The 288,358-nt window shown below is 45.5% G+C and overlaps 2 protein-coding genes across 2 annotated transcripts; one reads left to right on the top strand and one right to left on the bottom strand.

The window, feature by feature from the left end:
- Positions 1-46,356: 46,356 nt before the first annotated feature.
- Positions 46,357-211,710, top strand: SHFL (shiftless antiviral inhibitor of ribosomal frameshifting). The gene is made up of 9 exons (XM_086959005.1): positions 46,357-46,515; positions 81,525-81,666; positions 146,499-146,548; positions 162,215-162,256; positions 163,976-164,011; positions 164,515-164,670; positions 165,943-166,046; positions 180,933-181,081; positions 209,298-211,710. Exons 1-9 carry the CDS (start codon positions 46,486-46,488, stop codon positions 209,534-209,536), a joined length of 948 nt encoding a protein of 315 aa, XP_086815131.1. The 5' UTR covers positions 46,357-46,485; the 3' UTR covers positions 209,537-211,710.
- Positions 211,711-239,817: 28,107 nt separating this feature from the next.
- Positions 239,818-287,508, bottom strand: LOC147748143 (uncharacterized). Its single transcript, XM_086927300.1, has 3 exons — positions 287,378-287,508; positions 241,284-241,677; positions 239,818-241,240 (listed from the first exon to the last, which is right to left on the bottom strand). The coding sequence occupies exons 1-3, from the start codon at positions 287,506-287,508 to the stop codon at positions 240,689-240,691; spliced, it is 1,077 nt and encodes a 358-aa protein (XP_086783426.1). The 3' UTR covers positions 239,818-240,688.
- Between the last annotated feature and the right edge of the window lie 850 nt (positions 287,509-288,358).

Here is a 288,358-nt window from a genome sequence, read left to right as displayed (position 1 = left end):
CGGCGCTCTGACGTCATTTACATAGCGTCTGGGAATCGCGTGTAAATCAACTAGACCGTATCTTTCCCGTAAGCGTCCTCCATGTTAGGGTGTCACTGTTGGAAAACCCTAGACGCTATCCATCTCGTATGGATATTACTAAATAAAAAATGTTCGGATATTGATGAGTGATTAATGCCACGATATTAGCGGCACTAACATCAGGTTAACATCAGGTTAAAAGTAGGGGGGCGCGGGGGGGGTTTTGAGGAAGGGGGGGCTATGGTGATTATTAAGTGAATAATGTGGGCGGTCCAGCGAGAAGTACAGAGTGATATGGGTGATAGTCTGCAGCACATCCAACCGGTCACTTGCTGTGAAAGTTAAAAGTCAAAATAAATCTTATCAAGCAAATGCTGAATTCTGGTGAACATGGGATGTGACCACCGTGCTGGGGATCTGTAAACTAATGGTGCTCATTTCATTCACACGTGGGTATATACAACTACATATACAACGCGCAAAGGCCGAAATTCGGCGAATTTCGGCCTTTGCGAATCAAAAAAGGCTTGATACATATGGCCGTAAGAGACAAGTCATGGGCCATGTGGGCTGGATTCTTATTACTCAATACAGAACACCCTGGGTCTTCTACAGAAGAGTGAGAGAGGAGTGAGTCAACCAAATGAAGCAACCACTAGGGTACCAGTCTTCCGAGTGGGAGCGAAACGTCCTTCTACCAAGACCCATCAATCACCCAATGTGATGTCTCATCATCTGGGTTTAGGTATCATCCCATCAAGGAAAACCGATCTAGGGATTGATCGGAAAAAACCTTGACTAAGAGGAAGACTATGGGTTAGCTGGTCACCCTACATAGTACTTACTCACATCCAGAGACTCACTTAGAAAGTGAGAGGATCAAAGAGGTATAGGTAAAGGATGTGAAATGTGCAGCGCAAAATAAAGTGAGAAAGTGGTGTTCTAAAAATGACTTAGGAGTGCTTATAACAATTTTATTCCGCAAGCCCCCTTGCCATTACTAAAAAGCAGAGTGCTGACGCTTGTTATTTACAAGACGTCAAGCAGTGTGAAAGGTCCTATTCAAGTCGCTAGACCTGCAGGTCTGAATTTTTTTTAATGATTTTTCTATGCCTGCTGAGCATTGATATCTCAGACCTCTCAAAGTGTGGTTGAAGCAGTAGACATGCAGCGCCCTTAATATGTTCCTGTGTGTCTGGAGGGGATGTACGTTGTTGCAACGCATGCTTTTACCACGCATGCTGTTACAACGCAAGTTTTACAACGCAAGCCATTACAACACATTGCTTTGGGGGGTGCTGGATAGTGAATAGTTTAATTTACTATTCCAACTCCAGTCCCCGTGGATAGTAGGGAAGGTGTTGGATAGTAAATTAAACTATTACTTATCCTAGAGCGCCCCCAGTGCAATGCGTTGTAATGGTTTTCGTTGTAAAACCTGCGTTGTAAAAGCACTGCGTGGTAAAAGTTGTGTGGTAAAGGATGTTTCCCGTCTGGAGGGCCACTATGTATGTGGTCTTACTATTCTTCATCTCCTTAATCTCACGGGGATCTGTGCACCAGTCCTGAAGAGCTCTGGGCTCTATTGCCCACACTTTGTGGCCAGGTTTGTACTAATCAGAGTGGTCTTCTAGTCATACCACGGCTTCATCTGTTCTTGTCTGGCCTCCAGATTTTTAATACCCTCTTTCATGAATCGCCTTCTCTGGGCCCTAAGAGCAAACATGTAGCTTAGAACATCTTCTTGATGTTTCTTGGGAGCTTTCTCCCACCCCTCCTTCACAAGACTGAGAAGTCATCTAACAGGGTGAACAAATAGCAGCTTAAAGGAGCTAAGGCCCACACTCTTCTGTGGCACTTCCCTGTAGGGAAAGAGAATGCATGGCATTAGGACATCCCACTTACTTCTCAGGGGTTTGGATAGGCCCATTATCATGCCCTTCAGGATCTTGATGAATCTGGCAATAAGCCCAACACAACCTCCTTGGAGAAATCCACTCCTGAAAAGATCTCCATTAGTGTTCACCCTGGGTGCAGCCACAGACCTCAGATGTATGGCCTTAGAGTGCCAGGATGCCCGAGGGTAGCCATGCGCTCTATAAATGCTTAATAATAATAGAGCATCTTGTGGCATGGTCACCAAGTCCAGGATGACCCTGTTGCAAATCAAATTCAAAAGCTTTATTCGACAGCATGTCATAAAAGCATTAACACCCTATCTTTACATCAATAAATACTAAGCTTAAAATTCATTCAATTATTAAAACTCACATTAAACTAGTTGTGCTGTCACTTCATAATTAAGAATAAAAACATTAATACTAAAAAGAAAGACTTTACATCCATTGATCATAATTAATTAATATGGGGCACAAAAAAAAATCACATCTCATTGTCTACATCTCTGCCAACTAAAGAGCGAGTGCGTATGATCCAGGCCCACCCTAAGAATTTTGCTACTGCAATCGCTAAATGAGGAGTACAGTCTGTTTCCAATATTCTAAGCGCCTCAAGGCACCTGCGTGTCCCTAAATTCTGACATGCTGGTTTTAACCACCTTTTTCTTGGGCGGACATAGAGAGGGCAAACAAACAAAAAGTGTGCAACATCCTCAACTGTGTCTTTGCAATGGTTGCATTTATTATCCTTGTTCGGCAACCACTTTTGTGAAAAAGCATTAAGGGGCAGAGTTCCAATTCTAAGTTGGAAATACAGTTTTCTGTCCATGGGTCTTGTAATGAGGTCCCAGAATGTTTCGCATGATGGAGCAGATTTAATCTCCAAAAAACGGCAGGTTAACTTAGTAGTTGGTTTGGAACAAGAGACAGAATGCCAAATCATGTCCCATACAGTTTTTTTAAAGACTCCTTAGTTGGAAAAACAGTTGTGTCAGTGTTGGCCCAAAGGTGATCAAGATGGAGTTTTGCCAACATGCTCCGAATTTCTTTGATAGAATATACTAAAAGAAGGAATTGTATTTATTTCATCAAAACATATTCAATAGATCAGAAATTTTCACTTCACTTTTTTATAATGAAATCATCATTTACATCATCACTTTAGCATAAATGCAAACAGAACTCATCATCTTGTCAAACAAAACAACATAATTAGTCAACACCCAATGCATTTCGGGGCTGAAGCCCCTTCGTCAGGGGTCTGTGAAACAAAGAAAGGAAAAGAGAAGAAAAAGGAAAGAAGAAATCTTGTTACTCATGATGCTAAATTCTAACCATTAATGCAAAGTATCTGTGAATAAACTGGTTCTTACCAAAGAGATGAAAGAGTTAAAGATTCTTAATTAGAGTCATCGTGCTCATTTTTAAATTTTCTGAAAAAGGGATAACAATTGCAACATTTTAATATACGCAATCACTTGTGGCTAGAAAAAACACTATACATATACACCCTCCTACTAACTTATACCTGAGTTTTGTTGCATGAATGACCTGAAATGAGGAAAAAGGGGAAAGCATGTGTAACTCAATTCTCAGAAAAAAACGACATTCAAACACTCCACTAATGCTCACACCAAGAGCTCACCTTTACAGCGTACCGATGCCTTGAGAGCCTGAATAGAACAAGAGCCATAATCAGTATACTCCATTGAGTCATGTCTAAAGAACCAGCTAAGTGAATTCACGAACGAAGCTTTACCTGCGAGCCTTTGCTTTTGGTTTCCGGTCTCGCCAGGATCTCAACTCGGGTATCCTGCCAATGCAAAATAACCTCTATTTAATATTCGAAAAACAACCAGTCGGGGGGCGTTTAAAACGACCATATTCTATTAATCCACTTTCTAATCTTACCGAGATGTTAACGATCAGCGTCGCGTAGTGGTGTCCTACTCGGCTTTCACAAACCGGGACTAGTCCCTTCTCTAAATATCAATCCCTTTAGCCGCGAGTGAACAGCGGCGAAGGACTACGGCCCGATCTACCCTGTATTGTTAGATAGCGGTATCCTGAGTAAACTATTTTGTTGCAATCGCCTACGGAATAAAGATTTACCTTGACTGAGTAGATAAAAATATTAAATTCGAGTAATGCTTGCTATTCAAAACTACCCTGCATGATTACATAGTCTGGTGAATATGCCGCCATTTCTGAACGGTAAAATACTTGTGCTAATGCAATGTTCAACGCTGTATATGAGATAGACAGACCGAGTCAGAGAATATGCCGCCATTTCCAAATGGTGAAATTCATGTGCCAGTATAAGAGTGTGTGTTGCACATAAAGTCAGAAAATAGAAAAGAAAATTAACCAGTACTGGAAGACAAACAAGTTGAATAGAAAAATAACAAGAGTAATTAAAACCCACGCAACAAATTGTGATCATTACAGCATCAGGTCAAAGTCCTGCCTATTTACATTCTGAATGGGTATATAAGAAGTATTAATCAAAACCAGCTAATTGTCTGTTTATGCAACCTGCCTCACCCCTTGAATGCGTGTGTGGTCTCATTATGAAATAAATAGAATATACTAAAAGAAGGAATTGTATCATAGTAGTGCGTACTGGAGACCTGGTGATTCACAACACCGGGCCATATTCATTTGTTAAACACAGTTTGCAGGCACTAGTCCAGTACTGCACACATACCGGAGGAAGTTTGTTGAATAGCATGCATTGAGTGCAGCACCCTTCCGCATTCATTTTGTAATTCACACTGCAACCCTAGGGCGCTAGCACCACATTGAAAATGTCGTTCGATTCAATCGCAGCGATTACTGACAATAGAGCCAACACAAAGGTTTATACAGCCGAAGAAGCAAGCCAAATTTATAAACTCATCAAGGAATCTAAAACTTTTGATGCGCAAGGAGGATCTGTGACTCAGCAACTAAAACAACTAGAGTATCTTACCAGACGAGAACTAAACCAGCGGTTACACGCTACAACGCTTATTCAGTATCATCGTGTGAGACGAATTCCCAGAGGCCTCAGATTAGCTATAAGACCGATGCTATATAGGTTAAACAACAATCCTAAATTCATGGAGAAATGGTTCGAAATTTTGAATAAATGTTCCCTGTATCTGATCCTATTACTAGTGGAGGAACTTGCCAAAACCATACATGATCTGGAGGAAGAAATCTTCAATGTAAAACGAGAACTATCAGAGAGAATGGAGGAAGATGCATGGGCCAGGACCCTAGAGGATATTAACACGAGATTGGATAAATATGGCAAGGAGTTGGAAGAGAAAAAATTACGCAAATTCAAACGCGATACTATTGATTATAAGTTAAATGAAGCGTATACTTGGGCGGAAGTCTATGCTAAAAGAAGATTCAATAGTAAAAAACAACAACCGGCCTCTTCAGACGAAAGTGTAGTCTCCGACAGTGACTTAAGTACTGCTAGGCAGCCCTTAACCGCTCACCAATCTCGGAAACTAGGTTCACTACCCGCAGATCAGGTGGATTTAACATCTGGACCATCATCAAGTGCTTTTTTAAAGAAGGACATACCGCCGAGCAAACCACCGGAAGCTTCGGCAAGTCTGACTGGAGACAGAAGACGAGAAGAGGACAAAGAAAAGGAAAAGGAGAAGGACAAAGAACAATCGAAGAAGACGGGGCTGCGAAGTCAGACCAAAGTCTCATAATTAACATTTCCAGTTATTCACTATCAAGCTTTGAGGAGAAGTTATTGAACAAAGGCACATCCTTCGTGAGCACATATCATACCAACACATTGGAGATTGAGGTGGCCTTTTTCAAATTCAAGAGAATATTGAGGCTTAAGCATTTCTTCACGATACTAAATCCCATGGACAACATCGAGGAGACAGACAGACAATTCAAACCAAAAAGTACGTTTATGGCACCAGTATCCCATAAAACTTTGGATACATTCGAGACCCTAGTAAAAGCAGATATGAGTAGAATTCAGTTCAAAAGGAAATTAAAAAATTTAACACGAGCAGAATACAGTGCTCTTCAAAGGTTGGCAAAGAACAATGACTTGATGTTCCAGAAAGCGATAAGGGTGGAGGATTGGTCCTCATGGACTTTGTTCTATATAAGCAAAAAGGTGACGAACATGTACAGAACACAGAAACATACGCTAAACTTGAGAATGACCCAACAACAAGTATTTCCCAAGTTTTGGACAGCATCCTGTATAAAGCAGAGGATTTGAATTGGATTGACAATACCACTAAACGCTACTTGAGACAGATATACCCCAGAAGACCGAAAATTTACTTTTTACCGAAAGTACATAAAAATTTGAAGGACCCTCCTTTCAGGCCTATTGTGTCGGGGTGTTCCTCGATTTCTGAGAATCTTGGCATTTTCATTGATGCACACATGCAATCTTTCATCAAAAATTGGCCAACGTACTTGGAGGATACATCAGATTTTTTAAGAAGCCTCGCAACTATAACAGTAGATGAAAAAACTGATTGGACACTGTGTACCATCGATGTCGTTTTCCTATACACATCAATTCCTCACAAGCAAGGCCTAGAAGCTATGGAATGGGCCTTGTTAAGATCAGACAAACCAGATGAGCTCAAATATTTGATACTGCAACTTTTGGAGTTCTGTCTTGAAAACAGTTATTTCCTTTGGCTAGGAGAGTTCTATACTTAACTCACAGGCACAGCTATGGGATTCCCGGGGGCTTGTATTTATGCCAACATTTTCATGGCAAAATTTTAGTTGGATTATATAATGGAGGATTCCACTTAGCAGCAAGGAATAGTTTATTACAAACGCTATGACATATTCATCATATGGAAACGTTCCACTGCAGAACTTCTCAGAAACATCAGCAGTTTAAATTTGGCTAATTCCAGGATACAGTTCACGTACAATGTAAACATGAATTCAATATCATTCTTGGATGTCCTAGTTGAACTAAAAGATAGATCCATTCAAACCAAATTGTTCAAGAAAGAGACTGATAAAAACACAGCACTCCTATTTGGAAGCTTCCATCCAGCAAACCTCATTAATAATCTTCCAGCTTCACAGTTTATGAGGATCAAGAGAATTTCTTCAAATGAGGAAGAATGTGAGAAAAGTCTGAATCTACAAAAACAAAGATATCTGGACAGGGGCTACCCTAACAAGCTGCTGGAGGTACATTTGGATAAAATAAAAGCAATTCCAAGGACAGATCTTCTGCTAAAGAAACCCAAGACAACTAGCAAAAGGATGGTCTTCGTTTCGAAATACTCATCCTCATCAAGGGATATCCAGAAAATAATTCTTAAAAGATGGGAGATTGTTTCAGCAGAGAAGGATTTCGGTACACTATTTTCTGAGAGTCCTTTATTCGCCTATAAGAGATCACAGAACTTAAAGGAATTACTCAATAAACCAGTGAAAGATACTATGGACCAAAGAGCAGATCATAAAGGTACTATGCGGTGCCATAATTGCAAGAATTGCAACAATGCAATATTAGGTAACACCTTACTACACCCACGAACTGGAGAGAAAATACCGCTTAGACATACAACCAGTTGCAATTCTGAACACGTGGTATATTCTATCAAGTGCCCATGCGGACTACTATATGTAGGCAAAACAGACAGAAAACTAAAATTAAGACTTTCTGAACATAAAAGTCACATCCGCACCAAAAATCACACTTCTCCCTAGGCGAAACATTGGACTGAAGCAGGACATTCTATTGCCCAACTACGGTTTCAAGTAATTGAATTAGTGCCACAGAGATTAGGTGTAGACAAAGCAAAATTACTACTCCAGAGGGAGACATTTTGGATTCGCAGACTGCAAACCCTTGTTCCACATGGATTGAATGATAAGGTAGAGATGATTTGTTTTCTGTGAGCTAAGCATATCTGAATCCTCAGGATATCTGACACATAATGATACGAATACATGAGACCACACACGCATTCAAGGGGTGAGGCAGGTTGCATACAACAGACAATTAGCTGGTTTTGATTAATACTTCTTATATACCCATTCAGAATGTAAATAGGCAGGACTTTGACCTGATGCTGTAATGATCACTTGAAAAATTTGTTGCGTGGGTTTTAATTACTCTTGTTATTTTTCTATTCAACTTGTTTGTCTTCCAGTACTGGTTAATTTTCTTTTCTATTTTCTGACTTTATGTGCAACACACACTCTTATACTGGCACATGAATTTCACCATTTGGAAATGGCGGCATATTCTCTGACTCGGTCTGTCTATCTCATATACAGCGTTGAACATTGCATTAGCACAAGTATTTTATCGTTCAGAAATGGCGGCATATTCACCAGACTATGTAATCATGCAGGGTAGTTTTGAATAGCAAGCATTACTCGAATTTAATATTTTTATCTACTCAGTCAAGGTAAATCTTTATTCCGTAGGCGATTGCAACAAAATAGTTTACTCAGGAAACCGCTATCTAACAATACAGGGTAGATCGGGCCGTAGTCCTTCGCCGCTGTTCACTCGCGGCTAAAGGGATTGATATTTAGAGAAGGGACTAGTCCCGGTTTGTGAAAGCCGAGTAGGACGCCACTACGCGACGCTGATCGTTAACATCTCGGTAAGATTAGAAAGTGGATTAATAGAATATGGTCATTTTAAACGGCCCCCGACTGGTTGTTTTTCGAATATTAAATAGAGGTTATTTTGCATTGGCAGGATACCCGTGTTGAGATCCTGGCGAGACCGGAAACCAAAAGCAAAGGCTCGCAGGTAAAGCTTCGTTCGTGAATTCACTTAGCTGGTTCTTTAGACATGACTCAATGGAGTATATTGATTATGGCTCTTGTTCTATTCAGGCTCTCAAGGCATTGGTACGCTGTAAAGGTGAGCTCTTGGTGTGAGCATTAGTGGAGTGTTTGAATGTCGGTTTTTTCTGAGAATTGACTTACACATGCTTTCCCCTTTTTCCTCATTTCAGGTCATTCATGCAACAAAACTCAGGTATAAGTTAGTAGGAGGGTGTATATGTATAGTGTTTTTTCTAGCCACAAGTGATTGCGTATATTAAAATGTTGCAATCGTTTTCCCTTTTTCAGAAAATTTAAAAATGAGCACGATGACTCTAATTAAGAATCTTTAACTCTTTCATCTCTTTGGTAAGAACCAGTTTATTCACAGATACTTTGCATTAATGGTTAGAATTTAGCATCATGAGTAACAAGATTTCTTCTTTCCTTTTTCTTCTCTTTTCCTTTCTTTGTTTCACAGACCCCTGACGAAGGGGCTTCAGCCCCGAAATGCATTGGGTGTTGACTAATTATGTTGTTTTGTTTGACAAGATGATGAGTTCTGTTTGCATTTATGCTAAAGTGATGATGTAAATGATGATTTCATTATAAAAAAGTGAAGTGAAAATTTCTGATCTATTGAATATGTTTTGATGAAATAAATAGAATATACTAAAAGAAGGAATTGTATCATAGTAGTGCGTACTGGAGACCTAGTGATTCACAACACCGGGCCATATTCATTTGTTAAACACAGTTTGCAGGCACTAGTCCAGTACTGCACACATACCGGAGGAAGTTTGTTGAATAGCATGCATTGAGTGCAGCACCCTTCCGCATTCATTTCTGAATTTCTTTGAGCCATACAATTGTATGAAATCGGTCCGACTTGATGATATCTGTTGTATCTTAGCAATGTATCTTAGCAATGATGTCACTGTCTCATGGTCACTGTGCTCACTGGATTCCAGAGTGTGGAATCCAGGGAGCAGATCAGAGATGCACAGTTACTGAGGAAGTTGGTCCTTGAATCCTCCTGGGGTTGTTGACTGAATAAACTACTTTTCTACTTTCAACTACTGTACTCCAAGTCATTTCAGTGGCCACGAGGATGGGATACATTTGAAGAAACATTGAAGAAAATTTGATTTGGATTGAAGATTTTTCTACAAACTGAAGATTTCTTCACACAACCCCAGGAAGGCTGAACATTTTATGAAAGTTTCAAGGTACCTTTGTTATTCTTTATTCTCTTTAAACGAATAGACTCTTATTTTTCACTTAAATTGGATTTTTTTTATGGAAATCATTTAAATCCAATTTTTAAACTATTTTTGGCATATTGATATAGCGCGCAAACTTGTAATTAATGCCAATTTAATTTCGAAGGATCGTTTTCCCCTTGTCACCTTGAGGATTACAACAATTTTTCTGCATTATTATTTTGAAAGATGCCACCACGTTAATGAACTTCATTTAACTTACTTCGTTTCCTCATTTAAAAAATGCCGCCGTGTTGATTGTTGCCTTCGCGTGCACATCGCGTTCCTACATCAGCGCGTCTAACGATCTGACATCACCTTCTGGTTACATGTCATCGCCTTGCTGCATCAGCGCGTCTACGTTCTACATCATCACGTTTGACGCTACGTTAAGCGGCCATCTTGCTATAACCATAGCAACCGATGCTATTTCCTTCGTGGGCAATACAGACGTCGGATGTAAACAAACAACGTTATTTCTCTCATCGGATGCAATTTTCCTTCGGCAAGTTACAACCTATTATTTCTGAAATCATTATTTGACATAACTTAACGCCCTTCTGTAAACAAGTGTCTATAAGATGAACTTTGACCATGAGATGAGCTTTAAACAACGAGTGTATATCTAATAAAATAAACACCTGACAACAATTCTTCAAGCAAACACCAGCTATTGACAACGGTGACTACATTAATTGTTTTAGTTTATTATTTTACTGCATTATAGTGTTATTCTAATATTTGTAATTCTATTTAGTCATTATGGATGTTTCATCTGCTGTAGTTGCTCCTCCCAAGTTCTTGCAGTCTCCTGGTCCGCCTTCTATGAATTGGGAAGATTGGTCAGAATCTTTTGAAACCTATTTAGAGGCAATAGGTGGTGATGTATTTTTACCTTCTAGGAAATTAGCATTACTTAAACACAATTTAGGTGTTGAAGGCAGAAAAGTTTTAAAAACTTTACCTGTGACAAATCGTGTTGTTTCAACGGTTATTGACAATGATGAAACAAGTGAAACTAGTGAAACCAGTTCTAATGACACTGCTATTGATGTATATTCTGATGCTTTAAAAGCATTAGAAGAAAATTATGGGAAGAAAACAAGCATTGTTGTCGAAAGACACACATTTTTCTCTAGAGCACAACATACTGGTGAAAATGTGCAACAATATGTGGCATGTTTAAGAACCTTGGCCATTACGTGTAAGTTCAAAGATCTACACGAAGAAATAATAAGAGATCATTTTATAAATAGAATTAAAAACATCAAAATTCAAGAGCGTTTACTTGAGCTAAAAAATCCATCTCTACAAAAAACTCTTGACACTGCTAGGAAAATGGAGAATACGTCCCATTATGTCAAAGAGTTAGGTTCTAAAGATGAATCTAGTAATGTTAATGCTGTATCTACAGGTTATAGAAAATCTGATTATAAAAGCGATAACAAGGAAGTTAAACCTAGTTTTTCTAAAAATAAATCTAGTTTTTCCAAAAGAGTTTGTTACAGATGTGGTAGTCAGAAACACACTGCTGATTTCAATAAATGTCCTGCTAGTAAGGTTACATGCATTAAATGCAAAAAAATTGGTCATTTTGCCAAATGGTGTAGAACTGGTGATTACAGTAATTGGAAGCGTTCTGTAAATCTTGTAGAATCTCACCTTGACAGTGATGAGGAAGTGTTTGATGGCAATGAGAATGATATTGAAGTGATGATGCTGCAGGATGACTTTGTTAATGATATCTCTGAAGACTATTGTCCGCCTAAATGTGAAGTACTAATAAATGATGTCTACATGATGCACTGGGCGGATTCATGTTCGCCGTACACCATCATTGATAAAAACATGTGGGAAAATGGAAACAAGTACACTTTAATAACATCTGATGCACGACCTAAAGGTTATTGTGGTGTTAGATTACCTGTTTTGGGCTATTTTAATGCCAAAGTAACCTTCAAAGGCAGATCATGTTCAACTAAAGTTTATGTTGTCGAACAGGGACGTGCTTTATTAAGTTGGAAAGATCTTAAAAAAATGGGTTAGTATTAAATCCTAATCATCCTGACCAAGTAGTCTTAGCTAATGACTATCTCGAACATGTATTAGTAACTAATGAAGATTCATCTTCTAAATGGGAATCTGTTTTTCCCAAATTATTTAGCAAGGAGCTAGGATGTTTAATCAAATTTGAACACAAGATCATTTTAAAAGCAGACAATTCTCCATCTGTTCATAAAGTAAGAAATGTACCATTTGCCCTACGGAATCCTTTGAGGGAAGAATTAAATAGATTGTGTGATGCTAAGGTAATAGAACCTATTGAAGCTTCAAATTGGCTTAGTCCCATCGTTTTGGCTCGCAAACCCAATGGAAAAATTAGGATGTGTGTGGACCTGAGGGATTTGAATAAAAATATTTGGGTTGATAGATATCCGCTGCCACACATCAATGAAATGATTTCGAGCATTAAAGATGCCATGTATTTCTCGTCGATTGATTTGTCAAATGCATACCACCAAATCAAATTACATTCTGACTCTAGGCATTTAACATCTTTCATTACACCTGAGGGTGCCTTCCAATATCTCAGAATGCCATTCGGATTGGCATCTGCATCCTCAGTTTTTCAGAGAGTCATGTGCAGTATTCTAAAGGATGAATTGAATGTGAGGATTTTTCAAGACGATGTTCTTATTTGGGGGAAAGATATACTTTCTCACGACCAAGCAGTACACGGTGTACTGCAGAAATTACAAGATGCTGGTCTAACTGTATGTGGTGAAAAGTGCAAGTTTGGAGTGAAAGAAATTGATTATCTTGGTCATACCATTTCCAACGAAGGGGTTAAACCTAAAATGAAACTATTAGAAGCCATTGAAAAAGCACCCCACCCCATTAATAAAGATCAGTTACGATCATTTTTGGGACTTGCGGAATACTACTCTAAATTTGTCCCAAACTTTGCTGACAAAGTGTATAATTTAAGATTGTTAATGAAAAAAGGCGCTTCTTTTGCATGGTCAACCTTGTGTCAACAGGCTTTTGAGAACATCAAAAAAGACATCACAAAAGCTGTAGCTCTTAAACCTTATGATCCTGATCCTGTCTCTATAATTGTTGTGGACTCAAGTGCTTATGGTTTAGGTGCTGTCCTTATGCAAAAGCACAATGGGGCTGAACGAATTATAGCGTTTGCGTCTCGCACGCTTAAGGGTGCTGAACCTTCATACTCCGTAATTGAAAAGGAGGCTTTAGCATGTTGGTGGGGTGTAGACCATTTTAAAACTTTTATTTGGGGCACTTGTTTTGAATTAAGAACAGATCACCGACCTCTTATTGACATCTTCACAACAAAAGGTGCTTCAAGAGCCACTCCCAGAATAGCGAAATGGTTATATAGATTACAGGGGTATAATTTTCAAATAAATTATGTTCCCGGTCATAAAAACATTAATGCAGACTGTTTATCACGTCTTCCCTTGCCATGTGACAAAGATGATACATCTGAGGATAAAGATGAATGGTTAGTTGCCAGCATCGAAAAATCTTGTAATAATGCAATCAGTGAACAAGAATGGGTTCAAGCTGTGACTGATGACACTTTACTACAACAAATCATTAATAACTTACATGTTGGTGTAGATCTGTCATCCCTGGATAAGTCCATTTTGGCCGATTTTAAGATGGTTTGGCCAGAATTATCTTTTTATGATGGCATTCTTAGGAGGGGCGACAGATTAGTTGTACCTGCACTTCTGCGTGACAAACTATTGAGTTTATTACATGAAGGACACAGTGGAATGACTAGCATAAAGAAGAGAGCAAGGAATGATTTTTGGTGGGCTGGAATGGACAAGGACATAGACAGGTGCGTTAGGAATTGCCTAGCATGTATGTCTAGTGACAAATCTCACAAATCACAAGAAACCACTATTTCGGCAACTCCATTTCCTGAAAAACCTTGGGATAAAGTTGCTATTGATATTTGTGGTCCATTTCATGTCAAAGGTATCGAAAATAAGTTTGCAATTGTCTTGATGGATTTTCACTCTAAATGGCCTGAAGTGGCTTTTGTAAGGAATATCAAAGCTTCCAATATTGTGGAGTTTTGTGATGGTATTTTCCGAAGAGAAGGGTATCCAAGCACTATCTTATCAGATAATGGCCCGCAATTTATAGCCGAGGAATTTTCCGCTTATCTTAATAAAGTTGGAGTAAAACACTTTACCACTTCTGTATATAATCCAAGAGAAAATGGTTTAATAGAAAGATTCAACCGAGTGTTAAAGGAATGCATCCAACTTGCTAGCAACAATAATGATGACTGTAAGGATGCTGTCAAGGAGATGTTATGGTGTTACAGAAATACTCCCCACACAGCTACGGGAATTTCTCCGTTTTCTTTATTAAAAGGGCGTGAGGCTGGGTCTAAGGTCAAACCCGCATGGATGTCTAGAAATAGTTGGTAAGGATCTTGCATTTAAGGTTCAACAATATCAAGATAAATATGTTCAAAATCACAATTCTAAGATCAAGTGCAATGCTAATGCATTTATGGTTGGTGATTGGGTACGCTCACAATTAATGGGTAATCGGAAACCTGGTTCCTCTAAATGGTCTAAACCAAAACAAATTATTCATGTAACTGGTAATATAGTGAAATTAGATGATGGTAAACAATGGAATGTGAGAAGCATTACAAGATGTAATGATCTAGAGGGCAAACAAATGAATGGTCTGGTAGACAATTCTCCTAAAACATCTGTTGAGAAAAGAGATGATGTACCCATTTCTATGTCCCTATCTACTAGGCCTAAGTGTAAACCAGTTTGGATGAAGGATTACATCTGTCCTTGATTGGGTACATCTTATGTGTATCATTAAGAAATGTGTTCTTTGTTTTTGTTGTTGTTTTGTTATTTTACAGAAAGGGAGATGTGATGTATCTTAGCAATGTATCTTAGCAATGATGTCACTGTCTCATGGTCACTGTGCTCACTGGATTCCAGAGTGTGGAATCCAGGGAGCAGATCAGAGATGCACAGTTACTGAGGAAGTTGGTCCTTGAATCCTCCTGGGGTTGTTGACTGAATAAACTACTTTTCTACTTTCAACTACTGTACTCCAAGTCATTTCAATATCCACAAGTGCAGCAGCATAGTGGCCTAGCTCAGGTGTTGACATAATCCGTCTCCAAAATAGTAGTGGGCGCAACCGAGCCAGGTCCTCAATCTTTTTCCTTCCCAGATAGTACAATAGGGGAACAATTGGAGTACTCTGCGGGGCACCTACCAGGCGCCGTAGAAACTTGTTCTCAGCTAAAGTCAGTTCCCTTAAGTTTGCAAACCCCCACAATTCTGAGCCATATAGACAAGCACTCAACACCTTCATGCTATAAATCTCTAAAACTGGAAATACAGGTTTAGTTAGTGAGTTTTATGTTTAAGTGCTACAACACCCGCTAGTTGATGAAACTTTAAAACTGCAGTGTCTATATGGGTCTTCCATTTCATATTGCCCTGCAGGGAAATGCCTAGGTATGTGAAAGCATCGACCTGTTCTAGAGCAGTCCCATTATAGGTGATTTTGCCCTTAAAAGCTTTAGCTGAGTTCATGCACATAAACTTAGTCTTGGGAGTGTTTAACTCTAAGCCCCGAATCTGGCAGAAATCCCCAAATACATTGTTCGCCTTCTGGAGGCCACTAGGGGTTCGCGAAACCAACAGCGTATCGTCAGCAAACATAAGTACTGGCACACGAACCCCGTCTAATATTGGAGCATCAGTAGGGATTTCCTTAGGTAGTCCACTCTGCCATTAATTTATATTGAAAACAAGGTGGGGGCCAGGACGCATCCCTGTCTAACCCCACGCTCTACGGGGAATGGGTCAGTTACTTCGCCCCGGGCCCCCCATCTGATCCTGGCATAGTTATTTTCATGCATACGAACTAACAATGTCAGTAATTCGGGCCTAATACCAGCTTCTGTAAGTACACTCCATAATTTTTGCCGTGGAACTAAGTCAAATGCTGACTTCAGGTCAACAAATACAGCGTACAACGGACCATCACTCAAGGTCACGTTTTTCCAGTATAAAGCCAGAAAATAAAAGACCTGATCGATGGAGCTTGTTAGTGGGCGGAAACCAGCCTGAAAAGGGGACAAAATATCCTTCTCGGTAATCCATACTTGTAGTTTGTTTTGCACTAAACGACCCATCAGCTTCTGAGCAGAATCAATAAGACTGATGGGTCTGTAATTGCTGGGTAGTGCCTTATCACCTTTTTTAAAAACTGGGATAATTTCCGCTCCCTTCCAAGAATTTGGTATTGGAGCACCCTGGGCAAGCGAATTGGCTAACCAGGCAAAGTATTGGCACCATGTATCCCGGTCGCTTAGAAATACATCGCCCGGAATTCCGTCCATACCTGGCGCTCTCCCCCTGGTCACCCCATCTAATGCTATGTTCACATCACCTATGGAAAACAATTCCCCTTTTGAGAAGACCATAGGGGGTGGTGCATGATGGCAAGGATCTAATTTACATGCATACTGCTGCTTAAAAAAGTCTACCCATAAATTCTTTGCGACAATATTTTGGGGGCGCTCTGCTATCCCCCTCTGTCCCATTTAACAATTGCCCAAAATTCTTTTTGGTTCTTGGCAGCACATGCAAGTTTTAGGTCAAGCCAATGATTTGCGTCCCATTCCCTTTTCGCTTTGATTTGGGCCTTTCTATATGCATCCCTTGCCTTCCTTACCCCTTCAACGTTTCTATTCCTGAGTTCACAAGTAAGTTTCAGTCGTGCACTTCTGCAAGATTGGTCATACCACCCCTGGGAGGTGATTTTAGCGCCTTCCTTTGGGCTGCTGGTTTTAAAATGAACCCTTGGAGTTTGGCAAAGAACTCAGCATGAGCTTCTTCCATGAATTTAATGAAATTAGGTTTGGAACAATGTTGTTTAATCGTGGCTACCTCAGCGACTACTACTTTCTTTAGGTCCTCTAATATCTCTGGCCTTTCGACCAATCTGCCCCACCTTACGTGTCGCTGGTCATTAGTAGAAACTATATCCAGGGTCACTGCGCCCCTCCCCAGACTTGGAGCTCGCGGTCCTTTATTAAGTAGTAAATCCATACATAGTGGATTATGGTCACTTTCTAATCTAGGTTTAATGCTCATGTCTAGGAGCCTATGCCAATCCCTCACGTCCACCAAAATATAATCTATGCGGCTCTTAGCCCTTCCATTATCAAATGTACAGCACCCCTCTCGGTCCGACGGGGTACGCCCATTTGCTGCTCTAAGTCCCCTTGCCAAGCACATGCTCTTAACTTGGATTGCTACATCCGTCCATCTCCTAACCAACAGTAATTCCAGTTGTGGGACTCCCCACTTACTGTCCTCTTCTGAGGACAACGCGCAATCCTCCTGTCCCAGAGGTTCGAAGGTAGTATTCATGTCACCTCCCACCATAATGGATAGATGCGGTGGGAGGTGCTCAAGGTCATTATCAAGTAATGTTATTACTTCAGAGGCGTTCCCCCCTGCAACTCCCCTGGCATATATATTATAAAGGGCAGTCACTTGGCCATTTGCCCAGGTGATCGTAATTGACAATATATCACTGGATTTTAGAGATCTTTCCTGAATTTTGCAATGCAGTGATTGTCGTACCCAGATTATCAATCCTCCAGATGGCCGCCCTTTGGGGTTCTTTTTTGCCGGGACATAAAAGTTTAGGAATCCAAGCCGCTGAACTGGGTTCAATGCCCAAGATTCCTGGAACAAAATTGTATTGTAGGGTTCGATAAACTCACACCACTCTGGGGAGGCCTGTTTATTTGCTATTCCAGCAAGGTTCCATGAAAGGAGGGTTAAACTTCCATTATCTAAGTCTGGATTAGCTAGATCCTGGATTGACATTAAATCACAGCTAGAGGGCTCCAACCCTGTATTTAATGATAAACTATATGACCTACTGCCACTAGATTTGCTAGGGTAGGACTTGGACATCCCGCCGGGATCCCCAGGCACTATGTTCACAATCCTCTTTGCCAAGGCATCCTGTTCAATCCCTCGCTCATTTACATTGTGTTCTACCCTGCTACCGGACAAGGCTACATTATCTGACCTTCTCTCGTCACTACTTGAACTTTTACTATCATTAGTTATTTTTGGGAAGGCGATAACTTCAACCCCATGAAGTCAGTTGCATTCGTTTAGATTTGATAGCGCCGAGAACCTATTTTCAAGAGTTACGCCCCAGGTACTATTCGAACAACTCCTATTCCCCTTGTTAGACACAGTATTCCATTTAGTTCTTAGTATGGTTGGATTCAAGATGTTACCTCGTCTAGTGTAGAAGAAATCCAGGGTCAATGGAATAATCTCAGCTGTTCTACGTTGGGGGGGGGGGGGTATATGTTAGCCAAGATGTTCGGGAGAACGTCCGGGCCTGAAAGGTGCAACACCACACAATCTCCCCTAAATTTTTTGTGGCTGCTCCCTATCGATTCTACTCTCCTTGCTTTAACTATTTCATCTGCCAACTGTTGCATGCCCCCCGGTGAAAATGCCATATTTTGAGTCAGCCAATGCAATGCCTTACTCATCAGGGAAGGTGTGGTTTCTATTTGCCCCGGCTTCAAATGAGGAACGTTAGCCAAAACAAAGACCAGGGGGGAGGCCTCAATAATAAGCTCTACAGGGCCTTTCTCTGGGCAAGATGCAATATACTTATCCCTTGATCTCAAGGAATCTTCTTCAGCTAAGTTTTGTTCCCCTTCCCCCTGGTGATTTATCGTAGTTGGGAGGGAAGTTACATTCTCACTGCCCCCTTTTAAGTGAACAGTTGGGGCCATTTTAGGCTCTACTCTGGATATTACTTGGTTTGGAATGTCCCCCACCTCTTCTAGAGTCTTCTTTAATAGCCCCCCCAATCTATGCACCTCCTCTGTTAATTGCTCAATTTTCGCCAGCAATGGTTTTGTGATGACCTTTATCTTGATATCCAACATGTTTGCTATTCTCTTCAGATAGCCTTCGTCCAAAAGTGATTTTCCCTCGTTTGTCCCCCGCCCATCTACTATATCACTCTTGGTCGGTGGGCTGTTTTTTTTTTTTTTACTTGAGCGCAGCCCACCACGCTTGGGTTGACCCTTATCCCCCTTGTCCCCCCCTCTGGATGTTCTTGGTGCAGGTACAGGTACCGGGGGCTCATCCTCTATTACTACTAGCTCTTCTTCGGGTATGATCTCCGTGTCAGACTCAGCTATTGCTACTAACAGTTGTGTTAGTGTGTTGTTATCTGGCTGGTCCTGTAACGGAGGATCATTACTGACATCTGGCTCAAATGTATTCACAGGCATGTCTTGGATGGTAGGGGTGGGGGATAAACTCAGGCCCAAAGAGGACCTTCTGTCATTATTAATTTTAGCAACCACCTGGACCAGATAGTTGTCCATGGTATTAGATACTACGGGGGTCTTTGTCTTTGACATATTGCCTAAACACAGAGAATAACCCTCACCCTGATGTTCACAATAGGAGGCTAGAAAAATAGAGGCTTATGTCAAAAATAGAATGTTACTATTTTAACTCCCACACACTACTTTAAATTCGGCAACAAAATATTTAACAAAGGTGACTCACAATGATATTTCAAGCAGAGTAACAGGACAGTCCAGTCTCTGCCAGTCTCGGACTGTCTCAGACTGTCCGCCCTTTGTCCGGGCTTCGTCTGGGCGTCCCGCGCGCATCCCGCGACGCGGGGAGTGATGTGCTGCTTTAAGCGCCTCCTGGCGCGCTGTTAACTATGCGACTTCCGGTTGCGGGAGTGTAGGCAGCTGGGATATGGAGTTTTCCCTCCCCCGCTCGGCGGCAGCAAGATGATCGTTCGCTGCGGCGGGGAGAGAAAAGGGTGCTGAGTTGGCCAAGCAAATCCTTTGGCGATATCAGGTAGGCTCTGAAAAATGTCCGATAGGCTCCGTGTTCCACGCTAGATTTTTTAAAGGCTCCCTGTTGCCTAAGGCTGCCTCGGGGTTCTGATGCCCAGCAATATTAAAACCCATCCTGTCAAAAAAAATTCCCACCATAGAAAAACTGCAGGGAAGTCTTACACTTTACCCCTGACTTATCACTGCCTGACAGGTAAACAGATCTACAAAACCCATCTGATATAGTCCTCATCTGGGGCCAGGCGGTCAACATTTTTGGCCTGCCCCAGATGCCCTGCCGGGGGAATGTCATGAGCCAACTACAGTAGGAAGGCCCTACAGCAATGTGGAGCACGAACACTCTGGTTGACCCAGGCTCAGGGACCTTGGGCTCACTATACAGAAGAACATTCTACTAATAAACGTGGTGATCACCAGTAATGTTGCCATCGGCCTGGGCCTGCCATCAGAGGCCCTCAAGAGTAAGGCACTCTCTCTGCACTTTGCAGAACTCTGCCTGTGATGGTCCTCCTGCAGCTTGCCACACAGCTATCTCAGGCTGGCCTGCCAGCCTTGTAGCCTCTCCCTCAGAATAAGCCTCTTCCCAGAAGTTGGAAACTTCCACTGTGGTTTCCCATGCCCACTACATCACCTCTTTCTAGCAGACACCTGGGCCACTTTTTCAGGCTCCAGCTCCTTCTGACTTCCTTGACAGGCTAACATTGATTGTGTGGTCATCCTCACCCACTAAGACAATCCCAACATCTCCAGATGGGAATTGAGCTCCACTTCTTTTACAGACAGTGTGCTCTATGTCACTCCCCAGCAGACAATCTACTGGTATGGCTAGACTCATAGCTACAGTCAGAGTACCCGAGACCCCACCCCACTTTAGGGGAACCAAAGCCACAGAGTAGTGGCTTACCTGGTTGTAAACTGTCAAAACCTGGTGGGCTACATTAGGGATGACCTGCCGTGAAGGACTAGGTGTGGCAGGGTATACTCAGACATGAGTCCCTTTCTCACTGCACCATCAGGATTCAAGCAAGCCGGGCCGAAGAAGGCTGAAATGCCAGAAACCGGTCCCTGGTAGCTTGTCTCCTTTCTGGTGAAGAATTGGCTTGGTAGTTTAGTCTGCCCTGTTCCCATGATGCACTGGGCCAGGGACAGACTGATTTGCATATAGCCAGGTTCTGAGCTGGGATGGTGCAGTGAGATAAATAACGGTGATGGATCAAGCCCTGATCTTTGGACTGGGTAAGAGTGGTCTGCTTAATTCAGACACTCTGTTCATCACCACCCCCCCCCCCACTTCACAGGAGTCATGCTGGCTCCTATGTCTCTCAGCGCTTCCAACATCTGCCCATTTAAAATTAGCCACTGTCTGTACTTTTTGATGTTCTAAAGCACGTAAGCTGTGACACCACTTTTCTATAACCCAGGGACAGAAGGGGAACCTTTACAATAACAGTTGAAGTAACTGGGCCAATGTCCCCAGCACCACACTGGCAATAACTGGGGTTGGCACTAGTGGGGGTTGCTTCTTTTTAGTGGAGTTGAGATTACATTACCCTGAATGAAAATAATCAAAGCACCTGGGCTGATTAGGGCTTTGGGGCACTTAAACCCTCCTTCTTATGGTCAGAATATGATTGGGACTTTTTTCCAGGCAATGTTGCTCAGGGGTCAGACCAAACTTAGTGATAAGGGTTTTCTTCATGGTGGCATATATCATCTGGTCATCAACCTCTAGGGCCAATGGGGTATCCATCTAAGCAATTCGCATACATTTCTACAGACTAGACCCCAAGTCCTTCTCTGGGTCTCTATGCATATGCAGGGCCACCTCATAAGCGGCAAACCAGTTAAAAAGGTTTATACCAGTTACAAAGGCATCCCCCACCAACAACTAGGCACCGGGTCTTTGGGGATGTGGACTCTTTATCTCTCCTAAGCACTTCACTGTTGATGCCACCATCACTGCAAAAAGAACAATTGATGGGCAGAATGCAGAAGAATGTTATACATTCACCCCAGTACAGAGATCTGGGCCTACGTCCATAGTTTTTTTGCTCCCCATGCCATTACAGATTGAACCCAGCCATATGCAAATCAGTTCGAACCCTGTGCCCAATAGGAACAGTGCAGCCCGAACTGCCAGGGCAGGTCCTCCCTGGAATGGAAACAAGCATCCTAGGACCGGTTTCGGGGTTTCACTCCTCATCAGCCAGGATAGCTTACCACAAGTGGCATGTAGAGCACTGGACCCGCGTCTGGGCATACCCGTCCCACTCGGGGTGATAAATGCAAAAAGAACAATTGATAGACAGAATGCAGAACAATGTCATACATTCACCCCAGTACAGACATCTGGACCTAAATCCATCGTTTTTTTTGCTCCCATGCCATTCCAGTTTGAACCCAGCCATATGCAAATCAGTCTTGACCCTGTGCCTAATGGGAGCAGAACAGCCCGAACTGCCAGGCCAAGTCCTCCCTGGACTGAAAGCAAGCATCCTAGGACCCGTTTCGTGGTTCACCCCTCATCAGCCAGGATAGGTTACCTCAAGTGGCATGGAGAGCACAGGACCCACATCTGGGCATACCCGTCCCACTCTGGGAGACAAATGCAAAAAGAACAATTGATGGACAGAATGCAGAACAATGCCATACATGGCATGGTGAGCAAAATAAGGAAGGATTTAACCCAGATCTCTTGACTGGGGGGTGAATGTATGATTTATTCAGCACTCCGTCCATCATTTGTTTGCGTAGCACTTTTCACCCTGAGTGGGATGGGTATGCCCAGACATGGGTCCCTTGCTCACTGTGCCACTGGATTCAAGCTAGCCTGGCTGATGAAGGGTAATAGCCAGAAACTGGTCTCGGGATGCTTTTTTCCGGTCCAGGGAGGACCTGGCTTGGCAGTTCAGTCTGGACTGTCCCATGAGGCACGGGGTCAAGACTTATTTGCATATAGCTGGGTCTAAACTGGGGTGGCATGGTGATCAAAAAAACGATGGATTTAACCCAGATCTCTTGACTGGGGTGAATGTATGATTTATTCAGCATTCTGTTCATAGCACTTTTCACACTAAGTGGGATGGGTAACATGTGAAGGAAATTGTGTTTCATCGACCCAGGAGTAAATCTGCACAGGGCATGTGCAATAGTCTATGCGATCCCTATGTGCATCTAAAATAGCAAGTAGTTACCCAAGGTCACATGCATGAAGTGCTACAATTAGCAATCAGTCAATGGTAAGAGTGAATGTCGTTTCTGCCAAGGAGGGGGATACTTCCATGTATACTAACCAGCAATCAACAGAATCAACAAAATGGTGCTAGGGAGAGTGTGTAAGTGGCTGCCATCAGAGTGGCACCAAAGACATCCTAGAGTAGTCATAATGGTTTGACGTATTCATCCATACAAAACATGCAGCATCACGTACACACACAGTGCACCTGTAAGTTAATGGCTGTTTTGGGCTGTGTGTCCATTCAAAAGAGTGCCACTTACAGTGCACAATCAAGAACCCTTAAGTGACTCCATTGCAAACTTGACATGATCTACTCCTGAGGTGCTCCACCTACTAACATGTATACAAAGACTGGAAGGAAACCCTGTGCTTAACCCACCCTAAGCAGATGTGACAACTGCCACACAGTTAATAAGTAAGCAGTGTGAAAGTGCAAAAGATGATTTATTTAACACACCATTAAAATCTTAAAATTTACAAATCTATGACCTACACTAACTATTCCCATCTAAACTATGCCTAACTAACCTACCTAACTTACCTACACTATCCTAAAGTAAAACTAACCTTACCTACCTAACCTTAACTTATCATACTCTAAATATATACCACTACAGGTCAAACAACCCTCTCACCCACCTTAAATAGATTGCGCACATACATAAACATAAACTACACCTATACACAAACTAACTAAATATTAAACCTAAACAAATATATATTTTTGGAATTATTAGATTTTTTTCTTTTTATAACTCATACTAAACATTAACCCCTCCACTCAACAACCTACCCACCCATATCCACACCTAAAAACTAATACTTATTAAAACCTATAACACACTAAAAATTAACCTATCACTATGCTAAAACCTATGCTAACCTATGCTAAAAGTCTAAACAATACCAACCAATATTTTATGTGGAGGGCCAAAACGTTTGAGGAGGAACCTAAATATGTTGGCAATACGGTCCATAGTCTGTTGGAAGCTGCACTCCATTTGCATTAGGGTTGCCACTTGCAGATAAAGTCCTGCCAGCTTCAAATGTGTCTCTTGCTGTGCCTTCAGCAACTGCCTCTCAAACTCTGTTGGTTGATGAGAGATTATGACAACTGCCTGTGGTGGCACTGCTGTGGAGGAACCCGGAACTGACCCTGCCCCTTCATGACCAACAGTCCTGAGAAGCAGGTACTTTCCCAAAAAGTACAATGCTAAATTACTCAGATCATGGCCTTGTAGTTACAGGAAATGGTAATGTCTGGTCCCATAAACATGTACCAATCTGCATATGAAGACAGATTCTTAAAAATGATGTGCACACATGGAATGATACATGATGCAAGAGGGTAAAATCTAAGGCCAATCTATCAATCTTTTTCTTTATTTCAATTCTAAGAATCATAAAAGATCATGGGGCAGATGTATCATCAGTTTATTGTTCCGCAAACGCTGCGAATCACAATAAAACAGCGTTTGCGGCAAAAAAATCTGCAAATGCGATGTATCAAAAAATCGCACAGCAAAATTAAGGAATCGCAAAATTTGCAATTCCTTAATTTTGTGCAAGCATTTAAGGAATCGCAAATTGCGATTCCTTAAATGCTATGTATGTAGCATTTAAGCTTTGCGAATTTAGGCTAAGAAATCGCAAATTACCACCAACTTGTAGTTGGTGGGAATTAGCAAATTCTTTTAAAAATGCACTTTTTGAAGTTTCTAAAGGTGCCATGTGACGCTCATACATGCCCTTAAGACACCCTTGCACCCTTGAAATTATTCTCAATTTGCAATTCGCAAATTGCGAATCGCAAATTGAGAATAACTTTCCATTAATTCCTATGGGCCTCCTGGCCCATAGAAATGAATGGGAAATTATTCCTTAATTGCGATTAGCAATTTGCTAATCGCAATTAAGGAATTTTTAGAAATCGCAATAAAATAGCGAATTTCTAGATACATACCATTTAGCAATTCTCAAATAGCGATTCACAAAAAATCGCTATTTGAGAATCGCTAAAGGGTATCTTGATACATCTGGCCCCATGTTACTAAATATTTCAATCAAGCATAAACATTATAAATAAACTTTCGCTGAAAACTGAGGCACACAAAAAGAAAAGATACATAGATCAAAATTTCACATTTGTCAAGGGGCTGTAGCGCATTAATCATCTTCATTTGATATAAATATAAAGTGCATGTGCGTACTCAATTGGCACACACCAACAAGACATTTAGTTAAAATTGCGCTAAGAAATAGATAAAACAATCACTATATACAAATAAAATTAATTCTAGGTAAAGTAACTTAGTTTACAGTTACTAAGCAGAAGAATCAAATGTTATTTATGTTAAGACATGATGTCTAGTAAGAACCAAATGCTCAAACCTAATTATGATATAGTTACATTAAAATGTTAACCCCCTCTTTTTCCTTATGTAACTAGAAGCCAGTTGGAATCTGCTAACACCAAATACAATGGGTTGAGAGTTATTTGATTGTAATATTCTCAACACCTCTAGATATTTCCTAGTATTCAAGTGCAGTCACAGCGGCTTGATCCATTTTCTTCTGGGAGTTACGTATGCTGGGCAGAAAAATAAAATATGTGCAATGTTTTCATTTGAGCCCGGTAAGCATAGGGTGCACTTGCGGTCCCCTCCCATACTCTGCAACATGACCCACTTAGCTGTAAATGAGTTTATCAGGAGTGTCTCATATCTAAATTTCAAATAAAGTGACTTTGCTACTTGTGGTTCGATCTCATCCAAAAATTGCCCAAAACTCAGGGTCATTTTCATGGACAAGAATTTTGTAGTAAGTCTCCTGATGTGCATCTTAAAGTGACTCTGTGCAAGGTAAAATGTTCTTTTTCTAACATGGGCAAACCAGAGGAAAGTAAAGTGAACATCAAGGTCCAATAATTCACAAAATGTCTCCCTGTATATTTTTAGTTCCTTAGTAGTCCAGATTCTAACCCAGTAAGATAAAGACCTCCATATAGTTAAGTGTTCTAGTCTTTTAATCCCAATATTGGATGTTAATGGGATCACAGGGGTGTTTTGGGGAGTAACGTAATCAATCTCATGATTTTATTTTCTCCAACTATTAATTGCTAAAGGATTTTGCTACCCCATAGCTCTGATCCATAGAGGGTAGCAGTTTGAGCCCTGAATTTATAGACCTTCAATGCTGGGGTGACAGCCTTTGACAGAGTAGATTGTTGCTTCTTTACTGTAGGGATGGAATTTTGTAATAAAAGTGTCCTGGCCTTATTTATTTGTGGTTTCCATGACAGTTTTGAATCAAGTGTAAGCCCCAAATATGTGAAGTTGGAAACACATTCCAGAGGCACTCGACTCAAACATATTTGACCTTTGAAGCTCTTGTATGTTCTAATAGCTATATATTTAGTCTTGGTTGGGTTTATCTCAAGGCCCTTTAGTTTGTAATATTGACTGAGACTGTCAAGTAAGTTTTGTAGCCCCCTAGGAGTCTGAGACAGTGAAACTGTGTCGTCAGCAAATGTTAGGGCGCAGATATGGATCTTTCCAAGCTTTGGTGAGTCATGGGAGGATTTTAGTAAATGTTGGACCAGGTCATTCATGTATAGTAAGAACAGAGTTGGTGCCAGGGCAAAGCCCTGGTGCAGGCCCCTCTCAACAGGGATTTCGTCTCTAAGCTCTCTCCCTATGCCCCAGCCTACCTTGGCAACATTACCTTCATGTAGCCTTACAATCTGTTTTAAAATCTCCTCTGGCACTCCCTGTTGGTGTAAAGTTCCCCATAAAAGATCTCTTGGGATTGAATAGAATGCTGCTTTCATATAAATGTCAAAGTTTTAGCTTTGTATACTTCCAGGCTAGGCTTAATAGTCTGAAAACTTGGTCAATTGTACTTGTTTTCAGCCTTAAGCCAGCCTGGCAGGGTGAGAGTATATCATTCTCCAATATCCAATCATTTAACTTACCCAAGATTTGCTTTGTGTAAACTTTACTCTTTGGAGGGTATCAATCTGGCTTATGGGCCTATAATTCGCAGGATCGTCACTTGTGCCCTTTTTATAGATGGGAACTATCTCTGCCCCCTTCCAAGATTCTGGGATGGACTCCTCTCTAACTACTGTGTTACTTAAAAGGTTCACATATGGCACGCACAATTCTGGGGCATGTTTCAGGAGGTTCCCTGGAATCTTATCTGGACTGGGACCCGGGCTGACTTAATAGCAACTATTGCTAATGCAGTTTCTTCTATGCTAAACTGTAGTGGTGCGTTTTAATAGAGGCTTCTTAGTAAAGCCAGAAGGGTCTAAACCAGACTCACTGTATGTAGCATATAGATGAAAGAAGTGTCTATGCTAAGTACAGGGGTCCAAGAAATGATCTATAATAGTTTTGCACAATTTGCTGCCATGAGCTATTATTCTCCAGAACATGGGCTGGTCCTTATGTTTGGCGGCAGTCATAAGGTTGTCCCGATTTGCTCTTTCCCAGTTCCTTAGTGCTACTTTCTGCGCTTTTTTATATTCTGCTCTTCCATATCTAATCTGGGTTACATTTTTGGTCTTAAGGCTCAATAAGAGTCGACGTTTGGCTGAGGAGCATTCTTTATCAAACCAAGGGTTGGAAGATTGGGTCTTAGGCCTTATTCTACAGTCTCCTGTCTGTGGTTCAGTCAAGAAAACTTTTATGTTCTCTGCCATGTGGTGATGGATTTGTATAATAGATATGGACTCTGGTCCTAAATCAACATAGGGGGTTAGGGCTTCACAAAAGGCATTGTAGATATTTGTAAGCGGCTCAACTTGGTCCATTATGGCAGACCATTTGACTGATATCCGGTTATTGCTTACTGACAATTTTGGGTACTTATTTCCCGAATCAATTGAATGAATTATATGGGTGGTGATCAACCTCCCGGAGAAGGATAAACATAATGGATGGTGATCACTCTCTCCTCTGTTATCTATCTTAACGTCCTGTATAGGAGCCCAATGTGCGATAGTTACCCTCACAGTCTATTCTTGATTTGGATTTTCCCCTAACAAAAGTATTAGAGCATTCAATATCTGAGGGGATTAGGCCATTACATGCCCTTAGGTCTCTTTCTATGGTAAGATGTACTAATTGCATTGCTGAAACGGAGCTTGACACCCTGTTGTTTGTGGGCCGGAGGGGAATCCCCCTGGCCAATTCTTCCTCCTCAAAGATAGATTCTATTCCAACCAATGGTTCGTAGCCACAATTAAAGTCGCCCCCCATGAGAACAGCTCGATTAGGACCAATTGTTTCAAGAGCTTCTTCTGAATGATGGATGACCTGTGACTCTTTTGAGCGCTGCCTCGGTCTATTATATATGTTAATAAGGTATATGTGTCATGTTTGGAGGTTTCAGTTTTAATCCTAAAAATATCTGGAGAGGCAGTATTCAAGACTTCTATAGTGAGATTTAGATTGATTTTTATCCATATTGTCATCCCACCCGATGGTCTCCCTCTTTTTAAGGATATAGCCTCTATACTAAACGTCCTGTAACCTAATTGATGTGGTGGCTCTCTAAGCCAGGCTTCCTAGAAAAGACAAAGGTCGAAGTTACCAATGTATTCCTGCCAGTCTGGCGCTATATGTTTTTGATTGAGCCCAGCTATGTTCCAGAATATTATCTTCAGATTTTCTGGAAATAAATCGACAATTGGGTTCAAGTCAGATTTTGGTGCTGTCCCACAGTCAGTCCTGTCGGTCAAATGGGTGTTGAGTACCTGAACGTCAGATGAATGTGTATCATCTGAGTAAGTATCATCTGTATCCGGATAGCCGGATATTGGTGGGGGGGCGCAGTATCTGCATCAGTAAAGGTGTTATTAGCAATTACATTTGTTTTGCCCTGCTCGGTCAGTCAATCTACTGCGTCTAGATTGTTGGTACCGTCTGGGATGTGCGATATATCAATCCCCTTGTCTGCATTGATTTCATGCTGTCTAAGACTAATTCTGGATTCAAAAAGGGAATGAGATCACAAATGTAAAAGTATCAAATTATCAGCAATACATTTTGAATGAAAAGTTAATTTTATGCCATTCAAGCTCCTCGTTTCTAGATGGAAGCGCTTGACTTTTATTATGTCGGATCTTATAATGGAGAGACATTTGCGCCTGTTTCTGATCCAGTGAATCACATTGGGCTAGATGTAGGTCGGTTACATTGAAATTCGTAAAATATCTGCTTTACCGACTGGCATTTACCCATGTGCAATGTAGGTATTACCGAACGCCATCGCAAATAAGGAATCAGTAAAAATAAGGGAAACCAGCTACTGATTCCTCATTTAGCGATTGGCAGACACCGAAACACTAAAATACCAAATCGGTAAATAATCGCAAATGCGATGTACCAAAAATGAGTAATACCGAATTTCCCAAAAATCGGTATTTAAGAATCTGTAATTACCACTGACTCCAAGCAGGTGGTAATCAGGTGCACTGCATATAAACAGCTCCAAAATACAACCGTGTGAACACAATGGCGACCCTCTAAGTTATAGCAAGGCAGCTACGTTTGCGAGCAGCAGGACTGAGGGTCTGGAGACGGGAGGAGCGTGTGTACAGACTGCATGTCACACTGTTCCAAATGATTGGGGCAGAAATACAGGAGAGGTACAGGCTACACCCACAAACCATCCTAGACCTGATACGGGACCTGCACCCATTCCTGGAGTATCAGACACCAAGGGTGCACGCCATACCAACACATGTGCAGGTGCTCTGCAGCCTGCACCTACTTGCATCAGGAAGTTACCAGGATGTGATAGCTGTGGCAGATGGTGTGTCACAGAGTTGCCTGTCCCTTTTCTTCAACTCCTTCTTGGATGCCATGATGCAGAGAATGCATCACTACATACGCTTCCCCAGCACACAGGCGGAACTGCAGAAGACAAAGCTGGAGTTCTACCAAAAGGTACAGTTCCCACATGTAATAGGGTGCATTGATGGGACTCACATACCAATCTGCCCACCTGCAGCTACAGAATACATATACCGCAACCGCAAATCAACGCATTCCAACAACGTACAGGTGATATGTGATGCAGAGAACATCATCACTGACATCGTGGCCATATTTCCAGGGAGTACCCATGACTCCTACATATTCAGGAACAGTGGGATCTACACACGTCTGGCTGATGGGGAATTTGGAGAAGGATACCTGCTAGGTAAATCAATGTGACACACCCTGATGTATACCTTGGATGAATGTATTGGTGACTCCAAATAATTGCACTTCCTTTCACTTTTAGGTGACAGCGCATATGCTGTGCGGTCATTTATCCTAACTCCATACCTCAACCCTTCCACCCCAAGTGAGAGAAGATACAATGTGGCACATAAAAGCACGCGCAACGTTGTCGAGCAGGTTCCGTTGCCTCCACAAAAGTGAAGGTGCACGTCAGTACCGCCCCATCATCTGCTGCAAAATAATAGCAACATGTGAAATGCTGCATAACCTTGCCACAAAGAAAGGAACAGCAGTGGAACTAACTGACTCTGAGGACGAGGGTGAGGACTCCGGCAGAACACAGAGCGTCCGCCTCCCACCCTTCCGCTCCAAGACCACCGAGATCATCTGCGGTGTACCGCAAGGATCCTCTCTCAGCCCTACACTGTTCAATATCTACATGGCTCCACTCCCCCACGTCGCCCACCAGCACAGCCTCAACATCATCTCCTACGCCAACGACACACAACTGATCATCTCCCTCACCAAAGACCCTCTCACCGCCAAAGTCGTTGCCGAATGGATGAAGGACAGCAGGCTGAAGCTGAATTCTGACAAGACTGAGATCCTCATCCTCGGATCCACCCCCTCAGCCTGGGACGACTCCTGGTGGCCCACCTCGCTGGGAACACCCCCTGCACCCACCAACCACACACGCAACCTGGGGGTCATCCTCGACTCCACCCTCTCCATGACCAAGCAGGTCAACACTGTTTCCGCATCCTGCTTCAACACCCTCCGAATGCTCCGCAGGATCTTCAAGTGGATCCCCTCCGAAACGAGAAAAACCGCCAACCAGGCCCTCGTCACCAGCAGGCTGGACTACAGAAACGCCCTCTACGCAGGAACAACAACCAAGCTCCTGAGACGGCTGCAACGCATCCAGAACGCCTCGGCACGACTGGTCCTCGACATCCCCCGACACAGCCACATCACTCTCCACCTGAGAGACCTACACTGGCTCCCCATCAACAAGAGGATAACCTTCAAACTCCTCATCCACGCACACAAAGCCCTACACAACGCCGGGCCAGCATACCTCAACAAACAACTCAGCTTCTACACCCCCACCCGCAGCCTCTGTTTAGCCAGCCACGCCCTCGCCACGGCCCCACGCATCTGGAAAACGACCGCCGGCTGCAGATCCTTCTCCCACCTCGCGGCCAAGACCTGGAACACCCTCCCCACTAACCTTCGACAAACCCAAGACCTGATGACCTAGCGGCGTCCCCCCTCACCCCTCCCCCAGCGCCTTGAGACCCTCGCGGGTATGTAGTGCGCTTTACAAATTCCTTGATTGATTGATTGAGTGACTGTCCACAGCCAGAGCACATCGCAGGGGTGTGGCAGCAGCACCGAATGGGAGACACAGACGGGCTGAGATAACACGCAACTATTTCTGAGTAAGTAAGGAGACATAGCCAGTTACTGTATGTGAGTGATGGTGTTTAATGATCATAGCACACCACAACATGAAGTGCGTCACATGTCAGGCCTAAATCAAATGCAGTGTCCATACAAAAAATGGGTTACATCACCCCTTTGAGGAAAACCATGTTATGGCTGGCTTTACTTCCTGCGCCCACGCGCTGCACTGCTGCGTTCCTTGGCCCCACTGTCCTCTCTGCCAGTCTGTCCTGTGGCAGTGCTGTGCCTTTTGCTGCGCCTCCTGGACTCTATGATAGGAGGCATGAGGCTACTGTTGCTAGTAGCCTCTTCACTTTCCTCCACATCACCTGTAGGGGCTACTTGGTTGGTCTGGAGCACTTCTAGTGTACTGGTGACTGTGACCAGCCCCCTTGCCACATCACAGCTGCAGTGGGCCATCTCCTCATGCATGGCCACCGAGCACCTGCAGAGCAGAGAGGTGGCAGTGGAGAGGCGGTTCACCGTCTTGGTGCAATTGTCAAGTTTCTGCCTCTCCCTATGCCTTAACAAGCGGTCCTCATCTAATTTGCTGCACAGCAGCCTCACTGCCTCGGACACGTCCTTCATGCCCTCAGCCACAGTAGTGTTCATGGAACAGATGCCCTTCTCAATACGCTACATGTGTCGCTTCATCTGTGCCATCTGCTGCTGCACTGACCTAATGGCTTTTCCTTGCAGGCGCTGGACCTTCAACATGTTCCCCTCAAGGCCAGCGAACACACTCTCATCTTCACCCTGAGTAGGAGGACTGGCTACCCTAGCCCTGCGGCGTCTGGAACGTGTGTGGGCGCGCTCTGTGGAGTACTGTGAGTCTGCACCGTTGGCATCCTCAGCCACTGTGGACTGTTGTCCTCCTATGCTGTCCTCCTCGGACACCTCCATCTGCTATAGGCTGGCCTCCTGCCTCTCGGTGCTGGTGGCGTTGATGGTGGCGGTGGTGATGGTGGTGGCAGTGGTGGTGGTGGGGTGGTGTGTCCTGCAGGCGACAGGACCTCCTCCTCTTGTGTCCTCTTTGTTCTGGGTGCCTTTCCTTTGCTCCCCTCTGCTGCCCTGCGAGATGGCTCGCCTGTGAAGACAGAATGTACATTTACTCCCTTATCTGGCAGCATTTGCATAGTAATAAATGGCATGCCTGCCAATCACACTGACTGTCCTCTGCTTGCTAATTGCTAATTGGTGTCACATGCCTTTGGGGTCAGTGGACTGACTGTTCTGACATGTATTACTTCTGACTACATCTCCCATAATGCATTATAGGTTTTAAGTAAAACATGTACTGGAGTGGGAGTCACTATGCCTCATTGGGGATTGGGGGTAGGGAGTGGGGGCTAAGCATGCTGTGAATGCATCTTACCTTGTTTGTTGGCAGCACTGGCTGAGCTGTCTGCATCCCCAATCCCACTCACACTCTCCAGCGGGAGGGTGGACTCGACCAGGAGATCCAGGGAAGTTGATGCAGGTGCTGTTTTCCTCCCTCCACCTGAACGGTTGGCTTTCTTTTGCCTCTCTACCAGCCTCTCCTTAGCACGCTTGCTCAGATCATACCAGCGTTTTTTTAGTTCCTCAATGGAGCGCTGGGTGACTCCAATGGCATTTATTTTTTCTAGAATTACAAGCCAAATCTGCCTTTTATGTGATCCAGGCATGTGCAGGGACTGTTTGCCACATAATTTGTCGTGGTCCTTGGTCACATCCTCAATAAGGACCTCCAGCTCCCTCTCACTGGCCACTTCCTGGTTGGGAGGTAATGAGGATGCACAGTATTGGCTCATTCGACAACTAACGATTTTTTAAATTACCAAATCGCTAATTACCAAATCGGTATTAAAGATTCGGTGATAACGATTCGGTAATGGGAAATCGGTATTTATTTTTACTGATTCATTCCGAATCGCTATTTTTTTTGCGATTATTAGCAAATCTGTAATTTCTACTGATTTATTACGTACATCTGAAATACAGAGTTCTTAATAACGAATCAGTAAAATTCGCTATTAAGGACTCTGTATTTCAGGATTACCTACATCTGGCCCTTTGTTTTTTAAAGTGTCCTCATCCTCTCTAGTACCCTGCTTTTAATCTGGGGACATTCGTCTTAAAAACATTATAGGTAGGGGCGTGGCCAAGATGGCGGCTTAGCAAGACGTGTTCTCCGGAGGCTCCCCGTCCCCGTTCCCCAAACCGGGTCTAAAAGCAGACCGTTTCATCTTCTAGCACCGGAGCCAACACCTGTAGGCGCAAGGGACTCCCCAGCAGTGGTTGAGAACTCAGGCGGACCTTGGGGACGGAGCAGTGACCGACAGGGCGAAGCCGCCGGCGGAGACCGACGGAGAAGCCGCAAGCGGTGATCTCCCACCTTGGCGAGGGAAGCAAGCGCACCTCCCGCCTCAAGCTACCGGTCTGTGGGGCTGCTCCGAGAGCCTCCCTGGCTGGTGCAGAGATTCGAAGGAAGCGGTCACTGGGACGCAGCAGCGGAACTTGAGGGGACGACCCGAGAGGGGCGGCGCCCACGAGGCCGGCTTTGGAAGGCAATCGAGGCCCGTCTTGGGCCTACCCGGCAGTGACGGTGCTTCCGAAGGTGAGCGAGGCGGCGCGACGCGGCCAGGGAGTGCACCACTGGGGACTACTACCGAGAACTTTGGCGCCTGACAGCCCTGTCGGGTGTAGCAGAAACCCTGGGCTGCACGACCAAGCGAAGCGGACGACGCCATACGGCCCACTGCAGCTGGCCGCAGGCCGAAGCACGGGCGCCACAGCTGTGGAGGTCCGAGAGCGGCGGCGCGGGGCGTTGGTCGGACCCCGAGGAGGACGCATAGCCACCGGCGAATGTGAGGACTGTCGTGCTGGGGAGTGAATTAAGGGGGAACCTGCCGAATCCCTGCGGGGACGCACGCCAAGACCGGGCTCCCTGGCTGGGAACGATCCATCACGAGGCGCCACGATCCAGTGTGGCCCAAGCCCCGGACCCAGGAGGAGCACAATCCCCCCTCTGGCTCTCCCACCGCACCTCGGCAGGGTTCCGTTTAGGAGGACAGCAAGCGGCCTCGCCCTGAGGAGAGAGGATGACTTCTTCCAATCGCAAAGGCAATCGCACCATAACCGAACTGCTGGGCAAGGGCCCCTCAAAGACAGACAAAAGCCCTGACAAACCTGCTCAGGCTCCCCCATCTAAAGGGAAAGATCACGGTGAGGGGGAGGCCCCTGCGACCAAAGCATTCATGGAGACTCTCTTCGCCTCTCTTAAGGAGGACTTCCACTCCCTCCGACAAGAAATGGTGGGGGAATTTAAGGAGCTGCGCCGGGACATCGATGACTTGGGGGAAAGGGTGGCCGCCACTGAACTCGCGGGACAAGCAAGGAGCGAGGAAGTGGAATTTTTGAGACAAGAAATTATCAGGCTCAACGACCAAACAGACTGATCTCCAATCGCACACGGAGGACATGGAAAACCGCTCAAGGCGCAATAATATCGGGGTCCGAAATGTGCCGTCCAAGGCAGAGGGGGACGACATGACAGAATACTTGCAGGCCCTGTTCCGAACGGTGATGGACGAGAGCGAGGACTTCGAAATCCGCATCGATAGAGCCCACCGGGTGGGTCCAGCCCGCCGAGCTCAGGGTCCTCCACCGGACATTCTGGCTTTCCTGCCAGAATACCCCCTCAAGGAACGGATTCTGAAAGCGGCGCGGCCCAAACAACCTCTTCGCTTCCAGGGCCACGAGGTGGAACTTTTTCAGGATCTTTCAGCAATCACCCTGCAAAAGCGGCGATCGTTCAAGATGGCCACCACTTTCCTCCGCAAAGAGGGGGTACCGTACTCATGGGGGCACCCCTTTAGACAGATCTTTAAATGGAACGGGGTGCGCCATCAACTGCGCTCCCTGAAGGACACCTGTAGCCTACTGGGCTTACCGCAAGAGGAGGCCCGACCAGATGAAGAGGAGGGGGGACATTCATCCGGGGCCCCGTCCGCTTCTCTCCGGACACATGGTGATGGCTGGCAAAAGGGGAGAACAGGACGTCCCTCCAGGAAACACCTCAAGCCAAACCTGGAAACGATGGAGCAAGAAAAAGCAGCAGCAATCCAAGAAGTATCCAGAGACACTGGCGCCAGCTCATGAGACTTTGAAGCTACGGTCCTGATTAGCTAAGTATGGCAGCTCGTTTTGGGGTCGAGCGGGGGGTCTCGAGCCGTCGAGCTGCCATTGCCACATAACCCATTCTTGTCATAATGTACTGCAGGCCCGGACAGACTTTGGTTAGGCCTGGAATAATGTACTATAGTTGTTGTTCTTTGTTTGGGACTACGAACATTTTGTTTTTGGGGGGGTTTGCAGGGGGGAGGGGAGGGGTGGAGTGGAAACGACACTGGATTTCACCATCGACTTCTGGGGGACACGATGTGGATTGATTTGGTACGACATCAGAGGGGGGGAGGGGTTGCGGAGAAGGGTGTGGGAGGCCTTAATGCTTCCGCTGAAGATCAGGGGGGGCAACCACAAGTTGAAATGGGAAGGTATGGCTCACTACGAGGGGGAACGGGACCGGGAGCAGCTCTCACTGAAGTAAACCCCATTTCGCTCAACTCAGCCCTAAATAAGCGCCGGGCGAAAGAAAGGGAGGGCTTGGAGGAGGAACTGGAGAAGGCTGAGCAAGCTCACAAACTCAAACCCACTAGGCAGACACTGCGCACCCTCACGGCACTCAAGGGTAAGTTACGTGCCCTATACAACAACAGGGCAGAATTCACCCTCCTTAAACTACGCAATCTATCCTACACTCAGGGCAACAAGATAGGGAAACACCTTGCTAGACAATTGAAGGACAAGCGGGAAAGGGAATACAAAGGGGGACTTCAAGATGAGGCAGGGAACATACTACATAGAGACGAGGATAAGGCAGGACTCTTTGAGTCTTTTTACGGTTCGCTGTACTCAGCTGACATTCCCAACATGGTCCACCAGCAGGCCTTTCTCAAGGATCTCCCTATCCTGCAAGTCTCCCCAGAATGGAATGAGACCCTCACAGCGCCCATTACCCCGGAGGAAGTACAAACAGCTATCAAAGCACTGAAACCCCATAAGGCATCCGGTACGGACGGGTACACAGCAGTCTTTTATAAGACCTTTGCGGGGGACATTAGTCGTCACCTGGTCCGGCTTTTCAATCAGATGGCCCTAGAAGGCGACACCCCTGCCTCCATGGCGGAGGCGGTGATCGCTGTAATCCCCAAACCTGGAAAGGATGTCACTTGCTGCTCTTCCTACCGCCCCATTGCCCTTTTGAACATCGACGCAAAATTGTACTCCTCTATCCTGGCCAGGCGGCTGACGGACCTAATGCCGCTCATCATCCATCCCGACCAGTCGGGTTTTATAAAAGGGCGTCAAACACATGACAACACCTGCTGTATCGTCCATTTAATCGAAAAAGCCAACAAATTTAAAATTCCTGCAGTATTCGTCGGTCTGGATGCTGAAAAAGCATTTGATCGAGTCGATTGGCAGTTTTTATGGGCCACATTGGCAAGATTTGGCTTCTCCTCCACATTCATAACGATGCTCCAGGCCAATTATAGACGTCCTACTTCCAAAGTCTCTGTCAACGGAATGCAATCCTCCCCCTTCGGCTACTCCAGGGGGACCAGACAGGGTTGCCCCCTGTACCCCATGTTATTCGCCCTTAGCATAGAACCCTTAGCTATGGCAGTAAGGGAGCACCAGGGAATCGAGGGTCTCCCCTTTACTGGGGAGTCCCATAAAATTAACCTCTTCGCGGACGTCGTCCTCCTCTCCTTGTCAAATCCGATTAGTTCACTCCCACACCTGCAGGAAGTTCTCAGTTCCTTTGAGTTGGCGGCAGGCTTTCAGGTAAATCTGGGTAAATCCCATATACTCAACCTTACTCTCTCCCATACGGAGTCTCTGCTTCTCCAGTCTCTAACGCCATTGGCGTGGGCGCCCTCCTCCATACAATACCTAGGGGTGCAACTCACGCCCACACTGGAGAAATTGTATTCTGACAACTTTCCCCCTGTCCTCGCCCGCATCCAAACGGAACTGACACGATGGAAGCCGCTCTTTCTCTCCTCGCTGGGGACGTGTACACGCTATAAAAATGACACTCCTCCCCAAATTACTATACTTTAGGCGCATGAAAACAATGATCCTGCGCTTTATTTGGCAGGGAGGACGGGCCCGTCTCGCCTTCTCCATACTTTGACGGCCGCAAAGGGAGGGAGGAGCAGGGCTCCCTGACCTCAAACTTTATTATAAAGCAGCCCAATTGCGCATCTTAGTTGAATGGACGCAGATGGAGTCGGAAAAGCATTGGCTCCACATGGACCGCAGTGTAGCAGGCAGGACGATATAGGACTTGATTTGGCGCACGAAGAAAGATAGGCCCCCAAACGCATACCTCAGCACCCCGACATGCACCACTCTCAAGGTGTGGGACACTGTAGCTACAAGGGAGGGTCGGACAACTTTCCCCTCACCACTGACACCTCTTCATTTCTCCTCCCCTTCCCCCCTGCACTGGTGGAGGGACCGTTTGATGCCTGGAGAGAGGGAGGTTGCCTCGCACTGACACACTTATTCCACAACTATGACCCACTTACCTTTGAGAACTGCACAAGAGAATATGAGGTGGGGGATCGTGAACGGTACCATCATGCACAACTGTTACATTGGGCCCTAGACCCCCGGATCAGGGAGGGAGCCACTAGACCTCTCACTAAACTTGAATTACTTCTCCTTAAAACTAAATCCATGAAGGGGGCTATTTCGGCGCTATACAAGCTCCTACTCTCTACGGAAACTAGCCCCCGCCCGAGATATCAGCCCTGGTGGGAGGGGATGGCCCAGTGCGACATTTCGGAGGACGACTGGAGCCACCTATGGTCAGATGTCCTTAAGTTTAACCAATCCACAGCCCTAAGAGAAGCCCACCTGAAAGTAATGATGGACTGGTATTTATACCCGTCCAAACTAGCTAAAATATTTCCCGGCAGATCGGATCGCTGCTGGAGGGGATGTGGCCTCTTGGGGGATTTCCAACACATCTGGTGGGACTGCCCCTCCATTCGACCATTCTGGGAGGAGATCCTGGCGCAGATAAAATCCATCCTGGGGTATCCCGTCCCGACCTCCATGACCGAAGCTCTACTGGGCATTAGAGACCCTACACTAGAACATCAAACCAGGGCCGATAAAAGGATCATGTGGCTATGTAGGGGGGTTGCTAAACTGGCTGTAGCGGCAGCGTGGAAGAAGGAGGCACCTGCGATGTCCCTGTGGCACTCCCGCCTGTGGCAATTACTTAGCTTAGAGCGTATGTCCGACATAGCCCGCGAAGATTTTAAGAACTTTGAATTCCGTTGAGGTCCCTTGGTCTCCTTTCTATCGAAGGGTCTGCCATCGGCGGTATGCCCTTCCACGATCAGGGCCCTTCACCTATTTCAAGTCTAAGATCCACTCTACGATGAGACACACTTTAGTGCTGCTTCACTACCATTCGGGAGGGGGGGGGGGGGTTTGGGGGAGGGGGGGATGAGTTGGGGTTCTTTTTCCTTTGTTTTGGCGCTTTTCTATTATTTGACTCGATATGCACTACCCACTGATGATCTTCTTCGAGCTCCTAGGGGGTCTTGGCGTGCCAGTGGCACAAGCTGGCTTCTTGGCAGTGACGGGGGCATTGACGGAAGAAGGAGCGTAGGGACACCTAGAGACTTGAAAGCATTCTTCGTGATGGTTCCCTGTATGCGACTTGTCAATCGCTCCCCATTTGCCCCGCCACCAAAGCCTACCCATGTGCCATGGCTTAAGAAAGGGTACACGGTAGCTAAGGGGCACTCAGATTTACCGTATGCCAGTGATGTAACTGTTGTAATTTGCATTTTGGAGAGCCCCTGCGTGGGCATGTGGGCGGATTGTGCCTTGAGTCGTGTTTTGAAAACCACAATAAAAACTACTTTGACAAAAACATTATAGGTGTTAATCTTGCCCTGATTTGAATATTGGGGCACAGGGTAGGATTTTGAAGACTGTGGATAACATGTGCCCCTTCTGTCTTATTTGATCCTGACTTGCAGAATCAGGTCTATTTGCGGTATAAATATCTGGGAGCATTGCATAAAATCCCTCGAGTCTGGTGGAAGTGGGCATTATGGGACTTGGGTCTATGTAGTGAGGAACATTGCCATATCCTAGCGTATTTACTTATTTTATGAGTTGCATATAGCGCTGACTAGACCCGGAGGTATCAGAGCGCTTTACAAGAGTATCTACAGAGGTACAATAAATTACACAAAGTTACACATTAAAACAAGTGTTAAGGACATGAGAATACTTGAGGATGGCAAACGAAGACGCTAGGTGAGGCAACGAAAAGCAGTGGGTAGGTAGACGATGTCTTGTATTGGCCAAATAGTCGTTGTTGCTTCCACATGCCATTGGAAAGAGAGGGAGAGGTGGGCTAGGCAAGCGTCTGCCCCGTGGGCTGTCACTCTGGCAGCGAATTACTTTTCCGATAGGACGCATGTTGTTGCTTTGTACAGTACCAGCATCACTCACAGGGATGTTAATTTGAAGTGCTGAATCCCCAATTATCTTTTTCAAGGCCAAGGTCATCTTGCAATGAGTTTAATTTTTGGCACAGTTTTGCCATATGTTCAGTAATATTTATACTGTCAGTCTGGACCCCTATATCCCTACTACTGTTTGGCAACCAGTTGTTACTTTGAGCCGATTTCATTGGACATGACTGGTCTTGCTCTTGCAGCATTGCTAGTGGTGTAAATCTATTAGACCAGTCTACTGCTATCAGCTCATTATTATTGTGCCTAACTTGATTAAGTGATGATGTATCCGGTGTAGGGAGTTAATCTGAGGAGGCTCACTCGTCTTATGAATTATTGGCGAGGTTATATTTTGTGAGGCAGCATCACCATGATTATGATGCACAATAATGTTAGGAACAGGGGATTTTACATGATTTGACTTGTCCTGTTTGCTATAGTATGAGTCAATCTTTTTTGTGCCTTTGTTTGTTTGCTCCTTCCCATTGGCTAGCTTTATTTCTACCTCCTCGATCAGGTCATCAATTGCAGGTAAAGTGCAATTGTCTGCTGCTGATTTGGCTGGTTTGTTGGTCTTTGGAAATTTGTTCCTTCCTTTAACAGTCTCTACGTCCTTCCTCTTTCCCATTTTTTGGGTATAATACAATAGTATTAGTAGGGGAATCATGTCTAGGAATTTAGTTGTAATGTATATACATTATGCATTTGTGATTGTGATACATTGTAAACTGTGTTTTTATTGTAAATAGTTTTGTATAATATATGTATTTTTTATACTCATTTTTGTGGCCCTGAAGAAGTCCTCTGGACGAAACGCGTTGGCTACGCTCTGTATGAAGATTATGAATAAAAGAAAATTTTAAGCCCTACTGAACGGATTCCTTAAATCATTGTTTTGATTATCACTGTAATTGTTTATTGTGGGGAGTGCTGAACCATTGTGTTTTGTTGCAAAGTTTTTGGGCGTTGCCCTTGGGAGTCTAGAGGTATGTGACTTCAGGTTCTTGGCACCCTAAACTCTCTATAATAAGTAGACCATAAAACGGATAAAGTGCAGTCATTTTTTGCCCCACACCCCTGTTGCTCTAGTGTTATTAGACAGAAGCAGGACAAGAAGGGTCAGTTTAGGCAGTCCTTTCGGGGGGGCCGTGGCTGGGGACAGACCCTTTAATGGGACGTGCAGGCTCTATAATGGGGGGACATGCTCCTGGGGGAAGGCTTGTAGATTCTCTCACACCTGCAGCAAGTGTGGTGGTACCCATCCCGCCACCGCGTGTGACAAGCGGGAGTCCTCATCGGGCCCGCTAGACAGGATAAGTAAGTTCTCTGACCGGCAGACTGCAGAATGTTCTATCCCACCCCCCCATCCCTCCACCTTGGCTCCCCTTCATGTCCCCCACTGCTGCTAGTGTAACAGTTGCAATTCCTCTTCCTGGTGCGCTTCCCGGACCTCGCCTGGCCAAAGGCCGGTCACCTATTGACATTCTGAACTTGCTACCTCTGCTACGAGAGTACCCCAATGCCAAAGACAGGACTGTGTTAGCGGAAGGATTTTTGGAAGTATTAAAAATTCCTTATCAGGGGCCAATGGTTAGCAGGGACTCTGAGAACCTCAGGTCAACCAAGGACCACCCCGAAGTGGTGGGAGCAAAGGTTAGGAAGGAAGTGGCCCTGGGAGGGTGACGGGCCCCTTCCAGCAATCCGCTCTCCTGAACTTTGTGGTCTCTCCCTTGGGTGTGGTCCCTAAGAAGGACCCAGGGGCTTTCAGGTTGATCCAGCATCTGTCCTACCCGGAGGGTAACTCAGTGAACTTCTGGCTGGAGGAGGGCTCATGCTCAGTCTCGTACTGTTCCCTTGACATGGCCGTCGACATGCAGGGAAGGGAGCATGGTTGGCTAAAGCCGATATTGAGTCAGCATTCCGACTTCTGCCTGTCCAACTGGAGAGCCATCAGCTTCTGTGTTTCAAGTGGCAAGGGGAATTCTTTTTCGACAGATGCATGCCCATGGGCTGTGCGGTGTCTTGTGTCTTCTTGGAAGCCTTCAGTTCATTTCTGCAGTGGGCACTCTCGCGGAAATATAACGTTGAGAGGGTGACCCACTACCTGGACGACTTCCTGTACATCGGAGGAGTTGGCACGTAGGAATGCAGCAGGGGACTACAATGCTTTCAGGATTTGGCCCAACACCTGGGGTTGCCATTAGCACCTGGCAAGACGGAAGGCCCTGCGCAGGTTCTCACTTTTCTGGGCATTGAGTTGGACACGGTCATTGGTGTGTCGAGACTCGCTGCCGAGAAGGTGCAGGCGCTGCAGCAGGACATCCGGTCACTGCTGGGGAAAGACAAGGCGCCGCTAGGTGTCATCCAGAGCCTCTTGGGCAAACTTAACTTTGCAGCCAGAGTTATTCCGGTGGGGAGGGTGTTTGCCAGGAGATTGGCCAGAGCCACTGCTAAGGTTGTCAAGAAGCACCACTTTGTTAAGCTGCCTCTAGGTCTGAAGAAGGACTTGGCCATGTGGGATGAGTTCCTGTCTAGGTTCAATGGTACGGTTATCTGGAGGGCTCCATGGGTTGACAGTCCTGAGCTTAGCATGTTCACAGATGCTTCAGGGAGGGAGGGCTTTGGGGAAATCCTGGGCGAGCGATGGTGTGCACAGAAGTGGCCCAACGACTGACGCAAGCGTGGCATAATGTCCAAGACCACAGTCCTAGAGCTCTTCCCCATAGTCATCGCACTACACCTTTGGCCATAGATCCTGGCAGACAGAAAGGTCCTTTTCTGGTCTGACAATATGGCGGTGGTACAGGCAATCAATGGGCAGACAGCCAAGTGTCCGTTAGTGCTGTGCTTGCTGAGGGAGCTAGCCAGAGGGAGCCTGCGCTGCAACATCGAGTGTAGGGCCAGACATATTGAGGGGGTCAAGAATGTGGCTGCTGACGCTCTCTCTCGTTTCCAGTGGCACCCTTTGCGGGAGGCTTGGCCGCAGGCGAGAGCAGAGATGACCCCCTTTCCGTCAACCCTCTGGCGAATCTTGGAGTGGAGCAGGAGTTGAGAGCCCTGGGGGAGGGGTCCTTGGCCCCAGTTACCAGGAAACGTTATTGGAGCCAGCTGACTTTGTTCAACAAAACAGTGGACCCCTATCTGAGATACCATTGGAGGGCAGAGTACAGGCTTTTGTGGTGTGGGCGAGAAACAGGGTAAAACCCACTCCTGGGCTTGTGGACATCTGGCGGCAGTCAGCCATGATGCTAAGTTGAAAGGGGGGCAAGACCCAGCTAAGTCCTTTGTTATCAGGGTGGCATTGAAGGGTTGGGACAGCGAGGAGCCTAGGGTTCCAAACAGCAGGTCCCCCATTGACTTTCCTATATTACAGGCCATGCTGGATGTACTAGGAGTGGTCACCCACTCGCACTTTGAGGCTTCCCTATTTGCGGCTGCATTTTGCTTGGCCTTTTTTGGAGCCTTCCGCATTAGTGAGATAGTGGCGCGCTCGAAAACTGACAGTTCAGGGGACGCCTAGGGTATAGCAGATATCAGCCTGGATTACAGGTTGACTGTCCACCTCAGGAAATCTAAAACAGATCAGGCAAGCAAGGGCGTAGAGACTGTGTTAAGTCCGTTGGGTGACCCCAAATACTGCCCGGTCATCAGGGTCAGGAAGTACATAGCGCTGCGCCCAGTGGCACCCGGCTATTTATTGATCCACGCTGACGGGGGCCCTTAACTAAGTATCAGATGGAGCGCATAATGGGGGGCGTGCTTGTCCAGGGCTGGCCTCCTTCGCTCGGGTAAAAAATATTCCAGCCATTCATTCAGGATTGGTGCCGCTACCTCAGCATTCAAATCAGGCATAGAACCGGCCGGTGTGAAGAAAGTGGGACGTTGGGAGTCCCAATGTTACAAACGTTATATCCGCCCTTGAAGGCGTCAAGATTGTTGAAGTAGCTTGCAGTGTTGTGTGATAATACGGTTTGCAGTGTTTTGCAGTGTTTGTACAAAAGCATAATAGAGGGATTAATAAAAACACTGAGTTTAAACGTGTCTTTTGTTTTATCAGGGTCCAGAGTGTGGGTCATTGGGCACTCGGCCATCTCCAGGTTAGCCCGTTGGGCATTGATCAGGAACTGGATGCATGGATTCTCACAGAGAGAGTTTGAGTGGTTGGGTCACCCAGGAATGATGCGTTGGAACAGCCTCATGAACAGACTTGAGCACTCGCTAGCTAAGCTGGGAGCCCCCCCAATTGTTCGATGATACACCTGGGGGGCAATGACCTCACTACCTCTGGAAGGACTTTATTGCTGCACATGATGAAATCTGATTTGGGGGAGGTCAGCAAGCGCATGGGGCAGTGTGAGGTCTGGTGGTCAGAGATCGTGCCGTGTAGGGTGTGGCACTGGGCGAAATCCTGCGAGGCGGTGGAGCGATCCAGGAGACGCGTCAACAACTCCATGCGCAAATTCACGGAGCAGAGTGGCCTGGGTTTCATTAGATACGAAATGATCCAAGAAAGGGTCAAAGGATATTATGAAGCTGATGGGGTCCACCTATCGCCAGTAGGGATGGACTTATTCCGGTTAGACTTGCAGGAAGCTTTACAGCTAAAGGGTTGCAGGTAAGAGACAAAAGAACGGGGTAGTAGGGGGCCCGGGCAGCGACGGTGGCCGCCGCCAGGGCTGTGGCAGAGTTACAGGGCGATCTGGAAGCAGATGGGTACAGAAGGGTACCTCAGCGTGGCACATAGGGGTGCCAGAGCCTAACACCAGGGGCCTCATGGGAGGTTCCTGGAACCTGTGTCGGCGCCCCAGTAGTCCTTAGGGCGGTTGTGGGCCTGAGCAACCGGGGGCTTGCCTAGCTACGCTCCACCCTCAAAGGGGCGTGAGTACAAAGGGACCTATGGTCAGGTGATCCTGGAAGGGATTACCAGAAGGGGCAGCACATAGGTGGTTCGCCACGGTGCTGCTTGGCTCATCAGGCGGGCCGGTGGCGAGAATGCTGCCTGCCCTTGGATCGCCCGTAAGCTAACCCACAATGATTACATAACGTTGTATGTAATAAACCTGCAGCAGCTTTTCCCAAGTTAACACTGGTGTGGAGTGTTTTATTTGCGGGATGCATGCTATGAGGGGTGGGGGCCGGGTGCCATGATGTTACTATGACTCTACATTACCCTCAGCCCTACCAAGGACGCCTCACCCCTAAAAAGCAGCGTTCATTCCATCTAGTTATCCTGCGACTCACAAAGACTACTACTGCCAAAAGTATCTTCCCTGTATCCCGTCTTTTAGGATTCACTTACATACCGCTAGAGCTATTTGTGAAATCTACTGTATTGGCTTAAAGTAAACAAATAAAAAACGCTAGGAGGTAGTCAATGCTGCCTGCGCCATAGAGCTTTTTTTTACGTTGAGCCATGTTGCACAGAAGCTCAATGCCAATGGATGTGCAACATGTAAACAAAAACCTGACAAATCAAATAGGTTTTGCAAAGGCGAAACCTATTGACTTTGCCAATGCTTGTTGAACGTGGAACGAAAACTGTAAATACAAAAAATCACATTAGCATTGTTAAAACTATCCCTAAAGGATTATTGAAGCAAAAGAAACTGAATTACTAGATTTAAAAAGAATACAGAGGTTCCCGACAAATTATAATCCAGATGCCATACCTTTCATGGATCTTTTGAACATGAAGAAATGTATTTTTCATCAAAGAAACGACGTATGGACATAACAGGCGCAGAGCACCACACAGCTTGGCACTGTTATCCCCCACACAAAGAAATATTTTTCCCTACCGATCCTCGCCACGGACCCAGAGAAACGAAACTGAAAGCCAAGGGCCGGTAGCGGTGGGAGGAGCCGGGGAGGGGCGACAGCCAGATTGGGTTTTGGACTTTGCTTTCCTCCGCCTTCCTACCAGGAAACTCGGTCCGTGGCCTAACGTGCGCCTCGCATCCCCGTACTCCAGTGACCACCGCGGCCGGGCCATTCAGCGCCAGGGCGTCCAGTGTCCGGCAATGCACCGAGGCGCGGAGAATGAGTTGCAGGTATGGAGGCTGTAAAGTCGTGTAGTAAGGATTTGCGGCGTTGTCACTAGGCAGCCGTCATATCGCGATCGAAACAGCAAGTGGGCGACAGCTGCCGGAAATATCTGGCAAGTGTTACGTACTTTGATCCTGGGGTTTGGGGTTCCTGTGGCCAGAGGGAGCAAATGGGTAGGGTAAAGTAGACCTTGGTTAACAAAAAACATATTTTGGAGAGAGCGTTTAGAGTAAAATAATGTTCATTTTGAGTCGTGAAATTAAAAAAAAAGCGTTTTTATATGAGGGCACTTCTTGTATTTCTTTCACTGCTATTAGAAAAAAAGTAAAAGCTACACCGATTAAGCTTCTCTTTAAATATTAGCTTATAAACAGCCAATACGAAAGAAATAGTTAACACAATTTTTTTGCGAAGCTGCGTCATCTATTCTTAAATGGTAGTTAAACCAAACAAATAATGAATTCCCATTTCAAAATCAGAGCCAGCATTTTACTCCAAAATGTAATTTAGCTTTCGGCCGTCTTTAATGATCTTAGTTACACAACCAGAGTGTCGATATTTTTCTCGGAGCAGGGCTGCCACCGTATTGTTTAATACAAAAAAGTGTTTATAGTCCCATTGTGAACTTCAAGCGCGTTCCTAAAAGGGAAGCAAAATACAATAATGAAAAACAGTGGGTCAAGAGGGGGGTTTGCAGTACGAGGAAGCAATCCTTGTCCCTTAGGTGGAATAGGAGTTTCGCCCATTTCTGCATAGCAGTGAAAGAAAGAACAAATACAATGATAATACCTGGGGTTATTAACATTGTATTTGTGCCTTCTGCTTACCTTTGCGGGGCGGGCGGGGCTGCTCTGCTGTCAAGGCGGGGAGGAGTGGTTTGCCCGCTCCAAGTGCGCAGTGAGTCTTTGGCCAGCCCTCTGGGGCCATCCAAAACAGTCATGCACACTTAGCATGTTCTCCATGCAGGCTGTATTAAAGCCTGTGTGGAGAACATGCCCAAGCCCTTGTTTGTGTTATGGACAGGGGGTCCCGGACTAAAAGGAACAAATTATCATCAGTGGCGAATATTAAAACATTGAATCAAAAAGGAGGAGAAAATAAATTCGGAGTACCGTGTTTTTATTCACAAAGTACTTCCAGAAAACCTGATTAATAGGTTAAGATATGTATCAACAGTGATATTTTGCACTTTTTAGATTGCTTATGCCCACATATAATGCAAAGGTGAAGGGGGGGGGGGGAAGTGCAGTAAGGTGTTTCAGTGACAAGAGTGAACAGTAACACAGTTCTCATTTATCAAGTAGAAAAAAATCATTAATCATTCCTTCTCTATACAATCATGAAACATGGTCCCCTGGAATTAGGGCCACATGAGAAAATAGCACAAGTCATTGCAAAGCATTTTTAACCAAACAACCCATATAGCTGTACAATTCTTGCTGGCGCTGGGAGTTGGCGAATGTGGAGGAAAAAGGTCTACGTTTCGACCCAGTAACATGTAGGGAAGCTTGCCCTTACTGTGGAACAGGAGCCCATATTACCATCGATGCCCAGGCTGCTGGCGCAAGACGCCTCTTAGTTCCCATTCTGAATAGTTACCAAATAAAGAGACGGGCGCTGGTAGCAGGAATCAAGAACAGAGTTTAATTCTCATGAGGAGAGCCTGTCATTTCAGACACGAAACAAGGTGCCATCGGGAGGTGCTCTAACAAGTGAGCTGAGACTCAGTCTTTTATACTTTACAAAACACTTGGTATTACAATCATGATATTGTGGAACAAGGAAAAGACATCCCCATAATCCTCGTGTCAATCCTACCCCACATGTGTTCACAATAGGGACCCTTGACCTGCTGATAAGAGGGGAGGCAATGACGCAGCTGAATGTTCCGCTGATTATTAGGATGTATGCGCCTGATCGTAGCCCAGGGGGTGGGGAGGCCAGGATCAATAGTGGGTCCTTTGAAGAGGAGTGACTCCATACGATAAAGGGCAGTAAACGGTGTCTCCCGGCTTAGGCGATGGCCTCGGACATGTGTGGACAGTCCATCGCGGAGGGAGGGTTTGCTAACAGAGGGGTTATTCATGAAAGGAAAGGAGGTGTTGGTCAGGCGCGGCCGTGACTCCCAAGGACAGGGTCTTGCAGAGGAGGAAGGTTTATGACCTGTCCATGTGAGGGAGAAGGAGGGGGTCAGGGTGCGCGCAGGGTCAGAGTCGCACAGAGAGAGAGAGGTCTTATGACCCGTACATGAGAGAACAGGGGCAGTCAGATACAGCTGGGGGGGCTATGTCAGCTGAGGCGAAGGATGCTTCTTCAAGAGGGAAATGGGGGGGGGGGGGGTGCCTGGGTCAAGCAGGAGGGTTGCCTTTCATAGCAGGGTCGCGCAGAGTGCTGGGTTTCATGGTCTATGCATGTGAGAGTGGGAGGGGGGTGCTCAAATGCGCGCAGGAGGGAAGCCAGTGATTCTAATGAGTGGGCAAGAGGCCAAGGTGCCTAAAATGGCTGTCATGTACATATGGGCACGGGCTTTTACTGGCGGAGTGATACGGTCAATATTTCAGGGTATACGTGGTGCCTACAGGGAGGGGGACGGGAGAGGGCAAATGAACGCTGCTTATGTACATCAATTTTTCTATTTTCCACATTACAGCGCGGGTCTTCTTCAGGACAATCTATCCATAACTGGGCAGGGTCGCAAAAATGGATTACAGAAGAGGCTCAGTGTACCGTAGGCACAATAACGTCCTCCAGGACTTGTAGAATCAGTCAATATCGATTTGCTGGATATGGTGAGACGGAGAAAATCATGTGATTTTGCGACCCTGCCCAGTTATGGATAGATAAGGATTCCCTTTTTTCTGGAACAGTTGATGCACGACTGATAAGAATATCACGAGGCTCATTGATTTAGAGCGCGCAGTTCCCGACGCGCCCGCCACTCCTTCTCCTCAAGGGGTCTGCCCACCTTCCCCCATTGTCCTGAAGAAGACCTGCGTTGTAAGGGCGAGCTTCCCTACATGTTACTGGGTCGAAACGTAGACCTTTTTCCTCCACATTCGCCAACTCCAAGCGCCAGCGAAGAATTGTATAGCTATATGGGTTGTTTGGTTAAAAATTCTTTGCAATGAATTGTGCTATTTTCTCATGTGGCCCTAATTCCAGGGGACCACGTTTCATGATTGTATAGAGAAGGAATGATTAATGAATTTTTTCTACTTGATAAATGAGAACTGTGTTACTGTTCACTCTTGTCACTGAATCCCCTCACGGCACTCCCCCCCCCCCCCCCCCCCCCCCCTTCACCTTTGCATTATATGTGGGCATAAGCAATCTAAAAAGTGCAAAATATCACTGTTGATACAGAAAACCTGATTAATAGGTGAAGATATGTAAGTACTTTGTGAATAAAAACACGGTACTTCGAATTTATTTTCTCCTCCTTTTTGATTCAATGTTTTAATATTCGCCACTGATGATAATTTGTTCCTTTTAGTTCGGGATCCCTGTCCAGAACACTAACTACCCAGGTCCCTGTGACGTCTTTTGGGTCAACCCTGTTTACTCTAACAAGCCCTTGTTTGACCGCTGATCCATGACGCTCAGACCAATCACAATGCTGCGTCGCAGCGTTGTGATTGGCTTGGGGGAGGGAGCCTGGCTACTTCCTGTTCAGGTCTCGGAGAGGAGACACTGAGAAGATGTGCAGGAGAGCGGAAAGAAGGTAAGGTCCGGCCGCCACTGCATTGCCCCTTCATTTGAGTTTGTCAGCTTTATGCTTGTGGAATTTCTTACCACTGTCTTGAGAGTTATCACTTTATGGTACTCACAATTTTGCATGTTTAAATAATTAGCCACTATTTTCCAAGCTGTGTTTACACTAGCCATAAATGAGAAAAAAACACACTTGTCCTGCTAGAATTAGCCATTTTTCAGATTTTGTTTTTGTTGAAGGATATGTGAGGCAAAAATGTGGATTTTGTCTTTTTTGTTTTTGAAAAGGCAGCTGTGCATCCTTAGTCCAGTATTAATCATACATAAATATTAAGACAAGACAATTTATTGTAGGAAAACATAGGTTTCAAAAGTCTTTTGTGTACACAAAGTATGTTAAGAACCAGTGCAAATCAGGTGATATAGAGATTGAGCTTTCTCACCACACAGCCTACAACAAATGTGAACAAGCATTGGCAAAGCCAATAGGTCTCGCATATGCAAGAGGTGTTGGCTTTACCAATGTGTTTAGCCATGTTGCACACCAGCATGGCGTTTTTTCAGCATGGCTAAAAGTTAAAGGAGGAGGGGGTGTGGAGTGTCGTAGAGTGGAACAGAGGAGAGTTAAGTATTGCAGAGTGAAGTGTCAACTCAACTCAGTCATTTATTCGATCTTACTCATAAGATCAATAAAGTGTTTACAGTCACAGTTTATAAAGGACATAGTAAAAATTATCATACCCAGGTATAAAAATAATGCAAACATTCATTCTATCATAAAATCTAATTAATCAATATGAATATAATAAAAACATGATAAGCCATCCTGCTATATCTTAAGGGCCCAGCTGCTTTCTCTTTTTCAGACATGCCCAAAGAATCGAAGCTAGAGAAAAACAGACATAAGAGTTCTGCAAGGATTTGAGGAAGAACAGAGCTACACGGCAAAATTTAAAATTATGACTCTTACAAATCGGTACAATAAATTTGTGTCGTTCTTGACAATAAAAACCACAAAAAAACAAAACGTGGAGATCATTTTGTGGGGACTTGTTGTCACAAGGACATACTGAGTGATCGGAATGTTTATATTGCGTCCCTTGAAATCCTATCATCAACGGGATCATATTTAAGCAAAATATCAGTAAAATTTAATTGTGGTGTGAGTGTGACATCCGCCAGATACAGAAAACTTCCCTCCATCAACAACTGGTGTTATACAGACGAGTCGCCTGGATGTGGGAGTTTTTTTTCCCTCAGATATTGTGGCCTCAAAACGAATATCTCAACCAGTTTTTGCTTAGACATGGACTTAAAAGTAGAGGGATCTTTAAAAAAGCGGCTTAAACCAATGGCAGATCATTCCGACTCCACATACTGTAGCCACTTAACCCTACTGTGTAATTATCTGACTTTAGAATAAGTGTTATCAAGTTTTGCGTGAGAGGAACTGTCACCCTGCGCCAGATAGAGTGCCTCAGTAGGAGTGGTGGCATTTTAATTGTGTCAATGATGTATGGTAAAGCCAATTCGATATGTAAAACATAGTTTGAGTATGACTGTGGAACAGAAGTAAAAGACTTAAAAAAATTGATTGTTCTCTATGGACTGCGAAGTATCACAGGGAGCCGTTCCCCATATCGCTGCACCATATACTGCTGCTGCCTTAGTTTTAGCATGGTAAATGTTTTTCATTGGGATCAGAGTTTTGGCTCCCAGCCTCTTAGAGAATGTTTTCAGTGCCATAAGGTTTCTCTGCATGCCCAATGCTCTTCTCTCTAGTAATTTAGACCTTGATTGGTTTCTATCAAAAAGGACTTCTAAATAGGGGAACAAGTCAACTACCTCAATCTTACCGGAGTCAATATAAAAAGGCGGTCTGTCATGTCACCCTGCCCCCCCCCCCCTGCAATCACAATAAAAGATTTGGCCTGGTTGACCTTTAAATCTAATGATTCCATGAAAGTTGCATAAGTAGATATAAGATACTGGAGCCCCCTCCCAGTTCTCGCCCTCAATACGGCGTTGTCCGCAAATGCTAGCTTTGGTAACCGCTGATGGTTAGCAAGCACGGAGACGTCCAAGCCTTGTCTTACCCCTCTCAAGATCTAAAATGAGCGGATACACTCCCCGTTCCTTCCATATCGGACTGAGGAGGAGGCGTCCGAGTATAACTGCCTGATGAAGTCCACCAATGCCTGATCTATTCCCATCTCCTCCATTATCTGCCAGAGTTTAGGGTGGGACACACAGTCGAAAGCTGCGGATAAGTCCATGAAGGGACGATAGATCTTCCCACCCTTGGCTCTGACATATCTATCCATGATCAATGACAGATTCAGGCTTTGGTCCATTGTTCCTTTTCCCTCTTGGAATCCATATTGGGACTCCATTAAGATGTTTTTACTCCTCGCCCATGCCTCTAGTCTTGTTAATAGTAGGCAGCCCACAAGTTTGGCTGTTGTATCGATCAGCAAGATCGGTCGATAATTTTTTGGGATTATTTTTGTCTTCCTTTTTGGGTCGAGCCTGGGAACACGCATCCGAAGGATGCGGTCCAGGTGGAGAACTATAGCTAGCTGACACGGGGGAATGACGGACAAGAAACTGCCACGCGCTTCTCCCCGGCTGGATTCAGCTGCGTGCACGCGCACCCACATTCACGCATGCGCACAGCCACACGCATGCACAGCCACACGCATACACAGGCACACGCATTCACAGGCACACACACACCCCCCTCCTCGCCGCCGCACCTACACACACACACACCCTCCCCCCCCACAGTCACACACACACACACACGCATACACACAGACTCCAAGACACATACACACACGCACGCTCACACACAGCCCCGCCCTCCCGCCCTCGCAGCTCAGCAACAAGGCGAAGCCCCACTCACCGGCTTCCTTGGTGCGGCGGCTGGGCCCGGCAGCAGGACTCTTCCTCCCTCCTTCGGCACCGGGGCGCAGGGTAGGCTCCTGCCTGCTCCGGTGCTCCAAACAGCTGCGGCTCTTCCGTGGGAGGCGGGGTAGGCTCCCGCCCTCCTACTTCCTGTTTCCGGTTGTCCCGCCCGGCCTGCCTGACTTCCTGGTCGCAGGCCGGCGGCGATGTTCCGTGGGAAAGGATAGATAAAACTGAATACAAAAAGAAAGCTTTCCATTGCCTAAACATGGTAAAAAGTATATAATTTTAAAATAATAGTAAGGAATACATCCTGGTAGGCAGATGTAATTAGAATGGTTCCGGAAATAATGTTTAGCTTTAAGGCACATCACTGGGAAATGTTTTATTTTTGCTGCAGAGAAACGGTACTGTTGCGTTTAATTACTGCATCCTGAAGACTTGGTTTACTGAATTTCAGTCTGTTGTTGTCATATCTCGGGCACCGCAGAATGTAAGTCGCAGAGGACTGTATACAAAGATCCCCTCGTCCTCAACCTTTCAGTTCTTGGCCTCGTCCCATCATCGCCTCTGGTTTCTTTGGCAGCCCCTTGTTAATTTTAAGCGCCGCCTCTAAATAAAAGCTGTCTCAAAACATATTACACGGGGAAAGCTGCTCGCTCCTCGTTGTCGGCCGGGGAAGTGAGTGTTTCCTCCAGGTTGTGGGCACACGTTTCACCGGCTGGGACAGTGGACACAGGCTCCGGGTGCTGCACGGAAGAAGGTGCTCACCGGCTGGGACAGTGGACACAGGCTCCGGGTGCTGCACGGAAGAAGGTGCTCAGCCCACGTCTTTCACACTCACTCCCGCACCGACACCTGTTCCGTCTTCCTCCCCTGCAGCGAGCGCTGTGTGTGTCTTCGACCCGCTGGTCTGGGGCTGCAGTTTTCAGGTGTCCCCAGGGGAACCCCCCCAAAATCCCGACATCCTAATCAGTCACTGGGTTGGTTCGGAGATCTGGCTTATTTTGAACCCCCACCCAACATACTTGGTTTTGGTGCCTTCCCATAAATTCTCCATATGTGAGTGACACTGCATGTGACGTTGTCGACTGTGTCATTATCAGTTCCTCCCTATGACTGCATGTGACGCTTTGCTCCTTTCATGTTCATGCCTTATTGGACTTCACCAACTATCTATGAGCGTTTAATTTCTCTGCAGGTCAGTTTGTACTGCTCCTCGTGAAACCTCAAATAAAGTTGTTTATAAATCTGAGCTTCTAAGGTGTCTTCAGTATAAGTACCCCCTCTTTCTTATGGCCTCTCACATTTCTGTTCTTGGCCATTCACTGGTCCCTCTGCAGTTCAGTGACAGCAGGCCTGAACCCATCACCCGCAGAACCTCAGGCTTCGAAACATACCCCATCTTTTCTGCCCCTCACATATACACCTATCCTAGTCCCTCTCAGCTGACCTCGCTGTGTGTCAACGCTTCTTCTTCCTTCTTTGTGCTTAGTCTCCATCGATCCCCTCAGTATGCGCAGGACATCTTTGGCTAAATGTCTCAACCACCAATTTGTTAATTTAATTTGAGATCGCAGTACACTTTACAGTTTTTAACCTTGTGACGGTGGTTATACAGTCTCTAAAGTTATTATGAACCATCCTATGAAGATGATCCATAGTCCAAAAAAGACATTATATATGTTATGCATATTTTACTTTGTCCGATATATACATGATAACATCCATAGATGGTCCTGGTGGCTAAGGAGAGAAACCCTAGTATTTGGGAATGTGGACACGAGAGTGGCACGAGCGCAGATTTGACCCTCTCGTGCCTCATATTCCCGTGCGCACACAGCCAGCCTCCACACCCCTGCACACAGACCACACAGGCACACGTACACACGCTGCCGCCCCACCACACACACACACATACAGACAAGCACGCATACACACGCCGACGCCCCCTACCCCCCCCTGCACGCACACACAGACACACCCCCTGCCCCATGCATCGGGAGATCTGCCATACCCCAGAATCTCGGTACTTACTAGTTAGGCGCCGGAGCGGTCAGCGGAATCGCCACCTCTTCCTCCTCGTACTCCGGCCCGTCTAAAGTCAGGCTCCTCTGCAGCTCCGGAGGCTCCGGTTGGTGGAGGCAGTGGTGGGAAGGCGTGCCCGGCTTCAGGGGAAGGACCGAGAGTGGCTGCAAAACCGGCAGCTTCCCCCAGACCGGGGGCGCATCCCCGCCAGCCTCCGCCAACATCGCAGGGAGCGGCGGTTGCAGGCCCCCAGCGTAGTTAACAGGCCCCTGCGGTGCGCACACTGGGAAGAGCAAAAGGGGACGAGATCCACAGCGCGCGACACGGCACAGGGAGGCGGTGCGCGCCACGCCTCCGTCGCTGCCTGGAACGTGTGCGCGTGCTCCCCAGCCTGTTGCGAGCACGCCTCCTTCTGGCTACTAGCGTGTCCCAGCCACAGCGGTCACAGAGCAAAAGTGGTGGCAGCATCTTTTCAGAAGTGAGTACTAGGCACACACATACTCTCGCGCTTTAGCTCACGAGTGTGTAAAAGGACATCTTGAGGCAGAATCTACCGAGCATATGTTTATACTTAACACTCAAACGCAAATACATTGTGACTGGCATGGAATTCTGAAGTTTTATTTGACATACCTGGGGACCAGGCTGCAGTATTACGGCACTAGGCAACAACTCCAGCGGCGGCCACCCACGAGTCTTCCGGGGGTTGGTAGCTTTGTAGTAAGTGTTCATTACCACGCTGGGAGCCCCGGCAGCAGCGCAGCACAACACAGTGGCAGCTGCAGCAGAGTCAGGCTCCCGGCTGCGTGCTCTGGCTTCAAAAGTTTAAACTATGCCTGCCCTAGCTCTCCCACAGCCTATATGTGCACGGGATTCACAGACAACGTGTGTCTTGCCAGGATCACTCGACAGTATTGATTTGGGAATAACTTACTCAACTCACGAAGGCTTCCTGAGCGAAAATGCTGCAGCTCCGGGATCACGCGACGTAGGAATGTTTTTACAGTGGCCGCAATGACTCGTCCATCGGCGGCAAACCGCGCCACCCGAGCATGATTCTTCAGGGCCTCAGTCCAGTCCTCGTGGCATCATGATGTTGATTAATTTTAAATTTGACCCGTGACTCCAGTCGAGGCCCCGGCCCCGCTCAGCTTCTGACCGACCTTGCCTGTTCCAGGTCTCGTGAGGTCACATCCGATCACCTGCCCCCCACGCGGGGCCACAGCCTGTAATGCAAAAACTGCTAAGGTCAGGCCCCGCCCGGGTCTCCGTAATTGGGCAGTCAAGAGGCAGTGACTCACTGTACTACCGGCCGCCGGCGGGAATGTTAATGCTAACTTTTATTTTACTATTAATTATTGTTAAAAATAAAAGCCATTGTTCTTTGTAATATCAATACATCCAAGTCATGTAAATACAACACATATTGCATTACAAATGCTAAAGATGTCACATTTGCAAAAGTTAAAACTATTGGCATTATAAATGACAAAGCTATTCATTTCGCTATTTTCAGAACCAACACATAAATAAAAAAATTGTCATTTACAATACTAATAGCTCAAACTTTCCTAATGCGAGACCTATTGCATTGCAAATGCTTGTTATGAATGGATACGATAATACTTCTTTTCCAGGACATAGGGGGGCCCACTGTGGCGATTTTATTAAAAACATTAGTTAAAAAGGGAACCCATATATCCATGTTCTCAAAGAAGAAATCCATTGGGACACCATTGGGCCCCAGGGCTTTCCCAATGCTGCATGCCTCAATCCCGTTCCTGACTTCATTATAATTGAATGAGAGATAAATCTCAGGGGTAAAGGTTAGTGAGGGTGATGCGTAATCAGTTGGGGAAAAAATGCCTTCGAAATGAGCCACCCAATCCTCCTCCCCCACATTAACATCAAAGACTGGGCCATTTGGAGGTTTAAAATGCGGGACATTTATTATTCCCCAGAACTCCTTTGAGTTTCCTGTGGCTGAGGCCTTCTCTAAATTTGCCCAGATTTCTATTTTTAGTTCCTTTTCCCTGTTTTTCCTCACCGCTTTATATTCCCTTCCAAGTATCCAAATTTCGGACGTATTTCTAGGCTTTACGCCTAAAGCTTTAACCCCTTCCATGCTCATGACGGAACGGTTCCGTCATGAGCATCGGTTGGCCTGTGCTCATGACGGAACCGTTCCGTCATGGTTCCATAGGTTCTTTAGAACCTTCAGCACCGCAGCGGAATTCGCGCAGCGCTGAAGGGGTTAATAAGCACTTTTTTTTCTGGGAACAAATAGAGTCAAACCAGCCCTTTCCCCTTTTCAGCTTGTTAGTGCTGTTCTTGACAAGTGATGTCCTAGTACATTCTAAAAAGTCAACAAAGGAAGGTACCACAGACTGGGGCTCGTTGTCAGGATCTAAACAAATACTAATGATGGGAAGGGTATTCCTGATAATTTATGACCTTCTTCTTTTTATCAATTTTTTTGGCCACTTCAGTTGGTATTCATTTCGCCTTGCTAATATTGGCTGACCAATTATTTGAGGGTTTGTCATACATTAAAATCGCGTGATCACTAAAAATATTGAATTCAGTAGTTACTTTACTACATCTGATATTTAAAGGATTTGAAACCAGTACAAAGTCATTAGTCGATTCCTGGTGAACCCTACGAAACGTTGGCAATAGGGAATCATTACTAGAGGCTAAGTTGTTGTCCATAACCATATTTCTTATTGACATTAAGGAATTGAGAGAGTTTCGATAAGTATTATGCGAAAAGTGATGGACCGGATTGCCCCTCATATCCCCCAAACCCTCTCTAAATTGTGTTTGCACGGATGTAGATTAAAGTCTCCCAACCATAGAATATTAAGGGCCGCCTTTTTTTTAAAATATAAATAGTTGCCTTGTCAATAGCACAATTCACTTCATCCAAGATTTTAGAGCTATTTATGGCAAAACTATTATTATAAAAAGTTATGAAAAGCCATTGATCTCGGTTCGTAAACTCTAAAATCATAGATGAAAATTTGGGGAAGTTCCATCCATCATCTTTACTTTTACTGATAGTGTATTTGGAATTAAGGTGATTACTCCCCCCTTTGCTCTTCCCGATGGTGAAGGAGTACCTCTTGTCTGAAAAGAGCGGTAAACATGTACAAAGATATCTTCTATGGCCCAGGTCTTTTGAATGCAGGTGATGTCATGGTCCTGCCTCAGACTGAACCATTGGGCATCCCCAAGTTTGTTTACAAGACCTGCGACATTCCAGGATGCTATTCTTATTACCTCTGACAGTTGCCTTCTAGTGTTACTGGGGGTTATAGCCACTTTCTATTAATTTCATTTGTGAGACTTGTTATGGGCAGTACCGCCTGCCCCATCTCTCTGCTCTCGGGAAGTCAATCGCACTGATCTAACCCTGAGAGGGGGCAAATCTATTCTCCAGCGGGATTCCCTGGTTGTTCATCTCATTCAAATTTCCTAGGTTTTTCCTAATATGAAGTGACGGTCCCAACACAGGAAGTGAAAATGGCCGATAAAAGTAACCTAGCGATACTGCGATAATCTGCGTCCCAACCGGAGGAAATCTGGACAAATGATCCAAAAGAAGTTTTACAACATAGGAATTATTAAAATTAATCGCAATGCAATCGCCAAAAGACGTTTTCTGGGATGCGCACACCCACCTGCCCTTCTGGCCATAATGATTTGATTCGCTAGGTATGGGACCCCACTACTAAGGCCCGCTCCATTACAATTCAGCCAATGAAGTGACTTGTCTATCTGCTGCAAAGTAGTTTCCACTTGACCCTCCCACAGAGGTGGGACATTTTTCAGTACTATTACTAATGGCATTGCTGCCGGGGGTGTTGGATAGGGTGGTTCTCACTATTCATATACTGTCTTTGATTGACAGGTTTATCGCCACCCTCCCTTTGATCCAGATAGGGTTTAGTAAAAGGAATAGGTCTAGTGGAAGCTACAGCCAAGGTTAAATTTTGCTGATCCCTTCTGGTTCCTAGAGTTTCACCTTGTGTATTATTAATATTATTAGTAGTCAATGCAGTTCCCTTTGTTGTATGTAGAGCTGACCCCACTGTAGAAGCCATGGGCCCAGAAGAGTGGTGAGAGACATGGCTGTCTGTCTCTAGGCTAGAGAATGTAACTATGCCTGGAATAGCCTGTATTTGTTGCATTGGCCTGGGATCTAGAATCGCAAGTGCTGTATAATCTGGAGCCAACCTTCAGTAATGACAACCTTTTTTAGGTCTCCGGCGTCGCGCGGTCTCGCCAGAGACCTATTGTGAGCGACTGTGCTTCCCAGGAGAGGGGACAGGAGATGGCCACGCGCAGGGAATTGAGCGGGCCACGCGCACGCGAACACGCTCGCTGTGGCCAGCTCCTGTCTCCTCTCCTGGAAAGCTCCAAGACCCACGCATGCGCACAGACAGAGACACACACACGAGCGCCCATGCACGCACGCACATACATACAGAGACACCCCACCCCCACGCATACACACACGCGGCGCACTCAAGTGCACCGAGCCCCCCCCCCCCTGCCGTCGCACACATACATACACACACGAGCGCACACACACACGAGTGCACCTAGCCCCCCCCCCCCTCCCAGGCTTTTTCAACTTACCGGCCGAATCTCGGGGGACTATGCTCTCCGCAGGCGGCAGGCACCGGGCATGTGCAACACTTGCGCAACCTCCTTCTGGCGGCCCCTGGGCTCTCCACCTCTCACAGGAGCCCCGGGCCGCGAGACGCTTTCACTCCGCCTGCCTCCTCTTCCGGTCCGGACGCGGCCCCGCCCCCGTCACAGGCGACCTTGCCTGACTTCCGGTGAGGCTGCGCATCGTTCGCGGCGCTTCAACGCTCCTTCCCCTCCACCCCCCCCCCCTCCCTCCTCCACCACCACAGAGCGTGTCTCCTTCTCGTCGCTTTAGCGGACGCGCAGCCAATGCTTGTTACTCTCTTTTGTAGGACTGGACCTATCCAATGAGAAGAGAAATGCAGGTGCGCTTCATTTTAACATTGTATTGAAGTTGAAACTTACAGTACATCTGCCCAATGTTCACTATAGTGTGTTAGTGGTTCCAACTCCTCACTCCATTACTAGACTTCAAATTAAACAAGTGGTGTGTAGCAGTAATGTACATAGGTGAGGACACCAGCCCTTCTGTCCCACACTTGCAAGTGTGGCTGTCTTCCAGGGCAAACAGTAGACAACCATATCCGACAGATACTAGAACGAAAAAAGTGAGGAGGAAGAGAGAGTCCACAAACATATATATTCTAAAACTTGATTAAAATACAACACGTGTGGCACATGCGAGCAGCTGTGCTTTCAGAAACGTTTTATCAGTCAGTGGAAAAAAAGAAGACAGGACAAAATGCAACCGAGAAAGAAGCGAGGCAAAATGTGGCATACTGATTACATTTAGTCTTCCCCAAAAATGGTTGGAGTGGCATGGTAGCAGATTTAAAAGTGGAATTAATGCCTGCAAAGAAGGGATGGTGTGCTGTTCACTGCAGAACAAATCTACACGTTGAGACATCGTCACATTTTGACATGTTCTACTTCAATTTGGAAAAGACGTGCATTGTCACAAAATGTGTCCGTTGTACCATCATCTTTCTCTTCTCTAACTCTGCCCAATGTACACAGGGCTTTCATTTCTTGGGTAAGAGCCACTAGACAATACGAGCTGAAGAGTGGGCAGGAGATTGGCTCTGCTTGCAGCAGGGAGAGCATTTGGAATCATTGCGCTTTATATTCCAAACCTTTTTGATATCCTGTAGTCATCATGTACTTGGGGAAGAAGGCAGGACGCTTACTAGGAGAAGAAAGTATTCTACATCTATTTTGGGATTACAGACAACCTAAAAAAGTGATCATAAATCACTCTCCAGATTAAAATAAATAAATACAAATATCTAAGTGCTTGTGGGCGCCCCATCTCTCCACAGTTAATTTACTCCCTTATCTCCGATCCTTAGTTTATTTTCTCATTGAACCTACTTGGATTTCTTTTACTCCCCAGGATATATAAATCTTAATCTGGGACCTGTAAATTTGCTTTGAGATAGCTGCAGAAACTTGGCATCAATGGCATTAGGATAAAAAGGACAAATATTTTTTCCTCATGTTTTTTTGTTGCTTTAATCAAGGCATACGTGTGTGGTGAATAGTGGCATGGATTATCTGACTGCTTCCTGGAACAATAGTTTAATGTTAATGTTATGAGCACTCAGCTCACAATTGATTGGGTAGCCTTAATTCTATTTGTAATTGATACTCTGTTTATTTTGTGGGTTGACATGCATCTGCAGTTAGTATATTTCCACGTTTATTTAACTGATGACTGTCACTGCATCCTTGGATGCCTGCGAGGTTTAGCATTGCATTGCAAACATAAACACTTCTATAGCAATATGAGCCTCGTTCAGAAATCTCGTCTGTTTCTTTTATCTCCTCCAGCTCATTCTGCACAGCTCTTCACACAGCAATAAATATTTACAGTATTGAGAGTCATCAAAAGACTTAATGTCAGCTTTTTCCTCAAAATGTTGTGTGCTTGTATTTAGGCATAACAATCAGTAAAACTGAAAACTGTGAGCCACCGCTGTAAATTGCATAGCGGTCCAACGCCAACATGTAGCATTTATATTTGCTTATTGTTGGTTGTTTACTACCAGGTAGATTGCTAGCCAGAAGCTGAAATAAGACTCCTAACAGTCACAACCCATCTATCACCATGCCCTGTTTCCATAACAACTGCCTGTAAAACTCAGATGTCTAATGAAGATCACGAGTGCGAACCTACCTCATAGTTAATGCCAGCACTGGAAGACATGCTGCTGGGGATAACACCTGTAGAATATTTCACTTTCCTGGGCGGCAGGCTGAGTATGTAGACATATTGATTCTTGTCTACGATGCTGCAAGTTCTGGATCTAAATGAGGCGCAGCAGGCTTCATTCATGTCGGGTGCATTTTATAGATCCCTCTTTGGGAAGAGGTCCATGTCTGACATGAGACACACACACACACACACAAACACACTACACGCACAACACACAACCCCACGCACAACCACACACACACAACCACACAACAACAAACACAACCACACACACAACCATACATACAACCACAGACACACAACCACAGACACACAACCACAGACACACAACCACAGAAACACAACCACACACACAACCACTACACAACAACTACACAACAAGCTAGAAAAAGAAGTATTAGTCTGTAAACGTCACAAATCCCAGATAAACTCGCAAATGTAAAATAAATTCTACTGCTTGTTAGGATTTGACTAACACTGGCACAGCGAGTCCTCTGTTTTAAAGTAGTCAGGGGGTGTTTTTTGAAACTTTGAAAGAACAATTTTGAACATAGAAATCCTATTTTTGTGATAATGTTTGTGACTTCAAAAAGCATTTTCCACTGGAATTCAGAGGAGAGCATATTCTATTAGAACACAGAATGGATGGGCAAGACCAGAGGAAAGGGACAGAACAAAGAGGTGTGAAGGGACGGGCAGGACACGAGGAAACGAAGAACAAGCTCTTGGCAGAAATGCATGAGGCAAAGCGGCCGGGAAAGGATCCCTTTGATGTGGCCGTGAAAGAAATTAGGGGGAGGAGAATTGAGGCCAGCGCGCACTGCGCACGCTGGGGAAGCGATGTGGCAAATGCTGCTGGCAGGGGGAAGCCTGTGGGGAAATCCAACCTCGTGCACGAGGCGTGCACTTCCCAAAATCCTCTGGGGAGAGCCCTTGGCCTTAAGAAGTGGGTTGACTGCATTAGGGCTCGTTTCCTATTCCTACGGAATAGGAAAGGACGAGCCCTAACAATGTGAGACAATGCACAAAGTGTGAGAGTAGGGTGAACTCGGGTGTTGTAATATGCTGTGAAATGAGCATCGTACAGAAGCCTGAAGGGTCCTTATTGTCTGCGAATGTCTTTGAATCTGTAGTTAATTGAGATATTCCTGGTCACCTGCTAACGATTCAAGTGGTTGTCTCTCACAGTGTGCTTGACAAGTCTTTTTGTTTTGCATTCATCTCTGTGTAACATGCTAGTTACAGGTTCTCATCCAGGAAGAGCACACACAGCCTTTCAGCTGCTTGATGCTGATAAAGTGGGTGGTTATACATGGGTATTTATAGCACCTTTTATTTAGAACTTTAAGGTAGTGTGAGTGAAGCTATATGTACAGTTTTGTGACATTTATGTCTGTTTAATCAACATTTTGGTTCCGTGCTTCATTTTTTTAGAATTATAATTTCAGAAACGTTTTTATTAGTTTTTTTTAATATATATATATTTCTTTATTGCGGTTTTTAAGGTTCACTTCACATGTTGATACAGCAATAAGTTTACAGACAGCTCTGAACAGTCAGCCTTACAATCCCTGTACAACAGCAGTTAGCCCAATTCGGGTTGTCTGTGAAGCGTATACCGAACCAGCAATTATTGGAAACATTATCAGTAGCAATTGTATGAACTCTTAACTGAACACCCCGCACCTCCCAATTCCACCCCCCCTTACCGGGCCCCCCATCCCGAGGTCACTCTAATCACATCTCAATTAGGGGTACTCTCCTGTCCCTTCCCCTGTCTGGTGGATGCCGTCCCCACTTGACTAACACCAGGCCACACCGTCTGCGTGGAACTCTGGGAGCTTCCCCCTATCTCCTGGACCATTAGCCCCCATGCCTGCAATACTTACGGGAGTTTAGCGTCCCTCCTAGTACTGCGTATGTGCCCCTCCTCTGCTAGCGCCCATTCCTTCAGGTCCGTTTTCCAGTTCGCTACCAGCGGCCCACTCTGTGTCAACCAGTGAATTGCTATTGGTCTCCTAGCTGTTACAAGTCCCAAGATCATGAATTTCCTACTGGTTTGACCTTTAGGGTCCCGGGGGATCAGCCCAAGGAGACACGTACGTATCTCCAGGGCAACCCTCCACCCCGTTATTCTGTGTAAGTCCTCTAGGATAACTGTCCAATACCTCTGAATCATGGGATATGGCCAAACCATATGTGGAAAATCTGCCTGTATATAGTGGCATCTGGTGCACCTTGGGTCTCTTGAGCCATCGATGGCGGTAAGGCGTTTAGGTGAGAGGTATGTCATGTGGACCATGTTGTATTGTATCTGCTTAAATCTATTGGAGACCGCCACCTCACGGACGCCCTCATGAATTTTTACCTACTCTCGCTGTGTGATCTCCTGAGGGCTCACTTCCTGCCATCTACCTTCTATTTTGAGAGGTGCACATTTTCTATCGTCCCGTAACGCCCTGTACAGGTGAGTGACATGTTTTCACCCTCCCGCCATGGCTATCATCGTGACCAGAGTATGTGTGTGTACCGGGGCATCTGGGAACGTAGGCCATAGATGTCATGCTGTTGCCTCTATTTTGGCGTATTGTAAAAATTACCCCGTCCCAGGTCAAAAGAGTCTACTGCGTCTTGGTATGTTATGAACCGTTGGTCAGGATAAAGGTCCACCAACATGAGACAGCCTCCCGCCTTCCATTTATCGACCGACATGACCCGGTCAATGAGCGCAAATGGTGGCATCAGCCAAAAGTTTGCCTCCGGGGCGAAGGGTCGTGTCTTTATAAGCCCCCTAACCACCCTATCCCAGATAGCAGCCAGCAGTAGGACCAGTGGAGGACATTGGTCCTGACGTCCTTTTGTATACCACAGAAGCGCACCCAGTTGGCCAGGCCACCTCGTGCTGTAATTGGGACGCAAAATAATCAAGCTCAAGGTCAGGGATTTCTAAACCGCCTCTACCCCAAATACCCTTCATGACTTCTAGGCTCACCCGATTTCATGACTTCTAGGCTCACCCGACAACGTTTCCCATTCCACAGTTGTAAAAGCATAGCATCAAGGTCACGGAAGACCTGGTGTGCATTGTGAAGAGACAGTGAGGCCATTTTAATCAGGGCGATCTTCCCCATCAACGAGAGACTGCGTGTGTTCCAAAAGTCAATACTACCCCGGAGACCCCTAATTATCCTCCCCATATTGTGTTAATAAAACACTTCTCTGTCCCTACTGACCAGATCCCGAGGTACCGCAACGTATCGAACACCCATGGAAGCCCCCTCTCTGGGAGTGGAACCCCGCCCCTCTCAGCCTCTGATCCAATCGGATGCAGTTGTGATTTGGTGTTCTTTAAAATGGAGTCCCGAGGCCTCTGCAAACTGACCTAAAGCCGTCATCAATATTAGAAGCGAGTGGGCTGGCTCCCGCAGATACACCAAAGCATCATCTGCATACAGTGATACTATGTGTTCCAGGGTCCCAATCTGGATACCCCGCCCCTGAAGGACCCTACGAAGGTGGCATGTTAATGACTCCATCGCCAAGGCGAACAGCAAGGGGGAGAGTGGACATCCCTGTCATGTCCCCCTGGCTATTGATATTGCATCTGTGACATATCGTCCCGTGCGGACCCTCGCCACCGGCTGGGTGTAGAGAAGCCTCACCCAATTTACAAACCCCTCACCGATCCCCATTTTTAGGAGCACCCGCCATAGATATTCCCGCCTGGGCGAATCGAACGCCTGTTCGATATCGAGGAAAACCAGAGTATTCTGTTCTGCCCTGCCCTCTTCCTGGAATGAAACCAGACTGGTCATCATGCACCAGCCGCCTGAGATATGGAAGTAGTCTGTTGTCCAGGACTTGACTAATATTCTTAAGGTCGACATTCAGCATTGAAATCGGCCTATAAGAGGCGGGTATTAGGGGGTCCTTCCCCGGCTTGGGGATCATCACAATCAGTGCCTCACGCATGGAGGCAGGCAATAGGCCTGTCTCACCCACCCGATGTCCAGGAGCCTAGGGATCAGGACTCCCCCAAACTCTTTATACAGCTCCGCCGCCATGCCATCTAATCCAGGGGATTTAGCTGTTTTCAGATGCGCAATCGCCGTTCGCACCTCCTCCCCCCTGAAAGGCTCCCCCAGGGATTCCTGACTGTCCGGGTCGAGGCATGGTAGCTCCATTTCAGTAAGATAGGTTTCCAAAGCCTGTGGGGTAGCAGTGGGCTCGGAGTATATTTTTTGAAGATGCGTGTTGAATATTGCGTTAATCTCATGCTGGGTGTAAACCAGTCGAACCCCCTCCGCCTGAAGGGCCAATATCGGGAGAGGTTGATTCTCCCCCCTGATCAAGCGCACCAGTAGGCGCCCAGCTTTTGTCACCCTCAGTGTACCACCAATGCCTGCTTAAGGTCCTATTATACTTGCCCAATGACTCCCAGAGATCCCCTATCTTTTGTCGCTGCTCTGTCCATTTGGCCGGCCCCTCCGGGTCTGTGGGAAGGCCTGTTGTTTTAGGTCCCGTTCCAACACCCTCCGCACCCCCACTTCTTTTGATACACATATTCCCCTCAACACCACTTTCATCGCGTCCCATTCAAATGCCCTCAAGCTAGTAGTGTTCCAGTTTACCTCGAAATAACCTTCCAACCCTGTCGAGATCGCCTCCTTATAAACCGGGTCAGTCAACGCCTCAATGTTAAGTCTCCACAACGGTACCTTGGAGCGTGGGCAGCCCAAAGTGTAGACGAACAGCAGGGGGGAGTGATCGGACAGATACTGTGTCTCTAGAATCCGACCGGCCGCTGTTTCCTGTACGAAATAATAATCCAGCCTGCCGTATGAATAAGCTGCCGTGGTATAACAGGAGTATATCCGACTACCAGGGTTACGGTGCTGCCAAATGTCTAATAAGTGATTGTTGCTAATCATCTGGCCCATGGCTTCCCGTGTCTTGGGTTTAGCATCCAGCTTAGGGGGATGCCTATCCCATTCCCCATCTAAGGCACAGTTAAAGTCTCCTGCTACAATGAGTTCCACGTCAGGTGTCTGGTCCAATTTCCCCAGAACTTTAGCCAAGAATTCCACTTTGTCTGTGTTCGGAGCATAGACATTTACGAAACACAGGTGTTTCCCATCCAGCGTCCACTCCACCACTACGTATCTCCTTTCGGGGTCAGGATTACAGTTTAAAACCTTAAAGGGGACTCCAGGCGCTACCCATATAAGTGACCTCCTGGCAAACCCAGAGAATGAGGTCGCAAAAAAAAGGCCCCGCCACCGCCGTTGGACATATTTCAGGCTATCCTCCCACAGATATGTCTCTTGTAAAAAGGCCACGCTTATCCTGTACTGTCTAAGGTACGTTGCCACCCGTATCCGCTTGACCATGTTGTTGAGCCCACTAACATTCCATGTTATAGGTTTATAAGCCTGTTGATCCACAGCCAAAGGCATAGAATTTTGGTTATCCACAGTATCTGATAAAGGAGCAGTAAGAACCACAATGTATAGTGTTGGGAACCCCTCCGAACCTTCCCCTGACCTCTGGTGACCCGGCATAAAACATTCCCCTGGTTGAACAATAAAGCAAAACGAAGGGGGGTGGGAGCACCCTGTCTCTCGTCACAGCGCAGTTTTGACCCCTTTGCATCCTGGTAAATGCAGTTCATTCGCACTTTCATATCGTTGTTGTTTCTCACCATTGTTGGTTCTGGCAGTGCAGATATCTCTAGACACTAGTGTTTCTGGGTAACGCCCGTCATCAGTAGAGAGCATGTTGTAATTTAGAAGCATGGAAAAGTCTTTGGGGGTTGCTGTGAAGGTGCCCAAGTCGTCGCAGGTTCATGTACCTCTCCAAGGCACACAGGTGCTACACCGGAGAGCTCGTCAGCTCGAAGCAATTAGCATATGAAGGGCCCAGATCTTTGTTTTGTACATTTTCTGCAATTCATTGATATTGTGTGTTATCCCTGGCAGATGTAACATTTTTCTACATGTTTTTTTGCATATTGATAATGTTTTGTTTCAGGTTAGTTGTAAAACATGGTTTCCATCTTTGTGTGCTGCGTCTTGGTCCCCTACAAATGGCCAATTTGTTATGTGAGTTTTGTTTACTTGCATTTTATAAAGTCCAACAGATTAACAAGTATTTCTTCCAGAGACTCTTATGTCTCCCCTAAATTCTTTTAATTATAAACACCATTGCATCCAAATCATATTCCAGATTTCGAAGTGACCTTACTTGGCCTGATATCACTTCCCAGTCTAATCATAGATAAATTGAATAAGCTGGTCTAGCCTGTTATTGTTGTGTGCAGGTTTGCACATTTAAGGTCAAGTTTGATTTGTCATTTAGCTTTGAAAGTGACTGTCCTGTAATGTGGTTTATAGTGATCTCCCAAGAATGACCCATCACTGGATGGAAAAGACTGCAGCATGAGTCATGAAGCATGTGTCTGCATTTTTATGTGACCACATTAGGTCAGCCCTGAAATCTTTTCACTGTCTACTGGTTGATTCTTGGGGAGTCCAATGGTCAAAAGTACTAAACAGTCTTAACCACCGATTCTTAACAGAAACTGGGTACCTTTTATTGCTTTATGTGAATCAAAGGAGCCATGGTTGAAACATCACATGCTGTTTCGCTCTCACACTGCTGACACTCCTCTCAAATCTGGCTATGCCGCCTTAATGGCACCCTCCCATTTGTTTCTATCGCCATTTCTCCAGTTGCCACTGATCAGCTGGATACTTACAGGAAAAGGCCACTTGCAGCTTTTTGTTTCTTTGTTGCCACATGGGAGATCAGCCTTATGACCCTTGCGGTACACTTCTTTGTCCTTGGTCCAAGAGGGAGCAAGTCCCATCCTTCAGGGCTCTTCTGAGGTCACATACAGCATGTCCAGTTCTCTTCCAGTCTCCCACAGGTCCAGAAAGTGTTCTGAAGTGGGTTGCTAGAGTTTCCACATTTTTGTCTAGTACCAGCTGGGGGAGTGGGGGTTGGTGGGGAGACTCCTGGGCATGCCCTAACCAACTAGTGTAAAAGTTGCAAGGCCCAACCCTACCTACCTTTTTAATTGTTCATGTTTGCCTAATGGCAAACAGGCCCACTATGTCATGGGGGAGGGCATCTTCAAGATGGCAACATTTTTCTGCCACACTGAATTTGGGCATTGCGGGCTATTGGTTTGTGCGGGAAGTGTCCTCCCACATCGAACATTGGAATCCAGTTTGAAGCAGGGACTGTACTTACAACAAACCCATAGACAGAAGTATGGTAGGACAAAAGCAGGGTCATTTAGCAGCTAGACAGGGAATAAAAACAATTGTCTTGGCATCCTGTTCCCTAACTTTCCTTTCTGCCCTATGTGTTACATATGGCTCAACAGGCCTGTCAAGCAGCATGTGACGCTGTGCTGTCAATACAAGACCCCAGCATATTCTTTAGAGCTCAGAGAAGTCCTCTGTGGGAGACATTTCACAACTATTACAGGCTCAACACAGGCTGAGAGCTGGCAGAGAATTAGGTTAATTAGACTTCTGGCTGTTCAGGTAGATAAAGGGTAATTTTCTAAAAATTACTTTTAGTTACAAATGTATTAACAATCCAATCTAACCATTGAATTGGGTTTTTCATTAAGCATTAAAAATAGCGATTAATTATTGTTCTAGTTTGTCGCTGCCTGAAGTACAATATTAGTAATTAACATTTCTCTCCAGTGCTTCTGTATGCGCCAGCCAGCCTTCCTACAGTAAAAACAACTTTTGGGGGGTTAGCCACTGTAAGGTAATCATTTCGCTAACTTTAAATTCCTATGGGCCATATGTATCATAGTTCCGTTTTGCAATTTCTAAATAGCGATTTTTAAGGAATTGCTATTTAGAAATCGCAAAATGGTATGTATGTAGGAATCAGCTTATTTTTAGCGATTTCTTAAAATTCCTTAATTGCGATTAGCAAATTGCTAATCGCAATTAAGGAATAATTTCGCATTCATTTCTATGGGCCAGGAGGCCCATAGGAATAAAGGGGAAATGTGTGATCAGCAATTAGCTAATCGCAAATTGAGAATATTTTCAAGGGTGCAGGGGTGTCCAAAGGACACCCTGTTGCACCCCTGAAAATGACATGGGTGCGCATATGGCGCACATACATACATACATGCCCTAAGAGTATGTATGAGCGTCACATGGCACCTTTTTGTTTTTAAAAAAATTGCTTTTTGAAAGGAGTTCGCAACTTACCACCAACTTGAAGTTGGTGGTAATTTGCGATTCCTTAGGGACAATTAGCAATATTTTTTCACATGATACATTGCATTTAAGGAATCACAAATTGTGCGATTCCTTAAATGCAATCGCAAAATAAGGAATCGCAAATTGTGCGATTTCTTATTTTGAACCACATTTGCTTTATACATACCATATTGAGAATTCGCATTCGCAAAGGCCGAAATTCTGCGAATTTCGGCCTTTGCGAATGCGAATTTCAATGATACATATGGCCCTAAATGTCTTGCTTTCAAATACCATGCACTCTGCCTTGTGGGGTACACGGTGACCGTAGGGGTGACTTAATAATATTCAAAATGAAGGTTTTTACCTGTCCAGAGGTTTGCTTCAACAGGTCACAGTGCATGATTCACACTGTTACAGTCAGTCTACAATGGTAGTCATGAAGCCATTTTTGTACAGCCACTATAGTGGATGGTCCAATAGGTACTGAATGCCAGTAGTGGCATTTATCTTCCACGCCTTAGTTAATATATACTTATGGTTCTTGTTTTTAAGTGCTGGTTGAGCAGAGTATATGTGGTCTGAGTGTTGACAGCCGTGTAAGAAACTATGTTATGCATATTATATGAATTAATTATCTATATTGTGTTATAAATTTGTACAATAAATGACGAGGCATGAATATCCAATGAAATATCTGAGATTTATTCTTTGTGATCATATATAATAGGGAAGGAGGGTTTGGGTTTAGCTGCTGTTTTGCAGTATGACTTGTAGCTGAGTTAGATGTCTAAAAGTGATGAAGGCCAAAGAAGAAGAAAACAATGAGTCAGAACAGCAAACCATTTTTCAGTTTAGGATAACAGAAACTTAACGCTATAAAACTTGTCAACAAAATAATTAGCTTGTTTTATTTTTAGACAGCCCCACATGCTCAAAAGCTAACAACATTAATCAAATACATCTTGGGTTAATTAATTTTTTTGTAGACAATTCATACCGATATACAATAATTCATTTTTACTCTTAGACGCTAATTGTCTAAGTTATTAAGTGAAAGTAGCTGAATTTTCATGTCAAATTGTATCAGAGCTCACATTTGTATCCAAAGTACATCCCTTTGAAACGTTCTGGTTTTGGCGCACTTGTAAATATTTATGGCAACCAGTTCATAAAACACTTTTTTTAATTTTAATTTCCGCATAACAGTGTGCTTCAAACATTAATAGTTTAATAAACGTTTACTTTGTGTCCAATTGGAAGCTTGCATCAACTTGCCAGTGGTCACTAGCGTGCCTTTGAGGTTTTTTTTAGATCTTTGTCGCCATTCTTTAATGTTCCTATTGTTGCATGTTTTTCGTGGCTTAGGGCGTCAAAGGGTTTGCTGCTTCAACTCGTGCTACAAAATCATAATGTGTGTATATTATGACATCTGCACACAGTGCAATTAAGTTGAGGTATTTTTAGCTTCTCGCCTTCCCTTCCACTATTTTGCAAGCCTGGGTGTTGACTTTTTCTTTGAGCCTGTTTGATCGCATGACCTTCCCTTTCTTCAAGCAGTGCAGTCATTGATCTAAGACTCGTCCTCCTTGCAGCAGGGCGATCAAAAATCTAAAGCAAGGTTTTTCCCCAGAATCATATTATTTTTAACCTGAACAGGTCAGTAGAACTTGGGGAACTTAGGATCGTTTTTTAAATGTGTTTCTTCATTCTCTAATAGTCCATTTTTGGCATGCTTGCCTTTTTAAATTGAAGGTTAATGTTTTGGTTTTTATATTATCTTGGATTACTGTTAATGGGAATGATCAGGAGGAGATTGGCCTGAGTGGATTGAAAACACAAGAGCGGGCTGAGATAAGATATGCCCTTGTTCCAGAAAGCATTTTGAGTGCTGAGGATCGTTTTAATGGGCATGTGACCAAGAAGGACAACTGAATACAGTCCCAAGCAACTGGATATGTTCTCTGATTTTGAGATTTAAGATTTGTCTGTGCACTCAACTTGCACACTATAAATGTTATTTAATAGATCTTTATCAATTCAAAACAGTTTTATTGGTTTAGGCCTTGGAGATCAACAGTATAAAGCATTCCTAACGATTATAATTTTTTAAACATAACAGGCTTAATATAGTCCTTCTATTAATACAATGATTAAAGTGCTTTAAAAATGTATACAGCTTATAGGACATAACAGGAAGTGACCTCATTAAAGAAGTCAAGTAATTTATTCTTAATATATTATATTTAAGACACAAAGGTTTTATAAAACTATTCCTTGCTTTACCAAACGTTTACTGGGGCAGACGTATAGGACGTGCACAATATCTTGTATGCATAGATCACAAGATCCTGACTTGCCACTTATATCTCTCCAGTGTTTAATGTAGGCATTTAATGGTAACATGCCTAAACCTAACATGAAGATACAGCGTCTGACACGGTGATCTATTGTAAATCTCAAGTATTTGTGATGAGTCTTGTATTCAAGATTATCGGCAAAGGTCCTGTAATTAACTAACTGAGAGCAGTTATCGCACAATATCGTGATCATAACTTAGTCTGGGTGTCATGATTTTTAAGAACAGCTTCAAGAATGCTGGTGTCCAAGACTGCCAGGAGGGTAGTAGGAGATTTAAAGTGCTCTAAAGCAGTTGCAAGGCTTTTATTAAAAGTATAGGAGTCTGCTCTTTTTAAAGCATTTCTATCATTGTATTAACAGAAGGAATATTTTAAGCCTGCTATGTTTTAAAAAAATATATACTGATTATGAATGTTTTATATTGTTGATCTCTGAGATCAAAACCAATAAAACTGATTTGATATAATAAATCTTGAACAGGGCCTGCTGTATACAGCATAGTCGTTGCCATTTAGCATAAAGGCACACTTGAAAAACTCACCCTGCATTGTAGATTTTCCTCCTTTGCATGAGTTAACTCACTGATTTCAAAGAAATTACAAATTACCTGCTCTAAAATAATTCTCATGCACAACTGTGTGACATTAACTCGTCCCTTCTTGTTATGATTGGCATGTCCTACTTCAACTCACTTTTATGTTACTGTGTTCCTGTAGTGGCTGATCCGGTGATGTGCCGTTTTTAGGTCAGTTACGGCGAGGTATATTAATCTCAAGGCTAATGTAGGAAAGCAGCTATTGCTGAATGGTCACCCTGGATGTTTCACCTTTAGCAGGTCCCTACAATTTGCCTGGCTTTAGAACTTTGCCCTTGCTGACTAGTCGTAAAGTTCCTGTGCTCTCCGCTTTAAACAAGGTCGAAATGACATTCTCTGTACTAACATATTTAACTTGCCTTTAAGTTCCTTGTATATGGTTCAGAATGTACCTAGGGCCTGGAAGTTAAATGCCACTATTGGAGTTCTGTACCTATTTGGCCATCCACTATAGTGGCAGTGCAAACATGGCTACATGACTACCACTGTAGACTGACTGTAACAGTGTGAAACATGCACTGTGACCTGTTGAAGCAAACTTATTTTGACAGGTAAAAACCTTCATTATGAATATTATTAAGTCAACCCTATCGTAACCTTGTACCCCAGAAGGCAAGGTGCATGGTATTTGAAAGTAGGACATATAAAGTTTGCGAATGCTTTCCGTACAATGTCTAACCCCAAAAAAGCTGTTTTCACTGTAGGAAGGCTGAGAAACCCTGGAAAGCAATATTAACTACAAATGCTGAATCGAAGAGACAGACTAGAAAAATAATTAAATCACTATTGTTAATGCTTAATAAAATTCCAAATCAGTGGTAAAGTTGGATTTTTAATACATTTGAACTAAAAGTAATTTTTAGAAACTTACCCTTTACCTACTTGAACTGCCTGAAGTCTGATTACCTAATCCTCTGCCAGCTCTCACCGGGTTGTGAAATGTCTCCCAGGACCAATCAGACTGACCTGAATGGGCAGAGATGACTCCTCTGATCGCTAAAGAATATGTTGGAGGACTCCTTTTGACAGCACAGTGTCAAATGCTGCTTGACAGGTCTATTCAACCAAACAATCAAGCATTTGTAGAGCACGCTACTCACCCGTGAGGGTCTCAAGGCGCTGAAGATGGGGGGGGGGGGGGGGGGAGCTGCTACTGTTCGCACAACCAGGTCGTTGAGAGTCTCCTGAAGGTCAGCAGGTCCTGGGTCTGTCGCAGGTGGATAGGGAGGGTGTACCATGTCTTGGCGGCGAGGTGAGTGAAGTATCTGCTGCCGGTGGTCGGTCGGTGGATGCGTGGAACCGTAGCTAGGGCAAGATCAGCGCAGGGCAGCTGGTGGTTGGGAGTGTAGAAGGTGAGTCGTTTGTTGAGGTATGCTGGTCCGGCGTCGTGGAGTCCTTTGTGAGCATGGGTGAGGAGCTTGAAGGTGATCCTCTTGTTGACGGGGAACCAGTGCAGGTCCCTCAGGAGGGTAGTGATCTGGTTGTGGCAGGGGATGTCAAGGATGAGTCGTGCAGAAGCATTCTGTATGCGTTGAAGTCTCTTCTGGAGCTTAGCCGTGGTTCCTGCGTAGAGGACGTTGCCGTAGTCCAGCCTGCTGATGACGAGGGTCTGGGTGGCCGTCCCTCTGGTTCTGGTGGGGATCCATCTGTAGATCTTGCGAAGCATGCAGAGGGTGTTGAAGCAGGAGGAGGAGACGGCATTGACTTGCTGGGTAATTGACAGAGATGAGTCTAGGATGAAACCCAGGTTGCGTATGTGGTTGGAGGGTGTCGGCGCAGCTCCCAGAGACGCCAGCCACCAGCACTCGTCCCAGGCGGAGGGGGTGGAGCAGAGCATGAGGATCTCTGTCTTGTTCGAGTTCAGTTTCAGGCGACTACTCTGCATCCATTCGGCGACTGCCTTCATTCCTTCGTGGAAATTGATTTTGGCGGTGGTGGGGTCTTTGGTGAGGGAGAGGATCAGCTGGGTGTCGTCTGCATATGAGAGGATTTTGAGGTTGTGCGATCAAACGAGCGGTGTCATGTAGACGTTGAAGAGGGTCGGGCTGAGTACACCGCACGTGATCTTGGTGGCTCTGGATCTGAATAGAGGGAGGCAGACTCTCTGGGTTGTGTCTGTGAGGAAGGAGGTGATCCAGCCCAGGGCTTCGTCGCGGATCCCTATGTTGTAGAAGGGTGTGCGTAGGGTGTGGTGGCAGACGGTGTTGAAGGCAGCGGCGAGGTCTAGGAGGATGAGGGCTGTGGTTTCGTCCTTGTCCTGCAGGATCCTGATGTCAGTGGCGGTGATGAGAGCAGTGTTGGTGCTGTGCTTGCTGCGGAATCTGGATTGAGACAAGTCCAAAGTGGTGTTCACTTTGAGAAAGTGAGTCAGTTGTCTGTTGACGATCTTCTCGATGACTTTCGCCAGGAACGGGAGCAGGGAGATGGGCCGGAAGTTCTTGAGGTCCTTTGGGTCTGCCTTGGGGTTCTTGAGTAGGACGTTGATATCTGCGTGTTTCCAGCTTTCCGGGAAGGTGGCGGTCTTGAATGAGCTGTTGAAGATTTTTTGGAGTTGGGGTGCGATAATGGCGCTTGCTTTGCTGAAGATGTGGTGGGGGCAGGGGTCTGACGGTGATCCGGAGTGGATGGTGTTCATGGTTTTGATGGTGTCTTCGTCGTTGACGTGGTTCCAGAAGATCAGGAGGCCAGTGTGACTGGGGGTGGTGAGTCTTAGGTGTCGGCGGCTGTCGGGGAGGGGGTCTGGATGTTGAAGCTGTCGTGGATTTCTATGATCTTGCGGTGGAAGAAGGTGGCTAGAGAGTCGCAGAGGTCTTGTGACGGTGGGATGTCGTTGGAGCTGGAGCTGGGGTTGGCGAGTTCCTTCACGATGTTGAAGAGCTCTTTGCTGTTGTGTGCGTTGTTGTCGATGCGTTCCTTGAAGAAGGTCCTTTGGGCTGTTTGAATGAGTTGGTGGTGCCTGCGGCTGGTGTTCTTAAGGCTGCCTGGTTGTCCGGTGTTTTCTCGTGGCGCCATTTCTTCTCTAGTCTCTAGTCTTCGGCTGGTCTGTTTGGATGCCTGGAGGTCGGCGGTGAACCAGATGGCTCTTCTGTCGGTACGTCTGCTTGAGGGTTTCTTGATCAGGGCAAGAGTGTTGGCGCAGTCATCGATCCATGGCCTGAGGTTGCCGGCTGCTGTGTCAGTGTCATTGTGGTCGGTTAGTAGGTCTTGGGTGAGGGTGGTGATTGGCTAGTCTTATGTGACCTTGTTCCAGCTGCGGTGGGGGATGCTTTGCTGGTGGTTGTGTGCGGTGGTTTTCCCGAAGAAGAAGTGGATGCAGCGGTGGTCGGTCCAATGGAGTTCGGTGGTGTGGCTGAAGTTGACGTTGCTCCTGGCAGAGAAGATTGGGTCGAGTGTGTGTCCGGTGGAGTAGGTGGGTGTTGTGATGAGCTGTTTGAGACCGAGGTTGGCGAGGTTGTCTAGCAGTGTGATGGAGTTGCTGTTGTCGACGTTCTCGAGGTGGAAGTTCAGGTCTCCGAGGAGGATGTAGTCTGTGGAGGCCAAGGCGTGTGAGCTGACGACATCTATGATGGAGTCACAGAACTGTGGCCAGGGTCCTGGGGGTCTGTACACGAGGGTTTCTCTGAGGGTGGGGTTGGGATCGATATGTATCTGGAAGGGCAGGTGTTCGGCGGTGTTGAGGGTGTCCTCAGTGTTGGTCGAGATTCTGAGGGTGTTTCTGTGGACGATGGAGATTTCTCCTCCCGGTCTGTTGGTGCGGTCCCTGCGGATGATCTTGTAGCCCTCCAGTATGGCTATGGCAACGTCGGGTGCGGATGAGGTGTTCATCCAGGTCTCCGTCAGGAAAGCGATGTCCGGGGATGATGAGCCGAGAAGGTCCCAGAGTTCGACGGCGTGCCTGTGAATGGAGCGGGTGTTGAGCAGTATGCATCTGAGATGTTTGTGACCTCCCTTGGTAGGGGGCGCAGGACGTGCTGGTGTAGGCTGGCTGGTGAAGCTGCAGTTTCGGCAGCTGAAGGGTCCATGGGTGCACTTCGGGGTGGCCTGGAAGCAGTTGGTAGATCGGCCGGTGTTGAGTGCGTGGAGGAGGTTGGCGTCGTAGCAGTGTCTGGTGTTGTGGTGCTCGCGGGGGCCAGGGGGTCTGGCGCGCCCGCTGCTCGTGGCTGCCATCAAGAAGGGGAGGTGGGAGAGAGGAGCAGCTGGGAGGCGCGTGCTGGGCCAATGGGCGAGCGAGGAGGTTGGGGCCGCAGGGGACGGAGCGGCCGAAAAAGTGAATGGCAGAAGGACGAAGTAAGGCAGGCAAGAGGGCAAAGAGTAAAAAAGGCAGAACGGGTTTAAAGCAATGCAAATAGACAAAATAGATAACCTACAGGCAGGAGGGCAAAAGTGAAGAGGCAGAAAAAAACAGCAGCGGGGAGGCAACAGAGTTGGCTTGAACTCAGCAGTAGCGAGGACGGTAGCACGGGCGCAGCTAGGTGGAACTGTGCGGCGTGGAGAGCGACCTGCCTGGAACAGGGTCAAGGGTTGCTCTCCACGCCGCACAGCTGTTGAGTCACATGTAACACTTGGAGCACAATTGAAAGGGAGGTAACAGGATGCCAACCCCATTTTTTTTATTCCCTGTTTGGTTGCTGAAAGACCCTGCTTTTGTCCTAACATAATTATGTCTCTGGGTTTGGGGTGGGTACAGTACCTGCTTCACACTGGATTCCAATGTTAGATGTGGGAGGACACTCCCCATACACATCAAAAGTCCTCCGATCCCAAATTCAGTGTTGCCGAAAAATGTTGCCATCCTGAAGATGCCCTGACCCATGGCAAACAGTTCCAACATGCCATAATGCAAACAGGAGCTATTGAACAGGTAGTTAGGATTGGCCCTTGTAACATTTACCCTAGTTGATTAGGAAGTGCCCAAACGTTTCCCTCCCACCAACCTGCTATCTGTGACCTGAGAAGAGCCCTGAATTATGGGACATGCTCGATCTTGTACCCAGGACAAATAAGTGGATGGCAAGGGTCATAAGGCTGATCTCCCATGTGGCTACAAGGAGAAAACAAGCTGCAAGAGGCCTTTTCCTGGAAGTATCCAACTGACGAGTGGCAATTGGACCTGGACTGAACCCTCTCCTGTTGTCCCCTGCCTGAAACACTGTGGTGAGTCTCTAAGTGCCGCCTCTCTGAGGTCCTGGGGTCTTATAAAGTGTACTTATGTGGTGGATTGGGACTTAAAGATTTTGGGCCTATTCACAGATTTCCCCTTCTGACATAGGGCCCGATTTAGAGTTAGGCGGACGCGCACCTCCATCACAAAAATGACAGCTATCCCATCCGCCTTATTACAAGTGGCATTGGATAGAATGCACTTGTAATACAGCGGACGGGATATTCGTCACGTTTGTGATGGAGTAACCCATCCTCCTTACTCTAAATCAGGCCGTAAGTCAGAAGGTAAAGTCTCTGATTAGGACGAACCTGGTTGGTGTATCCAATCCTTGTGCAGCTACTAACTGCTCCGTGATCCCAGTATGACTGTGGTTCCCCTTAGTGGAATTTTTTTCATGTTGGTGTCATTAGTTGATGTTTGTCATTTTGTTGTCATTAAGTTTACTAATTTTTTTTTCATTTCTAATTCCGTTTAACATTTTTATTGTTTAGCATTTTAGCTTTATTACTGTTTTGGTACTTCATACATTATTTGCACATTGCCCCAAGTTAAGCCTGTCTGCTCTGTGCCACAGCTGTCAGGGGGGTGAGCTCAGGTTTCTTTTTGTATTCAATTTTATTGACAATAGTACAGTCACAAGGTAGATTGATAGATATCTCTCAGTTTCCTACATGACATGAGCCATACAAATATTAACAATTAGTGTTGTTGCTGAGTATAGTAGACACATTGCCATTAGAAGCATGCATGCAACATGGGCTCACCTAACTTACTCCAATTGACCCAACTACTTCCCACATAATCTTTCATGCTTCCACGGACAGCCTATTTCTTCATATATAGGTTTCTCTTGCATGCCTCACCAATTCGGTCCTCTACGACATTGTGCAACGGTGGGGGGTGCCGGGTGTTTCCATTAAGTAGCTATTTCCAACTTTGCGAGAGATCCTCCAGAGCCCTCCAGAATCCCTAAGAGGAGGAAACAAGGGGGGTGTGGGACTCCCCATCCCAGTACCTCAGCAATTATGGCCAGCCAATACTTGCTTATTACTGTACATGACCACACCGTTGGTTCGAAGTCCATGAGAACTCTGCACAGCTGGGTCTGCTGGGCTTTCATGGCAACCGGTGCGATGTAATCTGGCCTGGTGTGAGATAAGCACAGTGCAGGTTGTACACCCAAATTAATCTCAGTCTAGAGGGGATAGCTTTGACTCGGGGGGGGGGGGGGCATAAGGGCGTCCACCAATCATCTTCCATAGGACCCACCCATCTCTGCCAGCGCAATCGAAGATGGCCTAGGGTAGGAGACACATTAATAATGAGTGTGCAGTAAATCTGAGAGACCCCACCATTCCCCATCGCCCCATCATCACTTTGGCCTCCAGTGGCTGAACTCCGGGACAGAGGTGTCAATGAGGATATGGGTAGCAAGCTCATGCCTAAGCTGCAAGTATTTATGAAATTAGGTTAAGTTAAGTGTGTAGGTTTCTTACAGTTCTTGGAAGGCACGTATGTGGGTCCTATTCCTGATATCGGCCAGCTGCGTTATGCCGATGAGGTCCCACCTCCGCCAGCCCTCCAATAAGGCCACCTCTCTCACCCAGGTGTCATACCATAGGGTGGTCTGTAATGTCAGTTTAGTGTCCCAGTGCATCTGTCGCAACGCGGCTTTCCACGCAAGGAAGACCACTCGGGTCACCACTTGGATAGTGTTGGGGATCAGGGAAACATTGGCATTACCTGAATCCGGGGAAACCCCAATGATCATCTCCAACTGATATGTCTGGTCTGACCAACCTCCCAGAAAACCAGTCATTGATTACTAGAAGTTGAGTTGCTATGTAATAGTAGATATTGGTCATCCCTAGACGCCATCGTTGGCCATGCGCTGTCAGTATGCAATGGGCTAAGCGGGTCCAGGAGCCACTCCAAAGGCATGAGGTGGCTAGTCTGTCCAAATTTACAAACCAATTGCATGGCAGGCACAGCAGTAGGTTCTGGAAGACATAGAGGAATCTGGGAAGGATCATTGTTTTAATATAAGGCTATTCTGCCTATTGGGTTGAGCTGCAGCATTTTCCATTTGCAGAGGTTGTCTTTTTCTCTCTACATCAAAGGATTAAGATTCAGGGACCACTTAAGCTCTGGATGGAAGGCCACCCATATTCCTAAATACCGGAAGCTGAGGAGTCTGATTAGGATGGTAGATTGCCATGCAATACCGCCACAAGAGGGAGCCAATGGTACTAAAATGGACTTGGCAGAATTGACCTGCAAACCCGACGCCTCACCAAAGAGACAAAGCACCTGAAGACACTGAGGACCTGTTGTTGTCGGGTCCAACAGAAAGAGCAGGACGCTATCGGCGTAAAGCGCATTCGGTCCTCGTGGGTATCCTCCATTGCCAACCATGTATCAGGACATCGCATCTGACATGGCGAGCCAAGGGTATAATAGTCAGGGTGAAAAGGAGGGGAAACAGGGGGCAGCCTTGACGCGACCCACTGCGGATGGGGAAGGAGTCTGAATGGATACAGTTTACCTGAACCGAGCCGGAGCTCTGGTTTATTTAGTGATTTGGAGGATTCACCCCGTCAAGGGTTGTTATTATTCCTGGAGGTGGATAGTCAAGCATCCCAAATAATATTCCAATTTCTTACAGTAATGTGGCAAAGAAATAAAGAGTGGTGCAGGTAAGTAAGAATCGTGGAGCGGGCACAAGGGTAACAATTGGTTATAAATCAGATAAAATAGGGTTAAAGCTGTAAGTGATAATGCTAAAGGAAGGGAGGCGGATATGGGTTGTCGCTTTCTGTACATTTATCTCTGAATTCCAATTCAAAATGACACCAGTTTCTTTAGGGTTGGTGGCAGGGGAGTGAACAAATAAAAATATAGGAATCTAACATTAATCACCCAGAGATTTTTTTGTCACCTGAGATTAATGTCGAAGTGATTAATGGCCTTGAAAATAGCACACTGATCCTTTGCAGCATCCCCTCTCTTTCCAGAAAAGTATTTACCAGTACTGTGAACCTCTGTCAGCATGAAATGTCTTGCTCCTTTTCTGTTTTTTTTTTGTGAGTTGTTTCAAATCCCCTTGAAAATGATGTCTCGTATGTTCTCTTTTTGTGCAGTTGGAGAAGAGTGCCCGGCGACTGCGGGAAAAGTTTCATGGCAAGGTCTCCATAGAGAAGGCTGTCTTGCTGATGAGGAAGTATAACAATAACCATGACTTAGTTTGCAAATACATCATCCTGTTCAAGGATGCCCTTGCAGGTGAGAGCATCATAGTTCTGAGGGAATGTATGTGGTCACAGTGGGTTTCAGTAAGGAGAGGTGAGGAGTATTGTTAAAAAAAAAAAGGTTCGTATTTGTAAAATGCCCCAGAATTTTGCTCAATCCTTTTCTCTTTTGTGTTTAAGAAGCAGAATGGTGATATTCACAAGAGGTAACTTTTCAGCCCTACCACCCACCCAGGCGCCTAAAATCGTCCTCTTTAAATCTCTGAACCATTTACCTACGTAAGCTTAAAATATTTGGAGGTATATCTCTACATGCTCCCTGTGGCGCGACCTTCACAGTCATTGTAAATCGAAAGGCGTCCTGAAGTTAATCCGAACCCTTACCATCTAAACTTAATTCTGGGCGATTTTTCTCATGTACATCTGTTTACCAGTGAGACACAGTATTTGTTATTTACAGACCTTCCACCTTGTCGGATTTACCACTTTTGGAGACATTTTAGATTTCACTTGAAGACATTATTTCTGTTCTGTTTCTATCAAGGATACATTTGGTGAAGAAATGCTCTATTAATCCTCTAACTTGACTAGCTTCCCCCTCACACATCTGAGATGGCAACTTGTAGTTTGAGTGCTTTATATAAATCTATAAATACATTACATATAAGGTACCAGTCAATAGCAAGGATACAATTTTGGAAAGGAGAGGCTTTCTGAAGAGAAATTTGTTGGTGTACATCAAGGTGCTCTGTGGATGATCATGCTTCTGACCAACCCCTCACAACATTCTAAGTCACACTCCTGCTCTCCTCACCCACCATCACCTCCTCACTCCTGATGCAGGGCCATCTCCCGATCCAATTCTTCACTGTATAGCACACCTCCACTTAGCCGAGGATTGTATCCTTCAGAACATCTCTGAATAGCAAGTCTGTCAGCAAGAAGAGTTCATACAGAATTATGGTGAAATATATTTGGTGACTCTGCACTCTGATCCCCGTTTGAGTGAATATACTATAATAACAACGCCGCTTACATTTCTGTTTGCCAATTTCTCCTATATTCGCAACACTGGGAGTTTTGGAACCACAATATGAAAATTCTAGAATATACACTACTGTTAGTAACCTTTGAGCATTGTTTCTGAATGAGTTGCTCACGGACAGGTAGCTTTATATTCCTGTCTCTGTCCAGAAATGCATGCTTTTTGCATGTACACAGAGATGTGATGGTACTGGCTTTCAATAGTGTGGAATGTAATATATGTAAAATGCACCTGTAATATCTTTTTTCAATCTTCAACAACATTTGGAATCAAAAGTTCATAAAACCATACATAATGTCAATCTCATCACATTCGTAGTTCTATCCAAAAAAATGTAAATACCTTTGTCTTGCTAACACTTTATTTACCAGCTCTCTGTAACAAGTATGGGACTGAGATTTGACCACATTGGACACTCTCCGTGCCAGACTCTGGGATCCTTTTAATTATGGCTCAAATTAGAGGCTTCATTTAACTACTGCTTCCTTGGACCAACAGCTTTTGGCAAGTGTATGCAGAAAATCCCTATGTAGAGAGGTCCCCTACAAGTAGAAGCTCACCACTCTGCTTCAGCGCCCGGCATCGCCATCGCCATCCCGGACGGCTACAAGATCATCCGGAGGGACCGTGTCAACCAGACAGGAGGAGGCATCGCCATAATCCACAGGAACAACATCCGCATCACGACCAACACCGACGACACCCTCGCACCCGCCGAACACCTGCACTTCCAGATCCACATCAACCCCAAGACCACCCTCAGAGGCACCCTCATCTACAGACCCCCGGGACCACGCACACAATTCAGCGAAGACATCGCTGACTTCATCAGCCCGCACGCCCTCCCCTCCGCTGACTACATCCTCCTCGGGGACCTCAACTTCCACCTGGAGAACAACAACGACCGCAACACCACCACCCTGCTGGACAACTTCGCCAACCTCGGTCTCAAGCAGCTAGTGACCACCCCCACCCACTACGCCGGACACACACTCGACCCCATCTTCTCATCCAGCAAGGACATCGCCGTCAGCCACGCCACCGGACTCCACTGGACGGACCACAGCTGCGTCCACTTCAGCTTCAGTAGGACCACGATCCACCATCACCAGCAACAGGTTGCACGCAGAAACTGGAACAAGATCACAGCTGACCAGCTCGCGACTTCCCTGAGCATGAACCCTCCCACCAGCGCAACGAACCCAAGCCAGGCAGCCACCAACCTCGCGAAGTGGATCAGCAACTGCGCAGACGACCTCGCCCCTCTGAAGACCCCGCCCAGCAGACCCGGCAGCAAGAAAGCCCCATGGTTCACCGACGAACTCAAGAGCTCCAAGAAGAACTGCCGAGCACTCGAGAAAGCCTGGTGCAGAGACCCAACACCGAACAACATGAATGCCCTCAAGCTCGCCACCCGAAAACACCACCAACTGATTCACGCCACCAAGAAAACTGCATTCAAGGAACGACTGGACAACAACGCACACAACAGCAAGGAACTCTTCAACATCGTTAAAGAGCTCTCCAACCCCAACGCCGGAAACAACGACATCACCCCTTCGCAAGACCTCTGCAACTCCCTCGCCTCCTACTTCCACAACAAGATCACGGACATACACAACAGCTTCAGCACTCAACCAATGCACGCCACGACGGAACCACCACCCCCACCACCACCCTCCGCGCCTGGACCCCCATCAGCACCGAAGACACCATCCGCACGATGAACTCCATCCACTCCGGATCTCCGGCCGACCCCTGCCCTCACCACGTCTTCAACAAGGCCGACGCGGTCATCGCACCCCACCTGCGACACCGCTACCTTCCCGGAGAGCTGGAAGCACGCCGAACTCACCGCTCTACTAAAGAAGCCATCAGCCGACCCCACCGACCTCAAGAACTACCGCCCCATCTCGCTGCTCCCGTTTCCTGCAAAAGTCATCGAGAAGACAGTCAACAAGCAGCTGGCCGCCTTCCTCGAGACAAACGGATCCCTCGACCTCTCGCAGTCTGGCTTCCGGGCCAACCACAGCACCGAGACCGCCCTGATCGCAGCCACCGATGACATCCAAGCCCTGCTGGACAACAGAGAAACAGCGGCCCTCATCCTCCTAGACCTCTCCGCGGCCTTCGGCACCGTCTGCCACCGTCCCCTAGTGCAGCGCCTCAGCAACGTCTGAATCCAGGAGAAGGCACTGGAATGGATCATCTCGTTCCTCGCCGGAAGGACACAGAGAGTCCGCCTCCCCCCGTTCAGATCAGAAGCCACCGAAGTCATCTGCGGCGTTCCTCAAGGCTCCTCGCTCAGCCCAACCCTCTTCAACGTCTACATGCAGCCATCGCACGCCAACACAACCTCAACATCATCTCCTACGCCGACGACACCCAGCTGATCCTCTCCCTCACCAACGACCCCGCCACCGCCAGAGCCAACCTACACGAAGGGATGACAGACGTAGCCAAGTGGATGACGAACAGCCGCCTGAAACTGAACTCGGACAAGACAGAAGTCCTCATCCTGGGATCTTCACCCTCCGCCTGGGACGACTCCTGGTGGCCCCCCGCCTTGGGCAGCGCACCCAAACCGACAGACCACGCACGCAACCTGGGCTTCATCCTGGACTCCTCCCTCTCCATGACCAGACAAGTCAACGCCGTCTCCTCGTCGTGCTTCAACATCCTGCGCTTGCTACGTAAGATCTTCCGGTGGATCCCCACCCAGGCCAGGAAGACGGTCACCCAGGCCCTCGTCACCAGCCGTCTGGACTACTGCAACTCCCTCTACGCCGGAACCACCGCCAAACTCCAGAAGAGACTCCAGCGAATTCAGAACGCCTCAGCACGACTCATCCTGGACATCCCCCGTCGCAGCCACATCTCCGGACACCTGAGAGATCTGCACTGGCTCCCGGTCAACAAGAGAATCACCTTCCGTCTCCTCACCCACGCTCACAAAGCCCTACACAACCAAGGCCCAGGATACCTCAACAGCCGCCTCAACTTCTACGCCCCCACTCGCCAGCTTCGATCGACCGGCCACGCCCTCGCCGCCGTCCCCCGCATCTGAAGAGCCACCAAAGGAGGAAGGTCCTTCTCCTACCTGACTGCCAAGACCTGGAACTCCCTCCCGACCCACCTCTGCCTGACCCAGGACCACCTTGCCTTCAGGAAGCAGCTCAAGACCTGGCTGTTCGAGCAGTAGCAGACCCCCCCCTCCCCTAGCACCTTGAGACCCTCTGGGTGAGTAGTGCGCTATATAAATGCTTTGATTGATTGATTGATTGATTGCTTCTAGAGGTTTATATCCTAACCGGTCCCTGGGAACCCTTTCTCCAGTCATTTGATTGTAGTGGACCAATCATGCCAGCATAACTATCTTTGCAATGCTGAAACAGTTGGAGTAACCATGTTCTAGGTGTGGGTTACCATTGTAGCCCATCGGCTCTGTCCTTCCCAGCTTCTGCTGTTTCCCTAAAATTATGCAATGTCGCTGATGGTGGTCATGGTCTAGTCATCCTATCTCATGCTAACGAAAATGCTAATTCTTCACAGCGAGGTTTGTTCGGCCCCCACCCCTCGACCCGGTAGTTGTCCATTGTTTGGCCATTAACATGGTTATTTCACCGAGGCTGTGAAATAGGAATTTTGTAGATGCCAGGCCTAGTGTCTATTTGTACATTGTTAAACCTTCTTTGTACAGAAATATCAGACTGCAGTTTAATTAGTATCTTGTAGTGCAATGCCTGCATGGCCTGACTACTATCCGGTCCAAAATAGCCCTTCGCAAAGGTAAAGCGGTTTCTGTACACTTGATGGTCTACCTAATATCAACCCTTTGCCACTCTTCCTCCCATCCTAATGTCACTTGAGTATCTGAGCCCACTCACACTCCCATAAACACATTTCCCTTGGGCCACGCCCTTTCCTGAGAGCATGAGAAACATTGCCATCAAAACTACAGCCGTTTGTGACTGTTCAAGTGCATAGACTAACACTAGTGTCCCCAAAGCTATTGACTAACTATTCGAACAATTTTATGTTCTTATGGTGCCCAATTCATAATATATTTGTGAACACTCTGTTAACTCCCATTTCTGTAGTAGGGGATCTCTGTGATAGTCATAATCATGTGTATACTCTCGCCCATGTGTGTGGACCCCGGAGCACTTAAATAGGTAAAGTCTCTTAAGTTGTCCTCTTCTGCAGTCCTGCATAGACACTTAAGAGATAACAAAAGACAATAATGCAGCCTGAAAACAACTAGGCTACTGGCCATTACTTCATCCTGAAGTGGAAAAGATAGCCAGGTAACAGTTAAATGTAACTATTTTACTGAGTTTCACACATAGAGAAACTCCCCTTCACAAAGATCCCTTTTTCATGATAGAGATGAAGGGTTGGACAGACAAGCCCCATAGGCTGCCATTATGTGTCTAAAAATGGATACCGTGCCTTTAAGAATCCTTCAAGAGACCCTCGGTATCCCATGATGCACAGCCAAAGGCCAGTTACTTTCAGTTCTTTTTTCCGGCTCCTGCTAGCCGGATCATTGAGTTCTATCTTTAGTGGTTTATCTTTCAATTATTAAGCTTTAAAGTTAGTTTGAGTGTTTTACTCGACGACTTTGGCCTTTCCCTTCCTTAAGCTATCTTTATTCGGCAATTAGCTCACATTTTTCTTGTCAAAATGCCATCTTTGTTTGACAAGTGCCCTGAATGTGGGAGGAAGAAGGCCAAGTCGGACTTCCACTTAGTGTGTATTCTCTGTCTACCTACTTCACATGTTCCTGAATCCTGCTCCATCTGTAAATCCTTCTCCAGGAGGACCCTGCGTGACAGGGAGAAGATTTGTCTTCAAGGCCTGGAGCAGAGAAGACAACAGGCTGCAGGTGGGACTTCTGGGCAAGGAGAGAGCCTTTCCTCATCCACAACCAATGCGCCGGCCTCTGGGGGGGGCTCCCCAGTCAACAAAAAGCTCAAAAACTACGCCGGTCCCGGTCGAGGTCGAAGGCGACAACATCGCGGTCGAAACCAGGTATGACGATGATATGCTCCCCGGCGACTCCGGGCTCTTGGTCTAAGCGACGTCTAAGATCAACGTCAAGGGGACGGACGTCGAGACCTCGGCTGAGGTCGACGTCGAGGACATCCCAGTCAACATCGGCACATCATCACCATCAATCTGAGTCTAGTAAACATCGGTGCTCACTGCGAGGCAACACCGCCGCTCACCGTCGACGCGAAGATCGGTGTCGAGGAGAAGAACGACGTCACGAAGACGGAGATCGGCGTTGAGGAGAAGCTCGATGTCACTAAGAGGATCAGTGTCAAGGAGTGGACGGTCGACGTCGAGGAGGTACCATCGTAGCTCGGCGTCAAGGGACCAGTCGCCATCTGTGGTCAGCCTCTCAACGTCTGCAAGTTCTAGATCACGATGTCGTCTGCGCTCTCCGCCGAGATCCACTGCATCCAGGGCTCACGCTTCAAGGCCAGCCACAAGCGGAGAAAGGTAGTAGTATTCGAGGACCTATTCTCCCACCAGAACACTGGAACCTGCTCAGCCTGTGGCTCCTCGTCGGTCGCCTCTGCGACCCAGGACTCCTACTCCTCCGCCGCCTCCTAAGAGTCCTCCGCCACCTCCTCCTCCGCCTCCTCCACCTCCGCCTCCTCCTCAGCCTCCGGCAGCTCCACCTGTGCCTGTGATACCTGCAGAACCTAGACGGCCAAGATCACGGTCCCGGCCAAGGCATCGCTCTCGCAGCCGGCACCGTATATTGCAGTAAAAAGTTAATTACTGACCTACAATGCATACATATTTACAACTGCAATTGCTGAAGAGTAAGAAATAAAGACTTGAAAAATACACAAATCTCACTTGATTCAGTGTCTAATGGAACGCAAGTGCCCCGTGCGGTGTATTGCGGGTGCCCTCCAAGAATGTTGCTCAACTTAGCCTGCGTGAGTCACGGACAGTCTCTATTGGCAATAAAGTTATATTAACAGAAACTAAAGTCCCCTGAGTATCTGGTTGAATATGATATCAAATAGAGGAGACACATAGGAAAGTCTAAATGGACACGATAATGGCATTGAACCGTGTGCTCGGACACTTAACAAAAGTGTAAAGTGAAACTCGCAAATTAAAAATTGAAAATAAAATTGTACTGATGACACGAACCCCTAGTCATGCTAAGTGCCGGAGAAGTGTCCACGTACACAATGCTCCACACTTGGAACAGCGTCAAGGCATATAGCCACTTCCTGCTGTGTTGGCAAGTGCCCATGTGCATCTAAGTGAGAGCATGTAGTGTACAAGGAAAACAAATCTAAGGCAAGACAAGATGGGCAGATGAGGTACGTGCACACAACCACTTCCTGCTGTATTGGCAAGTGCCTCTATACATTTATTTATTTATAAAGTTTTATATAGTGCGGACTAGATCCCGAAGGATATCAGAGCGCTTTACAGTTATAGTTAAGGTAACAATCAGAACATGAATCAAACATGGATAGTAAAATAATCATAAGATCAATAGTTCAGCCATAACAATTCAGTTATAAGTCCAGAGAGGACAGAGGGTGCTTTATGATGCAGCGTTGTGATATAAGGGTATTAAGTGAACCATCATAAGCATGAATAATAGTCAAAACTATAGTAAAATCTAAACATGAATTATATGGGGCTTCTACTAAACTTTGAATCAAGTGGTAAGCAACTAATAAAACACTAACAATCCTGGTTGTATGTGCGATGGGGAAGAAATGTGACAATAATTTGAGGGGTATGTAGACATGTGGTCAACTAGCAACTAAGCTAGCCGAAGCTTCGGCGCGCACTACCTATGTAATTTTAACAATATTAATTCACAATTTATACGATTTGAACTGTTAATCTTTACAGTTTTATTTTTTTCCTCAAAGGTTGAAATCAAAATCAATTTTAACAACAATAAACATCTCTTTGTTAAGCAGGTACATATACACTGTATACATTTTTTACGGAACAACGTATTTTTGTAGTTGCAGCAAAACCCAATGCATTTCAGGACTCCTTCGTAGTCCCTTCGTCAGGGGTATCGTTGTATTCTGTTTTATTCCAGAAATAATAGTGTATAAGCACATCATTGAAGACATCATATGTAAACAATACAATAAGAGCCAACAACATATTTCAAGTTGAATGTTACTACAAATACGGGAATGAGGTACCACCATCACCAGTGTCACCTTAGTGTTTTTTTTTAAAAAGAAGAAGCAAAGTAAAACCACATCGTAACCCACATCTGTAATAGAGCACCACTCCCTCTTTCTCAACTTGAAAACAATCTACTTTTCAGAGACTCGGTTTAAAAAATCCAATACGTTCTTATTACATAACTGAATATTAATTGCTCTGACCGTGTGACAAAAGGAGATTTGTATGTCATTCCCATACCTATACAGGGATCACTGCAAGGCCCAAGAGTCCAATTAACATGCCGTTCTTTAACCTTGAGACAAGTTGAAACAAACACTGACAAGTCTGTTCCTTACGCTCTGAATAAACCACGCTCATAAGGAATAATGAAGCATTCTCTTACCCGAAGGACTGCCACTTCTCCCGACTCCAAACACTTCACCCGTATTACTCTCTCAACTCCCTGTAAGCATTTAGACTTCCGTCAATCAAACTCCTTGTTACTCGTAAAAATATCTTTTTAGCAAGTCAAACGCATACACTTACTCGAAACCTCTTCCGATCAACGCATATCTTCTGCCATTCGCTTTCATCAAAACCCAAGGCATTAGAGTTCACTCCAGTACGCAAAGATAACATGTATATAACCATAGAGTTCCGGTCTATCCAGCCATCCTATTGGTAACAAGCCCTCAAGCCTCCACCAATCAGTGCCATTCTCTCACCGCAAATCGCCAACCATATTGCCGAGTTCATTACTTTTACCATCGCCTAGGTGATCACAAACACTTTGAAACATCTTTGTGGGCTTTGTGTGAGAGGCAGGCAATCTTCAGCTGAATTCTAGCTTCATAGGGTAGCCAATTTAGTGATTTTAGAACCGGAGAGATGTTTGTATTAGGCTTGGTGCCCATGATCAATCTGGCCGCTGCGTTCAAAGAGGCCTTTAAGGGGGCCAAAGAGTATTTAGGGAGTCCTCATAGCGTGGCACTGCCGTAATCAAGTCGCGGTAGGACAAGCGCTTGGACCACTTGCTTGAAATCTGCTTGCAGTAGAAAAGGTTTCAGATGCCTCAGTGTTCTTAGGAGGTGGTTAGTTCCCTTGCACACGCTGCTGATGTGAGACTTCATATTCAGATGCTTGTCCAGAGTAATTCCTAGGGATTTAGCTGAATCGATGATGCGGGGGGAGCAGTTGAAGGAGGTTAGATGATTCATCCATAGGTCAATATTCAGAGTATATTTCAAAGGAGAAATGAGGAGGAATTCTGTTTTGGAGGTGTTTAGTAGGATGTGGTTCATAGTCAACCAGTTTTGGGTAGTCAGGAGGGTAGAGTTGAGTGAGGTGAGGTCCTCCGGAGAGGAGATTTTCAAATATAGTTGGGTATGGTCTGCATACATGTGGAATCTAATGTCTAAGGAATTTAGAACGTTCGCTAATGCTTAGCTTGTAAAATACAGAGAAATATAGAATATAAGGCAAGAAGAGGAGGGCTAATGAGGTTGGTACACATGAATCCCAAAATCCACCTTCACATACTCCAAGGGAAAAAAGAAAGCAGTCCTACTGACACGTTCAATGCATCACTGTGTTCACACTCAAAGCTACCTGTGCTGGCAAGACCGGTTGCATCGCAGTGCTCATGAAAAAACAGGAAAGAGAAAAAGGGTAGGAAGCCCGTATGAAGTGAGTGCTGGTGACCTAGGCCCCTTCCTTTCCTCCTGTAAAATAAAAGAAAAAAGAAACAAGATAAGAGTTAAAAACATAGGATCCACTGACCCTATGAAATATCATCACAACAAAATAGTAGATCACATTACTAGTCTCTTGGGCACAAGAACAATTCATGGATTGCAGAAGATGAGCTGAGAAACAAAGGGCAAATGCAGTAACAGAATGCTATTATATGAGTATAATCTACTTATTATTTAAGATGTACTGATAAATCCTCTTTCTGATTCAGACCTGTAGCTGTTTTGGTCTGGAAGTCAATGATAAGCTTAGACTCTCTCTGACGTAATGTGAGGACCCTGTTCCCACCTCTGGGATTACGTTGAACCTGTTCAAGAATGATGTAACTGAGTTCCTTCGTATTAGAGAAATGCTTCTCTCTAAAGTGCTGGGCCACCGGATATTTTGGGTCATAGTTAGTAATGGCACGGCTATGCTCCAGAATCCTCTTTTTAGCCATACATGTGGTGCTTCCTATATACCACACTTTGCAGGGGCAAACTATGGCATACACAACGAAAGCAGAACTGCATGTCAAAGAGTGATATTCTTCTGGACACCATTGTGGTTCACTTGCTTGTGGCATTTACTGAACGCACAGGCATTACAGTGGCCGCAAAGGTAAAAGCCTTCAAAGCCCTGTAGGTTAGTAGGAGGATAGGTGGTAATGTCTCTCCGTACCAACATGTCCCTGATATTCCTCCCTCTGCGATATGGGTCTCTCAGGAATCCGATCACCAATGACTTTATCACTTATGAGTATCCCCCAGTTCTTGGTGATGATTCTCTTAATTGCCTGTGCGTCAGAGCTAAAGGTGAGTATCATCCTTGTTTTGTCATCCTGTTCCTCCCCTATCAGTGGTTTGTCAGAGATCGTCTGCAACCTTTCTATCTCGGCTGATCTTTTGAGTGCTTTCTTGAGCACCCAGTTGGGGTAACCTCTCTCCCTGAATCTCTCTACAATAACCCCACTTCCGAGCTTGTAAGCCTCTTCTGTATTACAATTTCTTTTTGCCCTCAGCAGCTCTCCGTACGGAATACTCCACTTCAGAGTATCCGAATGGCTACTGAGGGCATGCAGGACGCTGTTTCCAGTGGTGGATTTACGGTGTAAGCAGGTGAGAACCTTGTTCCCCTCAACCTGTAGTTTAACATCCAGGTACTCAATCTCCGTTTTAGACATGTTGCCACTAAGCACAATATTCAGTTGATTGTCATTGAGCTTTACAATGAAACTCAATGCATCTGTCTTTGATCCCTTCCAAATAATGAACAAGTCGTCGATGTAGCGAAGCCACATCAACACATGTTCAAAATCGGACTGAAGCCCGGGATCAGATCTAATGCTCTCCACCCAGCTTCCCATTAAAAGATTTGCAAAGCTGGGAGCAAAACATGATCCCATGGCCGTACCGCTGATTTGGCGGAACAGAGCACCATCAAACAAAAATTTTTTATTCGTAAGACAGTACTCCGTCATGTCGAGTAACATCTATTTTATGCAAAAATGGAGAGAACTCTAGGAAGTTCTCCACTTTAGGTGGAAAGCGGCTCCTCAACACCAGCGACGCTCTAGATCTGCTAGATCTGCTCACCTCAAATGTCTTCCCAGCGTTCTCTCCTTTTTTGCATAATTTATGCGTCACTCTATGCCTTGAAAGCGTTTTGTGTTGACTTATACTGGGTGCTCCCTTGTGTCTGGACAAAGCTATACCTCTCTGAAGAGCTCTAATTAGAGCGAAACACTGTGTCAGGGGTTGCTTTTACTCATTTCAGGTTGACTTGAGTTGGCATTTTACCAATTCAAAGCTGTAATACTGTGCCTGGAGTGATAAATTGCTTTTGTCATTTTACAGCTCGGCAAGGACAGCACTGCTAGTCCTATGCTTAAAGACTTTGCTGTAGAAATGGCAAAAGACTTTGTCCTTTTCTATCTCGGTGTGGATGGCACTTTGCCAATCCTATGCTTAAACACTTTGATAGAAAAACAGACATTTGAGGGCAGCAGATGTAGAGTGTTGCTGGTGTTGAGAGTGCTCTAACAGGAGCCGCTTTCCACCTAAACTTGAGAACTTCCCAGAGTTCTCTCCTTCTTTTTTGCATATATATATGTATATATATGTGTGTATATGTGTGTTTATATATATATATATATATATATATATATATGTGTGTGTGTATAAATATATGCGTGTATATGTATATATATATGCGTGTATATGTATATATATGTGTGTGTGTGTGTGCATATGTGTATATATATATATATATATATATATATATATATATATATATGCATATGTACATCTGTATATGTATATATCCATCCTACTGGCATTCGCCAGTAGGTAGTTATAGTTAGGACCTCGTTTCTATTCAAAAAGCTTTTATTCTTTTGCCAATATCTTTGGTGCTGGTTGACAAATCTTTGCAAATTTTTCAAAACTAATGGGGGGGGACTGGTCAGCTCCTGTGTTGAAAGTTTTGTGGTGATTCGTCAGGGTGGTGACAAAAAGGTGGGGTCCCAAAGCGCGTTTCCCCAAGTTAATTTCCATAGGAATTTTGAAACCGGTTACAGCCCGAAATGCTCAACGGAATTACACCAAATTTGGCAAAAAGATAGGTCCTGGTCTACAAAGCGTGCTGTTTCTTAAATAGTGTAAATCCGTTCAGTATTTTCTGAGAAATTCAAAAATAAAGAAATATCGATATCTGAGCGGAGCCTAACCACACATCTCATCTTGAGATCTGATTGGCTGTCAGCACTTCTTCCTGGAATTGCGGGAAGCCATCTTGAATCCAATATACATGATAGTGCCCCATTGAAATGCATTGCAGTGAATAGAAGGTTTTGAGGGTCACCAAAAGAAGAACTGTAAAGGATGATAACAGACTTTAGTTACATTAGAATTCAGTTGTTGATGGTACTGATCCAGCGACTCACCAGCAGCAGGTACTCCAATACCATATACTCACCTGAGCCCATAAGAACTCTCCCACAACCTGGCAATAACCGCTGGGGTCAAAGTTTATGATTTTCTACCATTTCAAGATTAGTCACCTCTTATTCTCAACTAATCTTTCACTGATCAAAAAGTTCTTTCCTCTGGTCAATGGACCATTAGTTGAACTAGTTGATGGTGAATGTCCTGCAATAATCTTACATTTATGAAATGACTACAGACTCTGGAAATATTTTAAATCTTTATCTAAATTAATTTCATGTGAACCACTTACAAAGTACAGTACAGTCTCCGTCTCTCATAGGAAGGAAGATTCAATTAATCAATCATCAAACACATACTTTATACCTTGCAATGTCTTATGCTCGGAAATGAGAGGATAGAGAGAAAAGAACATCTGCACATGCACAGAAATAATAGTTACCTAGAATGGTGTGAAAACTAACCCCCCTGGCCAAGGAGCTGGGAAAGGTCCCCCCGGTAAAGATCAGGTGACAAAGGCTTCAGGATAGGATAGATGACCTCTCTACCACCGACGCTTGCGTAGCACCCCTCTCTGACACTGTCTTCCTCCCCGAGATTCTTCGGCGGTCATTTTCTAAGAAAATTAATCTAGGATAGATGGTTCTGCATTCGATTCTTCATCAGCTTCTTTCATCACTCCGACAGCATCCCGAGCTCTACAGCATTCATCTAATCTGCATCTAACTAACTAAGACCTACCTCAATTATACTCTTTGATATTCGTGTACCACCCATTAATGTTTCAATATCGCAAAAATACCACGTGATTGGACAGCCAAGGGGAGGAAGATCATCACACCATGCTTATATGTCATCTTAGTCTATCATTCTATTGTTCATAGATCCAACCCCTCAATTTTTATTCCCACCCGTATTCACATCATAATAGACACATTTGTTTTAAAATGTTGTGAACATCTATTCATCCAGAGGTCTTCAGTGCTTGTTCCCAACGTATGTAACTTTTGTGTTCTTGGATCGCATTCAAGAGTCTTGTCCCTCTTCCGGTTCAAGTTCACTAGGCATGCGCGGATGTCAGATGGGAAAAAAACTGAGGATTCACTTGAAAGGCCCAAAATACGCACTAATAAGAGAGTCACAAAGACAAATGTTAATTTCAAAGATAAATGGTTTCACTGTATTCCACCTATCTCTACTCTAATCCCATTTCATTTATTAATGCTTTGCCCACATCAGCATTAGTAAAATAGCTTGTGTTAGTTTCAGCAAAGCAGATGTTAGGCATGTGAGCTTCCAAGCCGCCATCTTAATAGCATCTGCTCATGCACAAGAAATTACCTCCAAGCGACCGCACGTCATACTGCGTAGATGCAGCTGAAGCATGCGCAATAAAGATTTCCTGTTGGCAGCCATTTTAGAATTTTCACTCAAGTTACTTATTAGTAAACACGTTGGCAAGCTTCTCTGTCTTATGTTGAATGTGGTGCGCATTAGTTTTACACAATACGTAATTAATACACTATTAGAAGTTGAATGAGAGGATTGCTTTCGAGCAAGTCTCATTTCTACGAGTCCTTGCTCCATCAGTACCATACTAATTTTAGAAATTGTGGTGTGTTCTAAGGTGATTTTACCCTGTGAAAAACGTTCTGCTGGGATATCATGAATCATGTTTGAGAGAAAACTATTTTCTCATGCTTGTCCAATAGAGGTTTGGAAGGTGCTCCAGAAGCTAAAATTAGAGCATATTTTCTGTAAATTCACATTATCTTTCTCAGTCATGTGAGAATGAAGTCTGACATACTCAGTAAAAAATGTACATCCAACAAGGACAGAGACTGTCAGTTGATTCCCTTGTCTTCTACTGCAGCTTCCCAGAGTGTTCCAAAGAACAACTAGAGAGCTAACAGTCTTACTTATGACAAACATATGGCACACCTGAAACCATCTTGATTGGAATAAACTGATGACACTTAAAGCATTTAATTTAAAAAGGAACAAAATGAGGGGGTTCATTTTGTCATAGAAATTATGGTTAGTGCTGTAGAAAGAAAAATTAGGACACGTTTTAAGTGAGATCTCAAATATCTTCCTGTTATACTGAGCCTGTCAGTTGATTCCTTTGTGTTCTACTGCAGCTTCTCATAGGGTTCTAAAGAACAGCTAGAGCACTAACAGTCTTACATACGACAAAATGATGGCACACCTGAAGCCATCTTGATTGGAATAAATTGGTAACACTTTAAACAATTATTTAAAAAGGAACAAAATAAGGGGGTTCATTTTGCCATAGAAAATATGGTTAGTGCTGCAGAAAGAAAAATTAGGGCATATTTTGAGTGACTTCTCAAATCCTCTTCTATTTCATTAAACAATTCTGACATGCAGACTAAAACATGCACTTTCAATACCAGCTGCAGACTTCCAGTTAAGTCCCTGGCGAGCAGTAGCTTTACTACAGTGATCTAATGAGCAATTAGAGTGCTAACATTCTGACTTTGTCAAATGCGTGTCACATCTGAATGTCTTCTTATTTTTATGACTTTTTATTTGAAACAAAATTGCATTGGTGCACAGCATTGTACAATCTTATTGGTGTATCCAAAACCAAACATTAGCATCATCCCATTCCATACATTGAACAGAGAATACATTGGTTTGCTGCTCCTGGAAGACGCCCACTCCTCTACGTAATACATCACTAAACCAGGGTTGTAAATACAATGATGAGATGAAATGATAGGGCCAAACAGACACTTTTTCTAGCTTGCTAGTGGGGAGGACACAACAGCGTCTGCCAACTGGGCCATCAGTGTTTGTCTCTCTCGCCACAGTTCCATAGTAGGGGAAATGCAGATGTCACCTCTGTATTTGTTCCACTTTCCCCATTTATGGTCCCATTTCATGGGGCATCCTCGTCCCTTGAATACCGTTTTCTCTGCAATCCTAGCACTATTCATGTCCTTTTCCCAGTCACTTAACAATGGGATCGCGACTACCCCCATCTCTGTGCGATGTTGCGCTTTGCAATAATCCAACCCATCGAAGCCCACGCCTGCACCACCTGGGAGAGTTGAATGTCTTCTTGATGGATTCAAAGTAAAAAACTGAAAGCATTTCCTACTGACGAGACTGTAGTAAATGAGGAAATTAAAAAACGTCCTAACAAATAAGTCTCCCAAGATGGCCACCGTAGAAAAAAGAGCCCAAATGTTGCTCAAATATCAACCAGATGTAACCCACATATAGCCTAACAGCAGTGTGTTTTTTTCAGTTTTATATAGTGCAGACAGGTCAGGTATTGGAGTGTTGCATCTTACTTGTACCCTGTATTGCGTATTTTGCACAAAGTACTTGAGATTGATGTTGCAAAACATTGAACTTTACTATTCTGTTAACCTGAAGTTACTTTGATCTGGGCTTTGTAACACCCGTTTTTACATACTCGTTTTAATTAATTCTCATTATATTGTATTAAAAAAGAGGATTTACTGTTTTTATGTACACTTTTATGATCTATGTTTCTAAATCAGATCGAAAAATGTTTATTGAATTGAAGTCTCCCAAGATGGCCACCAGTGAAAAAGGAGCCCAAATGTAGCACACATCACCCAGATGTAGCCCACATATAGCCCAATGACAGCACTGTGGAATATTCCAGAACCAGTTTGGGCACTTTTAGAAGTCAGTTGGTAAGGGTTAATATGTCCTGTAATCAGCTAAGAAGTACACATGCACTTATAAAATCACCCAGGCACTTCCGATGTAGTCATGTAATTCCCCAGATATTACCCCTGTAGTCATGCAATCGCCCATGTGTTACCTATGTACTCATGCAATCATTAATGCATTAGGTAACCAGCTATTATCTTTCCACTCTTTCAATCACGCAGGCACTACTCTTGTACTTATGTAATCGCTCAGCTAGTCCTCATAAAAATCACCCAGACCATATCTGTGCAGTCATGTAATCACTTAGGCAGTACCTTAGTACTTCTATAATCACCCAGGCAGTACGTACTCATGGACTTATAAAATCACTCACTCACTTTTTATGTATTCCAGTAATCTCCTAGATATTACCCCTATTGTCATGCAATCACCTGGGCACTAGTTAATGTACTACCTGTACAATCAGGTGGTCATGCAGGCTTTACCTATGCAGTCATGTAATAACCCATACACTACCTTTGCAGTCATAGAATCACCCAGGCCCTACTGCTGCAGTCATCTATTCACTTAGGCACTACTCCATGACTCATCTGTGTCGTCAGGTGCTATTTATACACTTATCCATGCACTTAAACTTTTTGTGTGCACTTATGCAATTACCCAGTCACTCTCCATCTTATTCTTCAATTACCCAGTGACTACCCTTGCAGTCATATAATCACCCAAGCACTGCCCATGGAGTTATGTAATCACTCAGACAGATCTATTACATGTCTCATTGTCTAGGTTTCACAATATTCCAGAAATATAGTATACATATTATTTTTAGGTGTGATGATGATTTGAAAAGGTAGATTCATATGTATGCATGCTTGTAACAATACGGGGAGACTTATAGTTGAGTCATGTAATAGTCTGCTGCTTTACATTTGGCTAGGTCCAACATTGATGCAGTTATAAAAACACCCAAGTACTTTCCATGCAGTCTTCCAATGATGCAGGCACTATATCAGCCACTATCTTTCCATCACACAGGCACTACTCTTGTACTTATGTATTCACTCAACCAGTACTCATGCACTTTTTAAATCACCCACCACTACCTTTGCATTCCTGTAATCACCCAGGTAGTACTCATGAACTTATGAAATCACCCACTCATTTCCTTTTTTTTAAAAAATATTTTTATTTGGCAACACTTAACAAATTGTACAATAGAGACTGGCCTATTATAAAAAAGATTATCACAGGAAAACATTTACATTTCATTTAAATGCTTCAAGAGAATTAATGGATAAGCGATTCGTACTGAGAGAAGATACCAAAGATATAATACTTCCAACAAGATTTTCTTTTTTTTTTTTAAACAGTGCATGTAATTTTTAAGATCTTTAAAAATAGATTTCATAAAAATTTTAAAAAAGAAAAAACATACAACTATTTATTTAGCAATCCCCAATATGCTATCTCATTATTGAGATCTATTACTTTTATTCCAGATTTCGATCGGATTCCGTGAGCTCTAGCCTTCCTCCCTCTACACGCATAAATGGCCTTCTCTTGGTTAAAAATACCTAAAAACCGGGCCAACCAAATTTGGACATTAGGGAGAGTCTGCGTCCTTCCAACGAGCTGCGAGGATTATTCTATATACCTCAGTTCCCAAGAAAAGACATGTTTCCTCTTCCTTAGTATGCATTAAAGTGTTGTCATATCCCAAAATATATAAAGTAGGAGATTCCGCTACTGTATGCCCAAACACTTCTAGCCAGAAACCTGGTAACATTTGTCTAAAAGATGTTAATTTAACACATTCATAGAGCATATGGATCAAATGTGCAGGGCTTATTCCACATCTTGGACACTCTGCATTCGCTCTTTTCCCCCAAGAATGTAGTTTGGCAGGTGTGTAATATAGGTTATAAACTGTTTTATATAACTGAGCTTTCAAGCTGGAAGAGACAAAAAGCTCAGTTAAAAGCCGTAATGACATATCGATATCGACGTTAGGATTGCTAAGTTTCCATGCCCAGCCTGCTTCCGTAATCCCCGTGTCAACTTGCTGACTTTCTATTAATATATCATAAATGGTACCTATTCTGTTTGTCGGTTTTCCTATGCAATCCAGTAAGGGAATATTGACTAAAGGGATATCTGGAATTTTCAAATTGAGAATAGTATTATTTTGGATGATTTTAAAAGTATCTGTGCTCGGGATTGAGAAGATACTTTACAAATATAGGAACCTATCAGCATAAGCAGGATGTAAAAAATCCCCAATAGTCATTACCCCCAGGTTTTCCCATCTCCTGGAGATATCGTCCTTCGCTTGTTCGGGTATCAAGGAAGAGTGCCATAATGATATATATTTATTACATTTGGGAATATTAAGATATTTCGCAGTTTTCTTCCAAATTCTCCAGGCGCTGGTTATCTTAAATTTAACTTTTTTTAAATATGATGGTTCAACTTGTTTTACTAAGAGGCCATTAGCCTTATTTCCTATTGCTAACTCGAAAATTAATGGTATATAATTGTCTTCTGTAGTTGGATCTGTTGTTTTCATACGAAATAATGGTGACATTTGTTGGAGCAGGGTAGCCCAGAGATAAAACGCTATATTAGGGATTGCTAGCCCCCTCTAAGGAAAGCGAGGGATAAATAGCGCAAAGATCTCCTTAGTTCCATATGAATTTACTCATTTGGGTCTCGAGTGCCTTAATGATCTTATCTTCCACCATTAATGGAATGGCGCGAAACAAATATAGCACCCTTGGGAGAATATTAATTTTAAGAAAATAACCTCTCCCAATAATCGAGAGGTGAATACTATCGATCCTTTTTAAATCTTTCTTTATATTTTTAAGAAAGGGCTCGTAGTTTAACTCGATAATCTTACCAACCTGGGGTATATGCACACTCCCAAATACACTGCACTGTCTACCTTTTTAGGATCTTCGAAAAGAATATTCTCAGTACAGATAACCATTGTTTTATCGCGATTCAGGGAATACCCAGAGATCTGACCAAAAGCTTGGGTGATTTGTTCTATTTCTGGTAATGCTTCTGCAGGGTTAGGTGTTGTCACCGCCACATCATCGGCATATGCCAATATCTTGGTGCCATAGGGACCCACCGTAACAGGTTTAATCACATCACTAGCAAGCTATTCGCGGTGAGACAATTAGTTTTGTAGCCAAACGGAGAAGGATGCAGATAAGGCTAACAAGTTACAGCTCCAAGAGTTGGCCAGAATAGAGGAAAAACATACTATTCTAATAATGCAGGGGGAAGATGCAGGATCAACCTTGAGAGAAATGCTTATTCTAAAAACCGTGATGAATAGCAGACTCTCCCAGAAGGCGGCTGAGACCTATCAGTCGAACCGCAATAAGATTTATGAAGACTGGGAGAAAGTAGGGAAGCAGCTAGCTGTTCGCATCCGCCAGAAACAGTCTTTTTAATTCAATATCTATTATTGAAGCGCAGGGCCAGGAATACACAACAACCACGGACATATTACATATTTTCAGAAGATACTATCAAGAGTTCTACTAAAATGAAGATACACTTGATGGTGAAGCAATCAAAGAGGCCCTGACTAATTGGCTCACGAAGCTTGAATCAAATGTATGTATAGAGGACATCACTCGGGAGGATCTCGAAAAGAATATAACTCACATCGAAGTACAATTGGCCCCAGCAGAATTGGCTTCAGGCAAAGCCGCAGGGCCTGACAAATTGCCTCTTAAATTGTACAAAATTTTGGGTAATATTATAACACCTTATATTTTAGATCTATTTGTAGGGATTCAAGGGAATGACAGTCCTCCGGATTCATGGAGGGAAACAAATATAGTTATATTTCCGAAAAAAGACAAGCCCCCAGATTACCCTCTTCATATCGCCCAATCTCATTAATAAACTTGGATTCGAAGCTTTATTCCAAGATTCTGGCTAATCGGCTCAGGAGGGTCGTCGAGCATCTGGCCTCCCTGTGGCAACATGGCTTTATCCCTGGTAAATTTACCACGGACCATACCAGTCGGGTTGTAACGCTATTTTTTTTTTTTTTTTTTGCGTAAGACCTTTATTAACATAAAGCAAATTACACAGCATGAGCCTACAACCCAGAGGCCGGCTCGCCACTTGATATTGTGTATCCATTAAACAATAAATTAGTCATGAAACGCAGTGTAATATCTTCAGGCTGAGCTGCCTTGCGTACCTCCCGTAGTACTCTTAGCAAACAATCGATATGAGTCTTACATTTTGTCATTTTTTAGAAAACGGAAAGTTCAACATACCCCAACTTAAGACCTTACATTGCTCACATACACAACCTATACAGTGTGGAACAGTATTCTGGCATTACCCTAGTGCAGCTCCCATCCGCCTCCAACCCACATCCCAGACAGCCCATCCGTTAGTATAGCCAGTGGTCAAGTTATTCCTCCTCATCGTCTTGCAAGGAGGTTAGGTAGTCTGATAAGAAACACCACACGTCCTTCGGTCTCGATTTCGGTGGCAAGTTCTCCTCATACGTTTGCAGTTTATCCCTGCAGATGGACATGTCATGTAGCCATACTTTTATAGTCGGTACTCTACGGCTGTGCCAACATTGTGCCACTTGTCTTTTCGCTAACAACAGTGCGATTGCACAGAATTTTCGTTTCAATGCTCTGAATTGAGGAATAATACCTAGTAAACAGACCTGTGGTGTGCACTGCACCTCATCCTCTAGCATGATCGTGAGTGTGGCAGTAATCTCTACCCAATAACCCGCTATCTTCTCACAAGTCCAGGCTAGATGCACAAAGTCCGCACCCTCCCTGCCACAACGCTTGCATTTGTCCTCCTCTTGCAATCCAAATGTACGCAATTTCGTCGGTGTGTAGTAGGCCTGGTGAATGTACTTGAAATGAATAATTCTGAGATTCCCGTTTGGCGTCAGTATCTGTGTTAGTGTGCAGGTATTGTGCCATTCCTCCTCTGTTAGTGGAGTGTCTAGTAGCGCATCCCACCTCTCCTTAGCCTTAAGCGTGTGGCCCGCTATTTCTAATTGTGCAGCAGCGTACAGTCTGGACACTAAGTGAGATAGATCCCTTGTAGTGATCAGCATTTGCAGAGGTGCTAGGCTTTCCGGTTCCGCAGGGAAGGATGGGTAATGTTCCCTCAGTGCCCTTGTTAACCTATAGTATGTGAATCGAAACATAGGAGTCTGGTTTTGGATATAGTCCAATTGGTTGATGTCCTGAAACGTGCCCCCCTGGAACACGTCGCTCATCTTGTCGATCCCAGCCCTATTCAGCAAGGACATCCCCACTTTTTCGTTGGTGACTGACAGCGCCTGATGATACTGCAATGGCATGTTCGGTGCATATAGCTGGGTTTTGCGAGCCAATTGTCCCAGTTTGTTCCATGCCTTAATCGTGGTGTCTACAGTGTTGATATCCTCTCTGTGTAGCGGTGGTCTGGCGTGCGATAATATCGCCGACAGGGGGACAGGGTGGGCATCTCCCTCCTCAATGGCTACGAGAGTGAGATAGGGGACCTCATGGTACCAGTATGCTGCATACTGTGCCTGAGCACAGAGGTAATATAGGAGAAAATCAGGCACCCCGAATCCACCCTGCGCAATCGGGAGTGATAGTGTCTGCAGATCAATACGAGCTTGTTTATCCGCCCATATCAGGGTTAGTACCAGGGATTTTATACGGCGGATGACCTCTTGAGTTGGCGTGATGGGTATGTTGTTGAAGAGATACAGGAGTTTGGGCAAGATGTTCATTTTGACGATCGCTATCCGATCAGCTAGTGATAGAGGTAAGTGGATCCAACGACGGACCTTTTCGTCCAGTTTGGAGAGCACCACCCCATAGTTCGCTCGCATGACTTCTTCCGGATCTCTGTGAAACATGACCCCTAGGTAGCGAATCGGTTCTTGTTGCCACTCTAGCGGGTAATCAATCTCAAAGGGACTTGTGGTGTCAGTGAGGGGTATGAGTGAGGATTTGGACCAATTAATCGCCAACCCCGAGTGCCCCCCAAATCGGATGTACTCTGAGGAGCGGGCCTAGATGTACCTCTGGGTCGCGAACATATAGCAGCATATCGTCTGCATAGAGCGATATGTGCAGTGGCCGAGCTACAAATTGCAGCGCCGATTCTTTGTAATTTTGTCGCACTATGCACGCTAGCGGCTCTAACGCCAGTGCAAAGAGCAGGGGTGACAGGGGGCAGCCCTGCCTAGTGCCCAGCCCAATGTCAAACGGGGCTGAAACATAGCCATTGATCCTGACCCTTGCACAAGGTTGAGTATATAGCAGGGAAATCCACTGGACAAACCTTTTAGGGAAGCCCATCCTATTGAGGACAGTCAGCATATAACGCCATTCAATAGAATCGAAAGCTTTCGCGGCGTCCAGCATGACTGCCACCGCCTTAACCGAGGGTTCCAGGTAGTGCGCTAGTGCAAACAGGGATCTGGTGTTATGCGAGGTGGATCTGGTGGGAACAAACCCGGCCTGGTCCGGGAGGACCAGACGAGTCCTCAAGGGGGACAGCCTAACAGCTAGCAGTTTAGCGAGTATCTTCGAATCTACGTTGATCAGGGATAGGGGTCTGTAGGAATCGCAATGCTCTGGATCTTTTGATGGTTTTAGGAGTGCAATGACCATTGCTTCTCTCAATGTGGGGGGGGGGGGGCAGCGCTCTCTCAAAAGAGGTCCCATACATGTCCACTAGGTAGGGGGCGATGATATTTACAAATTTCTTATAAAATTCGGATGTGTACCCGTCAGGGCCCGGTGCCTTTCCATTTGGGAGTGAAGCGATCACCTCAGTGACCTCCTCCACCGTGATTGGCCGAGCCAGATATTCCCTATGGGCATCTGATAGCAGGCCAATCGCCACATCATGCAAGTACTCATACGTGTCTTCCGCTGCCGCTGTTGGTTGAGATTGATATAGTGTGCTGTAGGTTTCCACAAAGCTTTTCAGTATATCAGTGGAATGTGTTTGTAATATCCCTTCTCTAGATTTGACTCGGAGTATCGCTGATTGTCCCCGCCCCTCACATATTTTCCGCGCCAGTACACTCCCCGGTCTTCCCCCCTCTCCAAAGGCCCTAGCCACATGTTTGCGATCTAAATATTTAATTTCTGATGTTAAAAAGTCAGCACGTTCGGTGTGTAAGTCGCGCAATTTGGGTAATAGCAATACGTCCTGCGTCGCTTCATACTGCAGTTCCAAGTCCCTCATTTGACTTTCACAGCGACGAATATGGCCCCTAATGTCCTTTAGTACTCCTATGGTAGTGCCAATGCATACACCTCTGATCGTGGCCTTAAAGGCCTCCCAGAGGAGGCATGGGTCCTCAGTAGTCTGAGTGTTATTAGCGAAGTAGTCTTTTATCGCCTTTGTCAAGGTGTCAACATAAATTGGGTCTGTGAGGGCTTGGGAGTTAAATCGCCATTGGAACGGTGGGGGTGCGTAATGTGGAATGTCCATCTGCATCAAGACCGGATTGTGGTCCGATAACGTGCGCGGTAGTACTTGTATCTTACGAACCCACAGAGCCACATCTTTGGAACCCAACCAGTAGTCCAGCCTGGACCAACTGTTGTGAGATGTGGAGACGTGCGTGGCGCCTGGCGCGTCAGTGTGTTGTAGTCTCCAGAGATCTGCTAAAGCAAGATCCCCCATCATGTGACCCACCATTAGTCTTGACTGCTTGTGTTGTTCCACAGATTGTGATGAGCGATCCAGTCCATCTTGTAATGTCACGTTCCAGTCCCCACCACATAACATGTGTGTGTTAGCATGTTTCTGCATGTGTCCCCAAACTTCCCGATAGAATTCAGGAGCATCCGTATTTGGGCCATATACATTAAGGAGTGTTATATGTTGGCCTCTTAGTGTACCTGTCACCAGCACATACCTGCCATCAGGGTCTTGTGTCACATGTTTCTCCTCAAAGTTGATCCCCTTCTTAATCAGTATAAGCACCCCCCGAGAGTAAGATGAGTACGATGCCCTATAGGACGCCCCCGCCCATCTCGATCCTAGTGTAGTGTGAGTGTGCGGTGCGAGGTGTGATTCCTGCAGGAATGCTATATCAACGTTCCACCTGGTAAGGCTAGCAAATATCTGTCTAATTTTCTGAGGGCGTGAGAACCCCCGTATGTTCCAAGTAAGAACGTTCAGACCAATTCTGCTTTCACTTCTAGAACCTGCCGGTCGTAGTCAATGCAAAATCACAAATCCCTGCACCCTCAGGTGACATACTCGGATCCCGTCCACCCCCAGCACCCCAAACATAGGTCGCAATGACAAACTCTCTCCGTGGAGCAACCAATAATGCATACATTTGCAATGCCTTCGGTCTTAGGAAACAATCAAATATCCCCCCTCCCCAAATCCCACCCACTCCAGCGTCCCCAACCTGCCGAAGCCATCCCCCTTCAGAGCACAACCCCCTTAACCACATAACCATCAACTCAGTGCTCATATTAAGAACTTGTGTCGGGTATTACCCTCATGGAGGACCGCCAGGAGCACAACCCTTCACCCGGTGGACGGGTGCAGGCGATACTGAAAAACTCAAACATTTACGCAGAATGTGTCCATGATTCAGCAGTCCCCACCACCCCATTACCACTCCCCACATGGGCGCAAGTTGTGGCACTGCCAAAGAGGAAAGGTATCCATACCCCAAATCAATCAGACGCATATTGTAGGAACTAGGTCCTGATTTTCCAGCCTTCAGCCTGTCCCACACATAATTATCACCCGATTCCATGCAGATAGGCAAACAGTAGTGGGCCGGGATGATCTCATCTCTGGTAGTTTACATCTCACAACATGACATGCACATCAGTGTTTAGTGGTCTGCTGCTTCTCTCTCTACCCCACCCCAGATCATAGGGTCTGCGAGTACAGTTACGTGAAATGTTCTGACCCATCGCCCGTAGCAGCAGTAATAGTGACAGGTTAACGCAATCGCGGGACTAGTTAACCAGTGGGGAGAGCGCGGCAGCAAGTCCCAGCCATGGGTTTCTGTCGTATTTCAGGACAGGAGTATTTTATAGCCCTTGTTATCCCATCTGCTCCCCACCTTTTCAATGCCCAATGTCGTATTATAGCGCCAACATCTCACCTCCATGAGTCTCGTATCGGTCTGCTCTGCACAGTACCGCTAAAGATGGCCATGCAGCAGTCCACTGTAGCCATCTGCGAAGTACCACTCACCGCTGGTTGATGACGACAATCACCAGTTGCATCATTCTGAGTCTCTGTTCTGATCATGCTGGGATTCCGACCTTGCTTCCCGCTGTATTTTTTTGACCAATTCAAGGGCCGCTTTGGGTGACGCCAGCACTATCGTTTGCTCCTTCCACACCACTCGAAGTCGGGCAGGATATAACATCGAATAGCCAACATTTAACTCTCTCAGCTTAGCCTTCACCGTGGTGTATTCCTTACATGCCTGTTGAACAGCGACCGTGTGATCAGGATAAAACTCCAGAGAGTTGCCTTGATGAGTGATTTTGCCCTTCTCTCTTGCGAGCCTGAGGATCGTGTCTCTGTCTCGGTAGTTGAGAATCCGCGCCACAATCGGCCTGGGCGTAGCACCGGGTGGTGGTTTGGGGCCTAGCGACCTATGGGCTCTTTCCACGATGAAGATCTGCGACAGGGCCTCCACACCAAAGATATCCTTACACAGTCCCTCGATGTACTGCTCCATTCGCCCTGTGTTGGTCGATTCTGGCAGGCCCGCGATTCGCACGTTATTGCGCCTCGAGCGCGCTTCCAAATCCTCCTCCTTCGCTTTTATCACCTCCAGAATTCGTTCAATTCCCGCGCATTTAGTGGTGGACGTTCGCGCTTCATCTTCAATGGCTGAGATTCTTGTTTCCGCTTCATCTAAACGTTCGCCATGCTTTTCTTGCCGAGCTGCCATGCCATCCATCCTGCACGTCAAATTGTCCAGCTTACCATTTATATCTTGCAAATTCGACTGAATTGCCATCAGAATCTTCTCTATGTTGTTAGTTGACGGTGGTTCTGAAGATCCGCCGGCCTCCGCCATATCTTCTGCGGGCTTCGGTGCCCTCCTGTTGTCAAAGGAGAGTTTCGGTTGCTGCTTATCTGGTTTCCTCATTGTGGTGGCCGGGGAACGCTCTTTCCGCAATGTGGGCCCAGATGCCCTCGTCACTCTAACCGTTGTCGCCGTGTTTCCTCGGCAGTGTTAGCCAGCAGCTGCACGTGGTGGGGCTCCGAGTTTAACAAGGCCACCGCCAGTCGTCTCCCACCTGGGTGTATGTGGTGTGGGTGGGTCGTGGTCATATCATGTCAGCAGTATCTTTAAGTGAGACGGTGGCACTCGACCTCTTCTGCAGGGGGGTCCCGCCGCAGCAAGCCAGGCACACGGAACGTTACCTCTTCGTGTGGTTTCCCGCCGTTGTTTTGTAGTACATGAACCCTCTCCTCTGTTAGTCAGTGCTAGCAGCACCAAAACGTCTGCAGCGGGTCGTCCCCAGACTCGTATGCCATGCAATGGTAGTCTCAGCCTCCTCACATGCCGATCCGCCGGTCAGGCAGCACAGCGCAGCCGAGTTCGAGGTCACCAGCGCTAGTTCGAAGTGCCCGCCGTCTCAGCACCAGGCGCCGCCATTTTGTCAGGCACTCGGCCGGGGTGTCGATGGACTTAGCCGTTACCGCTCAGGGGTGAGAGCAGCGCAGATGTGGCACACTGTGCCTAGCAGTAGGTACATACCCCCGGGCCTTGTGTGCTGGATGAACTGGGCAGCCCTTCGCCGAATCCGCCGTGCTTGCGCGATGTCCGTTACCTGCCGCCGGCCATCTTGTCAGGCAGTCCCACACTTGTTGCGGTTTTCACGGCATTTCTCTGTAGAGCGGAGGCAGAGACCGCATTTGTGTAGGTCCGCATATCCCCCTCATCTTCCCACACCTTTATCTGGTCGTGAACTGCGGGATGGTGGGGTTACAGCGTCAACGGATCACATCGTGTGTGATCGCCCGGCGGAGCTGCGGTTCAGGCAGCCATTCCGCTGTGCGCCCCTAGCGCCTCCCGGGTTGTAACGCTATTTGATGTCATGGGTGCGGTGGGGGGCCTAATGTCGATGATCCTCCTGGATGGCGAGAAGGCCTTCGACCGAGTTTCGTGGGAATTTTTATGGGTAGTTTTAGACCAAAATAATCTGGGACCTTGTCTCAGGAAGTCAATTAGGGCAATGTACCACTCTCCTAAAGCTAGGGTACTGGTGATGGGCCAGGAATCCAGATTATTTGGCATACTGAGAGGCACAAGGCAGGAATTCTCCTGCTCTCCGATTTTATTTGCCCTGTACATAAACCCCCTCGCCCACTCATTTCCTATATATTTCAGTAATCCTCAAGATATTACCCCTGTAGGCATGTAATCACCCAGGCACTAGTTATGTACTACCTCTGCAGTCATGTAATCATGCAGCGTGTAGCTATGCACTCATGTAATAACCCACACACTGTTCTTGCAGTCAAGATTAGTGATTCCATGTTTCCGCCGGGTGAGAGTGGGCGGCAGCTCTTTGGCCTATAAGGCTGCAGCGGCCTGGAACGCACTCCCTTTGGAACTGCGCTGTATCCAAGATGCAAAGCTGTTCAGGAAACGTCTGAAAACACTGCTCTTTGTATAATCTCTTCTGGCTAACTCCCACTCTCTTGCTTGGTACCGCGCCAGGACACTCCCGAGTAGCCGCGCGCTATATAAATGCATATAACATAACAAGTACTCGCCATGCTGTCTTCCAATGATGCAATCACTATACATGCAGTGTGGTAATCACTCAGGCATTACTGCTGCACTGATGCAATCATCTAGGTACTATCTATGCACTCATTAATCAGCAAGGTATTACCCATGCACTCTTTCAAACATGTAGCCACTACTCATGCACTTATATAATCACCAAGGCACTATTGTTGCAGTCCTTCAATCACGGAGGCACTACCCTTGCACTCATGTATTCACTCCGCCAGTAGTCATGGTGTTATGAAATCACCCAGGCTCTAACTTTGCACTACTTTATTAGGTCTCGGCTAGTAACGCGCTGAAAGCGCGTTCTCGCCAGAGAACTATTGTCGGCGTCTCAGCAGTTTGAAGACGACGAAGTGAGACAAGACCTGGCCGCGAGCAACGTTTTCCCATAGGATAACGTTGTGCGCGCGGCCAGGTCTTGTCTCCACGGCATTGCATGGCAGTCCGGATCGCGTTGCGCGCCTCTCTGGAATGCAGGGGGACTCTGCAGAGAGGCGCGCGGCGCGTGAGCTTGTTTTTTCACTCCAGCGCGCATTCCTTTCTCAGACCCGGTCCCTGTTCCGTCCTGCTGGAGCCCACACACCTATCCGGGGAGTAGTCTACTCACTGACTGCTGAGTTTCTTGCCTGTGCATGGTCCTTCTCCCTGCTTGCTGACAGCCCACCTCAGCACTGCTTGCTGAAAGGCCACTCTGCCTCCTAAGCACCCGCGCACTACACGACCTGCCTAATAAGCGTGAGCTCGCGGCTTCTTTAGCTCCCGCTCACTGCCTGATAGCCTACTCACTGCATTCTGAATGGCCACTCACTATCTGATGAACTCGTGCACACTGCATGTTGAGCCTTCTCTCCCTGCTGCTGTGCTGAACTCACGACCTCTTCTAAATGCTTCCTGAACATCCAGTCTGTCGGGCACGTGATTGACTCAACCCCATCCCAAAACACCGTACAGATGCACGCGCTTGTCGGCAACTCTCTCTCCACTCGTCCACGCCGGCCCATCTTTGCCTGGACATCTTACAAATAAGACCTCCAGGTGAGCCCTCTTGGCTCTTCACTCTGTGTGCGAGCTAAGCTGATCATAGTCTCCGCTGGTCAGGGTATGCGCCTCTAGCCGTGGGCTCTCGGCTGTGACCCAGGAGCAGCTCTCCTCACTGGGCTCCGCATCAGGATGCGGTTCTTGGCTTTACTCGGCTGGCACAGCAGTGGTGGAGGGCCCAGTTGGCCTGGTGGTGCCTCTGCTGTGCTATAAAGCAAATTGACAACATAGCTCAGAGTTGTGCCTGACTAGTCTGCAGTGGCTGCCAGTAGTGGGGTCAGTGCATATGCGTTCGCCTCATATATCTGCACATCACAGGTCCGGATCAATGCTTCATCTTTGAGGCCGAGTAACAGAATACCATTGAGGTAGCATAATCTACTAATGGGTAACAAACGTATACAACCCTGGCAGCAAGCGCCATGTGGAATTCAAACCAGGCATATTATGAAAACAGGCCTCCTGAACACAAAACGTTTAAAAAAACACCATCATACTTCAATGGATGACAAGGCAGCTTAGCTGGTTAATGCATCTGCTACAAAGCCTTGCTTGTAGCCTGTCACTGGTTATGGTTCTAGTGGAATAGACGCAGCCCTTCACCTATCTGAGGTTGATAAAATGAGTCACATGAAGATGAGGAATGGTGTACAGCAGGGTCAGACTGGGACAAAAAATAGGACTGAGCACCAATTAGCGAACCACATAGCTAAAAAAAGTAGCCTACATTTTCAAATCAAGCCTGTTTTGAGCTTGTAAAGTCACGCTGCACGAGTATCTTGCAAGGCGTGTGAGAGAACTTCATGTATTTGTGTTTACAGTTTTTTAAAAAATTATTTTAGTTTACATAGTTTTATCAACAAACATAAAAACAATTACCGTTACCATAAAACATGAGTACATTGTAGGAAGGTGCATCAGTATAAGAAATCACATCAGTACAGTAAGCTGCAGGCAATGGTTATGGTAATATCAGGTCTGGAAGCAGCGCGTGAGCTTTTTTTTTCACTCCTGCGCGCATTCCTTTCTCAGACCCGGTCCCTGTTCCGTCCTGCTGGAGCCCCCACGCCTATCCGGGGAGTAGGTCTCCTAGGCAATCAATCATACGAGTCTGACTGTAGAGTCTACGAATCCCTAAGGGCCGCGGGAGTTGCGCAGTTAGTGCAAAGCCTATAGTTATCTGGGTTTCTAGATGCTGCCGGACAGGGCTTTAAGTGGGCCGGGTCTCACTGGGTCTGAGCACCAGCAGTTTTTAGGTCTCGCCTACGGCCACGGAATGATTTGTTTTACGTACTGTGTATGATGTGCACAGATACAAAGCTACGCACACAGAGGTAGATAAAACTGGATTTGGTATTGTTGCCGCCACATCCCTTCTGATTTAGCATAAATGTAGTTGAAACCGCGGCCATGCCACTGAGGAACCGGTTCGGCTCTCTGGGAAACACTGGCTCTATTGGTGCTGCACACCGTTTGGTTATTTAAACTATAGTATTTTCACCTCCTGCAATTGTGTTTTAAAATGTTTGTCATCCCGACAACATATATCTACACCCTGTGGTATAACATACATTTTAAGTAGAGCTATGGTTGTGCATGGCGAACACGCCACTGTGATCTGCTTGTTTGTACAGCAGAGACTGATGTTTTACGTATAAAAGCTTTTTATATTTACAGGTAAAATCCATAGTACTGGTAGCGAAATGCTAGGCAATAGGATTATTTAGTTTGAAATAAGCAGTCCGTGTGCGTGATAATTAATAACAAAGAAAACATATAAATGTAGAACACAAGTATATGCTATATAATAGTGTACTCCTTTTTCCTTTGCGTATTGCACATGTGATACGTTATGCAAAGTAGTTTGCTTGGCATGCTTTCTTGAGCACAGATGCACATCTTTATTGCGCTTCCTAGAGATAAGCACAAGTTTTATAGTATCCATTTGGTCCACCATAAAATTCATTGTGTTCTCTTTAGAAGTGAAGCTGGGGCGTGGGTTTTATCACTTTTCTCGACATTGGTTTACAAACCTGTTGTAGAGGTTAGCCGCATCTGGTGCTTTGTTATAAATGTTGTGTTAAAGATTTATTGTGTGAAAAATGTAGGCCTTGTTTTCCTATGTCTTTTAATAATTGTGTATGCTTGGTATGTAGGATTATACAACTATTTGTGGTTTATAAGGGTTTTTTAAAAGCGTGGAATTTTCCCCAAAAAAATCGAGCCTCACACTCCTTTAAACCTGTAAGCAGACACTCGTTGCTTAAACGCTCCAAATTTATTTGAGTAAGTACAAAACTGGCGAAATAAAAATGCCAAAACATAAATAAAAATAATGTCATGAGCAATGCCAATGGCTCTAACTTTAACAATGCCGAGACCATTGCATTGTAAATGCTTGTTCACTTAGGCAGTACATCGGTAGTCCTGTAATCAGCCAAGAAGTACCCATGCACTTATAAAATCACCTAGTCACTTCCTATGTAGTTATGTAAATCCACAGATATTACCCCTGTAGTCATGCAATTACCCAGGTGTTACCTATGTAGTACTTTAATTTCTCAGACGTTACCCTTGTACTCATGCAATCACCAACGCATTAGGTCTACAGTTCTTCAATCAGCCAGCCACTATCTTTCCACTCTTTCAGTGACCAGGTACTACTCTTGTACTTATGTAATCACTCAGCCTGTACTCATGTAGTTTTAAAATCACCAAGTCACTATCTTTGCACTCCTGTAACCACTCAGGTAGTATCTTAGTAGTGCATAATCAACCAGGCAGTTCTATTGTATGTTTTAGTTTCTAGGTTTCACTATATTCCAGAAATATTTTATACATATTTCTTTTAGATATGATGTTGGTTTGAAAATGTAGAGACATATGTATGCATGCTTCTAATAATATGGAGGGACTTGTATTTCAGTTATGTAAAAGTCTGCTGCTGTATATTTTGCTAGGCCTAACACATATGCAATTATTAAAACAGCCAAGTACTACCCATGCATTCTTCTAATGATCCAGACACCACATATGCACTGTTGTAATCACTCAGGCATTAGTGCTACATACATGCAATCCACCCACGCAATACCTATGCACTCATACAATCACCACGGTATTACCCATGCACTCATTCAATCATGTAGCCACTACTCATGCACTTATATAATCACCCAGCCACTACTACTGTTGCACTATTTCTATCACGAAGGTACTTCATTTGTACTTATGTAATCACTCAGCCAGTAGTCATGCTTTTAAGAAATCACTCAGGCACGACCTTTGTACTCCTTTATTATAAAATGTAAATTGATACTTGCATAGCGCACTACTCACCCGCAAGGGTCTCAAGGCGCTTGTACGAATACCGCTGTGGAACCCATCCTGGCTTTCCCTGTGAGGCGTCCACTCCTGGGCACCTCCAAGGTGGAGGCCAGGCATCCTTAGCGTTGTGGGGGCCATTGTGGAGATTAAGCAAGCTATTGCCCAGAGTTGCAGAGTGGGACTCCATGATTGGAATAGGCACCGAGGCGAGAATTATCAGGTCCGTGGAATTTTGAGCCCAAGACCCGCCGAGGCGGGGAATTGAACCCTGGCCCCGGGATAGACCTCTGCATCACGGTCTGCCGCTCTAACCATTGAGCCACACTTCTCCACTCCATTCAGGCACTGAGTAGTCCTACAATCACCCAAGAAGTACCCAAGCACTTAAAAATCACCCAGCCACATCCTATGCACTCCTGCAATCACCCAGGCACTACTCATCAACTTATGCAATAACACAGGCTCTACCCATGCACTGCTTCAATCACCCATGCTCTACCCATGCACTCTTCCAATCACCCAGCCAGTACCTATGCACTTACCCATTCACTCCACCAATACCCAAGCACTTATAAAATTACCACGCACTACTCATGTACTCTTCAATCACCCATACATTACCTGTGCACGCATGCAATCACCCAGGCAGTAACCAAGCACTTTCAAAATAAGCAAGGCACTACCCATTCACTTCTCCAATCACCCAGGCACTACTCATCCACTCGTTCAATAACCCGGCACTACCCATGCACTCCTCCTATCACCCAACCAGTACCTATGCACTTATCCAAACACTCTGCCAATACACAAGCACTTATTAAATCACCATAGACTACCTTTGCCCTCTTACAATCACTCAGGCACTACCCATACACTCATGCAATCATCGAGGTATTACCCATAAACTCATGCAATCAGTCAGGCATTATCCATGCACTCTTTCAATCACCCATACATTACCTCTGCACTCATGCAATCATCCAGGCATTAACCAAGAACTTACAAAATCACTTGGGCACTACCCATGCACTCCTCCAATCACCCAGGCACTACTCATCCACTCTTGCAATAATCCAGGCACTACCCATGCACTGCTCCAATCACCTATGCACTCCTCTAATCACCCAGACACCACTTATTCACTCCTTCGATTACCCAGCCAGTAGCCATGCACTCCTCCAATCACCCATTCACTACCCATGCACTTACAAAATCACCATGCACTAATCTTGCACTCCTCCAATCACACAGGCAGTACCCATGCACTCATACAATCATCCAGGCACTACCCTTGCACTCATGCAATCATCCAGGCATTACCCACAAACTCATGCAATCACTCAGGCAAAACCTATGCACTTACAAAATCATCCAAACAATACCTATCCACTTACAAAATCAACTAGACACTTTCGATGCACTCATGCGATCACCCAGGCACTACTCCTGCACTGCTCCAATCACTCGTGTACTACCCATGCACCCCTTCCAGTCACCCAGCCAGTACCTATGCACTTATCCAATCACTCCACCAATACCCAAGCACTTATAAAATTACCATGCACTATCCTTGCACTCTTACAATCACCCAGGTACTACTGATGCACTCATGCAATCATCCAGGCATTACCCATAAACTAATGTAATCAGTCAAGCATTACCCATACACTCTTCCATACATTACTTGTGCACTCATGCAATCACCCAGTCAGTAACCAAGCACTTACAAAATCAGTCCGGCATTACCCATGCACTCCTCCAATCACCCGAACTCTACCATTGCAGTTATACAATCACTCCGCCATTATGCATGCACTCCTTCAATTAGTCACGCACCATAGGTTTCAGGGACGTTATAGTTAGAAATTCGCATTTAAAAAACCTTTTAAATTCACTGATAAACCAAAGGTTTTAGGGACGTTATAGTTAGAAATTAGCATTTAAAAAACCTTCGAAATTCACAGAAAAAAACACAGGTTTCAGGGACGTTCTAGTTAGTTGGACATTTCACTCGTACAAAACCTCAGAAATTCTGCCGTTATAGTTAGTTAAGCTAACTATAATTCGCACCCCCGCAATGCGCTGCTGATGACGTCATATAGCACATCATTCATGACATGGTCAGTATAATCACTGATGACATCTCAAATGACATTACTGATGACATCATCCAGTGACTATTTGTTTCTGTAAAGTTTAAATATGTTTTTTATATATATGGATGTATGCCAAGGTGTATTGAAAAATGACTGGGTGTATAAGTGTCTGAATGGATGGTTTAGTAGGTGTGTGACTGACTGTATAAGTGAGTGTTTTTCTCAGTGTATATATATATATATATATCTCCAACAAGAGTTATCCCCATTGTCAACAGAAGCCACAACAGAAGGGTAAGTTGTCAGCGATTTACTGGTGGCAGAACACAGCCAAACAGGCAAAACGAGTCACCAAAATGAAGCGCCCAGCGCGTTTCGTGTAATGTTCACACTTCATCAGGGGCGGGTCTCTGACCAAGCACCAAACAGTCCCGAACAGCTGAAATACTTTGTCACTTGCCTAAGTGGGCAGGACAGAAGAACTGGCTCGTGGTCTTCGTAGTACTTCGGGAAACGTGCAGATGAATTTCCGACTTTAAAAAACCACAGTGGGTCGGTGAGAGGTCCTGCAACTGGAATGGCTGCAAATTATATCTGGCACCACGCACCTTCTGCCCGAATGTGCCAAAGTCGTTTGGCTTCGGTACCGGTCCGCAGCGCGGTAGGCCTTCTTGTCACGGCAGGACTGGCCGTCGAGTATCCAACAAGAGTTGTCCCCATTGTCAACAGAAGCCACAACAGAAGGGTAAGTTTTCAGCGATTTACTGGTGGCAGAACACAGCCAAACAGGCAAAACGAGTCACCAATAAGAAGCGCCCAACGCGTTTCGTGTAATGTTCACCCTTCATCAGGGGTGGGTCTCTGAGCAAGCACCAAACAGTCCCGAACAGCTGAAATACTTTGTCACTTGCCTCAGTGGGCGGGACAGAAGAACTGCCTCCTGGTCTTCGGAGTACTTCGGGAAACATTCAGCTGAATTTCCGACTTTAAAAAACTACAGTGGGTCGGTGAGAGGTCCTGCAACTAGAATGGCTGCAAATTATATCTGGTACCACGCACATATATATATATATATATATATATATATATATATATATGTGTTAACTCTACGTGTGAAAAATTTACATTTTCGCGGTAAAGGCATACCTTGCAAAGGCTTAGCTGTGGTAAAAATGTGTGTGGTAAAGATAAATGTGTTGGAACACCTGCGTTGTAATGGTATGCAAAGTTCTGACCACGTTGTACATTCTATCTCCCAGGGAAAGCGTTTATGCGTAAAAATGTTTCTCTATAGAAAAAAGTTGTGCTTTTTCACAAGAAACTTAATTGCGGAGTTCTTTGCTGTGGAGAAATCCACACATGGGAAAAAGGATCTTAAGGGAAGAGTCACCTGACAATCCCAATTGTATTTAGCTGTGCCTGGCTCCTCGCTCTAGGCTTTTCTTTGGGAATATTTGTGAATATCAGAAAATTGTTCATCTGCTCTTGCATGTAGATGTAAATGTGTGGGTGAAGATTTACTACTTTTTTTTCAAAGAAAAGGCCCTATGTTTGTCTCCATACCTTGTTAGTGATTTCTATTTTGAAAATCCACAGTTAGTGTCTTCATATTGCATTATTTCTGAATGACACTGAATTTGGTGTAAAGGCCTGCGTGGACTCAAGATAAGAGAACTGCATCACCTACAGATATTGGTGAAACATCTGCAGGCCCCAAGAGTCAGCTTGGACATTTGTAAACATTTAAAATGTCATGTGTGCAGTACACGATGCAGCTTCTCCCCCTACTGAAAAAATATCCATGCATGTTCTGCCAATATCTCATTCCTCCTTTTGCAAAGATTGGACAATAAGCATGAAGTGATTGTCAACTCATGTCTGCCCAGGACCCTTTGTTAATTGTCATCTTCATTATACCTTTATAGCGCTAAAGCCAAAGGACATCTGAATGATTAGGGACACATTGGGTGTTATTTAGAGATTGAAATTCAGGATACTCTCTCATGTTTTAGCTCAGTAACCTCTCTACCAAACTCCTAGTTCTACAGTAAAGGTACAGCCTGGCAAGTACATGGATCTTAAGATTTTGTTCGCTTTTCAAGACTGTGACAATTTTATAGATGTTTCTTCTGGATTGATTGAAACAGAAACATATGCCTAATATTCAAGGGAGTACAGCTATCCCCCTATTAGTATATAGGGATAATTATGACCATTATCCACAAATTGGGGGACAGGCAACGGAGCCCCCATGCTGTGCCGTTAGCACACATGATTCTCCCCCCCCTATCATAACTCCAGACTGTGTTACAACATGGCTGTAACAGGAAGACTATTGCTGACCGAGGCAAGAAGCAAGCCACAGAAAACACAGCTGGGAGCACGCCGTCCATCTTCTCACTCCAAGGAGGATTACTGTAGTAGTGCGAGATGCAGAAATTCTTGCTGCTTCCTTTCTGAACTTTTATGAATGACTCGCCATCACAGACAGAGATGGGTGCTGCTGCCTACGAGGAGTAGGGATGGGCTAGCATTTCGCCACTGTTTCTGTGTATTGGATGCGTGGCAAGCGGCAGCCGCTCCAATTCTACTATGGTCCAGTAAGTTAGGGAAGTAGAGGCTGTGTGAAATTGGGGGAATTCGCTTGAAATTCTGGTAGTTCACCCCTCTCGGCTTTAGTGCTTAAGTTGAGAAATAACGGGCATTCCTCCTCATGGGTGGGAGTGGGTGAGAACAGCAAGCTGGACAGACATTGACGGAGCTGGGGAGTCTGGGTTGCTGAAGGCACGTTGAAGGGTAAGGAACTGTGTCAAGCTATTGTGCAAAACCGGTGCAAAGAATCAGAAAGCAGTACTCCAAGACAGTGAATGTCGCTGGCACCTAGAACTCCTCTCATACCTTGGCTCAGAAGGCAATGAGGCGTGCTGTGCTGGCAGACTCCTCTGCTGGCAGGTCAAATTGCAATTTCCAGTTAAGAACGGAGCCTAGGATGGCAGCAAGCTCAGAGAATTTCCCATTCAGCAACCAGAAGTGAAGCGTGATGGCGACTGAAAACGGCGATCAGCATGCAATATCAGAGCAGGCTGCAGAAGGCTCAACGTACTCCCCCTTAGGACTGAATCTCGAGCTCAGAATAACAAGATGCATGTAGAGGTAGCTGTTGAGGTTGATTCGAACCAGGGTAAAACAAAAAAATACCCCTTGGATGCAAAGGGGAGAACGACTGTATCTAACTCCATCGCCTTACCTCAATCCATCATTATAAGAAGCCTATTAACAAAGAACAATAACAGGAGAAGGCCCATTAACCCAGTTGAGACCCGTGTAAATGTGTAACAAAATAACACTGCCTCAACTGGTAATCATTGAGTTAGACAAGTACATTAAGAGAACAATTAAATGTGAAAGAAGCGGTAATAAGGGAGACCACAATAATTAGTGGGAAACAACTGGTCTATTTAGAATGAAAGTAGTTATATCACATTACATTATATGCATAGGTAACCCAATAGTAGGTGTGCACATACATGCTCGTGAAAAAGTGAATGGCGCAAGTGACGTGACAAAGGTGGAAAAAATTGCGGGGAAAGGCTAAAAAATCAATGGTTGTTAGTCACTAAACAGTCAGCAGGTAATTCATCAAGAAATAATTTGGCTGTTTAAATGCACCACAGTAACACCCACGAATGTGTTGAAGGGACAACAGTGTTTCAACCTGTGCAGTTTCAAGTCTTCATCAGGACTGGGTTACACAAATAGGGAATGTGCTGTATAGGGGGTTAAAAGGAGAAAATGGAAAGGTGAGAAGCCGGGAGGTACCAGTGGAAGAAAAGGGATTAAAGCCAATGAGTAAGGGCTACCTGTGTAGGTTACAAGGAGCCTTTTCGAATTGGAGCAAATCAAATCAATAGGAAGGCATCTGGGCGCAGTCTATGGGGAAGGAATGGTAAAATTAAAGATATGATCCCAAGGAAGGATTGTAGGACAGGAGTATCACTTATTTTTATACCTGCCAGAAGCTGGGTCTTTTATTGGGAAAACTTATTTGCTGCTATTCGTATCGGTCTCCAGGTTAAAATCGCCCCGGAACAATGTCTAGTACTTTATTGGGTCTATAAACAGGGCCAGGGAACCAGTATTGGCAAAATGGGGAAAGAAGTTGATTTCTATTTCATTTTCGGTAGCTCACTTTTAAGAGGCTTACTGCTATTTGGCATTATTTGGAGGTGATCGAAAAGATGGTTCCTGACCCGCTATGAAAGTGATTTCTAATACTTGTATTGCTGTATATTCTTTTTTTGAGCCTTCCCAAAATGCCCATGAAGGCTGTGTTTTTAGTCTCGTTGAATTTTGATATTTCATGCTCTTTATTATTTAAGAGATGGAGTTACAGGTTTAATGCCAATATATTAAGCAGGACCCATTTGATTTGAGTTGTTTTGTTATGCCACCTGCTCTGTTATGTGAAAGCGCCAGTGCTTAATTTGAGCTGGTGGTTTCCAGTGCTCAGCATCGGTACGTAATCAATAACGCCGGTGCTTTGAACGAGCACCAGTTAAGGACACATTCAAAATAATTAATGGTAGTCACAGAGAGATTAAATGGTTTGCCCGGAATCACAAGATGTTGAGCCAAATCCACGACTCAAACCTAGTTCCCCTGCTCCGCAGTCTGCAGCTCTGGCCATTACCCTACATCCTCTTCCACTTTCATGGTTAGTTGTTGGTTCTGTTTTAGGCGGCGCTAACAGGCGAAATGTGCTGGTGCAAGCTGACTCTTGACGAGAGCCCTGGCACTTTTTGTTTTTTTACAAATGTAACACTGGAAAGTGCACTATGCCACTTTACTTGTCTTATGATTGCACTTTATTTGGGCAGTTTGTATATTTGTTGATGTATACTCTCAATAGCAGCCCGTCCCGACGTTGTCCGGGTATGAATTGCTGCTGGCCATTAGTATATTGTTTTGTAAGATTTTCTTTTGATAGCATTTCTTATCTGTGACAGGCCTATGAAATGCTCCGATTCACAGTGCACTGCTGATGCACTTAAGAGTGCGCGTTCAGTAGTGTGTGAACTTGAGTTTCCGTACTTTATTTTTCCTTGCAATATTATATAGCGCAAACTCGACAACATGGCATGAGCACAATTTACATTACAGAAGAACACATTAATTTGTGGTAGTGAAGGACTGGGTTTTTCTAAGACCCAGCGGTGCCAGGGGACAACACCTGAAACCTTCGTGGGTTACCTGTTCCGGCGTACAAATGACAGACGCGGGACACTTCCTTCGGCGTCAAAGATTCGAGGTTTATTTACTGCAGGGAACACAGAAGTCACAAGAAGTACATAGCATGTAGGTTCTAGGAGACTGCTTCAAATTGTATCTGTGGATCGCTCCTTTTATACAGTTTTTTGTCATAGAACAACATGACAAACAAAAGGTTACAACCCAGTTCCCACAGTAAATTTCATAGGGGGTCGCTTTCATGTATTCAGGGTCCGGAACATAATTACAGTAGCATCACCAGTTCCCAACTGTAAAAGTACATCTTCCCACCATGAGTGCATTCCATTCCGGCTGTAAACGAGTTAAGGAAGAGTCAGAAACAGGTGCAAAGGAAGACAAAGATAGTCAACAGATTGAAAAGAGTGTAAGGGGGTGATGTCGGAAACACGATTGCAGGGATCAAAGGAGACGTGCCTAATGAATGCACAACTGAGACAATAGACCGGCACGGCAAGATGAGCCTCGAGCGGGGCCATCTGCCTTGCAGTGTTATCCCCCTCGTCATAAAGACACCCTCAAAGGAACACGTGTCTTCCGCAAGAGTTTGGGAATCCCAGGGTCACGAAGCGGACAGTGTCCGTTCGCTGACTACTTGAGGGCAAGAAACAAAATGGATGGCGTATCTAAAATGGAACCCGTGGGTTCAGATGAAGAAACCCACGAAACAGGCGAACGGTTTAGGTTAGCATAGCGAAAACGCGTACACCCACTAAACTCGTCATTTGCGGTTCATAGATACCAAACTCGACCATATTCGAGCGAGTCGAAAACACCACTTACAATTGTCACAGAACCTCAGACGCTCCTTTTGCCCTCATGTAGGCAAGCACTAGTCGATATCAGAATCGATCTCGATATTCATCAGATCATCCAGATATTGCTGCAACATTATTCTATCCATCAGTGCTTCCTTGGTAAAAGGTGGCCGTCTTATGCACGTCATAGCACAGAGGCCACATAAGGCAGGACCACACTGTACACAAAGACAACACGTGAACAGAAATGCTACAACAACCCCAATGATCATCAGAATTTTCCAACCCCACGTCGACATCAGGCCCCAAAACCACCCTAGTAGCGTCCAATCACCTACGTCCACGTGTATGGACTCGGAGATCTTATGCAACTTCGAGATGGCTTGATAGACAGTTGGAGCGTTATCAGGAATGAAAATGCAGCAACTCTAATGGGTCACCTTACATACTCCACCTCTATCTGCAAGGACAACGTCTAAAACCATACGGTTTTGTAACGTCATAAGCCTGTCAGCCTGAAGCTCTCCTGTAATGTTACCAAGGGCACTCGCAGTTATATTAGCAGTCGATTCCACCACTCGAGTCAACTGTCTCAGGTTCCTACTATTGATCATAGGTCCCCAAAACGGCAAGAAACCCTTAAAGAAGTCTCCTGCTTCTTGACCGGCAGTGTCCTCTTCGCTAATCACGCCTCTCACAACTCTGGTCTTGTGATAATCCGACCCAACAGTGAAGGTCGGCGGCAACAGATTCGCAATATAACATGTGCCTGAGAAATCACGAGGCAACCATGTATATGCGCGGTCGTAACAGACAAAGTATGTACCCTTGGCAGTCAAAAGAACAGGGGAAGAGGCCGTCAGTAAAACATACGTTTCAGTACAGGCACTCCTCCCAAGCTGAGCTCGTGGGCTTCGGCCAAGATCTTTCAGACAGAAATTACCGAGATGGGGTACGATCCAGATCGGAGACGAGCTTTTAAGCTGCCGATCACCCACTGACATGCTGTACTCAGCCTCACTCAGATCTCTGTATGCTCGCACCTCTTCCTCTGGGATAAGCGATGCGTCGAAGATATCCCTATCTAAATCGGCAATCGCTCTTGCCAAAGGCTTGTGGTACGGGCCAGGACCATGATCTGCAGTGCGTGGCTCTCGATGGGGGTAGGAATCTAGTGCGCTACGAAACATTGTTTGGAATGCTCGAGCTGAACCCTGGGAACTGTAAGGAAGGACCAAGTACGGAATTCCCCTATCCGTGGTATGTGGCATCAAACCACACACCCAACAGTTGGTAGTTTTCATCACCAACTGATGTTGATGAAGAAGCTGAACGAAGGAGTTGTTCATGAATTCCGCACGTCTAACCTGCTCGTGTTGGGGTAAGAGGTGAAAAGAATGAGGAGAAACAGTGGAAGTAGGTTTTGGTTCAGAGGAAAGGGTAGGTGAGGCAGAAGGCAATAACGATTGTATTCCATAATATACCCCACCCACCAGTAACATGGAAACAGTTAGGAACAGTAGGAACACCTGAAACAGAAAGCATTTGGTACGTACAACCCTATGCAATATGGATCTTTGCGCAAGAGTCTTCTCCACTTCCGACAACTTTGAGAATGCCATCCTCTATAAACCGTCCGCAACGTTCTTGACGCACTTCGTTCTGTGTAGCAATTGTCAATCCCCAGGAGTTCCTAGGAATCGACGGCCTCCGACCTTGTGTCAGGAACCTACTAAACAGAAGGAAGTACCCGCACGGCCCTACGGTCAACCCGGATGTAAGGTTCTTTTAATCAAACAATATATACAAAATCTCCTAGCTGTGGAAAAACACACACGTGGAAAAGAACTCAGAAATTAATAGATACCACAATTGTTCAAAAATGTTCAAGATGATAATGGGGGTAACGTGAATTTCAAAAAAGGAAAAGCAAAAATAATTTATTAGTCTCTGGTATTGGAACGAAGAAAATATCTGCTTCTTCCAGGACGAGTCTGCTCTTCAAATAATTGATCAGATTGTGGAACAGAGTCCTGTCGGTCAGACGATAGTTCAGGTCTTGAATTCTCCAATGGCAAAGGTTCAACAAAGTTATCTGGCTGCACTTCAGTCACAGGCTGAGTGTCACTGAACGGCACAAAGTTCGGCAGAGCTTCTGTCTCTGATGCGGCGATGCCAGTCCTCACCCACGAGTCCGCTGGTAAAGGTATTGGTACCTTCTTTGTATGGGTGGCGTGCACCCAATTTTTGCGGCCCTCCAGACGAACTGCAGTTCTCGTGGCGAGTAGCACCTGGAAGGGTCCCACAAACCTCGGCTCGAGGTTTCGCTTCCGGCCAAAATTTCTTGTCACCACCCAGTCTCCCGGTTGGAGCCGGTGGCCAGGACCCTCCGTCTGTGCCGGCAGTGCGTCAAAGACCTGTTGATGAATTAACCTCAGTTTAGCAGTCAGATCATGAAGATAATCAATTAGCATTGGATATTCAAGATTTGCGAATGACCTGGGTCTAGGAACCCCCCAAATGTTTGCAGGACGGCCGAACACAAACTCATATGGGCTGAGCCCTACTCTAGAGTGCACAGTCGCCCTAGTCGACAAAAGAGCCAGAGGCAAAGCGTCAGGCCGCGACAGACCAGTCGTAGCCTGAATCTTTGCGAGTTTTAATTTTAGAGTACCATTGTACCCCTCAACCAAACCTGCTGACTGGGGATAATTGGCGCTGTGGAATTTTTGTGTAATTCCAAGGCCCTTACACAAACTCTTCATCACACTCCCCACAAACTCACTTCCGTTATCAGATCATACAATCCGTGGCATTCCATACCCAGGAAAGTATTCCTTCAGTAGGACTTTCGCTGTGGACAGGGCAGTATTGTCTTTGAGAGGATAGGCTTCGATCCATCGGAAGAATGCGCAAACCACAACTAAAACGTACTTCAGGTTATTACATCGCTCCATATGGATGAAGTCCAGCTTGATTACCTCAAAGGGACATGTAGGAGGAGCAAAATGGCCAGGGGGTGTAGGAGTGCCCTTGCCAGGATTGTACATCATACATACCATGCAATTCTTGACCAATCTCTCAGCACACTTTGCGATACCATCATTCTTCCATACAGGGGACAACAACTTGCAGATACCTTTCGCGCTAATATGTGACAAGCCGTGCGCCATAGTCACAACAGCTAGCACATATGCATCCGGCAACATCCATCTTTGATTCTCCGACAAATCAATCCAACATCCATTCGCATCCAACTTTCCTGTGCTCTCCTTCCACTTGGTCTTTTCAGTTTCGGTGGCCTTATTCTGAATCGCTTTCACACTTTCAACAGTATCCTCACACATACCAGTTTCTGCAGGCCACCTTACCGAACTCGTCACATACATTCTGGTTGCAAGGTTTCTAGCAGTCTCTTTAGCAATCTCATCAGCAAACGCATTGCCACGACCAACATCATCCGTCACCTTACGGTGCGCACTACATTTAATAATCGCCACCTGCTTGGGCAATGTAAGTGCGTCTAAAAGATCGTTCACGAGCTGTCCGTGTTGGATCTTCGTGCCATGCGATGTCATAAAGCCTCTCTCTCGCCACAATCGACCAAAACTATGTGTGACGCCAAAAGCATATTGGCTGTCGGTAAACACATTCACCCGCTTTCCTTTCGACAAAACACACGCTCTCGTCAACGCAATCAACTCTGCCGCCTGCGCAGAATTCTGAATCAATCTCGCAGTTTCTACAACCGTACTCAATGTTACCACAGCATACGCAGTCGTCACATCACCATTCGGCAACTTAAAACATGAACCGTCCACATACAAAGTACCATCGGGATCTTCCAATGGAGTGTTTTTTAGGTCAACACGACCCTTTGTTTCCTCCTCAGTTCGCAAATAACAATCATGTGGTGGTACCTTGTCTGATTCCATATGGTTGGCTACAACGTCGCCGGGTTTAGGACATTGCAGCGCTTTATTTGGATGTGACTTGCCAAAAGCGTCAACTCGTAACCGGACAACCTTGCGCTCGTCAAGTGTTGGGTTTTCGTACGATTCAAGAGAGTGTCAACTGCATGCGGAACCATCACCGTAAGCATATTATCCATGACCAATCCTGCAGATTGTCGGATGGACACCGCAGCTGCCGCTGTCGCTCTTAGACAACTCGGCAATGCTCTAGCTACTGGGTCCAAGGTCTAGGAAAAATATGCACATGGACGCTGCTTACCGCCAAATTGCTGCGTCAAAACACTCAACGCACAACCGTCTCTCTCGTGAACGTATAGTGTAAACGGCTTGCTGTAGTCAGGAGTACCTAACACAGGGGCCGAACACAACGCATCACGCAATTCAGAAAAACTCTTCTGACATTCGTCCGTCCATGGCAAAGGAGTTGGAACATCCTTGCACGTGAGGGCTACCAATGGGTTCGCTAGCAATGAAAAATTTGGAATCCATTGCCTGCAGTACGACGTGATACCTAGAAAGGCACCCACATCTCTCTGAGTTGTTGGCACAGTCATTCGAGCGATCGCTGCAATTCTCTCTGGGGTCAACCTTCTTCCCTCCTTTGACAATAAGTGACCTAGATAGGTTACTTCTTGGCAACAATATTGCAGCTTAGAAGGTGACACCTTGTGATGTAAGTCACAGAGATGCTGTAACAGAGACACCGTAGCAGTCTTGCAAATCTCTCGTGTGTCCGCAGCCACCAATAAGTCATCAACATATTGGATCAAGGCCGCACCAGCCGGTAACACAAACGCATCAAGTTGACTCTTCAGGGCTTGGCTGTATATCGATGGACTCTCACAGTAGCCCTGAGGAGCGCGTTTAAACCTAAAGCTGCGACCACCTAACGAGAAACCGAATAGGTCCCTGCTTTCCTCAGCAATCGGAATGCTAAAGAAAGCATTCTTCAGATCGATCACTGAGAACCAAGAAGCAGATGCTGGAATTAGAGTCAGTAAAGCCGTAATGTAAGGCACCACAGGGAACTGAGGAATCACAATTTTGTTCACCTCCCGTAAATCAATGACAAAACGATAAACAGGAGGTTTAGATGGATCAGTGCGTTTCAGAATAGGTAACACAGGACTATTACACACGGTTCCCCGAGTCTCCTCGATAACATCTTTCTCGATCAAATCATAGATGATCGCTAACAACGCTCGCTCACCATCAAGGGAGATACGATACTGGGGAATACGTGGTAATCGCACATTCAAATTCAATTGGACAACATAAGGGGAGATGTCAAGCAGGCCCACGTCATTGGGACCTGTTGCCCACAAAGATGCAGGAAGAGAACTCAATTCCGGTGGGAGCTTATCAGTTGACAAGTACATAGGAGAGATCACTCTCTGACCCAATGTAAGCTCCACTCCCGCAGGAGAACAGTACAGGGTCGCATATAACCGTTTCAGCAAATCCAAACCCAAAAGATTCTCACCACAACCAGTAGTCAAAATCAAAGGAGCTTTCAGCTCACAAGGCCCAATTGTAAGGGGCAAAGGGCGAGAAACCGGATTGCTAACAGGGGCGCCAGAGAATCCAACGGAAACATTCGTTAAGCCAGACAAAGGTGCGCCAGGGAGTTTCGAATGCATGATAGAACTTTTCGCTGCACCAGTGTCCAACAGAAAAGGCTCAACTACGCCCGATGTGGCAACTGCGACGTAAAGCCCTCTCTGATCAACCGGAACTGATACTACTCCCTCTCTTTGTCTATGGCTGTCCTAGTAATTACCGTCTTCGGTACCCTGCTCGACATAAAAATCGTCCACATGGTACTGCGCGGATCTACCTGATGATGAACCACGCTGATCAAGACAATTATTGGAATCAGAGGAGTTATTAGAACGCTCATTTTGATTCAGAGTAACACCACGACCTCTACCTCGCGAAGCCTGTTGAGGACCACTACGACCTCCTCTAGATGAATTACCATTATTTCAATCGCGCAGCACCGGACAATCAGATTTCAAATGACCCTCACCTCTAGAATAGGCACATTGATTGTACCCAAGCATAGATCTCTGCGAAGAAGAGTCATTTCGCGACTGCGACCTAGCGGACTGCGATTGCGATCTATTCCGCTGTTGAGAATCATTTTGATTTGAGCGCGGAGGATACGCTTGTTGTAACAGAACTTTTGTTTTGAGGTCTTTCGTCTTTTTATCTGCACGATCATTTTCCTCCTTCTCTCTATTTTCATAATATTGAGCCGTAGCCAATATCTGAGCAGAGGTAGAAACGGCCCACAAACTCTCTGAATTTTTTAATTTGTTGCTAAGTTCAGGCAACAAATTTGATACGAATTTATCCACAAACAACCTCTGACCTCCCTCAGTGCTCATATCTTGACCACTGTGATCGATGAATGCCTCCTCAAATCTCGTAAAGAAATCGGAGACACTCTCGTCCTTCTTTTGCTTACACGCAGACAGTTTATCCCAATTAACTTTCATTGCTGGCATAAGTGTCTTCAGAAGGGTAATTATTCTTTGGGGAAGATCAGTAATGAGCTGTTCTGGCTTAGCCTCACCAACTTGTCGTACATCAGCCGCCACAAGAGCAGCCCAATCACCGCCTAACTCGGCTGCGTGATTCTCTTGACGAATTTTCGCCCAAACCGGTTGCGGAACCACGTTACCAAACAACATATCAATGTCGGCAAGGTTCATAATAGTAGCATCCACAAGTTGGGATAACTCCTTATAATATCTTGCAGGATTTTTGCGGGGGTCAGGCAAAATTTGCTTAACCTGCAAAACTTCCGATCGCTTCCATGGAAGGTGTATCCACACTCTCTGGAAATGTGGCGGAATAGCAGGATTAGCATTCGCATCACCTGGCATCCACACTGGTGGAACTTCACCCATGGGATACTGACCAGGCGTTGCCATCCATTCCTCAGATTCATCTTTAAACAATGCACGAGGTATCACAGTGGGACGAAAAGATAAAAGATGTTCTATAGCACGTCGAACATTGCTACCCACAATCATACCACTCGAAAACTGAAGCTGAAGTTCAGTTACAGTAACCGGTACCTCGTTTACCTCATCATTTGATATCGCTTCACGTAAGAATTTGCACATTTCATCAAACACAAATCTCTGTGTTGGCTCATTAAATTGAGAGAAAGTCTCAACAATTATGCGCAGAGGATTTTTAATGGGATACCTAATCCAGTTTTGTGCCATTTTAATTAGCGTATCACGTTCCCTACTGCCAGGAAGCTGACTTCGTCGTTGGGGAACATCAGAATCATCAGACCCAAGAAGCGGTCCAAAAGGAGAGTAAAGATTAGCAACAGTATTAGGAATGCGTCTTCGAACAGACGGAGAAGAGGAGTAAAGTACAGGAGCAACAACATGAGAGCTAAATACAGGAGCAGCCACAAGAGCAGAAGTAGCGGGAACAACAGTTTGAGAAGGTATAGACGGTGGGGCAGTAGGGACAGTAGCAAATAGAGGAATAGGGACAGAAGGATTCGCAAGGACAGGACCAGCGACAGGCTGATTAACAGCTGCCGGAACAACAGGTTGAGGAACAGGGGGAACCACAGGAGCTGTAGTATCCTGTGCATATGGAGGTGGCGACTTCAGTAGATAGGACAACAAAGGGTCCTCTACTGCTTCCTCTCCCTTCTTCTCAGTACCCGTCGGTAAAGCGGGATAACATTTATCCACTGTCATACGTTGCAAACTATCAAAAATGTCCTTTTCCTTCTCTTCTTTGTCTCGCTGAAACTGCTCTGCATTTCTCATCGTTGTAACGATACCTTCTCTCTTATTACGTTTAAGCTGTTTGATTTCTTTCTGCTTGGCTTCTTTACGCCATAACCGAAAGGAATCGAACATGGCCGGCCTTGCTTTCTTTTGAAACAATTTAGCTTCAAGATTATCCAAAATAGGGGTCTCAAAACTACCATGAGGTGGCCAACTAAGGACACCGTCATCTTTAGTGTAGCGGACCCAACAATCATTAAATGTGATAGGACCCACACCATGGCGACTATATAATTCATAGATTGGAGTTCCAACTGGAGGTATCGGACATGAGTCCTCCAATCGGGAATCCGCACCACAACCTCTAAAGCAGCTAAACAAAGTACTACGGCCAGGCATCGTGCACACTAACCGAGTTTCACAAACTTCAAGGGTTATTGGATTACAATGTCCCCGCAAAATGCAAAAACCCTCGGTTTTTGGCGACTGCAGTCGTCAAATAGAACAACTAAGAACAAAATACGAAGAACCACAAATGCAATGGAACCATGCAACAACTAAGCACCCACAACAACTAAGGATTCTAGGAGCGACCCACAACTACTTAACTCAAAGAACAATGGCGTCACCAGGAAGGCCCGTCAATCGTCTCGCTGTGCCAAGGTCTACGCCAGGCGCCAAAACAGTATAAAAATGCATAAATAAATAAATAAATAAAGGTCGACAGTCAGGGCATCAGTCCGTCGCAGCCGTCAGGAGGCGGGGATCTTCGCGGGAAAAGTCTTCGGGCCACTTGTTTCGACAACAGGATCGATGAAGCGGGGTGCACCTACCCTCGGAGATTTCACACGAAGTTCCTCACGATCGCCGGGCTTTGGACCGGTACCGCTGATGCCGCCCCACGTTGGGCGCCAACTGAAGGACTGGGTTTTTCTAAGACCCAGCGGTGCCAGGGGACAACACCTGAAACCTTCGTGGGTTACCTGTTCCGGCGTACAAATGACAGAGACACGGGACACTTCCTTCGGCGTCAAAGATTCGAGGTTTATTTACTGCAGGGAACACAGAAGTCACAAAAAGCTTCAAATTGTATCTGTGGATCGCTCCTTTTATACAGTTTTTCGTAATAGAACAACATGACAAACAAAAGGTTACAACCCAGTTCCCACAGTAAATTTCATAGGGGGTCGCTTTCATGTATTCAGGGTCCGGAACATAATTACAGTAGCATCACCAGTTCCCAACTGTAAAAGTACATCTTCCCACCATGAGTGCATTCCATTCCGGCTGTAAACGAGTTAAGGAAGAGTCAGAAACAGGTGCAAAGGAAGACAAAGATAGTCAACAGATTGAAAAGAGTGTAAGGGGGTGATATCGGAAACACGATTGCAGGGATCAAAGGAGACGTGCCTAATGAATGCACAACTGAGACAATAGACCGGCACGGCAAGATGAGCCTCGAGCGGGGCCATCTGCCTTGCAGTGTCATCCCCCTCGTCATAAAGACACCCTCAAAGGAACACGTGTCTTCCGCAAGAGTTTGGGAATCCCAGGGTCACGAAGCGGACAGTGTCCGTTCGCTGACTACTTGAGGGCAAGAAACAAAATGGATGCCGTATCTAAAATGGAACCCGTGGGTTCAGATGAAGAAACCCACGAAACAGACGAACGGTTTAGGTTAGCATAGCGAAAACGCGTACACCCACTAAACTCGTCATTTGCGGTTCATAGATACCAAACTCGACCATATTCGAGCGAGTCGAAAACACCACTTACAATTGTCACGGAACCTCAGTAGGCACGGGGAGACAAAGCGATTTGCCTGGAATCACAGGATGTTGAGCGGATTCCGAGATTCGAACGTAGCTACCCAGCTCTAAAGTTTGCAATTCTAGAACTTGTGGCGGGAGGTGTGTCTAAAAGTGTATGTCGATGCTGGCCATCAATGAGAGAGACCTGTGCATTTTTGAAATGGGTGGTGAAAAAATATGAGTATGTTGCTGGAGATGTGGGCCGCCGTGCCACCAATGTACTTACCGGGGGAGGGTAAACACCCTTTATTCCGCAACTTTCTTTCCGCATACCATCACTCCGCATACTTTCATTACGAAAGTACCATGACTCCGCAGTGCCATTATAACGCATGGCATTACATTTTATATGGTTTTATTACACACACATTTAAAACGAAATTGGTTGTAAATGCATGAATGGTAAAAGCATGTTTTTTTTAAATGTTTGGATAAGGTAAGTATGGGTATAGGGGTATATGTTTTGGGGTACTGAGGTATATGTTTTGGGGTGTTTAGGTATTTTAAGGGTTCAGATATAGTTTTGGGTTATGGGGTACAGGGGTAGCTTTAGGGTTTAGGGATAGGTATGGGTTTTGGGGTACAGGGGTATTTTTAGGGTTCAGGGCTAGGTTTGGGTTTTGGGGTATTGGGGTATTTTTAGGGTTCAGAGGTAGGTTTAGGTTTTGGGGTACAGGGGTATTTTAAGGGTTCAGGGCAGGTTTGGGTTTTGGGGTATAGGGGTATTTTTAGGGTTCAGGGCTAGGTTTAGGTTTTGGGGTACAGGGGTATTTTAAGGTTCAGGGGTAGGTTTGGGGTGCAGGGTTATTTTGAGGGTTCAGGGCTAGGTGTGGGTTTTGGGGTACAGGGGTGTTTTTAGGGTTCAGGGGTAGGTTTGGGTTGGAGGTACAGGGGTATATATAGAGTTCAGGGCTAGGTTTGGGTTTTGGGGTACAGGGGTATTTTTAGGGTTTAGGGATAGGTTTGGGTTTTGGGGTACAGGGTATATTTATAGGGTTAAGATGGGTTAGTGTTTAAGGGTGTTGGGGTATTATAAGGAGTAAGGGTGGGTTATGATTATGGGGTGCAGGGGTATTTAAAGGGAGCAGGGTGGGATTAGCATACAATATGAGACATGGCATGAAGGGCGGAACGTACCACACGCCCCCAGAGTTTGTCACGCCCCCAGCACACGCCCACAGCACAACGCAGACACGCCCACAAGGGACTACTTTGCTGGCACGGTTCTTTTACCTTTTAAATGTATATGGTGGGCGTCTGCATAGCCTATGTCCTTCAGCTGCAACTGCCCTTTCCAACGCTGTATTGAGTGTTGTGATTGGTGCTGTGGTTCCTGAGATTACCCGCCTCAAAGGTTTGGGCTCTCTCTTTATTATATTAGTATGGATCTCCCGTCTTGAACAGGTCGGGGGCAAGATGGCGGCCGGACCTTCAGCCGGGCGAGCTGGCTAAAAACACTCTCTCCCGGTCAACTCGCCTTCCTGCTGTTATTATGGACCCTGAGGATTAGAAACATAACTGGATTTAGTTATTAGAATCCTGTAACTTTACCACCTCTTTCAGAAAAGGATTAAAACTAGCAAGATGCTCTGGCGATCCCTCGTCTCCCGGAATCAACTGATCTGCTGGATTCTTTCCTGGCGGACAGGCTCCTCTGCGTGCTTCTCCGGTTGCGACGACTCTGTGCCGCAACTTTTCGTTTCCCCGCATGAAGATATGCCGCCTAAGGGGAAGAACTCTGCTCCTACCCCCGGCATCACTGGATGCACCTCGCTCGCTCGGGGGGCAGCTCCTCGAAGGCAATCAATGAGGAGGAACGGTCTTTGATGGCTCCGATACCGGGAGCAGGGGCTCGCATGAAAAGGGTGAGCAGCCGGCAAGCCCCTGTGGAGGCGCTGCTTCCAGCTACGGCGAAGTCCAAGCACACAGTCCCAACAATGTTTAAAAAACCGGCAGACAAGAATAAAACGCCGCAGCCGTCCATTAAGAGGTCAGTCTGCTACTCCAACCGCATCTGTATCTCCAAAGCCTTTAGCAACTTCAGTTTTAGACAAAACGGATGCTGGTCTTTCTCCCCCTCCCCGGAGCTTACTAGTTTTTGTTGGTAGCAAGGGGGGATCTACAAATAACGCTGTAATGCCGATTGTAGGAGAGAAGGACATTAATGCTGAACTCAGAGCTACCATTGATAATGTAGTCCATGAGTCACAATCCAGTGGAACTTTGGGAGTTGTAGTATCAGCTCTGACCACAGGAACTACAGTAACATCCATTCATCAAGGAGACGCACAGCCACTATTGTTACAGCAAAATAAGACTACTTCAGGCGAGATATCGCAAGCAACCTCGCAGAAAGCTGGCTTAAGTTCAAACGGGGACACAGAAGGTGGGGATAAATTCTATTCTCTATCAGACTACACAGGCTCATCTGAGGAAGATTTCGGGGAGGACAAGGATTGGACTTACGATAAAAGCGAGCTGGGGGACTGGCGAACCAGCAAAGCGCTGAGCTCACCCTCTGGACCTCGTACAGTTCGAAAAGCAGCTAGAGATCAGGGGGCCCCAGCATCTTGTCCTGATGCTGGATCACTAGCCTGGGATTATTAATTTTCTATACAACCTGGTCTGGAGGGTAATACCACTGATGTAGGTAACAAGAATGGCTTCAACCTTTCCCATGCACCTCCTGGCGAGATGACACTGGCGGTAATCTACCAGACCATCATAACCCACTGTGAAGAGACCCGGCAAGAAAGTGCTCGCACTCAGGGTGCAAAACTCTATCCGCAGAGTAGCGAAAACCTGCTCGGATATTGCCTCCAGAATTGGGGAGGCGGAAAAGAGGCCACCCAGAAAGGAATCACAGACCTCATTAAGAATCAAAGGGAAGACATCGTATGGAAACTCACAGACCTAGAAAACAGAGCTCGGAGGAATAACCTAAGAGTCCTAGGAGTTTCGGAAGGGATCGAAGGGCCGGACACCAGGCAGTTTGTGGTCGAACTGTTCACTGAAGCATTCCCTGAGGTCAAACAATGGGACTGGCAACTTGAAATTCAGCAGGCTCATCGCTTTCCATGTAAGCAAAAGAAACGTACAGGTCAAATTGAGGACAAGCCTCGTGCTATTCTCATATGTTTAAATAATTTTCTAGCCAAGGGGAAGATTTATGACCTGGCTAGGCCTGATAGGAAGCGGATAGGCAAGGGGTGTGAGTTCTTCCTTAGACCTGACCTTTGCCCAGCTACTGTTGAGCGGAGGTGGTAGCTCCGCCAGCTAATAACACCTTTTCAGCCAAAAGGAGCTCAAGTTTTCTTGCTTTTCCCATCCAAACTGAAAATTATCTATCAGGGCCAGACCAGATTCTTTTTCTCTGAAATCCAGGCCAAAGAGTTTTTGAATTCATTTTAGGTGGTAATGTTATTCTATGTACTGTCCTTTTCTTCAGGATCCTAAATATGCAAATGGTAGGGGGTGCTGCTCTTGAGTGGAGAGGAGTGTGAATTTTGTATCTTCCTTTTCCTGGTTCTTTTCTTTTTTTTCTCCCCCTCTTCTCTCCCCAAGACCGTACCTCTCATTGCTATTAACCGCTTGGTGAGGATATCGGGGGATTTTGTGTTTGAATCCGCTCCTCCTTCACAATGACCTAGGTCCTGTCCCCCTATGTAGGGGGTGGTGGGTTTGGGGGGCTTCAGGTGGATGGTATCAGGGTGGGTATGGGTTGGGAGGGTGATGAGTGGGTGGGGGTTGGGCTTAAAATTAAAAATGTGCTTGAATGTACACTACAATCGTGGCACTTTGGTTTGTTTTCGTATTACTATGGCATGCTCTTGGCTAGAAGGATGGTTTACATTTATTTTATATGTACCTGTTGGGTTTGGTTCTCTCTAGGAAGTAGATGGCACAGGGTAAGATTTGTTTAGCCACTTTGAACATATGTGGGCTGAATGACGGTAAGAAAAGGGCCCTGCTTTCGAGAATTGTCCCGGCTTTGTGAATTGACCTACTCGGTTTGCAAGAAACGCATGTCCCTTGGGATGATCGAGATTATCTCAGAATTCCAGGGTTTGATTTAATCGGGTGTTCCCGTCAGACATCTAAGATCAGAGGGGTTGCAATTTTGTTGAGACGGGGATCGGGCGTGCCGGAAAACTTGCCAAGATAATGCAGGGAGCTGGGTTATTACAGAGCTGACAATTAACGTTAGGCCCCTAACAGTATGCACGGTGTATGGTTCAAATTTAGATGACCCTGAAGTTTTTCATCACCTGAATGTAGAGTTGGCACCATACTCCCACCCTATTTGTTTTTGTGGAGACATGAATATCAATTTGCCCGCCGATTTTAATATATCAGGTGATCAAAGCTATGGGGGTAAGAAACCTAGGGCTTTTAGAGCACTTCAAGCCTTGATTCAAGAGCATTGCTTGATTGATCTTTGGTCCCATCACAACAAAAATCAAGACGGCTTTACATATTACTCTGCCCCATAACAAAATGGTCCGGCTGGATTATTTTTTCATGTCTGATCAGTTAGCCGAGGTCGCCTCTATCTCAGCCCCCCCCCAAGAATTTTATCAGACCATAACCCTTTGATTGTTGAATGCCCGCTTCCTCGAAACCGTGGTGCCCCAAGGATTTGGACATTTGAAAGGAAACCTTTAATGGAGCAGTCCTATTTAGATCATATGAGGAATTTTTAAATATTAATAGGGTGACAGCTTCTGGTACCACGGTTTGGGATCCACTTAAGGCTGCTGTTTGGGGGGAGACGAAGGTTTTCGGTGGAGGACTATCCGAGAACAAACCACTAGTCGTATGGATGAGCTTAGAGTAGCAGAGGTCCAGTAAATAGATGCTGTCAGGGAGGGTCGGGACATATCTCAAAGCCAGGTATTGGTCGCCAAAATTAGGGCTAGCCTGCTGGAGTTTTTTGGCCAGGACCTTGCTGGTAAGTTTTTGCAGTTTTGTACGGAGATGTTTGAGCTGGGTGAAAAATCTTGCAGGGTCTTGGCCAAACGGCTCCAGCAGAGGAATCTGGCTAACCGCATCACTAAGATTCAAGATCATCGAGTCCAGGTTCATGATACGCCAGAGGGGGTTATGGGAGTTTTTCGACAGTTTTATCATACACTATACACTGAGGAGAATGTTGGCTCAGAAATAGAGTCGGAAGCAGGGGCTATTTTTCGGGACATTAATACCCTCCATCTTACAGCCCAACAGAATGAAATTCTTTCTGCTCCAATAGAATGGGAAGAGGCTGAGCTCGCTATCAACTCTTTTGCCAATGGAAAAGCTGCCGGCCCATACGCAATTCCTCTGGAATTTTATCAAATGTTCCACGCGGAGGTTCTGCTGAATTTTTTGTTGGTTCTCAGGGCTCGACAAATGTACTCGCCCGCTCGCAAATGCGAGTGAATTTTGTTCAGGTCGAGTCAGTTTCAAGGCCTACTTGACCGGCCTGGCGAGTGCTATCTGATAGGTGCAGTTACAGTTGAAGGCTCTAGGTGGCAGCGCATTGCGGTGCGGTGCGCGATGAAGGCTTTAGGGGGCAGCATGTTCATGCACGCACGCACGATAGGCGGAGTGCAGGTGGTGCGGTGCGCAGTTAAAGTCTTTAGGGGGCATCACACTGCCTATTGTTTGGAGGCCAGGGCCGTCAATCTTGTAGCGCGCGAAAGCGCTACCAATGACAGCCCTGGCCTGCCCCCGCGCTGTGCTGCTTAAAGTGCAGCAGTGACGTAGCACGCCACCACACGCGCTCTCCTCGGTGAAGTCGGGACTCAGTGGCAAAGTGCGGGACGATTTGGCAGAGGTGAGTCACTTTTAAATTTCTTTTCATTTACACGAGGCTCCGTCATGTTGTCTCACCTTAGGTCAGCCTCCGAGTCTACGTTTTCCTTTTCCAACAGCGTTAGCTTTCCTTTTTCAACAGCGGTAGGCTGGATGGGGTGGGGCCGGTTTTATGAGAGGGGGCCGGTTTTGTTGCAGGGACCGATGTCAGTTTAGTAGTATTAGACTGTTCCGTGTCTCTCCTCGTGAAATATTACATGACGATTTTTAAAAATCTACCTGGCAGTGCACTATTGATGAATGTCTCCGCCGCGGTCTTATGTTCACCCTTAGGGTTGGGTCTGGAGTGGACCTGGTGAATGTTATCATGCGCATTGGGGCGCGCTGAGTCACGCAATAATTTTATTATTTATAGCATGCTACCCGCAGGTGAGTCTCCTGAGTGTCCGTCCTGTTGTATGCATGTAATCCCCTGATCATGGCACTGTCTGGGGGCGTCGCGACCCGGCCGGTATCAAAAGCAAAAGGGTAGGCCCCGGCACTTTTACATTGGATCGTCTATTCTTTTTTTTGTGTTCATCTCTGATGGAGTGCTTAGTGTTTTTCAGCTGGTTCCCTTGTGTACTGTTGCTACCACCTGCCATCCTGCCATTGTCCGTGGTGTTGAGTGTTTTCCATGTTTCTTGCCCCAGCCACTCCCACCCTGTTGTCCGTCACTTGCCCCTTCACCTGCCGTTATCTGTATGCTTGCTCCCATCCCCTCTGTCCCACCCCTTGTTGTCTGCGTTGTTCTCTTGTAGGTCAGGCCTGCTGGGTGAGTCCGTGCCTGTTCGAATGCTTGGTGAGCAGTGCAGGGAGTTGAAGGTTATCATGGCTTGTTGTTTTTACGTTATAAGAAAAATTAATTCTGATCATTTTTGTGAGCCTTCATTCATAGGACTAGCTGAATAACTGGTGAAAGCTTGTGCAGCAAAATCCTCGTTTGCCCATTTCAATCGGTAGAAAATTGAAGGCAGTACATCTTACAACCACGCTCCTTCTGTGTGTTTTTCACGTCACCAGGGAACCATGTGTCTATATTTGTATTTTTGTAACTTGCATAGAAAGTTATTTTAATGTCTAGATACTGTGCTGGTGGGGGTCTGAAGTTGCTATCTGTATCATGGCAGGGCAAAGAAGTGCTCTGAAGATGGCAGACTGCCTTGACTAACTCGACTTTAATTTGGGTCATTATTTTCAAAAGTGGTAACCTAGTTGTCCAACAATTCGTGTAGAAGAAACGTGACCTCACTTTGCAGCACCAACATTTTTAAAAATCTTTTTAACTAGAGTAAACTACTTTCTGGGCGTTGCACACCTTTAATGTGGTATACGTTTTGTAAAACGCACTTGTTAAACCTCTGCACATTCTGGTTACTCCGATCACCTGGTACTGCATTGATAGAAAGTGGTGCGCTTCTGAAGCATTACATCCGGCACTGGGACATTAATGATTCAGACAATTGTTCCTCTTCTTTGCCGCAGACATTTTCTAGAGTATCAAGTTGACTTTCTTTGTGACCAGGGTGTACAAGTTGCGCAAATGAGCTCCTAAACTTTCCTTGTCGTCCAACCCACATTAGCAATGTGAATGTTTTTTGTATACCGTACATGTGCAAAAGCGCGTTTTTTTGGTGACTGTTCTGTAATGGTTGAGACATTGCGGTAAAAGATTGGCCTCTTTTGTAGTGTTACATTACTTTTTCTGAATGTAAGTGTGATCAGTTTCTGCCTATCTGTTGTGCCAGTTACCACCTACCCCTACATGACATTTGTATTGAGCACCGTCGCACTGCTGCTGTTCCTGCGGTTCCTGTAGCATGTGCTAGAATAGCGTGTTAAAACCTTTCTTTTTCTTTTTCTGAGTGCATAAGACGCATGAAGGTGCAAGGGTCTGCCGTACACCCAAACAGTAGGGAGCATTACATTGAAAGGTGACTGTCTCCTGCAGACGGAAAGCCGGCCACATACTTAGGGATCCATGCAATCTCACTCCTGCAACTGCTGAGTCAGAGTGCTAATACTCACTCTCTTTCTGCACTGAGGTGTAGTATATCCTCATTTAGGCTTTGCGACGCTCTGCAGAGATATGCAGAGTCTTGGAAAGATGTCGCTGGCACCAGGGTAATTTAGAATTTGTATTGTGGACCCTTTCTACGCCCCATTGAGCCAAACCACCAGCATTGAAGAACAAGGGTGTAGAGACACCCCACAGGACTCGATTGTCTCCCCTTATACACATAAAGCCCTTATAGACCTCCTCATCAGAATGGCAGTGGAGGCCTCAGACACAGCTAACTCCCAGCCCCAAAATCCAGGACTGGAAGTCTAGTCATTGACCAGAACTCCAGCAGTGGTCTGGAGAAAAAGGCCTTAATTCTCACATAGGTCACATGTGCAACTGGTGCTGAATGAGGGCGAGCTGCACATATATTGGCATCATTGTGAAATCTGGTCATGCTGTGAAAAGTTGTTGATCTGCTCCAGTAGCAGCTGCAACCCCATCGAACACATGACTGCTTTGATTGGTTCAGGGGTGGTCCGTGAAACTACTTCATTAGCTAGCATAGTTCTGGGTATTATCCAGTTACCTAAGTGTTATCTTAGAGAGCGCTTTTAGGCCTTCTTTGGTTTCCTAGCTCAAGCAGTGTATTAGATGAAATGGGCAATACAGAAAAGTGGCAAGCTCTCTCAGAAGCGTACTTGACGTTCCTGGTATGATTCCAATCCCCCCCGTCCCCCTCTGTTTGGCTGTGCAGAGTTGACTGTTGCTCTGTTGAGAGGAAGGCCTGTAGGATCCTTTTGAAATTGGCTGATGTATACATGTTAAAGTTAAGGTATTTTTTTTGCCATGTATGTTCGCAGAAACCTTCCCCACAGCACTTTGATACACACATAGGGAGGTAAATGGATGAAATTAACGTTTTCCTGGGTTGTTGGCGCTGCATATGTTTTGAAAAAAGTCCATTATGCGATCAATTGTGGGTCGAGTGCATTGCTGTTAGGTCGAGTAGAAAAGTCTACTCACTCGACCTGCAGGTCAAGTGAGATTTTTTAGATTTGTCGAGCCCTGGTTCTTAGAGCCGCACAGCATGGCTGTATACCAGACTCCTGGCGTCAAACTAATATTATTCTTTTTAAGAAAAGAAAAACAGAGCTCGACCCTTCCTCGTATCGTCCTATATCACTTATAAACACTAATAGCAAAATCTATGCTAACATTTTCTCCTCTACATTAGCCTTGGTGATCACTCCTCTGGTGTCACTGCACCAGCACGGTTTTATCCCGGGTAGGGATACAGCCGATCACGTTTGCCGAATTATTGCACTGCTGGACTGGGCTCAGGTCACTGGCTCTCCCATCGGAGCAATCCTGTTGGACGCCAAGTAGGCGTTTGACAGGCTCGCCTGGGGATTCTTATGGGCAGTTCTTCAATGGAAGGGCTTTAGCTTTGAGTTTATCCAGGTGATTCAATCACTGTATACTGCTCCATTTGCCACCTTATCTGTATCTGGGCTAGTATCAAATCCATTTAGTATTAGCAGGGGCACTCGGCAGGGTTGTCCCTGCTCCCCTCTGCTATTTGCTCTATACATAGACCCCTTTTCAAATCAAATTAAATACTCCTTAGACATCTCGCCGGTTAGGGTCAATTCTACAGAGTATAAGACGTTGGCCTACGCTGACGGCATTGTCGTACTGACCAACGATGTTGCATCGGCCTTTTCGGCTTTACAGACCCTAGCAGAACAGTATGGCCAGCTCTCTGGATACAAACTCAATGTCACTAAAACTCAAGTTATTCAATCTTTCGCTATGGGTCCTTCCCGAGCCCCAGTGATCCTATCTGCAACATACCCAGGAGTTAAAATTACTGCTTTAGTAAGCAATATTCCAGATTTGAACATCTTGCCAGTGATTGAATCAGTTAATTCTACCTTGGTAAGACTGGATAATTTACATCTCTCTTTGTATGGCAGATGCACTGTCCTTAAGATGCTGGTCTTACCAAAGTTCTTATACTTATTTAGAACTATTCCTCTGCAGTTTTCTCAATCCAGCCTGCCCAGGGCAGAGAGAACCTGTAATAGATTCCTCTGGGGATATCATCGCCCTCGCAGGGCAGCGGAATAGATGTGCCTTCCGAGAGAACGAGGTAGTTGGTCAGTACCTAACCTTTTACTCTATTTCTGGTCTTCACTGATCCAACATTTTGGCTTACCATTGTTTGGGGATAGGGCGGTGGTTCCATTGACTTGTAGGCCCTCAATCTATGAAATAGGACTAGGAGAGGATGCTAAGGTATCCTGTTGCAGATTCTTGAACCTAGTTATTATAAGAAGACCAGGTTCAAGGTTACTGGGACGATGTTCTCGGTTTGGCGCAAGATCTGACGCAAATGGTCTATTCCTAACATTAACTTTTATACACCCTTCACAGCTGCTAGACTCCTACCCCTCATTTATCAAGACCAGACTACTTTCAGATGGATGTCGCTGGGCAGGCAGCTCTAGTGAATTAAGGTTCGGATGGGATCATGGCCTCTTTTTCATTTTTAAAGGATAAGTTCCATCTTAATACACATAATTTTTTCAAATATTTGCAGAGCCGAAGTTTTGTTGATAGACCGAAGGCTCAAACAACCACTATGTTCGATAGGATTACATTGTTAGAATTGATTTTGAGGAGGTCTAAAACTGGTGTAGTCTATCAACAATTATTATCTTGCCTCCCGGACGATATCTGTATCACATCAGAATGGATCAGCCCAGACGCGCCTACTTTTATTGATTGGAGAGCGAGGATTTTGGCTCTTTATAACTAAGAGTCAGCAGTTTGGCTGAGGTAGGGTAGAAGGAGGCGGGAGCTGGGCCAGAAGATCTGGGCTCCATTAGTGGAGTGGCTTAGCGAATAGAAGTAATTGTTGTTTTTTTAGGTTGTCTAATCACCCACCCCTGGTATTCTGCTGAGTTCTAAAATTGCCTGGCTGTCTGGCCCTGCTCTTGACACATAGATTTTTCTGCTTTGCAATGTTTATTTGCCCAGGGCCATGTCTGTATTTAATGCGCTTTCTAGCTAACTTCATTTGATTTTATATATGTACATGTGCCTGCCTGCTGTGTGTAATGCTTTCTTTTGGCCACGTTTATTATGTCGCTATACTATCCTTTTGTTTAGCAAGCTTCAGCTTCAATTAAAAAAATTAAAAAAATACTCATCTCCTTTTCGGCATTATGCAGTATTTCACTTTGTGTTCCTAAGCATTGTACACCTCGATATGTGACATGAAAGTTTGTATCTCAAATTTTGTATGAATGTCTATATTTTGTGTGCTTTATGATTTACTGGTTTAATGGTGTCGCATTAAGCGACACCTATTCAAGGTGTTGGGATTCTACCGAGATGTTTTTATGCTGCTTGCTTTGTACTGTGAATGCGCAGGATGCCACTTTACTTGTGTTATTATGATTGCACTTTATTGTGGGTTGTTTGTATATTTGGCTACGTATGCTGGTCATCTCCTTTTTCACAATATGCACTTCCACTTTATCTCTACTGTACAAATTCGATTTGTGACATGATGCGTGGTGTCTCAAATTTGATATTAATATATCAATGTTTATATTGTGTGTATTGCATGATTATAAGACGAGAATATTGGTTTAATGGTATCGCATTAAGAGACATCTGTTCGAGATGTTTGGGTGCCCTGTGTTCAGTACTGTATAAGCGCACTCTGTCACTTCTGTTTACATGACTGCACTTCATTATGGGTAGTTTCTATACTTCTGCCGCTTATTTGCTTTTTGGTAATATGCACTTTGTCACTTTATTTATTTCATGACTATTGTATAAACCTTGATTAGTTGCATGGTGCTGTGTATTTCAAATCCCTTGATTGTCTGTTCAAGTGGCCATCGAACATTATGATTATGCGTTTTTCTAATATATGATTGTGCACTGTATTGATGGTATAATTCTGCTTAATAAAAATACAAAGAAAATAAACCACAAATTTGGGACGCCATTCATGTCCATAACTGCAATTATCGATTTGTCGAGGGAGTCACATTCCCACAAATTGACTTTGATTTGACCCGGGCTAGTTTGTGCTCCATAGTGACCTACTTGTGATATTGTTTGCAAGTAATAATTGGTTACATAATGTGTACATCATTAGTGTCTAGGCAACCTTCATTTCATACAGATTTCCTTAGCCTCAATGTGAACTGCTCACAATCAAGATTTTTTCCTGGTCAGAAGATTCCCGTGAACTGAAATTTATGGTTGGGAGGCGATGGATGAAACTGTTGAAGGCAATGCCGTGGTTCCTAACATAAGGGAATAGTAAGCATCTCACCAGTAATTAATACATAGAAGTTCTTGCAGTTTGGTAAATATGCAAGTGTTCTCCCTTCATAACTGTTAATTAATAGGAGCGGAGCTGGCCTGGTCCACCATCATGGCTGCAGGTCCGTAGAGCTCCTACTACCCAGCTCCAGAATCCTCGCACCCATTGCTAATTTGTTGTCCCATTTCCCTGGGGTTTATCCTTGGGCTCCCCACAAGAAGCACCAGAGCTGTGTCACTGCTCGAGAACTATGCAGTTAGACCGCCCTCTGATAGGCGGCCTGCGACGCGCATGGTGCAGCCTGGAGCCAGGTGTGTGCGCCTGTGCCTATAGATATGGGGGTTAAATGCATAAAGAGCTGGAGCTGTATTATATGGCTGCTCAGTGTTCGCATGCTCATTTATAGCTTCACCGTCCGCATGACCTGGCACATTGTACATATAGAGTGATGCTGCTGCCACCCTCTCTCTGCCCCAAACTCTTTTTTGTGAACCTTTAAGGTATCACAGTACATTTGACTCTTTTACCTCTATATTTATGCCTGGCACAGTTTCTCTAAACAGCCTGGCTCCCTATTGCCCTTGCGTAAGGTTTGAGTGGTGTTCGTGGTTCCCAGTTGACAGGGAGGGGAGTGTGGTACGGGCCTTACATACTCTAGGAATGGACGGGATGGGTGATCACTTTCAGGATGGGTTGGTGAGTAGCTTGGAGTCTGTTTCGGAGGGAGCCCAGTCACTGTCACCCCTCACTTGCTTCCAATATTATAGATGGGAGAGGAGTTGCAGGAGCATCCAGAAATTGTGGACCTCTCCTCTTTAATACAGTCAGCTACCCCTGTGAAATTGGTGACTAAATTCTACTCTTTTTTTGCAGGAAGCCTGCTTTGACTAGGCACGATTAGAATGGCAGACAGGTATTTGAAGGAATATTGACGATAAATGCTGGCAATACTTTTGTGCTATAACCAAGGGGAATCTCCTTAAGTGGCAGGCATCGCCTAGTGTACTTCAAATATGTTAATCATGTGTACTACACTCTAGAGAGATTGAATAGATATGGATTGCTGGACTCAGTGGAGTGTCACCATTGTCGTTCACAGAATGTGCCGGGTATATACACACTGCCTGGCACTGCCCAGCTGGTTTGTCATTTTTGGAAGCGTTTTTCCACGAACTAGGAACAATTACTGACTATTCTTTGAAGCCTGATCCCTTGTTTGAGCTATTGGGGTTTGATGCTGTAAATAGAAATGTAAGGAAACTAGTGACCATGGAATTACTCCTCAAAAAGCGCCTCAAAGTGGAGAAGTGTGGCTCACTGGTTAGAGGAGGCAGACCTGGAAGCAGACGTCAGCCCGGGACCAGGGTTCAATTCCCTGCTCGGCGGGGTCTTGAGTCCTAAAATGTCCATGGACTCGACAATTCTCGCTCCGGTGCCTACTCGATTCACGGGTTCACACTCTGCGACTCTGGGCAATAGCTTGCTTAATCTCCACAACGGCCCCTCGCGGCGGGATGCCTGGCTTTCACCTTGCGGATACCCTGCCGGGGTCATCTCACAGGGGAATACCAGGACGGGTTCCCTAAGCTAGCGCTTAGAGACCGGTTGGTGATTGCGCTATATAAATTGCTGTACATTTACATTTATATTTACATTTAATAAATACACTGGGCCCTGCCCAGACCCAGCTGGACTGGCACACAGACATGGTCTGCTGTAATACTCAAGCAGACGTGTATAGTGATTTGCTCCCACCGCAGAATCAGCCCAGAGGTTTTTGGGGCCTGTACAAATGTACCCGGTGAGCAAGGAGATAGGTGAAACAAGTAGAAGAAGTTGACAACTCCTCTTGATTCTTTCTTTGTTGAGACGTTTTCTGTTTCTAATTCAAGGGATGGCCTGTGGCCTTGGAAACTATGCGTAAGTGGTGACAGCCCAGCTCTTTACTGTATGTACCTATTTCAGGATTCACCTTGGGTGCTTGGATGTTTTTGAACACTGTTTTCTTACATATCACTCTCACACCATGTACTATTCACAATGTCATGATGTAACCAGCCTTAAAATAATGATTGTACAATTTGTGTCAAACAAAAGTTTTAAAAATACCTAAGAAGCCAATATCCAATGTGGAGAAACCTTTCATGCTGAATGTGCTACTTGAGATATGCCTTTGTCTGTACCCAAGTGAAGGGAGTGATTACTTTATTTGGCTTCTTTGCTAGAGTTGGACTCTGAAGAAGTGGAAGCCCTGCAGAATGACCAAGCTGTTAAGGTAAGTTAAACATGATATCAACAAGTAAGTGTGCACCTTGTAAAAGACTGCTTCCTGTGTTAGATTGCATGATTAGCGAGGTTAGGATTTCATTCACCTCAAGCTGTGTAACCTAAGTTGATGTAGTGTTTACTCTGAAAACGACATTACAAACAAGCATAAATGAGCGCTTATCATTACAATTGGAGTGAAGCCTTTTCTTTTCACCTCATCTGTGTTTTACTTCTGCAATACCAGGCTAGAGATGTAAAATGGTAAACAATTTGGCGTCAGTCTTATCATTTTGCACTACTCCTAATAACCACATAATCTCAACCCTTATATTGCTGTGTCTACAGTGTATAACCGTGAGCAGTAAATCTCCTGAGTCTGCATCCACACTTCAAATGGAAAAGCTACCGCAATAGTTGGTCGCTTGGCCTGCTTTGTTCTAAGCTACTGTTGTAAATAAGTATGACCATTTCATGTAGTTTTTTATGTAGATGTATTCAAAGTTAAGATCTTATGCAGAGCCTCACCAGGAGCAGCCTCCCTGCTGCTCAACCCTTCCTCCAACTGACACTCTCTCACATCCAACATTCCACAATCAGCTCACACACCAACATTCCACAATCAGCTCACACACCAACATTCCGCAACCAGCTCACACACCAACATTCCACAACCAACTCACACACCAACATTCCACAACCAGCTCACACACCAACATTCCACCCCACAGAGGCACAGGCTGAGCAGCAGGTATAACACGAGTGTTCTTAGAAGAGGAAAGATTCTAACAGGGAGGAAAGGAGAACAGTGTTGTCCCTGTTAAATTATTTTTTACTCGGTGCTGGTTATCTGGAGATGGTCTCTCTTTTTCTAATTTTTCACAGCTGGGGAACACATGAAGAAAGTAACAGCAGTCAAACTAAGTAAAGCTGAGCAGTCTGCTGAATATTTTATTTAAGAAGTTATATTGTGTTACCCTTAGCAGCTGCACAAACCAAAGGATTAAAATATAACATTCCACAGTAGTCTAAGAACATTTTCACTTACTCAGGAGAATACGATGCCTATCTTAACATTGAATTAAGGGCTGGGATTCGGCCCGACCTTCCGATGCTGGGTGCAGCTATTATAGACTGAGCCCACGGCTAGGTTGAGATTTGGTGGTCTAATATCCAGCATATGGGTATGTGCCGGCCGCTCACCAGGGTTGCCTTTCATTCCCCCCCCCCCCCCCCCCCCCATCTTGTTGTTCAGCCTAGCTGTGGAACCCATTGACATTGTGCTACGGAATTGGGGTGTCAAGATTGGGAATGTAATGTATATAGTATCTATATAGGTAGATGATACTTTCGTTTATTTCAAGGAATTGGAACGATTCAAGACGGAGATTAGCCTCCGGATTAATCAAGACAAGATTGTGGCCTTTCTTCTAGGTAGGTTGCTAGCTATCGCACTAGACAATCATTCAGATGCAGTTCTGCAATATGAGGTAGATAAGTTACATTATTTAGGTGAATTAAGAGCACATACCCTGGAAAAACAACATTTTTGTAATATGGGTGAGCCCTGCTGAGCCTCCGGAAGTACATCTCGTTTGGGAGCACTCCCCCTATTTCTGTTGTAGGTCAAATTGCACTTGCGAGGATGGTGTTCCTGACCTGCTGTCTACATTATCTGCAGAATACAGTAAGCACCATCTCTAGACCCACGTTCAAAGAGATGAGGAATAAAGTGATTGCCTGTTCTTAAGCTGGACAGGTTACAAGGTACTCTAGACCTTCGGGACCTAGAATTGTACTTTAGAGCATTGAAATTCGACAAAGAATTGATTTTGCAGTTCGATAAAAAGGATACTCTGACATGGAGTTCAGTTGACCCATTTTAATTGCATACCACACATATCTGTGCACTCTGCAAATGCATAATTCACTGAGAGATCCTAATATTTACTTCACTTGCTAGTGGGAAAGCATGTTAAAAAATATTTTGGCGGGAGGGAAGGTAAGCAACACAGAGAGGGTAGATGCCTCCCACGCTGTCCTCCTGTCAGCAATAAAAACTTGACCCAAAACGTAATTTGATTTGCATAATTTTTGGGTTCCAATATTCATAATAAAACTGTATTTGGAATAAAACAGATTGTAATGGGCACAGTACTCTAAAAAAATGCACAGTTGAATTACTACTTTCAGTAGAAGATGTGTGGAAGAGGTGTGGTGCAGCAGCCAGGGCGGCTGACTTCAGAACACAGGGGCTTACGGTTCGATCCCCGGTGCCGGCGGCAGGTTAACCCAGCACCTTGTGACTCTGGTCAATAGCTTGCTTAATCTTCCCAACGGCCCCCAGTGCCGGGACACCTCGCCTGAGGTAGCTGTGCGCTTTACAAATGGTGGTATTATTATTAGTAGTATTCAGTAATCAGTATCAGTATCAAAATAGTTCAGTAAATCTACTCAGGCCGTACGTCAAGGGAAATAGAGAAATTACAGGCAGTCTACTGTGGAGCTCTTCAGTTCAAAGGCAAAAGTCTAATTATAAAGTCAGATAACAGTCCGACATGGGAACTGCTTTGAATACATGCGTGTAAGAATCTTATTTGTGTCACTTCAAAAGTGACACTTCAAAAGTCACATTTTCTTCAGCTGTCATTGCTAACAGGCCAAAGCCCATTACATTAGTTTTGAGGTCACTGCATTGTCTGTGGGTGCAGTTTTGAACTTGCATTCAAAATAGAGGGATGATGGGTCTTTTGCCACTCACAAGGAAGTGGGAGGTCCAGCATAAACAGGAGCCCCTGTCAAGGTATCAACAAACTGGTGTTATGCTGTTCCTCAAAAAGTACGAGAGAAGAAAGGAATGGAAGGAGTCAAAACAAAGGGCTTGGACCCACTTGAACCTAGTGCGTTTTACAGTTGGGAATCCATTTGTTGGATTTTAATGCCCTCACACACCCTCTCAGGTGTCATACTTCATCATATGTGTCGGCGGTGCAATACCCAACGGACTCACCCAAAAGGGGCACTTTATCGGAGATCTTTTATCCAACAGCTGGAGGGTGAGGTGCGGGTGTGGGTCCAGAAATGTGTAGATGTGTAGGTGAATTAAGATAAGGCTGGGAGTACCTACCTTCGATTACTTTAATCAGGTATACAGTCATTTACACAAGTGTTTTTACAAAGGAGATCTCTTCCCAACAAAAAGTGGACTTGTATCACTGATTATGAATTAATGGTCATTTATGATTTAGCTTTTTTTTCTGGGACATTATCTATCATTTTATTAGTTTCTTTTTTATTTGATATGTCTACAACTTGGGCTTCTTTTCTCGAGAAGGGCTGGTTGTAAAGCTACACTAATCTAAACGTAAAGCATGTAACACTTGTGTCGATCAAAAATGACACTGGATGACCATTCCCTTCTCCTCCCACAAAAGGGCTATTCTGGTCTACCTCTAGGACTGCACCCATCATTGTAATCCTTCTCTCCTCTCGAGCATCGTCTTTGTGCTGAACCCATGGGAACTCTTGAGTCTACCTACAAATTGTGAACAATTATAATTAATCACTGAAGGTTTTTCGCAAAAATCTGAAACTGTTGGAAACCCTGCATATTATTTTGTATTTGCTGATGGAGCTGATGCATACAGAATCCAAGGCAGTACAATAGGAATATGTTTTCCACTTAAGTCCATGTTGGACTGGGGCAGTTAATTATATCATCCCACTCTACCCTTTGTGACTTATTCTGAAATTTGTTTGGGTTAAATTTACAATCCCATTTCCAGAGACCAATTTTCCCTCATCTGTGCATTAATAATATGCACAGATGCAATGTCCTCAGTCCTGCACAAATTAAGCACCATTTCCTTATGCATGAAACCCTTGAAGTCCAGCGCCGGACTTTCGATCATTGTTTTCTTGTTAGTTTCACTACAGTACTTCACATAAGCCAAAATTTCATCAATGATTTGGCCTGCCAACTCAACATACTTTGCTGAATGTGCAAACTAATTTCCGAATGCCATCCCAAAGCAAAAGCAGAAACAAATCCAGAAACCCTTTCTTTCGTGGGGTATTCAGTTCCACTATCCTGTTTACAAATCTGCTTCAGTTTTTCATTATATGCATGCACTGATCCGCCTGATTCTTGTCATTTTCATGATCTTGACCAATTTGCTTATTTCTGGAGAACATTTGTTTTCGAATGCTCAATAACATCATTGTATATCTCCATTACAATTTGGAAAGGCCTATTTTGAGGGACTTCTCTCAGTGGTTTTTCTGCTGACCACTGTAATATTGTCTTGCATTCAGTCCACAAATCTCAAGGCACAACAATTAAAAATAAAATATCCAGAAATGTCCAAAACGCATTTTATATGGTCACAATCCTTTCAAACTCTGTATGCTGTTACTTGGGTTCCTGTCTCCGCTTCAGCAAATTCTTTGGAAATGTATAAAGATCACTCCTGATCAAGGTACATGTACACAGGCTCCTCCCTCAACCACCACTTCACATCCAGAATCACTCACACTGTTCTTCGTTTTACTCTTTTACAGGACTTGCTTATCAGATATTACCATCCATTCTTTTCTGATAATTTATCAGGTTGTCCCATTTTCTAAACCGCTCTAGTAATTCTGTGAGAGTTTCTTTCAATGTTTTGGAATTTTGATTTATTAATTAAGTAATTTACAAACCACCATATGTTTTATGACTCACAAGTTCTTTTGTTATGAGTCCTCTTTTTAATTCTCTAACCAGTTGCTGAAGTTTCTCAAATACAAGATGAGCATGTTTCTGCTTCTGCACCCAAAACTGCCAGTTTTTATTAGGGCTCGCCCCTAGCGATGTAGTGCTCAGCACTGTCGCGCAGGTGAGAGACTTTTTGTGGAGGGTTCCAAAACGGACCCTGGAATCGCACACGCTCGTACGTGTGCGATTCCTTTTGGTCCACGATATTGGTGTTTGCGGGCGTCGTTTTTAGAAAGACAGCACGTAATAGGCCAAAGGCGATCACGTTGCTCCGCCCTTGGCCTATGGTGTCTGTTACCGGCATGCCGACATCTGTTTTAAATTATTGTGCCCAGACATGAGTGCGATAATTTAAAACCGATAGCTCGCTGTGGCACGCACACACACCTCTCGCGGCCTTGTCAGTAAGCGAAAGTCTCACAGACCTGTGAATTGTGACTGCCGTTGTGCCAGGTCTCGTCACTTTGGTGTGTTTTTATGCTTTGTTCACTGTTCTGCCCTCTTTCTGCTGGCTAGACCTGAGCTGTCTGAACACAGCCCGGTGATAGCTCTGCAAAGAACCCTCACACATGTCCACAACAGCAGACAGAGTCTTTTTTCTTCCCCAAAGAGAGTTAAAAAGGCAGACCTGGTTTTGAATTTCACTTGTCATCTGGGATATTGAAAAAACTGAAATCAAAGAAACCAAAACCGTGTCTCTGCCAACTCTGAAAAAAGAAATAACCCTCGAAGGCCGACTCCTTCCAAAGCAGGAGAGTGGAGGCCAGCCGTGGGGCTGCCAGCACAGAGAGGACGGTCCATCCTACCAGCCGCAGGCCCCGAGAGCCAGCACGCGAGACAGGAATGTGCTCGTTGCCTTCGGAAGCAGGAAAAAGACTGTGAGAGGCAGCCACCTGTTGGTGGACGACGTATAAACGATTGTGGGAGGCAGCCACCTGTTGGTTGGCAAAGAAGTTCAGAGCCTGAAGGCCGACGGCCCCCAGGAGGGGACAAACTAGCCTCCAGCCCACCGCTCATCACCGACGGCAACGGGCCCCAGTAGGGGACAAACTAGCCTCTAGCCAACCACGCATGCGCATTGCACGCAAAGAAGGTCGAGCCGGCCCCTAACAGGACCATCCGCTTTCCAGCCCCCGGGCTCTGGACTTTGTTGTTGCATTCACTGCATCCTGGGAGTTTTTGTGTCTATGTATTTTAATCATAGCCATCGTGTTTTCTTTTGTATATGTCTTATTGCTGTGTGCAGGGTCCGTGTTTACTTGCCTCATGTCTGACACTTTGAGGGACACTTTATTGCAAGCAGCTGAATAAGAAAACCGACACACTGCTGAAATCTCCTGTCCTATTTATTCATTACATTCAAGTACCAGTAGTTCTGAGGTTATAATTAGAAATACAAATGACTATCTGGCGTTGGTGTGGCAATGCAGGGCTTTTGGCAGTGTTCAGGTAACTCTTTTAAACTTTTCTGCTATCACACACCAGAGTCGATTATGCTCATGAAGATGTTTTATTAGAAGTGTGAATGGATATGCGGCTGGACCAGTTTGGCCACCACCCTCCATGCCTTCGCTGACAAAGTTTACAAATGTTGAGGTGTCATGTGACAAGCTAATACATTCTGGGTGTTGTCTTGTTTTGCTTCCATTAACGTAATTACACAAACACACCTGATAGAAATGATTTGTAGATGAAAAGCCCAGGACTGGGAACAAGGACATGTTGAACTGGAATGAGGTGAGCAGGACCCCTGCTGGCACTGGACTGGCTGGAGAGAGACTCTTCTGCGGGAATGGGAATTGTGGAGAAAAAATTGTAGCAGGCACCTCTGGCCTGGAAAAATAAAGATCAGGGTGCAGTCAACTGGACAGGAACAGGCTAATAATCTCAAGGTAGATAGATACTAGAGAGAACGAACTATTAATACAGAAGCCTAATAAAATAGAGAAGGGATGCAAAATCCAACAAATCGTAAAATTAGAGGTAATACATACACAACATCCCCCACCTACGCCCCCTCTCCACCGTGTTTCTTATGCCTCCCTTCCAACCCAACCTTCTTGTGCTGCCTCCGGATCCCCCATCCCCCACCATGTTATTCCGCCCAACCCCTGTTGCTTCCTCCCCTCCCCCACCACTCGCTTTAAGAAAATGCTTTTGCACATTTTATTTTATTTTTGATCGCTGTTCCAACATGGATTGGTAACTTAAAATAACAAGCAGTTGCAATGCAATAGGTCTCGTTATACATTGAAATGTTTATTTTTATTTATTTATAAAGTTTTATATAGCGCGAACTAGATCCCGAAGGATATCAGAGCGCTTTACAGTTAGTGGTAGAAGAAGGAAAAAGATCACAACAAGCCTAAAATGGTGAAACAATATGCATAGAAACATATGGTGCAAGCATAACTGATCCTATCTAATTCAGGATTAACGCAGAGTGTGATCGTCCAGATATGGGAAGACATGAATGTTGTCCCTTCTTAAGTGTGCTGCTACTACTGCTAGACACTTTGTGAACACTCGAGGTGCTGTAGTTACTCCGAAAGGGAGTACCTTGAATTGGTAGTGTTGACCTTCTAGAATAAACCTTGGGTACTTTCTGTGCGATTGATGTATGGGAATGTGGAAGTAGGCGTCCTTGAGATCTGATGTGGCAAGGAAGTCTCCCTTCCTTAGCAACGGTAGAACCTGTTGTAGTGTGACCATATGAAAGTGGTCTGATTGTATGTACAGGCTTAGGGGCCTTAGATCTAAAATAGGTCTGAGGGACCTGTCCTTTTTGGGTATGATAAAGTATAGAGAATAAACTCCTGTGTTTTGATGTTCTTTTGGGACTGGTTCTATTGCATTCTTGTGCAGTAGAGATTCTACCTCTTGTCTTAGCAGTATGAAGTGTTCCTGTGACATGGGACGCTGTGTGGGCGGTATTGTTGGGGGAGTGAAAGTGAGCTCCAGACAATATCCTGACTGAATTAGTTGTTTTACCCACCTGTCTGTGGTGATGGAGTTCGAGACAGGTAGGAACTGTTGTAACCTCCCCCCGAGAGGAGTGGAATGGTCTGGGGGGGATGGAAGGAAAGTCACTGGGAGGCATTGCAATTGTTGTTTCCTCTACTTCTACCCTTATTGTCATTTCCTCTATAACCTCCTCTATAATATCCTTTATTAGGCGAGGTTTGGTTGGGCGCTTTAAAAGAAGAGGCGGTATTGTCAGTTTGGAAACCCTTAGAGGCGCCCCTATATGAGGGGCGACAAAAGGAAGGTCTATGGGCTTGTGTTTGTAAAGCTCTTATGGATTTTGCGGTGTCCGATTTGAATATGGCTGGGTCTGTACTGGAGTGACGAAGTGAGCTAAAGAATAATGTTGGAATTAAACCCAGTTCTGTGACTGGGGGTGAGTGTCTGAAAAGTTTCAGTGACTTGTCGTCTCCCTATCCCAGCCTGACCAAGGACCGCCCACCCTCCACACCTGTCTATCAAAAATATTCACCTGGATGGGCGAATCGTCCCTAAAACTTAATGGGCCCAAGACAGAGATCATGCTACTAGTGCACAAAGGATCCACCCTGCCCCAGAACATCTGGCCCACCTGTCTGGGGGAACCCCCTTCTCCTAAAAAGGAGATCAAAAGCCTGGGGGTTTGGATGGAAAATGACCTATCCTTTAAGACGCAAGCAAAAAAAAACAGCGGGAGCCTGCTTCGGCCTCCTCAGATCGGCCCGGAAAATTCTGCCCCTCCTCCCGCAAGTTGCTCATCCAAGGACTGATCCTGTCTAGACTGGATCATAGCAACGCCATCTTCCTTGGAGCACCGGAATCCACCCTCAATAAGTTACAACAAATTCAGAGCGCCGCAACACGGCTCCTCACGGACACCCCGGCCAGATCATCAGCCAAACCTGCGCTGAAACTGTTGCACTGGCTCCCAATACGAGAAAGGATAACATTTAAATCCCTTTGTTTGGCACATAAACTACTTCAGGACAAGGGCCCCCCCATCCTCTAAAATTTTGTTGTGCCCTACAAAGCTAATAGGCCACTCCGCTCGGATCATGAACGTCTAATCACAGTGCCCAGAGTGAAAAAGGCATGCGCAGGAGGTCGGCGATTCTCAGTTAACACAGCCAAACTGTGGAACGCCCTTCCCCTCAAACTCAGGAGCGAACCTTGCCATCTCCGATTCCGGAAACTCCTGAAAACCCACCTCTTCCCCTAAACCCCCTTGTCTTTCCTGTCACTACCTCTGACCCTGCTGTCTTGGTTTTAGCGCTGGGATGCTTCCGGGTTACTACGCGCTCTATAAGCCCACATTCATTCATTCATTCATTCATTCATCCATTCATCTCCTTGGGTTTGCTTTGCATCTTATTTCATGGCCTTCATCCCTTCTCCTGTGTTTGTCCCTCCCCTGGAGCACAGCTTCATTTGCAATCTTTTTGATTGGAAGGATTGTGTCCTTCAACAGATCCACAACAGGGAACTAATTTTTCTTTTGCGTCCAGCATCCATGGGAGTGCAAGTGTTTTCTACCTCTTTCTGCTCTCAACTTAGTCTATTGCTTGCACCACACCACACCATCCCTGCCAATATCCCACCATGCTGCTTCTCCATTACTTCCCCACTGCTCCTGCCGCTCAGTAGCCTTTATTCTTACCAAACCTGTCGTACCTGCTCCACCTTTGCTAATCCCTGGCGCTGTTGCATTTTTTGGTCTATTGTGGAGGTCCCGGCAGTTCCTGGCAGTCCGTACCTACCAACAAATAAAAATGCAACGAGACAGTCATCGACCATCTTGGAAGCATAAATAAAAAGAAAGTGTCTGCTGTGACAGAATTCACACGTACACATGACATCTCGTGAGGGCTGCCTTAGCGTGATGACACATGCACGGGTTGATGTCACACTTTTTTGACACTGTGGTTTTGCATAATATTTACCAGCTTCTTCTCGAGTTTGTTTGTTACAGATCAGGTAGAAACAGGTGATAGTTTGAAAGTTTTATTTCAAGTAACGCGGCACAGCAACACAGCATCTGGCTGGCAGGCAGGAACAGTAGTAACTGACCTGGTGCCTAGCAGCAGTACAGGTTCTAAGCATGGTAGTGAGAACACTGAAAGATGGAATGCATTTAAAGAGACGAAACATTCATTATAATAATATACACAGAATGTAACATATCTCCCTTTTATCAATGAAAAGAAGAGAAAACAAAAGGAAACTTAAGTAACATAATCAGCAACTCTACTAGGTGGAATTCTGGAGCGAACTGACATCTTAACTCTTGAAGCAATGTCATCATTGGGATACAACTGTACATCAGGCTCAGAAACTTTTTGCAAAGAAGGACATTTAGCAACACGTTTGATGTTCCATAACTTACCATCTTGAGTAATAACACTGTTGGTAAAAACCTTAACAATCTTCATGGGTTTACCAAATTAACAAACGGAAAGGACTGACTTCAGTTGTCGAATGAGGAGTTATTCTGTATAACCACAGTTTTTCTCTTAATGAATTCTTCCAACTAGACCCAATTTTAATGACCTCAGAAACAAAACCCTTCAAGACCCTGTTGAAACGTTCAACCAAACCATTCTCATGCGGTTCATAAACAGAAACCAAAGAATGTTTGATATTGAGTTGTTTAAGAAAACTTTCCATCTCTAAAGAGGTAAGTTGCACCCCATTATCAGTAACAAGGACTGACGTAGACCCCTCTCTGGAAAATACCTCCTTGAGAAAGTCTATCACCACGTTAGTTGAGACTGAAGAAACAAACTTGACTTCAGGCCACTTAGAGTGGTAATCCACAAGAACCAAAGCATAACGGGAATCAACAGGGAGACACATAAACGGACCAGAAATATCAAAAGAAATTTTCTTCCAAGGTGCATTTGGCCAAGTAGAATTCTTTAAGGGAGGAACATTGACCTTCAACATCCTTTCACTTCCCATACAAACCTCACATTCTCTTACCTTGCGATCAGCCATTCTATCGATACCGGGCCACCAAAAGTAATTTCTTATAAGACGCTTCATAGCCGACATTCCTGGATGCATTTTATGTGCCAAATCCAAAATTACCTTCTGGATATCAAAAGGAGGAACACATTTACCAGATTTAAAGATCAAACCATTTTCTAATTCTAACTCATCCAAAACAGAAAACATAGGTAAAGCACTATCGGATAAGTTCTTTTTGTCAGGCCAGCCTTCCAAAATGTACTTCTTAATACTCTGTAAGGTGACATCCTGCTCATCAGCAAGTTTCCAAGCCTGTTCAGAAATATCATCAAATGAACCTGACAAAACATCCTGTAAACACATAACTATATCACCTTCCTCAGATTTCCTATCCAAAATAGTCTTACAAGGCATACGAGACATAAAGTCCGCAATGACATTCTTTTTACCAGGAACAAACTCTGGAGTAAGACAGTATTCCTGCAACCTTGAAGTCAGTCTGGCTATGCGAGCAGTAGAACTCCAGCCACCACCCGTAGAGAGAATATTAACCAGAGGTTTATGGTCAGTCCTCAAAAGAAACTTACTACCCCATATGTAGTTACGAAAATGTTCTATGGCCCATACACAAGCCAAAAGTTCTTTTTCTATCACGGCATATCGCCGTTCAGTTTCATTGAGAGTACGTGAAGCAAAACAAACATTCCACTCCTCCTTCCCAGAAATTTGAGACAAAACAGCACCCAAACCGTACATACTAGCGTCCACAGTAATTATGCACATTTTGTTTAAACAAAAAGGCCTAAGAGTGGGAGCTTGTAAAATATCAGACTTGATAAGCTCAAAAGCTGTTTGTTGTTCCTGTCCCCAAAGAAACACAGAATTATTCCTGAGAAGTCTTCTTAACGGTTCCATCTTAGATGCAAAATTATATACAAATTTACTATAATATTCGTACATTCCTGCGAAAGAGAGTAACTGTTCCTTATTTTCAGGAGCAGGGGCATTTGTAATACCAAAACATTTGATTTTTTCGGAACCACACCATCCCCCGACAAAGTATGTCCCAAGTATTCTACAGAGTGTTGAAACATCTTACATTTGCTAGGTTTTAAGGTAAGGCCATTTTCCTCCAACTTTCGACACACACTCCGTAGATGTTGTAAATGCTCATCAGTAGTAGCTGAAAAAATTAAAATGTCGTCCTGGAAGCACTTGACAAAATTATCAAAATCTCTAAACAAGTTAAACATGACCCTTTGAAATACAGAAGCCGCCGAAGCTAAACCAAACGGCATTCTAGTATACTGGTATAAGCCCTGGGGAGTGATAAACGCTGTTAAACATTTTGAGTCTTCAGTAAGGGGAACCTGATGGTAGGCAGATCTTAAGTCTAAAGTGGAGAATACCTTGGCCCCCTCCAACATTGATACCACTTCATTTATATTGGGAAGCGGATGACAGTCTACAATGATATTTGCATTGAGAGCTCGAAGGTCCACACACATTCTTAAACTTTTATCCGGTTTCCTAACTAAAACGATGGGAGAAACCCATTCTGCAGACTCTATTGGTTCAATAATATTTTCTGAAACTAAATCATTAAGCATTTTCTTAAGTTCCTCTCTAACATTAATGGGTACGCCTCTCAGTTTTTGTTTGAGAGGAATCACATCATTCTTGAGTTTAATTCTGTGCGAATAATCCTTAATCATTCCCAATCTATCTGAAAAAACATCTTTGAACTCGGTTTTAATTAACATAGTCAATTTGGCTAAATTGTCATTTTCAACCATGGCAATGTTATTTAAATCCGCATTCACCTCCAACATCACTGGCTCCTCCGCACGAGGACACGAGGATTGAGTATGATTCCAAATTTCCACTGTTCTCTCCAACCCAGTACATTAATACCTTTGAGAGCTATGTACAACTTAACACTCACACATTTTCCTTTGAAAGTAAGATCCACGACAAAAAAACCCAACATATCAATTTTAGTTTCATTGAAACTTAAAGCACAAATATCAGATGGTAAAATATTTTTAAGACAAAGAACTGAACTTAGTCGAATATCAAAATATTCTTTCGTAATAATTGTCCAAGGAGAACCTGAATCAGCCATGAGGTTCAATTTGATGTTTAAAACTTCAACTTCGCACAGTGGTTTTTTAATACACATGGAATCAGTAGGATCATTGACGTTTGACATACCCTCCATCAAGAACACCACAAAACCTTTCTTATCCCCACAATGGTTTCCCGAACATTCACACTTGCATACATTGGGAACTTCTTCCAGAACAGATGCCATCTTTACCTGGAAATTAGGAACAGATTTTTTAACATCCTTACACATGTTTGAAAAATGCCCCAACCTACTACATTTCCTACACTCTCTGTTAATGGCGGGACATCCCCTATATGAAGCTAAATGGGTTTTACTCCCACATCTGAAGCATATAAAAGTTTTATCAAATTTTCTAACAGTGCCATGAAAATTTGTCTTTCTAGAATTGAAATTAGGACTGGGATGAACACTTACATTTGAATTTGACTCCGTGCGTTTGAGTGAACACACTTCATCAACCAACTCATTTTTATGTTCAGTGTGTTTTTTAACTGTAATCATCCACTTCTCGGATTGTTCTAACGATTTGGCAATAGCAATGGCTTCAGATAATTTAGGATCACCCAATTCCCACAAACGCTCTTGTGTTTTCTTATTTTTTACGTGAACAATAATTTGATCCCTTAACATTTCATCACACATAGTGCCAAAATTGCAATGAATGGATAACGACCTCAGAGCAGTAATAAAATCATCAAACGACTCAGAATCATGTTGTGCTCTAGTATAAAACTTATACCTATTTAACGCAATATTTGTAACTGGTTTAAATCTTTTCTCTAGCCTTAACAAAGCTTCCTTGTATACATTACTACCTTCAGCTTCACCTTCTAAAGGTGGAATTTGTGGAAGGGCCCTAAAAACCATTTGTCCCTCTGACCCTAAACAATGTAGTAAAATGCTATTTTTTCTTTCGGCTCCCATGCGTTCACCGTCAATTGCCTTCATAAAATTGATGAACTCCTCCTTCCAACGTGTCCAGGGTAAAGGAGGATCCCCTTTATTTTGCAAAAATTTGTCTGGTGGATCAAACTGCATGGCCATGACTGTAAAATGTACCCTTTTTTTTTTTTTTTAAAGAAATCCGTAGTGAAGAAAATGTATATATGCCAACAGTCAGCCTTAAGAAAAGAAGAACTTCAATGTTTTACTTGAATTACGAAGTAAAATCCTGGAAAGAACAAAATTTTTTATAAAAAAATATTTACTGTCTTAATACTGAAAAGTTGTAAAGTATTAGCGCCACTTACTTGAAGTCTTAAAAAGCGCTTGTATCGGTAACAGGACAAAGAAAATATCCCGATTACCGCAATTGCACTCGGTGAAGTGTAGTCATGGAAACAAAATAAACAAAATGGCCGCACGTTGTTTCCAAATGACGTAGGACGCAACGTCTTCTCTGCGTCAATACGCCTTAGCGAGGAATGTTCTTCGCGTTCACACGCACTGCCTAGGAACGTACCTTCATTGACGAAATGCGCAACCTCTTGTGTACGTCAACAAAGCTTGCTGATAGTGCGTGATGCGATCCAAGCGTAATCAGGCTCGCGACAGCTATACACACGCGGATGAAAAACAGTTGAGCAAACCTCGCGCTGGTGTTCCTCTTTCAAAAGAAAATACAGCTGGAATATGTTCTTTTCAATTAAAAATGCATTTCTCCGGACCCAAAATGGTTATAATTACCGGGTTTCCAGGAAAATAGTAGAAATCCTCTTCTGAAATAGTTCTTTATATTTTGAAGTAAAAAGGCAAGGATAGCTAGAAAGTTTAAAAATTACTCCACACATGTGCCGCTACAACGTTGATGGAGTGTAGTTCTTTGTTACTTGACCCTCGTCGCCAAATTTTGTTACAGATCAGGTAGATACAGGTGATTGTTTGAAAGTTTTATTTCAAGTAACGCGGCACAGCAACATAGCATCTGGCTGGCAGGCAGGAACAGTAGCAACTGACCTGGTGCCTAGCCGCAGTACAGGTTCTAAGCATGGTAGTGAGAACACTGAAAGATGCAATGCATTTAAAGAGACAAAACATACATTATAATTATATACACAGAATGTAACATTGTTGCTCTAGGTGTATTTCTGTTCTGCATTTTGTTTTTCATTTCAAAAGTTTTTATTCACATTTTGGAAGTATAACAATGGTACAAAATGCATCATATTTAAAGAACATGTGAGCAAACTTTGAAATTAAGTGCAGATAAACAAATACATGCCTTGAGTTGCAGAAGCATGAAAGTAACAGTATTATGAAGCGTTTGTGAGCAAATATTTGCGAAAGTATTGTTATGACATGCTATAAAATGTCTATGAAAATAAACATTATTATACCAAGAACATAATTTTTAACTGTTTTATATTGACAAGAAAAGTAGAGAATAGCCTTAGAATGAAAGTTTGAAGACAAGACGAGGACAGAGAGGGAATCTGGAACGGTTGGCCTTTGAAGAAGAATATTAGTCAGTTGACTCTATGGAGGTGCTGACAGAAAATATGAGTAGAGGGTGTTTTTTGACATCCCTATGACATTGAAGATGGATTTTTCCATTTAACAGTTTTCATGGTTTCTGCTGATGTGCATTTATATTTGACACATTTCGAAAAGCTTAATGTTGGTTGTTGATACCATGGTTCAGGCATTCTGGACGTGGGCATGTTTTAACTATGAAATGATTGTCTCAAAAAGCAACCACTAGTGATTACTCTTCCTCACGTTGCACTCATTAGCCTCCTCTTGTTCTTTTTACAATTAGGGCATGTTGGGTTGATTTTAGGGGTACTCATTTTTTTTTCTCCTTTGCTTTGCACTTTTAGAATGTGGTGGAAAAATTGAAACGTGAAGAGGAGCTGAAAAAGGTATAACAGACTACACTTTAAATTATAGATATTTTTGTAGCAGATTGCAATGCGTTTAAAAATATAACATTCTTATGATATGTAGGTAGCAAGAAAATCTAAGTGGCAATTTATTGCATATAGTTGTAAATTCTATTAATTGGCCATTATGCACATTGAATGTTTTCATAATGCCAGGCAATGCATTTTCCTAGTTCGATTTATAGGAAACAATACACTCTGCCATCGACCTAATACCAAGTGTAATACAATGCCAGATTCTATAGTGTACACCAGTCTAAATTAATAGCTTTCGCAGTGCTCAGTAGAACATTTTGCCAGTTGCCTCTATAACCACAAATATATATATTGTACTCTATTACACAATACAAGTTGCCATCATTTCACAAAGGGCACTTTTCCAGTTCCTGGAATTTCCATTGCCAGAAGCGCTACTTGCCATAGGGCCTGATACATTGTGCAGGTTTATATTAAGTTCAATAATGTGGACTGTCTGTTTATATAATGTCTAAACCCGTGGCATTCCCAATTTCCTAAGCCCAAAAGTGTGCTTTGCAGATTTACATCATCCCCTAATTATCATGCATAGACAGTTTTCATTATTCCCAAGCGAGATCATAGAAAGTGAGGTGACTCCGGTCCGGAAATTTGTTGAAAATAACAATATTGTTCATTGTTGAAAGCACCGATAATGGCTATTTAAGGGTAAAGAAAATACCTTTGTTTTATTTGGAAGGACATTCTTTTTCCCCTCAATGAAGGTCAGTGTGAAGTCTTATATCTGCTTGATATATTACGAGCTTACAAAACTGTTGCTCCTGAAATCCTAGTGGTTCCTTGGAGATATGTGCGGAAGCCCCAGAGATGGCTCTCCAATGGATCTTGTAGTTCCTCCCCCACTGGAGCCAGCTAGTCAGGATTGGTCTTGCTGGCTTCTCCATCCACCATATATATCAACTGCTGCACTCCTTCGTTCTCTTCTCTGTTGTTCCTGCTCTTTATGATCTTAATGCAGTTCTGGCGAAAAAGCTTGCTGGATATCGGATCTGCTAGCATTATGCAGATACTTCTCAGTCTTCATAACAACCAGGGCCATCAGAGAAAAACCATTTTCCAGCCATATTTTCGTCAGTATAAAGTATAAATGTTTGAGACCGAATACCCCAGTAAATACCTCAAATACAGGATTCTGTCAACAGGGCCTACGTCGGCTGTCCTACCTTTTCTGAATAAAGAGTAGAGTAGCTCTAATGTCCTCATTTTGAGAAAAGTTTTTTTAAAATCTCCCACTCTGGTTTGGCGCTGGCCTCTCCTTCAGCTAGCCAAACACAGCGGTTCTAAGAGCAACAACAACCAGCTCATAATGTAGAAAATTCCTTCTGTTGCACCACACATTAATGACTTCCACTACTCCCCAACCAAGCTTCAGCCTGCAAGGATAATACACAAAAGGAAATTGTCAGTTCCCTTCCCACCCTCTTCCCTACCTAAAAACAAGGAAGAAGCAGCAGCTCTCAAGCACTGACTGATCAACGCATGCAGTCCTTTCTTGGTTTTATTTTTTGTGAATTGTAGATTCTGCTGTGTCACAAAGCATTAAGGAGCAGTGTGTGTCCTAACAATAATTGCTTTTGGGGACCTTTTGTATCGCCCCTACTTGTGTCACTTTAAGTGTAGTTTCTTGTATCTGACATAATGAGTATTCTTATCTCCTTCCAGAATCCTATAAAGATTGATAATGACAAGAATATACAGGTAAGCCAGAAAGTATTCTCTTAATCCTCTGTATGTCTAAACTAATGGTCTACATGATGTCTGATATCTAATGCCCCAGGGATGTATGCGTCTGTGCCTCCATGCTTATTGGAGTGTGCCCGCAATAAAGAATGCTTTTTAACTTGCGTTTTCTAACTTCACTACTTCCAATAATACACAGACCAATCTCAGTGAATGTACATGCTTCATTTCCACCAATCATTTTCAAGACTATAAGCAGTGCAATAGTACTTTTGCATTCTTTAGGTATGTATGGAATCTGTGTACAGCGCAAACCTAGCCAAAAGACAGCAGCGTGCAGTGTACAGGTTGAAAGGCAAAGATAGTGAGTGATTGGCGTGGAGCTAGGGATTTGACAGGGAAAGTGGACTTCAAACTGTATGCAACTCCATCGAGCAATCCCTGCTGCTTGAGCAAAGTTGTATAACTATTCAGAGAAACCTCTAGACATAACATTTATAACACTATTGCTTGAACCTTAGGAAATTGTTGCAGCACTAAAGAGTCTTCCGCTAACTGAGAAGAACTTGCGAATGTTTAACAACGCCAATAAGAACTGGATCCCTTCCAACGATAAGCAGTTTGCCTGTCCAACCTGTGACAACATGTGGTGGCGGAGAGTCCCGGAGAGGAAGCAGGTAATAAGGCCAACAACTATTCTATGCTGCTCATTAAAGTTAAAGTAGTGACAGAGAAGAGCAGGCAAAGACCAATTGACTGAAGCAAGAGGTAGACCGAGAGGTCCTTGAGAGGTAGATTGGCATCCCTTTCTTGTATAAGAAGACAACCACGCTTCAGATCATAGCGGACTCTGTGTACGGTCCTGACCTTTCCACCTACCATCTCCATTTTAAAAAAAAGAAAAGACTATAAACTGTATGAAATTATAAAATCTATTTTTAGGATTGCTGAATATTTGATGTATGAGTTAAAATTTGAAAGTGTAACCTGTGTAGTAATTGTGCACAATCGTGTTTTTTATGTACTCAATTGTTTTAATCATGTGTAAAAAGTAATAAGAAAAATAATAAAAGATTCAAAATGATTGTAGATTCATATATATTCACTTTATTTGGCTAAAGGACTGTTTACTTTTCAGTTTTTTTGCATGAGAATAGTTTGTTTTTAAGATGTTTCTTCCCAATTTATCATGATGATTAGTTTTTAAAGCTTAATACATTTTGATGTTTTTTTTTGTCTTGAATTATTCACTGGGTTCCACTTCTACCGGTTTGAAAGAAAAAAAATCTAGGTTTTAATTGAAAAGGGAAAAATGTGTTACTAGTAACGCCTTTTTCACCTTGCCAGTACATAAAAACAATGCACAAAATGTGTGGTCAGATGTTGTTTGCTGACTGTGCTCCATTGTATGCCGTAAACCAATCCACATGCAAAACAACCATTGTGCTGTTCTCTCCATTATTCAGCTGGCGATAGTGTTTCAATCGAGATTGCTTTTAACTAATACTGCTCTTAAAGGTGCTGCCTTTCCAAATTTTACTTAACCCTGGCCAGTCCCTAGTTCATTGTTCTGTGAAATAGGGTACACAGCGTGGCAGTAATAATCCCCCCCCCCCCCCCAAACGTTTTTTTAATTCAGATTTTTTATATGCACTATATTCTCACACAAAGTGAGCTTTACTTTTACTTAAGAACTAATGTGTGATCTCCAGCAGTGATGCTGGTGCCTGGGATTAAATAACCCCGGCACGTGAAGCATCTAAGAAGTTAGATGCTCTCAATCAACATCGTGCAAATTACAAATATTTTTTCTGTAACACTTCATGCCATGGAAACTGCAAAACTGAAATAAATGATCGAACAAGACAAAAAAAGTGAACATTTTGACAGCTCAGCAAGTTTAGGTTATTTTCCCTGAGTCATATTAGTTTATGCTCGTCCTATTGTAGGTATCCAAGTGCCGGAAATGCGGAAAGAAATACGACCCAGTTCCAGTGGGTAAGATGTGGGGCATTGCAGAATTCCACTGTCCTTCCTGCCACCGAATGTTCAGGTAACCCATCTGGAAAATAGAGTACACAGCCAGCAAGTACTCATGTAATTGATCCTTCGTTTGTGTAATATTTCGTCAGGAATGTCTCCTACATGTTGTGATTGATTCTATTACCAGTTCGGGATTGTACATGGATGAAGTTGCAGTCCAGTCAACAAGTTCTGGATGCAGAGATATCCGCTTCTAAGATTAGTTTCACTTCCAGATATGACATGGTTCAGATCAAAGATCATAGGCAAAGATGGAGGCCATCCAGGAGCTGGTTCAGATCTATCCCTCAACCATATTTGCTGCTTTCTCTTTTGTTGTGAGTTCCACCATACTGTCAACATTGCCCAGGTGTTAACAGTAAACCATGGGGGGATTTGTGCCTGGCCGTTTATAACCTAATTATAACCTCAGATGTAGGCAAACCTCCCCATACATTGCAATACTCATTTGACCTACTCTGCAGTCATTGTAGTGGGTGGTTAGAGGACCACATCATGTGCACCTACAGCAGTTGATGACCTTTATTACACAGCGTATGCCATTAACCCCTTCTGTTGTAGATGCAGTGAGCTCACCTTCCCTACAGTGATAAAGTTTCTCTCATGGTTCTATCCATGTTGTAACTCTGATACAGGTCTAATAGAAATTTAAAATGTGTTGGTGGTAAGAACCCACTATATATTTGTTCGCACCAAAGAAGCTAACAGATAAAGATTCTGTAGAGTCAAATCCTGAGCTAGTTCATTGGTATTCTTTTAGTGTTTCCATACCGTGAGGCTGAAGTATACGGATACATTGAACTTGTTTCCACTTTCTAAATCTATATCTTCGAAGATTTTCTTCCGAGTTGATCCCTCTCATCCAGTAAAACCTATAATTGTCATGTTGCTTACATCTCTAGCAGTTTGGACTAGACTCCATTCAGAGCTAAGTATCCTTTGTGGCTAGATACCAAATTTAGAGGATAAGTCCTTGCATTGAAACCCACTCATCTAGCTATTGTTTCTACGGTCTTAAGGAAAGGTCTGGCTTCTCCACTATAATGGATTTTGATCGGTTAACCTTCACAGGCTTTTAAAGCCAGGCAGCAGTCTAAGGCTCTGTTTAGAAGTTCACCTGATGATGGTGAGGCATTTACTGCAACCAGTAGCTATCATTATCCTGGGATAGATCTCTCCGGTTCCAAATTTTTTACTTGGTAATGATGCTTAAAATGCAGATTCAGGGTTTAACTCACCGTATTCTGCTTTTGCCATTTTCCAGGCAATTTTCTCACATAAAGTTCAGCAGTTTATACTTGCTGAAATCTGTCAGGGAAAACTGTGGTGTGCAAGATTGATCACACAACTCCAGTCCCTGCACAATCACGCCCTTGCCTCTTGGAAACAAGACCTAGCCGTAAGCAGTAGTGTTCAAGCAATAATCATGGTTTTAAAAAAAAAACAAGAAAAAAGTGTACTTCCTTAGGTGCTCTGAAACAGGACTCCTTCAAAATGCTTCCCACTAGGGATGCAAGGGACTTCATTAAAGAGTTTGGTGCAGATGTCATCAAATTTACCATACATGAAAGTGGGTGTCTTTCTCGTATTTGAATCACTTACGTCCTATTGGTTCATCTCCAAAGTTTCTGGAAAGAAGCCTCTTTTAATTTCCACTAGTAGTTTAATACAAATTAGGCTCCTCAGGACACTTATGAGTATGACGCGGATGGGCTACTAAGACCACCCGACTACTCACCCACTATAGTGATGATGCACTATTCTTGAACTTACAAAATGTCAACGGGCTAGACATTTCTCTTGAATCACCACATGGGCCACAAATGGAGAAAGTGCCATATTTTCAGTAGTAGTCCGGAGGGCAATTGAGGTGGTATATCTGCAGTTGCTCTCTATTGAGACAAATAAAACAGTATGCCTGTGCATACTTGTTGTGATATGCAAAGCAAATTCTGCGTTATGAAATATTAGGAAAACCACCACAAAAATGTCCAACATATAGTACATAAGAAGAACACTCCAAGTATCACCTGTTATCTGTATTTAATGACGATCGATTCCCCAGCTAACACGTGTTTGGTCAGTGTGAAAAACCCACGACTTCTTCAGGGCTAGATGATGTACAATGACAAAGTATCAGACTCTACGACACATTACAAAGTATGTGTTGATTTTAGGCGACTTGTGACTTAGTGCAAACACGCCCTTGGTGACATACCAATAGTAGTGTGATCAGTCAATCGAGAATGGATAGGTCCTATGGGTGAAGTAAAGTCCAGTTGTCAAAAGACATTCTAGAAGGTATTGTGATACAGGTGTAAAGTGCAACATCTTGGTGACTGGCATATTCTAGATCTTGTATCTCATTTATGTTGTAACAACATAATTTGTGAACATATCAGTTAGTCATAGCGTACAATAATAACTTTGTCTCAGCATAGTATTGAGTGGCATCTAAACTAATGCTTTAATAGTCAAAGACATATGGCAAAGTTAAAAAAAAATGTAAATTGATACTTGTATAGCGCACTACTCACCCGCAAGGGTCTCAAGGCGCTTGTACGAATACCGCTGTGGAACCCCTCCTAGCTTTCCCTGTGAGGCGTCCACTCCTGGGCACCCCCAAGGTGGAGGCCAGGCATCCTTAGCATTGTGGGGGCTGTAGTGGAGATTAAGCAAGCTATTGCCCAGAGTTGCAGAGTGGGACTCCATGATTGGAATAGGCACCGAGGCGAGAATTATCAGGTCCGTGGAATTTTTGAGCCGAAGACCCGCCGAGGCGGGGATTTGAACCCTGGTCCCAGGCTAGACCTCTGCATCAGGGTCTGCCGCTCTAATCATTGAGCCACACAATCTATCAAAAAAGTAGGGGGGAGAAAAAAAGTAAGGAAAAAGAGTAAAGAAGAGAGTGTAACAACTGTATAGCACGGTCAGGAAAGCTAGCAGCGTAAATGAGATACAATATACTGCTTCACAGCGATGACTGGCTGTTGAAGACCGGATCTCCACAGTCTATTGTGACCAACTTCCTGTGGACGAACCTTTAACAATGTTGGGTTTCACCATCAAAGACCCAAAGTCCAACCTGAGCCATACACAGAGACTTCCGTTCATTTGGGCGATTCTGTACACAATGGTGACCAAGGGCGTTCCTCAACCTCAGCAAGCCATTGACATTTAGGGTATGATCCCAATGGTTTAGAATCACTCCTGGATCCCGGTGAGAATGACCCTTAGAGTTCTTAGCCTCTTTCCCTTGTGCATTCTCCTCATTCACAATGCCTAGTGGCACATGTGATACCTGCAGTGGTTCCTCATATTTCTGTGAGCTCATCAACAGTGATGCCTCGCTAAGCCAATTCAGGTCTCAAGGGTGATGGCTTAGAATCTGCAGTGGTGGATGTCAGTCTGACTCCTCGCAGGCCACACTCTTTTTCCCACCCAGGCTCTGTTGTGACAGACTTGTCACTGCTGGGCTAATGGGAGGTAACCTCGGAAAGGTGGATATCAGTGGTCTCTGATTTTCAGTGGAGAGCCAGCTACATGTCAACCTGCTGGTGCGTTGGGTGATCTACTTGGTCCTCAAAACACTCCTGCCGTCCATTAAATTGCTGTCTGACAGCCAACTCTCCTGGTCTGTGTTGCTGCAAAAAACAGGGTGGATTGTGTTCCCAGGCACTTTGACAGGTTGATCTGCGTACAGACAGCTGGCTGGAACAATAGAACATCGCCTAGTCAGCAACCACTTGACGTGTCTATAAATGGTAGAATGGACAAACTTGCAACTTCATCCCCAGGTGGTGTAGGACGTCTTTAAACACTGGAGGGAGACCTGTTCAGCATCATAAGGAACATGCAGTGTCAGCAGCTTTCCAAGTTTTCTCCAGGGCACTTGGTAGGAGATGCATTCTGCTTGTAACTGAGGTAAGAACTCTTGTACTCCTTTCCTCCAATACTTGCCTAGTGTTCTAAATAAGATAGACTCCCGTCTAGGCATCAAGGTGGGGTCCTGAATCAGATTTTCCACAACTTGCACCTCTCTGCTTGGAGATTGAATGACAGCAGGTAAATACATTGGATTTACAGACCAAGGTGGTGAATGTTATCCTTGCTACCACACCCCCTTCCATAAAGTCAAATAGTTGAACCACCACCTCTACCTGTAAAAGTTGGTGGAGGTACTATACCATTCTTAATGAAGTCTGCGTTTAACAATACAGTTTATTTAAGTAAAAACTGGATCAAAACTTCCCCATAGGGACTGTGATACAAATGGGTCTCAGTTTGTAAAGCCATGTACACAGTCCCCTGGTAGGGGAAATTTTTTAAATGTTAAAGTCTCCTGATCAAAAAATGGTTACCCTTTCCGTGCAGCTCTCGCCAAATTTGGAAATAACACTATTCAATCCCCATAGCAGTCCAATAGGGTGGTTTGTGAACAAAATAAATAATCAAAAGCATGATTAGAAGACAGGGAAGACTTAAGAACAAAATCTGATACCAGGAAGTGGACTTTAGAGCTGCTATTTTGGTAATTCTTAACTTCAGGGAAATTATCACTCCTAACCCCCCCTTTGGGCGACGGAGATAGTATGGCAGGGACGAAAAAAGACAGATAACCCATTTACATACAAAGTTATTTAAAATCCAGATTTCTTGACATCAAACTGATTAATAATTTCCACCCAAACCTCATTGTCTAATTTTCTGCTAATGCCCGCATTATTCCATGATTGAATATATAGGTGACTAGTCTTGGACACTATTGAAGAAATAGCGGCATTATTGTCATGCAGAGCAGACTCAGTTAAGAGCTTGGTCAGACACATGAGCGTCATATGAGCAATCAAATGTCTCGGAGAAGAAAGTCAGTCATTGTCCGAAAGACTACGAGCCAAACTGGTTTGCATGTGTGAAGGAAACTGTGGCGTAGCTAGGTGAGACAGCCACATGCCCCATCATCATTTTGAATTGCCCGTGTGAAGGAGATGGGCGATAAAAAAAAAAAAAAAAGAAAGGGGTAATGCACAAATTATAGTGTAATCTTGAAAAACGTTGCAATATAATGCCTGCCATGCACAGGTGCCTGAAATTGACAAATAGGCAGTCTCCGTGAAGTGACTTGGCACATAGTTGACCCATCCAATCCTGTGGACCATGATGATCATATCAGAGCCCATAAAGATTTAGACGCAAGCCAATGGGTGGTTCTCCATTTAAGGGAAAGCCAATCTTCTGAGTAGCTATTGCACGCTGGAGGTATACCTGTGTAAATGATTACATAGGGCATATATTCAGGGGCAACTGGAGGCAATGGGGATGGCATATTGTATCTGCTGTCGGGCCTACAAGTTTTACTTCCTGCATTATTTCATTAATTTGAGGACCCTGTGGATTTTTTTAATACGTTGGATGAGCAATCGATGATGTTGGTGTGCCACCAGGTTGGGGGGCTGAGGGTACCAACCTTTGTGGAAGGGCTAGAGACCAGAACAGGAGATGAATGGCTAGTTCCAGGTTGGGCTTTTTATGATGGTCGAACAAGGCTTGCACTTTATCATTTAGGAGCTTTGAATGTTGAAAGATGAAAAGTTGAAGATCTTTTAACAATAATTCGATCTTTTTGAAGTAGAGTTTGCACAAATTATGCATAGCCGAATTAGGATCATAATCAGGGGTACAATTTGGGTGCAACACAGTAGGTGGTGGAGTTAATTTTGGGCTTATCTTGTTGCTCCTGGCAGCTCCCTTTCTGGGCTTGCCACTGTTGGATTTTTGCTTTGGGTGGTGATTTTGAAGCATTTGGGGGGCTTATGGGACCAGCAGAGATTGTATTCACAGCAGCTTGAGAAACACAAAGGTTTCCATTTGGGACAAATGTAGACAGTTGCGGTGCTAACATTTTGGGACCAGAAAGATTGGTTCCCTCAACTGGAGAACAAGAGACGGAGGTTGGAGGAATGTTAATCAGCTTTTGTATGGGATCGATTCGGGTTTCAGACAGTTTTGATTAGTTGGGGATAGTACCCATTGTGCTTGATAAGTAAGAGAGGGGATGAGACATCTCACTTGGGGCCAGATCTAATAGATTGGGGAGTCTTTTCTTCTACATGTTTGGCGAGGTAATTGGGAAAAACGTAGGTTCGTATAAAATATGAAAATAGCAAAGAATTCAAACTGGAACCTACCTAAATAAGGCAGCAAACAGGACTGGGGCCTAAGGGGTAGGGGAGACCCAGCCCAGCCTCATCAGGGCACAGACAGGCCTGCCCTTGACCTGGACATGAATGACGCACGTATGTCTCACGTCGCAGGACTGTGGCTCGCTTTAGTTGAGATTTCATGCGATGCAGGTGTGGTTCCAAGCGGCTGCCGGTAGCAGCAGCTTCTCCCGCTAAAATTCCCACAATATCAGTGTGGCATGGAAGGTTGACAGCCCCCTCGATTCAGTTCCTGGTATGGTCAGGAAAGCGTGCCCCGGTAACATGAGCAACTCCAGAACCACGTGACTGTGGCGTGCTTCAGTAGCGCCTGATGAGATGCAGGTGCAGCTCTGTGTACTGCTCCAGGTCTGGATTCCAAGACTCATGGTACCCAGCTGCTGCCAGTAGCAGCGACTCTTCCCGCTAAAAGTCCCATGATTTTGCTTCCGGTCTACATATAGTGGTGGTCTGGCGACCTCGGATGTCCTCTCTTATTACCAGGTTCCTGATGGAGCCCCACACATTGCACACTATTCTCTATAAGGCACAGAGGCGTTGGGCACTACCACCGGCTACGCAGGTGGTGTTTGACATTTGGAGGCAAGCTTTGAGGCGCATGGGGTGGTGGCGGACCCTGACTGAGGAGACTCCCCTCTGGCCTAACGGCCGTCTACCGGGCCTGGCAACCTTGCAGGGCATTACGGGGTGGGACGACATATGAATCTCCAAATTGGGTGATGTGATGTCATGTCAGGGACGTCACTTAAGTCGTTTCAGGAACTGAGTGCAGAATACAATATGCCCCGTACTCAATTCTTCAAATACCTACAGTTCCGTCATGCTCTAGCCCTATATCTGGAGGGGTTGACCTCTCTCCCCGAATATAGCCCCATTGAAGCTAGGGGGTTCATTGGTGACATAGAGACTAAGAAAATACCATACATATATCAGGCCCTTATTATGCACTGCTCCTCCACACTACAAAAGCTAAGAGAGACCTGGGAGGAGGACATAGGGACGCTAGAGGAGGAAGACTGGAAAGAAGCGATTGCGGGTCCTAGAGGTGCTGCCATATCCGTCCGCCTCAGGCTCATTCAATTTAAATACCTTCATAGGGTGTATTTTACTAGGCGAAGACTATGGCAGGCGGGCCTCATCGCATCTCCGGACTGCACTAGGTGTGGGCGGGAAATGGGATCATTCCTGCACACGGTGTGGGGTTGTGGCCAATTAGATAGGTTCTGGAACGGGGTATGGAGTAGTCTAGATGAGGCCCTGGGGTGGGTGCTCCCACGTACACCGCAATTAGGCCTGTTACATGTGATGGAGGGAGTGGGGGGTAACCTCTACAAGAGATATCTACTACTGCTAGGACTCACAGTTGCCAAGAGAGACATAGCCAGGGCATGGAAGGACCCGAGGGCCCCGTCAGTGGTAGTATGGAAGAGGGGACTAGACTTTTGTATGGGGATGGAGAAGCCTATATTTCTGGCCTGGGGATGCCCGCGTAAGCATTTTAAAATCTGGAAGCGCTGGGCTGATTTCAGAGGCCTATGACTCGAGCCTCCACCAGAACAAGACCCAATACTAGATATTTGAGTGCGCTAGGGTGAAGGTTTTGTGCGCGTTGATTGCAGGAAAATTCCTAACTGTGCATGGGGGGGAGGATCCGGGGGGGGTGAGTGAGGGTGTTTTGGGGACGGGGGCGGGAGGGAGGGGTATTTCTTACATTTCGGTTGTTTTCTGGCTACACATGAATAATGTTAAAGATGGATTATGGAGACATATATGTATGCATTTGGAGTGCAGATTCCTCTGGGGTACAGAGCTCTGCGAATGTTATATGAAGAAGCAGTTAATTGTGGGCTTGTCTGAAAAGCCAAGTTAACAAGGTTCTGAAATGCTCATAGGACATTGCAGCTCTTATGTTACCCAGGAGAAAGTTCCAAACACCGGAAGGCAGCGCAGAAAACCTGATTCCCCCCCCTCCCCCCCCCCCCCCAGTATTTTAATGTTGAATTTTGAGACCTTTAAGAGATTGAGTGTACTGATCTGAGATTACTATTGTTAGTCGTTTGATGCATGTGTGCTGTAGATACACACGCTTTGCATACTCCTGCCATCTAGTGTTGGGTCCGTATGTTTGCAAGTTTTTTTTTTTTAAAAGTATTTCCAGTCACGAGGTAAGGTGGCTCCTCCTTTCAGTGATAGTGTCCATGGACATAGACTCCATTGTTATTTCTCCCATCGGTTCGGACGTGTACTGCTGCGCCCGGTTCGAAAACCGTAATCCACTCTACCCTCAACGGTATTGTTTCCATATGCGCTGCCCTGTTCTCCACGTATCGGATCGCTCAACAAACTCACCATTTTCGATCAAAAACCTCACGGGCGGCCGTCAGCCCTTGCCTCATCGGGCAACCTTCTGCCGATGGACCAGACTCCATTCCAGTTCTGTCCTGGGTTCCACGCCAAGTACCTTCGCACCAACCTACATAGAGTTTGTAACTTGTGCCTCTCTCCGGAGCACAAGGAGGAAGATTGCGACACTTGTACTCCGTTTTTGGTCTTCGAAGAGACTACGCGATCGTAGGGCTTGGCGATGTGAGATGCAGCACCAAAAGCATCCAACACACTCCGGATATCTTCGGAGAAGAAGCCGACCAAGAACAGATCGAAGCGTCCACCACAGAAGACAAGGCCCTCTCCATTCCAGAGTCAGATTCCGAGCTCAATGTCCATCTGGAGTCCAAAGATATACTACCGGGACAGAGTGCCATGAGTAGCAAAGACCCCTAGCCCCCTAAATCCTCTTCTAAAACTCATAAGGCACCGGCACCACCTCTGCCTTCTGACCAAGGTCGACACTGAGACAATGTTTCTAACGCCCTGCCTCCCGGCTCGGCACCAAAACAAACCGTCAAGCCTTCTGGCTTGTGACAGTCGCCCGAAATTATTTTCGGATCTGAAATCATCTGGATCCAAGGGCAAAGCCAAAGCCCCCACTTCGAAAGACAAACATGCTACAGAGCCGAAACCCTCCACTTTGAAATACAAAGATGCTTCGGAGCCAAAACTTTCTAAAGACAAGTCTATTTCGACGCCGAAGCCTCCAGAACCAATTTTAGACGTTTTTAAGGCCTAATTGGATCCCAAACAAAAGAAAATTCATATTAATCATGATACTGGACATATTTTAGTTAAAAATCCAACAAAACACAAACTTCCTGCAGAGAAGACTTCTGATAAGATTCCCTTAAACACAAAGAAGGACACGACTACTAGCCCTGTTAATCCTGCCCCACAACTCTCTCCACCTCCATCTTCTCCACAATTAATAATTGAAGATCCATCACACATAATACCTGAGGGATCTCGGCATATAGATCCAGATGTGGATCAAGGTGATGATGATGCTCATTTGCCTGCAGATCCATGGAATGATTACACCATTGACCCTCCACTATACAATGAGCCAGACCTTTATCCTGCAAACCCATCACCACCAGATGATACTATGGCTTATCAAGAGCTCATTGCCAGAGCAGCGGACTATCATGGGGTACCATTACATAAAGAAACATTAGAAGAGGACTTTCTATTTGAAACACTCGAGTCCCTACATAGGTCAAGTCAAACACTCCCTATACTTAAAGGCATGACGATACATGCAGATGATATCTTTAAAGACCTTGTCAGAGCACGTACTTCAACTCCAAGGGTAGATAAAAAAAATATAAATCCTTACCATCAGATCCTGTGCTTAATAAGGGACTCCCTAGTAGTGTCCAATGCTCGCAAAAGAGCTAACTCTCAAACCACTGGGGTGCACCTCCCCCAGATAAAGAATCCAAACTTATCGGGCCTCTGAAAAACAAGTATCTGTTCAAGCTGCTAATCACTGGTGCATTGCAAACACACAGGGCCTACTAGCTTGGTATGATAGGGTACACTGGGATGAGATGGAGCAACTGCTCCCAGACACACATAAAACTAAGGCACAGCAGTTAGTTGAAGAGGGGAAACTAGTCTCTAACTCCTCAATAAGATGTGCTTTAGATGCAGCTAACACTGCAGCTAGGGAGATTAATACCAGCATTCTCATTAGAAGGCATGCATTTCTTAGGATCTTGGGGTTTAAGCCTGAGGTTCAACAGGCCATTTTGAACAACCCTTTGACAAGGGCCTGTAGTCAACCAATCCTTATAGAAGATGAAAAGGGACACGGAAGTGGCAAAATCCATGGGAGCGCTCCAGTCCCCATTAAATAGAGGCTCCTTTTGCAGCTCATTTTACAGAGCAGGGTCCACAACAACCTCCTCGGACCCAAATGCTTTCTCTTACAAAGGCAACAATGAACCCTTTTCCTTTAGAGCTTTCTAGAGAGGAGGATATAGAGGAATCAACTCCAAAGGCAAGGGTAAAGTCTCCACACCACGTAACACCCCTTCCCCTAGTAAACAGTGACTTGCCAATACTTCCCCTTGATCACTCAGCACCTGACTGAGAAAGACTTTAACAGTTTCTCCCCATTTGGCAATCTATAGCAAACGACAAAAGGGTGCTAGACCTTATCCAACATGGTTATTGCCTGGAGCTCACCTCCATTCCACCAACCATTCCACCTCGCATTCACAAATTGTTGTCAGACCATTTGCAGGTACTCAAACAAGATTTGCAATCTCTCTTACAAAAGGGAGACATAGAACTAGTTCCATTTCAGTACCAAAGTTCAGGGGCTTACTCTCTTTATTTTCGAATTCCCAAAAAGGAGGAATCCTTAAGGCCAATTTTGGATCTCAGAGAATGAAACCACTACATACTGTCAGAACATTTCCGTATGTAACTCTTCAGCAGGTTCTTCCTCTCCTACAACAGGGCGATTTTATTGTCCACATTGGACTTAAAAGACACACATTTTCACATTCCCATTCATCCAGCATATCGCAAATATCTCAGATTTGTGAAAGCAGACAAACACTATTCGTTCAAAGTACCTAGCAGTGGTAGCAGCTCATCTCAGAAGACAACAAATTCATGTCTTCCCCAACCTCGACAACTAGCTCATAAAAGCCAGCAAACACAAAAAGTGTCTTCAAAACACTCGGACAAAAAGAAGGCTTAGCACGTCAGTGGAATCAGTCACAGGGCCAATTAACAGATCTAATGTTGGTAGACAGCTGCACCCATCGCTCTCTGCAGTTGCGGAACCCACAAAATGTATCAAAAGCGCTGTCTTTCATCAACCCTGTTCCACAAGTTGTGCTAACAGCAGATGCATCTTTCACCGGTTGGGGTGCACATCTCTATCATTATGCAACCCAAGGTCTCTAGGATGAAAACACAGACGTTTCCACATCAACTATTTAGAGCTTCTAGCAATGTTTCTAGCACTGAAAGCTTTTCAGTCTAATCTCACAGTCAAAGTTGTCCTAGTCCACACAGACAATATGACAGCAATGTACTATGTACAAAAACAAGGTGGGACACACACTCTCCAACTGTCATGCCTGTCTCAGACAATTTGGAAATGGGCAATCCATCACAGGATTCACCTTCTGGCGTAACACTCCCTGGGTGTAAACAATCAAATTGCCAACCTCCTCAGCAGAAGGAGACCGCAAATCCACGAGTGGGAACTACATCCCCAAGTTCTCCTTCCATACTTTCAACAATGGGGATACCCACAAATAGATCTGTTCGCGATAGTAGACAACTCACAATGCCCAAACTTCACCTCCAGGTTCCCACACCCTCTCTCCAAAGGCAATGCCCTATGGATGAATTGGTCAGGTATATTTGCCTATGCTTTTCTGCCTCACCCACTCCTTCCATTTCTGGTTCGGAAAGTCGGGCAAATATCACTTGCACTGATTTTGGTAGCTCCCTCATGGGCCTGTCAACTATGGGGCACCACCCTGTTAGAGCTCTCATAGTTCCACATCAAAAACTACATCTCACCTCCAATCTCCTCTCTCAGAACCATGTAGAAATCAAGCATCCAAATCCCAAGGAGCTCAATTTGGAGATTTGGCTCCTAAACTCATAGTTTGGATATTTAAATTTACCACCAGACTTGGACTATTCTGAAAGAAGCAAGAAAACCTACTACCAGAGCTTGCTATGATGCAAAATGGAAACGATTAATTGTTTACTGCAACAACAAAATTCTACCTCTAGATGCTTCTGTTCAGAACATTATCTGTTATCTTTTGAACCTACAGCAATGTGGGCTAGCTTACACATCTATTAGGGTGCACCTTGTAGCAGTAGCTGCATATTTGAAAACCAGGCAACATCTGTCTGTTCAAAGTTTCTGTTATCAAAGCATTTATAGAGGGCCTAAAAAGAGTTATACCACCAAGAATTCCTCTGGCACCAGTGTGGAATCTTAATGTTGTACTTAAAAGACTTATAGGCCCAACCTTTGAATCATACACAAGTGTCCTTTACAGTTTCTCCTCAACCTGACGTCAAAATAGCTTTATTGTATTCTATTGAAAGAACAAAAGATTTTCATAAAACAAAGCAAATGATTGTTTAGTTTACACTACCTCACAACGGCAATCCTATTTCTTAATCTGGAATTTCAAAGTGGATTGTAAAGTGCATTCAAACTTGCGATGCAAAAGCCAAAAGAACTTTATCTAAACCCCCCAGAGAGCATTCCACTCGCAATATAGGGGCATCTATGGCCTTTTTCAGTAACATTCCTATAGCTGACATTTGTAAAACAGAAACATGGTCTACACCATACATTTACCAAACACTCTTCTGTGGATGTACTAGCACGCGAACTAGCCAATGTAGGGCAGGCAGTGCTAAAAACTTTTTTCCAGACAACTGCAACATCTTCTAGTTCACCACCGCTTTGGGGGAATGCTGCTATATAGTCTATGCAAAGCATGTGTATCTACAGCACACATCCTGCCAACGGATAATGTTACCTACCCAGTAAGCATCTGTTCTTGTCATGTAGAGATGTAGATTCACATGCGCCTACCCCCCTCCCCGGGCATCTGTAGTTGTTGCAGTTCTCATTATTCACATTAGCTACGCATAGACATCTATTCACTATAGTCGCGTACTCTTTTCTCACCCTCTTGCGGTATAACAATCGAACAATGGAGTCGATGCCCATGCAACAATCACTGAAAGGAGGAGTTACCTTACCTCGTGGCTGGAAAGACTTCTTCAAAGAAAACCAATTTGTAAACATCCGGACACAACACTAGATGGCAGGAGTATGCAAAGCTTGTGAATTTACAGCTCTGCATGCCAATAACAGACGCTTACTGGGTAAGTGATATTATCCTTTTACAGTGTTGTCCTTCTTCTAGAAATGCCAGTGGAACATGATCTCATCCTGGCCTTACCCATACACATACCTTGTAAAACCGATGTCACCTTTGTTTTTGGGAAATTCTTTCATATTCTAAAGAGTCTAACTGAGTTACATTTAGCTCAAAGGAATATTTGTCCTATATCTCAGCTTAGACACCAGCTGCCAACAATGGCACCCATTATATATCTTTAGAGCTCTAAACATTTACCTGGAAAGAGTGGAGAAAACCTTTTAATGTTTTGACCCTCTGTGTGGCCTATGGTGGTCTTTATATAAGCAAAAAAGCAGCACCCTTCTGCATTTCAAAGTTCTATGACTTCTAAAGACTTGAGCCTTCTTAGAGACTTCATATTCATTTCACCAGACCAATGGCAGCAGCAGAGGAGCTATGAAGATACCTCTACATCGCACACATTCTGGGGCAGCCAAGTGGCCTCATTGTATGCTTCTTGAGCCCTAATCTCATTTCAAAAAGGTGCTGGTAGTGGCCATAAATGTGTGCACAACTTGCTGCATGGACAGTTAAACACTCCTTCTCCACTCTTAGCATTAGAGACATAAAATTGGAATTTGCTCCACTTGGACAGGAGGTTGAGAAAAAGTATCTTCTGGATGATTACGAAACACTTGTCCTTGCCCTCTCTTCTTCATGATATCAGGCAGCCACCCACTTCATCAGCAAATGCAGGAATTTGGTGTGGTGGTCAATAACACATTAGTGTGGGGTGCAGCTCACATGCACAGAGGATCCATGGGACATAGAAGGCTACTATATTCTGTCAAGTGACAGGATTATTATTTATTTTTTTAACTATTGTTACTGCTTCAACCATGCAATTTTCAACCAGTTGCAAAAGAAGGGAGAGCTGGGATGAAAAAAGTAGGATTGTGACAGAAAAAGCAGGCCAACCAAGCACAGAGACTGCAACAGGTGCCTTGTCACTGTAGGCACACTTTGTATTCAGCGAGTGCTAGTGTTTCAGTTTTCATTATGCGGTCCTGTGTGCTGGAATCGTTGAGGTACTTGGAAGACACCACAGACTGAAAGAAAATGTCTGATGTAGAAAGTTACTGAAGCCCTTCGTACACTTCTGCTCTAATGCTGCTGTTTATATAAGCCTTTCCTGAAAGAACACATCTTACCACTGACAAGACATTTTTATTGATGTAGTGAATGGAGAGGTTGCTAAGACAGCCTTTTTTGACTTCTCTTGTAGTTTAAGATCTTTTGTTCTTAGCTGTACCAGTTCCTGAACGTGTGTGTGTATACACATCAATAGCAGCCTGCCACGAAATTATGGGATGTTTGCCTGCTTACTTCACTTCAAATTGTCCTGTGTTTTTTCAGAGGATTTACACAGCTGGGTGTGCCTTGTCCATGCTACATTTGCAATACAGTCGTTCTTCCCAGTCAGATACTTCCGCCTCGAAGGACACCTGGACCACGGGGCAGGAACCCACACAGTTGTTATGCAGAGGACTGCTACAATCGAAGAGGTAAGACAGACCAGCTCGCAGGATGCAAACCCCTTTCCTTGGCAGAGGCAAGCACGTCACTTAGGTTTATCAATATTATTGCCAGGTTCTGTTCAGCACAGCTTATTGTTTTAACTGCAAATACATTGCATTTTTTAAGTTCAGCGAACTACACTTCACGTCTGCTCCATAATATCCAATCATACATAGTCTGTAACTCACAGAAGCCTTATTTTCATCTGAAGGTGAAAGCTAAACACTTTCTTGCAGCCGAGTTGTAGGTGCCTACCCATGTCAACAAAATGCGCATAATCATGATAAATTGCAAAACCAGACACACTGAAGATAGGATACAGAACCCTCACTACCACCTCAAGCAATTATTGCCTCAGCCCTAATGCGGGCGGCCTACTCAGCTCTAAAATAGGCATTGTGCCCAGCACTTTTTAGTGTAACTGAATCCCCAAGTCTCTGATTATAAGTGGAAAGTGTGCTGAAGGCGAGTGTTCAGTGCTGGCCCCGGTGGGGAGAGACATGTCTGTGGACAACCATGCTCCCCCCCAGCCCCGAGAACAAAACCACAGCTGGTTGTTAATATACTGAAAGTGATTTGAATTGGCAAATTTATATTGATTGGCTACTGCCATCTTGCAGTGCAGGTGCAGAGGAATGTTGGTGGCAGTAGGTTTTATGCCTTGTCACTATTGAGCTCACATTTATGAACTGCACAGCAGTATGCATTATTTAGTATTACATGCTTCTCTGTGACAAAAAACTATTTTTGAGTATACTTATAAAAAGCAGTGCTTGTGTGTGCTGGTAGGTTGCACCAGGGAACTCACTGTGGACGCCGTTCCGCTCAGGAAGTGATACACTGAACTGCATATTAGTGCCACCCATGTGCGATGACACCAGTCCCTTTCTTTCTGCAGCTACAGACACCGATCCGGATCGTCACTCCATATTTCTTCAATAGGTGGAGAGATTTTCAGTGTCCAAGAGACATGTCCCCCCCTAAAACTACAGGATTAAAAACTTGAAGGAGTGTAGTAAGCAGATGTCTGAGACAGATCCTCAGAAGGTGTTCCTCCGGTGCATGGTTTTGACATACGACTCCAAGGCTATTCAAGAATGTGAAGTGAAGCTGTACGTGGTAAAGCACCGGAAGGCTTCACACCAGATCTGATCCAAGTTGAAGTAAAGATCATAGACCCACTCCTGGTCATGAAGTCAAATCTTCTCAAGGTCGAAATCTTTAGGTAATTCAAAGAAAAAACATAAGCTGTCACAGCAGTTTGAAGCCTTTCTATAGGCCATGCTGCATATCTTTGGCACGCTTCCGACTCCCTGTGGCATGTCTTTTGGCAGCTGTGGTCCTTGATCTCCTCTTCCCCACTATGGGGATAAAAATGAATGAGCGGACAGAGGTACTGCAGTGCAGCCAGGCACCAACCAAACCTCGTTTGTCCTTCAGCGAAGCCCTCACTGACACACTGTTGGGCACTTGTTCTAAGCAATGCTCTAGCTCCCATATCAACAGTCAAGTCCACCAGCAGAGTAAGTCTTAAAGCCTTCCTAACCACTTCCTTGACAACAAGTCAAAACATCTGGATACTTTTGATAAGCGTATGTTTCCTTTTGCCAGCCTTGCGATCAGTTAATGCAAGATGTCAGCTCGTTCACTGCATCCATGCACTTTTGGACATGGTGACTGGTTCCATGCAACTTGTGTGCCGAAAGAATTCAATGTGTTAGTGATACAACCAAATTTTCCAACTACCTGAGCCTTGTCTAGGAAGGGCTATGGGAACCAGTGTGGTGCTTCGACGTCTCACAAGGATGAGGTCCATGGACTTCTCTGTGGACATTCAAGCGTCCTTAATGGGCATGCCTTTCAATGTTCCTGTTTGGTGAAAAGGCCGAATGCCCTAAAGTGTTTTAAGAAAAGCCAGGCCATGGCTCATTTTTTGGTCCCTTCATCTCCAGTCCAGTAATCCAAAAAACTGTATTATCCATTTAGGGTATATGACAGGGGGTTGGCGTATAGACAAAGTAAGGCCCCACTCTCTGCACAACCGGCCCTTTCAATGTCTGGGCCATGAGTGTAACGGACAACGCACTGGCCTTGAAAGGCAGCTTACCTTTCAATCCTCCGCCACTCCAGCAAAAACCTCAAAACCCATTCAGTACATCCTTTGTGCCATCTGGTAGGAGGCCGGATCAGCTACTTCTGTAGGGCTGGCAGTATATTGCATCCCAAAAATACATCTGATAGTGCTACACCTTCATATTTCTTTTCTTCCCACTGCACATGCTACCCTCATTGGAATGCATGTTTAAGGACCAACTGTCCAACTTATGTCAGTAAGTGCAAGCTCTTTTGGCCAAATGACCCAAAGAGATTGTATTGGACTCAGAAGCGGGGTTTGGTGTTATTCGCGCTACGTCCGTGTACTAAGTACAGAGGCGTGTGCCCTATTCTAGATCTGTGTGCTCTCAACGCCTCCCTGCACAGAGAAAATTGAAAGCTATTCAGTTTGTGTTCCATTTCACCCTCACCAGTGACCGTCTGGTATTCTCAAAGGTGGTGATGGTTACTGCCCATCTTCAGAGGTCAGTGGCACCAGTCTTCAATGACTGGTTGTTGATGCCGGGCTTGCCACAGTCCATCCTGAGCCACCTCTAGGTTATGAACCTCTTGACATCATCGGGCTTATCAATTAACCTGCCGAAGTCACATCTAACTCCTTCGCAAAAATTCACTACCATCAGAGCCATCCTGGATACATTGCGCTTTTTGAGCTTTGTTGTGGAGCAATAAGTCTACAGTGTTGGACTTGGCCCTTAAGGCAGGTTCACCCCTAATCTTTTTGCTTTTAATCTGTGATATGCGTGGATGATTTTCTGGTCTGTGCGCACTTTTTCTCTGTGTCCCAGAGTAAAGTGCGTGCATGTAGTTAGGCTGGCCTGCTCTCCCATAGGAATGCATGGGGAATGTCTGTGTCCCTAGTAGTTCCTGATGCGTGGGGAGTGCATGCTCGAATTTGGTATGTGAGAGTTCGTGGGAATTAATGCTTCGCAATGGTGTATGTGGTATGTGTGTGTCATGTGTAGAAATGCCATTTCTAGGACTTGGCATATTACTGTAAAATATGTCTGCAGTGTGATTGGCTGGAGCTGGCTGGTGAGCCTGGCTCCAGGAAGGCTGGATGGGTCTGCCCGGTGGTGAGTGTGAGATTAGCATGCTTGATGGCTTGGGAGGAGTGCACCTGGTCCCTGATGGGCCTGGACTTTCCCCAGACAATGCTGGCTCCACCCCCTGTAGTGCGACTGATGTCCCTAGCCCTGCCAGTGAATAGAGAGGGTGGTTGAGGTAAACAGAGTACTTCAAAACCAGCTGCGACTGGTTTTCCCCCACCCTGCACCCTGAGACAAAGGGATTTTGCTGTATAAGAAGGGGCTGTGTCCCCACACAATTTGTTCTTTGGTTTTCTTCCAGGATCCTTGCCAGAGGGGGCTGTTGCTGCTGCTGGGGCCAAGAGGACCGCCACTTGGCTGTCTCCCTGCCTGGAGACCCAGTGTGCTGGCTCTGGCCCTGCCTTGCCCCTCTGCCTGCCTCCAGCCCCTGCTGGAGCTTTGCTGTGCCTGGAGGCGCGCTGACTTTGATTTATAGCGCTAGGCGCGCTTTTATTGCCTTGTAGCGCTGAGCGCGCTTATCCTTTGCTCCCAGAGCGCTTGGGAGCGCTTTATTGACCTTGCCGGTGCCCACCCGGCATTGGAGCAGATTTGCCGATTTTTGGGATAGCGAGTGCCCACCTCGCTTTATATTTTTATTTGAGGCCGGTGCCCACCCGGCATTGCCCCGCTGTTATTTTATTATTGAAAAGCCGATGCCCACCCGGCATTGCCCAGGAGATCACCGCCGCAGCCCAGGAGTGTGTTTTGCCCCTGCCGGGCTGCCGCGCTGCCTGCGGCGACCCGGAAGTCCCGCCTCCTGATCCCCAGGGCCGCGCTGCCATTGGCGGCCCCAGAGGAAGCCAGGCGGATTGCCGAGGGACGAGGCCAGGCCAGGGAACCAGGAAGCAGCCTGCCGCGTCTTGCCGAGGAGCCCCGGAGAGTGAGAGGAGCTCCCCGCCTACGGCCTTGTCCACGAGGCTCCCGAGGCAGAGGAGCCCCGCCCGCGGCCCCCGCAGAACCTCGCCGCCTGACAGAGACCCGGTGAGTGCAGGGGCAGGTTCTCTCGGTTCTTTGAGCGGCCCCAGTTGGCAGAGGGCCGCTCCCACGTGTGCAGCATTTCTTTGTTGGAGCCAAAAGGCTCGTGGGGGCATTTATTCTTCGAGCCCTGAAAGGCTCTTGGGCAATTTGTTTATTTAGAGCCCGAGAGGCTCCCGCCCTACCTGCATTTACGAGCCCCGAGGCTCGAGGGGGCATTTCATTGATTTAGAGTGCTGAGCTCTACGGTGCCACATTTGTTCAGCGAGCCCTGAGAGGCTCTAGGGGGACACAGGCAGCTAGTTGGTTGTAGCCCGAGGCTCCCACGCTGTGTCTCCCCACCTTGTCCTTGAGATCTCCTGGCTCCAACGTTTGCCCAGTTCAGAATTACAACTGTCCAGCACTTAGTGGACAGTTGCTACGTTTAGGCTTGTGGTTTGTGCTGCCTGCGCACACCCCCTGACACTGAGACTCAAGGCATTCCGCCCCTTTCGAGGCCAGTTGGCCTGAGGGACATTTTGAGTGTTGTGCTACGCACACCCCGCACATTGTGATTTCTGTATTTGTGATTCTTGCGCAATATGTTCTAATCTGCACCTCTGTGTTTAATACCTCATGTGCAATTGTTGATGTCCCACTTTATGTTTATCCCCTTTGTTTGGTGTGCCCTGCATAGAGGATTGTTGACGTCCCACTTTATGTTTAGGTTTCCTTCCCTTTGCTAAAAGTGAATTGCTTAGGTGTTGGTATTCCTTCCTTAGGTCCTAATGATAAGGTCCTTGTTACCTGCGTGATTTCCTATAGTGTTTTAGGGTTGCGTAGGAGGTCTTTACTCTGTTCCAGTGATTACTGGATGTGTGTTGCATTTACAATTTTGGTGCTAATCATTCAATGTTTATGTCCTAAGTGTGTACCTACCAGTATTATTTTCCAACAAGTGCCTACCCCTGACAGTGGTCCATGTGGCCCTGTCCTGTACATAATTCCCCATGTAAATTCTGCCCGTGCCCCTGGCACATTGTAAAGTTTGCGTGTGTTATCTAATGTGTTTTTATTACAATACAAAGGCTATTTTTTAAATATAACCTTGTGTGGAGTTTTTCTTTGTGGTGGGCCTTAGGTGTTGTTGCTGGGGTGCGTGCGCAAATACTTAACTCATACCGCCTCCAAGTTTAGCCTAGACTGCTCGCGCCACGTTACCTAGAGGGTGAGCGGGGGTTACCTTGGTGTGTGACTCCCTTGCCCTGACCTTAGGAATGGTGATCCCTGACTGACCTTGACGCGAGTCTTGGCCAGCCAGGGTCCCGTTTCTAACATACAGCATTTGTGATATAATCCTGATGTTTCATCCTCTGTCTTGAGTCTCAGTGCGGACTGCTGTGAGGCTTCTTGGCCACTGCATTCTTTTCGCCGACCATGCTAGATGACACTTGCAAGCTTTGTAGTGAGATCCGAAGTCTCCATAGGCCCTGAACCAAGGGAAAATGTCAGATTCCATCCATGTGACGAAGGAGACAGAAAAAGATCTGCAGTAGTGGCTGCTTGACCGCAAGTGGACCAACAGCAGCTCACCACTCCCTACCCCACCCATAGTTGACGGTGGAGATGGATGTGTTGCTGCTGTGTTGGGGAGGCTGACTAGGAGACGTGGAGATCAATGGATCTTGTCTCCAGTGGAAACCCACTTCTACACCAATTTGCTGGAGTTGCACGTGATTCGCTTGGGTTCGAGGCATGTGGGCTGCTGAATTCATATCTGTGCATAGATCGCCGCCTAGTGTTGGGTCCGGATGATTGCACATTGTTGTCCTGGAAGAGTCTTCGAAGTATCACGAGAGAGGTGGCTCCTCCCCTGGACTACAGTGCGCATGGGCAAGGCCTCCATCCCCAGATTGTTTTTTTCCGCCATTGGGTTCGGATGTGTTTCGGTTCCCTCTGTCGGAACCGATAGTTGTTCAACTTTTCTACTCGAGACCAAAAGGTCTTTAGGCTGGGCGTCGGTATAGTTGCGTTCGGGTTTCTTGTCTGACTCTCAGCTCCGAACTCTTGCTACCCTTCCGCGTGCTCTCGGCGCGGACGGGCCTACACTACATTTCTGCTATGGAGCGGACTCCGTTCAAGAAGTGCCCGGTGTGTAACTCCAAGTATTCACACCTCGACGTGCACCCTGTGTGCAATAAATGCTTGTCACCGGACCATGACGAGGACCGCTGCATGGCGTGTTCGAAATTCCGGTGCAAGAAAACTCTAAAGATTCGTCGGGCCGCTAGGCTCCAGGCCAAGTTCTCGGCTACCACGGCGCCCCCACCAGACGACATATTCGAAGAATCTGTTGGAGACGACGACGACGTACAAGTTTCGGAATCTAGTCCCGCGTCCAAAGGGGATGCCTACGACGCGGGTGATGAGGACTTTGACGAAGTCGCCGACGAGGTAGGGGACGACGATCGGGCTATTGCCACCGCAGGGGATAGCTCGGAGGAGGAGCATCCCCAACCAGACTCAGGGGTCAATCCCCTTCACACGGCCCAGGTCGAGGGATCGCCTTCGGGCCTTACCCAAGACCTCGTTATGAGTCCAACGTCCCCGCCTCCGGGCCCGGTCACGGACATTTATGAGGCGCCACTCCCGTTGAAGAAAACGAAAGTGAAGCCATCGGGTCACGCTCCCTCGGTTTCAAAACCGAAAGTGAAAGCGTTAGGGCAGAAGGCTCTGGAGGCGTCAACTTCCAAGAAATTCAAGATGGCCGACTTGAAGAGCCACGCCAAGATGGCCGAACAAAGGTCCTTGGGGTCGGCACCGAAGGCGAAGTCGACCGACGCGGCTGCGTCGGCGCCGAAGATGGTCGGGGTCGACGACCCGAAGACGGCTCCAAAGAAGCGACAGGGCGACGACGCGACCGGGGCTCGGTCGGCACCGGCCCTTGGGGACAAGGTGCGTGAGGTGTCGGCCCCGAAGAAGGTGCCTGCCATCGATCCGACTCCCGACTCGGGGAGATCGCTCGAGCCGGTCAAGCCCTCTCCTGCCTTAACAAAGAAGGTAGCAGAATCCCTGCAGCGGATACGGAAAGACGATGTGGTTCCCGATCCGGACACCGTGGCGCCTAAGCACACGCCGAAGCCTGCGAAGGCGCAAACGCCTATCCGCTTTACCCTGCCGCCAAAGTCGACGCCGAAGGTTTTCGCGCCGAAACATGGCGGGCCCTCGAAGGAGGTATTGACAACGAAAGCAGCCTTAGTGGTGTCGAAGCTTCGGCTCCAGCCTCTTGCTGAAGAGGAGCGTCGAGAGGTCATCATCGACGCCAATACTGGGAAATTGTCTCTCCTCAAGAGAAAAATCACCACCTAGCCGGTGTTGGAACATTTTCGGATCCCTCTCAAGAATAAGAGGGACTCTGCAGAAACTTCGGCCCTGATAGAACCTGTGTCTCCACAAGCCCTAGGACACTCGCCAACGCGTTCCGCCGCAGGCGATGCTGACGAGGAGGACGCCGAGTACAACTATCCGGCGTACTCGGAGCCGGAGGAGGAGCACGAACCTTGGACGGCCGGAGGCGACCCGGAAGACCCGCAGTCGGGCCAGGACAGGCAACTTTTTGCGGCCAAGACGTCACCGACGGAGAACTCAGCGGCCTTCAATGCTCTGATCGAGAGAGCTGCGGCTAACCACAATGTCGAGCTGCACTCGGACCCTGTGGATGTGGACTTTTTATTTGACACTTTCTCAGTGGCTGAAAAGTCAATCAAAACACTGCCAATGCTTAAAGGGGTGCTCAAACACGCAACGGAGGTCTTCAAGGAGCCCACCCGGGCGCGTGTCGTCAACCCTCGCATTGACAAAAAATATAAGGCAGCGCCCTCGGATCCTACATACATCAAGGGACACTTGCCACTGGACTCGTTGGTTGTATCCAACGCCCGGAAGAGGGCGAACTCGCAGACCACTGGTGACGCTCCTCCCCCAGACAAAGAGTCCAAAATATTTGAGGCCTCAGGGAAACGGATTGCTGCACAGGCAGCTAATATTTGGAGGATCTCCAACACACAGGCCCTACTTGCACGCTACGATAGGGCTCACTATGACACCTTAGAATCACTACTGCAACACTTGCCTGACCAGTACAAGGAGGCAGGGGAAATGCTGATTCAGGAAGGAAAGCTCATCACAAACGCATCCATAAAATGTGCGCTGGATGTGGCCGATACAGCCTCCAGGGCAATCAACACCAGTGTGTTGCTTAGGCGGCATGCTTGGCTTAGAATTTCAGGGTTCAAGCCCGATATTCAAACGACAATACTGAACCAAACAGTTAATCCTGACCACCTGTTTGGCCCTGAGGTGGATGCGACGCTGGAAAAAATGAAAAAAGATACAGACACTGCCAAGTCTATGGGGGCCCTCCAGTCTCAACAGTTTCGGAGTGGTTCCTTTCGCCGCTCCAATTCCAGAGGCACCTCAAGGGGTCAGGCATCGCAGTCCACACAGTATTACAAAAGTAACACCCAAACCTCGTACAACAACAAGGGTAGAGGTGGCTACAGAGGCAATAACGTCAAGGGCAGGGGACGTGGAAACAACAGCTCCAGGTCCACCACCGCCAACAAGCAGTGACGTCTTGTCACTGCCCCCCGACCATACAACACCGGTCGGGGGAAGACTCCAGCAGTTCCTGCCCGCGTGGAAATCCATCACCACGGACAGGTGGGTCAAGTCTCTTATCCAGTACGGTTACTGTCTGGAACTTACTTCCATTCCACCAAACATACCCCCAAGGAGCCGTCCTATGTCGGCGAGCACTTGACCTTGTTGCAGCAGGAAGTTCTAGTCATGCTGCAAAAAGGGGCGATAGAGCTCGTTCCATTGCAGGAAAGGGGAACAGGGGTTTACTCCCTGTATTTTCTAATCCCCAAAAAGGACGGATCCCTCAGGCCCATCCTGGACCTCAGGCCCCTCAACTGGTACATTCTCTCGGAGCACTTCCATATGCTCACGTTACAGCAAGTGCTCCCTCTGCTTCAGCAGGGGGACTTCCTGGCTACGCTGGATCTGAAAGATGCATATTTTCATATCCCCCTGCATCCTTCCCACAGGAAGTATCTCAGATTCACAATTCAAGACCAGCATTACCAGTTCAGGGTTCTGCCGTTCGGGGTCACCACGGCGCCAAGGGTATTTACAAAGTGCCTAGCGACTGTGGCGGCGCATCTCCGTCGCCAGAATGTCCACGTCTACCCCTACCTGGACGACTGGCTCATTCAAGCAAGGACAGAACAACAGTGCGTCGACCATGTGTCACGCACCATTCATCTCCTGCACGATCTGGGATTCTCTCTGAACTACCCAAAGTCCCATCTCCAGCCCGCCCACGTGCGACAGTATCTGGGCGCGACAATCAACACTCTGGCAGCCACTGCGCAGCCGAATTCAGTGAGAATCTCCAGTATCCAGGCGCTGATCCAACGATTCAGACCCCAACACTCGCTTCCAGCGAAGGTGTTCATGCAGTTGATAGGCATGATGGCCTCCTGCATCTCCATTGTCCCGCACGCGAGACTACTTATGCGTCCGCTTCAGGAGTGCCTAGCACGTCAGTGGACTCAGGCTCATGGGCAACTGACAGACCTAGTGTTGGTGAGCGGTCGGGCATACAACTCTCTGCATTGGTGGAATCCACAAAACCTTTGCAAGGGCCGACCATTCCAAGAGCCTGTGCCACAGATTATCCTGACGACGGACGCCTCTCTCCAGGGATGGGGAGCGCATGTACTCCAGTACACTGTGCAGGGACTATGGACACTACAGCAAAGGAAGATGCACATCAATGTGTTGGAACTGATGGCAATCTTCATGGCCTTGAAGGCGTTCAAAGTACATCTGTGCAACAAAGTCGTGTTGATCCGGACGGACAACATGACGGCCATGTACTACATTCAGAAGCAGGGAGGCACACACTCTCCACAGCTGTCTCATCTGGCTCAGAGCATGTGGAAGTGGGCCATTCAGAGGAACATCTTCCTCATGGCAGAGCATCTCCCGGGCAAGGACAATCAGATGGCGGATCTGCTCAGCAGGCACAGCCATCAAATGCACGAGTGGGAGATACATCCATCAGTACTCCAACCGTACTTCCAAAAGTGGGGTCATCCAGAGATAGACCTGTTCGCCACAAAGGAGAACGCAAAATGCCAAAGCTTCGCCGCCAGGTTCCCACACCCGCAGTCACAGGGCAATGCGATGTGGATGAACTGGTCAGGCAGATTTGCGTACGCTTTTCCCCCAGCACCGCTGATACCGCTGGTGGCACGCAAGCTCAGACAGCACTCGATGACTCTCATCCTGGTTGCTCCAACGTGGGCTCGCCAACCATGGTACACCACGTTTCTGGAACTGTCCGTGGTACCGCATCAAAGGCTTCATCTCACTCCCAGCCTTCTGACGCAGAGCCATGGCGACATTCAGCACCCAGACCCGCAACAGCTCAACCTGGCGATCTGGCTCCTGAAGTCCTAGAGTTTGGCTACCTCAATCTTCCTCCCGATTGCATGGACATCATTCGGGAGGCAAGGAAGCCCACTACTAGAGCTTGTTATGCGGCTAAATGGAAGAGGTTTGTCATCTACTGTGTTAACCACAATATTGACCCGCTAGATGCTTCCATTCGAAACATCATTTGTTACCTGTTCCACCTGTATCAATGCAATTTGGCTTACTCTTCCATCCGCATTCACCTGTCTGCTATGGCAGCATTCCTCCAGAATAGGCAACACCTGTCGCTCTTTAAGGTCCCTGCTATCAAGGCTTTTTTGGAAGGACTCAAGAGAGTCATTCCGCCAAGGACCCCACCAGCTCCAGAATGGAACCTCAATGTGGTTCTTACAAGACTGATGGGTCCTCCCTTCGAGCCACTGCACTCTTGTGAGCTTCAGTTTCTAACTTGGAAGGTTGCGTTCTTAGTAGCAATCACATCGCTACGGAGGGTTAGCGAGCTGCAGGCGCTCACCATCCAAGAACCTTTCTTCCAAGTACATGCTAACAGGGTTGTACTTCGCACTAACCCTAAATTCTTACCCAAGGTTGTATCTCAATTTCATATAAACCAGACAATTGAGTTGCCGGTGTTTTTCCAGAACCCAGAGACGCTGGCGGAGCGGATGCTCCACACCCTTGACGTTAAGAGAGCCTTGATGTACTATGTAGACAGAACAAAAGATTTTCGCAAAACCAAGCAGCTCTTCGTTGCTTTTGCCACACACCACAAGGGAAACGCTATCTCCAAAGCGGGGATCGCTAGGTGGATCGTGAGATGCATTCAAATCTGCTACGCTAAAGCTAAGCGCACTCTCACTATCCCACCAAGGGCCCACTCCACCAGGAAGTTGGGGGCCTCTATGGCTTTTCTTAGGTAACATTCCCTTAGAAGATATCTGTAGAGCAGCCACATGGTCTACCACACATACTTTCACTAAACACTACTGTGTAGACGTGCACTCCAAACAGCAGGCAGCTGTTGGTCAGGCTGTTCTCAAGACACTTTTTCAGACTGCTGCAGCTGGCACGGGCGGCCGCCGATAATGGAGGGACTGCTATGTATTCTATGCACAGATATGAATTCAGCAGCCCACATGCCTCGAACTGCAAATGCTACTTACCAGTATGCATCTGTTCTTGGCATGTAGGGCTGCTGACATTCATATCGCCCACCCTCCTCCCCGGCGCCTGTAGCAGCTGCAGTGTTCATTCATATGTATATATCTATATGCTCATAGCATGGTCATCACTCACATACTTCACTCCATCTCTGCCAATGGCTAAAAACAATCTGGGGATGGAGGCGATGCCCATGCGCACTGTAGTCCAGGGGAGGAGCCACCTATCTCGTGATACTTCGAAGACTCTTCCAGGACAACAATGTGCAATCATCCGGACCCAACACTAGGCGGCGATCTATGCACAGATATGAATGTCAGCAGCCCTACATGCCAAGAACAGATGCATACTGGTAAGTAGCATTTGCATTTTCAACGTCTTGCCCTTCATGAAGGGATGGCTGATGCAGGTTCCTTACTGACACCACCACCGCTATGTTGTACTGCAGCAATCAGGGATGGGTGTGTCCTGGGCCCTGTACCAAGAGGCTTTGCACCTCTGCATACATCTGAATTGTCTCTTGTGGTATAGCACTTGGAATGGTTTTTAAATGCCGGGGCAGACAAACTCAGTCAGTGGCACCTAGCGGATCTTGAATGGCAGTTACACCCACAGGTGCACAGGGTATCTTCCAACAATGTGGAGTGGCTCTGGATAGGGCATGTGAAGTATGGTACCCGGAAACTTCAGGAATTGAGCTGCCGTCCTCCAATAAGTTGGGGAGGGCATCCTGTCGTAGCAGTAGGACAGAGTCTTGCACCTGAGCCTGCGCAACCTGTACCACAATGTATGGAGATTTAGTGGTGACAGTAGATCTCCTTTGACTTTGCTCTCAAGGTAGTTGATGTCATCTTGGCAGCCAGATGCCCTCCCACAAAATGTGTGCATGAAGGGCACTATGGCAAGTGTGACACTTGGTGCAGTACCCACTAGTTTGACCTGTTGCAGGCAAAACCGTCATAAGTGTTGTTGTTTGGTTTGTTTTTGGCCAGCAAGGTCTTCCTCTGGGTGCAGTTACGGGTTACCTGGTTCGAGGCTTGTGGGCTGCTGAATTCATAGCTGTGCATAGATCGCCGCCTAGTGTTGGGTCCGGATGATTGCACATTGTTGTCCTGGAAGAGTCTTCGAAGTATCACGAGATAGGTGGCTCCTCCCCTGGACTACAGTGCGCATGGGCATCCTCTCCATCCTCAGATTGTTTTTTTCCACCATTGGGTTCGGATGTATATTTGTTAACTCAAGTTCGGAATCGATAAAAGACTTTATATTTGGCCAAAAGGCCTTTAGTTACCGTCGGTATTGTCTTTGCGATCAGTGCCCAGTACTTGTTCCAGCTCTGTCCTCGAGCCGGACGTCAAGAAGAGCCGCGTGGCTTTCAGCACTGAAGGCCCAGTCTACGCCAGAGGCCTTATCGATGATCCATCATGGAACGGAGCCCATTCAAGAGATGTCCCGTTTGCAACTCCAAGTATCTTCACATCGATGTCCACCCAGTGTGCAACAAGTGCCTGTCTCCGGATCACGATGAAGCCAGCTGTATGGCTTGTTCTCGGTTCCACTCCAAGAAGACTATTCGCCTTCGACGCGCAGCGCGGAAGGAGGCCCAGCAGACGGAACCTGACCCGGTGAATATCTTTGATGCCGAGGATGATGAGGGAGTCCAGCAAGAAGTTCAAGAGAACCTGTCTGATCCTGCATCAGAGATCGACTCCAGTTACGACGCGGACGTGGAAATGGTCGATAATGAAGACGTCGTCGACGAGGTAGGAGACGATGATGAGGCCCTTGGGGCCGAAGAAGATAGTTCGAGCGAGGAGCTAGGCCCAACTGTCGATATAGGGGCCGAGACTAGAACACTCTATAAGGCTCAGGTCGAGAGATCGCCACATGTCCTTACCCAAGATCAAACGCATAGTTCTACAGCCTCGCCTCAAGGCCCGGCTACGGACACTTCCAAAGAGCCATTGGTTGATCGATCGAAATCGAAACCAAAATCATTGGTGACTACAAAACCAAAAGCACCTGAGACGAAAACGAAACCGAAAGTACACGTTACTTTGGTCGGATCAAAGGCTTCTGAACCATCGGCTCCGACGAAACAGAAGAGTGTTATCGACCCGGAGAAGTCGCTAAAGGGTGTCGAGCCGAAAGCCGGGGCACCGAAGAAAAAGGTCAAGGACATCGACCCGAAGAAGTCGGCGTCGAAGACAGTCGACACAAACAAAGGACTTGAAACGCAGACTGTTCTCGATCCTAAGCGTCGACTCGACAAAGCAAAGGTCAGTAAAGACCTCGAGTCCAAAACTTGCAGTGGCTCTAAGGACCCCGTCGAGTCAACACAACCATCCGCCTCCTTTTCGAAGCAGGTGTCTGACTCGCTGCAACGCATTAAGGAGAAGGCTAGTGCTGCCTGACCGAAGGTCACTCAACCCCCGAAGACAGTTAGTAAACCTCCGAAGTCATCTGCACCGATTAAATTTACACTGCCGCCGCCAGTGGCACCTAAGGCGTTCGCCCCTAAGACGGGCATCGAGGCGGCCAAGAAGGTGTCAATGAGGCCGAAGCCTACAACTACGGAAGGGGCCACCAAGCATAGACAGCCTCTGCAGGAAGATCAATCGAGGCAATTCATTGACGCTGAAACTGGTAGACTTTCCATTTGCAAGCGAAAGATCGTCCCAGAACAGCCTATGGAGTCGTATAAAATTCCATTAAAGAAAAAGAGGGATTCTGCAACATCACCTCTTCTTTTTGAACCTCTACAACAATATGGACAAGAACCTGCTCCTTCTTCACCCACACATTCAGATGTGGATGTAGGGGATGGTGACAATGAGGATTACAGTTATCCTGTAGACACTGATCCAGAAGACCACACTGAACCCTGGGCAGACACTGTTGACCCAGGGGAGCCACAAAATGCCCCTGAGAGTCATACCTATGCTGTTAAGACCTCACCTACAGAAGACACGGCTGCGTTTAACGCACTTATTGAGAGGGCGGCAAACAATCATGATGTCCAACTCCATGCTGACCCTATTGAAGAGGATTTTTTATTTGACACCTTCTCGACCTCAGAGAGAACTGTCAAGACTCTACCCATGCTTAAAGGTGTCCTGAAACACGCTGGAGACATCTTTAAGGAGACCACAAGGGCGAGAGTGGTAAACCCCAGAATTGAGAAAAAATACAAACCAGCACCTGTGGACCCTACGTATATCAGGGGACAGTTGCCATTGGACTCTCTGGTTGTTTCAAATGGTCGTAAAAGAGCGAACTCGCAGACCACGGGTGATGCTCCTCCCCCTGACAAAGAATCTAAAGTGCTAGAAGCATCCGGGAAAAGGGTGGCAGCTCAAGCGGCCAATGTCTGGCGAATCGCCAACACACAAGCACTCTTAGCCAGATATGACCGGGTTCATTATGATACACTTGAGTCCCTGTTACAACATTTGCCAGATGAGTATAAGGAGGCAGCAGAGATGCTAATACAAGAAGGGAAACTTATATCCAACGCATCGATTAAGTGTGCGCTAGACGCAGCTGACACTGCAGCCAGGGCTATTAATACAAGCGTTATGTTACGAAGACACGCCTGGCTGAGAATCTCCGGCTTCAAGCCTGAGATACAAACCACCATACTCAATCAGACCAGTTAACCCTGATTACTTGTTTGGCCCAGAAGTGGACACCACCTTAGAAAAAATAAAAAAGGACACAGAGACTGCAAAGTCTGTGGGGGCTCTACAGTCGCAGCAGTTCAGGGGTGGTTCTTTTCGTCGCTCCAACAATAAAGGAGCTTCCAGAGGCCAGGTGTCCCAGCAGACACAATACAGTAAAGGAGGCACGCAGACCACCTACAACAAGAACAATAGGGGTGGCTATCGTGGAAACAGCACCAAGGGCAGAGGTCGTGGAAACAACAACTCCAGATCCTCCGCCACTAATAAACAGTGACGTCTTGTCACTACACCCCGACTATATAACACCGGTCGGGGGAGACTACAACAGTTCCTGTCGGCCTGGAAATCCATCACTACAGACAGGTGGGTGAGGCAGCTTATCCAGTACGGTTATTGTATGGAGTTGACATCCACTCCACCTAACATACCCCCAAGACACCGTCCTATGTCCGCAGAGCATATACAGTTATTGCAGCAGGAGGTAGTCAGCATGCTGCAAAAAGGAGCCATAGAGCTCGTGCCTGTCGAACAAAGAGGTACAGGAGTGTACTCGCTGTACTTCTTGATCCCAAAAAAGGACGGGTCCCTCAGACCCATACTGGACCTCAGGCCCCTAAACCAGTACATCCTGTCAGAACACTTTCACATGCTCACATTACAGCAGGTTCTACCGTTAGTCAGGGAGATTTCCTCGCAACTCTAGATCTGAAGGATGCATATTTCCATATACCACTACACCCGTCACACAGAAAATATCTCAGATTTACCAATTAGGATCAGCATTATCAGTTCAAGGTCCTCCCTTTCGGATTGACAACAGCACCCAGGGTGTTTACCAAGTGCCTAGCGACAGTGGCAGCACACCTACGGAGACAAAACGTTCACGTCTACCCTTATCTGGACGAATGGCTTATCCAAGCGAAGTCAGCCCAGCAATGTGCCACCCACATGTCCCACACCATTCACCTTCTTCACGATCTAGGGTTTTCACTGAATTATCCAAAGTCCCACCTTCAGCCCGCCCACGTACGGCAGTACTTGGGCGCGACAATAGACACTCTGGCAGCCAACGCACAGCCAAATTCAGTGAGGATCAACAGCATGCAATTGCTGATACGGAAATTCAAACCACAACACTCGCTTCCAGCACGAGTGTTCATGCAGTTGATAAGCATGATGGCCTCCTGCATCTTCATAGTCCCACATGCGAAACTACACATGCGTCTGGTTCAGGAGTGCTTGGCACGTCAGTGGAATCAGGCTCACGGACAATTGAAAGACCTAGTGTTGGTGACCGGTCGCGCATACAACTCTCTGCATTGGTGGAACCCACAAAACCTTTGCAGGGGCCGGCCGTTCCAAGAGCCTGTGCCACAGATTATTCGGACGACGGACGCATCTCTCCAGGGATGGGGAGCTCATGTACTCCACTACACATTGCAGGGACTATGGACAGCACAGCAGAAGAAGATGCACATCAACCTTCTGGAACTGATGGCTATCTTCATGGCAATGAAAGCATTCAAAGTACATTTGTGCAACAAGGTAGTGTTGATCCGGACGGACAACATGACGGCCATGTACTACATACAGAAGCAGGGAGGTACACACTCTCCACAGTTGTCTCACCTGGCTCAGAGCATGTGGAATTGGGCCATCCACAGAAACATCTTCCTCATGGCAGAACACCTCCCAGGCAAGGACAATCAGATGGCGGACCTGCTCAGCAGGTACAGCCATCAGATGCACGAGTGGGAGATACATCCATCAGTACTCCGCCCATACTTCCAGCAGTGGGGTCATCCAGAGGTAGACCTATTCGCCACAAGGGAAAACGCAAAATGCCAAAGCTTTGCCGCCAGGTTCCCACACCCACAGTCGCAGGGAAATGCGATATGGATGAACTGGTCGGGCATATTTGCGTACGCTTTTCCCCCAGCACCGCTAATACCGCTAGTGGCACGCAAACTGAAGCAACACTCAATGACTCTCATCCTGGTTGCTCCGAGGTGGGCACGCCAACCATGGTACACCACGTTTCTAGAACTCTCCGTGGTACCGCATCAAAGGCTACACCTCAGGCCCAAGCTTTTGACGCAGAGCCATGGCGACATTCAGCATCCAGATCCGCAACAGCTCAACCTGGCGATCTGGCTCCTGAGGTCTTAGAATTTGGCTACCTCAACCTGCCTCCTGACTGTATGGATATCATAAGGGGGGCAAGAAAGCCCACCACTAGAGCATGTTATGCGGCGAAATGGAAGCGATTTGTCATTTATTGTGCCAACAACAACATTAATCCGCTAGATGCATCTACTCACAACATCATCTGTTATCTGTTACATCTATACAAATCCAATCTAGCCTATGCTTCCATTCGTATACATTTATCCGCGATAGCAGCTTATCTCCAAAACAGGCAGCATCTCTCACTTTTCAGAGTGCCTGCCATCAAAGCTTTTCTGGAGGGACTCAAGCAAGTTATTCCTCCCAGACACCCACCAGCACCTGTATGGAACCTGAATGTGGTCCTTACCAGACTAATGGGACCACCTTTTGAGCCTCTACACTCCTGCGAGATACAATTCTTAACGTGGAAAGTGGCTTTCCTAATAGCAATCACATTGCTACGACGAATTAGTGAACTTCAAGCACTAACTATCAAGAGCCATTCATACAGATTCAATCCAACAGGGTGGTGCTACGCACTAACCCTAAGTTTCTGCCCAAAGTAGTTTCACAGTTCCATATAAATCAAACTATAGAACTGCCAGTGTTCTTCCAGAATCCGGATTCAGTGGCAGCAGAGAGAATGCTCCACACACTAGACGTCAAAAGAGCTCTCATGTACTACATAGATAGGACAAAAGATTTCAGGAAGACAAAACAACTGTTTGTTGCCTTTTCCCCACAACACAAAGGCAACCCCATTTCAAAAGCAGGTATAGCCAGGTGGATCGTTAAGTGCATACAGATTTGCTATCAAAAGGCTAAGCGCACGTTAACGATTCCCCCAAGAGCCCACTCAACACGAAAGTTGGGGGCATCCATGGCTTTCCTTGGAAACATTCCTTTAGAGCAGATCTGTAGAGCAGCCACATGGTCTACCATACACACATTTACTAAACACTACTGAGTAGATGTGCATTCCAAACAGCAGGCAGCTGTAGGACAGGCTGTTCTAAAAACACTTTTTCAGACTGCTGCAGCTGGCACGGGCAGCCGCCGCTAAGAAGAGGGACTGTTATATATTCTATGCACAGATATGAATTCAGCAGCCCACATGCCTCGAACCGAATATGCTACTTACCAGCATGCATCTGTTCTTGGCATGTAGGGCTGCTGACATTCATATCGCCCGCCCTCCTCCCCGGCGCCTGTAGCGGCTACAGCACTCAGAATTACTCTTAGCATGGTCATCACTTACTGTACTACACTCCATCTCTGTCGCAATGGCTAAAAACAATCTGAGGATGGAGAGGATGCCCATGCGCACTGTAGTCCAGGGGAGGAGCCACCTATCTCGTTATACTTCGAAGACTCTTCGAGGACAGCAATGTGCAATCATCCGGACCCAACACTAGGCGGCGATCTATGCACAGATATGAATGTCAGCAGCCCTACATGCCAAGAACAGATGCATACTGGCAAGTAGCATATTCGTTTTTACCCTTGCCAGACCTACGTACCTTGTTCAAATCCCCACTTTTGATGCATTTCATTAAAGGCTTACAGTATATGTTTCAGTCTAAGCAGTTCATGATGCCACAGTGGGACTTAAATCTAGTTCTCACTTTTCTGATATGTACCCCTTTCAACCAATACAGTTGTCCATTGCGTCTCCTCACGTTAAAAATGGTCTGTTCAAGGCATATGAGCTGCATATTACACACTGTGCATTAATCGCCACCTAGTGTTGGGCCCGGATGTTTGCAGTTTGTTTTTGTCCTGAAAAGTCCTTTGGAAAGTCACGAGATAGGTGACTCCTCCTTTGGACCACATTGTGCATGGGCATCGGCTTCATCCTCGGATTGTTTTTTTCCGCCATCGGGCTCGGATGTGTTTCCTGCGCTCCGGTTTAGAACCGAATTTCCTTCGGCGCCCAATCCTCACCCAGTTCGACGGTATTGTTTTGATCGCGCTCCCATCGAGGCGATTCTTCACCACTTCAAAGTCTTTGATTACGGTCGTCGACGAAGTCATTCAGGCCTACCTGGGCCCTACTCTCTGGCTCATGGAGAGGACGCCATTCAAGAAGTGTCCTCAATGTGGGTCTAAGTTTCCCCACACAGACCTACATGAGGTGTGCAACCTTTGCCTCTCACCGGAGCACGAGGCCAAAGACTGTTCCGCTTGTGCCTCTTTCCGCTCCAAGAAGACAATTCTGGACCGACGAGCTCGAAGAACATGGCTCGCTCATCAACTTCGATTCCCGACGACATCTTTGAAGAGGGCATTGACGTGCCAGAACACCAGCGGGCCAAAGAAAGTGCCAACTCCTCTGATGCAGAAGACTCAGACGTCGAGGACATCACTCCAGCTCAACGGGTCGTAAGTAAGAACGTCTTCCCCAACCCTTCTTCGACACCCTCAGAAAAGGCTTCGGGCACACCCTCCCCTTCGGGCCTGTGTGCACACCGAGAGACTGCTTCCCGCGCCCTGCCTTCTGGCCCGGCAAAGAAGCCTACTAAGCCTTCAGGCGGCTTGGGCTCCTCTCAGCCTATTCCCGGTGCCGATCCTATACCGACACCGAAAAAGAAGCCATCTTCCTCAGCCACGCCGACCGCTGCTCCGACACCCAAGCACTCGGCGCTGAAGACTGGCACAGGCTCATCGATGCCAAAACCGCACTCGGAGCCGAGTAAAAATGGTCCCGACTCACACACTTCGGAGCTGAAATAACACCCGGAACCGAAAAAACACGTTCCGGTAAAAGACATTTCAAAAGGTCATAGTTCCAAGCCAAAATACCCTAGACCAGCTACCGAGCTGGTGCCTAAAAAACCTCCGGAACCGGAAACTTCGACGCCGAAGAATCTGCCCTACACAGAAGAGCTTTTTACACCAGATCCTACTCAAGACTATTGTAAAGAATCCTAATACTGGCCAACTAGCTCTTAGCTCCAAGAAGAGACCATTAGAGGCGCCTGCAACTCCTCCTCTTCCAAAAAAGAAAAGGGGCATTGCAACCTCTCCATTAAGGGTCCCTTCTCTACCACCTCCCCATACTATTCCTCCTCCTACACCTCCTCCACCACATCATTCGCCTACACCATCCACCAATCCAGATGATGATGTAAATAAAGACTCTGATGACACAGGTGGGGGTGCACATGACCCAGTAGGGACCAATTGTCCCCCTCAGTCACCTAATCCATGGGATGATTAGAACACCCCTGATGTGCCTTACGTCCCTCAAGACGATGTATATCCATCCAGGCCTTCCCCACCAGAGGACACTATAGGTTTTAACCTACTAGTCCACAGAGCTGCCCATTACCATGCGGTTGACTTGCACACCGATGCTGTGGAGGAAGATTTCTTATTGGACACTTTTGATACTACACAAAGGTCCACTGCCATTTTGCCAATGCTTAAAGGGGTCATTAAGCACGCAACAGAGGTATTTAAAGATCCTGTCAGGGCTCGAGTCCTCAACCCTCGCATTGAGAAAAAATACAAAGCTGCCCAACAGATCCAGTTTACATTAGAGGTCCAGCACCACTAGATTCTTTAGTAGTATCTAATGCACGTAAATGTGCTAATTCACAAACATCAGGTGAGGCCTCACCACCAGATAAGGAATCTAAACTCCTTGACGCCTCTGGTAAGCGCACTGCGTCTCTGGCAGCTAACATATGGCGCATTGCCAATACTCAACGGCTATTGGCAAGATATGACAGGGCACGTTATGATGAACTAGAATCCATAATGCAGCACCTACCAGATAAATATAAAAACTGGGCCAATGAACTCATTCAGGAAGGTACAAATATCTCCAATACTTCCATTTGTTGTGCCCTAGATGCAGCAGATACTGCCTCAAGGGCAATTAATACTAGTGTCCTTCTACGTCGGCATGCCTGGCTACGTCTTTCAGGTTTCAAACCTGAAGTGCAGAATTCCATCCTCAATCAGCCATTTGATGAGCAACACCTATTTGGCCCAAATGTCGATGTATCTTTAGAGAAAATGAAAAAAGACACTGACACCGCTAAATCTTTGGGAGCCTTGCAATTGCAAGCTCCCAGACGTTCTTTTCGTCACTCATCATTTAGAGGCAACACAAGAGGCTACGCCTCCGATAGCCCCTCCACTTCCTATAAAACCCCTATTCAATCCACATTCACTAAGGGCTACCAAAGAGGGTGGTTATAGGGGTAACAACAACAAGGGCAGAGGCAAAACCAACAACTCCCGCTCTGCCTCCACCCCTACCCTTTGACTTTCCTCCGCTTCTCCCCCACCATTCAACTCCTGTTGGGGGAAGACTACAACAATTCCTTCCTGCCTGGACCAACATCACATCAGACAGGTGGGTGCGACAAATTATTCAATCAGGTTACTGCCTAGAACTAATATCTACCCCCCCTAACATATCACCCAAACAGCGTCCAATGTCACAAGAGCATCTATCACTGCTAAAGCAAGAAGTACTATCCTTTCTAGAAAAAAGTGCAATAGAACCAGTTCCTCTGCACCAACAAAACAAGGGAGTTTACTCACTATACTTTCTTATCCCAAAGAAGGACGGCTCTCTAAGGCCTATTCTAGACCTCAGACCGCTAAACATACACATACAGTCAGACCATTTTCACATGGTCACAATTCAACAAGTCCTTCGTCTCCTGTTACAAAACTACCTACTTGCTACTCTAGATCGCAAGGACGCATACTTCCACATTCCCATTCACAAAGCTCACAGGAAGTATCTCAGATTTGTAATAGACGGGCAGCACTATCAATTCAAAGTACTCCCATTCAGAGTCACAACAGCACCAAGGGTATTCACCAAGTGCCTAGCAGTAGTGGCGGCACATTTACGAAGACAAGACATCCATGTCTTCCCGTACCTCGACGACTGGCTCATAAAAGCCAGCTCATACAACCAGTGTGTGGAACACACCCATGCCACCATCCAACTGCTCCACAACTTGGGGTTCACAATAAACCACACCAAGTCTCATCTGCAACCATCCAAAGTACAACAGTACCCGAGTGCCACAATAAACACCTCAACAGCGCTAGCTTATCCAACTCCAGTAAGGATAGCCAGCATGCAAACCATTCTCACAAAGTTTCAGCCACAACACTCAATTCCAGCAAGAGTGTTCATGCAACTCAAAGGGATGATGGCCTCTTGCATTTTCATAGTGCCCCATGCAAGACTTCAAATGCATCCTCTTCGAGAGTGCTTATCACGTCAATGGAACCAGGCTCAAGGTCAATTAACAGACCTAGTGTTGGTAGACGGTCGGACTCTTTGCTCTTTGCAGTGGTGAAACACCAAAAACCTTTCCAAAGGGCGACGGTTCCTAGAGCCAGAGTCAAATAGTCTTGACAGCGGACGCATCGCTCTCCGGCTGGGGGGCCCACCTACTACAACACACCATGCAAGGCAGGTGGACACCACAACAAAAGTTAATCCATATCAATCACTTGGAGTTATTAGCTATATTCCTAGCACTGAAAGCTTACAAAAGCAAGTATCAAACAAGGCTGTGTTAGTCCGCACGGACAACATGACAGCCATGTATTACATACAGAAACGGGGCGGAACACACTCCCTGCAACTGTCTCAACTAGCACAGGAGATGTGGCGGTCGGCTATACCTCAAAACCTATTCCTTCTAGCCCAGCATGTTCCAGGAATACAAAATATCATAGCAGATCTGTTAAGTCGTCAGACACAACAGACTCACCAGTGGGAACTTCATACGCTAGTTCTTCAACCATTCTTTCAGATGTGGGGAAAACCTCATATAGACCTCTTTGCCACCCATGAAAACGCCAAATGCCCAAGCTTCACCGCTAGATATCCACACCCACTGTCCAAAGGCAATACGATATGGATGAACTGGTCAAACAGATTTGCGTACGCTTTTCCACCTCTACCACTCATGCCACTAGTAGTTCGCAAACTAAAGCAGCATTCTTTGACCCTCATCCTAGTTGCTCCAACTTGGGCCAGACAGCCGTGGTACACCACACTGCTACAACTGCCTGTAGTATCGCACCAAAAATTATACCCGTCTCCACACCTTTTAACACAGAACCATGGAGAGATCAGGCACCCGGACCCAGCTCAGCCCAAACTTGCGATCTGGCTTCTGAAATCCTAGAATTTGGATAGCTTAACCTTCCTCCAAACTACATGAATGTCATAAAAGAAGCTAGACGCCCAACCACTAGAGCATGTTATGCAGCTAAGTGGAAACGCTTTGTAATATTTTGTCACAACAACAATATTAATCTCCTAGACGTGTCTATTCAACACAACATAGGATACTTACTGCACCTCCAAAGATGTAACTTAGCCTACACGTCTATTAGACTGCACCTTGCTGCAATAGCAGCATTTCTGCAAAACAGACAGATCTATCTCTGTTCAGAGTGCCTGCTAATAAAGCCTTTATGGAAGGCTTTAAGAAAATAACTCATCCTAGAGTACCACCTTCACCTGTGTGGAATTCAAACATTGTTCTCACACGGCTAATTGGACCTCCCTTCGAACCCTTACATAAATGTGAACTACAATTTTTAACATGGAAGGTTGCGTTCCTAGTAGCTATTACATCTCTGCGGAGAGTTAGTGAACTACAAGCACTAACCATTCAAGAACCATTCTTGCAAATGCATCATAATAAGGTCGTTCTCCGTACTAATCCGAAATTCCTGCCCAAAGTCATTTCTCTCTTCCACCTCAATCCATCTGTGGAACTGCCCGTTTTCTTCTCGCAGCCACAGACCGTAGCAGAAAGAGCTCTTCATACCCTAGATGTCAAAGGGCATTGCTATACTACATCGAGAGAACACAACCCTTTCGTAAAGACCAAACAACTTTTTGTGTCTTTCTCACCACCACATAAGGGTAATCTCATGTCAAAATCTGGGATAGCTAGATGGTTTGTCAATTGCATACAGATTTGCTACCACAAAGCTAAACAAACGTTATCTGTTCCTCCTAAAGCCCACTGTACAAGGAAAATAGGGGCTTCAATGGCATTTTTAGGGAACATTCCCCTAGATGACATCTGCACAGCAGCTACATGGTCTAAACCGCACACATTCACAAAACACTATTGTGTAGCTGTGCAAACCAAACAACAAGCTAATGTGGGCCAGTCTGTTCTCAAAACATTATTTCAAACTACTGCAATAGATAGGGGTGGTTGATGCTAAGAGTGCGTACTGCTATACAATCTATGCACAGTGTGTAATCTGCAACTCATATGCCTCGAACGGAAAATGCTACTTACCAGTATGCATCTGTTCTTTGCATGTAGAGCTGCAGAGTTACACATGCCCAACCGCCTCCCAGGCTACCCTTATCTGTTCCAGTATTATCTTAAATAGATACAGTTTACATGGACATCCTTACTTTTCTTGCAAAGCTCCATCATTTCCCTAATGGCGAAAAACAATCTGAGGATGGTGCCGATGCCCATGTGCAATGTGGTCCAAAGGGGGAGTCACCTATCCCGTGACTTCCAAATAACTTTTCAGGACAAAAACAAACTGCAAACATCCGGGCCGAACACTAGGTGGTGATCTATGCACAGTGTGTAACTCTGCAGCTCTACATGCTAAGAACAGATGCATACTAGTAAGTAGCATTTTCCTTCTGGTTCAAACATCTGCACTCCAGATGAGTTAACTTCATGCACTTTCGGACCAGCCGTCCTATACTACCTTTTTCCATTCTAACTGGTGTTAAGGACTTGCTGCTTTCCTACCGAAAGTGGTGATGCCCTTTCATGTTGGACAGCCATCACCTCGACCTTTTTTTGCTCAGCCTTATCCCTCCATCGTTTAAACTCAAGGGGGCAGTCACTTTTTACATTGATTGTACCAAAGAACACTGAGTGGTCCATTAGCTCTTTGAGGGGTTCTCTTGAGGTGAAGAAGAGCGAGGAGGTACAAAAACAGACCACCACCCAAAGAAAAGTCCTCTGCAATAAGATCTGCTAAGCATTGGCTAAGAAGCAGGCTCCAGAAGGTCAAAGAGTTCACTCCACCAGGGCAAGACTGCTACCACTATGTTTGCAGACTGTTCTGGTAATCTGTCAAGAAGCCACGAGGGCATGAGTGCGCACATTCACAAAGCACTAATTCCTCAACAGTCGGGTCTGTTGAAATGGGATTTGTGCCTGCAAGACTATAGTCCTAACCTTTCTACAGAACCACCTGGTTGTTAGTTACTGCTTTATTATCTATTCAGAAGGCGAGGAATCTGCAGTTAGAAGTATTCATCAGAAGAACTAGCTACTTAACCTTGGTGATGCTCTTTGTGATGGATACTATAACCGCAGATTCCTCATGGCCCGTCCGTCTCCTCATTCTGTGGTATGGTCTCTTCCATTTACAAATATCCCAATACAGGAATCTGCACACTGGTTCTTTCAATTTGCAGATGGGCTACGCATCTAAAGGCATGGACAAGCTCATTAAAGAAACTGCCGTCAACACGCATCAGTGCCTCTTATTTGTGACTCCATTAGTTGCTTCCAAACTGGAACATCATCAAAGCAGAGTTGCATGGTGCCACCTACCAGGGTGTAAGAACACTGCTTTTGAGTCTTCAGGATTTGTTCAGTCATCTAAAGATATTTACAGAGGGCCCGATTCACAAAGGTAAACTTGGACCTGAATCCTAATTTAGACCTGAAGTGTAAGTTTAGACCTGAAGTGTAAGTTTAGACCTGAAGTGTAAGTTTAGACCTGAAGTGTAACTTTAGACCGGACGTCTAACTTTAGACCGGACGTCTAACTTTAGACCGGACGTCTAACTTTAGACCGGACGTCTAACTTTAGACCGGACGTCTAACTTTAGACCGGACGTCTAACTTTAGACCTGACGTCTAACTTTAGACCTGACGTCTAACATTAGACCTGACGTCTAACTTTAGACCTGAAGGCTAAGTTTAGATCAGTCCTAAAGTTTAAAGTTTTCCTTTGTGAATTTGACCCAAAGTGAAGAATCTCCAGTTAAATAAAGTGTCACCTAGAATGAACTTTGCAGATAATAAGTAGATTGTTCATTGTGGCACAACTCTCATATGAGGCATGAAGGCTGCTATCCAATGGGGTTTGCAGAACAGACAGGGTCAGTCGCAACTTCTCTCTCTTTTGCACTTTGCTTTGCTCTAGGATGCACGGGACCTAAGGCAAAGAAGATTATCTGACCGCATCCTGTGTTAAGGCATTTGTCTGTGATTGATAATTGCATGACACCAAGAGGGAGGCTCTTCAGCTAGGTACTAGTCATCCATTAGTTCATTTTCTAGGTTCATCTCTCCAAAAATAAAAATCTACAAATTTGAGTTCTAGACACGCGTGAGCTACATCTCATTTGTTGTAGCACGTTTCATTAGTGGAGCCCAGTGGCCTTAACAAACCGTGGTCAGCAGTGACTGGAAAACAATCAACTGTGTTCAATAAATATAAATGTCGCCATCCAGTTGTCCCTTCTGGCTTCCTTAACACTCTTAACAACTATTCCCCTGTTTACAAGCCCTCAATGTCATGCCTTCTATTTATGCTCAAAACTCCCACACAGTCCACCCTCTAAAGTCTCTCTCTTGTACTTCCTCCTGTCTTCCGCCTGTAAATTAGCTTGTGCACAATTGTTGCCTGAGATTCCCCACATCCTGCATGCCAACATAAAGTGAAGAGTGAACAAACTGAAGTTGAAAGTTTGAAATACAGTTTGAATTAGTCTCGCTAAACCTCTATGGGTGGTTTCGAACTGGAAGAGAGTAGATGAGCCTAGTCATTTGTGGTTACAGAAAACAACTACACACCTACATAATTTGGTCCTTATTGCCCATTTTTTCATGGCAAGCACAATCAAATAGCTTCAGAATAAATGAGAGCAGGGAAAATACAGACTTAAAAACATATGAGACTTTTAAGTAGAGTAAAAATAAAGACTGCGATTTACATATCTATAGTATTAGTAATTTAAAAGTAACAAGGAGTGAAATATGATAATCTCCAATATGAAATCAATGCGAGTGATAGAAATATTGGCATATTTTACTGTACATATGCAGCTGACAATGCTAATTGAAACTAAAACATATATAGTATATGTGTGTGTACTGTAAAGCATCAAGAATGAATCCTCATCATTTATGGGTAGAGGTTAATGGCAAAGGCTTGGGACTAGTGTCAATGTAAAGAGCCCAAAGTCCGCCATCTGTTAATTTCTGGCTAATATAGTAGTCTCCCTTTGTACAAAGGCCATTTCACGACTCTTGTCTATTGATCTGTATCATCCCTGCTCTTCAGGACCAGCATTCATCCCAATTGTGCCTAGAATAGAGATTTAAGTCTCTGCATTAGAGGGTAGCCGTATTTGATTCTGATTGGCAGCACAAAGTGTTGCCCATGTTGCAATAAGCTATGTTGGCTTTACAGAGGCCAATTTTGCTTCATGCTTATATTCTTTTGTCCTTTTTTTCACACTTAAGAACCTCATATACCCGGAACCCACTGCATCCACCCTAGGAGTAGAGCCAGGAACGGTCTTCCCAAGGTCTTGCATCCAAGCCCAACGCACGAGAGCACTGGTTCTACTGTGGCAACATGCATCAGCCAGGGCAGCTTGGACATACGCGATATAGATGATCTGATCATGGACGATCTGAAGGAGTCTGCTGAAGAAGAGGAGGAGGACGAGGACGACGATGCCGAAGACAGCGATGACTAAGCAGAGGGTGAAGGGACTGTTTTTGAGAGGAGTTTAGTGCATCTTTTTCACTTGCCCCATTCCTTTGAAAACAAAAAAGGCTTCCATTCCTTTCCTGCTAGCAAGCTGCTATACTGCACTTTTCTATTATTTGCTATTACTCTATTGCTCCTTTGTCTATCCTTGACCTCATTCCTTCAAAATGGCCTTGGAGTCGAGGGACTTAAAGCTTTACACTGAGCCTACCAAGATGTCTTATAATAAGGTTTGTTTTCAAGAGTGCCTTTTCACCCAAGTAGGGTAACATTGCTCTTTAGACAGCACTTTGGGAGCAATACTGTGCACACAGCCCTCTCTGTAATAGAGGTCTTAGTATGCTTTCATGCCTCAAAGCTTCTTGAAAGTCTAAGAAAGGCAAAATTATCTTCAGTTTAACATAACATGACTTGATGATGATTTGAATGATTGAAGAAACTAAGGCCAAGAGATAATTTTATGGGATGTCCTTTGTCATGAGCAGTCTTTGGACCAAAATTCAAGTGACTCGGAGTTCCATCCACCTGTGACGTTCAATTTAGATGCAGATTGCCCCAGCACAATTCTTCTTGGAATATGTTTAGAAGCAGAGTTTTAAGGGACGTGCTCACTTTTGAAGCTTCAGTCCGATATTGCGCACGTCCTGGTTTGACCCCCGGCTCCATTTTAGTAAAAGTGCAAAGGAAGACGCAGAACACAGGTGCATATTCCCACACTTTTGATTTTAGAGGATTGTGTGCTCATTGTATACTATTAACTTTTCAGAGAATATGTTTGTTTTTTCATGTATAAAGCCTGAATTTGGAGTGGGTTTTCATTCTGAAAAGTATAGATGGATTTTGGAGGTGTGTTTTTGACTAAGAAGGTTTTGTCTTTTCTTAGCAATTTCGTATGTGTTTAAAAAGCTTTCCAAATGAAATCTGATGGGTTGAATTTCTCAGAACAAAATACACAGAAGTTTTTTTTTTCCCAGCCTGATTTTTTTTGCCAGACCCTTTAGAAACAAATGTGTATGTCATTCCATGGAATGAATTAGGGGCTCATAAAAACAGAAGACACATTTGTTCTTTATTTTATTTTCCGTATTGAATCCAAAAAAGTGTCTGGAAACAGAACAAAACTATACATGAGCTGATTTTAACAGACATTTTTATGCAGCCAATTTACAATTTGGAGCTGTTTGACATCCCAACAAAAGCAAATTTTTATATTCTGATGTATAGAATGTTGTAGGAAACAAATTCTATTCTTCTGCATCTTCACCCAGCATTATCAGCCAGATAGCTGTCATAAGTTGGGGCTGCTCCCAGGCCTCACATAGTGGTATACATTTTAGCAGATTTAAACCAAAAAATTATTAAATAAAACTTCCCTGTCAAAATTACAGCCTGCATAATCTTATAAGAAAATAAATAGTTCAAATGTTTTTATCTTAGCAAAAAAACCCTCCATTGTTGGATCTTTGTTAATATTCAAAAACACAGAACATTAAATACTCTTAGTGACGCATTTTTTATATATATATATAGGACATATATTTCTATACATTGAGTAATTGGTCCAGGATCCCGACTAGGCGGAAATATTCCTATGTGACAAGTAGATTATCACTTTCTTCTTTAGCACCTTATTTTTCCTCGACCTGTGAATATTGATGTTTGATCTTATATGCAGCATATTGCACTAAAATCCTATGCACTCAAAACTCTGGAAGAAAGACCACTTCACCTTTTCTATTTTTTATTTGGCTGCTGTAGGTTTCAGGTAATAAACGTTATATTATTTGCAGCAGCAGTGAATCTCAGTTACCTTCATCATCTAGCATGGCAGAGCACAGGGCGTTGTTGATAAAGTTCTTATATTTCACACTCTTATTTTTCTAGCATTGACCCCCTGTTTAAAATGATACATTTCGATCACCCAGCCCGTGGTTTTCTGTTTTCGGGAGAATCGATTCACATTTGGTCTTTACTGAGTTTGCACAGTGGTCCAAAAGTGCATAATATTTCCTGTTATTTCATGTGTTCGTTTACAACTACCACATACATCATGTTATTCATATGGTAACTCTGGTTTTAATTTTACTCTCCATTTTTGTATGTCTCCTTTCATTATATAGTGTGTAAAGAAGTAATAAAAGGGCATGTCTTAAAAGTCAATATCCTGTGTTGTAATTTAGTGAAAATTGTTAAATATATATTACGTCAATGTTAAACGATGAAAATGACTTAAAAATATTACTGAGCATTTTTTTATGCCAATTTGAACTTTTCTTTCAGTCGCATAAATCTGAGCAATTGAATTAATTCATACAAAGGCCAAAAAACAACGCTGTTTATGGAATAGCCCTAGCTAAGTATGTGTTATCAAAACCTTAGTATCTGTCTCACAGCTCCACATGCTTTTACAACTTTATTAAAAAAGTTAGAATGCAGACACATGCGAACGTAAAAAAAAAAAGTATTTCAGCTGTTTTTGTGGCTGTGTTCCAGAGAGACTATGTCTTGGGCTTGTGCACCTTGACCATTTCTATAATGCTCTTTGGCAAGCAGGCGGAAGATGTTGAGGTAAGTATAGCATCCATTTCATCCCATCCATCATGGTTATTTCCATTTCTAGTCATTTCTGAGTTTTATTTCAGTGATGTGTCTGAGGTTAGATGAAGTAGGGGCACTGAAATAATCAATTACCATAAATCCTGTGTTAATAGATCATCCTTAGAAATTATAACAATGGCTAGTAGACATATGGCATATGTGTTGACATCATGCAGAGTAGACAGATATCTTGGACGGGTCATGTAGGAGCATAAGACTACTTTGCTCATGTTAAATGCTTTGTTTCAGCAGTGAGCAAAAGGTTTAGTTCTTAATTGCAGTGCATGGATGTAAGACATATGTGATTCATATTCCTCCTATTACAGACCTCATGTATGTAGCACTCATTACCCTCAAGGGTAATATGTGAATTTGCCCTGCGGTAGGGTACATATTTAGCAGCTTGAGTCTGTTTGGTAGAAAAGGGCAAGCTTAATAGACTTCAAGTAGCTGTAATGTTCTTTGCTCAGCTGAGATGGCTTTTGCTTAGTTGTGCAAATTGTATAATACACCTGGACTCATTATCAGTAAGGAATTTCCATAACAAGACATTCTGGGAATTGTTGCATCCACTAGAGCCTTTGTCCTCAGATTTTTTGTGTTATTCGATTTGCTAAGGTTAAGAACTGACTTTCAAATTGAGTCGTTCTTTTTTGTGTCTTGGGTTTTACCCTGATGGTGGTAAAGTTTGTCTGTCATTTGATCATTGGGTATTATTTTGCACGTGTGTTGTGCAGCATAGTCATACTCATTTTGAGACACTGTGTACGTTAGCGCAGCTGTAGAATCCATTCTTATGGCACTGTGTAGGTTAGGTCATCTTTAGAATCCATTCTTGGCTCTATATTTAATGATGAGATTTTGTTTGTGCTAGGCTGACACTTCACACATTGCAGGGAAATATTATTGATTACACGAACTGTCAGAGTTTATTTACACCAATTTTGCCTTAGTGTGAATCACAGTGATCTCCCAGTGTCTATTTGCCCTCCTGTACATTTATAATGAGCAAGTGATTATAAGTTCCCAGGACAGATAATGCCCTCACATTATGACATCATGTGTTCACAGCACTTACTATGGTTTAGCACTTTATAGATGGAAGATGCTGTTTCACCACAGGTGGGACAAGTGTGACTGGGGAAACCAATATTGGCTATAGTTCAGAAAGCTATTTAACTGTAGGACTTATGGCACTACGCTTGAGAGACCTTGTGGATTCAATTAAAAAAACTTTTTTGTTCATGTTTCTAAAGATTATGTTAGCTAATATTTTTAGAATATATTTGATAGCATGCTGCCATCATTTAATTAACCTTTTATTGTTAAATGTCTGGTCGCTGTGAAGTGTTTTACAGTGGAACACTGTCCCTTTTTATGTGTACTGATTAGAAGCACTTAACATTTCTTTTAGAAATCTGAACCAAAAAAAACTTGCTCAGCCAGCCTACTTCTTTGTTTAGTCTCTTCAGTTTTGTTTTTAATGCTGTTTTGCTAGTGTACCTTCAATGCATTTTGTATCCAGCATCAAGTTTCATGTGGGAAGCTCTAGCTTCCTTAAAGCCACCAATGTCACTGCAGAGTGATGTCAAAGTTTACTGTCTCTCTTTGCAAAGTCCAAATATGTCGTCACCCTTGTTCAGAGTTTTGTCTCCCAGCAGTTAGAACTGTCGGTAAGATGAGGGTGGCAAATGTAATATTGAAAGCACAGATGCTTGACTTATACGGGTTGAAGATAAATAAAAGGTATAGCTTAACATACAAGTACAAAAGGACATTTTTTGTTGCACCCCTAGCAAACAAAGATGTATTCAGAACATTATGGGTCATTGTTGTTTATTGTAGTATGGACTTACACCAGAATAGGAAAGCGATTTGAGTGAGTGTTCTTTTATAGCAAAGAATTAGAGTTTACATTTTTCAGAATTAAAATTCCATTAAAGATTGAGAAATCACTTTGCCTCTTTTGACTTCTGAAAAAGACCGTTTTACCTATGAAATCTCTAATGTTCAAAAGATCTTTCGCAATCATTGCTTCAACTGTTTTATCATTGAATCCAAGAAGTACAGTGAGACACTATTTGCGCCATCCAAGAGAATTTCCTACATGGATTAACGGTTATCTGTGATGCCATTTTAGCTATGGCACTTGTGGATTAGAGAAGCTTTTTTTATTATTAACCCGTTAGCTGCTCCCGCGAATTCGCGGCAGTGTGGCGGTTTTAAAAACCGGGCGGGGCCGCGTCAGCCATTGGCCGACAGCACCAGCGAGGTAGTGCCCGACGGCAGCATGGAAGGGGTTAAGTAGTTGATAGTGGTCATATGGGTAGCTTCTTCTTTGTCCTGCAAGTTTCACAGAGTACTCTCAGTGCATTCAGGAGCTCTTCAAATTGGGACTAAACCAAGAGTGATCCTATTCTAGTTTGATAGTGTGTAAATTTTGCACACTTTTTGAAAGGATACGTAACATGGCTTTCGGTCAAAATGTGCAAACATTACCATAGCATGTTGTGTTCTGCAGAATAATAAATTGCACTCATTTTCTGCATGAAATGTCTATTTTTATAACATTCTTTAAGCCACTCACTTCTTAGGTGTAACCATACTATAAATTGGATACATTCATCAACAATAGGCAAAGAAATTCAAGAGAATTGCATCTTGCCTAGATGAATACAAAATGGCCATTCAGGTTGTTTCAAACGTTTTATGAACTTCCCATTTCCGATTTAATTGCTAATGCTGTACAGTTGAATGCAAGACGATTGATTTATTGTAAGAATCACATTGTGGATCATTTTTACAAATCTATATTTCCATTTCGCACCATTTTCTTGTGGCAGCCCAGTTTGTTAGAAATTCAGTTATGATTTGTTGCAGAAAATAAGGGAATTTAATGTCTGTGTACAATTCTACTTGTATGACTTCTAGTATAAAATATTTCGCTTTTATTTTCTGGTGTTTGTAATGTTATACTGCACTGATTTTTTGTTTTTTACTGTCAATAAGCCAGTATCTACAACCCAGAGATCTAAAAACTAAATGCAATATTTTGAGTGTAAACCGTCAGTCCAGTTACAATGTGTAACAAATATGTTGCCAGTAGCACAAACGAGGAATTCATTCACTCTAGATTTCACTGCAAATGATCTTGTCATAATGATATCTTACATTCTTGGCTGTTTAATTGAATTCATCTATGGTCTTAACATTTCTTTTAAAACTGCATCTGTTCTCCCTTTTCTTATTTGTTGTATCCTTGTTTACGTGCCTGAGCCCTTAAAAGTCGACTTCAATCTGTTTTCGTTACCAAAACATTGTGTATTACTCAAAGATGTGGAATTTTGCTACAGAAAGAAAAATGGTGTTCGCAATCATTTCACTCTTTTGGGAATTCAGAATATGAACTGTGTATAAACTCAACATACTGAACTTAGAGTAACTAGAACAACAGAGTAAAAGTACACATGTTAAGAAGAGAAGAGATGTTTGAGTTGCTGCTTTGTAAATCTGTCCCATGGTGTATATATATCCCTTTCAGGAAACCTTTGCTTGTGGTGAACTTCCCTGAACAAAATGCACGTTCAATCTTAGCCTGAAGCTGACATAGTAATATATCATGTATGAGGAAAGCTTTTACTACAGCCACATATTGCGAAGGAGACAGACTTGCAGATTTTTTGTAATAGACTATTAAAGAAATGTAATTGCACCACATTTTGAAACTTTAAATGTTGGCCTGTCAGTGCACAAATGTTAGTGATTTTCAAACTGTCAGTTAATGAGTGTGGACATAGTCATGAATACCATAATTCACGGGACTCCCCTCTTCATTTCTGTGAGTTTTAAAATGTAACCACTGGGTGACTAACATTTTAAATACATGAAATAAAAAAAATAATTGATCGGGAACTTTATTATTTTCAATTGTGCCATCTCAGGGTTGTTTTTTGTACGGCTCTATAAGCATTAGCATGAAGGAGTAATAAAAATGCTATCACTTATTCCGAAGCTAAAGTATCATACAGTATTCCATAATTGAACTAAATTAATGTTAAACACAAGTAAGGCAACAAACTATGCATGTTTCACATTGATATATGAATCCCTAACTTACTGAGAACATGCTGAGAATTTATTGTGGGCTGGGCAAATTTAAAATGGAGATAAACGGGTGATAAAGGAAAGATAAAAATAGTAGCAAGCAAACAAAATAAATGTAATTTATTAATTTGATTAGGAATAAAATTACATTTAGTAAAACATTTATTATTTTATAAAAATTTAAGAGTACAATTCCTTCTTTGCAGGGTACCTCTCCTGATTGTGGTGAGCTTTACAAAACAGTCATTTCACCAGCCCATCATTCTACCATAGTACAAGTTTATGCTTCTGATGCCTGTATTAATCATGGAAAATCTTAGGTGGAAATAAAAGCTATCTCTCATATTTATGGCTCTTGGTCACAGAATAATCACAGATCATTCTGCAAAATATTTTTGAACTATTAAGTAAAGCGTGCATTCTTTTGTATGCATGCATACTCTTCCCCGTTGTTTGAAATGTGAAGCAGTTCATTGAGCTTGTCACTAACACATTTCTCTTCGTCTCAACAAAAACCTGGCCTTTCTTTTCCCCCTATTCCTTTATCATCATCATCATCTATAAAGCACTTTCCTGAAATGGTGCCATATACAACATATCTGTTCTAAAATCATCTTTCCTAAGCCTCTGATTTCTGTTGTTTATTTTACAGTTAGACTTAATTCATTTACTACGTCAATGAAAATATGTTTTCTGATCTTTATTACCCCCAATGTTGTCTTTGAAAAATCTGCCAAGGACCGGGTGACTATCACTGTAGGCAATATTATGTTTGGTTTAGCATCATGCTTTGATTATGCCATGTCAGAGTTTACTTGTGATTGCACATATTTTGTTTCCTTTGTTTTTATATGTTAATTAATTTCCCATATAGGAAAGATGTTGTTCCATTCCATTTATATTAGTTTCTACTTTTTTTTAAATTGCAAATGCCTTGTACTGGGTAATTCTATTAAAGGGTTTGTATTCAAACAATTAAAAATAAAGGTAGTTTATTGACATGAATGTGTTTGCAATGTGTTTTGTTTGTGCCGCACCCTGAAAATGTGTAAACTACCAAGTAAAACAAATCCAGTTTTGTCCATTTATATATAGATATATTTAATTATTTTCACTATTTATTTATTCTCCTAAATAGCATTCCTTCTGCAATCTTTTACAATATATTTTGTTGTTTTTTCTTGGGCATTCCATACCACAAGAAGTGATAGGTTGAGCATACGATTGGTAATAGAGTAAACAGCCATACCTTAGATGCACAGGTGTGAATTATTAGTGCTTAGAAAGTTGTCTTGACATTTTGAGTCATTACACCATATATGAAACTGATGGTTTCGAGGAATATAAGCTGCAGATCACACACTGTGCATAGATCGCTATCTGGTGTATGGCCCGGAGGTTTGCACTTTGTTATTGCCCTGAAAAAGTATTTGGAAGTCTCGAGATAGGTGACTCCTCCTTTGGACCATAGTTCGCATGGGCATCGGCTCGATCGTCAGATTGTTTTTTTCCACGTCATCGGGCTCTGATGTGTTTATCGCGCTCCTGTTCGGTGCCTTTACCGATACAACTTTCGACGCAATCCTTCACCCTATTCTCTGGTATTGTTTCACTAGGCAACGCGCATCTCTACCAGCCGAAGACTTTGATTCCGATCATCGACGAAGGCCTACCTAGGCCAAGATATCTGGCTCATGGAAAGGACTTCATTTGATCCAAGTTTCCACACACAGATCTTCATGAGGTGTGTAACCTCTGCCTTTTTCCGGAGCACGAGGCCAGAGACTGTCCAGCTTGCCCCTCCTTCCGCTCCAAGAAAACTATTCGGGATCATCGAGCTTGAAGAACCATGGTTCGGTCATCGACGTCCATTCCAGACGACATCTTCCAAGAGGGCATCGATGTACCAGAACAGGAGCGAGTCGAAGAAGGCCAGGACTCCGACGTCGAAGGCATCACTCCAAGGCAGCGGGTTGTAAGGAGTGACGTCGACCCCCAACCCACTTCCCCTAACCCCAAAAAAGGCTTTCGTAATACCTTCACCTTCGGGCCCAGGTGCACACCGACAAAAGATTTCTCATGCCCCGCCTTTGGGCCTGGCTAAAAAGTCCATAAATAAGCCTACAGGCCACTCTGGATCGAGTCAGCCTGCCAGCGGTGCCGAAATACTAACCTCTGCACCGAAAAAGAAAATGTCGTCCTCTTCCCTGCCGACCACTGCCTCCACATCGACCCACTCGACACCAAAAGCTGCCGGCACCGACCCCTCAGCTCCGAAAACATTGGAACCGAGCAAAAAGTCATCGGAACTGGGCAAAAAGCCACTTACCAAGATGGCTACCTCTCAGACTTCGTAGCCGAAAAAATCTTCGGAACCAAAAAAGCAATCGGTTCCACAAGCTCCTATACTGGCTAAAACAGCTCACGCTTCCAAGCCAAAAGAGCATAAAGCCACTCCGGAACTTCAGAACCGAAAAAAATCGGTGCCTAAAGACCAACCTCAATAAGTAGAGCTCTTTCAAGCAGATCCAAAGCAAACCACTCTTCTAAAAGACCCAAAGACCGGGCAACTTATTCTTTGTTTCAAAACTCTATCTCCACCAAAGAAGACAGACATTGCAACATCTCTTCTAAGAATACCTTCTCCATCTACTCCTCCTCCACCTCCCCCGCCACACCACTCCCCTACTCCATCTCCACCCCCATCTTCTCCACCACCGGATGATGATGAAACCTCTGATGAAGAGGGGGATGGTGCAGGCAATGAACCACTAGGGGATTCCAGTCCACCCTACACCCCAGACCCATGGGATGATTATAACACACCAGATGTCCCTAATGTACCACACAAGGACATATATCCCTCTAGGCCTTCCCCTCCAGAGGACAGCATGGGTTTCAACCAACCCATTCATAGAGCTGCACAATACCACGGGGTAGATTTACATACAGACCCTGTGGCGGAGGATTTCTTAATGGACACATTTGATACTTCACAAAGATCCACTTCTGTTATCCCTATGTTAAAAGGGGTAACTAAACACGCTCAGGAGGTGTTCAAAGATCCTGTTAGGGCTAGGGTTATTAACCCCAAGATGGAAAAAAATACAAATCTGCCCATACAGACCCTATTTACATCAAGGTATAGATACCATTGGATACCTTAGTTGTCTAAAACGCCAGAAAAAGGGCCAATTCACAAACGTCAGGGGATGCTCCGCCTCCAGACAAGGAATCAAAATTCTTAGACGCCGCCTAGTAAACGCACAGCGTCGCAAGCGGCCAGTATATGGCGAATCGCCAACACTCAGGCTTTACTGGCTAGATATGACGAGGCACACTACGATGAACTAGAGACCCTATTGCAACATCTTCCTGACAAAAACAAGACCAAGGCTAATGACCTTATAAAGGAGGGTAAACTCATAACAAACACCTAATTTTGTTGCGCTCTAGACGTGGCAGATACTGGCTCCCGAGCCAATAACAAGTTCAAGTTCAAGAATTTGTATAGCGCGCTACTCACCCAGAGGGTCTCAAGGCGCTTGGGGAGGGGGTTCATTATTTATCGAATAGCCAGGTTTTAAGTTCTTTTCTGAAGGAGATGTGGTTCTGTGTGAGGCGGAGGTGAGTGGGGAGTGAGTTCCAGGTTTTGGCCGCTAAGTAGGAGAAGGATCTACCTCCCATGGTGGGTCTTTGGATACGCAGGACTGCGGCGAGGCCTTGATTGGAGGATCTTAGTTGGTGGTCGGGTGTATAGAAGGAAAGTCGGGTGTTGAGGCATTCGGGTCCTAGTTTGTAGAGGGCCTTGTGTGCGTGGGTGAGGAGACGGAAAGTTATTCTCTTGTTGACGGGAAGCCAGTGGAGGTCTTTCAGGTGGCCGGTAATGTGATCACGGCGAGGGATGTCCAGAATGAGTCTCGCCGATGCGTTTTGGATGCGTTGGAGTTTTTTCTGTAGTTTGGCTGTAATTCCTGCGTAGAGGGTGTTTCCGTAGTCTAGACAACTCGTAACCAGTGCGTGGGTGACAGTCTTTCTTGTCTCGATGGGGATCCAATGGAAGATTTTTTTGAGCATACGAAGTACGTTAAAGCAGGAGGATGAGACGGCGTTGACTTGTCTGGTCATCGAGAGGGAGGAGTCCAGGATGAAGCCTAGGTTGCGTGCGTGGTCAGTGGGTATGGGTGCGGAGCCTAGGTCCGAAGGCCACCATGAGTCGTCCCAGGCCGAGGGGGAAGATCCTAGGATGAGCACTTCCGTTTTGTCTGAGTTAAGTTTCAGGCGGCTGTTTTTCATCCATATGGCTACTTCTTACATGCCTTCGTGGAGATTGGTTTTGGCGGTGTTGGGGTCTCTGGTGAGGGAAAGGATCAGCTGGGTGTCGTCAGCGTAGGAGATGATGTTAAGGTTGTGTTGGCGCGCGATGGAGGCGAGTGGACTCATGTAGACGTTGAAGAGGGTGGGACTAAGCGATGATCCTTGTGGTACACCGCAGATGACCTCGGTGGCCTCAGATTTGAAAGGGGGGAGGCGTACTCTCTGGGTTCTTCCGGCGAGGAATGAGATGATCCAGTGCAAGGCTTTGCCTTTTATGCCAATGTTGCTGAGGCGTTGTGTGAGGGTGCTGTGACAGACAGTGTCGAAGGCGGCGGAGAGGTCGAGTAGAATGAGGGCCACTGTTTCTCCGTTGTCCAGTAGTGTTAGGATGTCGTCTGTTGCTGCGATGAGGGCGGTTTCGGTGCTGTGTTTGGCTCGAAAACCGGATTGTGATGGGTCGAGGGAGTTGTTGGATTCCAGGAAGATGGTGAGCTGGCTATTGACGGCTTTTTCGATGACTTTGGCCAGGAATGGGAGGAGGGATATGGGGCGGTAGTTTTTAAGTTCGGAGGGGTCTGCTGTGGGTTTCTTCAGGAGGGCGCTGACTTCGGCATGTTTCCTACTTTCTGGGAAAGTAGCAGAGTTGAAGGAGCAGTTGATGATTTTACGGAGATGCGGTGCGATGATGGAGTCTGCTTTGTTGTAGATGTGGTGGGGACATGGGTCGGTTGGTGATCCAGAGTGGATGGAATTCATTAGGCGGATGGTGTCTTCAGTGGTGATTGCGTTCCAGGCGTTGAGGTGGTTGGAGGGCGGTTTAGGTTCTGAGGGCGGTGGAGAAATACGTGTGTAAATGGGTTTCTTTGAGTTTCTCTTCTAGAGATTTCAAGAGTGACTCCAGATCATCTACCTGATATGAAAAGATAGAAGCAAAATAATGAACTGGGATTCCTGCTACTTTTAGGCCGAAGCAACTTTTCTTAATCCTTAAGTCACACAAGGCATTTGTAAAGTTTAACCACAGTGTAGAGAAATTTCAAACATCTGATTCTATAGTGTGCCTACAGAATATATATCTAAATATTAAAGTTGTATTAGTGTTGCAACTGTAAAATTACAGGGCATTCCAGTGAACATATCGATTTTAAGCATAGATTATAAGGGATAGATGTGAAAAACAACTTCTTTGAACCTAATGACTATTAGACTACTCGTTCTGTAGATAACCGGAAACCATGGCAGTGTGTAATTATGTGCAAACATTATTTCACTATAAAATCCCTTAGTTGAATGACTTAAAGGCAAATAAGGGATTGAAGAGTGTGTGACTTGACAAGGTCTAAATTAACTCTGACTACACAAGTTAAAAATAGTCTGCTTTCAAAAGGTAACTACATTGTATTTTCAGTGCGCAATGTGAACACCTTAAACATATTTGTAGGAAGTCAACCACTTAGGAAGTCTTTGGGGATTCAAAACGTGTACGGTCTGTCACAAATACATTTCTGTGACAGATCCTGATCAGGTTTGCCTGTGGTGTCTGGGGTCGAGCCACAACTGCAGTGACTCCACGTTGATGAACCCAACTGCCATATGGAACCGCAAGGCGAATCTTTGTGTTGCCAAGCACCGAAAGGAGATGTATGATGGTACAACACATCCCTGAACGATGCGGTCTCAACCATGACTGCATCTTTACCACGCATGCCTTTACTGTGCAATTTTGTGGTAAAGACATGATTGGTATAGGAACTTATGTGATAAAGTTCCCACCCCTGCCCCCAGCCCTGAAAACTGGTCCTTTTCCCCGCCCTAAGCCCTAAGAATTTACCCCACCCCTTAAAAATTACCCCAGCTCTCCCTGCACCTTAAAAACTGACCCCTACCCATGAAAACTACCCTGAGGCCTAAAACCCAGCCCCTGCCCTGTAAATAACCCGAGCCCTGAAAACTACCCCCACAGCCCTAAAACCTGGCCCCATCCTCACCTAAACGTTTCCTCTCCCGATCCTCCCTCCTCCAGTGCCCGCCCATTTCATCATCTAGACCGCACACTGCCTTAACCACTTGTATGTGTGGTTAAGGCATATGCGTGGTTATGGCAAGCATGGTTCAGCTTGAGGGGAAACACTCGTGGCTCAGCCCATGTGTTAAGGCCATTTGCCACTGGAAGGCCTTCACTACGAGACCAGACCAAGTCAAAAGGGTCAGTCTCATTCCTGGTCCAGATGCTTCAGGAGTCCTTCCCGGAACCAGTTGTTGTCGCTATGAACATTTTCTGTTAAGTCGAAGAAAAAACAAAAAATCCAAATGGGACTGAGCCCATTCCTGCCACTCCCATTCTCCGGAGAAGGTGCAAGGGTGTTACCATGCCTTCGATCTCACTCACAAAGTCAGTCACCATCGGAGACTATCCTACATCTTGTCCCAGCACAGCATGAGTTTCTGGAGCAGTCTACGACACCCATGGAGATCGAAGAGTTCTGCAAAGCCATGTTCTGACTCTTCCTGTCCTTACCGATTCCGCACCAGTTGAACCCTCCACTGGTTCTCCTCCATCTAATGTTCCGCCTCCTGCTACGTGCTCCGAGCCTCAATGATGAACCAATGGACGCAGGAGGACGAGGTGCCAATAATTTTGTTAGACTCAGAATTGATTCCACCTCAACCTAGGGCACACTTGACTTCCATCGAACAGCCATCTCCCCCACTAGACTTGCCACCCCCACTAGGAAGGATACATAGGTTGTATTCATTATTTGTAATTGATTCAGCGAGTGCTAATGATGCAGGTGATACCACACTACGAGGTATGGGAGCTTGGTCTACCTGCTCTGGTCCCCTGGTTAATCGCCAGATTGTGGGACACCATTGCCCTGCCCCAGGCAACCCTGCATTTTTGCGCAGTCTTAACACCTTCGCTGCTAGTGATATTTTCCTCCTGTGCTGATATTTCATGACTCCCATTGTTCATGACGAGCTCAGCTCGTCATCAGCACAGCTCCACTGTGCCTCATGACGAGATGAGCTCGTCATGAGCATCAAAGGGGTTAATATTGTAAAAACACACTGTCAATGTACACCATGAGATATGTACACATAACAACAAACTCACTTCACTGTTTTCGAATCCACCCAACATGACCTCCCCATCAACCCTTTAGTCAGAAATATGTGGTAAGGCAGGCACTGCAACTTAGACCAGCAGCAACTGATAGACAGACCACAGATAGGGTGACACTTAGCCCATAGACAAATGTGCTATCAGGAAAAACCCAGATAGATCCCGCAGATTGATAGCGACACAACCATGGTCCAAGGAGATTGGCCCCAATAAAAACACATTCAGCCAGAGGGGTGCGTGTTCCCTAACAGCATAAAGTTCAATGCCATATGAAGTTAGGAACACTCCGACATTCAGAACACAGCATGTACACTAAATTCAGTGCTCACGCGCTCCCCATCTTGGACATCTGAAAATGTACCCACTAGTCCACACTGTGTCCATGCAAGATTGAAACCCGCCTTCCCTCTATACCAGGTGGTCAGATTTATTACTCCGTTAGTACGCCCGTATTTCTTTCTCTAAAGGAATGTACAAATTGTTTTATGACTTTGAGACAGTCTTCAGACCCCGACTCTTTCACTATTCTCCCGGCCATATCATTTAGTTGCTTTGCTTTGCCAAATGCCTCTCGTCTTTTATTTTTTCAAGGTAAATTCCCATTCTAGCAACATTTTGACTAGCCAGCCAGGAGAGATTGGTTCTTTGAGCCCAGCAGCAGCTGAAGGAAAGGGACCTCGCCCGTATGGATTTACATCTGCGTAGCAAGGTCGGTAAGCAGATGCTGCAGTTGATTGAAAGTTCTGCTGAATCCGCAGGCCAGATGTCCATTCTGAAGCCACGGTCAGTGGGTAAGACATTACATATGATCCTAACTTCCAGCATTTGGCGTATGGCAAACTAGGAAGAAGGGCAAAAATGTAACCTGAGCGCCCTGCCACTAACAGAAATCTGACGAATTGCCTATTTTATGTGTCCGAGCTGAGTAGTCGCAAGGTGACCTCGTAGGCAATCCATCGGAGATCACCTTTTTTTGAAAGTCAGCAACCTAGGAAGGGTGAAGGTTGTTTGTCACTTGGACTGCTGGGCGTGACACAGAAGGTACACATAGGCTCTGGGTGTGATACAGCAAAAGACACACAATTGATGGAAGGAATGCAGAACAAATCAAAACAGTCACCCCCAGTCAAGAGATCTGGGTTAAATCCATCATTCTTTTGCTCACCATGCCACCCCAGTTTAGACCTGGCTATATGCAAATAAGTCTTGACCCTGTGCCTCATGGGTACAGTCCAGCCCGAACTGCCAAGCCAGGTCCTCCCTGGACCGGAAACAGCATCCTAGGACTGGTTTCGGGGTTTCAACCCTCTTCAGCCAGGATAGCTTGATTCCAGTGGCACAGTGAGCCCAGGACCCATGTCATACCTGGCGCCCTTAGGGTGAGAAAGCAAAAGATACATAATTGATGGACGTAATGCAGAACAAATTAAAACATTCACCCCCTGGGTGGCATGGTGAGCAAAAGAATGATGGATTTAACCCAGATATCTTGACTGGGGGTGAATGTTTTGATTTGTTCTGTGTTCCGTCCATCAATTGTGTGTCTTTTGCCTGGGTGTGATATAGGGCCAACACCACAATCTCCTTTTTTAGTCTAAAGGGGTTTTCTCAGTATTACTGGTCTTTTAACCACTGGTGGTGTCTGAAAGAAGTGAGCGGTGTTATTCCCTTTGACTGCTGGGCATGACATGGTACACTAAGGCCCTGGGTGTGAAACAGGGTGCATTTCGGATGTTAGGGAAAAATTTGTACCGCTGAGATTAAGGTGTAGCTTTTGGTTGGCCAAGGAGGGCCTGTAGTTGTCGAGTTAATCTTCTAATCTGCATAAATTGTTTCTATCTTTGTCCCAGAGTTGATATTTACAGATTATCAGGCTCACTTAGACCACGCAGTGTTTTCCCTCGTCATCGATCAGCATGCGTTGGGAGCGGGCTAAGGGTTTTTTGACAGTCATAATTTTTTGTTTCCAGCACTTTTTTCTGTTATTTCCATTGTGGTTTCTAAATTGATGCCGGTCTGAGGTAGAGGGGGTGCTGGGAGGAAAAGGGGTTTCTGTAGATGACCACTGTAGCCTCCATGCAGTACACGGATAAGCTCACCACTGTGCCCAGCCCGTCGAAATAGATCACACAGGGCCTCACAAACTTCGTCCAAGGAGGCAAAAGGCCTGATCCCAGTCAATGCTGCATCAGAATCAGAGCAGCTCTCCAACGCCCTCCAGTATGCCACAATAGAGACAACATTACAACAAAAGCAATTGCTCACAACCACCAAACAGCGACACGCCCCCATCCTTTCACGTTGCTCTTGCCTCGTGTAGGACAAATGGTACCATCTGCATCAATAAAGGTCACACACGCGTTAGGAAACTATGGTATTAGGGGGCCAACAATGCCCCTGAAACGTTAGATAAAAGGAATCATCCATATGCCCACCTAGATTACTCCATAAACAAGAATTTGCGATGCAATAGGTCTTGCATTAGGAAAGTTTGAGCTAATGGTCTTGTAAATGACAATTTTTTTATTTATGTGTTGGTTTTGAAAATAGCTAAATTAATAGGTTTGTCATTTACAATGCCAATAGTTATAAATTTCGCAAATGTGACACCTATAACCTGGGGTTAATTAATTAATTAATTAATTGTGGGTTTATATAGTGCTAGAATCGACTCCCGGAGGAGTATCTCCGCGCTTCGACAGCTGGGGAACCCGTCCTGGCTCACCCTGAGAGATGGTCCCTAATGGGTATGTCTAAGGTGCGACCAAGCATCCCCGGCGGTCTGGGGGGGCCGTTGTGAAGATGAGGCAAGCTAATGCCCAGAGTTGCCGAGTGTGGTCCCTGACTGGAGTAGGCACCGAGGCGAGAATTATCGAGCCCGCTGACCCTGGTCCACGACCCTGCCGCGTCGGGAATCGAACCCTGGTCCAGGGCCGTCCTCTGCTTACGGGTCTGCCGCCTCTAACCAGTGAGTCACACCACTGCGCTGAGTGATGCTGTGGTGGTGCTGAGTGATGCCGTGGTGGATGCCGTGGTGGTGCCGTGTGATGCTGTGGTGGTGCTGAGTTATGCCGTGGTGGTGCTGTGGTGGTGCTGAGTGGTGCTGTGGTGGTGCTGAGTGGTGATGTGGTGGTGCTGAGTGGTGGTGCTGAGTGATAATGTGGTGGTGCTGAGTGATAATGTGGTGGTGCTGTGTTGGTGCTGAGTGGTGGTGCTGAGTGATAATGTGGTGGTGCCGAGTGATAATGTGGTGGTGCTGAATGATAATGTGGTGGTGCTGAGTGATGCCGTGGTGGTGCTGAGTGATGCCGTGGTGGTGCTGAGTGATGCCGTGGTGGTGCTGAGTGATACCATGGTGGTGCTGAGTGGTGCTGTGGTGGTGCTGAGTGGTGCTGTGGTAGTGCTGTGGTGGTGCTGAGTGGTGATGTGGTGGTGCTGAGTGATAATGTGGTGGTGCTGAGTGATAATGTGGTGGTGCTGTGTTGGTGCTGTGGTGGTGCTGTGGTGGTGCTGAGTGATGCTGTGGTAGTGGTGCTGTGGTGGTGCTGAGTGATGCTGGGGTGGTGCTGAGTGGTGCTGTGGTGGTGCTGAGTGATCATGTGGTGGTGCTGAGCGATAATGTGGTGGTGCTGAGTGATAATGTGGTGGTGCTGAGTGATGCCGTGGTGGTGCTGAGTGATGCCGTGGTGGTGCTGAGTGATGCCGTGGTGGTGCTGAGTGATGCCGTGGTGGTGCTGAGTGATGCCGTGGTGGTGCTGAGTGATGCCGTGGTGGTGCTGAGTGATGCCGTGGTGGTGCTGAGTGATAATGTGGTGGTGCTGTGTTGGTGCTGTGGTGGTGCTGTGGTGGTGCTGAGTGGTGCTGTGGTGGTGCTGAGTGGTGATGTGGTGGTGCTGAGTGATAATGTGGTGGTGCTGAGTGATAATGTGGTGGTGCTGTGTTGGTGCTGTGGTGGTGCTGTGTTGGTGCTGTGGTGGTGCTGAGTGATGCTGTGGTAGTGGTGCTGTGGTGGTGCTGGGGTGGTGCTGCGTGGTGCTGTGTTGGTGCTGTGGTGGTGCGGAGTGATCATGTGGTGGTGCTGAGTGATAATGTGGTGGTGCTGAGTGATAATGTGGTGGTGCTGAGTGATGCTGGGGTAGCGCTAAGTGATTATGTGGTGATGCTGAGTGGTGCTGAGTGATGCTGTGGTGGTGCTGAGTGATGCTGTGGTAGTGGTGCTGTGGTGGTGCTGAGTGGTGCTGTGGTGGTGATGAGTGATGCTGGGGTGGCGCTGAGTGGTGCTGTATGGTGCTGTGGTGGTGCTGAGTGATAATGTGGTGGTGCTGAGTGATAATGTGGTGGTGCTGAGTGATGCTGGGGTAGCGCTAAGTGATTATGTGGTGATGCTGAGTGGTGCTGAGTGATGCTGGTGTGGTGCTGAGTGATGCTGTGGTGGTGCTGAGTGCTGGGGTGGTGATGAGTGATGCTGTGGTGGTGCTGAGTGATGCTGTGGTGGTGCTGAGTGGTGCTGTGGTGGCGCTGAGTGATGCTGGGTGGTGTGTGGTGATGCTGAGTGGTGCTGAGTGGTGCTGTGGTGGTGCTGAGTGATAATGTGGTGCTGAGTGATAATGTGATGGTGCTGAGTGGTGCTGTGGTGGTGCTAAGTGGTGTTGTGTTGGTGCTGAGTAGTGTTGTGTTGGTGCTGAGTGGTGCTGTGGTGGTGCTGAGTAGTGCTGTGGTGGTGCTGAGTAGTGCTGTGGTGGTGCTGAGTGATAATGTGGTGGTGCTCAGTGATAATGTGGTGGTTCTGAGTGATGCTCGGGTAGCGCTGAGTGATGCTGTGGTGGTGCTGAGTGGTGCTGTGGTGGTGCTGGGTGATAATGTGGTGGGGCCGAGTGGTGCTGTGGTGGTGCTGAGTGATGCTGAGGTGGGGCTGAGTGATGCTGTGGTGGTTCTTAGTGCTGGGGTGGTGCTGAGTGGTGCTGTGGTGGTGCTGAGTGATGCTGTGGTGGTGCTGAGTGATGCTGTGGTGGTGCTGAGTGATGCTGTGGTGGTGCTGAGTGATGCTGGGGTGGTGCTGTGGTGGTGCTGAGTGGTGCTGGGGTGGTGCTGAGTGATGCTGTGGTGGTGCTGAGTGATGCTGTGGTGGCGCTGAGTGATGCTGTGGTGGCGCTGAGTGATGCTGGGGTGGTGCTGAGTGATGCTGGGGTGGTGCTGAGTGGTGCTGTGGTGGTGCTGTGGTGGTGCTAAATGGTGCTGTGGTGGTGCTGAGTGATGCTGGGGTGGCGCTGAGTGATGCTGGGGTGGTGCTGATTGGTGCTGGGGTGGTGCTGAGTGATGCTGTGATGGTGTGGTGGTGCTGAGTGATGCCATGGTGGTGCTGAGTGATGCCATGGTGGTGCTGAGTGATGCCATGGTGGTGCTGAGTGATGCCGTGGTGGTGCTGAGTGATGCCGTGGTGGTGCGGAGTGATGCCGTGGTGGTGCTGAGTGATGCTGTGGTGGTGCTGAGTGGTGCCGTGGTGGTGCTGAGTGGTGCTGTGGTGGTGCTGTGGTGGTGCTGAGTGGTGCTGTGGTGGTGCTGAGTGATGCTATGGTGGTGCTGAGTGGTGCTGTGGTGGTGCTGAGTGGTGCTGTGGTGGTGCTGAGTGGTGCTGTGGTGGTGCTGAGTGGTGCTGTGGTGGTGCTGAGTGATGCTGTGGTGGTGCTGAGTGATGCTGTGGTGGTGCTGGGGTGGTGCTGAGTGATGCTGTGGTGGCGCTGAGTGATGCTGGGGTGGTGCATGGTGGTGCTGAGTGGTGCTGTGGTGGTGCTGAGTGGTGGTGTGGTGGTGCTGAGTGGTGCTGTGGTGGCGCTGAGTGATGCCGTGGTGGCGCTGAGTGATGCCGGGGTGGTGCGTGGTGGTGCGTGGTGGTGCTGAGTGGTGATGTGGTGGTGCTGAGTGGTGCTGTGGTGGTGCTGAGTGATGCTGTGGTGGCGCTGAGTTATGCGGTGGCACTGAGTGATGATGTGATGCTGAGTGGTGCTGTGGTGATGCTGAGTGGTGCTGAGGTGGTGCTGTGGTGGTGCTGAGGTTGTGCTGTGGTGGTGCTGAGTGATGCTGTGGTGCCGCTGAGTGATGCTGTGGTGGTGCTGAGTGGTGCTGTGGTGATGCTGAGTGATAATGTGGTGGTGCTGATTGATGCTGGGGTAGCGCTGAGTGATGCTGGGGTGGCACTGAGTGGTGCTGTGGTAGTGCTGATTGATGCTGTGGTGGTGCTGAGTGGTGCTGGGTGGTGCTGTGGTGGTGTGAGTGGTCCGAGTGGTGCCGTGGTGGTGCTGAGTGGTGCTGGGTGGTGCTGTGGTGGTGCTGAGTGGTGCTGTGGTGGTGCTGAGTGATGCTGGGGTGGGGCTGAGTGATGCTGTGGTGGTGCTGAGTGATGCTGTGGTGGAGCTGAGTGGTGCTGTGGTGGTTTCGAGTGGTGCTGTGGTGGTTTCGAGTGATGCTGGGGTGGCACTGAGTGATGCTGGGGTGGCACGGAGTGATGCTGTGGTGGTGCTGAGTCATGCTGTGGTGGTGCTGTTGTGGTGCTGAGTGATGCTGGGGTGGCAGTGAGTGATGCTGTGGTGGTGCTGAGTGGTGCTGTGGTGGTGCTGGAGGATAATGTGGTGGTGCTGAGTGGTGCTGTGGTGGTGCTGAGTGATGCTGGGGTGTGGCTGAGTGATGCTGTGGTGGTGCTTAGTGCTGTGGTGGTGCTGAGTGGTGCTCTGAGATGCTGTGGTGGTGCTGAGTGATGCTGTGGTGGTGCTGAGTGATGCTGGGGTGGTGCTGAGTGATGCTGTGATGGTGCTGAGTGATGCTGGGGTGGCGCTGTGGTGGTGCTGAGGGGTGCTGAGGTGGTGCTGAGTGATGCTGTGGTGGCGCTGAGTGATGCTGTGGTGGCGCTGAGTGATGCTGTGGTGGCGCTGAGTGATGCTGTGGTGGCGCTGAGTGATGCTGTGGTGGCGTTGAGTGATGCTGGGGTGGTGCTGAGTGGTGCTGAGTGGTGCTGTGGTGGTGCTAAGTGGTGCTGTGGTGGTGCTGAGTGATGCTGGGGTGGCGCTGAGTGATGCTGGTGTGGCGCTGAGTGGTGCTGGGGTGGTGCTGAGTGATGCTGTGGTGGTGCTGAGTGGTGCTGTGGTGGTGCTGAGTGATGCCGTGGTGGTGCTGAGTGATGCCGTGGTGGTGCTGAGTGATGCCGTGGTGGTGCTGAGTGATGCAGTGGTGGTGCTGAGTGATGCCGTGGTGGTGCTGAGTGATGCCGTTGTGGTGCTGAGTGATGCCGTTGTTGTGCTGAGTGATGCTGTGGTGGTGCTGAGTGATGCTGTGGTGGTGCTGAGTGATGCTGTGGTGGTGCTGAGTGGTGCTGTGGTGGTGCTGAGTGGTGCTGTGGTGGTGCTGAGTGGTGCTGTGGTGGTGCTGAGTGGTGCTGTGGTGGTGCTGAGTGGTGCTGTGGTGGTGCTGAGTGATGCTGTGGTGGTGCCGAGTGATGCTGGGGTGGCGCTGTGGTGGTGCTGAGTGGTGCTGGGGTGGTGCTGAGTGATGCTGTGGTGGCGCTGAGTGATGCTGGGGTGGTGCGTGGTGGTGCTGAGTGGTGCTGTGGTGGTGCTGACTGGTGCTGTGGTGGTGCAGAGTGGTGCTGTGGTGGTGCTGAGTGGTGCTGTGGTGGTGCTGAGTGATGCCGTGGTGGTGCATGGTGGTGCTGAGTGCTGCTGTGGTGGTGCTGTGGTGGTGCTGAGTGATGCTGCTGTGGTGCTGAGTGGTGCTGTGGTGGTGCTGAGTGATGCCGTGGTGGCACTGAGTGATGCGGTGGCACTGAGTGATGATGTGATGCTGAGTGGTGCTGTGGTGGTGCTGAGGTGGTGCTGTGGTGGTGCTGAGGTGGTGCTGAGTGGTGCTGGTGTGGTGCTGAGTGATGCTGTGGTGCCGCTGAGTGATGCTGTGGTGCAGCTGAGTGATGCTGTGGTGGTACTGAGTGGTGCTGTGGTGATGCTGAGTGATAATGTGGTGGTGCTGAGTGATGCTGGGGTGGCGCTGAGTGATACTGGGGTGGCGCTGAGTGGTGCTGTGGTAGTGCTGATTGATGCTGTGGTAGTGCTGATTGATGCTCTGGTGGTGCTGTGGTGGTGCTGGGTGGTGCGAGTGGTGCTGTGGTGGTGCTGTGGTGGTGCTGAGTGGTGCTGTGGTGGTGCTGGGTGGTGCTGTGGTGGTGCTAAGTGGTGCTGTGGTGGTGCTGAGTGATGCTGGGGTGGCACTGAGTGATGCTGTTGTGGTGCTGAGTGATGCTGTGGTGGTGCTGAGTGGTGCTGTGGTGGTGCTGAGTGATGCCGTGGTGGTGCTGAGTGATGCTGTGGTGGAGCTGAGTGGTGCTGTGGTGGTTTCGAGTGGTGCTGTGGTGGTTTCGAGTGATGCTGGGGTGGCACTGAGTGATGCTGGGGTGGCACGGAGTGATGCTGTGGTGGTGCTGAGTCATGCTGTGGTGGTGCTGTTGTGGTGCTGAGTGATGCTGGGGTGGCAGTGAGTGATGCTGTGGTGGTGCTGAGTGGTGCTGTGGTGGTGCTGGAGGATAATGTGGTGGTGCTGAGTGGTGCTGTGGTGGTGCTGAGTGATGCTGGGGTGTGGCTGAGTGATGCTGTGGTGGTGCTTAGTGCTGTGGTGGTGCTGAGTGGTGCTCTGAGATGCTGTGGTGGTGCTGAGTGATGCTGTGGTGGTGCTGAGTGATGCTGTGGTGGTGCTGAGTGATGCTGGGGTGGTGCTGAGTGATGCTGTGATGGTGCTGAGTGATGCTGGGGTGGCGCTGTGGTGGTGCTGAGGTGGTGCTGAGTGATGCTGTGGTGGTGCTGAGTGATGCTGTGGTGGCGCTGAGTGATGCTGTGGTGGCGCTGAGTGATGCTGTGGTGGCGCTGAGTGATGCTGTGGTGGCGTTGAGTGATGCTGGGGTGGTGCTGAGTGGTGCTGTGGTGGTGCTGAGTGGTGCTGTGGTGGTGCTAAGTGGTGCTGTGGTGGTGCTGAGTGATGCTGGGGTGGCGCTGAGTGATGCTGGTGTGGCGCTGAGTGGTGCTGGGGTGGTGCTGAGTGATGCTGTGGTGGTGCTGAGTGGTGCTGTGGTGGTGCTGAGTGATGCCGTGGTGGTGCTGAGTGATGCCGTGGTGGTGCTGAGTGATGCCGTGGTGGTGCTGAGTGATGCCGTGGTGGTGCTGAGTGATGCCGTGGTGGTGCTGAGTGATGCCGTGGTGGTGCTGAGTGATGCTGTGGTGGTGCTGAGTGATGCTGTGGTGGTGCTGAGTGGTGCTGTGGTGGTGCTGAGTGGTGCTGTGGTGGTGCTGAGTGGTGCTGTGGTGGTGCTGAGTGGTGCTGTGGTGGTGCTGAGTGGTGCTGTGGTGGTGCTGAGTGATGCTGTGGTGGTGCCGAGTGATGCTGGGGTGGCGCTGTGGTGGTGCTGAGTGGTGCTGGGGTGGTGCTGAGTGATGCTGTGGTGGCGCTGAGTGATGCTGGGGTGGTGCGTGGTGGTGCTGAGTGGTGCTGTGGTGGTGCTGACTGGTGCTGTGGTGGTGCAGAGTGGTGCTGTGGTGGTGCTGAGTGGTGCTGTGGTGGTGCTGAGTGATGCCGTGGTGGTGCATGGTGGTGCTGAGTGCTGCTGTGGTGGTGCTGTGGTGGTGCTGAGTGATGCTGTTGTGGTGCTGAGTGGTGCTGTGGTGGTGCTGAGTGATGCCGTGGTGGCACTGAGTGATGCGGTGGCACTGAGTGATGATGTGATGCTGAGTGGTGCTGTGGTGGTGCTAAGGTGGTGCTGTGGTGGTGCTGAGGTGGTGCTGAGTGGTGCTGGTGTGGTGCTGAGTGATGCTGTGGTGCCGCTGAGTGATGCTGTGGTGCAGCTGAGTGATGCTGTGGTGGTGCTGAGTGGTGCTGTGGTGATGCTGAGTGATAATGTGGTGGTGCTGAGTGATGCTGGGGTGGCGCTGAGTGATACTGGGGTGGCGCTGAGTGGTGCTGTGGTAGTGCTGATTGATGCTGTGGTAGTGCTGATTGATGCTCTGGTGGTGCTGTGGTGGTGCTGGGTGGTGCGAGTGGTGCTGTGGTGGTGCTGTGGTGGTGCTGAGTGGTGCTGTGGGGGTGCTGGGTGGTGCTGTGGTGGTGCTAAGTGGTGCTGTGGTGGTGCTGAGTGATGCTGGGGTGGCACTGAGTGATGCTGTTGTGGTGCTGAGTGATGCTGGGGTAGCGCTGAGTGATGCTGGGGTAGCGCTGAGTGATGCTGGGGTAGCGCTGAGTGATGCTGAGGTAGCGCTGAGTGATGCTGGGGTAGCGCTGAGTGATGCTGGGGTAGCGCTGAGTGATGCTGGGGTAGCGCTGAGTGATGTGGTGATGCTGAGTGATGTGGTGATGCTGAGTGATGTGGTGATGCTGAGTGATGTGGTGATGCTGAGTGATGTGGTGATGCTGAGTGGTGCTGTGGTGGTGCTGAGTGATGCTGTGGTGCTGAGTGATGCTGTGGTAGTGGTGCTGTGGTGGTGCTGAGGTAGTGGTGCTGTGGTGGTGCTGAGTGGTGCTGTGGTGGTGATGAGTGATGCTGGGGTGGCGCTGAGTGGTGCTGTGTTGGTGCTGTGGTGGTGCTGAGTGATAATGTGGTGGTGCTGAGTGATAATGTGGTGGTGCTGAGTGATAATGTGGTGGTGCTGAGTGATAATGTGGTGGTGCTGAGTGATGCTGGGGTAGCGCTAAGTGATTATGTGGTGATGCTGAGTGGTGCTGAGTGATGCTGGGGTGGTGCTGAGTGATGCTGTGGTGGTGCTGAGTGCTGGGGTGGTGATGAGTGATGCTGGGGTGGTGCTGAGTGATGCTGTCGTGGTACTGAGTTGAGCTGTGGTGGCGCTGAGTGATGCTGTGGTGGCGCTGAGTGATGCTGGGTGGTGTGTGGTGATGCTGAGTGGTGCTGTGGTGGTGCTGAGTGGTGCTGTGGTGGTGCTGAGTGATAATGTGGTGCTGAGTGATAATGTGATGGTGCTGAGTGGTGCTGTGGTGGTGCTAAGTGGTGTTGTGTTGGTGCTGAGTAGTGTTGTGTTGGTGCTGTGGTGGTGCTGAGTGGTGCTGTGGTGGTGCTGAGTAGTGCTGTGGTGGTGCTGAGTGATAATGTGGTGGTGCTCAGTGATAATGTGGTGGTTCTGAGTGATGCTCGGGTAGCGCTGAGTGATGCTGGGGTGGCAGTGAGTGATGCTGTGGTGGTGCTGTGGTGGTGCTGGGTGATAATGTGGTGGTGCCGAGTGGTGCTGTGGTGGTGCTGAGTGATGCTGGGGTGGGGCTGAGTGATGCTGTGGTGGTTCTTAGTGCTGGGGTGGTGCTGAGTGGTGCTGTGGTGGTGCTGAGTGATGCTGTGGTGGTGCTGAGTGATGCTGTGGTGGTGCTGAGTGATGCTGTAGTGGTGCTGAGTGATGCTGTAGTGGTGCTGAGTGATGCTGGGGTGGCGCTGTGGTGGTGCTGAGTGGTGCTGGGGTGGTGCTGAGTGATGCTGTGGTGGCGCTGAGCGATGCTGGGGTGGTGCTGAGTGATGCTGGGGTGGTGCTGAGTGATGCTGGGGTGGTGCTGAGTGGTGCTGTGGTGGTGCTGTGGTGGTGCTAAATGGTGCTGGGGTGGTGCTGAGTGATGCTGTGGTGGTGCTGAGTGATGCTGGGGTGGTGCATGGTGGTGCTGAGTGGTGCTGTGGTGGTGCTGAGTGGTGGTGTGGTGGTGCTGAGTGGTGCTGTGGTGGTGCTGAGTGATGCCGTGGTGGCGCTGAGTGATGCTGGGGTGGTGCGTGGTGGTGCTGAGTGGTGATGTGGTGGTGCTGAGTGGTGCTGTGGTGGTGCTGAGTGATGCTGTGGGGCTGAGTTATGCTGTGGTGGTGCTGAGTGGTGCTGTGGTGGTGCTGAGTGATGTCGTGGTGGCGATGAGTTATGCGGTGGCACTGAGTGATGATGTGATGCTGAGTGGTGCTGTGGTGATGCTGAGTGGTGCTGTGGTGATGCTGAGTGGTGCTGAGGTGGTGCTGTGGTGGTGCTGAGGTTGTGCTGTGGTGGTGCTGAGTGATGCTGTGGTGGTGCTGAGTGGTGCTGTCGTGATGCTGAGTGATAATATGGTGGTGCTGAGTGATGCTGGGGTAGCGCTGAGTGATGCTGGGGTGGCGCTGAGTGGTGCTGTGGTAGTGCTGATTGATGCTGTTGTGGTGCTGAGTGGTGCTGGGTGGTGCTGTTGTGGTGTGAGTGGTCCGAGTGGTGCTGTGGTGGTGCTGGGTGGTGCTGTGGTGGTGCTGAGTGGTGCTGTGGTGGTGCTGAGTGATGCTGGGGTGGGGCTGAGTGATGCTGTGGTCGTGCTGAGTGATGCTGTTGTGGAGCTGAGTGGTGCTGTGGTGGTTTCGAGTGGTGCTGTGGTGGTTTCGAGTGGTGCTGTGGTGGTTTCGAGTGGTGCTGTGGTGGTGCGGAGTGATGCTGGGGTGGCACTGAGTCATGCTGTGGTGGTGCTGAGTCATGCTGTGGTGACGCTTTTGTGGTGCTGAGTGATGCTGGGGTGGCAGTGAGTGATGCTGTGGTGGTGCTGAGTGGTGCTGTGGTGGTGCTGGAGGATAATGTGGTGGTGCTGAGTGGTGCTGTGGTGGTGCTGAGTGATGCTGGGGTGGGGCTGAGTGATGCTGTGGTGGTGCTTAGTGCTGTGGTGGTGCTGAGTGGTGCTCTGAGATGCTGTGGTGGTGCTGAGTGATGCTGTGGTGGTGCTGAGTGATGCTGTGATGGTGCTGAGTGATGCTGGGGTGGCGCTGTGGTGGTGCTGACGGGTGCTGGGGTGGTGCTGAGTGATGCTGTGGTGGCGCTGAGTGATGCTGTGGTGGCGCTGAGTGATGCTGTGGTGGCGCTGAGTGATGCTGTGGTGGCGCTGAGTGATGCTGTGGTGGCGCTGAGTGATGCTGTGGTGGCGCTGAGTGATGCTGGGGTGGTGCTGAGTGATGCTGGGGTGGTGCTGAGTGGTGCTGTGGTGGTGCTGAGTGGTGCTGTGGTGGTGCTAAGTGGTACTGTGGTGGTGCTGAGTGATGCAGGGGTGGCGCTGAGTGATGCTGGTGTGGCGCTGAGTGGTGCTGGGGTGGTGCTGAGTGATGCTGTGGTGGTGCTGAGTGGTGCTGTGGTGGTGCTGAGTGATGCCGTGGTGGTGCTGAGTGATGCCGTGGTGGTGCTGAGTGATGCCGTGGTGGTGCTGAGTGATGCCGTGGTGGTGCTGAGTGATGACGTCGTGGTGCTGAGTGATGCCGTTGTGGTGCTGAGTGATGCTGTGGTGGTGCTGAGTGATGCTGTGGTGGTGCTGAGTGATGCTGTGGTGGTGCTGAGTGGTGCTGTGGTGGTGCTGTGGTGGTGCTGAGTGATGCTGTGGTGGTGCTGAGTGATGCTGGGGTGGCGCTGTGGTGGTGCTGAGTGGTGCTGGGGTGGTGCTGAGTGATGCTGTGGTGGCGCTGAGTGATGCTGGGGTGGTGCATGGTGGTGCTGAGTGGTGCTGTGGTGGTGCTGACTGGTGCTGTGGTGGTGCTGAGTGGAGCGGAGTGGTGCTGTGGTGGTGTGGTGGTGCTGAGTGGTGCTGTGGTGGTGCTGACTGGTGCTTTGGTGGTGCTGAGTGGTGCGGAGTGGTGCTGTGGTGGTGTGGTGGTGCTGAGTGGTGCTGTGGTGGTGCTGAGTGATGCCGTGGTGGCGCTGAGTATTGCTGGGGTGGTGCGTGGTGGTGCTGAGTGCTGCTGTGGTGGTGCTGTGGTGGTGCTGAGTGATGCTGTGGTGGTGCTGAGTGGTGCTGTGGTGGTGCTGAGTGATGCGGTGGTGGCGCTGAGTGATGCGATGGCACTGAGTGATGATGTGATGCTGAGTGGTGCTGTGGTGGTGCTGAGGTGGTGCTGAGGTGGTGCTGTGGTGGTGCTGAGTGGTGCTGGTGTGGTGCTGGTGTGGTGCTGAGTGATGCTGTGGTGCCGCTGAGTGATGCTGTGGTGGTGCTGTGGTGATGCTGAGTGATAATGTGGTGGTGCTGAGTGATGCTGGGGTGGCGCTGAGTGATACTGGGGTGGCGCTGAGTGGTGCTGTGGTAGTGCTGATTGATGCTGTGGTAGTGCTGATTGATGCTCTGGTGGTGCTGTGGTGGTGCTGGGTGGTGCGAGTGGTGCTGTGGTGGTGCTGTGGTGGTGCTGGGTGGTGCTAAGTGGTGCTGTGGTGGTGCTGAGTGATGCTGGGGTGGCACTGAGTGATGCTGGGGTGGCACTGAGTGATGCTGTTGTGGTGCTGAGTGATGCTGGGGTAGCGCTGAGTGATGCTGGGGTAGCGCTGAGTGATGCTGGGGTAGCGCTGAGTGATGCTGGGGTAGCGCTGAGTGATGCTGGGGTAGCGCTGAGTGATGCTGGGGTAGCGCTGAGTGATGCTGGGGTAGCGCTGAGTGATGCTGGGGTAGCGCTGAGTGATGCTGGGGTAGCGCTGAGTGATGCTGGGGTAGCGCTGAGTGATGTGGTGATGCTGAGTGATGTGGTGATGCTGAGTGATGTGGTGATGCTGAGTGATGTGGTGATGCTGAGTGGTGCTGTGGTGCTGAGTGATGCTGTGGTGGTGCTGAGTGATGCTGTGGTGGTGCTGAGTGATGCTGTGGGGATGCTGAGTGGTGCTGTGGCGGTGCTGAGTGATGCTGGGGCGGCGCTGAGTTGTGCTGTGGTGGTGCTGAGTGATGCTGGGGTGGCGCTGAGTGATGCTGGGGTGGCACTGAGTGATGCTGGGGTGGTGATGAGTGGTGCTGCGGTGGTGCTGAGTGATGCTGGGGTGGTGCTGAGTGATGCTGTGGTGGTGCTGAGTGATGCTGTGGTGGTGCTGAGTGATGCTGTGGTGGTGCTGAGTGATGCTGTGGTGGTGCTGAGTGATGCTGTGGTGGTGCTGAGTGATGCTGTGGTGATGCTGGGTGATGCTGTGGTGATGCTGAGTGATGCTGGGGTAGCGCTGAGTGATGCTAGGGTAGCGCTGAGTGATGCTAGGGTAGCGCTGAGTGATGCTGGGGTAGCGCTGAGTGATGATTTGGTGATGCTGAGTGGTGCTGTGGTGGTGCTGAATGATGCTGTGATGGTGCTGAATGAAGCTGTGGTGGTGCTGAGTGATGCTGTTGTGGTGCTGAGTGATGCTGTGGTGGTGCTGAGTGATGCTGGGGTGGCGCTGAGTGATGCTGTGGTGGTGCTGAGTGGTGCTGTGGTGGTGCTGAGTGCTGCTGTGGTGCTAAGTGATGCTGGAGTGGCGCTGAGTGATGCTGTAGTGGTGCTGTGGTGGTGCTGAGTGATGCTGGGGTAGCGCTGAGTGATGTGGGGATGCTGAGTGGTGCTGTGGCGGTGCTGAGTGATGCTGGGGCGGCGCTGAGTTGTGCTGTGGTGGTGCTGAGTGATGCTGGGGTGGCGCTGAGTGATGCTGGGGTGGCACTGAGTGATGCTGGGGTGGTGATGAGTGGTGCTGCGGTGGTGCTGAGTGATGCTGGGGTGGTGCTGAGTGATGCTGGGGTGGTGCTGAGTGATGCTGGGGTGGCACTGAGTGATGCTGGGGTGGCACTGAGTGATGCTGGGGAGGCACTGAGTGATGCTGGGGTGGCACTGAGTGATGCTGGGGTGGCACTGAGTGATGCTGGGGTGGTGATGAGTGGTGCTGCGGCGGTGCTGAGTGATGCTGGGGTAGCGCTAAGTGATGCTGGGGTAGCGCTGAGTGATGTGGTGGTGCTGAGTGATGCTGGGATGGCGCTGAGTGATGCTGGGATGGCGCTGAGTGATGCTGGGGTGGCACTGAGTGATGCTGGGGTGGCACTGAGTGATGCTGTGGTGGCGCTGAGTATTGCTGGGGTGGTGCGTGGTGGTGCTGAGTGCTGCTGTGGTGGTGCTGTGGTGGTGCTGAGTGATGCTGTGGTGGTGCTGAGTGGTGCTGTGGTGGTGCTGAGTGATGCGGTGGTGGCGCTGAGTGATGCGGTGGCACTGAGTGATGATGTGATGCTGAGTGGTGCTGTGGTGGTGCTGAGGTGGTGCTGAGGTGGTGCTGTGGTGGTGCTGAGTGGTGCTGGTGTGGTGCTGAGTGATGCTGTGGTGCCGCTGAGTGATGCTGTGGTGGTGCTGTGGTGATGCTGAGTGATAATGTGGTGGTGCTGAGTGATGCTGGGGTGGCGCTGAGTGATACTGGGGTGGCGCTGAGTGGTGCTGTGGTAGTGCTGATTGATGCTGTGGTAGTGCTGATTGATGCTCTGGTGGTGCTGTGGTGGTGCTGGGTGGTGCGAGTGGTGCTGTGGTGGTGCTGTGGTGGTGCTGAGTGGTGCTGTGGTGGTGCTGGGTGGTGCTAAGTGGTGCTGTGGTGGTGCTGAGTGATGCTGGGGTGGCACTGAGTGATGCTGGGGTGGCACTGAGTGATGCTGTTGTGGTGCTGAGTGATGCTGGGGTAGCGCTGAGTGATGCTGGGGTAGCGCTGAGTGATGCTGGGGTAGCGCTGAGTGATGCTGGGGTAGCGCTGAGTGATGCTGCGGTAGCGCTGAGTGATGCTGGGGTAGCGCTGAGTGATGCTGGGGTAGCGCTGAGTGATGCTGGGGTAGCGCTGAGTGATGCTGGGGTAGCGCTGAGTGATGCTGGGGTAGCGCTGAGTGATGTGGTGATGCTGAGTGATGTGGTGATGCTGAGTGATGTGGTGATGCTGAGTGATGTGGTGATGCTGAGTGATGTGGTGATGCTGAGTGATGTGGTGATGCTGAGTGGTGCTGTGGTGCTGAGTGATGCTGTGGTGGTGCTGAGTGATGCTGTGGTGGTGCTGAGTGATGCTGTGGTGGTGCTGAGTGATGCTGTGGTGGTGCTGAGTGATGCTGTGGTGGTGCTGAGTGATGCTGTGGTGGTGCTGAGTGATGCTGTGGTGGTGCTGAGTGATGCTGTGGTGGTGCTGGGTGATGCTGGGGTGGTGATGCTGAGTGATGCTGGGGTAGCGCTGAGTGATGCTAGGGTAGCGCTGAGTGATGCTAGGGTAGCGCTGAGTGATGCTGGGGTAGCGCTGAGTGATGATTTGGTGATGCTGAGTGGTGCTGTGGTGGTGCTGAATGATGCTGTGATGGTGCTGAATGAAGCTGTGGTGGTGCTGAGTGATGCTGTTGTGGTGCTGAGTGATGCTGTGGTGGTGCTGAGTGATGCTGGGGTGGCGCTGAGTGATGCTGTGGTGGTGCTGTGGTGGTGCTGAGTGCTGCTGTGGTGCTGAGTGATGCTGGAGTGGCGCTGAGTGATGCTGTAGTGGTGCTGTGGTGGTGCTGAGTGATGCTGGGGTAGCGCTGAGTGATGTGGGGATGCTGAGTGGTGCTGTGGCGGTGCTGAGTGATGCTGGGGCGGCGCTGAGTTGTGCTGTGGTGGTGCTGAGTGATGCTGGGGTGGCGCTGAGTGATGCTGGGGTGGCACTGAGTGATGCTGGGGTGGTGATGAGTGGTGCTGCGGTGGTGCTGAGTGATGCTGGGGTGGTGCTGAGTGATGCTGGGGTGGTGCTGAGTGATGCTGGGGTGGCACTGAGTGATGCTGGGGTGGCACTGAGTGATGCTGGGGAGGCACTGAGTGATGCTGGGGTGGCACTGAGTGATGCTGGGGTGGCACTGAGTGATGCTGGGGTGGTGATGAGTGGTGCTGCGGCGGTGCTGAGTGATGCTGGGGTAGCGCTAAGTGATGCTGGGGTAGCGCTGAGTGATGTGGTGGTGCTGAGTGATGCTGGGATGGCGCTGAGTGATGCTGGGATGGCGCTGAGTGATGCTGGGGTGGCACTGAGTGATGCTGGGGTGGCACTGAGTGATGCTGTGGTGGCGCTGAGTGGTGCTGTGGTGGCGCTGAGTGGTGCTGAGTGATGTGGTGGTGGTGCTGAGTGATGCTGTGGTGGTGCTGAGTGATGCTGTGGTGGTGCTGAGTGATGCTGTGGTGGTGCTGAGTGATGCTGTGGTGGTGCTGAGTGATGCTGTGGTGGTGCTGAGTGATGCTGTGGTGGTGCTGAGTGATGCTGTGGTGGTGCTGAGTGATGCTGTGGTGGTGCTGAGTGATGCTGTGGTGGTGCTGAGTGATAATGTGGAAGGGAAGGGAAGAAAGGAGGAAGGAAGGAAAGAAAGAAAGGAATGAAAGGGAGGGAGGAATGGAAGAAAGAAAAGGAAGGCAAGAAAGGATGGGAAGGAAGGAAGGAAGGAAAGGAAGGATGAAAGGAAAGAAAGAAAGGATTCTAATTGCAAGTGTTAACATGAACAGGCTTGTTTTGAAGATGTTGTCCCCAAATTTGAGATTCCATGACACAGAGGGGCTGTGAAGGACGGAGAGGCGACAGCCAGAGGCCACGCGCGGCGGACATCAAAGGAAGGGTGGGAGGGGAAAACAAATGATGGTGGTGCCTCTGATGTAATCATCAACACCCTCAAAGTACAAGACCACAGAGAAAAGATAGAGTGAGAGGGGTGGGGGTGGTGGCGTTCAAGAAGGCCATACATGTAATAAATAATCACAGATGTTTTAGTTTAACCAGCCTAGGATGTCAGAAGGGACGTCCTGAACTAGATTCTGGCATGTAACAACGAAAGGATAAAACATTGAACACATTATGTGGATTCAATCTTTGCCAACAATCGATATCAAAATAAACCAAACCATGAAGTCATGCGAACCATTGCAAAATTGTATTACATTAATCATCCCAATGTTTTAATTACAGTTGAACTCCGCCTGCGCCACGAGACACGCTGTGTCTGATTTGCAATCGTGATAAAGAACGAATGAGTTTGAAAGCCGCTTCATACCTTTACTATTAAAAGTATTGCATTAGTGACGTTAGGTTCAATTACAAGTCATGCAGTTGTGTTACCTCGTGGCTTTGCATATGACATCATTCACAAAGGAAAATAATCCGCACAACAAACATGCTGTTGTTACACTACATTGTTTTCGTGTTGGTGTGCTCAGCGTTCGTGTTTGAACGACTCATATAGGTGCGAGAAAAACGCATGGGCAATTGCACGCAACTTTCAGAGGGTGAAAAGCTACGTTTTTGCCACGTACAATCAACAAAACAAAAATATGTACCCATAATAAAAAACCGCTTAATATAACCGCATACGAATTTCAAGTGCTCATGTTTTAGATAAAAAGTATTACACGTCTCAAATATTAGTTTACATCCTCGGCCTATGAAATGTGGAAAAATAACTATGTATACGTCATTTCCGCATGTAGTGTACTGGCCCAGTCTACGTCTGTCTCAAGTTTCTACACGTAATTTAAGAAATGTACAGCCGCAAACATTCCTGGCCGGGTTGTAAAATAAATCACACGCCAAAAAAAAAGTGTTTCCTAGTGCCTCGTCCATGGGGCTGCACCTCGGGGAGCAGTGGACAATCCCTGCCAAAGGGCCCAGCAACAACCCGAGCAGCACGATATTGTTTACTCGCTCTTTGTGTAGGAGATACAGTGATGTGGCAGTCTGCGCTCTGCTGTGGGTGTTCTTTGTGTCTGACAGTCTGACAAGGCAGCGGTGTAAAAAGCACATGCGACTGAAACTGCCTCCTGGAAATCGTCCATGGGACTGCACCTCGGGGAGCAGTGGACAATCCCTGCCAAAGGGCCCGAGCACATGCGACTGAAACTGCCTCCTTGAAAGGAAAAAAATAAAAGTACACTGGGAGGGGGGCGGATGATGTAAGAGACACGGCCGTGAAAGTGAAAGTACGGCTGTGGGCAACAGCAGGGGTGAATAATTAGGGGGGGGGGAGAAATGCGAGACACGGCCTGGCGGACGTGAAAGCGAAAGTACGGCCATGGGCAGCAACATCAGGGGTGAATAATTAGGGGGGATGAGAAATGCCTGAGGCCGAACGCACGCTGGAGGAAGCTTCTGATGCCTGTGGGAGGGAGGCTGATGGCTTTGATGTGGACGCGCGTTCCGCCCGAGTGCACCACACGGACTGTCCGAAATCCACGATGGTTTAAGACCTTGGTTTGCCCTCTATATCTCTCGCCAGCGATGCGCAAGCGCATTGGCAGGCAAGACCTAAAAACTCCCCTCGTCATGGCAAGGGGAGGACCAAATGATCCACAAAATAAAGCTCGGGTGATCCATGACTAAACAGTCACATTCCCTAAATAGCTGCCTCAACTGGGGCCACCTTCTGGTACCCCCCACTTTAAGGTTTACGTAAAATGAGTATACATAATATGTCCCTCAAAAGAAAGGCACAGAATTTTCTGTGACTGAATAACGATGTATGTTGTTCTAAGCTAACCTACAACCCACAGCTCTTAACCAATAGGTCTGCAATCAAGCCACGAGTGCACCACCTTTACAGCGGTCCGCCACTACTTTAGCCACAACTTCCCAAGGCCCAAGTGTTCTAGCGAATACCATGGTCTGTTTAACAGATATTATTTTAACAAATACTTTTCGCTCTGTGCTACAGCAAAGACACCTCTGCTCACCGAAAGACTGCAAATGTCTCCCCTGGAACCTATCCCAAAACCTGCTATGTTCCAAACGTTATGTATATTTGTATCACTGAATACCATCTGTTTAGTATGGGTGTGGCCGCATCCATCCGTAGCCAGAAATCTACCTAGTCATATGGAGCCTACCTCAACGTTTCCACAGTGATTGCACAGGGACCTTTCCCACCTCACTTATAATTACACTGCACTGAATGCTAGTATCCTACACTCACTACACAGCACACTCTTACACTACACATGTATCAGCACATGACCGCCTTGGGCGCTTAAACATCAGCCAGGTTGTGCTCTATCTGCTCGCTGATGCCACATGCCGTAGGCGCAGACAGACTTTAATTATCCCAAGAGATAGCCCACGAAACTGCAAATGGTCTCATCCACCTGTACCTGTGTAGGATTAGGGCCAAGATCCAACTTAATGTAGAACCCTAAAGAGTAGTAGTAAACTTCACTCGGTCTGAGACCAGCCCCACAGCACTGTACCTTTTCACTAAACCTAGCGATATTCAAACCGAGCTGAACAGGATGTGCAGGTAGGGAACTAAAGAAGAATACACTATTTGGCCCTGAGATTTTAAGTTCTAGGAGGTAGCAAAACCTCAGCACCCATGCACATGCAGGTTCACTTCCGCCTCGGTATGTAGTCCCAGGGTTGCCATCAGCGAATCTGGGGCAGTCTAATTTAATATTAAATGGACCCCTGATATGGTGTTCAGTGCAGGGCCATTCACCTTGATGATGCAAGAGGAAATTAGTCTAGTAGGGAAGGGTTGAATACCAGAATAGATACCCCATGTCAGGAAATCTGGGATGCTGAAATAGGTAAACATGGCTAAAGGGGAAGGGGCAACCCCTAATTGTACAGAAACTTACAATGTATTCCTTGTGTTTCAGAAGCAAAGAAACAATCCTGCTTGGCACGAATGAGAATTGTGGAGCAATACTGCACATACTAGCTATGCAATGGGCACCTCTGCGCTGATGGATGTATACTGGCAGTGTAGGGAAATTGCCTTACGCTGCTCGAAGGCAAGGAACCCCCCATTACAGACTACGTCGTGGATAACACGATGGTGTGATGATATTCTTTTATATAACTAGTCCTCGCACAAGAATAGAACTATGACCAGAAATATGAGAACAAGCCATAGTGGAAAGCCCACTCGTTAAATACAGTGCTCAACTTGGCGCTTACCAAACTCCTGGAATTAAAGATAATATCAGCTCATCTCTTCACTCAGATGAAATTATACCTGTGGCAAATAGTTTCCTTTTAAAGACCACCATGTGGAAGAACTTGGATTTATCCGGATTAATATAAATAGAAACTGAAGAACTCCCCGTTTTTTAATTCATGTATTTATGTGTTGTCTCAATTGTTAGTCTTATGCTCTGGCCCTGAAGAAGGTGATCTAACTATCAATTATCACCGAAACAAACTGAAGAACTCCCCGTTTTTTAATTCATGTATTTATGTGTTGTCTCAATTGTTAGTCTTATGCTCTGGCCCTGAAGAAGGTGATCTAACTATCAATTATCACCGAAACGTACGTAGGCCGTACACACCAAAGACCTGGACAATGTATTACAGATTGGAAAACAGTGTATAGATCGGTTTATGACTAAGTGGTAGGACCTCTCTCCCTCACATCTATAGTGGTCTACCTAATATACTTTTGGGTTAATCTTATGTAAGACTCTGTCTATTTGTCTATTTGTTTTTTAGAAAAGGTAGTGAATGTAGAGGTATGCATGATAGAATGAATGGTAATAGGATACGATGATTTGGTAGGGGTGTTTTGCTTCAATTGCACTTTATGAAATCTACACTTTTTTTGAAAGCTTGTTATTTATGACTATGTTTTCGTGTAACAAAATAAACTGTACCTATGTATAAACAGTTAAATTGAAAAAACAGAAAAGAAAAATAATAAAATAATGTCTTTAAAGTAATTACAGTCCTTTCTCTTCTTCTATAGCATCCAGTTTCATAATACTTATGATAGATTCTTGTGACAAAGCAATATAGGTCTAATCAGAGGTACTCTCTTTGCTTAGGGAATTTGCCTAAGCTCAGCTCGCCCCCAGATGGCCGGGCCTCTGCGTCCTTTTAACCATACACACCCCGACCTTGGTCATCCCTGGAGAAGTAATAGATATCAATAGGAACTGGTTCACACTTGAGAAGCTAGATCTTCCTGTGTGGGAAAACCATTTGTTTTTTATGAAAACCCTCACCCTCCAACTAAGTTGGTGGCATGCTTCATCACCGGGTCCCACCCAAGGTGCTGAGTGTACCTCGGGTGTACTTCAACGCCTGATTTACATCGGAGCTGATTACGTGTCCTTTCTGGTTCTGTGTCTCCTTTCGTCCCTGTCTGGGCGAGGGAGGTATTGTAACGTCCACTGACTGATTTGTGATGCCTTTGCCTCCCCATGTTCATGCTCCCTTACAGGTCTGGTGTCAACTGTGCTGGCAGTGCTGTTCCCACTGGGTTTAGTTAAAGTTATTGACTGATCAGTTCACCTGGAACTTGGTGGGTTTCAGCCACAGGCCCTCCTCCAATGTGGTATGGCTTTGGTATCTATTCTAAGTTAAGGAATCTGAGGCTAGATGTCTCTCTCAGCTGAACATGTTACTTACCTTTGGTAACGATGTAACTGGTAGAGACACAGTCTAGCCACAGATTCATTAACTCCCTCCCATCCTCCCCGCTCTGCGAGGACCTTTCCAGGTGGGGGTTCTACCACCTCGCCTCCTTACAGGTGGCATTGGTCTTCCTGAGGGTTGCCCACATTACCTACCTCTGGGGCAGGGTGTTTCATTCTGTTTTTGGCATTTTGGCCCTCCCCCATTCTTTTTTTTGGGTATCTAGGTTGTGTGCTTTTCAATGCTGCTCCACCTGGGGTCCTCTAGCGTGGAGCTTCTCATGTTTTCCTACCCTCCCTCCACCCTCGTCAGTTTCTCACCATTTCTTTGGGGTTTCCTTGTTTATGCTGCAGTCGATTGGCTTGAGATTCTCTTTTACTATGCTACAGTTCATAGGTCACTGTGGGGGTGCGTTGCCTCTTCGGGGGGCACAGCTCTTCGCTTTGATGGGCTTTTTGCTGGGGCGGGTGTTCTGCTCGCTTCCTTCCGTCCCTTGAAGTGTTGGGTACTATTTCCACATGGTGTTGAATGATTTCTTATCATTGTTGTTTCAAAGGTTTTTGCTCTTTTTTCACACACTGTTCCTATACTTTTGCAGTTTTTGTCACGGCTCTGCGTTGTGGCGCGGACAGTTTCACCAGAAAACTGACGTCAGCACGCCGGGGGGTCTTATATGGCGCCATTGACGTTACTTCCATAGTCCATGTCAGGACGGAGCAGGGCGATGCTACCACCCCGGCGTGCAGAGATACTGCTGGGGAAAAAGTTTTCGGGATCCAGTCTGACGCCTTGGGATATTCTAAGTTAAGGAATCTGCGGCTAGACTGTGTCTCTACCAGATAAATCGTTAAAGAAGGTAAGTAATTTGTTTAAGTATGTAAGCGAGTTTTTGGAGTATGTAGACTGTAAGTCTCTCCAACTGTGGAGAATAATTTCCTAAGATGTCTACTTGCCCTTCCCCCATTGCAATTCATCATCTGTTGCCCATGAAGAATTAGGCCTGAGATATATTAGTGATATGATTGCTCTCCATTCACTATTGAAATGGCTCTCATTCTAGATTAAACCAGAATTGGAGCTTAACAGGGCATTTCTAAAGAGCAGTTTATCTCTTGTCAATGACATCCACATATATTTCCTTTCAGTACTCTTTAGGGCTTTTGTAGCAATACAATTTAGCTGTCCAGTGTCTGGTAAATACATTTTGCATTTGCAGGTCAGTATTTCCCTCCTCTTTGATCCATCTTTATGTCGAGTGGCTTTTCCATTGAGCTGCATGAGGCACATGTCCCATTTGTAAACTCGCCATTCTTTGTAACTACCTCTGAGATCTTGGGCATCACTTTTGGCATGACCTTTATGTGGTACCATCTGCACACTTTTTAACCCGTTATACTGAACTGCATCAAATTCACACTGGGTGAAGGTTTTCTCATGGTAACCATGTTTGGCCACTGTTGCAAACCGTTCTTTTAAAGCATAGAAAGTCTGCTTAAGGGCTCTATTCAATGTGTAATATAATGGCTGCTACCCATTATCCTTGATTGAAGGTGACTTTCCTGATGAAGGCATTTTTGTGCCAAAACACGCGTAGATAAAAGCCACAAAAATCCTGAACAAAAGGCGTCTATAAAGAGTGCCAGTTGACTCAGAAAGCACATTATAGATACAGGATAAATATGTTGTACTCTTAAATGAATAATCCTGATGACTGTTTTTACTATAACAATTCAAAATCAAGGATTACTGTGCTAGATATTTTGCATTAGCATTGTATAGATTTTGTGTACACTGCCAAATGTGTTGGATGATATGAATGAATGAGGATACAAATGTTGAGATTATTGTAGGATGAATATACATTGTATCAGCGGTTCATGTATAACAATGATATTGCATGGAAGTACCTTGTTTTAAAATATTTTAATTATGTTGATTACTAATATATATTATTGTGTATTCACCCTAAATGTATGCCGTTTTGATCCCCCTATTTAGATATATCGATTATTAGCCCTGATCGATAACAAAGCCAAATATTTTGCGGGCACATTGCTGGAGGAACTGTCAATCTGGGCAGAAAACAACCAAATAATCCCGTTAAACCAGACAGGATTCCGAAAATGCTCTGGTATAACAGCTAATATTATGGCAATGTCACTGTTAATCGACATGGCAAAAATCAGGAAAATGCAGCTCCATGTCTGCTTTGTTGACTATAGTGCCGCTTTTGATGATGTGGACAGGCCAAATGATGGTCCAAGTTGGTCAGATGGGGTATTCCCAACAACCTCCTATCAATGATCATGCTCCTACACTCCGACACCTGGGTTCAAGTAAAACTGGGCTCAGGAACGCACCTCTCAAGGAAAATCAAAAAATCGAAAGGGCTGAAACAGGGCTGCGTGCTGGCCCCGTGTTATTCAATCTATTCATGGCAGACCTAGCCTTGGCACTTGATAAATGCAATTTGCACGCACCCAGATTAGGGGGTTCCCCAATATCTCATTTACTTTACACGGACGACGTTGTTCTACTCAGTTACACGGCAGTGGGCCTGCAACATCTCCTGAATTGCCTAGAGGTCTATGCAGAAGAAAACAATCTCTTAATAAACTTAAGCAAAACAAGGATCATGACAATCGACAAGAAACTAAAAAAGTCCGATCAATGGCACCTGGGTACCAAACACATTGAGCCAGCAAAGGCTTATAAGTATTTGGGCATCTACATAGACAAAGAAGGTTTAATCAGCCGCCAGCAACAGGAGATTAAAAGGAAAGGGATGATCCTCGCACTCTCTTTGAAAGGAGTATCAGCCAAACTACTCTGCCCCACTCTGAATCCATTCTTGATGGTAACCCGGGCCAAAATATTACATTCTATTACCCTTGGCACCAAGGCACTGCGTGGGAGAGTTAGCAACCTCCTGGATAAAACACTGGTCAAAGCATATAGAATAATGTTCAGCCTCCCGATCTATACCTCACCGGCACAAATTTGTTTGGAGTTTGGTCTCATAAAGCAAACCTGGGTCAGCTATGGAGCTATCATCAACTGCTGGCACAAGATTAGGTCAGCAAATCCTAACACATTAAATCACCTCCTCTGGCAAGAGATCCAACAGAGGGAGAACTCACCCGCAGGACAATATCTTGATGAGGCTTTGACAATCACAGGCCTTTCCCCCTTATGGGACACACACTGCCTCCATTCAGCGTTAAAAAAACGGTGTGGAAGACACTGAAGACACACTCCTTGCTAGAGGACAAGGCGACCTTTTCGGTTAGAGCGCACGCCTGGATGACTCTGGCCACATATATGTCCCTAGCCCCACAATATTACTTTAATGTGGGATACTCAAAAATACTGAAACAAAAATGTTTAAAGTTCAGGCTAGGAGTGTTACCAACCACGCAGCAGCTCCCTCCCTGGAAAAGGGTGCAGGCTTTTACTCAATGCAGTCTGTGCAATAAGGATCAAGATGACATCACACACATCATCTGTACCTGCACAGAGCTGTGCAAAGAAAGGAGACAGCTGCTAAAAATCCCCCTCAATCAAAGAGGGATCAGGACAAGGAGACAAGCAGACGTGGCATGCTTTGATCCTTCATCACCACAATTAAACACAAGGCTAGTCAGATTCCTCGAAGCAGCTCGGTCAAAAATGCCAAACTGACTCTCATTCTGCAGACAATTGGTCTACAGGGGCAATTTTTATTAAGTGGTCAGCCAACCGCCAGAGAGGATCGCAACTTTTCTATAGGTCGCATAGGCATAACTAGCCGGGTCATTATAACTGTAATGACACAGAAAGTCCTCTGCAGTTCACGCTGTGACACTCATGAGTGAGCATGAACATTTTAAATATGGATCATTTTAAAAATGAAATTATTTCTTCTTTTTGTATGTATTGCAATGGTTTTAAGTAACTATGCACATAAAGTTTTACCTTACCTTACCTTATTTAGATAGGATACTACTTTTAAAGTACTGAGATGCTAGGGGGTTTGTGTACATTTGTTCTTTTCCCTGCCCTAGGAACAACACATAACAGTGGGTCCCCTTTTCTTACACTGTCTATTTACAATGTTGACAGGAGCCCCTAGTTAAATCTTATGCGAGCTGGCTTTTTGGCTTGAAGTCGCTCGATCTGTTTATGGCTGCTGAATCTATTAAAAGATCTGACTTGGTGTGGGACAAGAAATCATTTCTATGCATCAAAAGTCTATAAAGGAGTCTATCGAAATTCAGAAAATCACTGTTTACGCTATAATTAGAACAACCTTGTATATTGAGCCCTTCTTACTTTGGTTAGTAACAATTATCATTATCTTCTAATTAGATTCAGGCCAGGCCTGGTACACCACTACTTGGTGGATTCTCAAGGATGGTCTGTGTTCAAATATCTTGAACCATGCAGACGTTATGTGTTTTCTTATCAAGATACTCTCCATTTTTTCATGTTCTTGCATTGTACATTTATTGTACCCGTTCATAAAGACATTAATTTTAAACTAGGTGAGGCCAGCTCTTAGTTATTTACAGAAGCTAACTACTGAACACATCTGTTTGAAAATTGTGCCGTTTTTAAAGGGATATGTAAGGGACAGATTAAGTATAGGCAATTCATCGTTTTTTTAATCGGCTTCTTATAATATGCTAGACAGGCCTCTTTACTTTGTTCTTGGTGTGTCTATGTATTTGAGGTTTAATTATTATTTTGTATTAACTGTGTACATGTTTTTATTATGGCTCATGTTTTATGGAACTTGTTTTCTGAGGTAAACATTTTTATGATGATGTCATGGGGTACCTATGGCTCCTTCCTTAGTAGGAAATGCACATGAGCACTGACTTCAGTGTTAGATCGTGCCCACACAGCAGGTGAGTGTAAGTATGGCTTCCTACCAAAGCATTGATTAAGTCTTTAATTGTGAAAGAAAAAGCTTTTTGGCCAATTGGTCCAGATGGGACTTCGATTTCGGTCATAAAAAAAGATGTAATACACAATGGTCTACCTTTTTAAGTCCAATCTTTAAATATTATTATCATCGGGAAATTCCATCATCTTGGAGTGGCAGCATGGTTATCCCCTTATATATAAAGGGAGATAGGTCCCAGCTATACAACTATTGACAGCTCTAGATGCTGTTGGAATTATTTTTGCAAATAGTCCCCTAGATCATTTACAACGGTTGAAGACCAAACAGGGCATGCTTCTGATTAAAAAAGCTGGATTTAGGATAAACTGTTGTACCCTTGGTAACATAGCAATAATACAAGCAAAAATATGTAGTGACTAGAGCAGTTTTTTTATGCTGTGTCTATTGATTTCGCAACCACAACAGGTGATGGACCGAATGTGGATCAATGTCACACACTCACCCCAGTCCAAAGATCTGGGTACAAATCCATCGTTTTTTTGCACTCCACACCACCCTGGGTTAGACAATGGCGATATGCAAATCAGCTCTGACCCTGTGCCCCATGGGAACAGTCCAGTCCGAACTACAAAAGCCATGTCCTTCCCAGAACGGAATCAAGCATCCGAGGACCGGACCGGTTTCGAAGTAACACCTCTCATCAGCCCGGCTAGCTTGACTCCAGTGGTGTGGAGTGCCTGGGACCCACGTCTGGGCATCCCCAGCGCACTTAGGGCGAAATATGCAAAACACAACAGGTGATGGACCGAATGTGAATATCTGGAGGAAATCAAGAGTTTTTATTGTTCTTGCTATAAGCAGGTAACTTAGAGATATTTGATTTGACTTCCAAAGGTCTCCAAAAGAGACTTGATATGTGTAGGAATAAAAATGCTTTTAGCCAAAGTCCTCTATGCATTGTACGACTTAAGTTAGCATTCGCTGCACCATTTTGTATTCAGTCGCTATTTTGAGCCATGATCTAAACTACCTTCTGTCTCATTCTATCTGCCTCAGCAGAAAGCAGTTGCGATACGATATTTTCTGTTCATTTCTCCAAGGTTAAGCTTCGCTGTGCTAATGAATAAACTGTTTGGTCATCACATACCTTTCCCACTTAATAGGTCTGCTAGCGGCGGGCACAGGCAGAGTAACCTAGATGGTGCGATAGCATGTACTGGGTCCTGGGGTTGCACCTCATCTTTGTGTACCAGCTACCAACTGGTAATTTCCAATCTGAGTGTGTATTTAGCGATTCGGAAGATGTACATTATGTGTTATGTTAGCAGGGGTCAGTCCCTTTGCAGCAATCTGAGGAGGCAGGTCAGAACGGACTCCACTGAGTGTACTTCTAATAAATATCTTTGGTTTGAATTCTGTACTCTCTGACCGACTTCATTTGTGAGGAAGGCCAAGAGGTGGCCGCGAGTGACCCTGGTGGCCCTAATCGGGTCACTTCCTTCAGTTAGCACCTGAACAGGGACTTCATCAGGTGACCCATCCTTGCCTGCGGATAGGTGAGGAGGTCGGGGCTAAGTCGGGTCGGAGGGGCGGACCGGGGATCCCTGTACGGGAGAGTCTTGTACTCGCAGCTACCCCATCTGTCTGACTGGGCAGTGCCTTGTCCAGTGATCATCCTGATTGGGGTCCTGAACGGCGAAACCCTTGGATCTGACAGTTTGATCGGCAGTGGAGAATACACTTGTTTGACCAGTGGGCACCAGGTGAGTTTGCTTTGGTCCTTTGTGGATATGATGCCATTTTAATTTGTATTTGACACGGTCTGAGGACTATCTTTGGACAAGCGCTTGAATTTGTTTGAGTTCATATGAACATGGTACCATTTTGAATTGTATTTGATGAGGTCTGAGGACCGAGTTTGGTAAAGATATTTGTAAATATCTGCTCGCATAAATAGTGAACTTTTTTTCTTTTTAAAAATGCTGTGCCTTAGTAAAATGTTTTGTTTGCGCTGTCGTTGCTGTTCTGATGATGCTCAATTGGAAGAAAGTCAGCCAGCGCCTAAAGTAGGCTCCCCGGATTTTGATATGTACGTAAATCATGGCCTTGGCCCCATAATGTTTAGTACGCTATGGCACAAATATACGAGGGACAATGCCGAGTTGCAGTGGCCATTGGCGGGCACTTTTGCTGAACAGAAAATGCATTTTCTACAGGAAGAATTGTTTGCGAAAAGGAGTAGGCAGTCGTTGTTTGATTCCCTCAGAACATGGCAAAGGAGGCTCAAGAGAGAGGTAAGAAAGCAGAGAAAGGGGCCTGGAAGGGAAGAATGCAGATAGTGACTCAGAAAGCTTTTTTTTTAAAAAAAATGTAAGTAAGTTTATTTGTTGATTACTTAAAATCATTACAATCAGCAAAAACACATTAACAATGAAATCAGATTAAAAATATACAGATACATTATACTTTTATTTCAGGAGACAGGATCCCCAACTAAGCCCTAACATGGTTTGTTTAACTACAATCAATTTGTTTACTAATAAACGATTAGCAGCAGGAATTAAGGTACCTTGTGCTCGCAGCTTGAATTACAAGTAAACAATTTAAGATTGCTAAGGGTACATGGTATATAACACATCAAGTAAAAAAAAATGAAAGTGCCTTGTGCTTGCAGCTAGAATTGTACATAATATATACCACACCAAATAGCAGTAATGGTTAAAGTGCCTTGAGCTAACAGCAACGGTAAAGTGCCTTGTGCTAGCAGCTAGTAAAAAGTTTACATAAAATGTTGTCCACCATTATAAAATTGCATTAAAATAACAGTACAGTACCTAGAATACAACCCACCAACAGCTAGAATTGTTGGGTAAACTTTCAAATTTAAAAACGTACATATGATACAATCCACCATTATCAAATTACAGTAAATACGGTATAAAACATAGTTTCTTTTTAGATATAAAAATTTAAAATATACTTTTTAGATAGTCTTCATAACACAAGTTTCTTCACTAGATATGCCTATATTACAAAGTTTCTTTTCGGCTATAAAAATAAACTTAACAATTTGGCAAATGAAACGGATAGTAACACCACTTAAACATACAATAATTGCAGTCCTACAGGATCTTACCCCTAGTTCATTAAAAATGGGCTTTAAGATGGCCTTCCGCGGGGGGCGTGGCCAACACCATGGCGTTCTAGGACGTGTGGCTCCGGAGCTCCCGGCGAGCTGCCTAGAAATCCGTCATTATAACTACCCAAACTGCCACCGAATTAAGAAGGACGAATCAGGGACACAACGTGACCCACCGGAGGCGAGCAACATGAGGAGTACCTGCCCGCAACGCCTCATACGTGGACTTTCTGAAACCGCTTTGCGCGCCCGGCCGAAGGCAAGATGGCGGCCGTGGCGCTCGTACATCGGCAGAGGGGATGAAACTCGGCCTCCGAATCCGGCGGCAGGTCCCCGCAACGGGAGAGGAGGGCAGCACTATCAGGGCAACAATCGCTAGGCCTGGACACCTCCGGTTTGGGAGCTAGGAGCTCCGGAGAAGATCACCCCTTCACCAAGATGGCGGCGGCACCTGTGATGTGAAGCGAGGTGCCGAGTGATCATCGACACCCTGCTGGAGGGGCCCGTGAGGTGAGAGGCGGTGACACAGGAGGCTTTGGCCTTGCCAGAGACTAGGTGTGTAGAGGAGCCCCCATGGAACCGCTGTGGGAATGCGCTGAACCCGGGGTTACACCAAGATGGCGGCCGGAGCCGCGAACCGGGGATAGAGGGGCCCCCGACCCGGCCTGGGACCCTGTGGCAGCCCCGACGCTCTGTGGCCAGACTGCCACGCATAGACAGCCACCTGGTGGGGCGCCCGGACGACGTTGTCTCCCAGTGACCGCAGCGGCGCTGGGGACAGCCTCAGGGACCGTCTCGTACACCTGCCACATACCGCTAATACCCGGCCCAGCTACAAGAAACACCAATCATTGCAGAAAACCCGGACGTTAGAGGATATGTACTCCTGCGCCCCCCCCCCCTACGGCGTCCCACGAAGGAGGGGCGGTCCAGAGCGGTGAAAGGGGCCCGGGGCTGGGTGCACAACTCTTGCAAGTGATCATCGGAGAAGGGGGGCTTGGTAGACCTGCCTGGCACCACTCACCAGTGACCCAAACACCACGAAAGGCGGGAAGGAGACGACAGGGACCCACGGGACCTACAAGGTGAGGCTCTTTGACCCCAGCACACCTGAGGGGACACGGATAGGGAGGATCATCCTTCAGGCCGCGACTAGCTCCAGGGAGGTAGGGTGATTTACCGTTTGCCCAGCGTGCTTGACGCATTACTCCTGCAAACCATGGGGAAGAAGGATATACCGCCTAAAGTGCCTAAACAAGGGCCCATGGACAATTTACCGCGCCGAGACAGATGGCGGAGGGCCTCCCTGCCGCGTCAGGCGCACGCTCGGACACCGAATTGCTGATGGGGGCCATTCAGGCTTCACGAGCCGATATTCAGGAGTCCCGAGCGGCCCTGGTGGTCAAGATAGGCGAGGTGTGCTCTGAGGCGACACTCCTGAGGCAGGACTTCCGAAACTTATCCGACAGGGTGACTTCTGCTGAGACGCGGATGGGCGAGGCCGAGGATTCCATCACTACCCTGCGAAAAGACATGGCGGAGCTCAAGGCATCCCATCGCCAACTACTATGGAAGTTTGATGACGCCGAAAATAGAGCGCGACGCAATAACCTGCGCTTTGTTGGATTTAGGGAAGGGATCGAGAAGGCTGATATGGTGTCCTTCCTCCACTCTTGGCTGATGGAAACCATCCCAGCGGTACAATTTTCACCTTGCTTCATTATTGAGAGGGCGCATAGGGCCCTCCTAGCAAAACCGCCGGAGGGGGCAAGACTGCGACCGGTCATTGCGCGTTTTCTTTACTTCGCTGACAGAGACCTGATTCTGCGAGAGGCGAGAAAACTGGGTGAGATCCGTCTAGAAAACGCACACATCATGGTCTTTCCGGACTACAGTCAGGAGGTCCAGAAACAACGCCGCTCTTTTGATGCCGTAAAGGCGAAACTTAGAGACTTAAAGATCTCGTACATGCTCCTCTTTCCGGCGAAACTTAAGGTGCTCTATAAGGAACAGTCACTCTTCTTCACACACCCTGAGGATGTCTGGCAATGGCTGGAGGAACGCCCGATCCTCAACAGCAGAGAGACCGTCGGACGGAATCTGCTAGATAGGTCCTTGCGAAGCGCAACCCAGTGGGAAATACCGAAGGCACAGAGATTGAAATCCAGGAGGTCTAAGAGACAAACCCCGGCGACACCTTATCGAGGTCGTGGTATGGGAAATACGCGGAAAGGACGTTCGGCCTCCCTGAAAGGTGCTGCAGAGGCGGGGTCGAGATTTGTCGCTCTACTGCTAGCTCAGAGGACGAGGAAGGACTCGATAGCCGCACGTCTGGAGGGGAGGAAGAGGAGGAGGGGGGACAATCTGTTCATCCGTTGGTTGAGGAGATCCGAGGGTTGGAGCAGGACATGTCTGGACAGCATAGTGTGCCCGAATCAGAGACTCAAGATTCCAAATCATGAACACTGGTGGTTCGGGCCACTGAGCATGCAGCGCAATGTTGAGATACACGCAAGTTGACACGCCCTTTGAACGATGGTGCATTTGGAGAATGGAAATGGCAGCCCGACATAGGGAAGCACGCTAGTTGACATGCCTCTCTGTTTTACACGTTTTACTGTTTTTTTTGTTTTCTGAAGGGAGGGATCTGTGGGTGGGCGACAGGCCTACTCTTACGTAAAGTTATGTCCTGTGCTAGGATAAGACTGGAATGGGAGGGAGGTGGGGAGAGGGGTGGGAGAGGGGTGGGAGAGGGGGATCTCAAGTTCATTCAGGTAGGGGAACGGGTGGGAAAAGTTGGGGGGGGAGACAGTTGAGATAATGCAGCAAGGCACATTGAACCTCCACACCACGTACACATGCCAGAGTCTAACCACATACAGCCATCACATCTTTCAATGGCTAGTACCTTAGACACTCCACATTGGGGAGATAGGGGACTGAGCGTCCTGACGTGGAATGTCAACGGATTAGGCTCTAAGGTCAAGAGGGGCCTAGTGAACACCTACATCAAAAAGGTGGACCCGGATGTCACCTTATTACAGGAAACACACCTCAAGGGTACACAGTGTGCCTTCATCGCTAGAGGCCGATAGAGTTCTGACTCATGCGGGCTACACATCGGATTCCAGAGGGGTAGCAGTCATTATTAATAAGTCCTCACCATTCTGCACCACACGCACCTGGAAGACCCACAGGGGACATACGCTGGAGTACAGGGTACCTGGAATAGACACACGTACACGCTAATTTCAGTTTATGCACCACCCAAATTACAGACTGGTACGCTCAAATGTGCTTGCGAACATCCTTTTAGACACAGCGGACACTATACAAGTGGTGGGAGGTGATTTTAATGATGTTATGAATATAGGACTCGACAGATCCGGGGACGCAGGGAGAGAAGGGCACCAGACCACACTGTTCTTCAGTCAGATGTCCACTATAGGACTTACGGATATCTGGAGGTGGCTACACCCGGCACAGCAAACCTACTCATATTACTCTGGGGCCCACAGGGTGTTCTCGCGACTGGACTATGTCTTCATGTCCCGACAGTACCTGAGTGTAGACGATATTGCAGAATACAAGGCCAGAGGCATATCGGACCACTCGCACTGTTTGTGAGGGTGGGACACAACCGGGGTAGGGGCACAGGTTCCTGGCACTTGGCGGCCTGGGACCTTCAAAATGCAGCCATACCGAGAGGCATTCGAACAGACACTAAGGTATATATCGCAGAAAATTAGGGTACGGTGGAATCGAGTGTTACCCTCTGGGAAGCCCTAAAACCGGTACTACGAGATAGGATAAAATGCAGATTGGGAGAGGAAAGACGTAAACTTCAGGCCGAGGTTGCTGCCCTAGAACAGGCTATCCTTGGATGGGAGAGGGAATATCTGACCCATAAAAACAGCAAGACTCTTAGAAGGCTACTTGATGCCCAGAGACAATTTAGAGAATTGGCAACTAACGAGGCGAAGACCCAATCCCTCGCCACCCTCCACCGCCTATATGACGTGGGTGACCAGTCAGGCAAACTTTTAGCGTGGCTCAGTAAAAAAGAGCGAGCGGCTAGGTGGATAGACAGTATTGATACCACCGAAGGGACTAGTGTTAACATCGACACCGAGATAGCGGAAGCATTTGCTACACACTATGAACAGTTCTATGCAAAGCGTGATCTTGTAACTTGTGAGGAAGCTCTACAATATATGGATCAGACGGTCCTACCGGTCCTACCTCCTGAGGCCCTGGAGGCGCTGGAGGCGCTGGAGGCAGACATAACGACTGATGACATTGCGGACGCCATTGCCAAGCTGAGACCGGGCAAAACCCCGGGCCCGAATGGTTTCCCAGCCGAGCTCTTCAAGCGCGCGGCGGACCTTTTGACTCGCCATCTTAAAGGCCTCCTTACTGGTGCCTTCCAGGAGAGGGAGCTACCTCCGGACCGCGCTATGGCAACGATTGTCCTGATATACAAGGAGGGCAAGCCACAAGAGAATTGTGCTTCCTATTGCCCCATCTCCCTACTCAACACGGAAGTAAAACTGTTAGCAACCATCTTGGCGGTCCGCTTGAGAGCGGTTATTCCAGGCCTTATACACCTAGACCAATCAGGTTTCCTACCAGATAGGGCGACTAAATTGAACCTTAGGAGAACCCATAACTGGCTACAGGAAGTACGGGGGCGGAGCGAACCACATTGGTTCCTTTCCTTAGATGCCGAGAAGGCATTTGACGCGGTACACTGGCCATTCCTATTTGTAGTGCCTCACAAGTTTGGTTTTGGACCAAACTTTGTCAAGTGGGTCCAGCTTCTCTACACTGCCCCGAGGGCCAAGGTGAGGGTAAACGGTAAAATGTCGCGTGAGTTCCAGATTCAGAGAGGCACCCGACAGGGTTGTCCCCTGTCTCCCCTCCTCTTTACACTCACTATTGAGGTACTCGCAGCCAGGATCCGGCAAAACAAGGACATCTCTGGCTTTACAAGCAATGACACGGACCCGACACAAGAAAAGATCTCGCTGTATGCGGACGATGTCTTGCTATATATAACTAAACCAGAGACCACCATCCCGGAGCTATTCCGGGAACTAGAGCATTATGGGGGGCAGGCGGACACAAAATAAACTGGCACAAGTCTATCCTTTATGACCCTGGGGCACAAGACCGATGGGGAAGGTTGCCGGAGAGACTACTGACGACTACCGAAGGCTTCCAATACCTCGGGATCTATATAACCCTGGGTGCGACCCTCTTGTTCCAAAGAAACCTGGAACGGATCATATTGAATGCGGTAGCAGATATGGACCGTTGGAGACATCTCCCACTCACACTCCTAGGCAGAGCGGTCATGTACAAAATGATCACTCTACCCAAATTCCTTTACGCCCTACAAAACGAATATTATCCAATACCTACGGCGATCTTCACCAGGATTCATGCAGACCTGAGATCCTTTCTTTGGCTAGGCAAACATGCTAGGGTGGCTCTGTCCTTGCTTCAGAGACACCAGTACAGTGGGGGGATCTCGCTCCCTACCCTAGAGGCCTACTACTGGGCAGAACATCTGACACCAGTTAATGATTGGTTTCACGCTCCGGCGGACCATCCGACTTACGCCCTGGAGAGAGCAAAAATGTCATCCAAAAACCTATTGTGTTATCTCTACGGGGGCGCTAGAAGGGCACTCCTCCTCCCGGCAACGTCTATAACACTCAATGCATGGACAAAAGCCACAAGACGCATGGGCTGGGATAAGAAGCCCACACGGCAGACACCGCTGTGGCACTGCCAATGGTTGGTAGAACTTAACAAGCTGCGAGGTTTCCAAAGGTGGGACGATATCGGTATCTCCACTATAGGAGATGTGATAGCAAAAGGGGAGCTAAAATCTTTTCAAGTACTTAAATCAGAGTTCGGCCTACATAATACACAGCAGTTCAAATACATCCAACTACGGCACGCATGGCGAGCCCAAAACATCACACTCACTGATGTCCCAGAATATGCACCATTAGAGGGGCGGCTCCTCCAAGAGCAGATACCGGGGAAGGCAGTTAACCTATAAAACCTTAACTAATCATATGTTGGGGGACCTGGCAAAACTCAGAGGCACGTGGGAGGCAGAGGTGGGAGAGATGGAAGACCTGGATTGGGAAATAGTGTTGATGCATCCCCAAGAGGTGGCAATCAAATCAAGACTGCGACTCATTCAATTTAATGTACTCCATAGAACCTACTATGATAGACTACGTCTTAGCAAAATGGGGAAAGTAGAAGACTCACGGTGTCTTAGATGTCACCAGATGTCACCAGTGTGATGGGGACTTCTATCATACTATATGGACGTGTGGCACAATACAAACATACTGGACACATGTATTTAAGGAATTAGAGGAGGTCTTGGAGGTTTCGATCCCACAGGATCCCAAGCTGGCACTGCTAGGCATGACTAATGAGGTAGACCTGACTCGCCCACTTCTTACATTCCTAGTCCTTGCACTGGTTGTAGCAAAAAGGGACATCGCAAAACATTGGGGAGCGCCGGAACCACCGGATCTGGAGGAGTGGAGGAGGGGATTGGATCTATATATGGCAGCCGAGAGGGTTACTTATAAGGCAAGGGGGTGCCCCAAAAAATTCCGGAGAGTTTGGTCCAAGTGGCGCCACTATCCTGGGCTGGATGGGGGGGTGTAAGGGGTTTTTAGGTTAGGTATAGGTCAATACACGGAGACAACCTTGACACCTCTAAGATGGATAAGATGAGACAAAATAAATGCGCAGGGTGCCAAGAGGCACCGGAAATCTGAGGCTCCGAACTGTGAAAGACACTACTGGCACTGAGGGGGATGGGGGGGGGGAATTAGAAGTGTAACTGCTGCTATTTTTCGTGACTGTATTGTTGGAGGTATAACAAAATGCGTTTACTGGTTCACTGGGGGGGTGGGAGGGGTTAAAAAATAAAAGCAGATGCTCGGAATGCTCATTGGATGCTCACATTTGTATATGAGTTTGTATTTCCAGCGCTCTAACGATATTTGCCGCCCAACCTCCGGGGTGTGGGCTAAATGGCTGTGTGTTGCTCTACCGACTATGAGATGCACTAATATTGGTGAATAACTGGAATAACTGATTGATTGCTGGTAGCTTCCTGCGAATCTGCAATAAAATAAAAAAATATATAATAATTTAAAAACTAAGATGGCCTTCCGCTCTTCTAACAGTTTTGGGCATAAGGTTACTATATGCAGTAGGGTTTCCTCACACAACCCACATAACCTACATAGGTTGGACGGCTACTTCTCCCATTTTGGAATTCCATCTTTAGTTGGGTATCTCCCAAACCTTAATAACATGAATGTATTCTTAATTAAAGGTTTTAAATGAAACAACAAATAAGGTTAGGGGGCCAGTTTGCCAAAGGAGTTAGCTATTGACTATAGATGCTTTTTTTCCTTAATTCATCTTTATCCATTATAGTACACCAAAAGCAGCTGTTTGGTTGATTAATTTTTTGTGAACCATTTTACTCCTTACTTCATCTACTAAATTTGGACACTCAAAGTTACGTAAACCCTCATTTAAATAGGTTTGCCAACTACTCACATATTCACTTTTTATTATCTCAAGCAAACACAGATTTGCTAAAGAAGCCTGCCAGAAAGCTGTAGCGCATGATAGAGAGACAATAGAAAGAGTAATAGAATGTGCTGACAAAAGATTTCGATTACATTGGGAAAAGTCTTATGTTGCCCGAGAAGAAAATGACAGATTTGTGGAGGAATTGTTAGATACTCAACCTCCGCCTCCATCTGCCCGCAGAAAATATAACCTGCCATGCCACAGCCTCAATCCTCTGTTCCTTCTGTCTCTACTGCTTCTGTTTGTTCTGCTATTGATCAAGCTGCCTCGGCCACAGCGCCTCCTGCCCTTTCTTTGACTTCGCCCTCTGAGGCTACAATAGCTGCCAGTCTCCCTGCTACGCCTATTGTTTTGGTATCTCTCTCGCCAGCCCTCACACCTACGACGCAGTCTCCAGCGGCGTTGGTGCCTGTTAATTCTGTTGCTACTCCTTCCCCTTTCCTCCATTCCCTGACATTAATGTGCAGCGGAACCCCTGTACGTGGACTAGGGGATGGCTTCTAGGGAGCGACTGGGGCGGACAATGACACAATCTGATGTTGGTAATGAAGAGAAAAGGATGGTAGCCAACCAGGCCGCTCAATGAGCAGGTAACCCCATTTACAGTGTGGAGTGTGATGAAAGATTATGACACTTCTGTGCAGCAGCATGCCCTTAACCACATGTTGGCTACTTTGATTGGACCATGGGAACAGTGTTTTAATGTTGAAGCACCCCAGTTTATGTATGATTTTAGGGACCATGTATATGCTGCTGATATGGCACCTAGTGAGGCTTTTGGTAATGTTGCAACGCTGGTCGCTTATCAAAGTAGGCTGCTTGAAAAGAGCCCGAAGACAGTATCCCAGTTTCCGATGAGGGAAGTTCATCCCATATACCACCCTGAACTACTGGAGCTACGGCAGAATACTGTTATTAGACCGAAGGTAGAGGCCCGTTTCGAAGAACAATGGGTTTACACTTTGTGGAAAAGGAGTGAGGTTTTGTCCCTTTAGACTCAGCTACCTGACCCTAGGAAAAATCCTACTGCATATTACAAGGAATTGACTGAGGCCGCTTCATCGACAGTGATGACGCTTGCGGATATCGAAATGTTCTTTGGTTTACTGGTGCCCGTTGACATATGGAGGCAGATGCACACATGGGACCACGTTGTGTAATTGGGTGGTGCCTGAGATCAGATTAAAGCCTGGGACCAGGAGAGGAAGCCTGGAGAGAAGCATAAGGCAGAGATACTAGCTTTGCCTGGTCGAAATATTAGGTATTTGCACTCTCTTATTCCACCGAGAAGGGTAGAATGGGACAAGGAACAGCATGTCGCCAGAAGAAAGATGAGTGTGTCTGAGTTTTTTCACTCGGTTTGAAGGGGTGTTTTGGGATTTTAGCGGACAGGATTTATCGGTGGAGGGAGGCGTCCGATTGTTCGTTAATAGATTTGTTACAAACCTGCTTCCTGAGATTGCGACTAGGTTACAGGCCTCGGAGAGCACCTGGACAACCAAATCTCCTTCTGTAATATTGAGTATGGCGCAGTATTATGAGCATAGGGAAAATGAGAAGGTGGAGAAAAAGCAAAAGGAATTGAAAAAGAAGGTGTAGTGGCAGCAGACTTCTAGGGGAAATGGTAGAGGTCGTGGTGGTCCGTACGACAGCTTCCACATACAAACAGGAATACTACGCATGTAGGGCCGAATCAGTGTGCGTATTGTAAAGAGGAGGGACATTGGCATAGCGAGTGTCCGGTGTTGTTGCAGAAAGTCAGGACACCTAGAGGATGAGGTTCTCGTGGACATGGTCGTGGAGCTGGTGACACGACATAGCTCAGCTTGGCACAGCCTCGAAGGATCGTCTTGACAGCTTCGATGACAATAGAGGCGGACAGTATTATCACGATGACTATGACGTGGACGAGGTGATTGCACTGTCTCACAACTAGGATAGCCAGGGGCAGAGTGAGGGACCAGTTCAGATACCTGTAGTTCAGTGTGGTCCTTATGTTGCTGCAGATGTGCATGTTTCAGCTAAGGACTTTTGGGTGGATACAGGTGCAATGAATAGCTCTATCACTCGTTCACTGGTTCCCAGGGCAGCTCTGTCTGGCCATAATAATGTTTCGGTAGGATTTTCTGGCGTACTGGTTGTGAGCCCCTTTTCCAAACTTCTTCCACTGACTATAGGTCCTTTTACTGTGGATTCGCCATTTTCTTTTAACATCTAATTGCGGAGAAAATCTGATGGGCTTAGATTTATTAAAGAAGCTGCATACGACCATTTATTGTTCCCCGGAAGGTGTACACATGACAATGGGTCCGAATGTGGTCAGCACTAAGCAGTGTCTGTCCAAAAATGGGCCCCTACCTGTTGAATTTAAGGACGTGCCACCCACGTTGATGGCAATGGGTGACACGGCCGTATGACTATTGCAAATACCTCCAGTTTCAATTAAGATTAAAGACAATGCCAATTTGCCCCGTATTCCTCAGTAAAAATTACTGCAAGCAGGGGAAGAGAGCCTTGTTGCAGATTATACAGGACCTGATTACAACTGTGTGTAGTAGCCCTATTCTTCCCATTCTTAAGAGGGCACCTTTCAGTTCCTCTGATGATCATCCAAACGTTTATTGTTTTGTGATTGACTTGCGCGAAGTTAATAAAATAGTGGTTCCTCAGAGACCCTGACATTACTGCTTTTCTGATGATTATGATTCCTCACTCTGCTAAATTATTTTCTGTTATTGAATATCCTCAGAACATGAACTATCTGTAGGAGTTGACTAAAAGTTTGCGTTCTGTTCACCGACAGATCCAGGATTCTCTTTCGCCAGTACCCGAGGGGCCAGGACATGCCATTTGGCCTGGTGACTATGTATTGGTCTGCAATTTTCAGAGAAAAAAGAACTTGGAGTTGAGGTGGAAGGGGCTGCTCCAGGTGCTCCCTGCAACACGCACAGCAGTCAAAGTCACCGGCTGAAAGAACTGGATTCATTGTCAGCATTGCCACAGAGTGCCTCTCCCCTTACCCTACGACCAGTGGGTCAGTGAAGGAATCGGGAACTCGGAGTGGGAGAAATTCCCACGATTTGTCCCCTTTTTGAGATGTCATCAGTGATGTCATGAGTGATGTCACTGACCATGTCATGAGTGATGTAATATGTGACATCATCAGTAGTGCATTGCGGGCACGGAGTTATAGTTAGCTGAACTAACTATAACGGAGGAATTTCAATGGTTTTGTATAAGAGAAAGCTCCAGCTAACTACAACATAGGTGAAACCTATGGTTTTTTCAGTGAATTTCTAAGGTTTTTTAAATGCTAATTCCGAACTATAACATGCCTGAAACCTTTGTTTTATTCAGTGAATGAAACTTTAAAATGTACTAATTATTATATTTCTTTCTTTTTATAGTAATTTCCTACATTTTTATTATAAATACTTATATTTATTTTATTTTTAAAGTTACATTTCATATTTTTAATGTAAAATAATAACAAAAGTAAATTTAAAAAGAATACACTGCTAGTGAAACTGCCTAGGTGAATTTGTAAGTGTTTGTTAGAGGCAGATTTCCAACACCCTTGTTCCTCTTTTACACTGCCGCTGCATCACTTTTTCTGATGAAGCAGTGGTGCAAAAGATGTGCCATGGTAAGTGGTATTTAGAATGTGACGTATCTGGAAGGTGCGTCACATTGGGGGTGGGGGGGGGGGGGGCATTCCGGTACAGGAACGCCTCCTAAAAGTGGCTGACTGAAATCTACAAGATTTCACTTTGTCACTTTTGGGCTTATGCTGTGTCAAAACCCTACACTACCTTGAAGCAGTTGTAAGGATTGACACAGCAGTCTGAGAATAGGGCCCCCAGAGCAGTGCTGGAGATGTGTTGCACTTGCAACATAACTCAAACAATGCACCACTTTTACAGCACAGATACATCACATATATGTGCCATTTTTGTCCCATGGTACACCACATTGTATATACAGCGCATCCATGGTGGTGGTGTCACGTAGCACAATAACTGACATATTCCTGGGGATATGCCAGTTATTGTATATCTGCCCATTAGTGTTTTAATATCTGCCCATTAGTGTTTTAATGTAGTGATAGGATTACTACATACGTATGAATGAGTCACTACAAAACAAAAACAACAGTGACAGGGTGTTTGCTGGAAGTGTAATGATACAAACTAGTAAATTGAACGTATAAAACACAAATTTGCAGGTACATAGAAGGCTGCATACATAGTCTATAAGGTTTTTGAAGCAGTCTATGCCCTAAGGCGTATTTTAATGCATGAGTACTTAGATAGTGAGTTGATGATTACAAGACTACAAAGAACCTGATTGAATTTATAACAGCCTCAGTTGTACCACAGTATATAAACACATACTGCTGAAAAGCTCACTACAATATTGAAACAGTAGTGTGAGAATGTTTGCTAGAAGTATTAGGATACACATTGAGGATTTGAACGTATAAAACATAAGATTGCTGGTGCATAGAACAGTGCATGCACAGTCTATAAAGGTTTGAAACAGCCTATGCACTAAGACCTCTTTTAATCCATGAGTATCTAAATACTGACTAGATCATTACACTTCTGCAAAAAAAGTTCCTCACTAAATTTATTACAGCTTCAGTTTTACCACGGTACAATGAAAAAGAACATACTGCTGACTGGCTCACTACAATACTAAAACAGCAGTGTTGCAGTGTTTGCAGGAAGTCTAAGGTTACAGACTGGGCAATTGAAAGCATAGAACACAAGTTTGCAGCTGCATACAAGACTGCTTGTATACTCCATACGGATTTTAAGCAATTGATACCCTAAAACCCACTTTGCATATTTTAAATCAATACAAACATTTAAAGAATATATAACTGAATCTATAACTGCTTCACTTTTAGTACAATAAATACATTAGTAGATTGTGCTCAAACTTTTATTATTTTTCAACAATAAATGTATTCTTGTAACATCTCATAATTTAACAGACATTCCAATTCAACTTCATCAGATATGTCATTTAGATCATTTTCCTCGTCAGCAGGTTCTGATTTAATTTGTACTAAAATGTCAACATAATTTAAAACTTCCAGAAAATCTCCATCAAAGCTTTCGTCTTCAAAATCCCAATTCATGTCTGCAGCACTAATTTCTCCTTCTTCACTCTCATTGCCTGTCACAGATACAATTAGTTCTTCAATTATACTCAAAGTAATATCCAAAATCTCCTGAATGTGAGGCTGTTCACTTTCCATAATTTTTCCTTTATGTTCTTGCTCATTGTATAAAAATATAAACAGTTAATTTTCACACTTTTCGTAATATATAATACAAAACTACAGTTTTCACCTATTTTGGCCTACAAAAAATACTGTTTAAATGCTATTATCTAATAAAATTCTATTAGTAAAGTTTTAGCCCTTTGCAAAATTATACAACTATAATTACGTAACATTCATTAACCTAGGCCTCTCAGTTTATTGTCTAATTTTTATGTTATTAATTTGCTCGTGTTCTTTTACTAACTTGTCTTTATGCAGTTGCTCGTTATCTATTCTCGCAATCCTTCAATATCTTATGTTTTTCATTAATGTTCCTTCTTAATTCAAAAGTCTTCCTACTATTCCTAACTCAATGTGTTCTTTTCCCTTAAGACCTTCCTTAAACAAATGTTACCGTTTCTTTTTTTAAGTTAGAGAAAATACATCGACTGAGTACATTCAATATTGTCTCTAATGTGAGGTAAGTTTACTTACTCACTAACTTGTCAAACAACGTTCTTTAACTCTCACAGAAATATTTCCAATTTCTCTTCAGGAATGTCTAAGGACCAATTGAAAACGGGTCTGAACTCTGGACCGTCTTAGGTGAAATGCGCACTGGTTAGTGAGCGCGCGCCTCACCAACGATTCCCCACAACTCTGTGGTAAATGACCAGATCGCAACCGCGTCTTTCAGCCGCGGCCCGTGTAGGGACATGCGATGGGGCTGGCAGGACGGGCCTGGGAGGGGCAGGGTGAGGGGTGATAAACAACGGAATCTGCATAATTGCAGGTAACTAAACAATTACATTAATAAAACGAATTTCGGGCCATATTGTCAACAAAACGCGATATCAACAAAAGGAGACACATTATCCCCGCTTTTATCAGCAGGAAAGTGCTGATAAAATGGTGCTAATCATTCTTGTTTTGTTGATAATATGACCCGAAATGCATGCTAATGGCTTCGTGGTGACGATCACGTGTGGTTAGGGGGTCGTACATGCATGTTTAGGCTCTATTTTTTTAAAAAGAAAAATCGCAGCGTACGCGTACAGAAATATGTGCAATTGCGAGCAGGAGCTGCATGCTGATTGAATGTGAATACTCCAAACCAGGAAGTGTTGCGACCCAGTGAAAGGGGTCACAATAGAAACATTCTGAACCTATAGTGTTGCTCAGGGGTGGTAGATTTGTTGTACGCGTAGCGACAACGTACAGCTGTATTGTTGAAAGTCGTCACGTAAGCGTACGAAAGCAAGAAAACTAAAAATTATTTTAGATATTTTAGATATTTATGAAGTGTATTTGTTTATGTGTTGTGTGGCTCTAAAAAGAGCAGTTGTGTTTATTGCGAGATTTTGGTACCTACAAGTAGGTACCGATGCAGAGTCTTAAGTTTATGAGGAACACTCTGTTCCTCTCATCTGTAAAATGTACACCATCTCTCCTATAGATGCCATGCATATTGCAACTCAGATTATTGTTGTAAATGGACCCCATTCGGTAGTCTCGGTGTCTCGGAGAAAGGCAGAAACAGATTTATTCACATGTTTCCTAGCTTTTTCAAACTGTGGACAATTGTGGTTGGACCGCTTCCATCTCTGCCTTTGGCATATATTAGAATATACAAAGACAGTTTTCGGGAACAGTGTCATTAATTGGGCAAAGGTGTCCTTCATGAGCATTTCCAGAGCTAACCCCAGTCAAAGTGCCTAGGTCATTGCCACCACAGTGCACAATTATGAGGCCAGGGTGTTGGAGATGCATAAAGGATTTCACCAATGGCATCAATTGGTACAACTTTAATCCTCTCTGTCCAATCCATTTAATGTCTACATTTGGTAAACCTAGGTCCTTGTGAATTCTTTTCTGTTGTGCGTACCTTTGACTCCAGAAAATATAGCTGTGCCCCACAGTCCACACTGTAAGCATTTTGAAGAGAGGTCTGGATGCACTCTGATGGCATCTGTAAATGAAATGCTAGTTTCAAAAGTAAGATTTTTCTAAAATGGTGGACAACATGCAGTTTTCAAAAAAAGATAAGAAATCATTGGTCGTTTGACAACATTTTACCAAAAACTAGGTTCCATGTTTCTGTTTTTTAAAAGCCTTATTTTTATTGACTAAGAAAAAGTGATAAAAAAGAACGTTACATAAGATAAGCTGGTATATTCTCCAGTCAAGCACACTTGCTGTTTTAATTTGCCACAATGTATGATGAACTTTTCACCTGTGTGCTGAGTTAGGTTTTCTATGGTAACTGGCAAATTCTGGAATGGGGAAGGGTTGAAATTTCTATTAGTTCGAAAGCTTTGGAATGTTAAAACAATAGAAATGTGTATTTTCTTTTGAATTAATGTGAACTAGATTTTAATTGGTTATTTATATGTATGTATGCGTAAAATGAGAGGGAAAATGTTCAATTTGACGGTTGTGCTGCAAACAATGTACTCTAGAGATTTTGTAGAAGAATATCCACTGTGTGAGAGGTATTCTTGTTAATCTAGAATTCAATTTGAAAGGTAAGTTGAAAAATTGTATGGGAGTGCGTCTGTGCGGTGTATCTTTGTACATTAACGAATTATGGGGTATGTTATCAAGACTCGGCGATACAATTATCGCCACTTTATCGGCAGGAAACTGCTGATAAAGTGTTAATAATGTTATCGCCTGTATTGATAATCTGCCCCTATATTAATCCGTTGTTAAACGTTTTATAGTAGGAAAAGTGTTTTGCTATAATGCATGCTGTTATGTTTTTTTCTTTAATATCATTTTGTGCCTCTGTACATTAAGGGATTATGGGCCATATTATCAATAAAGGATGATACATTATCGCCGCTTATATCGACAGGAAACTGCTGGTAAACCAGTGATAATGCTCTCGATAATATATCCTTATGAATTCCCATAGAAACCCAGGTTATGGTGTTAACCTGGGCTTCTATGAAAGTTCACAAGGATATATTATCGAGACCATTATCGCCGCTTTATTGGCAGTTTCCTGCCGGTAAAAGCGGCAGTAATGTATCGCCCTTTACTGATAATATGGCACTGACGGGCATATTATTAAGGACCAGTGTTAAATTTATCGACGTTTTATGGACAGGAAACTGCTGATAAAACGGTGAAAATGGGCTTAATAATAGCTTCTTGTAAATTGCTATAGAAGTTAAAAAATAGAGAGGTACCCCTTAAATAAATCAAGGGAAGTAGGGTTAAACAACCAAGAATAAGTGGAGTTCCCTTGAACAGAACGATAAGTAATTAGCAAGAACAATCAATACCTAAATAAGCAAATATTATAAACAATTCACAAACTGATTAAGAAAAAAGGTCACAGTTTATTATGTATACATGCAATAAAATGCAATAACATACAATAGTTACTAAACTTAACAATACTAAAAGCAAAATTAAAAGAATTTTTTTAACACAAATCATAATACTCATGACATTCAATTATGACCCGCATAATTGGTGCAAAAAGACAGAAATAGTAAGACATAAAAGTTGTGCAATACTACTCGTATGTTCGGACTCCTAGTTTCTAGCATCAATATTGAGTCTTGAATTATACAGGACATGAAAGACGCTTTCATGTCCTGTATATTTCAAGACTCTGTCATCGTTGTAGATATATTGTTCTTTTAAATACAACATCGATGCTAGAAACTAGAAGTCCGAATATACGAGTAGTAATGCACAACTTTTATGTCTTACTGTTTCTGTCTTTTTGCACCAATTATGCGGGTCATAATTGAATGTCATGAGTATTATGATTTGTGTTGAAAAAATTTCTTTTAATTTTGCTTTTAGTATTGTTACGTTTAGTAACTATTGATGTTATTGTATTTTATTGTATGTATACATAATAAACTGTGACCTTTTTTCTTAATCAGTTTGTGAATTGTTTATAATATTTGCTTATTTAGGTATTGATTGTTCTTGCTAATTCCTTATCGTTCTGTTCAAGGGAACTCCACTTATTCTTAATTGCTATAGAAGTCCAAGTTCTAGTGTTAACCTGGGCTGGTATGGGAATTCTCAAGAGCATATTATCAAGCTCATTATCGTCGCTTTATCGTCATTTTCCTGCTGATAAAAACAACAATAATCTATAGACTTTTGTTCATAATATGCCCCGGAATTCATTTTATTAATTTAATTGTTTACTTACCTGCAATAATCCAAGGGGCATATTACCAAGGGGGGCGATGGCCAATTATCACCGATTTAGCGTCCGTTTTCGTCCACTAAGCGGCGATTATTCTATCGCCCTATTAGCAACCTCTCGCTAACTGATGTAAACGACAGCTTTTAGACGATAGCGAGCAGTTTGGGACCCGCTTTGCATGTCAGCGGCGTTTATCGCTAATGACGTGCAAAGTGGGCGTACCCAACCAGTTAGCGACTGAAAGCAGTCGCTATCGCCTATTAGCAAGGCAGGCGTAGCGTTGGAAATATTCGCGCTAAGCGCGAATATCTCCAAATACTAACACCTGACCAGACCAGTTCTTAGCCATTTTATCCAATGGGAGGTGGATAACATGGCTAAGACCATTTTGTCTCGAATGCGTAAATATTGCTGTATTGTCAACGATATTCACGCATTTCGCCACTATCGCTGGATATTTTAGCACAATGGAGAAAAACGTTGCTAATAGCATGTTTTCTCCACTAACATATCCAGCGATAGGCAGCAATAAAAAAATGGTCGCTAACCCTATTTAGTGATAAATATCGCTACTTGTTGCTAATATGCCCCCAGATTCCGTTCTTTATCATTCCTCACCCTGCCCCTCCTCCACCCCACCTGCCTGCCCCATCGCAACTCCCTCCACGGGCTGCGGCTATTTCTATATTCCGTTATATTGTACTGTCTATTTATACTCTCATTTTTTATTACATTTTCCTTGCTTCATACTCCTTGTTCTTTTGCTGTAAGTCCTCTCATTTTTATACTCTGAGGTTTGTCTTCATACTTCTCCCTCTGTTCTTGTAAGTAATATAATAGAATATTTGATATATTTTTTTTGTAATGTTATATGTTTTTTTTATTATAGGTTGTGTTTATCGATACTAAAAATACTGCATCATGCCAACAAAGGACCAAAAGATAAAGCAACAAAAGAAAAGTGTGTATTTGAACAGAACTCACCAAGAAGGTTTACATGAAGAGAGATGTCTTAACAAACACAAAGAAAGTCCTGGTAAGAGCAGGAGCACTTTTTGAGGAAAATACTAAAGACTAAGAGTAGTGTTCAGAAACAGAAAAATGTCTTTAGTGTATCAGCAACGGAAAAAAAACTACTAATAAAGAAAAGAATAATGCAAAATCAAGTGCAGACAAAACTGTATAGCACAAGGAGAAAAAAGCAATTCATGGAAATTAGGAAACAAATGTTTTATAATAGATTGGTATCAAATTTAATGAAAGAAATTAAGGTATATAAGAAAAAAACAGTATTTTATAAGAAGAAGAAAGCTATAAAAAATGTAGTTGAGAAAGCTTTGGAATTAAAAAGAAAACTTAATTTTAGTAATCAATAGAGTTAGATCACTAGATAAGCAAATCCATTTAATGAAGTCCAAAAGTAAGTGGAGAAGACTAATTAACAGAAGTAATTTTTGTGAGTTTTTTTTGGGTGAATGGAAACATAGTTCAAGTTCTGAGCCTTTTTTTAATGAAGAAAGTTATCTTCAGAGTAATGATTTGTTGCATGCAGTTGACACCAGTGGTCGTGCTTATGAGGTTAGAAATGGTTGTCCTATTGAGAAAGAAAAAATTGTTCATAGAAATGCAGAAGAGGTGTTAGCTGATAAAGTTGTAGGAAGACGTCCTAAAGCTCCAGTGTACACTTGGAATTGTAGTAGTATTTGCAGTGTGCGGCAAGAATCTAGTGATTTTTTTAACACAATTTATTACGTAATTATACCAAGAAAAGTGTTAAACAAAAGATTAAGATGTTACAAGGACTAGACCCTTGCAGAGTGAGAGAAAATACTGGTTTGCAAGGTCATTCTCTGCCTTGTGTTTCTAAAAAAGTATGTTGAAGTGTTTTCCACCATTTCAGGATGTTAGCAGGTCATCATACTCAGATGAGGAAATTAGTCAGAACATTTTATTATGCAAAAAGTCCAGCACTAATGTTAAAAAAGTTGAACAGTGCTCTTTTGCGTGGATCTGTATCAGATGTAACAAATGTTTGTGATGAAATTGAGATTAGATACTTTGGTCCTCAGGAAGACAGAGTGAGAGATTAATAGAAGAAAATGTGGAAGAGAATGTAGGACAGTGCAGTGTAGAAAATGTTGAGCAAGAAATCATACAGTTTAAGGTGATTTCAGGTGAAAGGCTAAATTATTCTTGTATCTGTTGTTGACGAATTCATTATAAAAATCAGACCAGGACTGTTGATCTGTATTTAAAAAGTGAAAAGGAAAATAATATTGAGTGGAAGGATTTCGCAACTTATTTGTTGGTAGAGAATTGTTTTGATTTGGGTTCTGTTCAGCGTATTTGTAAATATTGTTATAACAAATTAGAAGAGCACAAAATGCCTGCTAGAGCTCTGCATAATAATCTTGAGTTTGTAAATATTCCTTCTTAACTGATGGATTTAAATACCTATGAGTCTATTCTTATTAAATGTGTGCATCCATTTCACGCTATTGTTCATATGGAGCCTAAGACAGGAAGATTGCCTCCTTCTGATTTACAAAGAGGATTAAAGGGAAGAGTTGTATAATTGCCTCTAGATTTAAAGAAAAATATTGAAACTATTGGTGTAGAAAATGTAGAGGATGAACCTTTAGTAATTCTTGTTAATGGCGTTCCTACTAAGAATAAGAAAATCTGGCAAGAATTAGTGGATGTTAGGAAAGTGAAAAATGCAACATTGTATCTGGTAAAAAAAATCAATATTGCAAAAATTTGTATGTGGGAGAAGAAGAAATAACTGTACAAGAAGATACTGACTTGCCATCTGGACAAATTGAAAAAGTGGATGTGTCCAAAACTGAAGAAATCTACGAACATTACAGTGTTCATCCATTGCATTCCAAAGAAATAATGGGGAATGCTATAGAGTTATTTCAAATGAAAGAAGCAAAAGGAAGTCCCATTAGTGTATGGGGAAAAAAGCTTGGAAGCTCGTTGTTTCCCTCAGTTGTTTCCTACAGGAAAAGGAGGACGATATGATGAACGACCTGTGCAGATTCCTGCATCTGAATACCAGACATCAAGATTATATGCAGAAGACGCAAGATTTCGACAATGTATTCCATATTTGTTTCATCTTTTGTTTGAGAGTGATTTGTCTGGACTTTCTTATGCAGTAAACCACATATTGAAAACAGGTGTACATCTTCAAAATGTTTCGGCAAAGGAATTTATGGATAAAGTACAGTAGAAAGATAATGTTTTGGAAACTCAGCTGATTAATCTGATGGCATGTCAACGTGGTTTTAATGAGTACTGATACCGTCGTCATGGAGAACTTAAATGTATGCTAAGGAACTTAGGAACTCCTACATGGTTCCTTACTCTAAGCTGTGCTGAATATGCTTGGGATGATTTACTTCAATTTCTTCGAGAGGCAAATCCAAATATACCAAATATTGAATACAAGACACCTGGAGAATTGTGCTCTTTGGATCCTTATAATGTATGCAGGTATTTCAATCATAGATTCGGAGCTATGATGTCTTTTATCACCAATAAAAGAAATCCTCCTCTTGGAGAGGTTCTGGATTTCTTTTGGAGAAAGGAGTATCAAGGGAGAGATGCTCCTCACATACATATGCTATTATGGATCAAAGATGCTCCCAAATTTGGAACAGACTCAGATGATACTGTGTTGTCTTTTATTGAAGAATATGCTACATGTGAAGTACCCAAAAGTACACCAGATAAGGACTTAAGACAACAAGTCTTACGATTCCAAAGCCATCGTTGTGGCAAATACTGTCGTCGAAAGTACAAATCTAAGGACAAATTCTACAGCAAATGCCGTTTTGCATTACCTCGACCTGTAATATCGAAAGGAAGAGTGAACAGTTGTATGTCATCTTTGCGACATAAAGAAAGCCTCCAAAAAATACCTACAACTTAAGAAGAAATTAAGAGTCAAAATACATAAATGACTACAACCCAGTCATTTTGTCCATGTGGAATGCTAATATGGATATTCAATATGTTGCAGACCATTCCATTGCTGTTTCTCGATATGTGACATCGTACATACCAAAGTCAGAAAAGACAGAATTGAAGGAAATGTGGGAAGAGATTTCCCATGAGAAGAGTCTAAGTAAGAAATTATACAGTTACCGTTTGAAGATGTTATCTCATCGAGAAATTGTAGCATATGAATGCTCGGATCGCTTATCATCTGCAAGTCTATACTCCAAATCTAGAAGAATCATTTGGGTGGGTCTAGGTCTTGCTACAACACAAAACCAAGTTCGTAAATCTGTACAAGAAATTGAATATGTAGCAGAAAAAGAGCCAGAAAGTACTGATATTGTGAAAAAAAATATGTTGGATACATATTATCCAAATAGAAGTCATCGTCTTGAGAACATTTGTCTCTATGAAGTGCTGCAAAACTATATTTTTAAACTGAATATTACTGAAAACATTAATAATGGTATATATGCCGTTATTGTTTCTGAAGGATGTCTGGTGAAACAAAGAAAAAGACATTTGATTAATCACCGTAAACTGAGTTGCGAAACACCTGACAAAAGGGAATTTTACTGTTTAGATCTTTTGAAACTTTTCAAGCCATGGCGTTCAGAATTGGAATTACTTGGAGATTTTGACAGCTATGAAGATTCCTTCAATGCAACTAAAGGTACTATAGAATGTCCTGTTTTTGCTAATTATGCCAAAATGTTGAATGAAGTAATTGAGTAAGAAGCTACAATTGCAGCTGAGATTGCTAGAGACATTTCTCAAGACAGTCAAACTTCAGCTCCGTTGAGTCAGGACCCACTGGGAGAACCAATTGTTCTAAATGAAGCAGCAACTGCTATGGAAGAGGTGTAAACAGTAATGCGTCAATAACATCTAACAAACTTAGGAAACTTGGAACAACAACTAAATCTTGAGCAGAAAGAAATATATGAGCAAGTAAGAGAACAGATTAACCATGGGTTTCTTCATGAGAAGAAAGAGTGCTCTTGCTCATCATTTGAACCTATCATATGTATGTGAGTGGACAAGCTGGAACAGGAAAAAGTTTTTTAAATAAAGTAATCACAAGTTTTCTACAGAAAAGAACTGACTCGCATTTGTCTTGTGTTGTCAGTGCTCCAACTGGGTTGGCGGCAACAATATTAAAGGAATTACTTTGCATCGTTTATTAATGCTACCAGTAGAGCATGACAACAAATTACAATACCACAAGCTACCTAGAGAAGCTTCTCATAAAGTTTCAAGAGTGTTGAAGAAAATTAAGCTTCTCATTATTGATGAGGTAAGCATGGTCTCAAACTTAATGCTTACCTTTGTTTTAAGAATTTGCTGAATTCTTAAATGCACAGAGTATGACGTATTATTCGGAGGAAAACACGTCATAGTTTTGGAGATCTTCTACAACTTACTCCTGTAAAAGGACAGTCAGTCTTTAAAACGCTGGTACATGAAGATACTAGAAAGTCTTTGGGGAGTATTCGCAATGTAAACATTTGGTCATATTTTCAGTATAAGGAACTTACTACAAATATGCGATAAGCAAATGATGTTGATTATGGAACTATTCTTCAAGATATAAGTATTGGAAAATTGACCGAACATGGCAAACAAGCTTTACAGACACGATTACTTTCAAATTTGTTTACAAATACAAATATTGTCCCAGAGAAAATATACATGAGAATTGCAGAAAACAAATCTGTAATTTGCTTAATGCCAACACTGCGTGAATGTTCTATATTCAATGAAGAAATGTTAAAGTTGGAAAATGAAGAAATTATAAAATTGGAAGCAATTGATAAAATAGAACATGAGGGAATCCGTATTATTTTGAGTGAAAACTTGAAGAGGAAATTGGATTCTTTAGAGAAATCGATAAGTAAAACTGCTAGTTTAGAAAAGAATTTGTATACATGTATACATTTTAGGGTAATTTTGCGACATAATTTGAATGCGCAAAAAGGTTTAGTAAATGGAGCAATAGGTAAAATTGTTGATTTTGTTAATTATGTAAACAGAGCTGGCATTGAATTTTTGAAAATTAAATTTGATGAAATTGCTGAAGTACTACAAGTTAGTCATTGTGCAGCTCGTTTTTTGCTTGTAAAAGATTTGTATGTCTGCAGAAAACAGTTTCCTGTTTGTTTGGCATATGCGGTGACCATTCATAAATCTCAAGGTTTAAGTGTAGATTGTACTTTAGTAAATATTGGAAGTACCGTGTTTAAAGAATGTATGTCATATGTTGCTTTGTCTTGAGTCAAAACTTTATCTGGATTGTACTTGATTGATTTTGACGAGACAAACGTTTCTGCAGATACAAACTTTGTGAAAGAGTATAATAGGTTAAGAAGAGAATATGCACCCAATTTAGGTCAATATCCAGTGATTGAAAAGCGTGTGGTAGGTAGAAAAAGAAGACTTGAAAATATCTGTTCTGAAACTGTAGAGAAAGAAAAAAACAAGATGAAGTTGCACCTCCAAGCAAAAAGACAAAGGACAGTGTTGAAGAGAATGTTGGTTATCAGTTTGAAAATACTTCTATTGTCAACTACTATGCTAATGTAGTTGTTAAAGTTGTTTTTTTTCTTCAAAGTTTCCAACAGCAAATTCCTCCAGATAAAAGCGGCGATAATCTTAATAATGTCTTTGTGTTGACAAACATGCGTTGTAATGGCTGTGACTTACGTCCTTCAAATTAGTTTTTAGGTATACGTGTGACCAAGTCTGATAACATCAGATTTTAAGACAAACATTGTGGTGTCTCTGCCTCGAAATCTCGTCAATCACAAAGAAAATAGGAGGACGATAAAATGAAAGTAACAGATATAATAAAAACAACAGTGAAAAACTACTAAAATGGCGGTCGACGGAGTACCTCATCAACTTTTGGCGCCTCGACACAACGTTCCAAATTTATGTAGATAAAATACAATTATTAATATATAACAAAAGTACAACAGATGATGACACAGTCGACCCGGGAAAACAAAGCGCCAAATTTAATACCTGAAATAAAGAAAGCTTTGTTTGTTGAACTTGAAGAAAAAGAAAAAAAGTCAGCTTTGAAACGAGGCTGCGCATGCGTAGAGAGTACAACTGCTACACAAAAAAAGGAAAGTTTTACATACTATCCTAGAAATTAAGGGGCATATTATCAACAAAAGGCGATCCATTACCGCCACTTTTATCTCCAGTAACTGCTGATAAAGCAGTGATAATGGGCTTCATATTAGGCCCTTGTAAATTCCCATAGCAGCCCAGGTTCTACTATTACCGTGGGCTGCTACAGCAATTCACAACGGCATATTATAAAGACCATTATCGCTGCTTTATCGGCAGTCTCCTGCCAATAAAAGCGGCAATAATGTAATGTTGATAATATAGCCAGAAATTTGTTTTATTAATTTAATTGTTTACTTGCCTAGAATCATCCAGATTCCGTTCTTTATCACCCCCCACCCTGCCCCTTCCCCGCAAATCCCACCGCAACTCCATCCAAGGGCCGCGTCTGGGCTTGATAATACGCCCTAGTTAATTCCCATAGAAGCCCATGTTAACACCAGTACATGGGCTTCTATGGGAATTAAACAGGGCATATTATCAAGACCATTTTTGCCGTTTTATCTGCACTTTCCTGTCCATAAAACAATGATAATTTTAACACCGGTCCTTGATAATATGCCCTTCAGTGCCATATCATCAGTAAGGGGCGATACATTATCGCCGCTTTTATCGGTAGAAAACTGCTGCTAAAGCGCGGATAATAGGCTTGACAATAGGCCCTTGTAAATTGTCATACCAGCCCAACTTCTAGTGTCAGCATGAGCTTCTATGGCAATTTACAAGGATATATTATCAAGCCCATTATCGCCGCTTTATCGACAGTTTCCTGCCGATAAAAACAGCGATAATCTATCGCCTTTTGTTGATAATCTGACCCATTGCTCTCTTTTTTTGACCAGTAAACTTAGGTGCATATTATCACGGACCGGTTTTAAAATTATCACTGTTTTATTGACAGGAAACTACCGATAAAACGGCGATAATGAGCTTGATAACACGGCCTTGTTATTTCCCATAGAAGCCCATGTTAACTCCAGAACATAGGCTTCTATGGGAATTTACAAGGACGATTTATCAAGCCCACCCTCCTTACAATAATAAAAAACTCCAGACAATGCAGGTACCCGGAGCTGGAAGTTCATTTTACATATCACTGCCCCAGAAATGTAGCGTTCCCTGCGACGTGTACGGGGAAAGAGAGAGAGAGCTCAAAACATATTATTTTATTAAAAAGACCCCAGGGGTTGTTAAGAATGCACCCTTATCTTCTGGCTCCCTGTGGGCCCTTGTTACATTCATAATAAATACATCTTTCATCTATTCTGGTGTCATCGATTACTTCCCACAACAGGGGTGCCGCTCACCGTGACTGCGGGGAGTAGGACCGTAACCCCCCCGCATACTTCAAAATAAAACCAGAGGAGTACCGTTCCCCAGTTTGTTTTACTGTTTTCTTGTGACTCGGTTCTAGCGAGCCACAAGATGGCCGCCAACACTTCCTGGTTTCGAGTGTTGACAGACAGTTCACAGCCAATCAGCATGCAGCTTGCGCTCGTAATTGAACAGATTTCCGTACGCGTGCTGAAATCCGTCTCTAGATATCGCTATGATTTTACTTGCACTTTTCTCAGAAACTACTGAACGGATTTACACCATTTAACAAAAAATCACAATCTGCAAACAGAACCCTACCTCTCTGCCAAATTTCGTGTAATTCCGTTCAGCCGTTTGGGCTGTAGCCCTGGCTAAAGGTCCCTATGGAAAATTGCATGGGGAAACACGTTTTGGGACCCCCTTTTTTTCGGCCACCGCTTGACGAATCAACCCCAAACTTCCAGGGAAGAAGCGGAACTGAGCAGGCCATTTTCTTGGAGAAATTCAAGAAGATTCGTCCACCAGCGCCAAAGTTATTCCAAATAGAATGTTGTGGATTACCTATGGAAACTAGGTCCTAACTATAACTACATACTGGCGACCGTCTGAGATTATTTTATAATTTACATGAACAAAGGCATTTCTTTATTCCTGTTAATGCTGTATCAGTAACAAATCCCTTCTAGCTTATTGTTCGCTTTGCCAATAATCAGTGTAAACAATTGTCTTTTCTGAATGTTACGAAAAAGCTTTGTTCAAGTTAAGTAACTTGAATACGTGTGCTGCACTTCCTGGGCTTCGTTTAGAACTTGGACTGATACGTCCTGGGATTGGTAGCCGTGCTACATTGGCGGCTGTAGTTTATTTTTTACTGAAAAAAATCTGAGGACTTTACTATTTTCTGATGTTTTATTTTAGAAAAGAACTGACAATATCTTATGCAGAAACCTTCGTACTGCTTTAGATTTATTAGAGTTGCAGCAGGAAGACTATGGCAATATGTCTGTATTACAGTTAAAACATTTTCCTTAAAGTCACTTGTCCCAAGGTTAGTATGAAGCTTGATACGGATTGATGCTGCAATAATGGTAAATATGATGCTATAACCTCCTCTCGCAAGGACAAAGTCTACAACCATACAAAGAGTGGAACTTAGATTGGTGTTAGGGGATTGCTTTTGTTGATGAGAATGAATTTGTTACCTCTGAAGAGTGTTACAGGGGTATGCAAAAAATTATGACTGAAAAAGGATATGTGATTTCTGCATGGAGGGGCATTTAAGAGGTTGATCATGTTTTTATCTCTCCATCACTACATTTTGTACGTCGCTGCTAATTGAAACCACTTTTTTTTTATATCTGCCATTTTTACAGTAGGGATGGCTCTTAAGTTTTTACATTTTCCAGAAAATTAAATGTACTAATATTTCTACATTTTATAAGAGTTTTTTAAACTTGTATTAATGTATGAATATTTAATTTCATTGTAAAACTTGGTATACGTAACTGTGACTCTCTTTAAATTTCAAATTGTTCAAAATAATATACTGAAGTTGCAAGAATATTGTGGCCATGCAAATAGAGTACAAAGTAAGATATTTACTTAATGTAATGGCGATATGTAAACAACACACTACGGGGAAGAGGATGGGAGCATGTGAATCTAAATAACTGTAGGCAATGAAGAGATGCTTACAAGATAAGCAACATATTCCCTTCGTAGCATGTGTAAGCCCCGTGCTATTAACACACTGTACTTCTATAGTTACTACAGCCAAAAGTACCAAAATAGTCATAAATGTACTCCTTGTCAGACCTGGAGTAAGTACAGCACCACACAAAGCTAGCCACAAAATGCCTGCGGCTGGGCTTGTGTGGTGGTGGTGTTTTTACTCAAGGTCTGACAGGGAGTACATTTAAACCTTCCCATTGAAAATAATGGTGGTAGGGACTTAAAATAAAACCCATAGGAGATAATGCAAAAAAAAATATTATTGAAACTTTTTAAATAAATGTATACATTTAGTGTAAAATAATAAAATGTAAATTATGAATACATATTTTATTGAGCAATATTTAACACCTGTTTTTAATTTGATAATAAATGTAACTTCAGAAATATTTTAAATGATTCTAAGCCTAACTTTTAGCATTTTTCAATACATTATGTTTGAATTTAAATATTATATTGTGGGGATATTTTTTAAATCTATAGCAAAATAACTTAAACTTACTATATTGTTAAATGAAAATTTAGTAAATAACAATGTCACTTTTTTTTTAAATTAATCAACTTTTTTAAACTTTCATAACTTTTCAAAATGTTCCCATGACATAAAGAGATCTTCGCCCAAATTGCGGAGCTCTCTGCCAAGTGAACAGTTATCCATATACAAACTAAGTAGCTAGGGATAATTAAGGCTGCTCAGCCCAGATAGTCACTCACGTGTATATGAAAAGTAGTATTAGGAAATACTGTTGCCCACCTCCAAGGTCTGCTGCTTTAGACCGTATAATAATACAGAATATACAAAAACAGAGAGGCAACACAAATATTCAGTTCCACCAGCAAGAAAACATAATCTTGAGTCTTCGAGTGAAGTTTCAAATTCTTCTTTATTGGCTTCAATCAGACAAAAAAGCAGCCTAAGGCGTTTCTCCCTAAACAAGGCGTCATCAGGGCTGCAAGTGTAACACATATACATCCATCAATTTAAACAAAACATAAAAAAGAAATGTTTAAGACAAAGACATCGTGACAAAATTACCCTTGGTCCAGATGCAGACTGGATTTAGAGTGCACAGGTCAAATTTGCATCAGAACCGGAATATTGTACGATGGTTTTCCAGCACAACACCATAGTACAAGACCGAAGAAAAAGAAAAGTAATAGACAAAGGAAGAAGACAAACGAGAAGAGCTAAGGAGCATCACTGAGTTCCTTTAAAAACAGAAAAGTATACAAGCCCAAAAAAGGAAATAGTCATAACATTTTAGCTAGAGGATGGATATTTTAACCAGAAGAAAAACTTTTTCACCTGTGAAGTGAGAAGAAGTGAGAACAAAATGAACAGTTGTGCTGCACTGTAAACAAAAAAAGTCCAAACATGCACCTGGCCAAGTATATATATAAAAAATGTAAAACGTAAAGAGGACAAACCCCTTACCAATCGCAACACCACCAAATAGTACTTATTTGTGGTGTAGATGGTTACTTTATGACCGAAGTCCCACTCGAAGTAAGTAGTCTGCACTGAGGGGAAGTAATACAAAAGCTGGTAATCACAAGACACTTATGTCTAATCACCCCAAGTCGAGTTGAGAACCCCCCATTTAAAGCAAAGCAATACCTTAAAATCAATCTGTCAGGAGATCTTAAGTGAGTTTGAAAAGTGTTCAAGTCAGAAGGTGATAAGAAGACGTCTCTGTAGACGTGATCGAAAAGTAACGTCCTGTGAAAAACTTGTGTGGACACTCAGTACCCCTCCACAAATAGGAGTTGTAGAAAGTTGCTGGTATATGCTAAAAATAGAAGACATTAAAAATCCTTAGGACCTATCCTTTTATGTCATCAGAAGTTCTGTATGACAGAAATTCAGTATCAGCATGAGCCTCATATCATAATACATTACCTGTTCACTAACAGCAACCGTACTGAAGGTTGTCTGCCAAAAGTTACATCATTACATTCCCTATCTCCGGCCTGAAGCTGATCTTGCGCACCCCACTGTCTGCTCTATTGCCGGTGGGCATGGCTCGTGACCCACAGGACTGCAAACACTTTCCATAACCAGTTGGGCCTCGAAACAACTACTGTACTCGTCTAATCTATTAGCAGGGAACTTATGGATCCCCATTACACAGGAAACAACTGCAAAACACATCCTAAAATGTTTTTAACAGGAAACATTTGGGGATATTTTCCCAAACACCATGTTTACTCCTGTAGCGAAGACACCCGATGTAAAGAGGCTACATTCATGGAACAGTTCATACTATACAGATTGCAAAGAGCATTAAAATCATGGATTCCAAGCTATCCTATTGAACCATCAGATTCCCCACAGTTGACACTACTTATCAAGGATAGCAGTGGAGAACGCCTAATGTCCAAAATGTATAGAGCTGTGATTGCTCTGCTTCCACCCCGGGATGAGAGGGTACAACGGGCTTGGGAACAGGAGCTGGGTCAGCCCCTCACGGACGCAGAATGGCACTACTGTTGTGAGCAAACACGCCGAGTCTCCTTTAACCACAAGCATAACATTCTACATTTCAAATTCTTGTGACAGGCCTGCATTACCCCGGCCAGGGTCCATTGCTTAGATCCAACCTTACCACACACATGTCCACAGTGTGGAATCTTGATGGTAGATGTTGCACATTTGACATGGTCGTGCGACAAGGTGGCACATTTTTGGAAGTGGGTATTTGATGAACTCTCACAAATGATTACTGGGATATGATCTCCCCAAATCCTCCACATGTTTTTGCGCAATAGCACTACTGCTCGCCAAGAGGGAAGTCTCAATACACTGGGGGAGCAAACACCCACGGACAATAAAGGGATGGATGTTTACTTGTACTTTTAAGGTAGATTTTGCTTGTCTTGGTGCAATTCGGCTCACTGGAGTCTGAGTGTAAGTGGTTCGAGCTATTCAGGCTTGTCATATTTGCCTGGAAGGCCTTGTCTTGTCGATAGTTAAAAAATGTTGTTAATACCTTGCTAGATTGCATGTAAGTTGAGTTTGTTTCACCCAGAGGGCTTTTAGTGTTGTTTCCTACTGCGTCTTCATCTCTTCAGATGTTATTAATGTTAATGTTAGAATTGAAAGGTTTTAGATCTTTCTTCACGTCCTTCATAAGTAGGTGGGACGTTTCTGCGCAGGACATTCCTCTGGTGTGGTTTTGGTTAAATCCATTTTCGGCATATAAATCCCTTCCAGTGTAATTAGAGTTTCTTGAGTTGTCTAATTATGAGCTTTTGTTGACTTAAAGAGACGCAAGAAGCCTTCCTGATTTTGGCCCGGTTTTTTATTGCGATCTTTCCTTCTTTGTGCACATCTTTACCTTGCATTTATTTTAATATCTGTTGGTGGCTCAGAGAATGACTTGCAGATTGATTAAGTGTTGTTTCTTTTTCCTGACCCCATTTTATTCCATTTTGTTTTAGTGGAATTATGGTGGAGTCAGTTGCTTCTTCCTGGGTTGTAGCCTGAGATGGATTTGTCTTCTAGAGACTGCACGTTTGGGCACTGAGATACTTTTTTTAGTTGTGTGCACAGGTTGCTCAACATGGTGGGAAGGGAGGCTAGTTTGTCAACAACCGGGCCACATCTAAATGTAAATGTAAATGTTTTTGTACTTGTATAGCACACAGCTACCCGCAGTGGGTTTTCCGGCGCTTGTACGAATACCGCAAGGGAACCGTTCCTGGCTTTCCCTGTGAAGTGTCCACTCCTGGGCACCCCCATGGTGCAGACCAGGCATCCATCGCATTGTGGGGGCCGTTGTGGAGACTAAGCAAGCTATTGCCCAGAGTTGCAGCGTGGGGCCCATGATCAGAATAGGCACTGAGGCGAAAATATCCGGTCAGGGGAATTAATGAACCCGAGACCCGCCGGGGCAGGAATCGAACCCTGGTCTCTGGCCAATGCTCTGCATCGAGGTCTGCCTGCTCTAACCATTGAGCCACACTTCTCCACAGCTTGGTTCATTGGCTTGTGTATGTTCCTGTGTGTTTTGGAGAAAAGTGTTTAAAGCTCCCAACTTCCCATTGATAGCTACCATGAAAACTTCCAAGGTGTTCAGTAAGGTTAGCTGTGTGTCCCTTTTATCTGATTGATATTGAAGGGCCTCCACCAGAAGTTGCACTGTTTTTAGCAGGCTTTTCCAGGCACTTCCCAGGGTCTGTTTTTTGCACCTCCTCGGAAAGACCTGACCCTGTATCTGTGCTTGGTTTATCCACCATGCAGGTCTATCCTACTTCCTGATACCCTCGTGCATTCAGCTCTTTTGAGGAGATGCACTCATGTTTACTTGGTGAGTCCCGAGTGTAGGTCGCCAGCAGGTCCTCCCATTCTTCCATGCCGAGGTATGAAAGCTGGTCTTGGTCCTCAGGCTCGTGTCTGTGTCCTCACTGGTTTGATTGGTGGTGGTGGCGTTCGGTGTTCTATATCAGAGCTGTTTGCAGGTGTTGCAGATTTAGACTTTAGTTCTTTGGGGGAGATCCAGTTGAGTTTATGCAGTGGTTCATGGGTACCCAGACTGTCCAACTCTGATATAGTTAGCACTTCAGTTATGGTACAATTACCTCTCTTGTTTCTCCTCTGAATCATGCTTCCAGAAGTGAGCAGCTCTGTTTTGCTGCCTCATGACCGCTCAGGGGAGAGTGGCCTTGCTTGCTTCGGACCATGCTCTCAGGTTCCCATTATTTCCGCCACAACCATTTTGACCAGGAGCTGGGGATTCTGCTGTGACCGAAGTGTGGTTTGGCATCATGGGCTCAGTCCTGTGGGGCCTGACATAGATTGTTCTGCCATAGATTGTTCTGCCCCAATGCCTGCGTTTTCTTTGTTGTTGCCGCTATCATTGCCACTATCATGTGGTCGGTGCATTTGAAGCGGTGTCTGGAGGACCTGGACTGCCGTGGTACTTTAAAGGAGAGTGTCTCCTGCCTTTTTTTAGGAAACATTTGGTATGGATATTTGGTTGAAGGAGAGCAGGATGATGCTTTGAAGCGTTGACTTTTTCCCTTCCCAGTGAGGCGCCGTTTGAATCGGCTGAGTTTGCGTCTATTTCTATTAACCGCATGCTTGCGGGCGGAATTCCGCTCGTACGCTGAGTTTTTTAAAACCGCATGTTACGTGACGAGCTGGGCTCGTCATCAGCGTGCGAGCGGGCTACGCCATGACGAGCCCAGCTCGTCATCAGCGTAGAAGGGGTTAAGGAACTATCTAACTGTGGGTCTGCCATGGTTTTTGGCTGTGCTTCGTCCGTGGTGCCATCCTTTGACTGGGACTTCCTTTTACGCTTATTTGAGTTGCTTTCTAAGAGTATGGCCTCCTCGTACGCGGCCGCCGTCTGCTGCATAGCGGCCTGATCTCATGATATGCTGTGGTGGTCTGATATTAAAGGCCTAGGACAAAAAGAAAAACCCTAATTTAGAATTTAGGTTAGCCATATTTTGATTTAACCTTATATTATTGTCCATTTTCTGACCCTTGTTTGTTGCCATGGGGTCCTTTCTTGCTGGTCTTTCTACATTTTCTGTTTTGACACTTCCTCTTCTTTTCCATCCTGCGCTTTAACCACTTCTTCCTCTTTCTCTAATATTGAACCCTGCTGCGACCCCTTATGCAAGAGGCGCAATTCATCTAAAATAGTCAGACTCTTAGAAACGTATTCAGAAATTACTGCATCACTTGTTTTCAGTGTATTGCTGTCTCCTATGATGTCTGAACATTTTTCAGAGATGGAATCCTCATAATGTCTTTCTAATAGTTTCTGTTTGTAAGCTCTGTAATTATTCATATTGTTTGCTGAATGTAAAAATATGACCTGCTGTATAATCTTCAGTAAAAGACACACAAATGATTAACGGAATGCAGAACAAATCAAACATTCACCCCCAGTCAAGAGATCTTGGTTAAAGCCAACGTTCGTTTGCTCACCATGAAACCTCAGATTAGACCCAGCCATGTGCAAATCAGTCTTGACCCTGATCTTCATGGGAACTGTCCAGCCTGAAGTGCCAAGCCAGCTCCTCGCTGGACCAGAAAAAAACATTTACGTACTCTTGTTACTTACAGTACCCCCACAGAATCATCTGCCTCCCCTAATATGAAATACTGCCAAATTTCCTAAAAATCCAGCTGACGGTGTTTGCGCTATGCGAAATACAAAAGTTTATGGAAAATCCATTGGATTTGAAGCTTGTTTT

Source organism: Lissotriton vulgaris, chromosome 1_1, assembly GCF_964263255.1.
Source record: "Lissotriton vulgaris chromosome 1_1, aLisVul1.2, whole genome shotgun sequence".
Taxonomy (NCBI): Eukaryota; Metazoa; Chordata; class Amphibia; order Caudata; family Salamandridae; genus Lissotriton; species Lissotriton vulgaris.
Note: the sequence above shows the minus strand (reverse complement) of the source record. Positions and strands in the feature narration are given on the sequence as shown.

Coding starts and splice junctions, on each gene's coding strand:
- LOC147748143 (XM_086927300.1), bottom strand. CDS start 287,508: ATGCAGCAGACGGCGGCCGCGTACGAGGAGGCCATACTCTTAGAAAGC. Junction 241,678..287,377: donor AAAACCATGGCAGACCCACA/GTTAGATAGTTC, acceptor GCACCACCACAG/CATCACTCAGCACCACCACA. Junction 241,241..241,283: donor TGCCACCCCAGCATCACTCA/GTGCCACCCCAG, acceptor AGCATCACTCAG/TGCCACCCCAGCATCACTCA.
- SHFL (XM_086959005.1), top strand. CDS start 46,486: ATGCACCGAGGCGCGGAGAATGAGTTGCAG. Junction 146,549..162,214: donor AGAATGACCAAGCTGTTAAG/GTAAGTTAAACA, acceptor TTGCACTTTTAG/AATGTGGTGGAAAAATTGAA. Junction 181,082..209,297: donor GGACTGCTACAATCGAAGAG/GTAAGACAGACC, acceptor TTCACACTTAAG/AACCTCATATACCCGGAACC.